This window comes from Notechis scutatus, chromosome 8 (genome assembly GCF_049901735.1).
Source record: "Notechis scutatus isolate UNSWTSFEM ecotype Mainland chromosome 8, rNotScu1.2, whole genome shotgun sequence".
In the NCBI taxonomy this organism is placed as follows: domain Eukaryota; kingdom Metazoa; phylum Chordata; class Lepidosauria; order Squamata; family Elapidae; genus Notechis; species Notechis scutatus.
This window is the reverse complement of record NC_142016.1, coordinates 11907631-12151423: the sequence shown is the minus strand read 5'-3', so window position 1 is coordinate 12151423 and position 243793 is coordinate 11907631. Positions and strand designations below refer to the sequence as shown.

Below are 243793 nucleotides of genomic sequence, written 5' to 3'. Positions count from 1 at the left end.
ATTATCGGAACAGAGCAGGTAAGTGGAACGAATGTATAATAATGGCTTAATTTAAAGACCTAAATGGGACCTGCAGCAAAATAATGCAGTGTAGAACCACCTTTTGGTGTACCAGTCAACGATCCTCTATTTTAGCAATCTCCATGCCCAATTCACTCTGGTTTTTGTACTCTGATCTGTAAGAAACTGTATGTCTGATGATAAGGCATAACCCCAACCACATTGGTTTGGGGTTTTCTCCTTTCCTAAGTCATTTTCTTTACAGATAGTCTGTGTGATATCTCCCTTAGATGACTCCTCAGATTCTTCCTCGGAGATTGGCTCAAGGGAGGATGAGCTCATCCCTGGCCTGTCAGGAACTGGGTTAATTGATGACTCTGAACTGGCATGTCAAAAGAGATTTATGGGAACCTTCGGCTGGGGACAGCATGCAGGGACTGACGGTCATTGAAGAGGAGCTGCCTTCCTTGGTGGATCCGAGAGCCCACAGGGCAGAGAAGAGACAAGAGCAACAGAGATCTGCCGGATTATTCAGAAGGCCCCACCTGTCTTGATGGGTTAGGGTTAGGCATGTGGTGGGAGGCATTGCTGGGAACGTGTTTGGGTTTGTCTAGCTGTGTTTGTTCCTCATGCTTCCTGCTTGACTTTGTGGCTTGGAGACTCTGAACTACTCTTTCTGAGTGAGCTTGTGGGTGTATTTCAGTTTGGCCTGGTGGATTTAAGTTTGTTTGATGGACTTAATTGTTGGAGCGACTTTCCGTTGTTTTATGGACTGTTGGTTATTGCCTTGTGAACTAATCTTGGCCTGTTTATGGTGGGATTTATTTGGGACAGTTCTAAAGTTGGGGGAAGGGAATTGCTGGGGAACATTAAAAAATTATCTAAACCACATTTATGTGTGTATGTAAACGAGTGGGGCAACATAGTCCTTGACTTATAACAGTTCATTTAGTAACCATTCAAAGTTACATCAGCACTGGAAAAAGTGACTTTGACCACTTTTCACACTTAAAACCATTTCACACTTTGACCACTTTTTACACTTAAGACCATCCCACATGATCAAAATTCAGACGCTGGGCAACTGACTCGTATTTATGACAATGGCAGTGTCCTGGGGTCATGTGATCCCCTTTTGCAGACTTCTGACAAGCAGAGTCAATGGAGAAGCCTGAGTCACTTAAACAACCATGTTACTAACTTAACATCTCTGGTGATTCACTTAACAACTGTGGCAAGGAAGATTGTAAAATGGGACAAAATTCACTTAGCAACTGCTCACTTAGGGACATAAATTTGGGGCTCAGTTGTGGTTGTAAGTCAAGGACTACCTTTATAAAGGTAGTTTGGATTTCTTCAAATTTCTGGCATTTGTTTGGCTGCATATGTTCCAGAGCAGGGGTCTCCAACCTTGACAACTTTAAGACTTGTGGACTTCAACTCCCAGAATTCCTGGCTGAGGAATTCTGGGAGTTGGAGTCCACAAGTCTTAAAGTTGCCAAGGTTGGAGACCCCTGCTCCAAAGGATGAAAGTCTCCATTTTGGAGAGGGAAGAAAAATTGAAATCCCACCCAATTTCTCTATCATACTCTCCAATTTCAGAAGGAGTAGAATAGCTAATGTGGCACTTTCAATACTTCTGTACAAAGGATTTACTTGTTCTTCTATCTTGCCTTTTCTTCGGGACTTAAGGCGGAATACATAGTACCCCTTCCTCTCACTTTTCCCTCAACAACACTGTGAGGTGAATTAAACTGAGAAAATGGTCCAAAGTCAGCCACGGAACTGAGGGTGGATTTGAATCTCAGGCCTTCCCAGTGTGAATCTAATATCTTAACCACTGTATAAGCTGACTTTCAATTTCAGATGTGTTTATTTATATTTTTATCTTGCTCTTATTTTTATAAATAACTCAGGGTGGCAAACATACCTACTGCTCCTTTTGCCTCCTATTTTCCCCACAACAACAACCTTGTGAGGTGTGTTGGACTGAGAGAGTGACTGGCCCCAAGTCACCCAATTGGCTTTCATGTGTAAGGCAGGACTAGAACTCACAGTCTCCTGGCTTCTAGGCTGGTGCCTTAATCACTTACAAATCACTAACACAAAATATATTTGAGTCGCTCATTCTGAACGCAAACTTCTCTTCTTCCTGGAGGAAAAGAAAGAACAGCCTTTGCAGCTTGCTGGAATACAGAAATGCATTTATTTTTCACCATAATTGAGATTATGAAATTACAGCAGCAGACTTTGGTATTTACAAAGGAATCAAGCAACTGGACCAGAAGACCATCTAGGTAGACACCAGCAAAAGAACGGGCAAATGGATGGGAGTTTTACAGAGAAATCTATACAAAAGGCAAAATGGAAGGCAGTAACAACAATGAAACGATGTAAAGGAAAAAAGTAAAGAATGAAAACTTTGGAAAGTACTTTGGACTTAACCAAATTCCTACAACTAAGACACTTCAAGGCAGATGTGAATGCAGAATACAGAATTCACAGATGATGTCACTATATAGAGATCTGGGCATTTTACGCCCCCACCCCCACCCCGGGGCACATCCAACTCTTTGGCTGTCCCTGCCCAGTTCACTTGTGATTGCTGGAAATTAGAAATCAAATGTAAATAAGCGTAGGCCAAGCTTACAATACAACTGCATCACTTTTATTTTGAAGGTGACTTTTTTTCCAATTTATGTATGTGCCTGCATGCCTACGCACTTTCGCAGTAATGTCTTGGTCCTACTGGTTCCATGTTCCACAACAGTCCCAGTTTCTCACATGGCCCCTTGGGAAAATAAGTTGCCCATCCTGACATACAGGGTTTCTCACTACATCTACTCAACCCCACAATGAAAGCTAGTCAGGGGACTGTCTGCAAACATGGCCAGACAGGCTCCAATCAAGATTTAAACCATCAAAATTCCTACCCAGAAGTGTGTTAATGAAGATTCTCGGCCATCCAAGCAAAGGTGTATGGAAACTGGACTAATTTTTTTTGTTAGTTTTTTTTTGTTTGTTAAATTTTTTTTGAGACGTTTTGCTGCTCATCCAAGCAGCTTCATCAGCTTTATGACTTCGACCCAGAAGTGCTTCCCATAGAAGATTTTAAAACACAGTAAGAACTGAAGTCATTAATGTAGATTCTGAAAGATGAATCTTTTCATGCGGCTGTTAAACAAGATGGAAACAACGTAGGTTTGGCTAAAATATTCGAGATATGTTTGTGCAAAGGCTAGAAACTGCAACGGACTACTACAACGTGTGCACTCCACTACCTACCTGCCTTGCTTATGCCACATTTGTTCCAAGGTCCTGCAAACTTATTTTTGGCTTCCCCCAATCTCTGGAACCCCAATAAAGCAGATTTGCAAATATAATGTAGGGTAAAGGCACCTCTAACCTGCTTTACCATAAAGGGTGTGGCTCAGTTGTTAGAAGTATTAGCAATCTGTAACAGAGAAACTACTTCCAATCATAGTTCTACTGGCCAGGAAATCTCTGCTTGTCAAGTGAGTAAAATAGCAAGGCAAGCAGAATCTGCAGCTTTAGCTCTTCCATAGCTTTAAGTCTCCCCCGCCTCACTTCACCCTTTCCTCTGAGCCTCCCTACTGATCATTCATCGGTAGGTTCACAAATATAGGCTTTTTAAAAAAAAATCCTGTAAGGACCAAATTATTGGAAAGGGAGGGGAAGGAAGAGATGTTGAGAACAAGAGAAAAAATAATCACAGTTACCCTCTGTGATTTTTTTTTTTTTGGCTCCTCCAGCAAGCTTCACATTTTGCTAATGCTTGTACAGTCATATGATGTCAGAAAAGCATTTTCTGTTTTGATTGAAAAGATGAGCTTAGATCAGTGCTATGATAGAAGGACAATTGGCTTTTTAAGTTCCAGGTCTGGGAAAAGCTTAGGTTTCCTGGAGCTTTTTTTCTTTTTTGGCAAGTCACGGTGAGAGGGGGGGGAGAAAAAAATAAAAAGGAAAAAAAAAGTTGACTAATGTGTGCGTTATTAATTCAGTCTATTATTTCCATAAGAACTAGAATCCCTACTGGGACGTAAGCGAAATAGCCCAGGAATAGCTTGATGGAACACCACAAGGTCTCACTTTGATGTAAGACCTTTGATCTCTAATCAGCCTACAGCTTATGGATCAGTTTTTCTACAGCTGCCATCATTCACGCTTGAAATGGCTGAATGCAATGAAGACCCCCAAGACCTGCTAAGCCACAGGTGCCTCTCTTGTACACAGCACGCATCTTTGGCACTGCCTGCAGGAACAAAAGGAGGAAGGCTAGCAAGGGAATAAGGAAGGGTGGAAATGAAAGGAGAGCGCGGCGGGTTGGGGTTTTGTTTTTTGCTTTTTTAGGTCACCTTCGGTTAAAAAAGAAGAGGGTGTGCTCCCCCGCTTTTTTCCCACACAACAGGCAAGGAAGGCCATAAGCCTGAATTAAATTAAAAATTCATCTGAGCAGCTATTTGCTCTTCCGATACCTGGCCACAGCAGGGAAAAAGCTGAGCCCTAAAGGAATGATTCATGTTTCCTAACAGCAGACATGACGCACGTATGGCTTCTAGCATCCAACCCTCGCTATAAAAGATGAATCGCTTTAATGGCTGCGGGTTACGTTTCTAGTGACTTCTAAGGCACAGTATAATAGATGAAGAACCCATTCTATAAGTCTATCAAAGGAACGAGGAAGTCTTACCAGAATTCTCGAGCCCAGCTCCTCAAAGACAGCAGCTTACATTCTTTAGTGGGTCTGTGACAAGGGGCAGTTTATAAGCTGACAAGAAAGTAACGAAGACCCATTGGGATCAACTGCCTTTCGAAGGCTGGTTCCTGTGAGACTAGACTTTTAAGACACATACAAACAAAGAGACAGACTTTCTGTGTGGTGGGTAAGAGGAAAACAACATTCGACCTTAGTTAAACTCCTGTCTGCAGCAGAAGAAACTTAAAATTAACCTCCTCTCACGCAAAGCCCTGCATTCTGCCATTTTGAGGCCACCATAATCACTGGAAATCCCGTCATTCAGTGCAAACAAATATTACCCCATCCCAGGGTGGTGGCCACAGATAGCCACCTTTCATTTAGTGCCCATTAATCATCCCCCCGGGGGGGGGGGAGATCAGAGAAAGTTACCCCCTCCTTAAGACACCTCACCCAAGGTTAATGAAACCCTCCATTCATTGTCTTATTGACCCAAACCCTATTTGGGATTTCCACGTGGGAACCTTTGGTCATAAAGGAGTTTTGGGGAGAAGTTGCAATGCAAGAGTCTCCCACCTTCCCCAACCCCAAAACGTTCCGAGGCAAGTAGGTTGAAAGAAACCATCCTCATCGAAGCAAAGAATCCCAGGGGATAACAGCCGAGTTGTTATTACAAAATACAAATGGAGTTCTGTTTCCTTTTTTTTTCCCTTTAGGGCTTCCACGCCATGCAGCTCTCCGTGCCTTCCTGGGTTGAAAAAACCAGGGTTTCCATTGCTTGACTTCAAAGGGGACAAGGGGAGGGAGAGTGGGTGGGTGGGCAGACACACCAATGCCATCCATCACCGCAAGTGAACAGTCAAGATGACGATCAGGATAATCCCCAAAAAGAGGAAGAAGGGAAGCCAAGTCTTCACAAAGCCTCCTATGCTGTAGAAGAGAGGGGGAAAAAAAGAGATTTCAGAAACACAAATGGGAGAGGAGCCCATAACTCACTGAAGTGCAGCCACAGAGGACCAGGGATAGAAAGAGAAGGCAGCTGGCTGAGAATAAGCAGAACAGAGCAAAGGAAAGGAAAGGGACATATTAAGCCAGGGTGTCCAACCTTGGCAACTTTGAGAGCTGCAGATCTCAATTCCCATAACTGGCAGAAGAATTCTGGGAGTTGAAGTCCACAAATCTTAAAGTTGTCACGGTTGGACACCCCTGCATTAGGTCTATATCTCTTTCTGCAACCAAACCTAAGCACTATCTAACTGAATAATCCTGGTGGAGCCCTGTTTCTGCCTACTTTTCTATCTCTGCCAAGTTTCATTTGCTAACTCTTTGGAAGAAATGCTGGCAAAGAACCATTCACACTCATGGTCCAGAAGTAATAACAATTAATCCTTCATTCGTCTACTTTAACTGGCATATAGATAGTATAAAGTACATGGCATATTAAGAGCTGTAACCGCACAGATGCACAATCTGGGTGATGTACAGTAGATTTCCAAGGTTTTTTGACTCCCTGTTATTTTATAATCAAATGATATTCTGCCATCTGTCAATTTCACTGATAAAATTATGAATATTTCAACAAAGTGGAAATGGACCTTTCAAAGAAATAAGTATGCAATGTCTTTTGCACTCTGATATTTGATATAAGCTCCCAGAATGCTTTTTTTTTTTTAAAAAAAATTATATTCTAGCTAGAGGAGTTGAGAATTTTATTAAGACAATGATTACTACTTTACAAGCCTGACAGTTGTCGTCACTGCATTTTTGACAGGACTGTACTCTTTCACAGACTATTTAGTAGCACAATGTAAAGCTATGTAATACTATTTAATACACGAACAGTATTAAATTAAATATTAATATTAAATAATAGTTATAATTTCTGGAATGATAACTATCCGGGTCAACAAGTCAATGGGTTGAGAAATGCTATTTTGTGAAAAGAGACTTATTTCTTCCTTCTAATGGCACTATTTTCTACATCATAATGAGCTAGCACAATGCATCTGCAAACACTTAAGACCAGACACTGAAATAGCTTTCAGCAACCTGAGAATTTCAGCTCTTAAAAAGCAGTGAAGTTACTAGCCCTTAAGGTTACTGACATAACAGTGTAAGCCAGGGGTCTCCAACCTTGGCCACTTAAAGACTTGTGGACTTCAACTCCCAGAGTTCCTGAAGTCCACAAGTCTTAAAATGGCCAAGGTTGGAGACCCCTGGTGTAAGCAATCTCAGAAGACAAAAAATGTCAATTGCACTTGGTTTTGTGCAGCCTTCTGTCTTTCCACATTACTATAAGAATAAATTATGCAAATAGAGAAGCATTAGAGGCTTTAAAAAAAAACCATGCAGAAGTTCCTACTGGACTGTGTCTGCTAATCCTATACGTATAGCAGTACAAGAATAGACATTCAATACAAGGACTTGCAACCTTGGGGTTGTACAAATAATTTGCAATGGGGAAAAAAATTCTACACCACAAGCATCAATGGATCTAAACTAAAGCATCTAGGTACAAGGGAAGCAAAAATTATCTGCATATTACATACATGAGATGTTTAAGGAAAACCCAGCCCTTGATTAAAATGTTTTCTCTCTCTTTTTTACTCAAAGACCACAAAAGCAACGGAGTTTTCTACTCACCTTACATACTTTCCATACAGCAAGGAGCAAAAACAAAGTTTGATCATATTCCAGGAAGTACTGTTGTCGTATCGCATGAGATTTAAGGCTAGAGCTACATGAGAATGGCAATTGTCACAACAGAGGTTATGCTATGAGAGAGAGAGAGAAATGGACAATTGAAGGTATTTCTACTTCAAATATCTTCTCTAGGCATAAACAGTACTGGGATAGAGAAGACGTCCACAAACTTAAACTGAAAACTGCACTTTACTCACCATTCGGTGCTTATATTCCTCAGAGGCATCATTTACAGCTGTATCCCAAGCACTGGGGCCACAGGAATAGACTTTGTTGGGATCCAGCTTCCAGTATCTGACAGAAGGGGAAAAGGGCAAATCAAAATTATTTCCCCACTTTCATCAAATGGAACACCTCACCTTTCAAAAAGTCACTAAAGTATTGTTGTGTCAGACTTGGACAGTGAGGAGGTTGGGGAGGAACATGGGCCAGTCCTGGAGTCTGGGGAAGGCTCTGACAAGGGTTCTGTGTCAGAGGCAGAGATGGGGCCAGGGCTGTCTGACCGTTATCAGCTGCCTTCTGAGTCGGAGATCAGTGGGGCAGAAGAACAGCTGGAGCCTGTTCCCAGTGTGCGCATGCACAGAGCTGCCAGGAGAAGGGAACAGTTAAGGAACCAGGGTCGACTTGGGAACAAGGGCACAGGTGGACTGTGAATGGCCCCTCCCATAGGGAATAAAGAGGAGCGAAAGGGGAGTGGTGTTTGCAGGAGACGATTAGTTCAATTCATTAGGGTGAAGATCTGTTCCTGACTTCTTGCCGAGTAATTGCTGCTACAGTGTGGCGTTTGGAAGATATCAGCCTGGCAACTCTCCAAGCCTGATAAAGGTCTGTAGTTGTGAAATCTCATGAAAGACTGTTTGCCAGGACTTTGCTGGAGAGGAATTCACTTTAACCTAAATAAAAGGGGTTTTATCAGGACGAGGAGTTGGCTTCATGATCTTGGGAAGCCTAGGTCAGAAGTATTCAAATAACACAATTCCAAATACAGGTAGTCCTCAGCTTACAACCATTTGTTTAGTGACCATTCAAAGATACAACGGCACTGAGAAAAGGGACTTATGAGTGGCTTTCACAGTTACAACCGTTGCAGCCTCCCCATAGTCATGGGATCGAAGTTTGGACACTTAGCTACTGGCATGTACTGATGACGTTTGCGATCACCTTTGGTGACCTTCTGACAAGCAAAGTTCAATGGGGAAGCTGGATTCACTTAGCCATAGGGTTACTAATTTAACTGCAGGGATTCACTTAACAACTATGGCAAGAAAGGTCATAAAATGGAGCAAAATTCACTTGTCTCGCTTAGCAACAGAAATTTTGGGCTCAACTGTGGTTGTAATTCTTAGTTCATGGCATACTTTCGTGACTGGTGAAGGTATCGCTAAGAATCTAGTTGAACATCTGCTGAAATATTACTGAATATGTATTTTTAATCCTTAGATCTGCAAATGAAGCTTAAAGAAGGATGGTTCAAGGCTTATGAAATCTCAGAAGCTGAGTGCAGAGTTTTCACTGAATTAAGGATCTTGCCAAGATAACTTGAGTAATTACCTTAATCAAAATCCATCAACAGGAAACATAGTTAATATAGTATGTCCCTTGCTGTTCTTTGTGCCTATAATTGTATTAACACCCATCTTGTACTATATTCACACACACACACACACACACACACACACACACACAAAAGCCTACCAGTTTTGTAAATTGACATTTTTGCTCCTTAACATGCTCTACCTGGTATATGCATTTTTTGTTTTGCTGCATTATCTTCGCTGTATCATACATTGCTTTTTCCCCTTCAGTAATACCCAGAGACAGAGAATGAAAAACAAAGCACTGCAACATAAAGACTCACATTTCTTAAGACAGCAACTGACAACAATTTAAACTACTAAATTACAATTTAGGAGGATGTCAGGCATACACTGAGTAAGCTAAACATGAAATAGCTGTATATAATAGCAGAACACTATGATATTTATATTGGTTGTCTGAAACAGTATCCTTCAACTGCTTTTACCATTTTAAATCACAGAGCCTGGTTGTTAGAGGCAACCCCTTAAATATTTTTTTTAATCTAATAGGTTCCCTAGAACCCAAATTCCCTAGAAGCATGAGCAAACTCAAGATTATTTCTGAGTTTATGCGCACAGAATGCTACTGTTCATTTCCTCTTCTTTTGTGACAATTTATGGTACTTTAAAATCTGCATTGTTTTGGTCCACACAAAAGAATGGATGCAAGCAGGCAGGCAGGGCTAATACAAGAGAAGAGCCAACATTTGGATAGACAGAAGAGACACTTGAGATCACGAAGTACAGGTAACCACAGAAGCTCAGATGATTGTGAATACAAAAAGGTTTAATGCTACGCTGCCTTACTGGTGTACACTCCAAAAGCCAACTGTAATCTAGTTGTTTTTGTCTTCCTAACTGGAATATTTTAGTTTCATTTACTATCATTGCACCTCGTACAACGAAATTAAATGCTATCTTCAATGTGCATTATAATTATAAAAATAAAACACAAACACACATCCTTTGCATTCTGTACAATTGAATTGAAACCTGTTATTGCATTAATATTGCACTATACAGTAGAATTCAGTATAGTTACTGCCCTGGGATAGAAGCTGTTTTTCAGCCTATTTGTCCTTGTTTTTATTATCCTATTATTTATTATTATTCTATTATTTATTATCCTATAACCTATTACAGATATATGGTATCTATTGTTCTGTTTCAGCCACAAAAATACATTTGCAAATTAAAATGTGGAGGGGGAAATAACACTTACTTCACAGGCTTTCCAAAAGCCATGTTGTCTTCCTAAAGATAGGGAAGAGAGAGGAAAAAAAGCACATTTCAGTTATCAAATCAACTGGACTTGTGATAACATTATTCTGCTTATGTCTTCCAAAATTAGCTGCTGTACTGAGTTTATATTGACCATGTATATCACACTGAACTACTGTTTAACCATAGTTTACTGAATACACTATACTTGGTGGAATCATAAAGTATAGTTTATCAACTGCAAGAGTTAAAACAATATGCAGTGTCAAAACTCAAACAAAAATTCCAAATCCCAATTTGTCTTGGTGCTGAGAAACAAGACACAATTAACTTCTTTAATCTTCCCTGGGTGAGGACTTAAGATTCCTCCCTCTCTGGTGTCCTCCACAACTGTCAGGTGAGAATGTTGAAGAGTTGTACTCCCATACATCCAGAGGTACTAAGCTGAAAATGGCTGAGTTTAAATCTTTGTAATTTATCATCTAGAACAGGGTATCTCAACCTTGGCAGCTTGAAGATCTATGAACTTCAGGGTGCCAACTAGGGAATTCTGGGAGTTGAAGTCCACAACTCTTAAAACTTGTCAATGATGGAAAACCTTGCTGTAGAGTAACAAACTTCTACTTACAGAGACATAGTAAGGCCCTGCAAAATCTCGGATGACGCCTGCAGAAGTGCAAATGCCCATGTGGCCAATGATTGGGAAGAGCCATCTGTAGAAAGAAGAAAAGCATCAATCCTCACATTGAAAAAAAAGCTATTTTCAGGAATCTGTAGAACCAGCTGTCCATGGTCACACTGGATAGAACCAAAAACAGACAAAAAAAATCAAAAGAAGTTAAATAAAACGTAGCTCTGAGAGAGGGAGCCCTTAAGACTTTCTACGGTTTTCCAAATCTAAATTTAATTCCTTAGTCAATTAGCCGTGTGTGTGTGTGTATGTGTGTGTAAAAGAAGAACTGGATGGAAGAAAACAAATCCATCTTCTCAGGTCCAAGTTGGAAAAGCAGTTATAAGTCACTTTTTTCTGTGCCACTGTTAACTCTGGTCACTAAACGAACTGTCATATCGAGGACTGTCATATCTGTATAAACTAAAGAGGAACAGGACAAGAAAATCCTGCTGGTGATGTTACCTAGATTGGTAACGTTCAGAAACTAAACTGAAAACAAGCTTGGAGAGCAAACCACACTGCAGAAATGTTTAGTTTAGTTTATTGTCATTGCATCTCATACAACGAAATCAAACACCATCTTCAGTGCACATCATGACCATGGAAATAAACACAAACACACACCCTTCACATTCCACACAGTGAACCGAATACCCCTGACACCGCACCAACACTGCACTATATAGTATAATTCAAAAGAACTACTGCCCTGGGAGAGAAGCTGTTTTTCAGCCTATTTGTCCTTGTTTTTAATATTCTGTACCGTCTGCCAGATGGTAATAGTTCAAAAAAAAGGGGGGGGGGTTCCCAGGATGAGATGGATCTTTGAGAATGTTTTGAACTTTCTTAAGGCAACAGGAGCTATAAAGCTCTTCCAAAGAGGGGAGAGGGCAACCCATGATCTTCTGGACAATGATGTGAACCCTCTGGAGTGCTTTCCTATCTGCCCCTGTGCAATTGGCAAACCATACAGAGGTGCAGTAAGTTAAAATGCTCTCTATGGTGCAGCAGTAGAAGGTCACCAGCATTTTTTCATTCAGTTGTTTTCTGAGAAGTCTCAGGTAGTATAATCTCTGCTGGGCCCTTTTGACCAGGGCTGCAATGTGGGCACCCCCAGGTCAGGTCCTCTTTTAGGGTAACACCCAGAAACTTAAAACTGGCCACTTGCTCCACTCGGTCTCCATTGATAAACAAGGGCTGGATGTCTGATTTTTTCCTTCTATAATCCATTATAATCTCCTTGGTCTTATTGGTGTTGAGGACCAAGTTATTGTCTCCACACCACCAAAGCAACCGGTCCACCTCATCTCGGTAGGCAGACTCATCCCCCCACCCCATGAGTCCCATCACATGTTCATGCTGCAACCGAAGCACCAACACCTCCCCCCGGAAGAGCCTGGGCTTGCACAACCACACAACCACACAACCAATTAAACACACAAAACAATAGCAACCATGAGAGGAGCGGGCGAGATTTCCCCCACCTTGTTTACGAACCGGTTGGACGGGGGCGCGCGCGCGCGAGAGAGAGGAAGACCGCGCCGGGGTCTCCTGCAAAAAAGCAGCAGGAACTGTCGACTCCCCGACCCATCGTCCCCAACACCTGCTCGCCGTGGGATCCCCTCTTCAGCCCTGCGCCGCCCCCGACTCACGTGAGAACGGGGATGGGCGTCCACACGACGCAGTAAGGGAAGCGGCTGCGTTCCGGATCCAGCGCCGCCCCAAGGGACCCGCCGACCCCCACCGCCACAGCACCGTGGAACTGCTTCATCTTCCCCTCCGCGGCCTCCTCTTCCTCCATCACCGGTAGGAGGGGGGGAGGAGGAGGAGGAGGTGCCCTAAATGACATCACTTCCTGGAGACGGGCATCTCGCTTCCGGACAACGGCGCGGCGGGGACGGCGCGGCCTTTGAGCTGGGTGTCGGGGATGGGGGGAGGGTACTTCCCCCCCCCAAAAAAAGGCGGCTGGAGTTTGCTTTTTGCTTGAAGACGTTTCGCTTCTCATCCCAGAAGCTGCTTCAGTTCTGTTCTAAAGTTCGAGGGGGGGGAGTGGATGGATGGGTGGGTGGACGGACAGACACACAGACAACTGGATGGATGATGGACAGCTGGATGGATGAGATAGATAGATAGATAGATAGATAGATAGATAGATAGATAGATAGATAGATAGATAGATAGATAGATAGATAGATAGATAGATAGATAGATAGATAGATAGATAGATAGATAGATAGATTGATTCATAATATGTCTTGGAGCATGTCGACGTGAAAAATTTGGAGAACTGTGTTAAATATACTGTAAATGGATGTTCAATATTTTTTAAAGAAGTTGCAGATAACGATGGGAAAATGGACAGAAGTAGACAGTAACATTTGTGTACAATAGTGAAGAATTTTAGGAAAGGGAAAGGTGCAGACTAAATGTATTTTGCTATGACTTCTGAGAATCTGATTTTGTGAATAGCGGCCATAAAAAAACTCCTTTATTTCTGAAATAAAATTGAAATTGAAAACTTTGAATTTTATTCAGTACTTCATTAAGTTTGACTTGGCTCAAAAGTCAGCACTGCTGGTTTGAACACCCGATCAGGTTAGCAGCAGGTTGAATGGATTTGAAAAAAATTGAAAGCAAATTTTTTAGCTGGCAGTATTGCTTTTTCCAAATGATTATTTGTGTGTGGAATATTACTGAGAATTCATTGCACAGTATCAGAAATGATTTTTTGTTTTGTTAACCATCATCACATGTACCCAAAATAGCTTTTTCCATAAATTTGTTCCATCATTTCTTTTTAGAGCATCCAAGTTTGGGATTATCTCTGCATCTTGTGAAACCGGTGCCAGGATTTATATAGGCCTTACATTTTGATTCTCAAAATCTGATGCCCTAATCTCACATCATAGTCTCATCACTGGAGTCCCGTTTGTGAATAATACTGAAGGAGGGACTGCTGTAAACTGGATATCAGGTTGAACAAGTAAATAATCCTTAATATGCTAATCTTTCAATCAGCAGAGCTGTCAGAACAATAGAAGATGTATCCTGGTTATTACAATTCTGGCCCCTTGTATGGAGAGGATTAAACTGGTTCATGTTAATCCCATGCACTTCAGTAAAACTCTGGCAGGTCACAAACAATTTCCAGTATTATTTAAGTTTGCGGCAAAAAGAGAGAACACAAGGGCGGTTAACAAAAAGCAGAGCAACTTAGAGGAGAATTTAAAATAATATTGTGATGAATCATAATGAACAAAAATGAAAATATGATGAAGCACACAAACATAACACACATGCTAAAATGTTATTGACCATAGCAATTAGAAAGGAATTTTTAAAAGTGTATGTACAAATTATCCTCTTAGCAAGAGAAACAGATATCTATCAGGCATCATTATTAGTACGACTGTCTACTTTTACTCAGGACATACAAGCCTCCCCCATTTTGGTTTTTTTTTTTTTCCTTTAAACTGCAGCAGCAAAAGTGCATAAAGTACATTGCAACATATAAAGCAGCTGGGCTCACACACTGTGCCAAGGCATAATGTGGCTTGTTTCTTCTTGGGTTAGTTTTGGATTAAATGAATTTAGTCACTGTGGTTTGTATGCATGGCTTGTGGGTTATGCAACAATTAATAGCTTTACACTCTGATCTATAACTGGATCTATAACAAGTGCAATTTGTTTGGTAAATGTCTTAGCCTTATTTTGCTTTTTCCTACTGCTAAAAATGTCCCATTCTCTCCCCCTGCCCCATCAAACATAGATTCAAATTAATGTTCTTAGTATCTATGCACTCACAGTCCAATGTGAGGAGAACTGAATCTGCTAAATTTTGCATTCTCCTCATGTGAACTATTAAATGTCAAGTTCTTCCTATCAGGTTTATTAAAATATTAAAACCTTAAAGTCTTTCCAGGATTATGGAATAAGATAAAAGCTGTAGGAAGTGGTGTTCCATAAATATACCTATATAATAGCGGTGTCAAACTCAAGGCCTGTGGGCTGGCACAACCCATGGGATGCTTAAATCTGGCTGACGGGGCCATCCTGGAAACAGTGAAGAACTGGCCCATGTTGCCTCTGCCAGTAGAAATTGGCTCCCTAGCTGTTTCTGGCTGTGATGGCCTCCTGCAACCGTCTGCCAACAAAAACAGAGGCCATTTTCTCTGGCAGAGGGTTGCAGGAGGCCACCGCAGCTGGAAACGGAACTCGGGAGCCAATTTTCGCTGGCAGAGTGCTCAGGTCACCACAGGCGCCCCCGACACGAGTGATATTGAACTGGCCACACCTACCCCGCCCCCCCAGGTCAAACATAACCCTGATGTGGCCCTCAATGAAATCGAGTTTGACACCCCTGATATAGAACATTATAGAACAAGATACAGTTAGACCTCAACTTACAACCATTTGACCATTTGAAGTTACAACCGCACTGAAAAATTGTCTTGTGACTGTTTTGACACTTACAACCATTGTAGCATCCCCATGGTCCTGTGAACAAAATTCAGAGGCTCATATTTTTGATGACCTGGGTGTCCTGGGATCACATGATCACCGTTTGCAACTTCCTGACAAGCAAAATCAATGGGGAAGTCAAATTCAAATAACAGCTGTGTTCCTTACTTAACAAGTGCAGTGAATCACTCAACAACTGTGGCAAGAAAAGTTGTGGAATGGGGCAAAACTCGCTTAGCAACTGTCTCACTTAGGGACAGAAATGTTGGGCTCAATTATGGTCATAAGAACTACCTGTAACACATTTTTTTAAAAAAAGTTTGTAATCAAGAGCATGCCTTGGGGAATCATTCATCCATGTATGTATAAACATTCAGAGTTTATGTCCACAAATCTTTGCTTAATGCAGCTGCAAAACAGACGCTGTCTTACAACAGGTCAAAGTATCCAGCCATGTAAATCACATCTATCTGCTCTTGACTGATATCATCTTTCCAAGTGTAAAAAAAGCAGAGATCTTTTTGCACCACTTATATCTATTCCTATTAAATAAAAGCAACACCCGACTAAAACTAGGATATTCTACATGTGGTGCCTACATTCTATCACTGGATGGAAGTCATGTTTTTGTATAGCTATGAAGATACACCCACTGTTTCCATCCTAAATAGCAAAAACTGTAACCCAAAATCTCTTGCATGTGGCACAAAACATTAAAGAGGCATTAAAAAAAAAAGCTAATCAGTTGTCTGTGTGTATAATGTCCACAAATGTTATTCTGCCAACCGGTAGTACAATCCAGTAGTATCTCACCAATACTGGTTTTAATAAGTATTTTCATCAATACGACTGAGAGTACATTCTAGTATTTTTTATTATGGCTAATATAATTCTAGTAATATCTCACTGCTATTACCCCTACTTCACAACAAAGCTATTTGTATACCCGGGCACTCTTAAATACAGCTCCTCTGGTTTGTTTGCCTTATTGAGAATTCAAGTAACATGAACAAAAGACAATCAACTTCCATTACACTATTTATAGATTTATGCACAAATACTGTGTATATGCGTGTGTAAACACAAGCTAAAATTAGGCTGTAGGAAGTGGTGTTCTATAAACACATAGAACTTTAAATGTACTTGGAAACTACTTCAAAGTACTGTGGGAAGTAACAGATTCAAGCAAGCAAGCAAGCTGTACACGATGACCAGCTTGATACTATATAACCTTTAGCCCCTTTGAATCATGTTTGGTTATTCCTGATAATCTGATAATCTGATCAATAGAAGTTGAAGGTATGGTCTTTTTTTTTAATAAAAAAGGAAGTAATGTAAGGTACAAGAGCTAATTTATACTATGCTTTTAATGTATAATCACATTCAAATTCACATGTCTCAACTAGAGAGGACCCAATACCTAATTATTTATTTCTAAATGATACATTTAGAAACTTTAAAAAGCCAATAAAAGGAAGACTTAACTTTCATAAGCCTGGAAGCTGTATAGTTTTTAAGACTTTAGCGGTGGTGACTGGCATAAATTCTTCTTGGGCAAGGAATACAATCAACAATTAAATTCTCTATTTTTTATATAGCACAGATGCAGCTTTTAAATGGACAAGTAGAAATGAGGAATAAGTAAAAAAATAAACTTTAAGGTTTATTTTTGCCAAACTGGAAGATTGGACTTTAGCTAACATATATATTAAATCACCAATAATCTTTATAAAAGGCACAGTAGATAATCACCAGGTCCAAAATGTCTCAAAAATAGAAAGACACCAAAACTAGAACAAAGTAATGTTTTAATTGCTTAATCCTTTCTCTTCCAGAAACCAGAAAACAGAAACATGCCACTCTGAATAACAACAACAAAACAGAAGACTAAGGCTGGTTGCGAACTCAGTGTTTCAGGAAGAAAATCTTACTTGGAATGCCTGAAAAGTTATATAAAGCAACCATTTCACCAGCAACCCAAATTAAGACTTTTCTTTATAACTATTATATACTGGAGCGATTTCACTACTAATTATAAAAATAGCTTTTTTTGGCTTTTTAAAAAAGTAGTAATTAGCCAAAAGGTAAAAGTTTTTCTCTCCCATACTCAGTAATGGGACACATGCCCAAATCTAACCATAACCGTTCCTCTTTCAGAATTTTCTACCCTCAGTTCTATATAATGATCCTTTTTTTCAGAAATAGAATGAATGAAGCATTCTGGAATATGGGGAATGAAGCATTCTAATATATGGAACTGTTTTTAGTCCACTCTTTCTGCCAAGGAGCGACCAGTTAAAATAAACAGAACTTGGTGCTTTAATATCAAAAGCTGCACAGTGAAGCAAATGTTGATCCTTTTCACTAGAACAAAGTAGACAATGTGTGATGTAACCTTCCATCTAATTAAAGTTTCTTTTAATTCAAAATAATAAAAGGAAGCAAGCAGGCTGCAAAGCAAAATACCAGGCTTTAGCATCCTTTTTATTCGCAGCAATGTTGCAGGAACCTTAAAAAAGTACTGTAGTGAAAACTGTAGGGAGCCTACAGCCATTGTGGAAACACAATGAAGAGGTTAGTGTTTTGCAATATGCCACTCTATTGCTGTAAATGTCTTCTTAACCATTTGTGACTTCCTTTGTTCTGGTGGCTGTTCTGTGAACTAACACTTTTACCATGGTATCACTTTTATGAATATGGCTACAGCAGGGCCCCGAAGGCAGATGTACACATTTTTTTAACACGGGTGTAACCCAAATCAAAGGGAAGCATTTGATAGAGAAATTTCAGGCTATCAAGACTTGTTCAAATAAGGCAGGTGTTAAGTGGGGGCTTGTGCACCCCAGTACTTCTCTCTACAACCTGTACGTAAAACAGTTGTCTTCAAAATATAGAAAAATAAATTAGTTCTGAAGAACCCAGTTACACATAAAATTCATTCTTCTTGCTTCTTTGAATATTTCATACATCTAAAAACCACCGAGCAGGAAAGGAGCACAGTAGTTTTGTTCCGTGAACAATGGCAATTGGTTTTATAACTTTCCACCCCCAGCATTTTTCTAGGTCAGGAAAAGATCAATACAACCTAGTGTCTTATTCTCTACAAGGGGTGGGGAGAAGCTATTGGTAGCCCTCTAATTATTGCTGAATTCCAATTCGCAGCAGAGATTAAACTAGCACAGCCATTATGGGGGATCATGGGAATTACATCAACAGCTGGAAACCACAGCTTTCTTATCCCTACACCTTGTAGGCTGGAGAAAATGCTTTACCAATGCAAGGTGATTGAATGAGCCAGTATGACTGTGGTTGGCACTAGCAGGTATTTGGGAAGAGGAAAAAAACCTCAGGTTTCCTAAAGTATGAATGGATTCTTCCCTTTCCAGATTAACAAAAGAATTGAGAGTAACCAAATGGGAATTAAAAGGATGCAGGAAACACTATAATGGGAAGAGATAATCTAGGGCAGTGTTGTTCAAACTTGCCAACTTTTACGATGCACGGACTTCAACTCTCAGAATTGCTAGGGAATTCTAGAAATTTAAATGCATACATCTTAAAGTTGCCAAATTTAAAAACAACAACCCTGGTCTACACTGATTTTCTTGGGTCAGAAAGACCACTGCTAAATGTATACTGCAGGGTATTCTTTGGCCAGAATAAGCAAGCAGAAAGAGACCAAGGAAAAATGTTTTGTGGAACTATAGACAGGTATACAAATGATGTCACTTACATACCTACACCAGGCATCCTGATGTGCTAATCATTTGCACAATCATAGTTCGTTATGGACATTACTGACGGGGATGGCGACTTCAGTCACACTTTCAGATTTCTAGCATACACATCATCATGCTATGATTGTTGACCAAGATATTTGGTGAGAAAATCTGCTGTGATTTCTTAACTCCATTACGAATCAGTAGATGTAAACACAATACTATCTTGGTTTGCTTTCATTTCCAACTGAATTAAGCCACAGAAAGCAGGAATGATCTCACTTGCCCCATCACCACCACATCCCGAGTTGTGTGGGCAGCAGTACTGATGTCATTCTCTGTTCTAGAAAAACCCTTAATGACGTAACGTGGGTTAAGGGCTGATTTTCCTAAAGATGAAAGTCCCACCCGACATACAATTCCTCCCAAAAGATTTGGTTAAGATGTGTGCCTTTGCCATACATCTTTTCCACATTCACTCAAAGGAAAGAAGGCATGAAACATGAAAAGAATCAGGAAATAGATGAGAAAGGAAGCTCCTATAGATTCTTTTAAGATTTAATGACAAAGAAAAGAATAAAAAGAATTGTGCAGTAGAGGTCACAGCAGCAATAAGGAAAGAGGCAGCTTTATCCCAAATTTTTGACCAGTTCATTATCCTATTGGTACTGTATAGCTTTGTTGAAGGTTGGTCTTCACTGGCAAGGACATTTTTCTTCTTCCAGAAAACGCTCCACTCCTTACCCACCGAGAGATGGGAACTTAGTTAATTAGGAGAAAGGGAAAATATGTTTTCCAAAAGCAACCACATCAGATAATTTTACTTGCTTACGTTATATGAGATGCCAAGTTTCGTGTTGTAGCTTCCCACTGTTAAGAGTCTTCTCTTGGTTTCTTCTATATGCAGACAGATGGGAAGTATGAGGTACCAACCAGAGTGAGGCTCTCTGCCCAATGCCAACTTTCTGTACTTTCCTAACCGTGTTCACTGAGGGAGCCCATGTATTAAGCGACCTTCGCATGGTCGTGTTTTCGATGCGTGTACATGTTCACCAGTTGTAGTGGGGGGGTTGAATTACAAACTCGTGGCATGGCAGGCAAGCTGAGTTTCGGAGACAGAGATCGCAGCATTGAACATTATTCCATAATCCCTGCCCTAGTTTACATTTTATTGAGCTTTCACACAACCTCTCTGCAAAACACACTCATGTAGGCAATGCTTCCCACCATCCAGCCACACTGGATGAAGGGACGGGTTACCAGTTGTACACTGCTCACAGACAATGTGGAAAAGGAATCCCAGTTTCTGCTGGGAGGGCAAAACTCAACAGGCCACATTACCATGCTGCTTAATAGTAGAACAGGGAAAGGAAGAAACTGTAGCAGCAGTCAAAAACCCAGTCACTTCTGCCCTCGCTGGCATATCCCATTCTGTGCATAGTGTGAAACAGTGCAGTCCTTCCAAGTTCAAATGGAGCAAACTAGATTTCCCTTCAAACGAAACAAAAAACAAAACAAAAAAAACCCAAAAAAATAAGGAAGGAGAGGCCATTCAGCTTTAGCTGGTCCGGCAGTGGACCTGATTCTCAGAGCTGTCTTCGTCATCCGAGCCTCCAGACCCACCACCAGTCATTCCTGTGATCCGGTAGCCCATGTTCATCAACATCACCTCCAAGGGATCCGCATTCATCCGCCTCTGGTTGGCTTGGGAAGCGCCTTCCATATCTTCTACCACTCGCCCGTTCAGTGCTTCGCTCTGTGAAACAAAACGGAAAGAGCAAAGCCCCCAAATTGACTATTTGATGGTTCCACTCACAAGTGCCTTTCTACACACCGTTCAGATAGCCAACCTACAGCACAATAGGAGAAGCCTTCAAGACAAAAAGTGGATTGTTTGACTTGGTGGTGTAGCATTGCAATGGTCATGGTTTAGAACTAAATTATAAGGAAATCCAGAAGCAACAAAAGGACATATTTATTTACCCAACATACGGTTATACTGAGGAGTTTGTTGCCATCAGAGGTGGTGATGGCCACTGATTTGGCAGTTTAAAAAGCGTCTGGGTAAATCTACAGAGGGTCAGAACTAGCCATGATCTAGCCATGGTTCTGATGTTGCAGAATATATTTAGTTGGCTGCTGTAAAAACTAGAATGCTGGTCTGATCTAGTAAATCTATTTTTACATTTTTGTGGTGTATGGATTTGCACAGCCAATGGTGGTTAATTTAACACAGCATACTAAATCCTTGCTTGTTTTAGTAGGGCATGTCAACCTAACAATACAGTTAGATAATGCTTCCCTCTACCAGATGGATAGCCAGGATTTATGCATAGTAGGCCTGTTATCCTCGAGCATGGAAATATCATTTAGAAATCACTCAGATAGCGGCTTTTAGTTCAAGATGCGGTAAAGGTTATTTCTGTGTCAATATATGCAAAGGGACTTGATGCTTTTTGAGCCTGATGAGGAAAACAGCTCCTTTCCCCATGTCACTAAAGAGTCAACATTAAACCATACTTGCCCTAACAAGAACAAAAACCACTGTTTTGCTTAAAGTAAAAACAAACAAACATTGTAATACCTGAAATAAAGTTTGTTACACTGCTAGGTGTGTATAGGATATTCACTGGGTTGAATATTTTATACGCAGATCCAATACTGCCCCACAAAGCCATAACTATTCGGATTAGCAAGGTTTGGTCTAATGAAGGATAATATTTGTAGCTCAGGGTTGACATGAGGGGTCCTTGGTGATCTCGGAGCTTGCTTGTTTTCTTGCAGACATTTCATTACCCAATCTAGGTAACATCATCTGTGCTAGTAAGGTGGTGCAGTTTGCTGTCAGTTTATATTCTGGTGGCTTGCCTTGTCAGTGTTGGTGGGGGCAATTAGCACCCAGATCAGCATAGATTTAACTCCAAGGTTAACATCAGACCAACAATCAAGTAAACCATACCCCAATCAAGGAACTGCCAAAGAGCCAACAGTAAACAGCCCACTTAAGACACCCTCCCCACTAACACTTACCTAATTTCGTTAATGAAACGTCTGCAAGAAAACGAACAAGCTCAGAGAGCACTAAGGACCCCTCAAGAATTGTCTATCAAGATACGTATGAATCTTGCATTAGGAGATTTTTCACAACGATAGCCCATCATTCTACCACTTAGACTCCAGAAAGAAAAGCATATCAGGAACAAACCACCAAGTCCAGGAAAACTCCCAAATCCCAACCAGTAACAGCACTCTATGAAGCATCATTACAGGCAGTCCTTGATTAAAGACTGCTGATTTTATGACCGTTTGAAGTTTTGATGGCCATGGAATGGCTGTGTTAAGGCCAATAAAGAACATCCAGTCATTGTAAATGGCCACATTGCCCGTCCAGTCTGTAGCCACACATCTGGCAGATCAGCTTTATGACCTGTTCTGGAATCCCACAATCATGTGATCATGACTTTTGTTGGCTTTTGCCATTTTTTTACTGGGGGGAGGGGAATACCCATTCAAATAAACAGGTTTGCTTAACAACCATGGTGTTCATTTAACAACCACCATGAAAAAAGCCAGAAATTTACTTCTGGTCATGTGGTTGCCTCAATTTATGATCATAGCTATTTATGACCATATTTCCGGGCCCAATTATGCTCATAAGTCAATTCCACGTAAAACCATTAAAAGAAGTAAATATTTAAGATACATCTGAAAGTTTTGTTCTATTTCTGAGGGGGAAAATGGAGCATTTCAGAGCCCTGCCACTATAGCTAGCCATAAGCTTTTTCTTCTATTGAGGAGGCTTCCTCAACTTGTTCAGAAGTTGAAAGCTTCCTCCGTTGCAGAATAGCACCAACCCTGATCCAAAAGGACCACAGATTCCAACCCAGGTAGAACCCCCTGCCCCTGATCTTACTTCTGGCCTGGGATTCCAAAGCCGTACCACTGGATCGATGCCGCTGGTGGCCAGGAAGCAGTAGCTCGGGTGGGGCTGGAGGCAGTTCACAATCGACTCGTCTCCCTGCAGCACTCGGACCAAGTTAGTTGTTTCTTTCTCCCAGATAAAGAAGGAACCATCGTCGGAGCCACTGATGATGTACTGAGCATTGCTAGGAGGAAACCAAAACGAGCATGTTTAGTGGTTGGTTACATTTATAGAAAGGTTCCCTTCTCCCCCGAACCATGACACTGAGTAGTACTAATTAACCAACACTTAAGACTTATATACAACTTCATATAGTGCTTTACTTAGAATAACTCTATTGTCACTTTGAATGTACACTAATCGGCATACATTAACATGAAATTTCGTGGCATACAGCTCTCAAAAGGTCTCCACCTCTAATATACACTACATAAACATGAAAAATAAATAAACAGGTATATCCACATATATTACATGTCCCGGGGAAACAACACAGTCTAGTTCGGATGTATACATGTACATGGCGAGAGAAATGAATCTTGCGAGTTTACCAGACGGATGGCGTAGGGAACAAAGTTGTTACAGAATCTGGAAGTCCTTACAGCCCTCTCTAGGGGGTTTACTGAGTCAACATGTTGCCCTCAACAATCTGGGTCCTCATTTTACAGACCTGGGAAGGATGGAAGGCTGAGTCAACCTTAAGCTGGTCAGGATAGAACTCCTGGCAGTCGACAGAATTAGCCTGCAATACTGCATTCTAACTACTGCACCGATATGGTTCTTGACTACTAGTTTGGGCTGAGTGAAAAAGTGACTGGTCTAGAATTTTAACCAAGTACAGGTAATCCTCAACGTACGATCACAATTGAGCCCCAAATTTTTGTTGCTCGGGGGAGACTTTTGTTAAGTGAATTTTGCTCCATTTTACGACTTTTCTTGCGCAGAGGTCAAGTTGAATCACTGCGGTGGTTGACTTCGTAACCCGGTTGTTAAGTGAATCTGGCTTCCCCATTGACTGTGCTTGTCAGAAGGTCGCAAAAGGAGATCACATGAACCCAGGACACTACAACCGTCATAAATATGAACCAGTTTCCAAACATCTGAATTTTAAATCAGGGGACCACGGGGATGCCACAACGATCCTAAGGGTGAAAAACCGTCCTAAGTCACTTTTTACAGTGCCGTTGTAACTTTGAACAGTCACTAAATGAACTGTTGTAAGTTCAAAGACCAGCTGTGTTCCTCAACCTCGGCCGCTTGAAGATGTGTGGACTTCAACTCCCAGAATTCCCCAGCCAGCAGCTGAAGTTGAGAAACGCTGCCTTATAACTACTGCATCACTTTGGCCTGTGAAAAGCCCCCAGTAGATGGGAAGATGGCTGCCGTGTGACAGCCCCTTTTTAGTGAGCTCCTTATCCTGCTGTTATAGCTACTTTTATATGCCTGTAAGATAGTTTATTTTTATTTAACATCATCTATAAATTAGTTAAGTTAGTTTTTTTTTTTTTTAATTAGGAGCAGTAATTTTAGGTTTTTAGATTTAGGATTATATAGGATTTAAGGTTTTAAATTACAAGTTCTGGAACTTCTCAGCATTTCCCGATGCTGTGGGAGTATGTTTTTTAAAAAGTCCCGGAAGGAATTTGCGGAGACAGCAACACACCACACAAAAACCCAACGCCCCTACCATGCAGTGGTGGGATTCAGATTATTTAACTACCAGTTCTGTGGGCGTGGCTTGATGGATGTTAGGTGTGGCAGGGAAAGGATACTGTAAAATCCCCATTCCCTCCCCACCCCACTAACCTGCTTTCCAGCTCCGTTCTCCTGTGCAGGGCAACCAAAGAAGACCCAGCCAATCAGCTGGGACTCAGGAGGCAGAGAATAGATGGGGGCGGGGCCAGTCAGAGGTGGGATTTGCCAGTTCTCTGAACTATTCAAAATTTCCACTACCGGTTCTCCAGAACTGGTCAGAACCTGCTGAATGCCACCTCTGCTGCCGTGGGTTCTTGAGAGGAGGCTCCCTACCTGCCAAAGAAGTTTGCCTCTTTGATATCCGTGGTGGTGTTGCAGTGGCCGCAGTATCTGAACTTGTAGTCATAGCTACGCTCCCTCAGCACCATTTCGTCCTCTGATATGGAATCCTTGCGGCCAGTTGCTCGCAGCCAGATGGGGCCACTCCCTTTCTTGTCTTCCCCTGGAGAAAATGAAATTGCTAAGTTACTTCTTTTTGGATCTTTGGGGAGATAACAACGAGGTGAGTTGCAGGAAAGTGATATGGGAGGCATTTTTTAAAAAAATCTCTCTATATAAAAGTGAAATACCACTCACACATCATCACAAAATCTCCAGAACCGTAAAGCCTACAAACTTCTAATTTGGCACATATGTTCCTCTTGGCTTTTAGGTGCTAAAAAGGATTTTTTGAAATGACAATCAGAGAGTTAATATTTCCTATATTATTATTAACACACTCTGATGCTAAGGAGTTCTACTCCCCCTTCCCACCTGAAAAGAAATCTGTTCCAAATGCAAAACACAAGCAGAGGAGAGGAGTTTCACTTTCAGTTTCACAGCACCAAGCAGTTTTAATACAGAACTGTTGAGCTAAGCCACACCCAGGCTCCTTGCTGTTTCTTTCTTGCTCACACAGCAAATACTGTTTCAGTTTCTAAACAGCCCTCAACTCTCTCACATGCTGACAGGATGTTAGCCAGATGAATACCGATGGATGCTGGTAGGCAGAGGCACAATTCCCCTCCCCTTATTTTCCTCCCCCCAAACTAAGCCCAATCACATAGTTTTGTAGCGAAGCATGGGTATAGAGCTAGTAAGTAATAATTGAAGAGACCTGCAAATAGCAAGAGAAAGAATGTGGTCAAATAAAGCAAAGGTAGTCCTCGACTTACGACCACAATGGAGCCCAAAAATTCTGTTGTTAAGTGAGGCATTTGTTAAGTGCCCCATTTTATGACCTTTCTTGCCTCAGTTGTTAAGTGAATCACTGTATTTAATAAAGTTAGTCACCCGGTTGTTAAGGATTTGTTTAAGTTGATCTCATTTGCCTAAGTATATCATTATGGAAAATTTATATTACCTGTTCATGCAAACAATGCCAATTTATGCAAATAATTCCTGCAGTTTTACAGCAGTGCAAAAGCTATCAGAATATCCAGATTTAATTCATTACAGGTAGACCTCAACGTACAACCACAATTGAGCCCAAAATTTTTGTTGTTAAGTGAGGCATTTGTTAAGTGAGGCATTTGTTAAGTGCCCCATTTTATGACCTTTTCTTGCATCCGTTGTTAAGTGAATCACTGCAGTTAATAGTTAGTCACCCAGTTGTTAAGTGAATGTGGCTTCCCCATGGACTTTGCTTGTCAGAAGATCGCAAAAGAGGATCACATAACTCTGGGACACAGCAACAGTCATAAATATGAACCAACTTGCCAAACATCTGAAATTTGATCACATGACCATGGGGATGCTGCAAAGGTGAAAAAACGGTCATAGGTCACTTTTTCAGTGCCGTTGTAACTTTGAATGTCACTAAATGGACTGCTGTAAGTTGAGGACTACCTGTCATGGTTCCGAGGAATACTGCTAACCAATTCAAGACTCCGAGGTCTTGGCTTCTTCAACCATCCTGTTTATTGGGTACATCATATCGGCACGGTCAAAGGTGAAACCAACAGAGTAATTCCTGCCATGTTTTGTATAATTAAAGAATAGATACTGGCCACCCCCACCCTTGTGTCACATTTCATGTTAGCCAAGCAAGCAGGGGATGAACTTCTCAGCACTCCTGACAGCTTTGGAAGCCCTACTGACACCGGACGCTTCCACACTGCCACATTCTTGAGCCTGGGAAAATGGGAGGGGGGCAGTTTCTTGGAGTGTATGTGGTTAGACATAACAGCATTCTTCTTCTAAGTCAAGGTCATGTTATCTCTGCATCTGGGTGAGGGGGTGTCTCAAATGGGGATGAATGGTGATTGGGACATGTGATGCGATGAAGGGTGCAGGGGGTGGATTTGTAGTTTTTACTTATTGCAAGGAACTTTCAGATTCTGGATTCCCCAGATGTGCCAATTTACTATCCAAATAAAACAGAACTTTTGAGAAGATGTTTGTCTCGGAGTTATTTGTTGGAGTGGAGGTTTCCTGGAACGCTGACAACTCCCTCCTGCTGTTGCTAGGGCACATTGATCTGGCCTTGGTTCTCAGGAGCCTTATCTGTGTTATGTCTGGCACATTGGAGGAAAACATTCTACATTCCATAAGCCTCCCTCCCCCCTCATGAGTATGGCAACTAAGAAACGAAGCAAGAAAAATTATGGCTTTAGCTAAAGTTGTTTTGAGAGTTGATACCAATAATCACGGGTGCAAAGCAACTGGAGCACCGCTTGAACACCATTGGCATTGGCAAATTCACCATTAGTCAATTGCACAAGGCAGCTTTATTCAGCTCACATCCTTTGATGATACCTCTAACACCATGAAACACAACATCTGCTATTCCAGGTCCTTGGAAAGGACTTGATAGGTGGATAAAAATGCCAAATCCTGTCTGAACATCTGGCTGGCTATGTGATGATCCATAATAATTTGATTTCACAGGGACACGTTTCTATACCATCCTCTCTTTCCCAACTAATCTTGCAGACATGGAACATTTTGTAATATAGCAACTTCACTAAAGCCATACAGTGAATTCAAGGCTGAAAAGGAGTGTGAATGTAGGTCTATCTGATCCAAACTATCACTATTCTCATCAGTTTCTTTTCCAAAGCTACACTCTAGGCTCACCGCACTAAATGATCAAACTGTTTTTCTTCTGATTTCCCCCCAGATTTAAATAGCTGAACCCCACTCACTAATGCTGCCCTGTAGCTTTCTTAGTCGCAGCATTTTTAAAAAAGATGTCTGGACTTATCCCTTTCACAGGGGTTATTTTTTCCCCCTCCTAAAATGTTAAAAGCTAATACCACGGGGTACACACACCCTTGTGTCTCTTAAAAATCTGACCCTCTAAGAACAATGGATTTTTTTTTCACACTTTGGGCAGGAGCGCAAGGTTTGGTCTTTTGAATCCTCACCATTATCACTTTTGGAGAAAAGGGCAGCATTGATGTCCCGGTCCAAGGCATCGCAAGCGCTGCTGTGGGCTTGCTCGGGAAATTTTCCTTTGAAATCATCCAGACACTCCAGGGCTTCTGCTACATACTTCAGCTCAAAGAGGCAGCGGGCCAGGCGGAAGTGAGCCTTCAAGTGGCAAGGATTCAGGGAGATGGCCCTTAGGCAGTCTCGGAGCGCATCATAGTGATCTCCATCCCTGCAATCAATCAAATTGGGAATACAGATGTTTTTATTCTCTCACCACCATCACCAACCAAATACATATTTGCAAACCATTGTAGGAAAGCGCCTCTGATCTATCCAGCTCAGCATCTGTCAAACTGATTAACAGAGGAACGAAAGGAGTCCTTGTGGAATTTACTCCGCTAGTCACTGACTCTAGGGCGTGACGCTCATCTTTTGTTTCAACGTCATTGAGTCAACGCATTCAGAAGACATTTCGGCAGTCATGTGGCCAGCATGATGTCAGGGACAGCTGTTTCCTCCCCACTGAAGTGGTACCTATTTATCTACTTGCATTTGCATGCTTTTGAACTGCTAGGTGAGTAGGAGCTAGGCCAGAGCTGTCAAACTCCTGGCCCGCGGGCCAGATATGTCACACGCTGGCCACGCCCATGCCCGGTTTAGCAAAGGGGAAAAAAGTCCCGATGGGTTATGTGACGCCGCCGGGACATGAGTTTGACATCCTTGAGCTAGGGGAAGATGGCGCTCGGCCCATCGTGCAATGTTCAGGTCTTAAGCGCTGCATCTTAATTGTTGAGCCAACGTGCCTCCCAATTATTAGAGGCCAGCCAGTATTTCAGAATCCTATCTGGAAGACCCAATGGTTTGAATTATGGATTCCCTATGTGTAAATCACCAAGCAACACAGGATTCCACAGTTCCCTCTAAACAGTATCTTGGTTTTATTTCTGTAATTATAAAACCCAAGGTAAACCGGATGAGATATAGTGGATGTCCAACTTCTGTCAGTAGAATTCTCTTGGGCGGATAGAAATCTTGTAGGAATGCAGAAATTAATATTTCCAATGCACAATGAATCCCCATCAAGCTCCTCTGATTGCAGACCAAACCAGAAAAGATTCCACAGACCTCTAAAGTTATACTGAGAGCCTCTTATGGAAAAACACGTTCACATAACCTGAGATCTAGAATCTGGATAGAATAAGTCTTGAAGTTCAATGCCAATTGGCTAGAGAAGTTTTTGCCAGGCCTCCCTGGAAGGGAGAGGTCACTTACCACTTGCGCTTCATGTAAGCAGCTGCTCGGTTCCCATAGAGCATGGCATTGTTGGGGGCTTTCTGGACAGCTCTGCTGTAGAGCTGGATGGCTTGAGTCCACTGCTGGCAAGCAAAAGCCTCATTGGCCTGGAGCTTAATCTTCTCGAGATAGGGAGGTAGCTCTACCTGTGGGCTGCAGAAACCAAGACTTGGTTCACACGTCATTCCAAACCATGTTGGCTTTAGCCATGGCTTATTCCATCAAGTATACCTAGCTAGATTGATATAACACATTAAGCCAGATCAACCAATCAGGTTGCATACTTAAGCCCTAACAGACCTTGGCTGGAAAATGATGTTGTGGTGGGTTTACGGGACATTTTTCTAGAGGGCCTTTAAAAAAAAAAAAAAAAAAAGACAAATATTTTCATTTCAGACTGTGGCTTTCTAATATGGAGAATATGCATGTGCATGAAGGAAACTCAGCTTTTACAGTCCTCCCCCATCCCAAAATAATAGGGTTATACAACTGCTTCTTGCTAGATGAAACAATTCTTCCTGGTTCTGGCAACCAGCACAATTCCTAGCCGAGCAGTCTCTGCATGAACATTTCATCTAGGCAAGGAGGAGGGGATACAGCACTATATACTGTGGGCAGAAAAGGAGGAGACCCTACCTGACATGGGCTCGGCCCTCAGACAGCCGGAACCCATTGCTGTGGAGATGGATGCCATTTGACACGCCATTGGCCGATGTTTTCCCATTCTGCACCTCTGAGGGTCATAAAATGAAATGAGCTTCAATTTTTGTAGTTATGGCTTTAAACGCTGGTTTTACTGGAATGGTTTATTTAAGCTATTTTTACTGTACTCTCACACGCCATTCTGAGCACTTCGGGGAAGCAAAGCAATATAGAAATAAAATGATAGAATTGTAAGGAGTGGAATAAGGCTGAACCAAGGGTAAACTGCAAGTGGCTGATAAGCATTCTTCTCTACAGTGCTGTTTTTCCATTTTGAGGAAATTAGCAACCTGGGAGAAGACCCAGCACTGCAAGCAAAAAAAAATGCTTAATCATCCTGACATCTAATACTTTAAGAGATGGTAGACTAGGTAAGACTGGGTTAGGCAATGGCTAAATTGACCAGCGAAGATAGCTCTATGCTATTGGAATCCATCAACCTACCAATTTCACCTTGAATGCAATAACAGATTAACAGTTGGATTAACAGTTAACCTTGTGGATCATCTAGTCTAATCCCCCGCCCAAGCAGGAGACCCTACACCATTTCTGACAGATGGCAGTCCAATCTCTTCTTGAAAGTTTCCAGTGATGAAGCTCCCACAACTTCTGAAGGCAAGGTGTTCCATTGGTTGTTTGCTCTCACTGTCAGAAAATTTCTCCTTATTTCTAGGCTGAATCTCTCCTTATCGGTTTCCATCCATTATTCCTTCTCTGGCCTTCAGGTGGAAAATAGATTGACCCCCTTCCTCCTTTCTGTGGCAGCTCCTCAAATATTGGAACACTGCTATCATGTCTCCCCTGGTCCTTCTCTTCACTAGACTAGCCATGCCCAGTTACTGCAACCGTTCATCGTATCTTTTAGCCTCCAATCCCCTGATCATCTTGGTTGCTCTTCTTTGCACTTTTTCTAGAGTCTCAACATCTTTTTTATAGTGTGGTGACCAAAACTGGATGCAGTATTCTAGATGTGGTCTTATTAAGGCTTTATAGAGTGGTATTAGTACCTCACTTGATCTTGATTGTATCCCTCTGTTAATGCAATTTAGGATTGCATTGGCATTTTTGGCTACTGCTTTACACTGCTGGCTCATATTTAACTGATTGTCCACTAAGACTCAAAGATCCCTCTCACAGTTACTGCTATTTAAGCCTGGTTTCACCCAGTCTATATGTATACTTTTGGGTTTTCTTGCCTAAATGTAAGACTTTACTTTTTATAGGTGTGTTACAATATACCTGGGTCCTTTTCCTCAGTAGACTAACCATGCCCAGTCCCTGTAACCATTAGCTGGAAATATTGACCTGTTTACACAGAAAGACAACCCATCTAAGGAAGAGACCTTGGGTGAACTGGGGGTGGCTCCATTGCATTTTGCTTGTATTGAGTACAAGCAATATCCAACTATCTAATCACTCCAATGCTAGATGTCAAGATACAGGTTACAGACATGACATACGGTAAATATGCCAATTACAGACTGGAGCGCATAAAAAGATGGAAAGGAAGTAAGAGAACCCCGACAGAAATATGTAGTCCTCATCCTACGACTATTTGTTTAGTGACTTTTCAAAGTTACAATGGCATTGAAAAAGTAACTTATAACTGATCCTTTCACTTATGATTGTAGCAACAAACCCCCAGGGTCACATGATTAAAATATGGGCACTTGACAACCAGCAAGCATTTCCAACTGTTGCAGCATCCTGGGGTCATGCGATCACCATTTGCAACTTCCCAACCAGCTTCCAACAAGCCAAGTCAATGAGGGAAGCAGGATTTGCTTAATAACTATGTGATTCACTTAACAACTGTAGGGATTTGCTTAACAATCGTGGCAAAATCGGGTGCAACTCACTTAACAACTGATTTGCTTAGCAAAGGAAATTCTGGCCCTGCTACCTGTATGGGATATGCCCTTGAAATCCCAATATCACCTCAATCAGAAAGGGTATTTCTGATAGAGTAGGATATGCCAACAGAACTCTCATTGCTTTCCACTCTAAACAAACAAGCATTACAAATACCTCATTTAATGCTCTTTAAAATGACTTGGGATACTTGCAACCCATCTCAAGTTTGCATTTTGCTTTGCATCTTCCTCTCCAGTTCTACAACTTACTTTTTTAAACTTAGCATGTTACTAAATAACCTTGAAATCTATCTGGTAGGGAGATTCACATCTGAAATGTTGTCTGGACATTTCAGATGTTATTGTTATTCTGCAGATTTTATTTTTAGTTAATTCATATTTACTCTATTGATATTAATTTAAGAACCGTGGTGGAGCAGTGGTTGGAATGCAGTATTGCAGGCTATTTCTGCTGACTGCCAGCTGTCTGAAGTTTGGCAGTTTGAGTTGCACCGACTCAAGAGTGACTCAGCCTTCCATCCTTCTGAGGTTGGTAAAATGAGGACCCAGATTGTTGGGGGCAAGAGGCTGACTCTGTAAACCGCTTAGAGAGGGCTGTAAAGCACTGTGAAACGGTATATATGTCTAACTGCCATTGCTATTAATTTGAATAAGGACGCAAAAGAGAGCTCACCAGACCTGAAATGCTACAATTCCTGATAATACATCACAGTTTCAAGTACTCCTGCTTTATGGAGAGGATTTAAAACTAACACTGTGAAATAGAGCACCATGTACGAAATTGTTGGAGCTAGGATGTTATTGCCCTGTTCCTCAGTTGCAACTTTAGAAATACAACACCAAAATGTGTTTCCAAAATCTTAATTAGCAACCACAAGGACTTGAAATGGAAAAGAAGGGGCAAGCAAACAAAAATGTCTTGAAAAGCAATGCAATGCAATATCTGCCTTTTAAGAAAAGTACAGCATTCTTACCCCCTGAAGTATGGCATTTTTTTGGCAGGAGAAAAGTGTATGGCCGCTGCTTATACGTCAGGTCGAATAAGTAAACCTAAAAATCAAAGAAAGGCAATGAATTTACAAACTACATAGGAACAGTAAATTTTCAGCCAGAATTACTCACAAGAAAACTCTAACTTGTTGCTGATTAATATATGTAAGTCTAGCGAAAGCTATTCAGTTTTTTTGTAGGGCGAAGGAAAATGCGCGTTTAGAAAAAGTCTCCCGTTTTTATCGACAGTCTATGGTTCCTTGTTTGTTATCAATATTGGTGACATATTTACAAATACATCTTATTGCGAGTATATAATTACTACCTCTTTTACATTTTACGGTGTTTACTAATATATTTTCTATTTTTGTTCTATCCAGTCATACCAGCATTCCCAGCTTCTATAATGTTCTGATGTTTCTTTTTCCTTAAGTGCTAAGGGTTTTTTAAAACTTTTTTTCTTTTTCTTTCTGTGTGTTGTGTATGTGTTTGTTTGACATTTTAGTTGTATAATCAATAAAGTTTGTTTTTTTAAAAAAAGAAAAAGTCTCCCATAAATTGGGATTCAAAACTGCATGAAAACAGCAGAAGATTTAGCTTCGTCTAAACCTGGGAAAAATCGGTTTCATTTCTTCGAAATCTAAAGAATGACTCATCTTTTGGCTGAGGAAGCAGCTCCAATGATCAGGGCAGACCAGGCTCCCAGTTTTTGGTATTAACGGCTTCCCACACCTCTCTGAAACTATATTCATGAGCAGAAGAATGGTTACCTAAGGCCAGTGGAGGAAGCTGGATTCGCTTAATGACTGCATGATTCATCTAACAACTGCAGTCATTCGCTTAAGAACTGTGGCAAAAAAAGTCATAAAATCAGGTACTATTCACTTAACTGCCTTGCCTAGTAACAGAAATGCCGGCCCCAATCGTGGTCATAAGTCAAGGACTACCTGTATGGAGTTGAGGCAAAAGATCTGCAGCCAAATCCTGATCTGGGGAACCTGATACAGACTGTGATAGAATTTCATAATCATTTATTTTCTGGCTAACTCTTTACAGACATTAATCGGCTTTTGCGTCTGCAGTAGCTATTACAGGAACAATTTATTTGAGAAAGCAGCAATTACTGGGTGCAATATATGAAATTCAATACATTGGGGATGGGTGTGGGATGGCTAGAACAGCTTTGAAGCCTCGGGGAATTTATAAATGGATCGAAGGCCATCTGAGGTTGACCATTTAAATGTCCTGATAATATTTCACAATGACTGAATCAGCCCGAGTGCTGAAATCAGCTCAGTGAGATGCTGAAAGCAGCAGAAGATTAACAGAATAACAGAGTTGAAAGGGACCTTGGAGGTCTTCTAGTCCAACCCCCTGCTCAGGCAGGAGACCCTACACCATTTCAATCAAATGATTGTCCAATCTCTTCTTAAAAACCTCCAGTGATGGAGCACCCACAATTTCTGGAAGCACGTCATTCCACGGATCAATTGTTCTAACTGTCAGGGAATTTCTCCTTAGTTCTAACTTGCTTCTCTCCTTGATTAGTTTCCACCCATTGCTTCTTGTCCTGCCTTCAAGTGCTTTGGAGAAAAAGTTGACACCCCCCACCTCTCTTCTTTGTGGAAACCCTTTAGATCAGGGTGTCCAACCTTGGCAACTTTAAGACTTGTGGACTTCAACTCCCAGAATTCCTCAGCCAGCTTTGCTGGCTGAGGAATTCTGGGAGTTGAAGTCCACAAGTCTTAAAGTTGCCAAGGTTGGACACCCCTGCTTTAGATATTGGAACCCTGCTAGATTACCTGTTCTCCTCCCATGTTGACCAAGAGCTCTGTACCATCTGGGCTGAAAGTGACATAAGTAGCTACCAAAACTCTCAGCCGGTTATTGTAGTCAGGTAATTTCACTGGAAGATGCCCTACAGGAAAAGAAAGAAAGAAAGAAGCAGTTAATAAATACATCTTGACAGAATGGACCCTGCTTTAGCTAAGCATTTGCAAGGAAATAGAAAAGCCTTTTAAAATAAAATAAAAAAGCTAGGTCCATTTATTATGCAGATTCTACTTTCAGCAAAAAAGAGCCATCAACTACTTTGCAGCAGAAGCAATCAAGGGCTAAGGATCCATCTTTACTCCACCCAAGTGCAAGTTAACTCAAATGTACTTTCATTTCTCACCATTATAGGCTCCCCACCCAAATGAATTTTGTTGAATGCGCTAAAACCATCTCCTGGACAGGGTACCATCCAGAGATAATTTTACCTGCTACATAGTATTGAGCAGCGCCATCTGGGAGGGGTTTCTGTCGATCACAGAATGTATGGACGCCAGCCGCAGGGTTCTGTTTCATGGTTTTCCTAAGGCAAAATAGAGAGGAAAATTTATACTTGAACGTATTTGTCAACATTCCAAGTAATATATCATCCCATTCAATAAGAACTCCGAGGCAGAAACATCCCTCAAAGAACATTTTAATGGGACATATCAAATTGTCACAGACTTGGTGGAAAACCGGCTCTAAGTTCCCGCTGGTTTTACATCAAATTAAAAGTAAAACTTTGACACTTCCCTCCCCCCTCCAGTCTCCAGTCACATGGTCCAATCAGCATGTAGTCCAGTTGCTAGGTGATCTCAGTCTCCGCCTTTCGAACACCTGCACCAACGTCCTTGACTCCCAGGGGAAAGAATTTTATTTAGACTACAACATCCCAGCTATCTGTACACCCCTCCCTGGCCCCTTTACTCCCAGGCGGTGTCAGCCTTGAAGCAATGAGAAGAGAAACTTTACTAAAAGAAAGGCACAAAAAGAAAATTAGTTAGGCCAGCTTCAGGGTTGACAATATTTTCTTCTCAAGACATTTCTTCTTCTATTTATGAGGAGAAAAACTTATGACAGCCCAGGGATATTAGAGAGGTAAAGTTCAAATAGTTATGTCAACATACCAAAGAACTGGTTGATTTTGTAAATTTTACTGCAACAGACAAAAGATTCATAGCATCTCAGACTACCAAACTGACCAGAGCAGAATATTTTTTGAACTGAACTTCATGACATCAAATATTATTTTGAACTACAAGAAGCCCTCGACTTACAACTGCTCATTTAGCTAAAGTTCAAAGTTATGACAGTCTAAGAAAAAGTGATTTGCCATTTGTCCTCATCCTTGTGACAAGCGTATCATCTCTGCAGTCACATGATCACAATTCAGGTGCTTGGCAATTGACTTGGATTTACAACTGGTTTCAATGTCCTGTGGTCATGTGATTGTAATTCGCAACTTTCCTAGCCAGTTTCCAACAAAAAACATCAATTGTGGAAACTGGATTCACTTAATGATCATGGATATCTATCTACAAAGACACAAAATATGCAACCACCTAGAGATGATATCTAAATTTAAAGAGAAGTAAATGCAGTCTTTTATCCCCTGCTTTTTTGCCCCTATTAACTGTCTATATTTTCTTCCAGCCATAAATGGGATATCTCTCACTGTTAGATAAGTTAAAAAGAAATAAGACACGAGGGGTCCTTGGTGCTCTCTGAGTCTGTTTATTTTCTTGCAGATGTTTCATTACCCAAAATTACCCCGAGCACTGATAATGTTACCTAGTTTGGGTCATGAAACATCTGCAAGAAAACAAGCCAGCTCGGAGAGCACCAAGGACCCCTCATGTCAATCGTGAGCTACAAATATTCTCCTTTATTAGAACTATGACAATGTGGAATTTGAACGTGCTGCTTGTTAGATTAGATTCAAACAAAAATGCTTCTTGTACCTCAGAAGTTAGCCCTCTTAAGTTACCAGTCTTCACTTCTGTTACCTGTGGTTGTGGATCATGCGTATGTCGTAAATCCGGACAAAGGGCCCACTGGCTCCCACAGCGAGATAGTTATTATCCTGGGGATTGACTGTGAGACACTTTGCCTCCACAAGCTGCCCACAGTATTCAGTCAGGTCTATCAGAACTTCTGAGTGTTTGCTATTCTCTCGCAAGTCATACTGTCTAAATACAAATAAAAATAAGGAAGAACGAAAGTATTAGCAGGCCTTCAGAAATCAGAAGCAAGCAGCATCACCACACTTTGATCCCACCAAGGAAAAGTGAACTAAGTAATTATAAAATTATTTAAAAAAATAAGCGATATATTAGTGGATTGCTCACTTCTAAATTCAATGAAATCATGCTTTACAGCAAGGGTCCCCAGCCCCCAGTCTGTGGGGACTGGCATCGGCCCACATCATGCCAGCAACTGCCACACAAACAAGCAAAGCCCCACCCGAGGGATGCAAGCAGCACACGAAATCACATCCCCCTCTGGTCCATGGATGAACCCCTCTCCACGGAATCAATCCCTGGTGCCCACGGTTTATTGGTTTGTCCATAACATTTTTGCAAACACAGTAATTAAGCAGAGCGGAACCCTAAGCTGTGTGTCAGCATTCCAAGTAAGGCACCCATTAGAAAACAAACTCTGAGGCACTAAAGTTCCTCAAAGAATAATTTACTGGATACATCATATCGGTACAAATTGGTGAAAGTCGACTCTGAAGTTTCCTGCGTCTTTCACCTAATTAAAAGTAAAAGTTTTCCATCCCCTCCACCCACCCCCCAGTCATGCTGCCCAATCCAGGTGCTGGCCGGTTGCTAGATTACTTGCTCCTCCTCTGTCCAGCCACCTGTGAGAGTGTCCTTGGTTCTCACAGGAAAACTTTGTTTTGGCTACAAAACCCCATCTAATTATTTCCCCCCTCCTAGTGCGGTGTGGCAACCCTGAAAGCCTCCAAGGTGGCTTCAGCCAGGCTCACTTCAGGGTTGGCACCGTGTGTTCACTCATCAGAGAAACCAAACCTGATTAGCCCATCTTCTGCTGCGCTCCAGAAGGTGTTGGGCCACATCGGAGCTGTGGCAATACGCTTGACTCTGTTTTTGTGATCCCCAAACATGTGGATCGTTTCTTTGACAGTCAAGTCGTGGACGTGCACTTTGGAATCCGCAGCCCCAGTAATAAGTATCCGGTCCTCTGCATGTGGCAAGAACTGTGGAAGAATAAGCATGACATCTTTCATGGCAAGAAGGCCTTCCCCACTGACAGATAAAAAAGACATCTTTGGAGGAACATGTCACTTGGAGGAACAAGCCACAGATTATTGGCTTCGTAGTCAAATATCTTACTCATCCCAACCTTAACATTTAATCCTTGACACAACTATAGGTGGTCCTCAGCTTATGACCACAATTGAGTCCAACCTGTTTTTAAGCAAGGCAGTTGTTAATTGAACTTTGCCTCGTTTTACGATATTTTCGCAACAGCCGTGAAGCGAATTACCACAGTTATTTGAGTTAACCATGTGGTTGTTAAGTGAATATGGCCTCCCCCGTTGACTTTGCCAGGCAGAAAGTTGCAAAAGCTGGTCACATGACCCTGGGATGCTGCAACCATCATAAACATGAGCCAGTTGCCAAGCATCCAAATTTTGATCACGTGTAACTGAAAATGAAAATGGCCGTCACTATTTTTTTTAGTGCCGTTGTAACTTCAAACGGGGTCACTAAATGTCAAGGACTACCTGTACTTAGTATTTTACCACCTTCTTCCAAATCCACCCACCTTGACAGAGAATATGTTTGCCGTATGCCCCGTGTGCATGGAAAGGAGTTTCTTGTGGTGCAGAGGATCCCACACAATGGTGTGCTGGTCATCAGAGCCAGAGGCCAGCAAGCTGAAAAGTCAAGAGAGACACAAAAGCATACTAGCAAACAATTGCTATAAACTCATGTCTTTCTGCATTTGTTTGCAGAGATCTCTTAGAGTTAAGGGGCAACCATCTCCTAGAGATGCACTGTTTCCCAACCTGAGCCATGATACTCCAGCCAGCATTGAGATACATACCTGGAAAGGGCTAAGGTTGAGAAACAATGAAAGCAAGGGTCCCCAACCCCCAGGCTGTGGCCCACTACCGGACCACGGCCTATTTGGAATTGGGCCACATAAGAGGCCCAATGCATGCGCGCATGCAGCTCAACTTGCATGAGTGGCGGGCTGGTGCACACATACACAGCTGAGGTGGAGCAGTGGAGCTGTGCATTCATGTGTGTGCACACCGGCCCGCTGCTCACATGGCCCAGTTTCCCTCTCCCTCCCCCCCAGCTGGGCCATAAGCCGCAAATGTAAGTTTCAGAGCACAGCAAAAAACTCTCAAGGACCAGCTGTCAATTATATTTGTAACTTCGTTCACCAGGAATCTATTAACAAAGCTGGCAAATCAACACTATACACCTCCAGGAAGTGCTATTAGAAATTCTCCCCTGGGCTACATAGGTTTTCTGCAGGCATTCATTGAAAGTGCCTACTCTTTCTTAAGGATACTTTCATATTCAGATTAAAGCCTGAATTAAACATAAGAGCCATCCTACTCTTGCCAGAACCCATAGGCTTTGCATTCTTCATGCAAAACGTTTCTTCAACCTTCAGCAGAGTCTCTGGATTATATTATGTAATCCTTGACACATGTGGTTATTGTATGAGATACTTAAAATACGTTCTGCTTTACTGTGTGTCACTCTTCCTAAATGCTTGAACACAACATTGGGTGAAGTAAAATTTAACAATGGTATTTTAAGGTCAGCCTTAGGCTGAGAATAACTTTATTGTCAGTTTGAATGTACACTAATCGGCACACATTAAAATGAATTTTTGTTGTATACAGCTCTCAAAGGGTCACCACATCCAATATACATGACTAAATAAATAAATACAAAATTATGCATATACCCGTATACATGACACAGAAAAACAATATAATCTAGTTCGGATGTATACATGTACATGGCGAGAAAAACGAATCTTGTGAGTTTACCAGATGGGTGGCATTGGGAACAAAGCTGTTACAGAATTTGGTAGTCCTGCTAGACATACTCCGAAACCTCCTCCCGGAGGGGAGTAAGAGAAACAAACTAAGGTGGTCCAGCAATTCCCAGGCCCATCTCTTAGCTTTGGAGACAAATCTATTTTCAGAGACATACTTACTTTCCCTTTTCATTCCATTCAAGGCAGTTGACACAGCCAGCATGACCCTACCAAAATAAAAATAAAAATCAGAGCTTTACCAATTTCAGATTACGCACTCAGAAGGATAAAGAAAATTCTACCATATTCTGACATGTCCCATTTTTCTTGCTGTCTTAAGCTTTCCAGAGCTTCTTCTGATCTGTGAACAGTGTTCTATTTTGCTTCCATTGCTAATCCTAAAGGCATCCAAGCCTATGTGTGTATCTTCTGAACAAATCCTCGTATGTCATATTATTGAAATAATATGACTTAATGTATGGGCAATGGGAAACGATCTCGGCTTACTCTGAGCTAAAGAGAGAAGTGATGAATTCTAGAGCACCTCCTGGTTTATTCAATGCTATTTTTTAATTGTATGATCAACAAACTACATCCTTAATATTGATAATACCATTTTTGTAATAGTACTGCAAACAGGATGAAACTTTAAACCTCGACTTAACACTAAAGCACGATTAATATAGAAAAAAAAATACATACAGGTAGTCCTTGTCTTATAGCCATTTGTTACAACAGCACTGAAAAATTGATTTGTGACCCCTTTTCACACTTATGACTGCTGCAGCATCCTTGTGGTCACATTTTTCAAAATTAAGATACTTGGCATGAATTTATGACAGTTGCAATGTTCCAGGATCACGTGATTCACCTTTTGTGACCTTCTGACAAGCAAAGTCAATGGAAAAGGCAACAACCACATTACTAACTTAACAACTGCAGTAATTCACTTAACTGTGGCAGGAAAGGTCATAAAATGGGGCAAACCTCACTTAACTACTGTCTTGTTAGCAACAGAAATTTTGGGCTCAATTGTGGTTGTTAAGTCAAGAACTACCTGCAATTTTACACCTACACAGGGTTACCTATAAAGAGTTTGGTCAGTTGTGGATATCTTTCCAATCTAATAACTTCTAAATACCGATTGAAGCTCCCGTCATTCTCACTCCCACAGATCATAAGGACACCCAATTGCCTCCAGATTATCACAATATCTCAACAAAAGAGGGATAATTTAAAATAAATTAGATGATGATTACTCCTATTCCATTAGAATGATTTTTTGTTGTTATTTTTTTCCATCGGGGAAGGTATTTTTGATCTCGACATTTCGCCAGGAAGGTGAAAATATTGCATCCTGACCCAGCTTGTTCCAATTCCATTTTGAAATTGCTTCTATTCTTCCTGGATTCAGCATAGACCAAACTGGACAATGTTGCTGGCACATCTAAATGTGGCCCTAATAAAGAACATGGCAATTACAGAATTCCCCATAACAATCTCAGGCCTAACAATCCAGTGACACTGAAGTTTGACAAGCTGCTCATTAAATTTAAAAAATGGTTGGGGGTTAGCAAAGTTTTCCTATTATCTTTTCAACCTGTTTAGTATGCATGAAATACATAAGAAAAAAATTAGGGGAAATAAGGTAAAACAGCTTAGTAATAATTAACCTTCAGTAGGCTAGGAAATGCTTTACAAATAAGAAATTATTATAATTTTGCTACCATGACTATCCTCCACTTACTTGCAACTCCGCTTCCAAGCCCAGACGCTGAATGAATGGGTCAGTAACATGATAGTGTCGCTCAAAACTGAGGGCACCCTTTTCCTATAAACAATAGATTAAATACAATTAATGGAGAGGCCTTAATATTCTACATTCAACTATAATTTTTAGCGTGAGACATCATGAAGGAGAATAGATACTTCTGATCTCCAAATACACATACAAAAATAATAATATCCAGGCCCATCTAACTTGCCTTTCCCTGATCTATTCTATTGACTGAATTTTTCCTGATATGCAACAGTCAGAACTGGATGAAATATTCAAAATGAGAATAATCAATACAGACTTTAGTGAAGATAGATTTTCCACACAACAATTATCTTACTAGATTTATTATGGTCACCCAGTCAAAAAGACTCTGGATGGCTTTGATTTGGGAACCAGATTTTTATGAATGTAGTTTAAACTGCATCTTAAAATATCGGTTTTTAAATACTGACATATTGATTCATATTCAGCTTGTTAACAAGTGAAATTGCAGAATCTTTTCTCATCTATTCAGGTGACCCTGATGATACAGATAAACCTCCAAGTGGCCGCAACAACTCTCAGAAAGAGTGCTAATGACTAGATGACAGCAAGAAATATAAATCCTTCCATTCTCCACCATTCATTCAGAACTGAAGAAGCTTCTTAGATGAGAAGTGAAATGTCTTCAAGCAAAAACAAAGAAACTCCAGTTGCCTTTTGAAAAAACCTCTTAAGGACAACCATGACCTGCATGACTGAGACTCTCGTTTCCATCTTCCAATTTATCCCTCCAATTCTGTGTCATCTGCAAATTCCTTCCCACTCTTCAGAACTTCATCTATCTATTCATCTATCTCTAACTCTTCATCCAAGACATTTAAAATGTTGAACATTATGGACCTTAACCCTAAACAATGGGACACAACATTTGATGTCTTTTGCATTCTGATGAAGATAGATGAATAACATGGTTTTCTAACCAACTTAGGAAACATCTCATAGAAATGTCACCCAGTCGGTGTTTAATGAGCTTGCAAATTAGAAGATCACAATAAGATCACAATAACCAGTTTGTCAAGTCTCATGACAAAACCAGGGAGAATAATTTGAGTGTATGATAGCAGAAGAGAGCACCTAGGATCAATAGAAAGGGTCTCTTGCTAACTGCTTAGTATTTCTAAAGATGCAAAGAGTGAGAAAAGGATGAATAAGGCTCAGCAGCTTGTTCCATTCATCTTGGGCATGGCTTCTGGCAAAGACACAAAGCAGTCTCTGATGAAGAAGACAAACAAACAGACAGGGGCAACAAGAAAATTAGTCCCCAAGATGCCTCTCTAAAAGCTTTCCTCCTCCACTTCAGCTCACCCTCTAGCAAAATGCTGTTAATGACTCTTTAAGACAAGAAGTACCTTGAGCTGCCTGCTAATGAGGTCTCCAATAATATTTGCTTTTGCCATCTTTTCACAATAGGGCCTACGAAAGCAAGTTAGTGATGGTGTTGCTGTGAATCCAAGCATTCCAGCAGAGTTCATGTCCATTGAGAAGGCATTGAAATTACCTGTAATTTGGAGAGAAGAGGGGGAGGAGAGAGGAGAAAGCTTTGAAATTATTTATGCATAAAATTATGGAGCTGTTCCAGCCGAAAAAGGAAATTTTAATATGAGGTTTTCAAATATTTCCCTCAGTTTGATTTCTAAAGTTACGTACGTACATCCCTCTCCGCAGATGGAATCTAGGTCTAAATTCTTAAATATAGTTCTCAGTGGATTTTAAAATACTCTCCCCCTCCCCAATAGCTTTCAGAAATTTTAACTGATCACACAGGATCTCATTTTAAGACATCTACCAATTTTTAAGATAAACAGTTTATAGGGTGATTACAGGAACCATATATAATAAAAAGCATATGACTGTTATATGTACAATATAAACCACTTTGTAGCCAGGATTGTTTTTCCATCTAAGCTGCATTCAAAAATAAATAAGAATTTTCTTTCAATGTTCAGCAATAGCACAACAATGCAGAATGTCAATCGAATATAAGAAATCCTAATATCAATGGTTAACAGACATCCAAGAAAACTCAGTTAGGTTTTAGTCCATTGCAAAGCTGCTCCCCAAAACATTATTGATATCAAAGAACATCATCCCGTCCTGCCATAGCACAGTACAGTTGATGAAATATTTGAGGACTTCTGAAATATTAAAGATGGAAACTTCTAACAACTACAGTGATGAAATTGGAAAGAGAGGTAGTTGATGAAATATTTGAGGACTTCTGAAATATTAAAGATGGAAACTTCTAACTACAGTGATGAAATTGGAAAGAGAGGTACATTTTGGAAGATGGTTATAATTATGGGTTGAATATTGGTGATCAGGAGCTGATTGGAGTGTTGGTATTCTAACCCATCATAAAAGAACTTCAAGATAGGATAATTGGATAGGATATTTTATCCTCACAATGCTTTCAATGAGCCAGGCTATACTGGCAGTTCTTGACTTAAATGACTGTTCGAAGTTACAATAGCACTTTAAAAAGTAATTTATCACCAATCTTCACAATCGTTGCAGCATCCTTGGTCCATTAATCAAAATGTGGGTGTTTGGCAACTGCCATGTATTTAGAAGGATTGCAGTGTCCTGGGTCATCTGATTGCCATTTGTGACCTTCCCAGAAAGCTGCCAAGCAAGCAAGGTAATGGGGAAAGCTGGATTTGCTTAGTGACCATATGATACACTTAACAACCGCAGTGATTTGCTTGACAACCTTGGGGGAAAGGGTCATAAAATCAAACGTGTCTCAATTAACAATTATTTTGCTTAGCCACAATTTTTTTTGTCCCAATCGTGGTCAGGAGTTGAGGATTATCTCTACTGATAAAAAAGTATACAAATCAAATGCTGCTCTCTAAATTGTATTTAAATTGAATAGTGTTGCTATTTAAGTATATGGCAGTAATTGTATTATTTAAGATGGAATTGATTAAAATAAATAGACCTTCATTGAAATTAAATTTTGGTTTTGGTTCTGCTCATTTTTCTTTATAATGTACCCTCTTTTCTTACATATCATTCCAAGAGTCCATGCAGCTCTCAATCCAAAAAAGATCCGACTTTAGGAGATGTCACAAAATGTTTGGAAGGTAACTACAAGTAAACTTTCTAATACTGTACTTGCCTAGTATATAAGCAATTTAATATTTTACGTATGTAAACTCAGTTACAGAAGCCGTCTGTGATGGATTAGAAAACAATTCTGTAGGACTACTAAGTGTAGTTATGCTTCTATAGCTTAGCCTTGCCTGACAAAGTTATATTTCAGATAGGTAACTTAAGTTCCTAGAATTCAGAATCACTGTTGCTCAGAATTTTGGGAACTGAACTGTAGAGTTTTGGAGGATGAAGAAAGATGCAATAACTAATATAATTTGCTCCCAGAAGGAGTGATGACCGAAAGTACTAAATACAATCATTCTGAAAAATGATTTTCTGACAATTCCTTGAAGGAATCATTTTTAAAATTTCCCTTCATATATGAAGTACAATGTAAAGCTATGAATGCTAAAAGTTGCTATTGCAATACAGAAAAATTAGGTTGGGACGTCTACGTTTTTAGAGCAACAAATGAAAATTTGGTTCTTAAGTCAATGTTGTGATCTGAGCTCAGAAGGCCTATCATGGAAACCCATGATGGACCTCATGATATATTAAAAGATTTTCGATTCAATTTTCCCATTATAGATACCAGATACCGGCTCTCATATTTCTGATAAACAACATTGTTGGATTAGACATGGGGCTTGGATTATTAGGGAGAAAGAAATTTCTTTCTTTTTTTTGAAAGAAATTCATTTTTCAACATGGAAATGTTTGTTAAATCTCAACAAAAAGTATCTAGAACAGAAAACAAAACTACAGAAATATAAGGACCAACACATAATTTAGGAATATGTATATAAATTTGTACCTTAAGGAGATCCAAAAGAAAGTTTAAGGATTCGGATAAAATGGGACACACATAGGTTGAGTCATAGTTTGTTGAGCAAGTCACAATTGGATGAGATCACACATGCAGACCAGAAATTATTAACAGTAATTACTGGGGGCATACAAGATTCTATACCCCAAATAAAACAACAACATACCATAGAATGGTCATCATAAATTCAGGCTGGACTAGATTTGAAAGTGAATATTTAGGTTTCTAGTAAAAATTAATAGCAACACTATTTTAAAATACAGGATACATGAATGTTAATAAAAAATACAGTAGCCTGTTTTGGATATGTGCACATGTTTAACATGGCACCAAGGCAAAATAAACCCAAAATGCATGGACATATTGATTTAAAAATGAAAATAACACAAAATCTAAATTAGAACAATGCAGCAAAATAAATGTTTATCTCAGCAAAACAGCCAAGAGTTTTTGTTTCTGAGAAACTGCAACAAGTGAAGCTATTTAAAAATTTATGAACCCAACACTTTGGATAAATCCTTCCAAAGCTACTAATATACTAGCAAGACCCAGAATCACACAAACTGTATTCACACAACAACCTGAACCACAAAAAATAACATCTTAGCTAGCATTGTGGCCAAACCCAGCCTTGTGTGATTAATTTATGTTTAAATATGTCATGCAAACCAAAAATCACTTCAAAAATAATTTCTCTAGTATGATAATTGATAGAAATTATAAGCCACTGAAAATTAATAGGCTAAGAAATGACATTAATCATTCAAACAGTAAATCAGGCTTTTCCAAGGGCACGATTCATATATAACACCAAGCTACAATCAGTATAACCTCACACCAACCCCCAAATCTAACAAACCATAATTAATTCCAGGCAATTTCAACCCAGCAACTGCTTTTAGGCAGAATTTGAGTCTCATTACTGTAAAGCAGGAAAAAAAAAACTGCAGTATGGAAACAAACTTGACAGATCAGTGCAAGGAATCCTGTACAGTAACAAGCAATAGGAAGTGAGCAACAGCTTGTGCCCATGCTCAGGGGATATTTCAGATTGCTGCTATTTTCATTCCACAGCACTCCTTCAGCCCAAAGATTGAGCCCACAAGAAACCTGCACCAACAGCCAGCATGCAGACTAGGGGAAAGAAAAGCTCTTTCAAGAGAGAAAAGCAGGAGGCCGAGAAAGCAAAGAGAAGTGGCTGGAGGCAGAGCTGTGGCGCCTTACGTGATCTGCTCTACTTCTCCCTTTCCACCCCGCAGAGTGCAATTTAAAGCACAAAAAGTCTCCTAAACTCCTCTGCCAGAAGTTTGTGCCTAGCAGAGGAAGTTTGGGCTCTCAAAGATGCTTCACACACAAGTATGAAGGGATCCTGACAGCATCAGGAAGATCAGGCGCGGGCAGGAGCCACCCACCCCCAAACTCTGTAGAGTTTGTGCCAGGCTGGCGGGGGGGAAAGGGGGCAAACTGGATGCACCCCCAGACTGGATGGGAAGACATTTCCCAAATTCTTTGGCAAGAGGAAAGCAGGTGCCCCCAAATCCTTTCTCTCTTGGAGTGGACAAAGGGGGGGAGCAGTGGCAGATTTTGGGGGAGGGCGGAGAAGGCAGATTCCCAGCCCAGCCACGATCCCTTTGGAATCTGCTGGAAGAGCCACGCCAAAAGAGGGCCAGGTTTTTTTTGGGGGGAGATGGTAAGGGGGGTCAAGAAACCAAGGGGTGCGGGTGGGTGGGGCGATCAGCATGGACACCTCTGGAGGAAGGAGAGCCTTCCTCCTCCTCCTCCTCCTCACCCCTATCGCTCCCCCACCTGAAGAAGACCGCCTCTCGCGCCCTCCCGGCCGTGGCTGATGGGATTTGGAGTCCAGGCAGCGGAAGGCGCCCGGGGTGGGAAGGGAGGTTCTGAAGGCAGGCTCCTCCGCGAAGGGACGGGAAGGAGAGCTCCGGGGTTACCTGTCAGGCCTCCTCAAGGCAGGCTCAGCAGCCGCAGCAGCCAGTGGACGAAGCCCCCGAACTTCCATGCAGGGGGCGGCCTGACCCCTGTGCCAGGGCAGGGGCCCCTCCAGGAGGTGAGAGAGTGGCTGGAAGGCCGCCTGAGCCGCTCGCCAGGCTGCGCAGCACCGCCCGGCCCGGCTGGGACCTGAGACCTCGGCGGCCCCCTCCTCTGTTTATCCTTTCCAGCTGTCTCGGGCTCAGCCAAAGCCCCCAACGCCGCCTCCCCCTCCTTTCCTCCCTCCCTCCCCTTTCTCCACCGTTGCGCCCGGCAGTGCGCCTGCGCGACGCTAACTGCGCCACCAGCCCTCTATCTCAGCGCGGGCCCTTCCGCCGCGCGAGCGGCGCAGACACGCTCCGGGAATAAGCAACCCACCCTCTTTAACTCTCCACGTCTCATTGGCCGGGAAACGAGTGACAGCTATCTCGCCCAAAGGGAACCCGCCAATTGGCGGGCGGCCCGGACCAATCTACGTAGTTAGAGTAAGAGAAAGAGGGAGACGACACAGGGAACACAAGGGGGCGGGGTTATTACGGGTGGAGGGGATGCTGGGAGTTGAAGTTTTCAAAGGGGCAATGGCCTCATTTGGCAAATTAGAGCCGTTTCTTGAACTTTTTGAACTCGGGACCCCTTCGTACTTTTTAAAAATTTGGAGAACCCCTAAGAACTTCAGTTTGTATGGGTTATAACTTATATTTATCGATGTTTACTATATTAAAAATTAAAATTGATGCTGTCATAGAACATTTATTGAATCATGTAAAAAGAACAATCATTATTGTAAACATTCACTTAATTTTTAAAAGTTAATAAAAATACTATTATTTTAAGAAATAAAAATAATTCAAATATGTTCAATATCTGGCAGATAATTTTGATTTTGTGGACCTCTTAAGATCTTTGGAGATCGCCAGATGTCCTTGTAATACACACTATTGGAAGTTAGGAAGGCTACTATCGTTTTTGTGGTGCTGGGGGTGTCCCTTAAGTTGTATATGGTGCTTCCTGGGAAATTATTTCCTAATATCCATGCACAGAATTACAAAGTTTCAGACAGTGATTTTTTTAAATGGAATATTGCCCAGGAGGGGGATACAGAGAAGCGGTTGCTTTAGAAATATGGAAAATTACACCCTTAAGATATAGGGATCCTTGCCATGATGCATGCAAATGCCCAGTTAAACACAGAAGACCTGTCTGGGCAAACATATGATATGGGATTTCTACCACATCATTCTCAGATTAAACCAGGCTGGGGTGGGGGAGCAGATCGAATACAAACCAGAGTCCTTCCTACTAGGGATTTTTGATAAGCAAATTTCCAAAAAGCCAAATACATAACAATACACATTTTAACAGCGACCAGATTAGCCTTCGCTCAACACTGGAAACAACATCAAATTCCATCAGAAGAAATGATTATTGAAAAAATCTCAAAATGCGCAGAAATGGATAAATTGACTTTGGCGCTAAAAAACAAAAGACACTTCACTATACCACGATAGCTGGAATTGTTGGTATAATTGGATTGACCAAAGATAAATTATATATCATAAGGCATAAAAGAAAAGTATCAACCCATAATAACGAGGTAGCGATATAAGTTAAAAACAGGTGTGGTTATATGACACAAGTTAAGGTTATGAAAACAAAAGAATATCTTGCAAACTGTTAAAATAAGAATACTTTTTATCTTGTAACCTTTCTTTCTTTCTTTCTTCCCCTTTCTTTTTCTTTCTTTTCTCAAAATTCTTTCCCTCTCTTCCTCTTCTCTCTTCTTTCTTTTTCTTTCTTTTGCTTATTTGTGTATGTATTGTGACTGGTTTTAATTGTAAAAATTAATAAACTATATTTATATAAAAAAAAAGATATAGGGATCCTTGCCATGATCCAAGCAAATGCCCAGTTAAACATAGAAGACCTGTCTGGGCAAACATATGATATGGGATTTCTATCACATCATTCTCAGATTAAACCAGGCTGGGGTGGGGGAGCTAATAACCCTGCAAAGGTGGGTTGTTTCAACATAGCTCATTGAACAAATCCCAGTTTTCTGAACAAACCCCAGTTCACGCACTACACTACACCAGTGTTTCTTAACCTCAGCAACATTTAAGATCTGCAGTATGAATTCTGGGTGCAAATTCATACATGATGCAAAAGATATTGTAGACTAATATTATAATGAAACCAGAATTATTTTTATTGGTTACTTTATGGATGCTGAACTAGAAAAGAAATGCAGGAAACTATTATTGCACAGTATATGGTAACTGCAGCAAGATCATTGTATGCACAAAAATGAGTTCCCGTTCCACTAACTTCCACGGTTGACCTTTGGAGAAACTGAATGTCTTTCTCTGCTGGCAGGTAAAAGCATCTCAGACTGTAACCTGAATGCACCATTTTTGAAGATAACCTTTTCTGTATACGGAAGTACATCTTACTTGGAGACTTTGGAGCTTTAGCAGTTTAGTTCCTCTGTTAAAAATTTTTTTTCTCTCCACATGGAGGCAGCCTCTGCAGAATGTTCCTTATTAGTTCTACCTTTCTCCGGTTTTGCAAACTGATATCTTTATAGCCCTGTGAAAAATGCAGCCAGGGTCTGAGTTGCAGTGATATGGCTGCTGCACTGTAGAATGTTGCAATGTCCATAGTTTTATCATTTTTCAGAGTTATTGGTTAGTTAGTCTTTGCATGTCTTGTGGGCAGTTTATACTGAATTTTTAAATTCATTTTCTCACTGTTCTGAAAGTTGAGAACTCACTACGGTTCAAGGAAGGATGCGTAAAAGTGTTTTTTAGAGACCAACCACATATGAAACAAATGCCTAATTGCAACACATATCGGTCTCTTTCAAATTTATTAATAGTATAGGTGAGCGGAGGCAATTGTTGGGGCTGCAACATGTAGGAAGAGAGGTTGTGAACTTAATGACATTGCATTCCACCTTAAGGTTCAGAGAACCTTGAAGGGAAAAAAATGCAATTGCTACTATTTTCTTTTGTGGTCAATAAAAGCTTGCCCAATCCTGATGGAAACATTAGCCAACCTCAGCTGATTTTGATAGTACAATCTCTCATGAATACTTATCCTTGTAACACTATTAATGCCTTGCTTTGCATAAGGAAAGAAAAAAAAAGATACTGTAGTGCCTTCTTAGGAGCTTACAAAGCACATCAGATAGATGATTCTCAGCAACTGACCATTCAGCTGACTCTGAGCTTGGAGAAGACCCTCATCTTCTGTTTTGTAACAATACCCCACATCCTATCATACTTTTCATAATTTGTTATATAATGATTTGAGTTAGAAACGTTGTGTAAATGTATTTGCAATAATGCTACAATACTTATAGTGTCCAGGGTTCATGGAATCATTATTTGCAACCTTCCCAGCCAGTTTCCAACAAGCAAAGTCAGGGAAGGGGTGGGAGACACATCTGGAATTGCTTAATGATGCATGATTCACTTAACAACTGCAGGGATTCGCTTAATAACTCTGGCAAAAAAAGGACTTCACAACTGGCTCATTTAGCAACAGAAATTCCGGTCTCAATTGTGCTAAAAAATGGAGGACTATCTAGTTAGTCCTCAACTTACAACCACAATTGAGCCCAAAATTTCTTTCACCAAGTGAAACAGTTGTTAAGTGTGCCAAAACCACGGGAATTATGCAGTGTTGGTTTGACCTTTGACCATGCCAATATGATGTACCCAATAAAGAAGTTTTTTTTTAAGGAAGCCAAGGCCTGAGTCTTGAGTTGATTGGGAGCATTACTCGGAACATGACAGGTAGTCCTCGACTTACAGCAATTCGTTTAGTGACCATGCCAGTTGCCTGCAATTTGGCAGTTCACATCTCACCTCAGGCTCAAGGCTGACTCAGCCTTCCATCCTTCTGAAGTTGGTAAAGTGAGGACCCAGATTGTTGGGGGCAATACGTTGATTCTGTAAACTGCTTAGGGAGGGCTGTAAAGCACTGTGAAGCGGTATCTCAAACTTGACAGCTTTAAGACTTGTGGACTTCAACTCCCAGAATTCCTCCTCCAGTCATGTTAGCTCAGGAATTATGGGAGTTGAAGTCCACGAGTCTTAAACTTGCCAAGTTTGAAGACCCTTGCGGTATACAATGAATGTATTTTTACAATGATAATGATCTATCACTATTATATGTACACTGACAGCTTATGCACCCGAGACAAATTCCTTGTGTGTCTAATCACACTTGGCCAATAAAGAATTCTAATAAGTCTAAGTGCTACTGCTATAAGTCAGTTTTCTAGTGCTGTTGTAACTTGGAACGGTCACTAAACTAATGGTTGTAAGTCGAGTACTATCTGTATCGGACTTCTCCTCTATCCCAGCCCAACCGCTCCCTTCTAGAGACTATGAAGAGGCCTTCTCCCCCGTCCTGGTCGTCGTCTGGATATCAGCATTTCAGATTCGGTAGCTCCACTTAAGACGCGCTGAGGTGATTTCTCTTTGCCAGGCGGCCGGAGTGACCCGTCCGGCGCCCGCTATCGCGGCTTACTGCTCCCCCAACGCTTTTCAGCTGCCCTTGAAAGCGGCTGGCTAGAACGTCTAAAAGCCTGGTGGGCCGAGACGTCTCCAGGCAGGCCGGGGACGTGGCTCCTCCGTCTTCCTTCGCTTGTCCGGTGGCTTGGCTGGCACCCAGCCCTCCTGGCCGGTTGCGACGCGGAGGCTCCCGTGTAGTGCTGCTTCCAGCCGGCGGAGGCTGCTGTGGCGGCGGAGGGAGGGAGGGAGGCGCGGCGTGGCGTCGTCGGCGCCCTCCTCTCCTCCTCTCCGCTTCTCCCCGCGGTGTCCTTGTCTCGGCAGAGATCAGGCAAAGGCAGCGGGCGGGGGGGAGAGAGAGGGAAAAAGCGTCCTCCGGCCGCGCGTTGGGAGCCACGGGGGAGGAGCAGGCCGGGCCGGGCGGAGCTGCCCCGCTGCGGCGCACGAGGATCCGGAACAAGCTCAGCTTCCTTCTTCCCAAGCTCTGGGGAGCCCAAGCCCTCCGTGCCTGCCGCCTCCTCCTCCTCCTCCTCCTGCTGCTGGCCTGTCAGCTGCTCCTGGAGAAAGAAGCCATCCCGCCCGCGAGGCGTCTTCTCCTGCAGCCGTGGGAAGCGGCCTGATTGCGGTTGCCTGCTTTTTCTTCTCTGCCTCTTTGGCTGTCCGGTTGCTCGCTCGTCCTCCTGCCCTTTCTTCCCTTCCTCCCCACCCGGCCGCCGCTGCCCCCTTCTCCTGGCCGGGTCTTCTGCTGCTGTTGCTGGGGGGGGGGGTCGCTCTCCAGCTCCCAGCCAAACCCCCTGCGAACTGCCCTGCTCAGCTGTCCTTGGAGGTGAGAGGTCCGTCCCAAGTTCAAGGCGCTCGCCTCTGGAAGGCGCATTGGGGCACCGGCTGGAGGATCGGCTGCCTCGCGTTGCCTTGGCAGGTGAGGGGCGGTTTGGCCGGCTGAGCGCCCTGGGCTCTGAACTCTCGTCCCCCTCGCCCTGCAGAGACGGTCCCTAGGAAGGGAGGCGCAGCCGGGCGCGCCGTCCTAAGCCGGCCCTTTCCTATGATGAGCGCTTCGCCCGGTCGAGCGCCGCTTCGGGTGGATTTCTCCGGGCTCCGTTTCGTCGGTGGCCTCCATTGATTCCGCAGACCCTCCCCTCCTCCAATGAAGCCTTGACCGCCTAGGCAGAGTCGTCGGAAATCCACACCCCTCTTGGCCGCCTCCCGCTTTCCCCGGGAACGAGAGGAGCACCATGCCGGCGCAATGCCTGGGGACGGGGAGGCCCCGCTGCTCCTTCCGCGCGTTGCCTTTCCTCTTCGGCGCAGCTGCCCTGCTGGGCCTGCTGCCGGTGCTTCAGAGCTCCGGCTCGAATACTCCCACGGAGATCACTCGGCAGCCCAGCTTGGTGACCGAGGGCATCACCGCCTCTCCGCCGGTTCCCGCCGAGAGCCCCCCCGACGCCGGACACCCCAAGAATGTTTCCACCAACGAGCACGGCAAGGAGCGGAAAGTTTTCCCGGTCCTGGCCCTTCAATACAAAGAGGTGCACCTGCCCTTCGAGATCACGCTCTGGATCCTGCTGGCCTGCCTGATGAAACTAGGTAGGTTGGTTCTGGGTGCCCACCGGCCTCTGTGGGTTGGTGTGTGTGTGTGTGTGTGTGTGTGTGTGTGTGAGTAAGAGACACAAAAGTTAAGGCGTGTAGGAAAAGAACTTCGTTTGCTCCAAGCTCTTCTTCCCAGGATTCCCTTTCTTAAATGCCTTCCTTTCTGTAGAGCCAGACAGAAAAGCTGCCCCCTTTCCTCAGGGAAAGGTGATACAGGTAGCCCTCAATTCACAGTCATTCATTTAGTGACCATTGGAAGTTACAGTGGCAGTGAAAAAAGTGACTTATGACCGGTCCTCTCACTTAACAACTGTTCCAGCCTTCCCACGGTCATGTGATCAAAATTCAGGGGTTTGGCATGGTTGCGGAATGGGGTGTGTGTGTGTGTGTGTGTCATGGGATTGCCATTTGCGACTGGCTGGCTTCGGACCAGCAAAGTTAATGAGGGAACTTAGATTTGCTTAATGACTGCACGATTCACTTAACAACTGCCATATTTGCTTAATAATCCTGGCAAAAAAGGTTGTAAAATTGGGAGCAACTCACTTAACAACTGCCTTGCTTCCTGACACAAATTCCAGATTGAGGACTACCTGGATGTTCCTCCAGAGATGCTATGTAGCCATATGATGCACATGGGTGCCCAGGAAATTACGGAAGGCAGCTTCCAACAATTTATGAGCCCTGGTGGCTCAGCTCAGTGCAGTATTGCAAGCTATCTCTACCCACAACCTGGAGTTTGATCCTCACCGGCTCAGGATTGACTCAGCCTTCCATCCTTCTGAGGTTGGTAAAATGAGGACCCAGATTGTTGGGGGCAATAGGCTGATTCTTTAAAACACTTAGAGGGGGCTATAAAAGGATGATGAAATGGTATATACATCTAAGTGTTATTGCTAGAGAAGAGGTGCAAGGATGAACAAAAAGGCAAGTCAATGTGCTTTTGTCTCTTGGCATGTGCTCTGTATTACCTGACTCACAGCATTCTTGAGGGTCAGAAGCCACCCTAGGAATGGTCAAATAAATCATGGTGCAATTATGATGCCCTCTGATGCACATAAAGGACAGGCAGAGTTTTGACTGCACCACCATCGTGACCTTCTATGTGTACAAAAAGTGTATTTCTGGAATGATACCTTGTTCGTTCAGGTTAATCTTGTAGCTAAGTGTATTATGTGCCAAACAGCATATATAGAGGTTATTCTGGTTTATTTTTGGAAATTTAAGTGGATCAGGAAGGAGACTGGTGAGCATGGGCTAAATTGTATTCTTCCACCATCTGTGTGTGATCTCCACTGGGACACAACGGAGTCTGCAGGAAAAAAAAAAGTGTGTGTGTTTTTCCTTAGCAGTCAAGGTATATATTTAAAATAGGTGCCCCTCCCTATAGTTATGATCTCTTTCTCCAAACAGACATCCTGCTGGCTTCTTGGCTTTGTCCATGCTAACTGGATAATATTGGTGTCAGAATGCAACACACCTGGAAGACACCTGGAGGAAAGGTTGGCCTATTAGAATAGCTGGGCAGCCTTTTGTTGAGAACCCTCCAATACAAACCTGTGGAGAACCAGGAATGTGAATTCTAGATCTTGCTTTCTTGTCTGCCTTAGATCTTCATTTGACATCTTGGTTGACTAGGTTTTTTTTCCATTGGAGGTTTCTGTAAGCAGTACTTCCAAAAACGACAGCTCTATTGCAGATACTTTGCCTGCAGAAGGTCCCATGTTTAATATCTGACATGACTAGCAGAGTCTGCTGCCCAAAATTCCGAAGTTGCTATGCTGATTCTGGCTTGACAGGCCAGTGGTCTAATATAATACAAAAACTTCCTGTGTTCCCGAGAAACATATCAGGAATATTTCTGACCAGGTTTCTTTTAGGCAAGTAATATCCTGAACTTAGGCAAGAGAGGACACTGATGAGATTTAGGAAAAAAACATGTTCCATTGTCACACTTCCTTTATATTTGGCTTCTGAAGTTAGGTGAAATAGCTTTACTGGCTTTTCTTGATAGAGCAATAATATTTATACATCAAGTCACAGAAAGCCTATTGGATTTGGGAAAAGAACAGTACAACTGGTATAGAGAAATTCCCTTTTTCACACTCCATCAAAACTTGCCTTATAAATGGAAAACGTGTGCCAATTTGAGTAGGCCACAAGCTGATCTTTGAAGATCTTGTTTATTACTTTCATGGAGGGCCTGTTTTGTATATCCTGGAATCTCATACATTGTTTTTTCTGTTTTAGACTGGACAGTAATTAATTAGAGGGCATACTTGCTAAAACAGATTGTGGTATTTAAGCCTGAGAGGGATAACTCTTGTGCACAGTATTTTTGTTTAATAAGGAGGAAGGCAGGTTCTTTCTCCTGGATGAGAACACTGCACATTACTTCTGCTGTATTATTTTTGCACATTCCTGTTCACTGACCCATCCGCAACAAAATTAAGGAACTGGACTGTTGTGGGGAAGTGCTGTTGTGCAAGCAAGAAGAAACATTGTGGAAGAAGACAATGGCTTGTAACAAACTTTCTATTCCTAAATGGAGCCTAGCAGGGAAGTCTCCCCTGTGGATTTATGGCTAGTTACTTTGTAAAGGGCCTCCTTCAAATATTTATTTTTAAAGGGGAGTTTAATGTGGGAGGAAGGAAACAAGGAAACAAAATTGTGTTTGGCCTGGTCAGATGTTAAGGAGACAGTTGAAATCTCTGCAGCTGAACTCTGCAAAGACTGAAATGAACCTGCCGCTTGTAAAGGAACGGTGTTATTAGGGAATCTGGCAATGCAGTAGTTGCTTTACAAGCAAAGAGCCCTGTTTAATTCACAGTATTTCTGGATAGAACTGGGAAAAGAAAAACACTCCTCTGTGAAACCCCAGAATGCAGCTGCTACCTGTCCATGTGCAGGAAATTCCTTTTTATTTCAAGTTGGGGTCTTTCCATTCATTGGAAATTCATACCATCTTCCTGTAATAGCCCTTTAAATCATAATAACTAGGTTTGCCTATCCTTCTAAGCCACTGTTCTCAACCTTTAAGATTAACCCTTTAAGCGTGGACTTCAACTCCCAGAATTGCTAGGGAATTCCGGAAGTTGAAATATGTACATTTTAAATTTGCCATTTTGTCACATGCTTGGGTCAGAGAAACTACCGCTAAATGTATGCTGCAGGGTATTCTTTGGCCAGAATTAGCAGGCAGGAAGAAACCAAGGAAAGATGTTTCGTGGGAATGGAATGGGACAACTTGCTGCAGCCAACTCCTGAGGTGTCATTCAGCAGGTTCTGACCAGTTCTGGAGAACCAGTAGCGGAAATTTTGAGTAGTTTGGAGAACCAGCAAATCCCACCTCTGACTGGCCCCGCCCCCATCTATTCTCTGTCTCCCGAGTCCCAGATGATTGGCTGGGTCTTCTTTTTTTTAACGAATGTATCTTTTCTTTATGTATACTGAGAGTATTTACACCAAGACAAATTCCTTGTGTGTCCAATCACACTTGGCCAATAAAGTATTCTATTCTATTCTATTCTATTCTATTCTATTCTATTTTGTGCCCTGCACAGGAGAATGGAGCTGGGAAGCAGGTTAGTGGGGTGTGGAGGGAATGGGGATTTTGCAGTAACCTTCCCCTGACACGCCCACCAAGCCACCTCCACCAAGCTTCACCACGTCCACCAAGCCACAGAACCAGTAGTAAAAAAAAATTTGAATCCCACCACTGGCCAACTTGCTACAGCCAGCTTACCTTGGGACAGCTCTCTCGGGGACAATTCAACAATTCAAGTTCATTATTTAAAATAATGAAAACAGTATTTTAATTTTTGTCATTCATATTTCATTCTGTCCCTCCTTCGACATCCTTTCTTCAATGATTCTATTCCACTATTTCTTCGATATAAGTGTAACTCTTGTCCCATGGCGAGCTGGCCATAGCGAGTTGGCTGCAGCAAGTTTGCTGCAATGAGTTGGCCGTGGTGAGTTGGGGAACTATAGGCAGGTATGGGGTGGTTGTACAAATGATGTGATGTACATAATTGCAGCAGACATCCTGAGGTAATAATCACATCATTTGCACAAGAGGCACCTGTTGACATCATAGTTTGTTATGGACATTATTGGTGGGGACACTCAGATTTATACACACACACACACACACACACACACAAAACATTTTGAATACAGTGTATTGTCAGGGTATATCATTTATAGAAAAGCAAAGAAAGAACAGAAAGGAATATTAACAGATACTAATAACAATAGTAATAGTGTAACAGAATAGTTTTAACTAGAGCTCTCTTTATAATAGCTTATTTGTAATTCTGTTGGTTATATTGGCATATTTATAATTATTAACCATCTTTATTCATAAGCAATTTTCTTCATCTAATGCCTACTTCTTATCTCTAACCACTCGTAAAATCTATTCCATGTTAAGTAGTATTCTATATCTTCTTTGTCCTTTATTTTTAATGTCAATCTATTCATCTCTGCACAGTCTAATATTTTACATCCTCACCTAATGGAGTGTTCTCATTTTTCCAGTATTGTGCAAATACAATCCTCGCTGCTGTCAATTCATGCAAAACCATATATATAGTCCCTTTATCATAGCCCTCCAGCATTATACTCAACAAAAATATTTCTCGTTTCAGATCTATATGTTGCTTGATCATAGTTTCCAACCATGTATGTATTTTCGTTCCAATTTTTTCTTGCTTTCACTCAGATTTCCAATATGCACATCATGCTAACTAAGTTTTGCTGACCAAGTCAACTGGTGAGAAAATCCACTATCATTTATTAAGTCAACTACAGTACAAATTGGCGAATATGAACACAATATTAATTTGGTTTGTGTTTGCTGGGGAATTTTGTGGTTGGAGTCCACACGTCTTAAAGTGGCTGAGATTAAGAAATACTGCTCTGAGTTGAAGCCTAAGAATCCACTTCATTGTACACTCCTCAAAAAAATAAAGGGAAATTTAAACAACACAATGTAACTCCAAGTCAATCACACTTCTGTGAAATCAAACTGTCCACTAGGTAGCAACACTGATTGACAATCAATTTCACATGCTGTTGTGCAAATGGAATAGACAACAGGTAGAAAGTATAGGCAGTTAGCAAGACATCCCCAATAAAGGAGTGGTTCTGCAGGTGGTGACCACAGACCACTTCTCAGTTCCTATGCTTTCTGGCTGATGGTTTGGTCACTTTTGAATGCTGGCAGTGCTTTCACTTTAGCGGTAGCATGAGATGGAGTCTACAACCCACACAAGCTCATCCAGGATGGCACATCAATACCAGCTGTGGCAAGGTTTGCTGTGTCTGTCAGTGTAGTGTCCAGAGCATGGAGGCGCTACCAGGAGACAGGCCAGTACATCAGGAGATATGGAGAAGGCCATAGGAGGGCAACAACCCAGCATCAGGACCGCTACCTCCGCCTTTGTGCAAGGAGGGACAGGAGGAGCACTGCCAGAGCCCTGCAAAATGACCTCCAGCGGGCCACAAATGTGCATGTGGCTGCTCAAACGGTCAGAAACAGACTCCATGAGGGTGGTATGAGGGCCTGACGTCCACAGGTGGAGGTTGTGCTTACAGTCCAACACTGTGCAGGACGTTTGGCATTTGCCAGAGAACACCAAGATTGGCAAATTCTCCACTGGTGCCCTGTGCTCTTCACAGATGAAAGCAGGTTCACACTGAGCACGTGACAGATGTGACAGGGTCTGGAGATGCCATGGAGAATGTTCTGCTGCCTGAAACATCCTCCAGCATGACCGGTTTGGCAGTGAGTCAGTAATGGTGTGGGGTGGCATTTCTTTAGGGGTCCGCACAGCCCTCCATGTGCTCGCCAGAGGTAGCCTGACTGCCATTCGGTACCGATATGAGATCCTCAGACCCCTTGTGAGAACATATGCTGGTGCAGTTGGCCCTGGGTTCCTCCTAATGCAAGACAATGCTAGAGCTCATGTGGCTGGAGTGTGTCAGCAGTTCCTGCAAGACAAAGGCATTGATGCTATGGACTGGCCCGCTCGTTCCCCAGACCTGAATCCAGTTGAGCACATCTGGGACATCATGTCTCGCTCCATCCACCAATGCCACGTTGCACCACAGACTGTCCAGGAGTTGGGGGATGCTTTAGTCCAGGTGTGGGAGGAGATCCCTCAGGAGACCATCCGCCACCTCATCAGGAGCATGCCCAGGCATTGTAGGGAGGTCATACAGGCACGTGGAGGCCACACACACTACTGAGCCTCATTTTGACTTGTTTTAAGGACATTACATCAAAGTTGGATCAGCCTGCAGTGTTTTTTTCCACTTTAATTTTGAGTGTAACTCCACATTCAGACCTCCATGGGTTGCTAAATTTTTTTTCCATTGATAATTTTTGTGTGATGTTGTTGTCAGCACATTCAACTATGTAATGAATGAAGTATTTAATAAGAATATTTCATTCATTCAAATCTAGGATGTCTTATTTTTGTGTTCCCTTTATTTTTTTGAGCAGTGTATATAGAAGGCTATATGAAGTTATGGTTGGTAGGCACCTTGCTGGTCTGGTCCAATGTGGTACATTGAGATAAAGTGCCTTCCTGTTTTTCTGAGCAACAGACCTCTGATGGCAAAATGTTTCTGTTGTAACTTGGAAACACCAAGGAATAATGCTGACATGCATTACTTGAAAAATCCCTCAAGAAAAATAAGCTAAAAGAGGGTTTCAAAAATCAGAAGGAGGCGATGCTAATTTTGACTATTGTGGTCCTTGGAGGTCTATGCCAAACAAGCTGAAGCATCTATTTATCTGCGCTCCAGGAAGACTGCAACTCAGTTGCAACCAAAGGATGGGCCCCAGCAGGATTTATTAATAGGATTTATACAGTTTATTGATCAATTTCAGTGCTGAAGGACTCTAGCGAGTGTACGAAACATAATAACCACAGTAGCAATGTACTATAATTCAAAACCGTCATGTTTACTCAGGATTAAATAATTATTTTATAATAGCTTCTTGGCCTTTTGACTAAGGTCAAGTGTAGTATGATTCATCAACTGAATAGAGTTAAGTTCCTACAACATACTAAGCCAACAAAATTTTAAAAAGAACGCCAAGATTAACATTCGCCAGGCTGCACATGTTGTGCTGTTACTGGTTAGGTAGCTGATTTGATCAGAATGTTGTCTGAATACAATCCCTGGGTAAACGAGCAGAGAGCTGTAGGGTTTTTCTGCTGTTGAGCCAAAGAACATTTCCCCTGCAGTGTTTCAGCACTGTTTATTGATGGGCAACCTTGGACTTAGAAGGTGATGGATGAGAAAATGGAAAAAAACCATCTCTGTAGAAGTTAGTGGAAGTCAGGAGGAGGCCGTGAGGGTGCTGAGCTGTAGGTAAACAAGTGCCCAGTTCCAAGCATCTCTTTGATTCCTGCTATGGTTTGTGGTTGGCTTCCTGCCTGGCATTTTAGAAGACTGTCAAAATACTGTTTTTTATGCTAGCTGATGGAGGACAGAGGGAGAAAACCATGGGGGAAAAAAATCAAGGAAGGATCTCTAACTATGGTTGGATGGAGGGGTATTCGGTTACCCAACATTTAATTTCAGGTAAATGTGCCATGTCTGCCCTGTACAGACATAGGGTGGTTTCTGCAGAGAAGGTTGGTTGTTAAATTAAGTCTGTGTTGAGTCAAGCTTGACTCCTGGTTATTTCAGGACATGTCTTTGCGGCTCTCTTAAAAATACTAGGAACTAATTGGTTCATCTTTGCCTTATTTTGAGATGGTTTGTTTCAAGCTCCCTGGCCAGCCTTCTATGCACATGTTTACCAGCTCTCTAATTCAATGTACTTTTTGGAGATCTGTGCCTAATGCTGCAGCTGCTGCTAGTCAATGAACTGACACTTGCAAACGATGATGCTAGTTTTATTCTTAACTTACTGCCCTTGTAAACTTCAAAGCAGAGGGGAGCATTTCAGTGAAACCCTAGGCATGACTACTGTTGAAATATTGAGATAGTGAGACGGGTAGCATATACATTTAAAAATAAGGTACCTAATGTTAAGATAATGAAGTCTCTTTTAATTAATTAAACTTCAAAGTTCTTCTCAAGTGTCAAAAGTCATTTCAAAGGGGATGGAATATTGAGATCAGATTGGGGTTAACTGTAGGAGTGATGACTTACTAAGAACATGTCTTTTTTGTCTCCTTATATTTTTGTGCTCATTTTATATTTTTGATATGGTCAAATGACATAATAATAATAATAATAATAATAATAATAATAATAATAATAATAATAATAATAATAATAATAAATGCTTTCTTAGTTATGATTCCGGTCCAATCTCTGCATACATATGTTGGCGAAAGCCACATTTTGGTTTAATAATGATCATTAGTAGGGCACTTTTGATAGCTATAGTAGAGTAGGGTAGTGTTGTTGCAGCAGGTGTGGACAGCTGAGGTCTCTGAGAACGAGGACTCTGATGAGCGGCCTGTATGTGATGCAGGGATGGGGCCAGGACCATCAGGGGGTGGAATGCTGCCTTCGGAGATTGTGGAGGCTGGCAGCAGTGATGCAGAGGTTCCCAAGGAGCCTGTGCCAAGTGCATGTGCATGCAGGGCTGCTTGAAGGAAAGAGCAGCTGCAGCAGCATGGATGACTGAGGAGTAAGGCTGCAAGGTAATGGCCCCTCCTTCAAGAGATAAAAGCCAGCTGAGAAACTGGAGTTCTTTGCAGGAAGCAAAAAAGTTTTTGCACTCAAGCCTTGTGGACGTTCGGAATATCTTGGTTGGTGTTTGGAGTCTCTTTGTGTTTGAAATATTTCTTAGTAACTTTATCTAGTGTTCTTGGCAGCCTTGCCCAACCTTGGGCAAGGCTCGTTCTTATAAGAGACAATTAATTTGAAACAGCCTTTTAACCATGAAGGAACGGAATTCCTAAAGAATCATTAAAAGGTTTTTCTGTTACCTCTGTTTCATGTTTGTTTCCTTGGAACAAGGTTTGGGTCAGAACAGGTAGGGTAGGGTAGGGTAGGGTAGGGTAGCCTAGCCTAGCCTAGCCTAGCCTAGCCTAGCCTAGCCTAGAATAGAATAGAATAGAATAGAATAGAATAGAATAGAATAGAATAGAATAGAATAGAATAGAATAGAATAGAATAGAATAGAATAGAATAGAAAATATGGAATGGAGTGAAATAGAATAGAATAAGAACAGGAATAGGAATAGAATAGAATGAAATAGGAATAGAATAGAAATAGAATGTAGAATAGAATAGAATAATAGAATAGAATAGAATAGAATAGAATAGAATAGAATAGAATAGAATAGAATAGAATAGAATAGAATAGAATAGAATAGAATAGAATAGAATAGTAGAATAGAATTCTTTATTGGCCAAGTGTGATCAGACACACAAGGAATTTGTCTCCAGGTTGTCCTTCCTTCCTTCTTCCCTCCCTCCACCCCTCCCTCTCTTTCTTTTTTTTCTTTCCTTCCTTCCTTCCTTCCTTCCTTCCTTCCTTCCTTCCTTCCTTCCTTCAATTTATTTCTAATCCATGTTAGTTTTATGCTCATTTAGTTCGGCTACAAATGTTTAATTCTCAGGAAAAGCTATCTCTGTACAGGTAGTCCTTGACTTACAACCATTCATTTAGTGACTGTTCAAAGACTCATATTTTATGACCGTTGCTGTGTCCCAAAATCCTGTGATCACCTTTTGTGTCCTTCGAAGTCAATGAGGAAGCTAGATTCCCTTAACAACTGTTACTAACTTAAGAACTTTGGCAAGAAAGGTCGTAAAATAGGGCAAAACTCACTTAGCAACTGCCTCGCTTAGCAACATAAATTTTGGGCTCAACTGTGGTTGTAAATTGAAGAATACCTGTACTTACTTTCTTAGTTTGATGTGGGTTTTTTTAAAATCAGAATACAAATTTAATCCATATAGTAGTTACTTTAGAACACCCTTATCTGTGCATCTTGGTATGTTTTTAAAGCCATGGTTTATCTTGCAAGTTTTGGAGATATGGGTTCTAATCTGCCCATTGACTTTAGTGGTACAGATTAAATTGTCTTACTCCAAATTGCAGAATGCAAGGTGAAATTCTCAAACATCTGTAGCAGCTGGTAGAGAAAAGCCTTGATAATGTATAATAAAGGTGTGGAGAACACAACTGTGATTCCAGGTGCTAGAAATGCCCCTGTATGATTCTGTACAATATTGGTGGGTGAGCAGACACCTATAGCTGGCAGTTTCAATTTCAGGTCAGACCAAAATGGATAATTATTTAGGAGTGGTTTTCAGCCTTAGCTCAGAGATCTCAATTGCAGTGTGCAGACTAACAATTTAGTTCTCCTATATTCTAGTTGTCTCCCAAATAAATATATGGGTTGCTAAAATTGATTATTGGATGGATGTACTGCTTCATCCTACTAATGTGAGGTAGACCCAGAAAAAGGGTTGATCCACGTTTCCAATTCTGCTCCTCCACCTCTATGTCTGGTTGTTTAACCATCACTGTATCTAAAATCTACAGTAATTGACGGGCAGTTCCAGACCAGTTCAAAATAACAGGGCATGCATGTGCCTTGTAGGTCTTTCACTCTTGAGTTGCTTACAGCATATTTTTCTCTGACTTCTGCTCATCATTCACAAATGAGCTGTTTCATAAGTCTTCCAACTGCCTTATATTTGCTTATTTCCATCAAACTGAAGGAAAGGATGAGGCATCATTATTTGAATGAACTTGTGTTTGAATCAGCGGGGTTGTTTTTAACATGTGTTCATCCGATACTGCATTCTGTGGTTAGGAACAATGTTTAAGTCAAACTGATGGTATATTTAATTTAATTTAATGTGTGTGTGTGTGTGTGTGTGTGTGTGTGTGTGTGTGTGTATGTATGCATGTATATGTATATGTATATGTGTATCGATAGATAGATAGATAGATATAGATACAGATACAGATACAGATACAGATTAAGATACAGATTAAGATACAGATACAGATATAGATAGACTGAAGCCAGCTATTTCAGAAATTAAGGGACACGTTCAATTAATTACTTTAAAAAACTATTATTTTCTAAAACTTCTTCATTGGACTAATTGGTTTTCTAAGCTGGCACCTTTTTGGGTAATCTTGTGCCAAAAAGCAGTTAAGAAAGGATAAGTCCTGTCCCCTGTTCTGTAGGCCTGTATGTATCTGGTTCCTGTTTTGCATTTAAAATTTTCTTTTTTATTATTATTCCTTTTGACCTCACATGAAAATTTATACTGCTAAAGAAGCATAAACATTTCCATGGTTACTGTAGGGAAAAAAGAAAGTTATCCCAGGTCTCTATAGCCTCCTTTTTAATTTATTGCCACGTGATTATTTTTTAGTTCTGTCTTCATTAATGTAGGTAATTACTATATACGTAGTCCCAGTTAATTAGATATTAAACAGGTTGCAAGCTACAACAGGCTACAAATGCCTTTTTTCTACCTCTTCTATTAACATATACTTTGTACATTTAGGTTTATTTTTCAGGAATATTGTCTGTCCATATTAAATATGAAAAATAATAAGGAAAAGCTCTCCTGTTGACTCCAACTGGCTACACCAAGATAATCTAGAAATCAAAGCTCAAGAACACTCAGTATAAAATAAAAAAAAAGGAAAGAACATTATATTATTTTGGATGGGAAGCAAAATACAATTATATCCAAGCAGAGGTGGAGGAAATTGCCTGTTCCTTGAAACCCAGATAGTTTTAGTAGAAACTTGACCTATGTGAGTTGGTTAACATTTGAATAGAAATAAGTGTTTTAAAAAGAAATCCTCACCACAATCTTGATTGACCATAGCAAAATTGGGCTTGGGTGTTGTATTACCAAAAAGAGTTCCTGTCAGGTTACATACAGATGATGCTCAGCTTATAACAATGGTTTAGCCACCATTAGAAGTTACAGCTGCACTTTAAAAAGTGAGCTATGACCATTGCAGCATCCCCATGGTCATGTAATAATCAAAATTCAAGTGTTTGACAAAGGCATGTATTTACGACGGCGAAATGGACTACTTTAATTAGAGATAGGTCATTGTCTAAATTTAGGGATGAATGGAGACAAGTATATGTGTCCCAGGATAATGTTGAAGGATCCAATCTGGGTTGGCCCCTGGGACCAGAAGTTGGTCCATATTCACTATTAGAATATGACATCTTCCAATAGCAATAGCACTTAGACTTATATACTGCTTCACAATGCTTTATAGCCCTCTTTAAGCGGTTTACAGAATCAGCCTATGGCCTCCGACAATCTGGGTCCCCATTTTATTGATCTCGGAGGGATGGAAGGCAACCTTGAGCCGGTGAGAATCGAACTCCCGAACTGCTGGCAGTCAGCAGTCAGCAGGATTAGCCTGTAATACTGCATTCTAACCACTGCACCACCACGGCTCAATAGAGGAAAGTGCCCTGAGGATGAGCTTCACCACGAATCCGAAAGCTCGGAAGACTAAACCTCTGGTTCCATTTGACTGAATCAGATTGGATCCTGCAAATGTAGTGATGATTGGAAAATCCTTATTGACCTTTTGCAGGAAACATAAAAAGTTATCAAATTGTTTTATTGGTGTTCACTTTTTGTACATCCTCTCCTGCTGGATCCTGATAGCACCTATTTATTTATTTACTACCAACTGATGGGTGGATAATTTGGAGATTACTGCAATTTTTCTTAAAATTGCTGTTAATTTTTCTCAGGCTAAACCAAGGGCCTTCCAGAGATAAAATTTTGAATATTACCCATTGCTCAGTAAATGATGACTGTCATAAGACATTACCCATCTGGTCTTTGACATTTGTCAAGGAGCCAGATATTAGACACAGAGCATCTCCAATGAGGAATGCTGTGGATTAAGATAGAACCCCATGCTTAGGTTTTTTTCCCTATTTTTTCCTCCTTTTTCTTCCCACGTCAAAATATTGTGTTCATTTTTCTTTGCGGAAGGATGTTCCTATTTTCCAGTTTGCACTAACAATCCTCCACCATTTTCTTTCTCAAGGTGCACTGTCTTGAGCAAAAATACAATTTACTTACAACCGTAACTTTAACTTTAGTAAGTAGTAATCAGGGTCCTTTACTTACAACCACAATTGAACCCAACATTTCTGTTGCTAAGTGAGACAGTAAAGTGAATTTTGCCCATCGTATGACCTTTCTTGCCACAGCTGTTAATTGAATCACTGCAGTTGTTAAATTAGTAACAGGGTTAAGTGAATATGGCTTATAGTGGTGGGACTCATCTCTGGGGGGGATGAGTCTGCCTACCGAGATGAAGTGGACCAGTTGCTTTTGTGGTGTGGAGACAATAACTTGGTCCTCAACACCAATAAGACCAAGGAGATTATAATGGACTATAGAAGGAACAGATCAAACATCCAGCCTTTGTTTATCAATGGAGACCGAGTGGAGCAACTGGCCAGTTTTAAGTTTCTGGGTGTTACCCTAAAAGAGGACCTGACCTGGAGGTGCCCACATTGCAGCCCTGGTCAAAAAGGGCCCAGCAGAGATTGTACTACCTGAGACTTCTCAGGAAACAGCAACTGAATGAAAAAATGCTGGTGACCTTCTACTGCTGCACCATAGAGAGCATTTTAACTTACTGCACCTCTGTATGGTTTGCCAATTGCACAGTGGCAGATAGGAAAGCACTCCAGAGGGTTAACGTCATTGCCCAGAAGATCATTGGTTGCCCTCTCCCCTCTTTGGAAGAGCTTTATAGCTCCTGCTGCCTTAAGAAAGTTCAAAACATTCTCAAAGATCCGTCTCATCCTGGGCACCCTTTTTTTTTTGAACTATTACCATCTGGCAGATGGTACAGAATATTAAAAACAAGCACAAATAGGCTGAAAAACAGCTTCTGTCCCAGAGCAGTCACTCTTTTGAATTCTACTGTATAGTGCAGTGTCAGTGAAGTGTTGTGGGTTTTCGGTTCAATGTGTGGAGTGTGAAGGACGTGTGTTTGTGTTTATTTTCATGGTCATGATGTACACTGAAGATGGTGTTTGATTTCGTTGTACGAGGTGCAGTGACAATAAAGTAAACTTTCCCATTGGCTTTGCTTGTCAGAAGGTTTTAAAAGAGGGTCGATCACATGACCCTCCTGCAACCGTCCACATTTTAATCATATGATCATGGGGATGCTGCAATGATCATAAGTATGAAAAAACATTCATAAGTCACTTTTATAACTGTTATAAGTTGAGGACTCTCTGTATATTGGGATAGGCAATCCACTGCTGTAGAGATTTTTCAGACTCCAGACTCCATACGCCCCATATATAGCACGGCTAGAAAGCAGGGGATTGTGGCAGAACACCAGATTGGCTACCTCTCATTTGTCTGCTTCTTTAGATGCCTCCCTTTAAGTCACATTACACAGTAAACATTTAAAGTAGAAAATTTCAGCGTATAAATAAAGGAGAGTATTTGTAACTCAGGGTTGAAATAAGGGATCCTTGGTGCTCTCTGGGCTTGTAATTGGTTTTCTAGTTGAAAACAGCAAATATATGATGTCACAAAGGAAAAATATATAGGAGTATATTCACTTGGTTGGGCAGCCATTGGTCCAGAAGTTGGGAATGATGTCTGAAAACATCCTCTTCTTTGACCTAGTCTTTGCAGGATCAAGCATACAAAATAAACTTCTGTACATGTCCACCACATATGGTAATATGATCCGGGTGTCTGGTGTACAGAAACTAAAAGATATTGGACAAAAATACACACATGGTTGAAAAAGATGATAAAACACATAGATTTAAAACCTGAGATTTTTTCAGGGGTGTGTGATTTTACCCGAAAAACTATAGTAAATATATATATATATTTAATCATACATATGTTAACAGCAGCTAGAAGTGTATTTGCTTAAAGTTGGAAAAGTGAAAAGATTCCAGTAGAGGAAGAGGTGATTATGAAAATATTGGAATGTGCAGAAATGAGTAGATTAACATTGGCAATTTAAAAACAAGAAGAAGTGGAATATTATTTGATATGGGATTTATTTTATAAATGGTTGGAAAATAAAGTAAGAAGTTAAATGAATATTGTCATAATAAGATATATAAGGTTGACTAGTTTTTAATATGAATAATTATACTAAGAAATGTATACAAAATATAAATATTTGCACAAGATATATGTACCCAGTCGACACACTGTATAACTGAAAGATGGATTTGTAGTTAAATAAAATAAAAAAACATTTTGAAAAAAAAAAAGAATACAAAATAAACCTCTTTCTGGCAAAAAAGTGGCAAGGGAATATCCCCAGGCCCTCTGAGAGTCTGAAGGAAACCTTCCCCAATTTGGTTGGTACTCAAATGGAAGATACACGCTGTTGGTTAGACTGGGAAGTTGGAAGAACATCCCAAGCCAAAGCAGTGGCAAGCTTCTTCTGCAAAGCTGAATGAAACTTGACTCCAAGGGCCTCAGTATCTTTTTAGTTACCCTTCAGAAGGACCTTTTTGGGCCCCCTTTTAGCTTTGCCTTGTTTCTCTGCTACCTTTCATATGATCAAGAACTGTCAGCTGAGATGCGTTTTTGGCTTAGATGTGACTGTAGTTCAGTAATGAGTAGTGAATTTTTCTCCACTATTTGGCTTTGCATCTCTTTTTTCTTTATAATATCTTTATTAAAGTTCAGCATCACATATTGAAATGCAAACTAACATTAATGGAAAGGGGGAAGGGAATAAAAAGAATAAATTAAAAGTGAGAAAAAGTATAGATCAAAAAATTTATAATAGGAAAGGTCTCCAACTTTCTTTTATAACCGAGATAAAAGAATACATCCACCTCTCTAAATTTAATGTCAATCCATAAAATAACTTAAAATACTAATAATCAACATTCTAAAAAAACTCCAATATTCATAAAATATTCTTCCCTTATTTTTATCTACAACTAGCTTGATACCCGTGCTTTGTTATGACACTATGTGGTCAGGCTTAGTTTTTGGGGAGGAAATAAGGGGGCAAAAATTCTGCCTCTGCCTACCAGTATCCATCGCTATCAGTAGTGGGATTCAATTTTTTTTACTACTGGTTCTGTGGGTGTGGCTTGGTGGGTGTGGCAGGGGAAGGACATGTATAATCTCCAGTCAGAGGTGGTATTTGCGGGTTCTCCAAACTACTCAAAATTTCCGCTACCAGTTCTCCAAAACTGGTCAGAACCTGATGAATACCACCTCTGATCGGTATTCATCGGGCTAGTGTCCTGTCAGTGTGTGAGAGTTCAGGGCTGTTTGGAAACACATATTTGCTGTGTGAGCAAGGAGACAGCAAGGAGCCTGGGCACGGCTTAGCTCAACTGTTCTGTACTAAAGCTGCTTGGTGCTGTGAAACTAAAATTGAAATTCCTCTCCTCTGTATTTTGCATTTGGAACAGATTTCTTTTCAGATGGAGAGAGGGAGTAGAACTCCTTATCATCAGAGTGAGTTAATAATAATATATGAAATACTAATGCTCTGATGGTCATTTTGAAAAATCCTTTCTTAGTGAGCACCTAGAAACCAAGAGGAACATATGTGCCAAATTTCAAGTTTGTAGGCTTTACGGTTCTGGATATTTTGTGATGATGTGGTGTTTTGCTTTTTATATAGATAGATAGGTAGATAGATAGATAGATAGATAGATAGATAGATAGATAGATAGATAGATAGATAGAGATAGATAGATAGATAGATAGATAGATAGATAGATAGATAGATAGATAGATAGAGATGTGGTAAATTAGCAATATAAATAACCTTTAAAAAGTTAAAATATTTTTCTAGTTCAATCCATTGTAACCCTTGTTTATGCACCTCTTGAGTTCGTGACTGAACTGTCACTTATAGGCTGACCTAGAAAATACCAAGTCTCTTGGGTGAGATTGCCTTTATATAATTTTGGCAAGCAAGATTAACTATACAACAATCGTGACTTATTATTTTGCAGTTGTTCTTGACAAAGGGTAACAGTTTGCTGATTCTTCTTTGCAGGCAGGTGGGCGAGTAGATAGGCTAGTCCCAGTTTCAAAATACTTATTGGCATTATTTTTTTAAGCCAGGATTGTCCAACCATGCCGACTTCAAGACTTGTAGACTTCAACTCCCAGAATTCCCCAGCTAGCAGGCAATTATTTTGCTTCAAGATCATGTGACAAATCTTCTTAGTAAATCAGTTCATAACACTTGGATTCAAAATAATAGCTAGGGAAGGTTTCTTGCTTCATTATTTATTTTGATTGGTCCTGAATCTTTCTGGATTTAATCTGAAAGAAGAGTGGTGGGTTCTAGGCTGGTAAGAGACCGAGACAATTTCCTCCTTATCCAAATTTTCTATTTCATGATGTTATATATCTCTTTTTTTGGTCCCATGACAGTCATTGTGAGACTGGTGTGAGAATAACTATCCCACAATGATGGTTGCTCATCTGTGATGAGTTAGCTTTCCTCTCTTCTAGATGAGTAACTTGAAAAAGATCTTGGTTTGTGCTTCTTTATTTCCCCCTTTCCTTCCAGATCACCAATATGTCAAAAATGGGGCAAAGGTGTAGGACAATGTAGGTGAGGAATCCAATTCGTTTACAAACCTTATTTTAAATAATTTGCATTGTTGAGTCCAAATATGTTTTCCTGCTCTGTGCAACATCTTGTGTAATGGGGTATTGCATTGTGGGACTGTTACTCTCATGTCATTCCTTCAATTACTCTCATGGGACCAAAAAAGAGATATATGACATTATGAAATGGAAAATTTGGATAGGGAGGAAATTGCTCTGTTGTCACTTTAGAACCTACAGCTCTTCTTTGAAACTAAATCCAGGGAGATTCAGGACCAATGAAAATAAATAATAAAGTGGGAAACCTTTCCTAGTTATTATTTTTAATCCAGTGTTATGAACTGGCTTATTAAGAAAATTTGTTGCATTATCCTGAAGTAACCTAATTGGATGACTTTTCTTTTATAAAATGTGAAATATGTCTCAGTCTGCTTTAATGAATATCATTAATTGATACAGAGTCTATCTGGAATCAATTATTAGTAAAATAACATTTCCCCCCTCTTGGTTACACATTTCTTCAAGGACTACTGTAAGACATTTTCCATTTCATACAGCATTCATAGCTTCGTAGAATCATAGGGCTGAAAGGGATCTTGGAGGTCTTCTAGGCCAACCCCCTGCCCAAGGCAAAAGTTGTTATTCCATCCAATAGTTGTCCAATCTTTTCTTGATCGAGCACCCATAACTTCGGGAGGGAAGCCATTCTTTCCTACAAATGTTTCTGATTCTCTTAACTCAAATTCACTTAGAAAGATAATTGAAACTTATTTCAACCCAGCATGATGATACCATCATATTGGGGAGCAGCAAAACAAATAGCTACATGGAACATGCAACACTGCCTGCTTAAAACTTTCTTGATCCAAAAGGCAGCACTGTGTTCTCCCAAAAGTTAACTGCATTTATTCTGGTCTTTAACCTCCAAAGCACTTTTTTCACTGTATGAATTCCACTGTCTGTCTTCTTAGCATGCTTCTAACACAACAGATTGCATATTACCTCATTCAGGTATAAGTAATGAGCTGAAGCTGGAAGCTATCAACCAGCAATTTTCTACTAAAGTAATATCCACCCTCCCTTCGAGTTATGTTCAGTTATTTCACAAGCATGTTGTATCAGAGTAATTTTAAGATATATCAAGTGCTCCTTGACAGGTATCAAGTTATAAAAGAGACTGCAGTGTTGTAATGTATTTTTGGTGCCTATATTTTAAAGACCTATGCAAGGACTAGACTGAGTGTCTCAACAGGTAACCTTAAATTTAGGGAAACTAGTGAAAGAAGAACCGAAAGGGACAAAGAACATCATGTCCTACCAAAAAAGTGAAGGCTGTAGCAAATTTTAAACTGAGGACTATATCGGTTTCCCAGCATCATGTTACATTTTTGTGCTATTCCTGCAGAGGTAGACATCTGAAAAACCTAAGTTATCTAATTTCCTATGTACCATGTTTTTATAAAAACATGATGGATGCAATTACAGACTGGAAAGTGTGCTGGAAAAGGGTTGAAAGCTTGTTATTGAGGTATAACACTAAATTCACACTGCCTTTGCTTGTAGTTTCGATCAACTGTCAGCTTATTGTCTAGTGGTAGACAAACTGTTGCTCATCTTAACCATAATTAGTGGAAATGAAAGACTAAGAAGAGCTTTGGTGGAGAATGCAAAATGTTTATCGAGATTAACCTTTTGTGGCACAATAGCTGATGAGTTGCATCCCTGAAGCTTGCAAGGACTTGAAATTTTCCGCAGTTCTCTCTCATGTACCTGGATGTAGGCCAAATGTCTATGGAGATTTTAAGCCATCCAGGTCATGGTTGTCCCAAAGATGCTTTTTTTCAAACGGCAACTGGACTTTCTTGGTTTTTTTTTTCCTCTTTGAAAACATTAGGTTCTTCACTTCTAACTTCCTCATCCGAGAAGCTTCTTCAATTTTAATTTCTCATCCAAGAAGCTTCTTCAGTTAACAACTGAAGAAGTTTGTTGGATGAAAACCAAAAGGATTTAAAGAGGAAACCCCTCCCAAGAAAGTTCAGTTGTAAAATGGAGCAAAATCCACTTAACAATTGTCTTGCTTAGCAACAGAAATTTTGGGCTCCATTATATAAGTAGAGAACAACCCGTACTTCAAAATGTGATAAATCAAAACCAAAAAACAGGCACGAATTACCATATGTGGTGAACCTGTGCAAAAGCAGTGGTTAGAAACGATGATAGGAAAACATGTATATTTTAATAGAACTTTTTCTATTAAGTATAGCACCAAAAAAATTTGATAAACAAAATACATATTTAATATTGCATGTTTTAACAGCAGGGAGGATTATATTTGCCCAATATTCAAAAAATGAAGAAATACCATGAGACGAAGCAATAATTAGGAAAATACTGGATTGTGCAGAAATGGACAAACTCACATTGAAGATTAAACAGAAAGAAAATACAGAATATTACCAAACATGGAACTGATTTTACCAGTGGTTGGAAAAAAGGGGTGGAGATTAAGAATGTAATCTGTACTGCTAAGCAAATAAAATAACCCAGACAACACTATGTTTATTAAGCATTTACAAAATATAAACAATAGAAAATTAATAAAACTTTATTTTTTAAAAATGTGATAAATCAATTTTGCTGCAGTTGGTCAAGACTTCCTGTTCTGTATATTGTGTAACGCTCAAAGTCTTTCCTGATGCATCACCTCCTACAGAACTGGGAATCACTAGTAGGAAACTACTGGAAAGAAACTTTACCCTACAGGTTGTTGGCTGTCAGCCATTAATTATTCTTAAAATGGAATGCAAAACATTTGCCTGAGGATAAGATAGTATCGAGAACCAGTTTGGTCTAGTGCAGAGTTCTCCAAACGTGGCAACTTTAAGACTTATGGACAAGTCTTAAAGTTGCCAAGTTTGGGGACCCCTGGTCTAGTGATTAAGTAAGGCACGAGGCTAGAAACTGAGACACAGTGAGTTTTAGTCTCGCCTTAGGCAGGGAGCCAGCTGGTTGACCTTGGGCCAGTTGCTCTCAGCTCTAGAAAGAAGATGCTAAGCTCACAAAACTTCTGAAGAACCTCCCCAAAGAAAACTGGAGAGACATGTCCAGGCAGATGCCAGGAGTTAAGACTAACTTAAAGGCACGTGAACAAAGAATAAATAGTGTCAGAGACACTGGTAACTGTGGTGCTGGTTTAGAAAGGGAAGTTATGAGTTCTATGGTGTTTGACAATGAACAAAAACCACTGAAACTTCTTATACATGTATTAATATGTGTAATATTACAATGTGGCCTTTTTTAAAAAGTGGTTCTGAGTCTATCATTCCTGTGCCTTGGATTTTGTCAATAGTTATGTTTAATTGCATAATGTAATCCTGTGCGTATCTGACAGTACCAAAGCAGCTCAAGAAAAAGAAAACAATGGAAAAAACCACCTTTCTTTCATTTGAGCGCTAGGTTTACTGGTAGCTACTTTGCGAGGGGCGAAGCCTCTTCTTCCCTTTTAAGAGTGCTGTATATATAATAATCAATCAACGTTCAGTTATCCTTGATGGAAAGTGCTATTTTGTATGTTTGTGTTGTAAGGCAGGAAGTGACAAGTTGAAAAGGTCTGAAAACGAAAGCGACATTGGATTAACTGGTTTGGAGCGAAACAAATTTGTAATCAGATGTAAAGTGAAAAATGATTTATCCACTGTTCAAAGAACTTCAAATTAGGAACATGGAACGTCAGTGGTTTAACCATTATAGCTGTTATATAGTGCTTATGGTGTTGGACAGCCTTAAACTCAAAGTAAGATTCTTCCCTGTGGATTTGTCAAATTCAGAGCTTTTGGGTCCCACTATTTGTTCATCTAGCCTGGCATTGTGTGTCCAACTAGCAGCTGATTTTCAGAATTTCACATAAAAAGTTTTCTTACTCCTTGTTTTAAGCCATTCAAAATGAGAAACCAATTGGATTTGAACTGGGGAGATTTGCATGTACAACAGAATCTCTGGCTATAAACTCAGATAGCAGATAATGTTAGAGTTGGAAGGGACCTTATAGGTCATCTAGTCCAACCCCCCGCCCAAGCAGGAGACCCTACACCATTTCTGACAAATGGCAGTCCAATCTCTTCTTGAAGGTCTCAGGTGATGGCGCTCCGACAACTTCCGAGGGCAACTTCTATTCCATGGGTTGATTGTTTTCTCTGTCAGAAAGTTTCTCCTTATTTCCAGGTTAAATCTCTCCTTGTTCAGTTTCCATCCATTATTCCTTGTCTGGCCTACAACTCCATGGGCCATGATCTGGCAGGGTAGTCCTGGACAGAACAAGCAGGTTACTAACTTGTTATGTGTGATGAAGAGCAGTTCTGGAGCATGTTGGAATAAGGTAATTATGCTGGGTCTTCTAGTTCTTCCTTCAAGTAATAGTATCTAAAGGAACTGCCAAAAAGGGATGCACAGTTAGGTTTTATTATGTTGCAATGATTCATGTACCTTGTTCTGACATCCAGAAGGATGATCTTGGAAAGGAACTTGATCCAACTTGCCATGGCTACTAGTGAGCAACATTCACTTAGCCAAGGATGATAGATCAGAACAGTGTGCCTCAACTTTGGTAGCTTGCAGATGTGTGGACTTCAACTCCCAGAATTCCCCAGCCACCTATTAGAATACTGAGAAACACTGGAAGAGAAGGTGGAGGAAGTCATGGCCTGTGGCTTGATGGATTGGTTTGGAATCTGTCCTTGGAAATTGCTGCTATGTGATTCAAATGCTTAACAAATGTCCCAGTTGAAATGCTGATGGAAATCAAATATTTATGTATAAACACTTGAGCCTGCCATTTTGTGTTGTTGCTGATAATCCATTTCCTAGACCAGGGGTCTTCAAACTTGACAGCTTTAAGATTTGTGGACTTCAACTCCCAGAATTCCTCCTCCAGTCATGTTAGCTCAGGAATTCTGGGAGTTGAAGTCCACAAGTCTTAAACTTGCCCAGTTTGAAGACCCTTGTCCTAGACAATGCTATCCAGGCTGCCAGGGAAGGTAAGCATGTGTTGAAAGAAGTGAAGCTTTTTTGGTGTTTGTGGAATCCTGGTTTGCTTGGCCCATGCTTTAGACCAGAGGTCTCCAAACTTGGCAACTTTAAGACTTGTAGACCAATTCCCAGAATTCCCCAGCCAACATGCATTCAATTCTGGAAGTGGGAAGCCCACACACCTTAAAGTTGCCAAGTTTGAAAAATACTGCACTAGAATTTGATCCCTCTGTTCTTTTCCCAGAGAGATTATTATAAAACATGAGCATAACTCACTCACAGACATGTGTTTTGAATGCCAAAACATTTCATGTTCAGGCCCTTATTATTTTTAGCTAGGTACTGGCCAGCACAAAAGCAGCTAACCAGATATTCTGCTGGGTTGTTTTTTTTCTTAACCAATCCTTATTTGCTCCAAGTGGCAGAATCCTTGTACAAAATATTAAAAGTTCTGTCCAAAACATTTTGAAGGAACCCAGGTTGCGTACAGCAGGGTCTCCAACCTTGGCAAGTTTAAGCCTGGAGGACTTCAACTCCCAGAATTCCCCAGCCAGCTGGGCTGGGGAATTCTGGGAGTTGAAGTCCTCCAGGCTTAAACTTGCCAAGGTTGGAGACCCCTGGCGTACAGTACAGCTGCTGTGAGAGCAGGCATTGTTAAAGATAGTCATTCTGGACCAAATGGAGAAATAGCATCACCTGATCTCCGACAAACCTCCTATGTCCCCTCCCAGCCCAAAAATAATTTTTAGGATTCTGCATGCTTTGAAAATAATTCTGAATAAGTGCTTCAGAAAATTATTCTTCTGAGTCATTATTTTTGAAGGAAGTGCACCCATTTCTCGAAAAAGCATTTCCTTTTATATCGACTATTTGCGAGCGATTGTGGTTTTCCATCAAAAGCCAACTCCCAACTCTCTCTAAACAGACTTGTTCAATATACTAAATTAGAGTGTAAAAGTAGTCCTCAACTTACAACCATTTGTTTAGTGACTGAAGTTATATGGTCACTGAAAAAAGGGACGTATGGTCGTTTTTCACACCTAAGACCATTGTGGCATCCCCAATAGTCACATGATCAAAATTCAGAAGCTTGGCAACTGACTCATATCTATGATGATTGCAGTGTCCTGAGGTCCTGCAATCCCCTTTTCCAACCTTCTGATAAACAAAGTCCATGACAGAGAAGAGCAACCAGGACAATTAGGGGACTGGAAACTAAAATATATGAAGAATGGTTGTAGGAACTGGGCATGGCTAGTCTAGTGAAGAGAAGGACCAGGGGAGACAGGATAGCAGTGCCCCAATATTTGAGGGGCTGCCACAGAGAGGAGTGGGTGGGGTCAAGCTATTTTCTAAAGCACCCGAAGGCCAGACAGGGAATAATGGATGGAAACTGAACAAGCAGAGAATCAACCTGGAAATAAAGAGAAACTTTCTGACAGTGAGAACAATCAACCCGTGGAACAAGTTGTAGGAATGCCATCACTTGAGCCTTTCAAGAAGAGATTGGACTCCCATTTGTGCGAAATGGTGTAGGGTCTCCTGCTTGGGCGGGGGGTTGGACTAGATGACCTACAAGGTCCCTTCCAACTCTGATTATCTGTTATCTGTTATGAGGAAGCCAGATTGGCTTAACACCCATGTGACTAATTTAACAATTACAGTGATTCACTGAACAACTGGCAAGAGAGATCGTAAAATGGGGCAAAACTCACTTAATAAATGTTTCACTTCACAAGAGGAATTTGGGACTCCATTGTAATTGTAAGTTGACCACAACTTATTTTTTGTATGAATATAAAACCAGTCACTTTTACTGAGGGTGGATGCTGCTTTGAGTTATGCAAGGTTTCTAGCGTTGTCTAGAACAGGGGTCTCCAACCTTGGCAACTTTAAGATTTGTGGGGTCTTAAAGTGGCCAAGGTTGGAGACCCCCTGGTCTAAAACCCATGTAAACAAGGAGCTACTTTCTTAGTCAGGAGCCTCTGTGGCGCAGTGGTTAAGATTGCAGTACTGCAGTACTTCTGCAGCCAGCTGCCTACAGTTTGGCAGTTCAAATCCCACCAGGCTCAAGGTTGACTCAGCCCTTCCATCAAGGTTGACTTAGCCCTTCCATCCTTCCGAGGTGGGGCAATAGGCTGACTCTGTAAACCACTTAGAGAGAGCTATAAAGCGGTATATGAGTCTAAGTGCTATTGCTATTATCCTGGAATCCTCAGGTGTGAGTTTTTTTCTCTTCTACTTCAGTCCTGTCCCCCACTCTTCTGTTGGCCAGGTTGCTAGGAGATGGGGAGGATTGAACGCCAAGCCTTCCAAGGTAGATTATAGTGAAATGACCCAAGATCTATTTCAGTGGTAAGATGGCAGAGTTCTAGATTCAGTTGGCTCCTAAAGAAATGCTGTTAGAGATAAGGCCTCTTTATCTGCCATCTTGAGAGTTCCTGGGACTTTCCTGCATGCAAGCACACGTCCACACGTACACATAATAATACATAGATGCTTAGCACACTATTCTCTTTCAGGATACCAATGTTAGGCAGGGGCGCCTATGGTGTGTGTGTGAAACCAGTAAGATGATGGTGCATATAAAAGAAGAGCAGATCTACAGTTGCTTGGTTGTGGTCTTGTTTGCCTTCCCCCTTCCTGACTGCAGACTGGAGGCAGGGAAGTCTGTAGGCACCATTTTGCCTACCTCTGTTTTATTCAGTTGTTCTCCATGGGGAAATGTTCTCTGGTAGAAAAGAAAAGATTGGAAGTACAGTGTATTGTCCTATAAATCTCTTTCATCAGCCCCTTTGCTATTATTTGCTCCCTCATCAGGATGTTTCTTTTCTTATACTTGCTGGGGAAACACAATTGCTCAGAGAGTCTAATTTACTCCCTACAGTTACTGCCAATGCCAGAAGTATTTCTCATCTTCAGTGGGGGGCAGGCATAATTCATTTCAAGTTGCAGAAAGAATTTTAAGGAGCAGAGATTCTTAGCAGTAAAATCCTTCCTTCCTTCCTTCCTTCCTTTTTTTTTTTGCTTTTGCACAAAGGCATGAGATGGTCATTGCTGTATCAGGCCTAATTCTTTTCTAAAAATCCTGATAGTCCTTGACTTACAACAGTTTATTTAGTGACTGTTCAAAGTTATAACAGCACTGAAAAAAGTGACCTATGATTGTTTTCACTCTTATGACCACTGCCACATCCCTACTGTCATGTGATCAAAATTCAGACACTTGGCAAGTGTCAGAAATAGTGTAGGGTCTCCTGCTTAGGTGTGTGTGTGTGGGTGGGGGGTTGGACTAGATGACCTACAAGGTCCCTTCCAACTCTGATTATCTGTAATCTGTAATCTATGTTTGCAGTGTCCCTGAGTCTTGTGATGATCTTTTGCGACTTTTTGATCAGTAAAATCAATGAGGAAGCCAGATTTACTTTACAGCCGTCTTATTACTAACTTAACAACGGCAGGGATTAACCTAACAATTGTGGCAAGAATGGTCATAAAATGGGGCAAAACTCACTTAACAGCTGTCACTGAGCAATAGACATTTTTGGCTCAGTTGTGGTCATAAGTCAAGAACCATCTGCAGCTAGATTTTTCTGTCCAAAGAAAATGTTACCAAGCACTGTAATGTTAATTACAGTTCTTAGACATTAGTATTAAGTAGTTATAATTATCAGCTATGTGACAAAATCCTAAACTTTCTGTTATGCAAATATGAAAACCTTGTTAGGATGGAAGAGTTCATAACTGTATTATGTTTTTAAGTTGCTGAGCATCTGGATTTCTGCCATGAGTTCTGGTTCTTCTCGAAAACTGATCACATAAATAGTTTAAATGTTCTGTATTTGTTTATGGTTTTATATCTCTTTCACACACATTTTAGGTGGTTGATAAATTAGTGAGATAAATCAATGAAAGTACCTTGATTATGTGCCATCAAATTGTTGTCAACTCTTAGTGACCACTTTGCTGTCAACTCTTACTGACCACTTAGATTACTGACCAACATTTTCTCCTACCTGCCTGAACTTGCTCCTTCAGGTCTTCCAATAGCACACCTCTTGCCACTGTATAGATGGTCCTCAACTTACAACCATTCTTTCAGCAACCATTCAGAGTTACAATTTAGAGCCGTGGTGGCGCAGTGGCTAGAATGCAGTACTGCAGTCTCCTTCTGCTGACTGCTGGCTGCCTGCAATTTGGTAGTTTGATACTCAGATTCAAGGCTGATTCAGCTTTCCATCCTTCCGAGGTCGGTAAAACGAGGACCCAGATTGTTGTGGGCAATAGGCTGACTCTGTAAACCATTTAGAGAGACTTAGAAAGCACCATGAAGCGGTGTATAAGTCTAAGTACTATTGTGATTAGTAACAGAAGTAGCTGTTACTAAATAATTGGACCCAATTGTGGTTGTAAGTCAAGGGATATTTGCAATTGAATCCATCCATCTTACTGCTGCTTGTCGTTGAAGCATCAGAATTACAGGTCGTCCTCAAATGGGGACCAGAATCTCTGTTGCTTAGTTGGGTGGTTATTAATGAGTCATGTCTTATTTTACCAGCTTTTTTGCCATGGTCTGCATTGGCAACTTTAAAATGGGTGGACTTCAACTCCCGGAATTCCCCAGGCAGCATGGTTTAAAGATGCCAAGATTGAGAGGCATTGATTAAGAGGGCTAGTTCTTTCTCTTGTATAGATTTTTTTTAACGGTCATAACATTTGTTGCCTGCAGTCTACACTCAAGTCCATTTTATAGAGCAGACCAATAAGCCAGTCTTTGTTGCCTTGACTTCTTATCTCTTTCTGGTTTCTGTTGACATAAGGCAGGAACAACCAAGGCAAATGGGTGGGTGTGTTACATTTTTTTGAATGCACAAATATTTGCGGAAGGGACTGAAATGGGGCTCTGTGGGAGAGCAGCTGCCTGGCCTGCCAGTTTGACTGGGGAAAGGTTAAACCTGTCTTAAGAACAGGATGCTTTTTAAACCAGGTAGCAGGTGTGTAAATTAGGTCTGAGTTCTTGCAACTGGTGCAATTCAGCCTGCAGCGTCCTTCACAAGGTTAATTCTACAGGAGATGTATAGATGAGCAATCCAATTTCTATATATTAGCAAACTCATCCTTGCTCAGTCTATCTGGGGCAACATCAGACCTATTTCTGGATTTACTTGAGTACAGAAGGAGCCACAGACAGGCTTTGGAAATTTAGAATCATTAGCAAGCTGCTTTTATGTGCCTGGGATTGAATTTGTACCACCTTCTCCAGATTTTTTTTCCAGGATTTGTTCTGTTCTTTGGTTGCCTCCAGCAGTTTGTGCTATTGCAGTGATGGCTAACCTTTTTGTTGTTGCGTACCGAAAGTGCATGTGTGCGCATGCATGCCTGCACCCATAATGCAATGCATGTCGACTCCCCTGCCCGACCCCTGACCCCCTGTGCATGCGCACGCATCTCCTGCATGCAGCCCACCCTCCATGCATGGGTGCCAGATACTGGCTGGCGGGAGGCGCGCGTATGCGCAGTGGAACTGAGCTGGGGCAATGGCTCGCATGCCAGCAGAGATGGCTCTGTGTGCCACTTCTGGCACGCGTGCCATAGGTTCACCATCACAGTGCTAGGGGTCTCCCTGATTTCTGTTTCGCTCTCTCTCCTCCTCCTCCTTCATAATTTTAAAACAAAATACTTAAGAACTCTATCTGAAATACTGTCCCATTAAGCCTGGAGATATAATATGACTGCTGATACTGAAACATACATAAGCAGTATTTTGATAGCTTCCCCCTTGGAATCTTTTCTATTAGAATGTGAATCATTAGCATATTATATCTAATTAGATGTTGGAATGCAATGGTGGGATTCATTTTTTTTTACTACTGGTTCTGTGGGCCTGGGGTGGTGGGCATGACATGGCTTGGTGGGTGTGGCAGGGGAAGGATACTGCAAAATCCCCATTCCCTCCCACCCCACTAACTTGCTTTCCAGCTCCGTTCTTCTGTGCAGGACAACAAAAGGAGACCCAGCCAATCAGCTGGGACTTGGGAGGCAGAGAATAGATGCGGGTGGGGCCAATCAGAGGCGGTATTTGCTGGTTCTCCGAACTATTCAAAATTTCCACTACCGGTTCTCCAGAACTGGTCAGAACCTGTTGAACTACTCGTTGTAGAATACCTTATGCCACCAGACTTGAAATTCTAGAACTAGAAAACCTTGAATTACGCCGTCTTCGGTCTGACTTAAGCATGGTATATAAAATCATACATTGCAATGTCCTACCTGTCAATGAATACTTCAGCTTCAACCATAACAACACAAGAGCACACAATAGATACAAACTCAAAGTAAACCGCACCAAACTTGATTGCAGGAAATACGACTTCAGCAATAGAGTGGTCAATGTCTGGAATACTCTACCCGACTCTGTAGTCTCTTCCCCAAACCCCAAAAACTTTAACCTTAGACTGTCTACTATTGACCTCACCCCTTTCCTAAGAGGTCTGTAGGGGGCGTGAATAAGCGCACCAACGTGCCTACCGTCCCTGTCCTATTGTTTCTCCTATTCTTTTATTTTTCTTATATGTAACCATTTCATGTATTCACAACTATGTATACACTTATACTTATTATCTTGTAAACAATTGGCAAATCAAATCAAATAAATAAATAAATAAATACCCACCTCTGGTTGGAAGCATCTATAACGTGTCCTATCTAAAATCAGAATAAGGAAGTATTTTATTTTATTCTCTTCACATGCTACCCAACCCCAAACTGACTCTGATTTGATTATCAGTTCTTTTATAGTACATTGTGACTCCTGATATCTTCAGATAGGTTTGGGAAGAGGGATCCTTGGTGCTCTCTGAGTTGGGTTGTTTTCTTGCAGGCGTTTTATTACCCAAACTAGTTAACATCAACAGCTGACTGACATCATCTGCAAAAGAACAACCCAGGTCAGTGAGTATCAAGGACCCCTCATTTCAACCCTGAGCTACAAATATTCTCCTTTATAAGATTCGAAGAGAGTGGATAACAAAAGCTTATCTTTTTTTTAAAAAAAGGGTTTTTTTAAAAAAAGCCTCTTGATTTTTTTTAGGCTGTAGCATTTTCCTTACAAAATAAACTTTATTTGACTTTAGAGTCAGCATTTGAAAGCAAACCTGGTTCCCTGTGATATTGGACTGGACTGTTAAGCTAAGGAAGCATTTCTCAAACTTGGCCATTTTAAGATGCATAGACTGGGGAATTCTGGGAGTTGAAGTCTGCCCATCTTATAAGTAGCCAAGTATAGACTTGACCCACTAACCACATATAATGCTAAACATTTATTATTTAGTATAATAATCAATAATGGTGTGGTTCATACGTTCCATGAAATGGAAAGTAAGCAAGCTTCAATGTTACAGTTTCATGCTATTTAAAAAAGTTTGACACTTCCTTTAAAAAAGTTTTTAATGAATGGTTATGTTGTATGTATCATTAGGTTGCTTCCCACCCACCCCCTTACTCCCAGGACATCTAATTTTCTCAAATGGAGTGCACTGCAGCAACTATCGCTATTAACCCGTAGATCAGGGGTGTCCAACCTTGGCAACTTTAAGACTTGTGGACTTCAACTCCCAGAATTCTATGCTGGCTGGAGAATTCTGGGAGTTGAAGTCCACAAGTCTTAAAGTTGCCAAGGTTGGACACCCCTGCCGTAGATATTCTTTCAACACTAAGACAAAATTTTATTTGCTTCTGCAGCAAGAAGTTTATGCTGTATTTTGACCTTGGCTACTCCATCACTTCTGGCCTTGGCTTTGATGAAACATATTCTCTGTTTTTTCTCCCATTCTTATGAGGAAAGGGAGATTTAATCCTTACCACTTTTTTTGTCAATGCCTTTTTCTTGTCCCTCCAAATTCCTGAACAGCTTTAATGGGATAAGACATTTTTGGCTTGTGAAACATAAACAGGCGTCTCTTCAGCTGCCCAACCAAATGGAGCATCGTGTTTTCCTTGGCAGCCAGCACAAGATACTTTTGAAAGGAGATGAACTAAAAATGGAGCAATGTATTTTCTATTGCAAGCGGTTATTAACATTTCAGGCCATGGGAATTTCCTCTAATTGACAAGCATTTGCAAGTCAATGATCTGTCTCTCTGTAACCAATATACAGGCAGTCCTTGACTTACAACAGTTAATTTAGCGACCGTTTGAAATTACAATGGCACTGATAAACCATTTTCCCCACGTTTGACCATTGCTGCATCCCGTGGTCATGTGATTTACATCTGGATGCTTGACAACGGGTTCATATTTATGACGATTGCAGCGTCCCAGGGTCATATGATCATCTTTTGTGACCTTCTGGCAAGCAAAGTCAATGGGAAAGCCAGATTTACTTAATAATCGGGTCACTAATTTAACAACTTCACCTAACAAATGTGGCAAGAAAAGTTGTAAAATGGGGCAAAACTCACATTAGCAAATTTCTCACTTAGCAACATAAATTTTGGGCTCAGTTGTGGTCATAAGTCTAGGACTACCCGTATTACTGTAGTGTGATGCTGAAATTGATCACTGGTTCCCTGTTCTTTCTGCCCAAAGAGAGCTTGGTACCAAATATAGATCTACATTTTCTCTCACGCTCCTCTAAATTGTGCTCAGATTCTCTTCCCTTTCACACAGTCACTGGCTTTGGCAAAGCTGCTGCATAACCTTCCGTAACTTCAAGGGGAATAAAAACACAAAGAAAGTCCAGTTGCCTTTTGAAAAAGCAACTTGTGCACAACCATGACCTGGATAACTGAGAGCCTCCATGGACAACCTTCCATAACTGTTCCCAAAGTCACTTCTTTGCATTCTTAGTGCACCCTTCAATAGGACAGAACCAAAAACTGGAGGCACCTGGAAGTTGCTCCATCCTCAGTCTTCACCTGAAGGAGAGGAGGAATTCTGGAAATGGGACAAAAGTGGGAAGATAATCTCCTCCTCCCTTTTAATTATCGATAAGCAATATTTACTGAAGGAAGTAGCAGGCTATTAGCAAAAGATTCCAGCAACTGCTATGATTCAGGAACAAACCCTAGATAAAGACACAATGTTCAAACCTTCTTGTTTCATTGCCTTCTCTTCCTATTTAATGGACTATTTTACCTCCTTCTGTTGAGTGAGCTGGTCATCCATATATTGTTTCATATAAACCTTTTTTGTTCTTTCCAGTTCTCTTTCTGAGAATCTCATGGTTCTACCCAACCACAGTATTCTTAGTCTTCCCTTTCCATCTATTCCCTTCTCTTCATACAATGGTTTTGTAGTTGGATACTCGTTCATTTTCTCTGGGTAACCAAAGTATTTCTTTGCCTCTGTCACTCCTTGTAATGCTACGTGGGAGGAACCTTGGGAGGCAGGAAGAAGATTCACAGCCTAGACAATTGTCAGCTGCCACGTTAAGCTTGCTGTTCTTTGCTATTATGCGGTGAGAGATTTCCATGAACTGGGGAGGGGAAATGAAGGGGGCAATTGAAAGTAGAGGCTAGACATCCTTGAGGCACTGCTTCAAGGTCATCCAGCTGGAAGAAGATGGGAGTCGCATTCCAACCTGCCCTTGAGCTGACCATTATGAAAATATCTTTACATGAACTTGATTGGTTACACTGTGGTGAGCAATGAGAAACAGATAACGGGGGTGGGGAGTAGAACATAGGGATTTGGGCAAGCGCCTTTCAGTTCTGGCTATGCTGCAATTTACTTAATCACTAATAAAACTAACTTTCTCAACCAACGGAGCCAAGGATCATTTCTACGTAGAGGTTTAAGTCGTGGCAGGTTTGACAACAATGGTCTAATGGAGGGATGGTGTCTCAGAAAGGACTTTGGTCTTTGGGAGTAAGCAAAGTCCCCTTGGGGTTGAACTGAGAAGTCTTGGTGATTTCTTGGACAAAGGTGGCTTTTTTGGGTCCACTTTCTGGTCTAGCCTGCAGTGTTGATGGTCTCCCATTCAGCTCCTAGCCAGGCTCAATCTAGTTTCTGTTTTTGTGTGTGTCTGTGTGTGTCCAGGCATACAAGGTCCTAGCAACTGCTAGACTACAGCCAGGCACTACATGCTGGTGTACTAACCACATGCTGGTGTACTAACCACCCCTGCACTCCTATCAAACAAGGCAATTCTCCTACACCACAGCTGGTATCTGTAGATATAACTATTTATTACTATTTGGGAGGAAAGCAAAGTGAAGGCCCCAATGAAATGTATCTGTTGAAGCAGATTAGCTCCCTGGCTTTTAATTACGCACCAGAAAAGTATAGATTCCATTGTGCTTACACAGAGGAGTTTTTCCCTATAATTTTGCATAATTAAAAATCAAGCCTATTGTATTTTGCTTGGTCTATGGGCATAATTGCCACTTCTGGATTTTACTGTTATTCATTCCTAGAGAGCGGTTGGGTTTGTTATTGCCTAGGCTTCTTCACTTAGATTCCAGTGGGACTCATTTCTTGCTCAAAGGCAACCCAGCTGATTTAAAGGCTGGGAGCAAAGCATTTCTTGAAAGAGAGAGAACTAACAGTTTGAGAACTTTTTAATTTATAGGACAGGTAAGCCAGTGAAGGGGCATATGAGATAATATAAAACATTATATGTGGACTGAAAAAAAGAGTTTGGGATTTTGTTTCTTTTCCTTATAATATTAATGTTCCGAGAACATCCAATTAAATAGGTTATATAAGAAGAAGGTAATTTTTCATATGGTACTGTATTTCAACCTTCATGATTTCCAGATGTGTGAAGTTCAACTCCCAAAGTTTTCAGCAGGGGCTTGCTGGATAGAGCATTCTGGGAGTTGAAGTCCTTGGGTCAGGATGTGATCAAGATTGAGAAACAATGAACATGGGATGGAGGGTGAGAAACCTATATGACTTTTAAAGGAAGATAATACAAGTTCTTGAAGATGAGTGGTAATGATGGTCATACTGTAGGAGAAGGAATGGCAGAACCTAGAGGTGGAGTGAAAAGAGAGATAAACCTAGAACCCCAATGTAATCACAAATTAACTAAATACAACATCCCCCCCAGTGCATCGATCTTTATGTATCTCTAACTAGGTGTTGACTGTTAGTTGAGAAGATTCCTATGCATAGGCCTTAGTAATACATCAGTTTAATTGAGTCTTTACTGTGGAGCTGGTCTTTTGCATCCGACACATATGTTCTCATATATTCTAACCAATGGGGAAGTCATACATATCATGGTATTAATTATGGGGAACTCAAACAATTAAGTTCTGTCATGTTTATGTCTTACTTGACAACTATTTCAGCAGTGACTGTCCAAAAATGTAAAGATGAGGCTCTGAAGTTTTTGACTTCTAATATTTTTAATCTGTTCTTCCAAGATTCTGACTTTTTAATGCTGCTGCAAGCAATTAATTATTTAATTTTAGGCTCCATTCTTGTGTGCAATAAATAGCCTAATCTAACCAAATCACACCTGACAGTCTTCTGCCAACTCAAGCCAAGTCCTGAACAAGAGATTAAATGTCTGGACCGCTATGATTTATCACTGAGCCAACCTGGGATAGACACAATACCCTGAGCTATCAAAGGTGGCATTCCTATGCTTTGTTGGATTAAATTTTAGCTGTTCACCTTATGTTTTGTATGGATATAGCTAACATAACTGGTTTTTTTAAAATATTTATATATAGTTTTTTATGTTTTTATGTCTAATTGTATACTTTCCAGTGGTTCTATGAGAGAGATGAGGTGTCTCTAAATATAGATGAGAGAGACAGAGACAGAGAGAGACAGAGACACAAATGGGACAGATAGATGTTAGAAGATAGATAGCTGATGTAGCTAGCTACATCATATGATGAACAGGTAAGGGAACTACTACTCGTAGCAGAATACCTTATGCCACCAGACTTGAAATTTTAGACCTAGACAACCTAGAACTACGCCACCTTCGGTTCGATCTAAGTATAGTATATAAAATTATATATTGCAATGTCCTACCTATCAATGAATACTTCAGCTTCAACCAAAACAATACAAGAGCACTAAATAGATACAAACTAAAGATAAAACGCACCAAACTTGATTGCAGGAAATACGACTTCAAGCAACAGAGTAGTCAATGTCTGGAATACTCTACCTGACTCTGTGGTTTCTTCCCCAAACCCCAAAATCTTCAACATTAGATTGTCTACTATTGACCTCACCCCTTTCCTAAGAGGTCTGTAGGGGGCGTGCATAAGTGCACCAAAATGTGCCTACCGTCCCTGTCCTATTGTTTCTTTTTTTTTCTTATTCGTATCCATTTCATGTATTTATAACCATGTTTATACTTATACCTGTTATCTAATAATTGTTTGACAAAATAAATAAATAAATAAATAAATAAATAAATAAATAAATAAATAAATAAATAAATAAATAATACAAAAACCCTAGATATGTTTAATCTAACAAAGAGAAGGGGAGATAGCAGTCTTCCAATATTTGAAGGACTGTCTCAGGATAGAGGGTGTCAGTTTATTCTCTATAAGACCTGAAAGCAGGAAAAGAAACTTGTCAGAGAAGATCCAAGCTGGGAAGAAGGAGGAATTTTCGGATAGTGAGAACCATTAATCAACGCAATAGCCTACTTCCCTGACTTGTTCAATCACTGGAGGTTTTCCAAAAATTGGCATTTGACTGGGATGGTGTAAAGCTGCTGCCTTGAGCAGGAGGTTGGACTAGACTAGTGGTCGCTGGGGACCACTGGTGGTCTGCGAGAAAATTTTGGTGGTCCACAGAGAAATGTCACACCCCCCAAAGCACGCCCCCCCCAAGCAATTAATGTGGAGTGTGAAGGATGTGTGTTTGTGTTTATTTTCATGGTCATGATGTGCACTGAAGATGGTGTTTGATTTTGTTGTACGAGGTGCAATGACAATAAAGTAAACTAACTAATCCAGGCTGTGCAGGAACACAAGACTGGCCAACCACATGGCCCACAGGAACACAAGGCTTGCGTCGCTTGCATTGGAACAACACAAGGTAGTGAGAGGAGGGGGGAAAGGGCGGAGGGGGGGGAACTTGCCCCACTTGCCCCATGCGCCTGTCCTGGCCACCAGGCTGCTTCTTTCTGCTTCTTTCTTTTTTCTGCTTTTGGCTGCATGCAAGTAAAGCAGCAGAAGTTTTTCTTTCTCTCCCCCAAACTCTGCCAGAAATGAGTCTTTGGGACCCTGCAAGTCCTCCCGCTCCAAGAGGCTGCGCCGGCACGGACAAGTCTCACAAAGACTCATTTCTGGTGGCGTTTGGGAGAGAGAAAGAAAGACTTCTGCTGCTTCTGCTGCTTTCCTTGCATGAAGCCAAAAGAGTCAGAGTCAGTCTCAGTCTCTCTCTCTCTCTCTCTCTCTCTGTTTCTCCCCCTGAGAACAGAGTTGGAGACAGTATCCTGCGATCCCAAGTAAAGAATGATTGATCAGTAGGAAAACGGGGTGGGGAATTTTCCTGCAGACTTTTTTTTGGGATTTTCCCAGGGTCTCTGGTCCGCGGGATTTAAAATTATGAGTTTGGTGGCCCCTGAGGTCCCAAAAGTTGGTGACCCCTGGACTAGACGACCTCCAAGGTCCCTTCCAGCCTTATGAATAGATGGATGGGTGGATGGGTGAACAGGCAGGCAGGCAGGCGGGCTGGTCCTTAGATTGATGAATGGATGATGAGTGGATGAATGGAAGGTGGATCCTTGATTTGGAATGACGTCAAAATGAATCCAGCCTTTTGAAGTTCAACTCAAGCTATGCAAAGATCCAAACATCAGTTGGGGAAAGATGTGGGTGGGTAGGCTCTCTGCAGCTGACAAAGGAAACAAGGAAATCGATGTTGTTTGGGGAAACGGGATAACAAAGTTTCTGTTTGCTTTAAGGAACTAGGATTTTAAAGCAAGATTGCACTATTTGAGACAAGTTTAAGTCTCCAATATAGCAAATTAGTTATTTAGAAACTACACCATAGTTTTCTTAATATTTTCAACGTTCTGAACGTTTCTAGTACTTTTAATTACCATGTAATTTAATTTTTCTGTGTTGGTTTTCTCAGTTTATTCGTTTTCAATTTTCAAGGGTCCAAAGACTCTTTGACAGCCTTGGAAGAATTACGTGGTGGGTACCAGCTGCTTATTCTTCTGCTTGAAAAACCATAATTACTTCATGACTCATTCCTTGTGTTTAGGCCTATAAATACTATTCAGTACTAATAAGACGTGAAATTCAAAATACCCAGCCTGGGATGCTCAGAATTCTTGCTTTATACCAGTTAACACAGTCCGAATGCTACAGCTGCACCGTGACCGAGTTGCTTCGTCAAATCATGATCTGCAGTATAAACTCTACGACATCATTAATTAAGTCAGAAGGAAGAGAAAGCTGTAAAATGAAGAGGAAAAAAAAAAGAAAGGGAAAGAGGGAGAAGAAATTAATGTCAATTCATAAAATATTTCTATGGTCTTTTTAGAGTTGCCAACAGAAAGGGGGAATATGAATTACGATACACTCAGGGGGTGGGGGAAAAACCAGGGTCAAGGGTGACAGTGAATGATGTGTTTCAGAGTTGGCTACACCCAGGCAGTGCCGGACAGTTTAACTCCCAATAAATCCTTTTTAAGTTTTGGAAGTTTGTCTCGAGACTCATTATTTAAATGGGGATAACTGCCGTAATCCTGACAGCTAGGTTGTATCAGCCTTGTCAACAAGCCCAAGGATTTTTAAAATGGTCAGGAATGTGTAGAGTTATTCAATTGTCATTCTTAATCGTTTCCCGCCTCATGCTATTTTCACTGCAAGACAGGAGCCTATGCTCAAATCTTTGGGCCCCCTCTAGGATGTCAAATCATATTTGCCCTCCCCCCCCCCCAACCACCCCTGGGTTCCATACTGTCCCCTGCCCAAAAGCTAGCTTCAGTGGTTGAACTTGGAGCTGAGGAAGGAATGCTAGTAGACGTTTACATGGAGAAAAGAGACTTAGGTCCTTAGGTCCAAGCCACCAGTAAGGTCTTCCATCGCTGTGTATAATCCGCACTTACACTATAACTTTTTGCAGTTAGTCTTTATTGGTCTATAATTTTATACAACCTGTAGCTAGTTGCTTTCCCAGTAAGGCTAAAGTAAAACAGCTGTCCAGGGGCTTAAAATGTAACAATCAGCAAAGGAAGAGAGTAATAAAACTTGGCATCAAAAGATGAGTCTGGAAATCAGGATGAATTTTGTTCCTTTTTTTTTTTAGTGAAACATTTAAAAAAAAGGTCTCCGGAACTGAAGTTAAGAAAAGCAACTCAGGATTTAACTTAAAAAGCCAAAGGAGAAGAGGGAGGGAGGGGAGGGAGGGAGGGAGGGAGGGAGGGAGGAGGAGGAGGAAGGAAGGAAGGAAGGAAGGAAGGAAGGAAGGAAGGAAGGAAGGAAGGAAGGAAGGAAGGAAGGAAGGAAGGGGATACACAGTATGTGTGTGTGAGAGAGAGAGAGGGAGAGGGAGAGATGTATATTGTTGATCTGCTAGCAATCCAGATAAATAAATCATGAAAAGAAAGGGGAAATAATAAGAGAGGAGTTCTTATAGCATTTATGGGTTATGTCGTTACTTGGATTGCAATAGTTGGTGCTCTCTGTTTATTACAAGAGTTTAACCAGGACTATTTTTGGAATGAAAACAAGCTAGCAATAGGGTGCTAGAAGGGGTAGTTATATCAAAACCCAGTAGATCTAGGAGTCTTTCCGCTTTCTAGATATATCTTTTAAATATATTTGAACTACTTTTCTTACATTTTTCTGTAGATCCGGTGGAAGGAAGGAAGATAAATTAAACGAAAGCTGGCTATCTTTGGATTTAAATTTTAATAAATGTTCCCCTATGCAGTAGGGCAGATCCTCCCTGCCATGCTTGCCAGCTGTTTTCATATTATTTTACCCTTTTTAAGCTGCTCTGTAGCACCACGAAAAAGTTTCTAAAGAGCAGAGGAGCATCTGAAAGCTGCAGAAGAAGGTTCCCTTGGTTACCGTAAGAAGCCAATGACGTGGGAAATGCACCAGAGTCTTGGCTTCAGAATGAAATGTTTGCCTCCCCCGATGGGAAAAAGATGCATATAAGTTCCTGCTGCTGTTGGGAGTGTTTATTATTCTGCCTTTACAATCTGAAGGCACTTTCGAACGGTCAACGGTCCTCTTTTGAAACATACCTCGTGAGTTGCCCCTCCCAACCTCTAGATCAGGGGTCTCCAATCTTGGCAACTTTAAGCCTAGCGGACCTCAATTCCCAGAATTCTGGGAATTGAAGTCCGCTTGGCTTAAAGTTGCCAAGGTTGGAGACCCCTGCTCCAGATGTTTTCCTCTGACCCTTTGCCTGTGCTGGATGGAATTCATGAGAGCTGAAGCCTAAAACATCTGGAAGGTTCCAAATTGAGAAGGACAATCTCATGTGAATTTCAGGGTTGGTTCTTTTTTCTCAGAGGAAGGTGTGCATGTTGGTGTGGGTGTGGGTATTTGTCATATTTTAAAGCCTCCATCCATTTTGTTGTTACTTGCTTTATAATAATAGGATCACATGTCAATGAAGCAAAACTGAAAATGAATAGGCCACTGTCTAAAATGTAATAGAGCAATTAAAAATAGGTACAATCAATATTTTAAAACTTCAGGGCACCGAGTGAGGAGAATGGTTAGTTCCTGACAGTTAGAACAATTAAATCAGTGGAACAACTTGCCTGTAGAAATTGTGAATAGCAATAGCAATAGCACTTAGATTTATATACTGCTTCACAGTGGTTTACAGCCCCCTCTAAGCGGTTTACAGAGTCAGCCTATTACCCCCAACAATCTAGGTCCTCATTTTACCGACTGTGGAAGGATTGAAGGCTGAGTCAACCTTGAGCCTGAGGAGATTCGAACTGCCAAACTGCAGTCACCCAGCAGTCAGCAGAAGGAGCCTGCAGTACTGCACTCTAACCACTGCGCCACCAGAGCTCATATGTACAACCAGATGAACTAATTGTACTTTGTTGTGAGGCTACATTAACAGAATTTTGCAAGTTCTGAAATCTCATCCCGTCTCCTTGATGGATGCAGAGAACTTTAAGGAGGTGGGATTCCCTTCTAAGTTTCGTTCTTTGTCCATTATACAGCTGTGGGCTAGGCCCTCTCTTATCTGACCTTCCCTAGGCATCATCTCCTCCCTCTGTCTCCCAAGGTCATCCAGGTAGCCCTCAGCTAACAGCCATTCATTTAGTGAGCAAACTTACAACTGGCACTGAAAAAGTAATTTACGACCATTTCTAACACTTACAACCATCACGTGATCAAAAATTCGGGATGCTTGGCAACTGCTTCATATGTCAGGATTCCAGCAATCGCTCTAAATGAATCATGATTCTCGAGCCAAACTTCAAAAAACTTCAAAGACTTCATTAGAGGCGACATACTGGCACTGCCTTGTATGAAGCCAACTCTGGCATACGTTATTTACAGTCCCCTGTGACCTTGTTCCCCCCCTCCCTCCTGGGTGTCTCATAAACCAGATTCTCCAGTTGAGCACATTCACGAGCTGGGTGTGATCATTCACATTCTCCAATTAAATATATTTGAAGACAAAAACTCTGATATTTTAGTTACAATCTTTTAAAGATAAGAGTTGCAATGTGCTTCCGCTCTGCTCTTCCAGATTTCCTCCCCCCATCCCTTTAGCAACTACTAAAACAGGCATAGGAATGTTTTATGAGTTGACATCATATTCATGACGGTTGCAGTGTCCTAGGCTGATGTTTTCCCCTTTTGCGACCTTCTGACCAGCGAAGTCAATAGGGAAGCCAGATTCACTTAACAACTGTATGACTCACTTAACAACAGCAGTGATTCACTTAACCCCTGTGGCAAGAAAGGACAAAAAAAATGGGGCAATACCTATTTCACCACTACCTTGTTTAGCAACATAAATTTTGGGCTCAGCTGTGGTCTTAAGTCGAGGACTACCTGGACTCAGATAGCATTACATGCAGCCACTGTTTTCGCAAGACAGTTTGCTCTCATTTATTCATTCCACTTCATTTTGAACTGAGCTTTGGGGACCCCTGAGGTAACAAGTGCCAAGTGGCTTGTGTCCTGGGCATGGCTCTTATCTATAGTTATCAAAAGACGATCAAAAAAAGTCTATTTGTTTTTAGAGGTTAAGAATTTTCCTACCTGTTCACCTCTAGCTGAAAGATGCTCTCTGCAGCAGAAAGGGTGGCTTTATAAGCCCGATTTTTAGCTACAGACCTTGTAGTCTAATTGCCTGGCTTGACAATTTATGACTCATTACTGTCTGGCTGTCTGACCACACATTTTGAATAATGTTCCAAGTTGCATCCTGCTATCCATTATAAAACAATAGAAGATGCAAATTGAATGAGTGTTCTGAATTTCGTCAAGATCCAAGATGCAATGAAAAGCGTTCTCCCTCTGGATGTATTTTTAGAACTTTCACAAAAAAATAAAATAAAAATAATAATAATTTTGAATGTTATGTTCATTAGGTATTCCCTCCGAATGGACGTTTGGCAGCTCATGGGGACAGAGTGAGAGACGTAATTGCTAGGTGTGAGTCTAATTCACACTTGATTCTCTGCCTTTTGTGATTGGGAAGTGATTTCTTCGCAGTCTTTGGCAACCTAAAGAACATGCAAATCTGCAGGCAATTGATGAGCATTAAAGGATCTTTATATTAACCACCAAATTCCATCTGTTTTTACTTGGCTTCATTTGGCAAAAATAGGAAGTGCTACAGAGGTGGTATTCAGCAGGTTCTGACCAGTTCTGGGGAACCGGTGGCAGAAATTTTGAGTAGTTACCACCTCTGACTGGCCCCACCCCCATCTATTCTCTGCCTCCCATTGAGTCCCAGCTGATCGGCTGGGTCTTCTTTGGTTGCCCTGCACAGGAGAATGGAGCTGGAAAGCAGGTTAGTGGGGTGGGGAGGGAATTGGGATTTTGCAGTATATCCTTCCCCTGCCATGCCCAGCAAGCCACACCCAGAAAGCCACACCACGCCTACTAAGCCACACCACACCCACCAAGCCACACCCGCACCCACTAAGCCATGTCCACAGAACCAGTAGTAAATTTTTTTGAATCCCACCACTGAAGTGCTAGCAAGGCTACCAAGGGGGCACGATGGCTCAGTGGTTAAGATGTTGATCTTGTCAGCTGGAAAGCTGACAGCCTGAGTTTGAGACCTGAGTGCCACATAACTAGATGAGCTCCTGTTAACGTGACCCAGTTCCTCCCCACCTCGCAGTTCGAAAGCATGCAAATGCGAGTAGACAAATAGGTACCACTTCGGTGGGAAGGCAATAGTGTTCTGTGTGCCTCGGCATGTAATCATGCTGACCACATAACCACAGAAGCATCTTCAGCCCCACTCTTAGAGTGGGACACAACTGGACAGGGGAAACCTTGACTTTTTATCCTTACTGGCAAGGTCCATATTAAAATCGGTAGTAATTTGAAAGGGGATAGACACCTATTGCTTGATCTGCAGATTTTTTTTTTCATGCAAATTGGGAACCAACTTCATTGTGCAATTTTCTATATAAATCTCTACATCCTGTGTTTCTCAACCCTGGTAACTTTAAGATATGGGAACTTCAACTCCCAGAATTCCCCATTTCAGCCTTGCTGGGAGTTGATGTCCACCTATCTTGAAGCTGCCAAGGTTGAAAAAACCCTGATGTAGACCATACAGTCCAGTCTCCTATTCGGTGCAGGAATGCACATTAAAGCATTTCAACACATGAATCATAAGATTCCTGTCCATGCTGTTTCATACCCCAGATTGGAGGGGGAAATGAATTAACTGATTAACAGATTATCAGAGTTAGAAGGGGCCTTGTAGGTCATCTAGTCCAACCCCCCACCCAAGCAGGAGACCCTATACCATTTCTGACAGATGGGAGTCCAATCTCTTCTTGAAAGCCTCCAGTGATGATGCTCCCACAACTTCCGAGGACAACTTCTGTTCCATGGGTTGATTATTCTCAGTGTCAGAGAATTTTTCTTTATTTCTAGGTTGAATCTCTCCTTGTTCAGTTTCCATCCATTATTCCTTGCCTGGCCTTCAGGTGCTTTGGAAAATAGCTTGACCCCCTCCTCTCTGTGGCAGCCCCTCAAATAGCAGCCCCACTGCTATCATGTCTCCCCTGGTCCTTCTCTTCACAAGACTAGCCATGCCCAGGTCCTGCAACCGTTCATCATATGTTTTAGCCTCCAATCCCCTAATTATCTTGGTTTGCTCTTCTCTGCATTCTTTCTAGAGTATCAACATCTTTTTTATACACAGGTGACCAAAACTGGATGCAGTATTCTAGGTGTGGCCTTATTAAGGCTTTATAGAGTGGTATTAGTACCTCACTCAATCCCTCTGCTGTATCCCTCTGTAAATGCAATTTAGGATTGCATTGGCATTTTTGGCTGCTTCTGCACACTGCTGGCTCATATTTAACTGATTGTCCACTAAGACTCAAAGATCCCTCTCACAGTTACTGCTATTTAAGCCTGGTTTCACCCAGTCTATATGTGTCCTTTTGGGTTTTCCTTCCTAAATGTGAGACTTTACTTTTCTCTACACTGAATTTCATTTTTGATTTGATGAATTGATTCAATGGTACCCAATCTTCTTTAGTATAGATGATACTAGTATAGATCAGTACTTCTTTACTCTGGCTGGCTTGCTGGAGAAATTTGGGAGTTGAAGTCCCCTCGTCTTAAAATTGCCAAGGTTGAGAAACACGGCTCTACATTCAGCGAATGGGGGGAAAATAGAAATTAGAAACAGGTATTTCTATCCATTTCAGCGATTGCCGGTTTAATATTGTTGTGGTGCAGGATATGCATTTTCTCTCTCACAGCTGCAGCAGGCTGCTGACTCATCATTTTGTCCTTAGATGACCCCACCAGTTTCTTGTCTGCTGTATGTGAGGCTGTGGGGAGGAGGAGAATAAGATGGAAACAAACGCGGAATGTCATTATGAAGAAGTCAAGCTTAAAGCTTCTGCATCCAGAGCGGTTGGAATTCGACTAGACGTTTGTCATTCCTGGGACTGGTGGGGTGTTTTTTTTCTGCAGTGCGCAAGAGTTGCATCGTCCCAGCTGGTGGTTTTGCTAGAAATATTGGAGAAAGGCTGAATTCTATAAGCTGTGGCTATGACACAACTGAGCATATGTATGTTTTCATATTTAGTCTACTTTTGGGCATTGTAAGTTACTATGATACCAGCATGAAAATGATGAATACCTGCTCTAAAATAATCTCCAGAACCCCTGCAAAAACTAGCTGTTTAGACCAGCTTGAAATAATAAATAGACTGCTTTAAATAATACAACGGGAGAAGATGCTCCTTGAGTTTTCTGGGTCAGCACTTATGCAAGAATTACAAAGCTGGAACTTATCCAATCAATGGTTGTCTGGTTTCTTCTAAAATATCCCAACTGAGGGAGGAGCTATGCACCATTTCTTTTGGTAATGATCCCATTGTTGAAAGTCTATGGAGATTCTCAGTCATCCAGGTCATGGTTGTCCCGAAGGTGCTTTTTCAGGAGGCAACTGGACTTTCTGGTTTTTTTCTTTGAATGAGATTGAAGGATGAACACCTTTCAAATGGTGTGGGAATAGGAATGGATTTCCAGAAAAATTGCATACTACAAGATCCATTTGCACTATTCAGGTGACCTTGAGGACACAGATAAACCTCCAAGTGCCTCAACAACTTTCTAAAAGGATGCAAATGACCAGCCGTCTGCAAGGAATATAAATCCTTCCATACCTCACTATCCTGTCAGAGCTGAAGAAGCTTCTCGGATGAGAAGCGAAATGTCTTCAAAGAAAAAACAAGAAAGTTCAGATGCCTCCTGAAAAAAGCACCTTTGGGATCCCATTGTTGAATTGCTGTGACTTGCATGAGGAGCCCACCCACTCCACCCCACCTGTTCAGGATTTGATCACTTCATTTTGCCAACGGTTAATTGAAATCAATCATCTGAGTAATCAGATAGTCCTTGTTCAATGACCACAGTTGGGATGATGTCACCATCCCAATTGTGATAAGTTACAAAGTGATAAGTCGTCGTTCATAAATCACAAGATACAATCATAAACATAAGATACAAACAACAATTGATAAATCTTACCAATAGGACAAGGTAGTAGGAAAGAATAGAGGTGAGAAAGATGAGAAGATGAGAAGGATAAGAAGGTGACAAGGATACCAGCAAGACAGCCTACTACATATGTTTAGGCATAAGACAGTGCTGTAGGAGTTAGGTGTTTAGCAGAGTGATAGCACAGGGAAAAACTATCTTTGTGTCTAGCTGTTTTGGTGTGCAATGCCCTATAGCAGCATCTTAGGAGGACAAATTGAAACTGTTTATGTCCAGGGTGTGAGGGGTCTGTAGATATTTTCTCAGCCCTCTTTCTGGCTCGTCAGTAGTCCTTAGTGGAAGGCAGGCTGGTTGCAATAGTTTTTTTCTGCAGTCCTAACTATCTGTTGAAGTCTGTACCCATCCTATTTGGTTACTGTGCCAATACAGTTATTAAGCAAGACATCATGTGACTGTGATAGACTTACAACCCCATTTCCGCCACAATTGTTAAGAAAAAGCTGTAGGGCCATATCTTTTTTTGAGAAGGCATCTCTTATTTCCTTTATGCCATCCAATGATCACACAGATTGCCATCAGCTTGATGGCCTTCATCTTATCAAAGTTTTGTCTGACACCCAAGAAGCATTTTGCATGATATCAGCTTTGTTATGATGCTGTTAGTGTGGATATTTGCGTAGCTGGTTGCACATATTAAACCAGGGGTGTGAAACTCCTGTCGTTACGGCATCATCACATGACGTATCGTGACTTTTTTTCCTTTTGCGAAACTGGCCGTGGGCATGACCAGCACATGATGCATCTGGCCTGCGGGCCGTGAGTTTGACAGCCCTGTACTAAACAATTGCAGTTTGATGATCTATTTTTTAGCTCAACAGGTTCCACTTAAAACAGATGGTCTCTTGTGCCCAGAAGTTCAGCATGGAAGATTGAAGCAACTGAAGTGTTTATTAAAAATGGCTGCTTCTTATGAAAAAAGTTCCTATGCCAGAGAATTAAAGATACAACATGCTGTGCTTACCATCATTTTTGTCCCTAAGCAAAATACCAAGTTGTATTTTGAGAAATGTAAAAAATTGATAACGGGGGTTGTGGGGAAGGGAGGAAAGGGCTGGGATCAAGTGTCTCTGGGAGGTTGAACAACTAGCCTTGAGGTGCATCCAGAACAAACTTAAACTAAATACACTAAAACCGTAGAAATGGCGGTAGACTTTAGGAGAAACTCTCCTGTCTGTCATCTGCACCTCTAGAACTATCTGGTTTGGTTCTGCAACCCAACAGACACAGACTTCAGAGGGTAATTAGAACTGCAGAAAAAACAATTGCTACCCACCTGCCTTCAATTGAGGACCTGTATACTGCACGAGTCAAAAAGAGGGCTGTGAAAATATCTACAGACCCCTCACATCCTGAACATAAATTGTTTCAACTTCTACCCTCAAAATGATGCTATACCCTCAAAATGATGCACACCAGAACAACTGGACACAAGGACAGTTTTTTCCTGAATGCCATCACTCTGCTAAACAAATAATTCCCACAACACTATCAAATTATTTACTAAGACTGTATTACTATTCTCATCCTTCCTAGTACCTATCTCTTCCCACTTATGACTATAACCGTGTTGCTTGTATCTTTACAATTTATATTGTTTTATTTGTTTCCTAGTATGATTTGATTGCTAATCTAACCTAATAGTGTTGTATTTTATGATTCTTGATGAATGTATTTTATTTTTTCTTTATGTACACTGAGAGCGTATGCACCAAAGACAAATTCCTTGTGTGTCCAATCACACTTGGCCAATAAAGAATTCTATAAAACATCAAAATGAGAATGGTTCCTATCTGGGATTTAACAACTTCATTTTATCTCACCTCCAAAAATTGGCCAGCATTATGCTATCCCTGAATGCATTCAGTCCTCTTGCTCTTTTTCTGGAAATTGCTCTCATGTTTAAGAACAGACCCTCCCCCCAAAAATGTTTGGTTCATTTTTGCAGGCTCAGGTTCCTCCCAGACTGCTGATCACTGTCTGTTGGAGGGGATGATGTAGTTTTGGGCTACCTCACCATGCCAAGCCCAGACTGGAAATAAGGAAATGATGATACATATGACATTAAATAAGGAAGAGCAGTCAATAATTAAACTCTGCCAGGTTCCTCCTCTCATTCAAGTCTACTTCTGGATGTGATACAAGATGGGAATTAAATTGGAGAGGAGATGTGGTAGGAAAGATGCAGATTCATTACAGATAAACCGTTCTAGCTGTTCAATTTATCAAACCTAATAAGACGAGCTAAGTTATCTGGAATTTCCTCCAGGGTATATACATGTAACATTGCAGCTAATGACTTAAGAACATCTTCATGGTAACGTTCCCACTTTGCATAATCTAGGCTGATCACAGAATCCAATGTATTCTGCTGCCGAAATCAGGTTGTCCTGGAGCCAAAATGTGCAACTGTGTTTCTTTAAAGGACCAAGTCTTGTTTCAGGATCCTTCAGTCTTTCACACCCAGATTCTAGGAGGTGGTGTAATAAGGCCTCCTTGGTGCTCTTCGGGCTTGGTTGTTTTCTTGCAGACATTTCATTACCAAACCAGGTAACATCATAGATGATGTAAATTTAGTTTCTTGGCAAAACTGTAGAACTGGAACATACAAAGGATGCAGCTTTACTAAAGCTACTAAAATCTTGACCGTGTTGCTTTTGTCTCTACTTACAGGATTCCACGTGATTCCAACCATTTCCAACATAGTTCCTGAGAGCTGCTTACTCATTGTCGTAGGACTGCTGGTTGGTGGGCTCATTAAAGCCGTGGGAGAAACCCCTCCAGTCCTAAATTCCAAAGTCTTCTTCCTCTTCCTTCTCCCACCCATCATCCTGGATGCTGGTTACTTCTTGCCCTTGCGCCAGTTCACTGAGAACATGGGCACCATCTTGATTTTTGCAGTGATCGGGACATTATGGAATGCTTTCTTCGTAGGGGCACTGATGTACGCCGTCTGCCAGATAAGTGGCCCTTTTTTATCAGACATTGGCCTCTTGTACAACCTGCTCTTTGGCAGCATCATCTCGGCGGTGGACCCTGTGGCTGTGCTGGCTGTATTTGAGGAGATTCACATCAATGAACTTTTGCACATCTTGGTGTTTGGTGAATCGTTGCTGAATGATGCCGTTACTGTGGTAAGTAGAGTGCAGCTTTGGCAGAGGTGGCTTTGTCATGGAATAAAAAAAGTCTTTGTGGATTTAGGGCAGAGGTCTCCAAACTTGGCAACTTGAAGACTTGTGGACTTCAACTCCCAGAATACTTCCCACAAGTCTTCAAGTTGCCAGGTTTGGAGACCCTTGATTTAGGGCACAAGGCAGCAAAGGAGGAGGAGACAGAAAATGTCTTGTACGCATTCAACACAATGTCCATACTCCCAAGGAAACACACTGCATGCAGATATCGATGATGTAGGTATTATTAGCTGAGAGATTTCTTGTCTCCACAAGGGATCAGCTGATGCCAAGGGAAACTCAAAGGAAGGATCACTTTGCCTTTTGATTTCTTAGCATCCCTGGATTCTTAGCTTCTCTTAGTCAAAAATATCCTGTGTCTGCTCGGGATGAACTGAACATTCATTTGATAGACATCTACTTCTTGTCTTCCTAAATATTAGCCCAGGGATAGAAAACCGAGTTTGTCTGCAGAAGATCACAGATAAGTAGGGGAAAGTCCTTTTTCTTCTTCTCCTGAAATGTGAGAAAATCTCTGCCAATTTAATATGAGCTGTACCATATTTAAGAGGGACAGTTTATTGTAGTGGTTAAGGCCCTATACTAGAAGCAAGGAGACCATAAGTTCTAGTTGCTAACATTGGATTCGGCTGTTGGCCTTGTAGCACAGTACATGCATTGCATTCCATCAGTTTGTAGATTTAATTTATTTAATTTAAGAGCTTCAGATAAGTGGGTAAAAAAGGTCCTTTCTAAAGCTCAGAATGTCAACCAAAAAAATACTTCTTTGGTCTTTTTAGTTGCCAGCAGAAAGGGAGTGGAGAGTAGTGCATTCCTGAAATGCTTCAGATAATTGCTAGGCAGCCCGAAGCTGTTGGCGGGCAAGATTATTACTGGAGAGCATGATGGATGACTCTTGGCTATGGATGTGTCCCATTGGAGAATATACATCCAGAGGGTGGGGGAAAGACCAGGGTCAAGAGGGAAATGAATTATGTGTCTTAGGGTCAGCTGCACCCAGGTAATGCCGACATGGTCACTCCTAATAAATCAATTTTTTTTTACTCTGAGAGATGCGGCTAGAAATTTATGATTTGAATGGGGTTGGTTTGTTGGAGCCCTGACACAGAGGACCTGCTTCCAGCCACTGTTGACAGTACTGAAGTAGTTGGACCAACAGATTGGCCTGAATATGGGGATTCATTCACTTTAGTCATGGCTAATGGACTTCATAATACATTGGTTGAAAAGTTACTACCCTTTTTAAAAATTAAAGCATTCATTCCAGCCTCTTAATCAGAGATTCCCCAAGTGCCTAGCAATATTTATCCAAAATCCAATAGAAAATGATACAGCCCTAAACATAATTTGGAACAAATGAAACTAAAATAGCTAATGGGCCACTAAAAAAAAGCCTTCCAGGACATCAACAGATACGTAGCAACTGGAAAAAGACAGAAGGGCTTTCTTAAGGTGAAGCCTGCTAAATGTCAGAAACCAAAGGCAACGTTTGGACAAAATCTTTTAACTTCATGAAACATACTCATGCATTTGTTTTTAAATTTACTGCATTATTTTTCAGGTAGTCTAATACCTTATTTATTTAAAACAACGTAGTCCTCGAACATGATAATTCATTTAGTCAGGGGTGTCCAACCTTTCACCTTCCCTGGGCCACATTAGAAGATGAAAATTTGGTTTGGGCCGCACATAATTAAATTAAATAATTAAATTAAATTAAATTAAATTAAATTAAATTAAATTAAATTAAATTATTAAATTAAATTAAATTAAATTAAATTAAATTAAATAATTAAATTAAATTAAATTAAATTAATAAAATAATAAAATAAAATAAAATTATTATTTATTATTTATTATTATTTATTAAAAATTATTTATTTATTATTTTATAATTTTCCGGCCAAATTTTGTGGGGTGGGGGAGGGGGAAGAAAGCTCGCCCGCCTCATGCCTACCTCTCCTCCTGCAAATGCAGCAGCGGCGGCAGGGGCAGAAGCAGCAGCGGTGGCGGCGGCGACGGCAACAGCAGGAGGTGGCGGGCGGGACTTTTGGGCTGCGGCTGCCCGCCTTTTCTGTTGCTTGCCTCGCCTCGTGCCTACCTCTCCTCCTGCAAATGCAGCAGCGGCGGCGGCGGGCGGGGGCAGAAGCAGCAGCGGCGGGGGGGGCAGAAGCAGCAGCGGCGGCAGTGGCGGCGGGGGCAGAAGCAGCAGCGGTGGCGGCGGCGGCAACAGCAGGAGGTGGCGGGCGGGACTTTTGGGCTGCGGCTGCCCACCTTTTCTGTTGCTCGCCTCGCCCACCTCGCGCCTACCTCTCCTGCAAATGCAGCAGCGGTGGCGGCGGCGGCGGCAACAGCAGGAGGTGGCGGGCGGGACTTTTGGGCTGCGGCTGCCCGCCTTTCTGTTGCTCACCTCGCCCGCCTCGTGCCTGCCTCTCCTCCTCCTCCTCGCTGGATCTTTCATGAAGGTTGGGGTGGGCATTGGGCGCATTACGAGGCGACCTGGGCCGCATGCAGCCCATGGGCCGCGGGTTGGACAAGCCTGATTTAGTCATTCATTCAGTGTCATTTTTCAGTGTCATTCATTCAAACTTATGACACTGAAAAAAGTGACTTACAACAGGTACTCATAGTTAAAACCACTGCAGTATCCCCATGGTCACAGGATCAAGATTCAGGTGTTTGGCAATTGGTACATATTTACCAGGATTGCAGAGTCCCAGGGTCAGGTGACCATCATTTGCCATTATTTCATTTTCATTTTATTTTTTTTTATTTTATTTTTTAAATTTGTGGTGCCTCCTATCTCATCTGGAGATGACTAGATGGCTTACAAAACATTAAAAACAGATACACTTTAAAATGATAAAACAATAACTAACAATACTAATGATAATTTACAAGCACAAAGTACATGGGGAGAGGTGGGGTCTTAATCCAGTAGCCTCCTCCAGAGTGGTGCCGCTTCCCGTAGAGGCCCCAGGCCAAGTGGTAGAGCCAGGTCTTCAGGTCAGGAGGGTGGGTGGGTGCAGATCTCATCTGGAGGGTTTGCCCTAGTTTACAGTGAGAAATAAGGGGACGGGGTGGCTCAGTGGCTAAGACGCTGAGCTTGTCAATCAGAAAGGTCAGCAGTTTGGCGGTTTGAATTCCTAGCGCTGTGTGATGGAGTGAGCTCCCGTTACTTGTCGCAGCTTCTGCCAACCTAGCAGTTCGAAAGCATGTAAAAAATGCAAGTAGAAATTGAGGGACCACTTTGGTAGGAAGGGAACAGCGTTCCATGCGCCTTTGGCATTTAGTCATCCCAGCCACATGACCACAGAGACGTCTTCGGACAGCACTGGCTCTTCAGCTTTGTAATGGAGATGAGCCCCCTAGAGCCGGAAACAACTAGCACCTTCACCTTTTACAGTTAAAAAATTGGCAGGTTTATCTTAGATTTCACAGCTCTGTGAGCAACTCAGAACAGATTGGAAAATGTCAGCTTTGGTTGAAGTAATTCTGAGTTATGGATGGAAGGATAGAGAAGACCAGCCTCTCAGTCAAGGGAAATTGGCAAATCAGTAGTGTGGCAAGATGTAGACAACTTAGCAGCAACAATCAATTATGAGATTATTTGTATAAAGCAAGGGCCCTGTTGGAATGACTTGAAAATAAATTGGTTGATTAACACTTGAATTGATTGGTGGAGGTTTGTTGTCAGTGGGATGGTTAACAAATTATTGAGAGTTGGAATGCCAATTGTTTGTCCTCTGTAGCTCTCTTGTTAGATCTTCTGAGGTCCAGTTCTCTGCTATTTTGGAAATAGGGCAAGCCCTATTATTAGAGAGAGTGTTACCTCCAACAGCAGATACCAAAGGATGAAGGAGGATTGTGAAGTATGGAAGGACAATGCTATGTTGTGCTTCATGGACTTTCCTTACCAACCCTTGGAGGTAGACTGGACAAGGAGCATCAGCTATGAGTACTAACACTGCTACCTTTATTCTAAAATTATAGTAACAGTATCTTGCAAGTCTGGAAGGACATCACTGTCCCTCACCTTTACAAGCCAGAAACTAGGGAGTGTCTCTTCTGAGACGTTTGCCATGCCCTGTTGCTTCTGTGGACTAAGGTGCCTCTTATAGGATCACTGAAGAATTGATGCTTTCGAATTGTGGAGTGCTGGAGAAGACCTTTGAGAGTCTCTTTCGACTGTAAGGAGATCAAATCAGTCGATCCTAAAGGAGATCAACCCTGACTGTTCTTTGGAAGGACAGATATGGAAGATGAAACTCAAATTACTTTGGCCACGTAATGAGATGAGAAGACTCTGATGTTGGGAAAGGCGAAAGGAGAAGGGGATGGCAGAGGATGAGATGGATAGATAGTGTCATCGATGCAATGAGCATGAAGATGGGCAAATTCTGGGAGACTGTGGAAGACCTGAGAGCCTAGTATCTATGGTCCTGGGGTAGCGAAGAGTCGGACAGAGTGACTGAACAACAGCAACAAACATAACATTGCCTAGTCCCGTGATGGCGAACCTATGGCACATGTGCCACAGGTGGCATGCAGAGCCATTTGTGCCGGCACGCGAGCTGCAGGCAAACTTACCTCACTGCACATGCTCGTGCTTCACAGCTGATTTTCGGTCGGTTTGAGGCCTTTTTCGGCCTCCCAGAAGCTTAAAGAAGGCTTCTGCAGGCTTTCCAGGCTGAAAACTAGCCCCGTTTCATCACTTCCTGTTTTTCCGACAATACCGGAAGTGACGAAACGGGACTAGTTTTCGGCCTGCAAAGCCTGCAGAAGCCTGCAGAAGACTTCCTCAAGCCTCTGGGAGGCCGAGAAAGGCCTCAAACCAGCCGAAAATCAGCTGTGAGGCACAGTGCAGGTAAGGGCGGTGGGGTGGGTGGGTGGGTGGGGATTGTGTGTACATGCGTAGGGGGTGTGGGGGTGTGTGCATTGCCTTCTGGGTGCTGGCATGCGAGCACACAAGTGCAAGCACGCTCACAATTTTTGGCACAGGAGCCCAAAAAGGTTAGCCACCACTGGCCTAGTCTATGACTTTTTCTGTTTCTCAAGAACACTCTTACAGAATATTACAGTCCTGAGCTTTAAACTAGGCTGTTTCCTCATTGGCAGGAAATATTACCCAAGCCTGCAGAGGAAGTGAATGCTGACTGCTGGAGTGAACATGACTTTGTCCTGTGTTGTCTTTGCTTATCCGGCATCTCCCCAACCTTGTGAGTTTTGTCATGCCTGCATGTCTGGAATTCTTGCTCCTGCCCTGCCAAACTAACTACCTCATTTTGGCTTGAGTGGACTTATAATTACAGTTTGTGTTGACCATGTTTTGGACTTGATTTGTTGTAGTCAAAGGCTGTTCCTGGGAGAATTTTTCTCCAGCCGGAAGGTAACCTGGACATTGGGGGCAAAGTTGGAGCTAATAAAGGGACTCTTATTGATTATCTGGCTGTGTTGCCTTTGTGCCATGCCCCGGGACATCACACTTTGAGACTGATGTCAGGACAACTGAATGGAATTGAGAGTTGTTCTTGCTTAAGGGACTAAGTTGGGGCAGGACTGACAGATGGTTTGCAGGCAGGATGGTTTGTAGGCAGGGTGTAATATATGCAAATGGTTTTGAGATAGGGCCACCAAGGAAACAGATAAAAGGCAGTTTAGCCCACAATAGGTGGGGGAGGGGCTCAGAAAAGACCCTTCTTAGGTTGGAGGCTGTAAAGGGAACCAGGAGGGAAGAAAAGCACTTTGAGACTTGCAAGATTCTGCTAATGTAACCTTACAATAAAGTAGATGTCAGCCCGGAAACCATTTTGGAAAAATCTTCAGGGCTGCCACAGCAAGGCTGGTTCCCATGTTGTGGGAACATGAAGGGGGAGGTAGAAATAACATTCTTGCCCATGGGAGCCAAGGATATCCCCACCAGGTGCTTGGAAGGCGTGGGCCTGAGACAGCCGGAGGAGGACTGTGACCTGATTGGGCCATGAGATGGATGTGTGACCTGGGGGGCATGAACTTTGGGTTTTGATTTGGGTGGAGAAAACCTCGGGTCCTTCAGAGTCAAGTTTTCACCAGCTGTGCCTATATGGCATTCCTACTTAAATTTAACTTTGAGGAAAGTCCAGGCCTCAGAGTTTTGATTTCATTAGTGGGAGCCCTGACAGTAGAATTAGCTCATCTGATCATGTTTCCTGTCTGGTCTGCCACATACAGCTTACACAGCAACCCTTGAAGTAGACTTTGTCTTCTGCCCACTCTATCTCATGCAGAGTATTACTGCAAACGATCATAACTGGGAAGGGATTTTCTTGCACACCCATTTATATTCTAAGTTGCATTTTCTGGGGAATCTGCTATGGCTTAATGTAAGAGATCCACTCTGCTTTCGGTCTCTAACACAAGGAAGGTCTCTGTGATGACCCAGGGTGGGATACAAAACAAACGCTGTCACAGAAAACAGATGAAGCCCCTTTTATTCCTTCACTTTGCTTCCAAGCTGCGAATATCTTTGATGGAAGACAAAAAACTCCCACACAAACAGTTACACGATGAAGGAAAAAAGCAGCAGACAAGATAAGTGCTGGAGGACGTCCACAGATAACACACACTGGGAAGGACGCCAAACTCAGAGAGAAACTATAAACTAGAGATATTTCCACGCTTTGTTTCCAGCAGGTCCATCCATACTCTTATTCAGTTGTCACAGCTGCATCCCATGAAGAAGATCAAGGCCCTCTCCTCCCGAGGAGACCACGTCTCTCCCTTATCCTCTCCTCCCTGCGTGCCCTAGGATGGGTAGGGGATGGGCCTGGGTCTTCCTCTGACTGCTCAGCTGGCCTCTGCCCTTCCCCAGCCTCCTCCACAACCTCCGGAGCCACACTCCCACTCCCTGTCAGCTGTTCCTCCTCTCCCTCAGAATCAGTCTCCACCAGGGGCACGACAGTCTCTTCTTCCTTCCTCATCAGGAGGCATTTGAAAGAGCAGAAAGGATGGAGTGGAAAAACTGGCTTTAACCATGCTATTTTATTTATAGCTGGGACAACGAAAGGGCACGAAGGAGCAACTAATTTGTGCAAAGTCATGATTGCTACATGGTCCAAGAAGGCCTCTGTAAATTCAGAGAGATGCCAAAATGATATACGTCTCTCCTCTTTTGTCCAGTTTTCTTCTGTTTAGTTCGAACTAACCTCCGTAGTGAGCAAACTCTCCTGACGCTTGAAAAGTTGGACTTGGCCAGTGCTCTGCCCGAGGGCAGCATTTCTATTTCTGAGCTGCTACCTTTTGATGTCAGAGAATGAGGACTAAAGAAAAACCTTGATGGACCTACCTGATTGATCAAGCATTTTCTTCCCATTAAATCTGGTGACTTTGATATCTGGTTGACATATTCTCTGGAAAAATGAGGACCGTATTTGGCTGGTGCAAAATGCATGCATTTCATTTACAGGTAGTCCTCAGCTTACAGCCTTGAAAAAAGTGGCATGACCATTTTTACGACCATTGCAGTATCCCATTCCCCATGGTCAAGTGATCCAAATTTGGATGCTTGGCTCATATTTATGTTGGTTGCAGTGCCCTTGGGTCAGGTGATCGACTTTTGTGATCTAACAAGCAAAGTCCACAGGGAAATCAGATTCACTTAAGAGCCGTGTTATTAACTTCACAACTGCAGTGATTCATTTAACAACCGTGGCAAGAAAGGTTCTAAAATGGGACAAAAACTCACTCAACAAGTGTCTTGCTTAGCAGCAGACATTTTGGGCTCGATATGGGTCATAAGTCAAAGGCTACCTGTGTTTTTGAACATGCCTTTTCGCCACTCTGAGTCCTTATTAGCAGTTTGGAAAGCCAGATGTGATAACAGTATTCTGCAGTCCAATACAATAAAGAAAACAATGACCGAGCAGAGGGGAGCACCAATATGTTGAACTTATTTCAGGTGTTCTTTTGGGGTCAGTACTGATCCCCAAGTGTTTATAATAAGGAGGAACTTTCTGACAATGAGAACAATCAACCCATGGAACAGTAGTTGCCTTCGGAAGTTGTGGGAGCTTCAGCACTGGAGGCTTTCAAGAAGGGATTAGACTGCCATTTGTCAGAAATGGGGTAAGGTCTCCTGCTTGGGCAGGGGGTTGGACTAGATGACCTACAAGGTCCCTTCCAACTCTGTTAATCTTTCTGTTGAAACTCAATCTTGTCTAGCCTTGTGTGGACTTCAGCTTCCATAATTTCCTAACCAGCATGATCTTGCTATGAATTCTGGGTGTTGGAATCAATCATTGGGGAAATTGTCATCTATCTAGATTCCAGAAGATGCCTTGGATTATCTCACTAAGTGATTAAGATGCAGTGAAGCTATCATCTTCTGCCATAAAGCACCATGACGCTTAAAAACAATTTCAGAAACACCCAATGCTGTTACTTTCTTCTCCAATGCTGTTCTGTCTCTTGGCCTGCCCTGAATTTATGCTGCCCCAGCAGGAAAGTGGATGCTGCAGACATGAGCCAACACATATTGGATCTTGCACAATCTTGCTTTCATTTTTGATGTCCATTCTCCACACACACACACACACACACACACACACACACACACACACACACACACAGGGTGAGAGGGAGATGATGCAGTGTCCTGACCACATCAAAGTCTCAAAGGAAAAGACACAGGCTCCTGATAGCTGGACCAGTTTCAGGTTATAATTGGCTAAGACAAGGAAGGCTTTCATTCGTCTTTTTCAAAAGGAAGTCTAGAGTTGTTGGAAACTGGGCAGGGTATCAATATAATTTATTGTTGTCCATTGCACAGTCAGCCAGATGTTTAGACTGGATTTGGCATGTTTATCCACCTCTCAAATATTTCCCAAAGATCTGGGATAGGCAGGTGTTGTTTGATGGTGTTAAACTTAAAGGTATTGTTGCAAGCTGTAAACTGTTCCGGGGAAAGCTGCCTTTTGCAAGTGATTTTGTTAATGCCAATGGTGCTTCAGAAGTGTTGGAATTGCATGCAAGGGAGCTATTTTTGGTACTATCTTTGCTTTCTTTTGCTCTTGTTGTAATTTTCTCCAGTTTAGTCTGCTTTCTCCAGATCCTGCAATATTCTCTATTCAGGTTGAGGAGTGCTTGGTGCTCTCTGAGCTTGCTCGTTTTCTTGCAGTTCCCCCCCCCAAAAAAAAGTTTTCCCCAAAAACTTTAACCTTGGACTGTCTACTATTGACCTCAACCCTTTCTTAAGAGGTCTGTAGGGGGTGTGCATTAAGCGCACCAACGTGCCTACCGTCCCTGTCCTATTGTTTCTTTTAATTTTTTTCTTATATGTACCCATTTCATATATTCATAACTATGTATATACTTATACCTATTATCTTGTAAGCGATTGACAAATCAAAATAAATAAATAAATAAAACATTTCATTACCCAAACAAGATATCGTCATCAGTGCTATTCAGATTATCTTTAGAATTGGCTGCAGATATTTAGACTGGATTTGGGATTTTTATCCAGCCATCAAGCTCTTCCCAAGGACATAGGATAGGCAGATGTTGTTCTTTGATGGTCTTAAAGCTGTTCCAAGTAAAGCTGCCTTTTGCAATTGACTGATGGTGATTTTTGCCAATGCCAATGGTGTTCAAATGGTGCTCCAGACGTTTTGGAGGCGGTATTTATTGATATCATCTTTGCTTTCTTTTGCCATAGACGTTCTACTTCTATTTGCAGGTCTTTATATTTTGTTTAGGTCTGCAACTCCTGAAATCCCCGACCATCCCAGCACACATTAAAGGTGAAGGTTGGTGAAAGCCAGGTTATATTAGGTCTTTATTCTGTCATCTAATTCTTAACGGCAAACAATGTTGGTTAAAAAATAAAAATGTCTATCAGGCACACATCTATATAGCAATGCAGAAATGATTGGACATTGCCTTCTTCCAAGATGCAGAGAGTATTGCATAGGAAATAAGTGGCTAATGAGTCTTTTTGTTTTAGGCACTTTTGGTTGTGTTTACTAGAGAATTAGAAATTGGAGGAAGGGAAGGGAGGGGATCCTTGTATTCATTTTCACACATCTTGGCCAGGGAAAACTCCCTTCGGAGGAGGGTGGGGGGTCAGTGGTGGGATTCAAAAAACTTTACTACGGTTCCGTGGGGGTGTGGCTTGGTGGGCGTGGCTTGGTGGGCGTGGCTTGGTGGGTGTGGCAGGGGAAGGATACTGTACAATCTCCATTCTCTTCCCACTCCTGCAGGAAGGTTACTGCAAAATGCCCATTCCCTCCCCACCCTACTAACCTGCTTTCCAACTCCGTTCTCCTGTGCAGGGCAACCAAAGAAGACCCAGCCAATCAGCTGGGACTTGGGAGGCAGAGAATAGATGGGGGTGGGGCCAGTCAGAGGCGGTATTTGCCGGTTCTCCGAACTACTCAAAATTTCCACTACTGATTCTCCAGAATTGGTCTGAACCTGCTGAATGCCACCTCTGGTGGGGGTAAACCACAATCACTGATTATGTTGGGAAATTCCCATCCAGGCAGGAGGAGGGGTCAAGCTGGGAGTTAGCCTTGTAGGACTGTCCCTCTCTCTTAAGTTCCATGAAACCTTATTTGTTTGTTCCCAAGGGAAGGCAATCAACCTGGGGAGATTCTTGTGCCAGAGGTAGAACATAATAAACTGGTCAACTTGAACCATTTACGTGTGGATCCGGTTGCTTTCACCTAATCGTTTCATCTCGTATGATCAAAATTGAGACGCGTGGCAGCTGCCTCATATTTATGATGGTTGAAGTGTCATGCGATCCCCTTTTGCGACCTTCTGACAAGCAAAGTCAATGGAGAAAACAGATTCACTTAACAACCAGTTTACTAACCTATCGACTGCAGCAATTCACTTAACAACTGTGGCAAGAAAAGTCGTAAAACCGGACAAAACTCACTTAACAAATGTTTCACTTAACAACAGAAATTGTTGGGTCGTAAATTGAGGACTCCCTATATATGGTCCTCTCAGTAAATAACTTAGGTTCCTAAGAGAGAAGGCAAAGGGAGTTTAAGCGATTCCGTTTGCCTAATGGGAAATTGGTAGCAGGGGGTGCATTAATGCAGATTAGAAGATCAGTAAGTACTGCAGCTTGAAGAAATGTATATGATTATCCTTTTTTTTTAAAAAAAAAAAAGTATTTTAAAAATATATTGTTGTGAAACTTTATATTGTTGTGAAACTTGCAATATAAACTGTAAGAGCCGTGATGGCACAGTGGTTAGAATGCACTATTGCAGGCTAATCCTGCCCATTGCCAGAAGTTCGATCCTGACCGGCTCAAGGTTGACTCAGCCTTCCATCCTTCCGAGGTGGGTAAAATGAGGACCGAGATTGTTGGGGGCAATATGTTGACTCTGTAAACCACTTGGAGAGGGCTGTAAAGCACTGTGAAGCAGTATGTAAGTCTAAGTACTATAGCTATTCCTTCCTTATCTTCTTTCCTTATCTTCCTTCCTTCCTCCTCTCCTTCCTTCCTTCCTTCCTTCCTTCCTTCCTTCCTTCCTTCCTTCCTTCCTTCCTTCCTTCCTTCCTTCCTTCCTTCCTTCCTTCCTTGAGCCATGGTGGTGCAGTGGTTATAATGCAGAACTGCAGAGTGCTTCCACTTGCCAGCTGCCTGCAATTGGGCAGTTCGAATCTCACCAGAGGCTCAAGGTTGACTCAGCCCTTCCGTCCTTCTGAGGTGGGTAAAATGAGGACCCAGATTGTTGGGGGCAAGAGGCTGACTCTGTAAACCGCTTGGAGAGGGCTGTAAGGCACTATAAAGAGGTATGTAAGTGCTATTGCTGTAACTTGTAAGTATACATGTATACAAGTATAAAAAAGTAAAAACTTTGAGAACTGGAAAGCCATTGAAAATGAAAGAGGAGGTATATCAGTATGGGAAGAAGAAACCAGGGGAGCTATTGTGCCTGAAATTTCAGTGAAAGGATTCACCAGGGAGCAAATTTTTGACTATACTCCGCACCAGCCTCTCCAAATAAAATAACTTTCCGTACAAACTTTAGTAGCAGAGATTGCTCTCAGTGGCTGTTCGGAAATACATTTAGATGGCTATGTTCAAACAGGAGGCTAAAAATAATTGTACAGTATTTTAAATGTTAGTGCAGTGTTCTATTCTTAGCCAGTTTTGTTTTATATCAAAAGCAGAGGAGGGGGGGAGAGAAAAAATAAAGCACCCAGTTAGAGCAACTGATATGCATGGAAGCCCTTGGTAATGATTGCCCAGCAACATGGTGGCATCTAAGTTAAAAAAAAACACATTAAGGCTGAACTGAGTTTGTATTTCAATAGAAGACGACTAGGGAAGACATCTCAGGACTGTAAGTTAGACAGTTAATAAACCATCACTTGATTAAACGAGAAATAAATGCCAAACCCTTATCATCTGCTCTTCTTCTATATGAAGTTTGGCTCTAAATTTAAACTTAAGATTTGAGACCGATTTTACTGAAATTAAAATTAAATTTCACCCTCTGAAATTATTACAGTTGGAGTGGTGTGAAGGCTTACAGGTGGAGCTCTCGCTTCACAATCAGGAGGCTGTGATTTCAATCCTAGGTAGAGGCAGATATCTCTCTCTCTAGACACAGTGAGAATATATCTGCTGGGGGTGGGTGGGGTGGAAACTCCGCATTGGTGACAGGAAGGGCATCCAGCCGGTAAACACTCAGCTCTATTCAGTTGCCAAGACTGCAGCCCGCAAGGGATTATATAGAGTCGTTAAATGAAGATGTTGACCTTGATTTACAATTGAAGTATACCTTCAGTTAAAACCCATGTCTCCATTTGAAATGCGACAGAACTCGGCTCAGATCACAATGCGGAAGCCAGTATACGAGAGAGAGAAAGAAATTGGGCAGAACTGATCCTTGCTGGCTCCCTTAACTGTACCGGATAGCCCTCAACTTACAACAATTTGTTCGGTGATACAAACGGCAATGAAAAAGTGACTTATGACCGTTTCCCACCCTTACGACCGTTGCAGCATCCCCATGTTCAACACTATCAAAACTCAGGTGCTTGGCAACTGGTTCATATTCATGACGGTTGTAATGACCTGGGGTCAGGTGATCATCCGTGGTGGTATGCTACCGGTTTGGACTGGTTCAGCAGAACCGGTAGTTAAAAAAAAAAGCCTCCAATGATCAGCTGAGAGAAGGGAGAGTAACTTGGACAACCAGCTGAGAGGATAAAGAAGAGAAAAGCGCAGGATCGTCCCTCCTACCCTCCCTCTTGCACTTTTCTTTATCCTCTCAGCTGGTTGGGGCTGCAGGCCTCAGCTGGTGTGGGGAAAGCCGCACACGCATTAGGTGCGCGCATACACACGCGCCATCCCCAAACCAGTAGTGGAACAGGTAGGATCCCGTTGCTGGTGATCGCCCTTTTGTGACCTTCTGACAAGCAAAATCAAGAGGAAAGCCAGATTGATTTAACAACAACGTTACTAATTGTGAAAACTGTGACGATTCACTTAACAACTCTGGCAACCAAGATGGTAAAGTGGGACGAAACTCAGTTCAGTCCCTTAGCAACAGAAATTTTGGACTCAAGGGTGGTCGTAAGTTGAGGAGTACCTGGGTAGTTGGACTGAAAAGACTGGTCCTACATGGTAGGGGAGATGGTGATCCTGCCATTTTACTGGTCCTTCTGAGCATTGAGGGTTTTGGTGTTTTAGCCAAAGAGGCCAGCTTGGTGCATGGTTTGCTGTGCTGATTCTCAGAGACCAGTTATAACCAGCTTGTACTCAACAGGACAAATGCTGCAGATTAAAAACAAACAAAACCTATGTTCCCCTTTGATCCTTCCCTTTCAACTCCTTTTAACAACCCCATAATCCCTTACAGGGTGGAGTCTGGGTGACTGAACAAGAGCTGAATGTTTATTGGCCGGATGCCCTTCCCTGTCACCAATGTGGAGTTATATTCACAGATATATTCTCAACGAGCCCAGAGAGAGAAATTTCTGCCTCTACCTAGGATTGAACTCACAGCCTCCTGATTGTGAGGCAAGAGCTCCACCTCTAGGCCACCGCACCATTCTTCCTCCTTCCCTTTGTGGGATAGTAATTCCCTTTCATGTTGGCACTCCTATTGGCAACCTTTCTCTGATCACTGCCTCGGTGGGCTGAGACAGCTTTTCTCTCCCTCCTTTGTGTCTCCCCAGGTTCTTTACCACCTTTTCGAAGAGTTTGCCAACTATGAAAAAGTCACCCTCACGGACATCGTCCTGGGCTTCCTGAGCTTCTTTGTGGTGGCCCTGGGGGGCGTCTTTGTCGGGGTTGTCTACGGCATCATCGGAGCCTTCACCTCCCGCTTCACCTCCCACATCCGGGTCATCGAACCTCTTTTCGTCTTTCTGTACAGTTACATGGCATATCTGTCTGCAGAGGTCTTCCACCTGTCAGGCATCATGGCGTAAGTATTAGACTGGGATGGAGGCAAGCAGTGCCCTTCAGACATTTAGGACTGGACCTCTCATCAGCCCCAATTAGCAGAGGAGTTTGGAAAGGACTGTAGGAGTTGTAGTCCATTCATCTGAGGGGAACCAGGTTGCCTGTCCCTGCTGTAGAACTATAATGAGTTCATGGGCATTCGTGGTAGCATCTAGTAATCCCCCAAAACCACAATGGAAGACCACAAGGACACACCAGAGCTGTAGGCTAGCTAGACTGCAAACTTGAAAAAAAAAAACATCCTGCAAACCATTTTTGTTTTGTTGCTATGTCCATGAAGTTCCTTGTTGAGTTGAAGTTGACTTTAGATCATAACCTTTAGAGCAGGGGTCTCCAAACTTGGCAACTTTGAGACTTGTGGACTTCAATTCCCAGAATTCCTCAGCCAGCTACAAGTCTTAACGTTGCCAATTTTGGAGCACCCTGCTTTAGATCACAGGCAGATGACTTATTTTAAGTATTTATTAAATGTATTTGTTAGAATTACAACCTCTCTTTCCTCCAAGAACTTGATTTGCATTTGTGCATTCTCACCTGAAAAATGGCTGAAAACGCCCCCCTCAAATGGTGTAAAAACAGCCTGGAAAATAGCCTGGAAAACAGGCCAAAAAATAAGTGGGGGCAGGGCCAGCCAGTGGTGGGATTTGCCAGTTTGCCAAACTGCGCAGAATCTTAACTACCGGTTCGCTGGAACCAGTGCGAACCGGCTGCAGCCCATCTCTGCTTTAATATAATTAAACAACAGCATCTGCCTATCCCACTTTCCTCAATAGGTGGAGAGAAATCACAAAATTCTTGGCCTTCTTTGTTCTTGGTGCCTCCTATTTTGTGTCCTGATCTTACTGAGTTCCTGTCTCTGTCTCTCGGTCTGTCTGTCTGTCTGTCTGTCTGTCTGTCTGTCTGTCTGTCTGTCTGTCTGTCTCTCATTTTTGTTATTAGCCATTTGAAAGAAGAAATAATGAGCAAATAGATAAAGGACTATAAGATAAATAAACACAATTTAAACACAGCCCAGAAATAGTACATCCTTAGGTAGGGAGCAAGTGAAGAATAGATTAAATTGTTTGAAAAGATTAAAAGTTGTTTTTTAAGCTCTAAGCTAAAGGAACATATGGGTGTCTAGGCTGGGTGTGAAGCCATGGGAAGGTCACTTCCTCTAGCAGTATATTTTACCGTTGCGTAGGGGTTAGAGAGGAAAGATGTCTCCCACTTACTACTCACACGTAGGCAGTTCCTGATTGCCAAGGACAACCAAAGAATGCTTAACACAAGATTTTATATTAGGGATCATTTTTGAGTGATGTAGATAGCTCCTACAAGCATTCCTCTCTCCATCTTTTCCTTCCAAGTGTGATCATCTAGTGGAATGGAGTATCTTCTCAGGAGGATCAGGGATGCTGCTGGCCTCTTCAGTCTTCCCATAGCCCATTTCTCTTTTTCTTGCAGGCTGATTGCTGCAGGGGTGGTGATGCGCCCTTATGTGGAGGCCAATATCTCCCACAAGTCCCACACAACCATCAAATATTTCCTGAAGATGTGGAGCAGTGTCAGCGAGACCCTTATCTTCATCTTCCTTGGTGTCTCCACTGTGGCCGGGAAGCACCACTGGAACTGGGCCTTCGTCATTTGCACCCTGTTTTTCTGCTTGATCGCCAGGGTTTTAGGTCTGGACATGTTGCTCAAATGAGAAATAGGGCAGGGGTGGTCATTGAAAGTTACTGGTTATGCTCTTTAAAGCCTTATGTGGCTTGAGGCCAAGGTTCTTTGAAGAACCACCTCTCCTTTGTTAGCATCTACCCAGCCCACTAAAGTGTGATTGTGGGTCCTTTTTTTGACACCCCTGGCATAGGGTCTTCTACTTCAGAAGAGTGTTAGACTAGAAGACCTTCAAGGTTCCTTCCATCTCTATTAGTCTATGTCAGTGATGGCTAACCTTTTTGGGCTCCTGTGCCAAAAATTGTGTGCGCACTGGCGCTTGTGCGCTGGTGTGCCAGCACCCAGAAGGCAATGCACCCCCCCACACATGTGCGCACAATTCCCGCCCCCGTCGCCGCTGCCGCCCCCACCCCCTTACCTGCACTGCGCCTCACAGCTGATTTTCGGCCTCCCAGAGGCTTGAAAAAAGCCTCTGCAGGCTTTGCAGGATGAATAATAGGCCCGTTTTATCACTTCCGGTATTACAGGAAGTGACAAAACAGACCTATTATTCGGCCTGCAAAGCCTGCAGAGGCTTTTTTCAAGCCTCTGGGAGGCCGAAAAAAGGCCTCAAACCAGCCAAAAATCAGCTGTGAGTGGAGCACATGCACAGTGAGGTAAGTTTGCCTGCGGCTCGCGTGCCAGCACAAATGACTCTAGGTTCACCTTCACGGGTCTATGTTCTACATGTTCTATTAGGAAGATACACCTTGTGGGATCAAGGTAAAGGGCCTTCTCCATGGTGACTCCCTCCCTGGGGAATATCATTCCCTCAAAAATAAGGTTGCCCTCCCCCCCCACACCTTGTTACTTTTCTGGAAGATGTCGTTTTGTCAATGGTTGACAAAACCCCTGGCAAAAGATCCCCTGGTTGATACAGAGCCAATCAGGTGGCAGGCACAAGTGTGTGATCATCGCTGCTGAGATGGTTAGAGGGTCCATGGGTTTTTACACTCTGGCATTTTGATGTTGTAAGTCGCCTAGAGCAGGGGTCGCCAACCTTTTGGACCTTAGGGACCACCAAACTCATAATTTTAAATCCCATGGACCACTAATATGAATTTTGACTGACAGTGGCTTGCTGATGTTTTCCCAGGGAAAACGTCAGCAAAAAAAAGTCTGCAGGAAAATTCCCCACCCCGTTTTCCTACCGATCGATCATTCTTTATTTGAGATCACAGGATACCATCTCCAGCTCTGTTCTCAGGGGGGGAAGAGAGCTGTTGCTTCATGCAAGGAAAGTAGCAGAAGGAGCAGAAGTCTTTCTTTCTCTCCCCCAAACTCTGCCAGAAATGAGACTTGTCACACCGGCGCAGCCTCTTGGAGCAGGATGCCTTGCAGGGTCCCAAAGACTCATTTCTGGCAGAGTTTGGGGGAGAGAAAGAAAGACTTTGGCTGCTTTCCTTGTGTGCAGCCAAAAGCAGAAGAAGAAAGAAGCAGAAAGAAGCAGACCGGTGGCCAGGCCAGGCACATGGGGTGAGTGGGGCAAGTTCCCTCCCTCTGCCCTTTCCCCCCTCCCCTCACTACCTCATGTTGTTCACAATGCAAGTGACGCAAGCCTTGTGTTCCTGTGGGCCATGTGGGCGGTGCAGCCTTGTGTTCCTGTGCAGCCTGGGTTAATTGCTTTGGGGGTGATATTTCTATGCGGACTACCAAAATTTTCTTGTGGACCACCAGTGGTCCCTGGCCCACTGGTTGGGGACCACTCGCCTAGAGTCACACAATAAATTAAATTAATGAATAATTGCCACTGGCAAACTCTCCTGCAAGCTTTTACAGGAAGTCTCCAGGCATAAAATGAACAGAGGGAGAACATGTTGTCACCTCAATTTTTGGGCCATTGCTCCCATTAGGATGTAGGGGGCTGGCCGTGTGCAGCAGGGATGTTTCACTGCCCCAGAGAGATGCTTAGCAAGCAAGCTGGGTTTGTATAACATACAGTACTATTATGTTATACGAGCTATGGTGGCGCAGTGGTTAGAGTGCTGTACTGCAAGCTACTTCTGCCGACTGCCGGCTGTCTGCAATTTGGCAGATAAAATCTTACTGGCTCAAGGTTGACTCAGCCTCCCATCCTTCCGAGGTGGATAAAATGAGGACCCAAAATGGTTTGGGGCAAAAGAATGACTCTGTAAAACTGCTTAGAGAGGGCTGCAAAGCACTGTGAAGAGGTATATAAATCTAAGTGCTATTGCTCTTAGAGTATGTGTGATGACCCAGGGTGGGATACAAAACAAACACAGTCACAGAAAACAGGTGAAGCCCCTTTTATTCCTTCACTTTGCTTCCAAGCTCCGAATATTCTTGACGGAAGACAAAAAAAACTCCCACACAAACAGTTATAAGAAGGAAAAAAGCAACACAAACCAGGCAAGATAAGGGCTGGAGGATGGCCACAGATAATACACACTGGGAAGGACGCCAAACTCAGAGAGGAACTATAAACTAGAGATATTTCCACGCTTTGTTTCCAGCATTCACCCATACGTATATTTGTCCTCTTATTCAGTTGTCACAGCTGCAGCCCATGAAGAGGATCAAGGCCCTCTCCTCCCAAGTAGACCACGTCTCTCCCTTATCCTCTCCTCCCTGCGTGCCCTAGGATGGATAGGGGATGGGCCTGGGTCCTCCTCTGACTGCCCAGCCAACCTCTGCCCTTCCCCAGCCTCCTCCACAGCCTCCGGAGCCACACTTCCACTCCCTGTCAGCTGTTCCTCCTCTCCCTCAGAGTCAGTCTCCACCAGGGGCATGACAGTATGAGAGTAGCCCTTGGCAAGATAAGTGGCAAATAAATTTAACCAACCAACCAAACAAACAAACAAATGTTAGGTTTTGCATGCTGTGCATGTGGGGCCACTAACCTTCTACCCGATCAGTGTAAATGCCCTTTGTGAACAGTGTGATTTGAAACCCTGAAAAAACGAAAACCAAGAGCTCTGTATGTGTCAACAGTGCCATTGGGTAACCTGTGCCTCTCCGTCTTTTCAATCTGTGTCCAGGTGTGCTGGGGTTGACATGGTTCATCAACAAATTTCGCATTGTGAAGTTGAGCCCGAAGGATCAGTTCATCATTGCCTACGGTGGCCTGCGAGGGGCCATCGCCTTCTCTCTCGGCTACCTCCTGGATTATAAGCATTTCCCAATGCGAGACATGTTTCTTACAGCGATCATCACCGTCATATTCTTCACAGTCTTTGTGCAGGTAGATCTGAGTGTCACCTCCCCTTCCCCATCCCTCCTGGCAACCTTCACAATTTGGTCTAAAACCTCCCATCTGGATTTTTGAGTGCCCCTCCCGAGGAAATAAAATATGTGCTTTCTCCCTTTCCCTTCCCTCTTCATTTATTAAAAATCAAGGGGACTCTGGTAGCACCTTTTCTGACTGACACATTTTACAGAAAGGCATGGTTTCATGAGCTGATCCTCATTTCCATCAGATGCATAGAGTGACTGGGCTGATGTAGGATTTAAATTGGCAGAAAATGGAATGGAAGACAGGATGATTATGCAGATTATACATGAGACAGATTTCTGGTGTCCCATTAATTAACCCTAACCAATCCTCATCTCATATATAAATCCTAGATCAGTCAAGCTACTTACACACATTGATAAAGTGAGCTTGAGCTCACAAAAGTATGTGTCTTTATTTATTAAATGTATAGGCTGCTCATCCCAGTTAAGACACTGAGCTTGTCAGCTGGAAAGCTGACAGTTTAGGTTCAAGACTCAACGCTCCATGACAGGGTGAGCTCCTGTTACTTGCTCCAGCTCCTGCCAAAGTAGCAGTTCAAAACCATGCAAATGTGAGTAGATTTATAGGTACTACTTCAGTGGGAAAGTAACAGTACTTTTGTCACACGCTCTACACCGTGTGATACTGCAGCGTGATGTCAGTGCTCTTTGGACAGTGCTGGCTCAATAGCCTAGAATTGGAGATGAGCAACACCCCCAAAAGATGGCTACAACTAGTGGAGTAAAAACCGCAGGGAAACCTTTGCCTTACTTCTTGCCATCATGCAAGGTGGCTTACAGCAAAATAAAATGACAATGTAAAGCATGAAATGGATATATTAACATTAAAGTTAACAAAGATCATTAAGGAAGGAATCAAATAAACAATGGGGTAGAGATGGAATCTCCTCTTAACCCAGGAACCACTTCCACTATGGATCCCAGGCCATTGGCAGAACCAGGTTTTAAGGACCTTTGAATAAAATGTGTTAGAAAATGTACCACCAGGGTCCTTTGGATTCAGGACTACTCTGTCCTCCTACAGTGTCATAAATATATGGAGTCAAGTTTCCTTGGAGTTCAGCTTGACTCCTGAGACTCCTAAGAACGTGTCTTTGTGACTTTCCTAGCAATAGTAGAGAAGTGGCTTTCCACTGCCCTCTGCTGGGATATTGCTTGAACTGTTTAGTCTATGGGCCTGGGATTTCCTGATGGGTTCCTTTCCAAGTGCTAGACGGGTCTCATGCAAGATCAGCTAATGTCAGTTGGGTAGAGCCACCTAGCCATGCTCTCAGTCAAGAATGTTTCTGGGATTCACTGTATTAATTACACCTTCCGGCATTCATGCTTTGTATATTTATGTGTATAGCTCTTTACAGGTACTTGTAAAATGCAATATAGATTAAATATAATGAAACGTCAGAAATTACCTGGAAGTGAATTTATCTTTGATGATTTTGAGGTCATATTCACCTCACTTCACAGGCTGATTTCTAGAACCCAGGTGTCAAACTCGCCACGTCACGTTGTCATCATGTGATGTTTAGCAATGTTTTTCTCCTCCACGGAGCTGGCGTGGCCTGTATTTCTATTCATCTGCCTGTGGACAGAGTTTGATACCTCTGTTCTAGAAGGAGGGAACCTCATTTGAGCAAAGACTTGCAAAGATTTACATCATGTTCCGCCAGATCTCTAGTATGTCCCAAGAATGACCCAGTGATACTTATGGTGATCCTCAGTGATTCTTGGAATAGGACGGGGGCCTCCAAACTTTGCAATTTTAAGACTTGTGAAAGACCTAAAATTCAACTCCCAGAAAAACATGGCTGGCTGGGGAATTCTGGGAGTTGAAATCCACAGTTGCCTAGTTTGGAGACCCCCCGGAATGAGAGAAGAGGGGAGCTATCTGTCAAGCTCAGCCACTGTTACAGAGGTGGGGCTAGCAAAGGGTTTGGGAAGAGCATTTGGGAAGGAAAATGAAAAATGAACTGACTTTGGGTATGGCTGGTGGAATTTAACCTGCCTTGTCTACCTGCAGGGCATGACCATCCGCCCTCTGGTGGATCTTCTGGCGGTGAAAAAGAAGCAGGAGACCAAGAGGTCCATTAACGAGGAAATTCACACTCAGGTGATGGTTCATTTCTAGCTGCTGCAAAGCATCTCTGTGGTGTGTGGGTGTGTCCGTGCAACTGTAACCAGTTGTGTTGATATTCTTCACATCTGCAAAACGTAATTTTAAATATTAAAATCTGTAAATTGCATCTGCAAAATGTAATTTTAAATATTAAAATCTGTAAATTGCATCTGCAAAATGTAATTTTAAATATTAAATTAGGAAGGTAATGTTTTCTACATCGTCTTTCACAATATTCAACATTGCAGAGATTTTTTTTTTTTTACAAATAGTCCTCAACTTACAACCACAATCGGAATTTTACAATCATTTTTACCATGGTCATTAAGTGAATCACCACAGTCTTTAAGTGAATCACATGATGGTTAAGCAAATCCAGCTTCCCCAATTGACTGCTTCCCAGATCTAAATCACTGAAGACAAGATGCTGCAATTGATGTAAATGTGATCTGGTTGCCACGTGCTTGAATTGCAATCATGTGAACATGGGGGTTGTGTGATGGTTGTGACTTCAAGGACTGGTCGTAAGCCACTTTTCCCGAGCCGGTCGTAACTTTGAATCATAGTAAAATGAACAGTCTGAAGCCAGATTTAATAATAAAGCAAGGACTCTGCTGCCACCTATGGGAGAACCTTGGCAGTGCAACTTAAATGAAATGTCTTGTGCTTTTAATTGACCTGGTGCCTTCAAGATTAATTGACCTGGTGCCTTCAAGATAGTAGTCTTACTGGATAAAGTGGAGGAAAGTTAGTGAGTTCCCCAACTAAAGGACCTCCAGGAGATAGCAAAATATAATTACAGCAATTGAACCGTACTGGAGGAGGCTTTGTATTTTTATTCTGGCTGTTCTGGCTTAGGGTTAGTCATATGATAAAGATGGGCTTCTCATTGGAGAGAGAAGGTTAGCTACAGGTAGTCTTCAACTTATAATATTTTTTGTTTAATGACCATGGGGGTGCAGTGGTTAGAAGGTAGTACTGCAGGCTACTTCTGCTGGCTGCCAGCAGTTTGGCAGTTCAAATCTCATCGTCTCAAGGTTGGCTCAGCCTTCCATCCTTCTGAGGTTGGTAAAATGAGGACCCAGATTGTTGGGGGCAATAGGCTGATTCTGTTTAACTGCTTAGAGAGGGCTGCAAAGCCATGTGAAGCAGTATATTTGTTGCTATTGCTATTCAAAGTTACAACTTTGAAAAAACTGAAAAAACTGACTTACGACCGTGTTTTGTTTTTTTTTACACTTAAAGCCATTGCACCATCCCCATGGTCACATGATCAAAATTTGGATGCTTGGCCACTGGCATGTATTTATGACAGTTGCAGTGTCCTGGGGTCATGTGATCCCCTTTTGCAACCTTCTGACTACTACTTCTTGTGCCATATCCATCATCAGGTGTTGATGAACCTTCTAACAAGCAAAGTCAACGGGGAAACCAGATTTAACAATTGTTGCAAGAAAGGTCATAAATCATGCAACAACTGCCTTGCTTAGCAATAGGGCTCAGTTGTGGTCCTAAGTAGAGGACTACCCGTATTTAGGTGCCATCAAGTTGGCACTCAACTCCTGTTTGATTACTGTGTGGGATTCTTGACTATCCTGACCAGGTTTTTCTTATAGCTGGGAACTCTAAAGGGATAGTTCTGTAATTTAATAGATCCCACCCATCCAATGTCAGTGTTCCAAGTAAGGCACCCAAAGAAATCAGAACTCCAAGGCAAGAACGTTCCTCAGAGAACATGTTTATTGGACACATCATATCAGCACAAGCCAGTGAAAACCAACTCTCGAATGCGCTGAAATGGACAGGCTAACGATGATATTAAAAGAGAAAGAAGAGAAAGAGTACTATAAGATATGGAATGTTTGGTATGAGTGGTTAGAAAGAAGGTGCAAAGGCATCGATTGACATCAAAAATGAGAAAGTATTAATTTAAAATGTATGTATACAGATGTTATATAGTATAGAAATAAGAATATAAGTGAATAACAATGGAGAAGTAATTGATATAATTTTAGACTTTATCTATTAGCGTTAACACCGTTATGGAATCGTTGTTAAAAAGTGGAAATTGTTTTTTTTAAATGTTGAAATGTTGAATAAATACATTTATTTAAAAGAAAAAGAAAAAAAAACCAACTCTAAAAGTTTCCCGTGGTCACCATGTAAATTAAAAGAGCAAAAGTTTCCCTCCCCAGGTGTCACATTGTACAATCAAAGCAGTTGGTGGGTTTCCTCAATCATTTCTTCTCCTCCTCCAACTGCCACCTGTTGGGATGACCTTGGTTTTCACGGGAGAGGTTTTTTTTTTGCCTACCAGATGGTCTAACTATTTCCCCCTCATCCTCCCCCCCCGCAGTGAATGGCAACTATGAAGCAGCACAAAATGGCTTCAGCCAGGTTCGATTCAGAGTTGACACCCACCTTATCTCTTGTTTATTCCTTGTGCTTTCCTTAACCTTGCCAAAACAATTCTTTCTAGTCCATTATCCATTATATCCCATCCCTCAAATATGTGGGTTCACAGCTTTATGCGGTCCACAATTAACTTTTTCTCAGAATTCATGGTATTCACGCTCCTTTTTTTCATACTTGCAATTGGAAGGTGTCGTTCTTCTCGAGAGACGGCAGTGTCCAATAAACGAATCTTTCTTCCTTTTGAAATAGTTTCTGGATCACCTCTTGACGGGGATTGAGGATATATGCGGCCACTATGGACATCACCACTGGAAGGACAAGTAAGTGTTACCAAAGCAGAAGTAAGGAAGAAAACCATCGTTGAAATACTTACTCATTTTGATGCCTTTGTACATGTTTGTTTTCTCAATCAGTTCTTAGTTAATTGTTTTGAAAATTCATAACAATAATGTCTACTTTGGCGGACCTGGTGTGCTATGGCGCATGGAGTCACAAAGAATCAGACTGTTCTGACCCAAACTCTTTTCCAATAAAACAAACACGAACCAAAGGGAACAGAAACCTTTTAATGATTCTTATGAATCACCAGTTAAAAGGCTGCTGCAAACTAATTAACTTTGATAAGCACGAGCCTTGCCAAAACTGTGCGAGGCTGCCAAGAATAAGAGATAAGATTACCTAGAAATATTTTACAACACAAGAGTCTTCAAATACCAGCTAAGATACTGCAATGTTCACAAGGCTCGAGTTTCAAAACGTCTTTGCTTCCTGCAAAGAACGTCCCATTCACAACTGGCTTTTATCTTCTTGAAGGAGGGGCCATTACCTTGCAGCCTTACTCCTGAGTTGCCCGTGCTGCTGTAGCTGCTCTTTCCTGTGAGCAGCCCTGTGCGCACGTGCACTTGGCACAGGCTCCTCGGGAACCTCCTCATCGCTGCTGCTAGCCCCCACAATCTCTGAAGGCAGCAGCCCACTCCCTGATGGTCCTGGCCCCTCATCTGAGTCCTCGCTCTCCTCAGCCATCCACACCTGCTGCCAGCTAACCACAACATAGACATGACTTAGCAACTGAACAAAATGTCTACTTTTGGGGGGAAGAATCACTTCAGGTAACAACAGGAATCATTTTTAATTGCTTGTGTAAAACAATTGTGTGATTTTTAAAAAGGGGAGGGAAGCATCTAACCCAGGGGTCCCCAACTTGAAGACTTGTGGACTTCAACTCCCAGAAGTCTTAAAGTTGCCAAGTTTGGAGACCTCTGATCTAGCCTATCATTATTATTATTATTATTATTATTTTGCTTCTAAGTAAACACAAGAAAATAAATACAGCAACCCGGACTACAGGTAGTCCTTGATCTGCAACCATCCATTTAGTGACAGTTTGAAGTTAGAACGATGCTGACAAAGTGATTTTTTTCCCCACTTTAGACCATTGTAGCATCACATGCAGCATCATGTGATCAAAATTCGGACACTTGGCAAATATCCTGGGGTTAGTTTTTGCGACCTTCTGACAAACAAAGTCAGTGGGGAAGCAAGATTCACTTAACAGCCATGTTACTAACAGCAACGGCAGTGATTCCCTTAAGATCTGTAGCAAGAAGTGAGGCAAAATGAGGCAAAACTCACTTAACCACTGTCTCATTTAGCAATGGAAAATTGCTGTTCCATTGTGATCATAAGTCAAGGATTACTTGACTTATACTGTATAGTCCAGGGGTCTTCAAACTTGACAGCTTTAAGACTTGTGGACTTCAACTCCCAGAGTTCCCCCTCCAGTCATGTTAGCTCAGGAATTCTGGGAGTTGAAGTCCACAAGTCTTAAAGTTGCCAAGGTTGGAGACCCCTGGACTATATCACATCTTATAAGTCAAAGCTTTGGGACCATTTACAGTGGTTAGAGTGCAGTACTGCAGGCTACTTCTGCTGGCTGCTGGCTGCCTGCAATTTGGCAGTTCAAATCCCACCAAGCTCAAGGTTGACTCATCCTTCCATCCTTCTGAGGTGGGTCAAATGAGGATCCAGATTACTGGGGGCAATATGGTGACCCTGTAAAACTGCTTAGAGAGGGCTGTGAAGCACTGTGAAGTGGTATATAAGTCCAAGTGCTATTGCTGTCTTCCATTCTTCTCCTCCCACCAATCATGCCTCTGTTGTATGATTTCTCCAAAGGCTAAATCGTTTCAACAAGAAATACGTGAAGAAGTGCCTGATTGCTGGGGAAAGATCCAAAGAGCCCCAGTTGATTGCCTTCTATCATAAGATGGAGATGAAGCAAGCAATTGAGCTGGTGGAAAGTGGAGGGATGGGCAAGATCCCCTCGGCCGTCTCCACCGTTTCGATGCAGTAAGTAGCAGTGGGAAATCATGGCAGGAGGATTCTGATTGATTAAGGTCGCCCTTGACTTCTGACTGTCTCATTTAGCAACCGTTGAGAAGAAATTTCCTGACAGTTAGAACAATTAATCAGTGGAACAATTTATCTCCAGAAGTTATAAATGCTCCAACACTGTAAGTTTTTAATAAGAGATTAGACAGCACTTTGTCGAAGTGGTGTGTAGGGTTTCCTGCCTAAGCAGGGGGTTGGACTAGAAGACCTCCAAGGTCCCTTCCAACTCTGCTATTCCATTTCTATCCTATCCTATCCTATCCTATCCTATCCTATCCTATCCTATCCTATCCTATCCTATCCTATCCTATCCTATCCTATCCTATCCTATCCTGTTGTAACTGCATTGGGCTGGGTTGAGGAAAAAGGGACCAGTTTAAAGGAGTTTTCACAGTTGAGGGTGAACCTGGCCCTCAATGAAGCTGCACTGACCGTACAACTTGGCCTCTTTCCCCAACAAATGTACCCCTGGAATTTGGTGACATCGGGGCCTCACCTAGGGAGAAAAGACCCCTTCCAAGCAGCCAAAGCAATGCCCTGGGTCCTTTCAACCCACCCTTCTCCTTACGCCAGTATTCTATTCTGTTCTGTTCTGTTCTATTCTATCCCCTATTCTATTCTATTTTATTCCATCCCATCCCATCCCATTCTATATTTTCTATTCTATATTTTCTTTTCTTTTTTGTTCTATTCTATTCTACCTTTTCTATTTTATTCTGTTCTATTCTATTCCATTCCATTCCATTCTATATTTTCTATTCTATATTTTTTTCTTTTCTATTCTATATTTTCTTTTCTTTTTTATTCTATTCTACTTTTTCTATTCTGTCCTGTCCTGTCCTGTCCTGTCCTATCCTATCCTATCCTATCCTATCCTATCCTATCCTATCCTATCCTATCCTATCCTATCCTATCCTATCCTTTTGAAGTCACAATGATATAAGACAAAACTTTGGGATCAATCCTCCATTTACGACCGTTGCAGCATCCGGAGGTCATGTGATAACTATTCCCCTTGTTCACAACCGGCTTGCAACAAGCAGAGTTAATAGAGAAGGGGGAGGTAAAATGGTAAGTTGTGGTCACATGATGTTTTGCTTAACAACTGAAGGGGAAGTGAGGTCATAAGCCTGTCGCGCTCACACGGCTTTCCACTTAGTAACTGAATAATCCCAAAAGTGGACGCATAGCGAGAACTATCTGTAACGGGAAAAGATTCGTTCTTAATTGTTGTGTCTTTGTGCACGTTTGGTTCTGTCCAAAGAATCTGGAGCTCCTACTTAGAGAGCCTTTCCCACTGGCCCTTCCCCAAGACAGGAACCAACTTCTTTTTATCTTGCAGGAATATCAATCCGAAAACTTTGCCGATAGAACGGATTTTGCCAGCTCTGTCCAAGGACAAAGAGGAGGAGATTCGAAAGATCCTGCGGAACAACTTGCAAAAAACCAGGCAGAGAGTAAGTGCAAGGGCCTTTTTCCAGCAATTTTTTTTTTAAAAATTGCAGTAAATTCTCTCTTCCTGTGCTTTCTCATTCTCCCTTTAAATCTTCCACTCAAGTAGAACCATAGTTCAGTCATGAAGAGGGATCATTGTTAATGACTTCTTGATGGGTGTTACAAGCATTTGGAAGGCTGCGTGTAGAATATAGAATTCTTTGTTGAGTATTAATTTAGTAAGTATGAATGGACGCACAAGGAATTTGTCGTAGGTGCATAAGCTCTCAGTGTACCTAAAAATACATTCATCAAGAATCATAAGATACAGCACTTAGTGATAGTTATAGAATACAAAATAAGCAATCAAATTCATACTGGAAACGAAATAAAACAATATACATTGTAAAGATACAAGCAACAAGGTTATAGTCATAAGTAGAAGGAGATAGGTAATAGGAAGGATGAGAAGAATAATAGTAATAACAGTCTTAGTAAATAGTTTGACAGTGTTGTGGGAATTAGTTGTTTAGCAGAGTGATGGTATTCAGGGGGGAAAACATACTTTTTAAACAGGCGGTGAGCATCTGCCTCTCAGTCTAATCTCTTCTGCTTTCCATTTCAGTTGCGGTCATATAATCGACACACCTTGGTCGCAGATCCTTATGAAGAAGCCTGGAACCAGATGTTGCTGAGAAGACAGAAGGCTCGGCAGCTGGAACATAAGGTGGAGGGGCGGGAAGGTGGAATCTGGGGAAGGTGGGAGAAGGGACCTTGTGAGGTTCTATCTAGACCAGGGGTGTCCAACCTTGGCAACTTTAAGACTTGTGGACTTCAACTCCCAGAATTCCTCAGCCAGCAAAGCTGGCTGAGGAATTCTGGGAGTTGAAGTCCACAAGTCTTAAAGTTGCCAAGGTTGGACACCCCTGATCTAGACCCTCTAGAAAGGGTCTTCAGTGACTGGCAACTCTTGAGGCTACTTCAAGATCCATCTATGTCGATGAGCTAAATTTTTCAAAAGTGATGATCAAATCACGTCCTTCATAATAAGCTCCTTTGTACACAGAGAAACACAACAGCACAGATAAATACACCCATACATATATACATACACTGAGATGTCCATGCACACACACATACACACACTTTTCAAACTACTCCCTCTATCTTGCCTCTTCTAAATTGAAGCTAATGCAGATAAAAGGTGCTCCAGAAATTTGAACTGGGCTGAATCTCCCAAAAGTGGGACTTTAAAAAACAAACAAACAAACAAACACATGCCTGTGTGTTTCTGATTCCAGATGAACAACTACCTGACGGTGCCAACACATAAAATAGATTCACCAACCATGTCAAGGGCACGCATTGGTTCAGGTAAGTGGAAAGATTAAGACTTGGGACCCAACACCTCTACCTCAATTTTTCATGTCCCACTGGTTTATTTTAATGTAAAGAATAGGGAATTTATTTATCTCCATCTTCCAGGATAGGTAATGGCGTGGAGTTGTAGTTCAGCAATATTTTGAAACTGTGGGTAGGTGTGTGGTGGAATCTCCAGCTAAAGTGGAGGGAAGGGGGAGTTTATGAGACTGATGTGCTGGGTGTCCCTGTGTGGGAGGAAGTGATGGATATCTGCTCCCCCCCCCCACAAAAAAATAAGATCCCTGATATGTGATTATTCCCATGGAGTTAAAAGACTGGGGATATTCTTCTAAATAAACAAGTAGCAATAAAGAAACTTTCTGATCAGCTCATGGTATTGTTCTAGTTCTTTGTGCCTCACAGTGATTAGTATGACATTATAAGTTAGGAAAATGATTTTTCCTGATAGATTGGAGCAGAGAAAATTGGGGAGTGATGCGGTGGCCTAGAGGTGGAGATCTCACCTCACAATCAGGAGGCTGTGAGTTCAATCCTAGGTCGAGGCAGATATTTTTCTCTCTTGGGCACAATGAGAATATATCTGCTGAACAAAACTCTGTACTGGCAACAGGAAAGGCATCCAGCCATTAAAACACTCTGCTAGCTCCATTCAGTTGCTCAGACTTCACCCCCGCAAGGGATTTATGGGGTCGTTAAATGAAGATGATGATTGGAGCAGAGAAAATTGGACTGTGCTAGTGGAGTGGCTCTTTCCTTCAACTCCACTTATCTTCGCTTTCTTTTGTAGACCCCCTTGCTTATGACCCGAAGCCGGATTCTGAGAACGTGCCCATCATAACCATTGACCCAGCATCCCCCCAGTCGCCAGAGTCGGTTGACTTGGTGAACGAGACCCTGAAAGGGATGCACCACCTTCCGCCCTCCCCGGAGGAGGACGAAGATGAGGAGGGGCTGATAATGAAGGTCAAAGAGCCGTCTTCTCCAGGCACAGATGACGTCTTCACTCCTGGGACAGGCGACAGTCCCAGCAACCAACGGATTATGAGATGCCTGAGTGATCCAGGGCCTCGGCCAGATCCTAACGAGGGCGAGCCCTTTATCCCCAAAGGGCAGTGAGCCCAGATATGCACTACTAGACCTAGCCTGTAGGGGAGGCTCTTGCACTCATGTGCAGATTACACACACCCAGTTATGCCAATCTCTATTTCTTTGTGTCTTTCTCTTCTCTGTCTCCTCCTCTTCGGTGTGGGAGCTTTGCTAGAAGGCAGCAGAGAGCATCTCAATGGAACATATCTTGTGACCAGAGGCAATAGATCTAGAATTAACTCAGAATCCATATCCCAGTTTGGGAATGCTAGTCATTCTATCCAGAGACTCTCTCCTCCTGGATAGTAGCATGCTCTGACTACTGTTGCCTTTCCCGCTGGCAACTGCACCTTCTCGTTTCCTTCAGAGAAACGTCTTTGCTATAATTCCCTCCCCCCAGTTTTGAAACTGTTCTGACCCAAATCTTGTTCCAAGGAAACAAACACCAAACAGAGATAAAAGCAAAACCTTTTAATGCTTCTCTGCGAATTCCGTTAATTCATGGTTAAAAGGCTATTAAAACTAATTGTCTCTGACAAGTACAAGCCTTGCCAAGGTTGTGCAAGGCGGCCAAAAGCACTAGATTAAGTTGTCAAGAAATATTCCAAACAAAAAGTCTTCAAACACAAACCAAGATATTTCGAATGTCAACAAGGCTTGAAGTGCAAGAACTTCTTTGCTTCCTGCAAAGAACTCCGGTCTCTCAGGCTGGCTTTTATCTCTTAAGGGAGGGGCCTTTACCTTGCAGCCTTACTCCCGAGTTGCCCATGCTGCTGCAGCTGCTCTTTCCTATGAGCAGCCCTGCATGCACACGCACTGGGCACAGGCTCCTCGGGGTCCCCTTCATCACTGCTGCCAGCCTCCGCAGCCTCCGAAGGCAGCACTCCACTCCCCGATGGTCCTGGCCCCATCCCTGCATCACACGCAGGCCCCTCATCTGAGTCCTCTCTCTCTGAGACCTCAGTCGTCCCACACCTGCTGCTGGCGAACCACAACAGAAAAACACCAGTAGAGTTGAGTACCTTTGGGTGCTCAGATCGATCTCTATCAGTTGGTGCTGCAGGAAGTCCTGCGTAGCTCTTGGATGATCATAGGTACACATGTGTCTAAGATTAAAAATAAAATAACATTCTGAAAGTTTCCATCTTCAGATGTAATGCCATGTTTCCTCTTATCTTTTCTTCTAAGCAGTAGAGTTTATGAGTTTCTTTTTGTGGGCTTCTTTTTAAATCCCATAAGCCATAGATCATTGTGCTAAATTATTGCCGTCCCAAATTTAGCATCACAGATTTTGCCTTATTTTATGCTTTTGTAATGGTTGTTTTTTTTTTAATTTTATTTAATACAAAGGATGAGCAGGTTAACCATAACCAAAGATTGCTCTTGTACCGATTTTGAATCTATGGCTAAGGAGATATGGGCACATGGATGTCCAGCTCTCCATTTAGCTGATTGGGTCATTGGCCACCCAAACAAGAAGCTGATGAAGGTCCTGTAAATGGATTGGGCCACTGTTCTCCCAGGGAATTATAGCATTGCAGTCCAGCACATCTGGAGGGTGCCATGGTTGAAGATTCCTCGCAGGGGTGTCCTTTTTGCTGACTCACTCCTCACAGTCCTTGCCTGAAGCTGGGAGATTTCAGTTAAAACGTGTGTTCACACAGCCCAAAGGCATGTTTTGACCAAAGATGAATATCTGGTTGTACATATAGGATTGCTTTATTTATTTATTTTCTTTTTCTTTTCTTTTTTTAGTTTTTAACAATAGAGTAATCCTTTCTTGAAGAGATTCTAAATTCCGTGGAAGACAGTAGGATATTGCTGAGGAACTATCCTGCTACTATCTGGAGATAGTGATAATTTGCTTCTGACACAGGTTCCCCCACCTCTTTTTGTCTTAAAAGCTTCAATTTTTCCCTGCCTGTCAGTTGAGAGCATGAAACAATATTGGTATTAGGTGACTGGTTTGAGCCTTACCATCTAGCAATATTTGGCATAGAGAAGATGAGATGCTACCCAGTCGTCTTCTCTCCTTTTTATCAATACCCATCTCATTCCCCATCCTTCTCTTTTCTGGTCCTCGGTGCTACCTGGGTTTATTTCTGCTCTCCATCCAGTCTTCATTCTCCATAATTCATTAGTTTTATTCCATAATGGACATCTTCTTTCTAGAAGGAGGCCTTCTAATCAATAAAAGGTAAATTCCTTGACTTACATCTGTTGTAGGTGGAGATCTAATCAGAATACAGCTGGGAGAGACCTTGGAGGTCTTTTAATCCAATCCACCGCTACACCATTTCAGACAAGTGACTGTCCACTCTCCTTATCATTTCTGTCTCCATCTGGGTTTCTGAGAATTCAATCTCTGTCTTTCCTCTTCCCCTCCTTCTAAATCATGTTTGAATTGTGCTATGGTTATTCCAGAGTCAGGAATAAATACGTTAATGCTTGTATGTAATAGCAAGGCTCACGTTTCTGGAGGAATCAGGTTTTCATATCAGGGTCTCGGCTGCTACAAACAGATGAAGTGGCCTGCCGAGCAAGCAGCTTCTTTTGAGTCCTTTGCAATGAGGAGGAGGAGGAGGATGGAGGGGATGAATGCTTGTTCCTGCTTCATTCCTGTTTTGTTTTAGCCTAAAATGTAAAATTTGAATGAGACTGTAATCAGACTGGGCCCTACCACTTTGAGATCACAGGGAGGGGAAGTGTTGGCACAATAGAATGCTTCCCTGCATAGAGAATAAAAGTTCTGCATGTAGAAAATCCCTACGTTGGGAAAGGAAGTTCTTCTGGCCTTGCTTTCTTCCAAGAACATGCAAGATGTTTAATTAATGACATGGAAAAGCAATTAATAATGCCCCTTTCCATAATCAACCAACTTGATTATGGTGTGCAGTGACCTTGACTACAATCTGCCACTTCTTTACTGTGGCTCTTAGCCAAAGATAACCTTCCTTGTTCAGGGTTTTACAGAGTCCCTGTTGCTTAGACCAGAAGAAGTAGAGAGTGGGTAAGTCCAGGAAAGAGGCAGATTGTAACACCTGTTTCTGCTTTCTCCAACATGGTGCTCACCAGATGTTTGAGTCCAACACCTCTCAGTCTCAGCTCATGCTCTCTAGGACAAAATACAGACAAGAGGAGTGGTCTGAAACATCTGGAGGCTCTAGGATTGGGGAGTATTGCAGTTTCTACTATACGAGCCGTGGAGACACAGTGGTTAGAGTGTAGTACTGCAACCTCTTCCTGCTGACTGCAAATTTGGCAGTTCAAATCTCACCAGGCTCAAGGTTGACTCAGCCTTCCATCCTTCCGAGGTGGGTAAAATGAGGACCCCAAATTGTTGGGGGCAGTACCCTGTAAACCCCTTAGATAGGGCTGTAAAGCACTGTAAAGTGTATATAAGTCTTAAGTGCTATTGCTATCTCTGGATAGGGAGGTGTAACACAGCTCTTCAAAGGGTGCAGGACCCCAAATCCTCTTTGGTATAGGGCTATCGTCCTGCCCTGCTTTCATCTCTCTGTCCAGTTATTCCAAAGCGAGAACAAGTCGCCTGCTGATTTGTTTGTGAAGAGTGTGTACATCAAGGGTCTCCAAACTTGGCGAGTTTGAGACTTGTGGACTTCAACTCCCAGAATCCCTGAGCTAACATGACTGGAGGAGGAATCCTGAAGTCCACAAGTCTTTAAAGCTGTCAAGTTTGAAGACCTCTGGTCTACATTGAAACTTCTGGTGAGGGAGGGGGGGCGTATACGAAGTCAGTGCATCTTTGATATCCGTTCTCCACGGTAGATACCAACTTATTGTTGAGCCTGATTGAAAGCTTTGTCAAGGATTGTGCCCTGAGCCATGCTAGTGCCTGCTGATTTTTTTTCAGTAGTACATAGCCGTCCCTTCCTTCCTCCTCCTCCTCTGGCCACCTCTATACCCTCCTTACCCCACCCCCTACCATGAAGGGGGCGTTTCCTCCCTCTGCCCCCTGTGCTGTGCCTTTTTTAGCCATACAGTGTCTGCCTGTGGAAAATGGTGTCGTGCAATTTTTGCCTGTTTGTCTGGCCACCATCTGGGCCCCTCTGGGAGGGCTCCTCGCACGTCCCGTGCAACCCTCCATCCAAACAGCGACGAGCTCCCGTCTCTCTCTCTCCACCCCCCTACTCCCTCTTTAGTGCACTCACCTCCTTCCTCTGGGCTGGAAGACCTTTGCACAGCACAGGTGTGGGTGGGTGGGTGGTGGCAAAAAGAGAGTCCAGCCCGCTTGCTTTTCACAGTTCTGTATTCTCAACTTAAGCTGGGCTTTTGCCTCTTGTTCTCTGCTTCAGGCCAAGCGGGAACCAGTGGCCTTCAGTAGCCTCTATGTGCTTTCATGTACAAATACGGTCTCGGCTAGGAGCCGTTTAAAGCAATGAATCTATTGTATAAAATATTGTGTAAAGAGAGTCTTTTTACATAAATATTCTAATAAATGAATGTTTTAATTTTTAATGGCCTGGGGTGAGTCTCTCTCTCTCTTTCTCTTTTTCTCCCCTTCCCCCCCTTTTCACCAAAGTTCTTGCTCTGGGTTCTGTCAAAGCACATGGGAATAATCAGGAGTGGGATTCAAATTTTTTAACAACCAGTTCTGTGGGCGTGGCTTAAGTGGTTGCCATGTGACTGGGTGGACATGGCTTGGTGGTCATGTTATTGGCTGGGTGTGGCCAACTCAATATCACTCACATCGAGGCACACATCTCCTCTCCTGGCCTCTCATGACTGTGGGGATGCTGCAACAGTCGTAAGTGTGAAAAATGGTCATAAGTCACTTTTTTCAGGGCCATTGTAACTTTGAATGGTCACTCCACACAAGCAAAGTACCAGCAAAGGAGGGGGAAAAAACTCCAGAGAAATTCCAGAGACAGGAAGTCTAGTCCTGTCAAGAATGTAATAAGGGTTAACGGAGAGGCAGTTTCTGTAAGCAACACCAGAATGTTTCCTTCCTGCCTTCCTTACAGGATTAGGCCAGTAATTTCTTCTGACAACCGGTTCTCCGAACTGCTTAGAGTGTTAACAACCGGTTCTAGCGAATAGGTGCGAACTGGTAGAATCCCACCCCTGGGAATAATGTACAAAACTGGGGATAGGGATTGTTTTCGGACTGAAGATTATTTGCATTGGCAAGGGAACAGCTGTGAGGCCAAGTTTTCAGATTGGGTTCTCGCCTCCCAATGTATCAGTCTACAATGTACACCAGAGGTCTTCAAACTTGACAGTATTTTCCATGTTTTTGAATAGCTTTTAATGGTGAGTCTCAGAGCATTGTAAGCAGCTGGTCTTGGTCTGTGCAACAATCCATTACGCCAGAGGTCTCCAACCTTGGCAACTTTAAGACTTGTGGACTTCAACTCGCAGAAACCTGGGAGTTGAAGTCCACAAGTCTAAAGTTGCCAAGTTTGGGGATCCCTGTATTAAGCTAAGAAGCAGATAAAAACTGTGAGGCCCTTGGAGATCTCTGGGCTTGCTTGTTTTCTTGCAGACATTTCATTGCCAAACTAAGGTAATATCATCAATGCTATCAAGCCAACGAAGTGCAGGTTAATGCAATGTGTAAACTGAACACACAGACAATTATGTGCCATAAAGTTAGTGTCAACTCTTAGCAACCACTTAGATTTTCCCCCATAATGATCAGCCCCTAAATTGGTCCTATAGATCAGTGGTCCCCAACCTTTTTGTACCAGGGACCGGTTTCAAGCAGAAAATTTTTGCAAGGACCGGGAGAGAGAAAGGAGGGGGCTTTTCCTGTCGCCGCAGCTATTCCGAACGCCCGTTTCACCCCCACCCCCACCCCGCCCGCCCGCTTCAATCCACAGTGTCCCGTTCTGCCTGCCTGCCTGCCTGCCTTAGTTTCTGGTTGTTTGGGAGCAGCTTCGGCTGAGAATAATAACTATTCGCTCTTTTACTCAGCGAAGCTGTTCCAATTCAACCATTAACGAAGGCAGGCAGGCAGGCAGAACGAGCACTGGGTTGAATCCGCGCGCTGGCGGGCGGCGCGCGCGGGCAGGCGGACGGGGTGGGGGTGGGGAGAAACGGGCGCTTCGGCGACAGGAAAAGCCCCCGCTTCTTTGAAGCAGTTTCTTCCTGTGCTGGTGGAGGAGCGAGAGAGAGACTGAGAGAGCTGACCCAGAGAGAAGGACAGGCTTCGGTTGCTTCCTCCCTCCCCTTCTTTCATTTGTGTCCTTGATCCCTGATCCCAGCAGCATTCACGAAGGTGAAAAAGCCGCCATTTTTAAAAAAAATTCTTTGCGGCCCGGTAGAGAGTGCTCCACGGCCCGGTGCCGGTCCGCGGCCCGGTGGTTGGGGACCCCTGCTATAGATCATCCATCTATTGCTACTCTTAATAGACCTTCCCTGTAGCTACCGGTCTTCCCTTTCCCTTTCTTTCACAGATTTATATAGCTGCCCAACTCATACATGTTGATTCCAGGTGGCATGGAATATTAAAAATCTGCAGTTAAAATTCTGTTCTGACTCCACCAACATATCTTGGCGTTCCTTGGATAAATCAGTTCCTTATTCCCTGAGCTTCACGCACCTTATGCAATCATAAACATCTTTAATATGTCAAAGGTCTCTAAAATGATGTTCCTGAGATACACCTACAAACCTCGCCTTCAATAAATAGGTTAAAAATCTTAACAACATGATGTGTGAATCTATCCATTGTCAAACATCAATCATCACCATCTTTCTTTAATATAGTCTAAGACCAGAACTACATAAGTTAAAATAACTCAAGTACAATCCAAAAATATAAAACCGAAAGTTTAATACCTAATATATTTCTACTGATAAATCTGAATATATCTTGGTCAGATTTTAATGCTGCTCTTCTACCATACCACCAAATAAATTATAATTTCTATGAACACTAGGCGGCAATCTTCTCCATTTAATTATTCCTGCAAATTTCTATTGGAAGAGTTGTGTTGAATCTTTGTACTTGTATTTGTCTAGTTTACCAGTCTGTGGTCATTGTGATCACCCCAATACTGTAGCACTCATGTTCTTCAATTTACTGGTCTGAAGTGATATATATCTCTATGATCCTGTGAATAAATCTGCAAAGTCTAATGAGGACAAACTGGTAGCCTTTAACCTCCATTTACATTTGTCTGATCCTTTAACTCACTGAAGATAATCCACTTTTTTGTTTGTGATGTACAAAGGGAAGAGGGTGACTTTTGTTTGTTTTTTTTAAAAAATAACTTTGCAAAGTTCACAAACTTCCTCATAAATAGCGAGAGGGGATTAAAATGATTTTTGAGCCAGGAGAAAGCCAAAGTGATATATTTGTGCGTTGGAAAGAGAAGAGTTGTGAACACTTGGATCCTACAATTCTACATCTTAGTCCAGGGGTCTCCAACCTTGGCAACTTTAAGCCTGGCGGACTTCAAGTCCCAGAATTCTCGAGACGGCTTTACTATCTATCCATTGCTTTGCTGGCTGGGGAATTTTGGGAGTTGAAATCTCTAAGGGTTTACAGCAGAGTCACAACAAGCAAAGGTGAAATGAATGTCCTGTCAGCACTACAAGGAGAATTTGCTTCATTTTTACAGAAGAGCTTACCAGAATTTGTCCATGACTTCATAAACCTGGCAGAAACTTTTAGAAACTTTAGTGAGAAAGCCAAACTGACCAGACAGACCATCCCAAAACACTATGTCATAATGCAATTTTTTTTTCTAGTGGCTTAGAAAACAAGATACAGTCAGCAATAGGCCATGCTCATGTTCACCTTACTTGAAACAATAAATGCACAGAACAGTTTGAGCCGCTTGTTATAAAATAGGTGACAAAGATTCGTTTCAACCAGTCTTTGGGCCAAAGTAGAATAATGTGATGACTTGGCCTGATACAGCCTTTCCCAGCCTAATCCTTTTCTTCTATATCACTAATTTATTTATTTGTTTATGCATGTGTATCCCACCTTTAGTATTTTTACATATAACTCGAGGTAGCAAACATAACCAACACACCTTCCTCTTCTTATATTCCCCACAACAAGAACAACCGTATTAGGGTTAGGTTGGGTCGACAGAGAGTGACTTGCCCAGAATCACATCTCCTTTTCAGCAAGCAAGACTCAAGACCATCATCCAACACGTATCTTCGGGCTCCTGTGCCAAAAATTGTGCATGTGCTTGCACGCTCGCACTCACGTGCCAGCACCCAGAAGGCAATGCGCCCCCTCACGCCCTCTATGCATGTGTGCATAATCCCCACCCACCCAGGCCGCCCCCTTACCTGGACTGTGCATCACGGCTGATTTTTGGCCGGTTTGAGGCCTTTTTCGGCTTCCCAAAGGCTTGAGGAAGGATTCTGGAGGCTTTGCAGGCCAAAAACTAGCCCTGTTTTGTCACTTCTGGTATTTTCAGAAAAACAGGAAGTGATGAAATGGGGCTAGTTTTCGGCCTGCAGAAGCCTGCAGAAGCCTTCTTCAAGCCTCTGGGAAGCCAAAAAGGGCCTCAAACCGGCCAAAAATCAGCTGTGAGGCACTCACATGCCCAGTGAGGTAAATCTGCCTACAGCTCGGTGCTGACACAAATGGCTCTGCGTGCCACCTGTGGCATGTGTGCCATAGGTGTGCCATCATGGCTCTAGCCCCTTTCTGCAGGTACCCAGGCTCATTCTCACTACACAGACATTCTCCGGGTATCTCAATGTCTGTTGTTCTGGACGTCAGTCAACTCTGATCTCTTGTTGTAATAATTTAAATTCTGTCTTTTGGATTTTGTAAGCCGCCCAGAGTCTACGTGGAGTGAGCAGCCATCATAAATGTAATAATAAATAAATCCATCCATCACCATTGCCATCATCCCAGCTGGAATGACTAATGGTAACACATGAATCACCGGTCTCTGTTTTTGTTGGGAAAGGAGTTCACTTCAAGCCAAGGTGCATGGCTTCTGCTCATTTGTCCCATGTGCCACCGATTTGGAAAGCCGTCAAGACAGACTTGAAATCTGTCTGATCCCCAAACTTATGTTGGGGCTTGATTTTGCTGCTGTCAGCAATTGACTCACCAATTCAGGGAGCCACTCAGCCTTTTCCAGATTACCATCCAGCGACTCATTGAAGTATGAAGACAGCAGATGGCATTGTGTTACAGCCAATTTACATGTTAAGAAAGAGGGAATTCAAACCACCCAAGGTAGAGGAGTGTCACATCAGAACTTGGCAACTGCTTTTTTCAAACCTGGCAACTCCAGGTATATATGGAAAGTTTGCAGGTAAGGATGAAACATGGGTAAATAATGTCCTCAAGGCCAGACAAGGAATAATGGATGGAAACTGAACAAGGAGAGATTTAACCAGGAAATAAGGAGAAATTTTCTGACAGTGAGAACAATCAAACCAATGGAACAGAAGTTGCTCTCGGAAGTTGTGGGAGCGCCATCACTTGAGACTTTCAAGAAGAGATTGGACATCTGTTAGAAATGGTGTAGGGTCTCCTGCTTGTGCAGGGGGTTGGACTAGATGACCTACAAGGTCCCTTCCAACTCTGGTTATCTGTTATCTATCTACATACAGGGAGTTTTTAATGTAAGATTTCCTTTTGTTGCTTTATTCAGCATGTTTTTTTATTATTTATTTGATTTGTCAATCACTTACAAGATAATAGGTATAATGTGTATGAATACAGGAAATAGGTACAAATAAATGGGGACAACAGGACAGGGACAGTAGGCACGATTGTGCCCTTATGCCTTTTGGAATGGCCTTCCTATTTATGGAAAGGGACCGTCAGTGTCTGTTTTGCTGAGGGGGCTCTCCCAGTTGAGCAGTTGTCATTGTCTTCTGCTTTCTGGTTGTAGGTTTCAACATTCAGGGCTGGCTGAGTTGATGGTCCTTGGGGTGCAACGATGGGCAGCTTCAGGCCTTTTATAACACCTGCTTTGTTGGCAAATGAGCTGGCAGAAAACGTGCTGGTTCTCTGCTACTTTACATGAGTAGCTCACAAAGAAAGTGAGTGAGAGCATTTAACCAACTAATGGTATACATTATACCAAACACGGGAGTCAGCTTGGTGTGGTGGTTAAGACATCAGTTCTAGTCCTGCCTCCTGGTACAAAGCCAGCTGGCTGACCTTGGGCCAGTTGCATTCTCTTAGCCCAAGGAAAGAGGCAATGGTAAACCACTTCTGAAAAACCTTGCCAAGAAAATTACAGGGACTTTCCCAGGCAATCTTTAAGAACAGGACGTGGTTGAATGAAAGAAGAAAAAAGTGGACCAAATATCCATTAAAAACTTTTTTTTTTCTTAGAGAAAGCTCCATTGACCCGCTTCACTTTATTTGTGTCGTCTTCAGTTTCCTTCCCTTCATTGTTGCATTTTTTTTTTTAAAGAACCCTTGTTTGTTCTCAAATGGGGCAGAGATAGAAACTCTGGAATCTGACCAGAACTGGGTCTTATTTGATCAACAGCTCCTGAATGAGTTGACAGCTAAGCCAGAATCCCTGATGCTAGCAGAACATGGCTTGTGAATGGCATGCAGAAAGCCTCACCCAACTAGTAGCTGACCACAGAGGAGTTATCCTGATCAAAGCTACAGATATCCAGACTTTTCAATTTACTGTTTATGATGCCAACACTTTTTGTGATCTTTCTCTTTGGCTGAGTTGACATTAGATGCCTCTGTTCATTTCAACCACAGTTCATTCACAGAACCTGGTATTCAGGCTTCATGCATCATACCCCAAAATAAACTAGCCAGAAACTGAGTTTGCATAACCAAATGGATTAAAAATGGCTGGCTAATTGGTAGTTCTGGGCATTGGGAAAATTCAGCATTTAAACCACTGTAAGAGAAGATAACAGCCATAATTTGTTTACTAAAGTTCAAATTAAGAGAGAATATATGCTGAAGATATAGGAGGTAGCTAAGATTAAATAAGGTTCAAAGTATATTTACAAAATGTGATACAAAATTGGTCTTGTTTTTACATAGATATACTGTATGCAGATACCAAATAAAAATACAAATCCATACAACGTAAAGCATAATATTTTAATCATTAAGAGAAACATCTGTTCCTACTTCAACTGTCTCTGTCTACATTCTCTTTCTTGATTACAGAAGAATCTTGAGAAATAATTGTGTATACGTGTGTGTATTTAACTATAGGTTGGGTGCACCCATCATTTAAATGTATTTAAACTTGACCAGACATGACCAGACCTGGTTCACAGATATACAGTAAGCCATGACTTACTTAACCAGTTTTTACTAACTGCAATGGGTAACCTCACAAACACCTTAACACAGAACTAAACAAGGGACACCATTAACTAGCATTAAACATAATCCCAGTCATGGAGCTGTATTGAAACTACAGATTTAACGTTGTTATTAGGTTGGCTCACTACACTGAACCAAAAACTGACCAATGGATTCACAACATATGAAGGTAAGGCATACACAAACAAAAAAAATGAAAATGAAGGTTATAATTAACCAAGCTTAGTAAGATGTATGGGTGCAGCTTCTAAGTACATAACAAACTAAGCTGGTTAAACATGTGTGCATGCAGACCTACAGTAGAAATCACTGAGCATGCATCTACATTCACACACTACCTGGAGAATTTACAGCGATTACCTTGAGAAGGAATGTAGTGATTAACAAACATCAATAAAATCCAAGTGAGAAAGAAGGCGTTAGAAAGAAACTTAAAGTGACTCCACCTTGACTCTCTCTGATATAAGAGGAGAGAAGGGGAAATGGCATCAGGATTTCAGGTTTTTGATACTATGGGTAACCATCAACCTACCCCCACAATTGAGCCCAAAATTCCTGTTGCTAAGCAACACATTATTAAGTGAGTTTTGCCCCATTTGACTACCTTTCTTGCCACCATTGTTAAATGAATCATTGGGGTGGTTAAGTTAGTAACTTGTTAGGTGAATCTGGCTTCCGCATTGACTTTTCTTGTCCGAAGGTTGCAAAAAGTTATCCCCTGACCCTGGGATACTGCAACCGTTGTAAATAGGAGTCAGTTGCCTGAATTTGGATCTTGTGACCATGGGGGATGCCTCAATGATTCTGTGAAAAATGGTCATAAATCAGTTTTTTCAGTGCTGTTGTCTTGAACAATCTTCTTCCTGACCCAGCGACCTCAAAGCTACACATTACACTGACCATAATAACATTTGCTTATGCCTTGGTATGTTGGCTGAAAAGCTTCCGACTATGGTTGACAAAGAATGATTTGCCAACTATCAAATGTTGTGTGAACCTGGTCAATTGTGATTTATTCAACAAACTTGGGGGATAACAACCAATGTTCCTGGGGAATTTAAAGGGCTCTAAAATTATGGTCCTGCTGGATTCATCTTCTGATAAACTCGTCTTCTAATGAGTCCAGCAGGGCCATAACCCTTGAGGCCGACATGTCAGGAGGACACCTTGTTAGATTAGCCAGATGTAGGACTCTGGGAAAATGATTCTGGAAATCAACAGCAACACCTGAGCTCTAACAAGCTGCTCCAGGCCACAATCATCTTTGCTAACTTCACTTCCCAGGAATACCTATCACACCTGTGTAATTTCAGTACCCAAATTTATGATGCTTCCTGAAGCAGCCAAACAGGAGTAGTTGAAGGAAAGGCATTTGAGCCTTGAAAGCTGTGAACATAATATTAATGCTATGCTCCTTAATTATAATAATTGACCAAAGCAAGGATAAGAAGTATGGTGAATTCCTTTTTAATAGAACTTCTGTTCCCAGAGAGATGGGGTGACAAAATTGTGTCTTGGGCTAGGATGTTTTAATTGAATGTCCTCCTTTGCCCTGCTTCCCAGGGCAAGAAGGATGCACAAGTTGGACTGGTATGAAGAACAGCAAACTAAGTAGAGTGAAAGGATGGTTAATAAAACCACTTTTATGTGCTTCAGTTGGTTAACTGGGTGCCATGGAGTCGCTTTCAACTTCTGGTGTCTGCAGAGGCAAATATTTGTCATCTGGATTTGATTCTTCTAACAACTTGTGGCTCTTCCAAATTCATTCCAATGTGAATTTCTTCTATTCCATCTTTCTACCCCACGGTATTCGTTACTGGTAGTCCTCGATGTATGACCACAATGGAGCCCCAAATTTAGGTTGCTAAGAGAGACAGCTGTCAAGTGAGTTTTGCCCCATTTTACAACCTTTCTTGCCACTGTTGTTTTTGCAACGCTTCTCACCACATTTCCTAAATGAATCCCTGTGGTTTTTAAATCAGTAACCTGGTTGTTAAGTGAATCTGGCTTCCCCATTGAGTTTGCTTGTCAGAAGGTCGCAAAAGGGAATCACATGACCCTGGGACACTGCAGCCGTCATTAATATGAGTCAGTTGCCAAGCATCCTGAATGCTGATCACGTGACCACGGGGAATGGTCGTAAGTGTGAAAAATGGTCATAAGCAGGGGTGGGATTCAGCCGGTTCGGCCTGGTTCGGGTGAACCGGATATTAAATTTACATTTGGTTTGACAAATCGGTACTTGAATCCACCAGGTGGCCCCACACACCCTACCCCACCCCTCCCAGGAGTCTCCATGTGGCCCCTTTTGGATGCAGGTAAATGTAGGGTCTGCGCAGAGGCTCTGGGAGGGCAAAAACCAGGCCTCCCGGAAGTTCTGGAAGTCCGGAAATGTGCCTGTTTCTGGCTTCTAGAGGGTCTCCGGAGCCCAGGGGAGGCCGTTTTCACCCTCCCAGAGGCCTGAGAGAAGCCTCAGGACTCTGGGGAAGGCAAAAACTGGCCCCCTCAGAAGTTCTGGTAGGCCACGCCCACCATAATCACGCCCACCCAACAACTGGGCAGAGAACCAGTTGCTGGGATTTTTGAATCCTACCCCTGGTCATAAGTCTCTTTTTTCATGGCTCTTGTAACTTTGAATGGTCACTGTTGTAAGTTGAGGATTAACTGTACTGACTTAGGAGGGGGAAGAAGAGGGCTTAGATAATATATCATGGGTAGAGCTGGCTTTTCTAATTTGTTAATTGCTCCTGGTTCAAAACTACGACCAAAGCCAAAAACAAAAACCCAAGTGTTGCAAGGAAACGGCAGAGGCAAGCGTTGGCCCACTGTCTTGATTCAAATTTACATTAGCATAACGAACTCTCACGCCTGTTGCATTCAGTTGCTGTCTCTGTCCGCTACCTGGGTGAACGGTCTCGTCTCACCTGGCCTGGAATGAACTCCTGCCCAAAAAGTGGGGCAAGGACAATTCTGCCCAAAGTCAGCACTTTCTCATCAGGGTTCTTATCCCAAGGACTTCGCTGTTATCAGAAAGGGGAACTGGGACAGCAGGAGCTGAAGGTTTGCTTAGGCCTTCAAAGAGTGCCAGGCAGTTCTCCTGCCTTTCTACACAAACCCCTTCTTAGTCAATCTGATAAAGGACAATTTGCATGAGACCAGGTTTTCTCAAAGAGAAGAGAATTTGGATGCAAAATCACGGAGCATTCTAGCTGTCATGATATAGTTAACTGGCTTGTGAATGGAGTTAAGGGTAGACTATTTATGGGTCAGCTGTGGGATGCAAGTACGCCTTGACGGACAACTCCAATAGCCAAAATCTCCATTGCAAAGCGAGATGGTTGTGAAGTGAGTTTTGCCCCCTTTTACGACCTTTCTTGCCGCAGTTGTTAAATGAATCACTGCAGGTGTTCAGTTCATCCAGGGCTCCTCCAACTCGGCAACTTTAAGACTTGTGGACTTTAACTCCCAGAATTCCTGAGCTAACATGACTGGAGGAGGAATCCTGGGAGTTGAAGTCCACAAGTCTTAAAGTTGCCGAGTTTGGAGACCTCTGAGTTAGTCAAACATTGTTAAGTGAATCTGGTGTCAACTCATAAAACATTTCTATGGTCTCTTTAGAGTTGCCAACAGAAAGGGAGGGGGGGAAAGGGGGTTTGAAAGAGCAGTGTGGCAGCTTGGAAATCGAAAGTGCATTCCCCTAAATAGTTTTCAAAGATAGTGACTAGGTGACTGAAGTTTCTGCCGGGCAAAATTCTAGTTGGAGAACATGATTGATGACTCTTGGCTATGGATGTGTCCCACTGGAAAATATTAATTATGATACACCCAGAGGGTGGGGGGAAAACCAGGGTCAAGTGTGAGAGTGTATGTCTGAGAGTCGGCTCCACCCAGGCAATGCTGCATCTTTTAACTCCCAATAAATCCTTTTGGAGTTTTGGAAGTTTGGCTCAAGACTCATGATTTAATTGGGGGTAACTGCCGGAATCCTGACAGCTGGCTTGTCAGAAGGTAGCAATAAGGGGAATCGCGTGACCTCAGGACACACCAACTGTCATAAATACCTGTGTCCATATTCTGATCATGTGACCATGGGCATGCTGCAATGGTCATGAGGGTGAACAATGGTCGTAAATGATTTCCCCCCCCCCCTGCAATGTTGTTGTAACTTCTGTCACTAAACGAATGGTTGTAAGTTGCGGGTCATAAATACAAACCAGTTGCCATCAGTCCGAATTTCAATCACATGACCATGGGGCTACTGCAATATCACTTTTTTTTCAGTGCTGTTGTGATTTCAAACAGTCACTAAATGAATAGTTGTGAGTCAAGGACTACTTGTATAGAATCTTGCTGTGAGTTCAGGTGGCTTGTTCAAGTCTCTAGAAAAAGTGCAGAGAAGAGCAACCAGGATGATTAGGGGACTTGAGGCTAAAACATATGAAGAACGGTTGCAGGAACTGGGTTTGGCTAGTCTAGGGAAGAGAAGGACCAGGGGGGACATGATAGCAGCGCTCCAATATTTGAGGAGCTGCCACAGAGAGGAAGAGGGTCAAGCTATTTTCTTTTTTTAAAAAGTTTTTTATTAATTACACATTAAAATATGGGTCACAGTGTGATCCTCCTGGTGTCATCTTTGCCATACATCAGTGGTGGTATTCTACTGGTTCGGCCCGGTTCTGCTGAGCCAGTAGTGCTGATGAGCAGCGGAGACCGAACCGCTTTTCTCTATCGCTCTGCTGTTGGGCCCACCTGCTTACCTGGGCTCCCATACTCACTTTATCCTCTGCTTTTGGTGCCGTGCGGCAGCTGTTAAAGTGACCGGGAGAGGGCAGGCTTGCAGGAGGTGAGTTGGAATGCCTCTGCACCTGTGCAAAGTGTGCGTTTCGCGCACACACACAAAGTGTGTGCACAAGTACAAAGCTCACTCACCAAGTCACGCCCACCGAACCGGTGGTAAAAATATTTGAATCCCACCACTGCCATACATATAAAGTATACGATACATATCTTATATACATTTATGTAGTTAGCTTATCCAATATATACATTTATAATATCTTCCATGCTATTAGTTTTATATCCATCGTATTGTCCATCATATTCCATTGTAATTACACATATAACCTAAATTTTCCATTCTACAAATCCTGGTTAATTTTTATTCTGGGTCCCTCCTTTTCGTTCTTTGCATTGATAGAATTTATTCCATATCTCATGATATTCTATCCTGCCTTTATTTTTCAGTTCCAAAATCAGTCTATCCATTTCTGCACATATCAGCATTTTCTTTATCACTTCACCTTCTACGGGGATTTCTCTATTTTTCCATTGTTGAGCAAAAACCATTCTTGCTGCCCTAATAATATGTAATATTTAATAGGTCACCTCTTTACTATATCTCTCGTTTGTAATTCCCAGTAGGAATAGTTCTGGTTTGTATTCTATTTTTTTGTCCAATCATCTCTTCCAACCAGTCTGAATCTTTCGCCAAAACTCCCTTTTTTTTTTTTTTTTTACAAGACCACCACATATGATAATAATATGTGGGTGCCTGGTTCTTCATTACATTTCCAACAGTTTGGTGATAAATTTCTAAACATATTGGCTAGCCTTGCTGTTTTCCAAGGCACCCGAAAGCCAGACAAGGAATAATAGATGGAAACTGAGTAAGGAGAGATTCAACCTAGAAACAAGGAGAATTTTTCTGACAGTGAGAACAATCAACCAATGGAACAGAAGTTGCTTTTGGAAGTTGTGGGAGCTTCATCACTGGAGGCTTTCAAGAAGAGATTGGACTGCCATTTGTCAGAAATAGTCTGCTGCTTGGGCAAGGGGGTTGGGCTAGATGACCTACAAGGTCCCTTCCATCTCTGTTAATCTAATCGAATCTCTCCAATGTCAACTGCACCAAGAAAACATAAGAGAGGGAATAAACAGAAGGTTAGCCCTGTTTTTGTTCAGTTCAGACCTTGGAACAGGCCCTTTGTAGCAGCTCCTTCTCTGAGTACATCTTACTTTTCAAGGCACAAAACAGGCAGGGGTGGAGTCAATATGAGGATAGGGGAGCTTCTCCTGACTTTGTAGAAGCGAAGTGATTCTGGTTGGGTTACTGCAGACTTTTGTTTTAATTGTGTCTTTTTTTTTTCTTCCTTCCCCAGACTGCACAAAAAAAAACCACAAAATACAAAAGGAAGCAACAGCTTCCAAGCCACCTTTGTGGTGGCTGGGCTTCCTGTAAAGATGATTGTTCTGTTTGAGCAGGAAATCCCTCATCATCTATCTGCCCCTCAGGCCATGGGAGTGAATGCTTGTCCTGGCTTAGTGGTGGTCTGGGTTGGTGGTGGTGTGTAAACACGGCCATTTTGTGTTGAGGTGGCCAAGCCAGTGGCCTGCATGGCCTGCCTCCGCGGTCCCAGTCCCCTGGCTTCCTGGCTGTTAAAGATCAAGACATACCACAATTCCCATTTTCCTTTCCTTTCCTTCACCATCACTTCCATCTTTCTCCTATTGCTGCTGTTGAGGATGCTGTTCGAGAGCCCACATCATCGCTTCCCTGCAATGGATTATATGTACTTGGGTTCTCTGCCGAACGCATGGTCTCTGATGCTTGGCTTGAGAAGTTATCAAGATATCCAAGAGAAGCAACAGCACAAGGAAGAGAGGGAGGGGGAGAAAGAGAGGGAGGGAGGGAAGTAAGTAAATAAGTAAGTAAGTTATGAAGGATAATACGTTATCTGATTCATTAATATGAGAGTCTGAGTGTAACAGGAAAAATCATTGTCACCAAGTTGTCTGATGATCTTGGTCTTAAGAAAATATCCCAAAAATTCTTCGCTTATTTCAGGCAGTAATTCCCCTTTTCTAATTAGGATCAAGTAAGAGAGAAGGAAGCAGTGGTGGGATTCAATTTTTTTTTTTTTACTACCGGTTCTGTGGGAGTGGCTTGGTGGGCGTGGCTTGGTGGGCGTGGCAAGGGAAGGATACTGTAAAGTCCCCATTCCCTCCCCATCCCACTAACCTGCTTTCCAGCTCCATTCTCCTGTGCAGGGCAACCAAAGAAGACCCAGCCAATCAGCTGGGACTCAGGAGGCGGAGAATCGATGGGGGTGCGGCTAGTCAGAGGTGGCATTTGCCGGTTTTCCGAACGACTCAAAATTTCCTCTACCGGTTCTCCAGAACTGGTCAGAACCTGCTGAACACCACCTCTGGAAGGAAGACTAGCATCATGTTAGTTCTGTCCTTAACTTCCATAACTATCTTCATTAGCTATCACTCTTCATTGGAGAAAGCGTACAAGACCCAGAAGGCCCCGGACAGGTTCACCTCTTCAAAACCAAATCCTAATATCAGAACCCTAAAAGCCTGGCTGCATTGCAATGAACCTAGTAATAAATCCCACAATTTCTGATATTGAACCCAAACGCATCCTTTGGATTTTGACTGCTGGGACACAGCTTCAAGCCCCTAAATCAGACCACAATTTTGCCTTTGCTGAACAATCCTATTATGGGTATCTTCTATAATTCAAAGCATGGATTGGATCTGTATGCTTGCATTTAATTTAATTCCGTGAACTGAGGACTTTTTAAAACCAGAGTTTGAACTGCATGGGGAAACCTAAGTCATTCATTCTCCCCAGCCCTTGCCCTTTCCAAAGCGTTCCTCATAAAATGTATGAAAAGAGCTTCTATCATTTTCAGAGTAAACTTGGATGTGGTCTTATTTGTCAATGACTAAACCCTGGGAAGAATTTAGAGGGCCCCTGACCTATGGTATCCTATCTTACCAGCTCCTGTTTTTTTAGACATGGTAAGGGCAATGCCTTGTTTAAACACAGGAAACTGCTGGTCTCATATTTAATTTGGCTTGGCAGGGCAAGGTGACGTACAAAAGTGATTAGTAATCAGAGTGAGGCTGATCGCTGTTGGATTAGAAAGCTGGAAAAGATGGATACTTGGTCTCTTTTATTCTAGGCCAAATTATCCAGCCCACAATTTAAAAATACATATCTCCATTTCTTCTGTTGCTGTTGCTTTGCTTCGTTAAGAGCCCCTTTCTAATAATTCTTCAAGGATGGGTGAGTTCAGGAGAATTGCAGATGGAAGTGGCATGCTGCGAAATATGATGTGGTCACTTTTGATTTGCAAGCAGTAGATTGGTGGTCCCCAGCAGCCACCAGGTAGTATTCCTTTTGTAACCACAGGTGTGATTTCTGGAGAGGCAGGACTGCTGATATGATGACTTTGGCCTTCTGCATCATGCATGAAGGGAACTAGAGAATGTTCCTTTGTTGATGATAATGTTATCTATTCAGTCATATCTGACTCTTGACGATGCTATGGGCCAGGTCTCTCCCACATCTTCCAATCTTGCATTCCTTCTTTGAGTTGTTCTGTGCTCTGGCTGGAGTCAGTGTGGATGGTGTTTGGCCATCATGTTCTTTGGTGGCCTGGTTTCCTTTTACCACTAATTCTTCCTAAAATAATTGCTTCGTCCAGTGAATTCCACCACCTGACATGGCCTAAATAAGTTCCTTTGTAATGTTGAATCATTCCGACAGTATTTGTGATAGCATAGTCTTCCTCATCCTGGTGCCTCCCAGATTGGTAGGGCAGCTTGACTGTTGTTAGTTAAGGATTTTGGAAATTACATTTCAAACTATTTGGAGAGCGCAATCATTCTTACAGCAGCATTTTCATGGGTTCTGCTTTATGTATGAAGTTTTCATTTAAAAGAGCAGTCATACTTTCCTCCCCAACTCTTAAATAAAATAAAATAGTTCAGTCCTTTGACCCTTAAAGCTCATCCACTACCCAATTGTTCTTCAATGTTATGCATTTCCAAATGTTACCAATATATATCACACAAATTCAGCTTCAGCCACAATAACACATGGACAAACAATAGATACAAACTCAAAGTAAACTGCTCCAAACTCTATTGCAGAAAATACCACTTCAGCAACAGAGAGGTCAATGCCTGGAACTCACTACCTGACTCTGTTGTTACATCCTAAAACCCCAAAAACTTTAACCTTAAACTGTCTACCGTGGACTTCACTCTATTCCTAAGAGGTCTGTAGGGGTGTGTGCATAAGAGCACCAGCGTGCCTACCATCCCTGTCCTACTGTTCCCATTTATTCATACTCGTTTATTATGTATATACTTATACCAGTTTATACTTATATGCTTATATGCTATGTTCATACTTATACTTGCTTTCTCATACATGCTTGACAAACCAAACTAAGTAAAATAAAATAAATACAGTACATTCATTTTGCAGATTAACAGCCCCATAAGACTGTGAGTTGTTAAAGGGTAGGGAAACAGTGGATCCAGACTGATTATCCTGCTATAGGAGAGATGGGATTCTTGGGACTGTCAGATAGTATTGAACTACAACTCCCAGCGTCCCTCTCCTTTGACCTTCCTGGAGTTATAATTGAGAGGCAGATCACAGCACATACTAAGCATAGAGTTCTTTTGGGATAGGGCGCCTTTGAAGTGTTCATTGCCTTTGCTTTCTTTCCAGGGCTGAGAAAGAGCAACCAGCTCAAAGTCACTTAGTTGGCTCCAAGCCTAAAGTGGGATTACAACTCACAATCTCCCAGTTTTTAGGCCAATGTCTTAACCACTGCAGCAATCTGTCTCTATTAGTTGGTGTAGATCAGTGTTGGGATTCAAATTTTTTTATTACCTGTTCTGTGGGCATGGCTTGGTGGGCGTGGCAGGGGAAGGACACTGTAAAATCTCCAATCAGAGGGGGTATTTGATGGTTTTCAGAAGTACTCAAAATTTCCAGTACTGGGACTTCCGGTGGCACTTCCATAGAGGAAGAATAGAGACCGCGATCATACGTGACTTTGTTCCATGCTTACCCTGTTGGAAGGGACCCTACGGGACTGGAACCATCAGACCCACCTCAGAGGGGTGGGAGAAGAGGGGGACACCGCTAGCCGGGTTGAGGGGAGCCACATCTCTCCTCCCTGGCTTGGTATACTCCCCTGGAAGATAGGGATAAGCGGCAGTTTTAATGGCTGCCCTGAAGATGGGAAGCTATTGGGACTTAAGTGTGTGCTGGAGCGGTGAAGTGGTGAGCGTCGTGTAACCAGATAAGAGAAGCTGAACTTTTTGTTTTAATATCCCCAAAAAGCAGAAAGAAAGATTCCTCACTTGAGAGTATAACAGCGGCGAAAGGAAAACAAGAGGACAACCTAAGGTAAGTAAAAAACTGGACTACAAAAGAGCTAAAACGAAATTAAAGATGGAATTGGGAATAATATACAGAACCTGGCATTAATTAAGCATTGAATAAAATGCTGAACTTGCTTGGAATTGATTATACTTAAAAAAAAAAAGCCAATGGTTGAAATGGTTGAAAATTAACGTTAATATAATTGAAAAAAGGGGAAAAAAGAACTTAGAAAGGTGGAAGTGATATAGAGCACCACCTAATGGTACAAGACATTTTTTCCTGGATGACTTCATGGAAAATTACTGGCCTTTTAAATGCGTGAATAGGAAAAGATACGAAATAAAAGACTTTAACATAACAAGAACCCCAGAAACTTAAAAGAGAAAGGGGGAGATTTTAGCAAGAGGACAAACAAAGGCAATATCTTGGGACTGTTGGGGGTTGACTGTGCAAAGGAAATAGAAGGACCAACAAGGAAAAGAGAAATAAATGGAGTCTCTTGGCAAGGATTACATAAAGAATAACTCAACGGATTAAAAAAATGGAAGAAGCAAGCAAAGAATTCAAGTTGGGCCTGTAAACGGTGAAAGAAATGTTAAAAGAAACAAGGGGACTATTGGACATACTGGCAGCAAAATTTATACCGTGTTTCTCATATAATAAGGCTGGGTCTTTTTTTTTTTGAGCCCCGAAAAAATGGCTAGGCCGTCTTTTCAGGGGTGACTTAATTCCCTCCCCCTTGCATCTTCAGGCGGGTGGGCAGCGACGGCTTGGATGTTGACCTCGGCGTTGGTGGGGCACTTCGTATCGGGGTCAACGCAGGCAGCACCATATCCGGGTGTGCAACAAAAGTACTTCCTAACGGCAAGCCCCCTCACCATCCCCCCCCCATTTTGCATGTTTTAATATAGGCCTTAATTTGGGGGGAGGGGCTTAATTTCATTTCATGCCTATAAAACATGCTGGGACTTCCTATTGGGGGAGGCCGTATTGTTGGAGAAACAGGGTAGCAGAACAAAGAAACCCGAGAGAGGAGGAGCCAAAGGAAGAGGAAAACAGCCCAGATGGACATGAAGATTCAGAGACATTGCCAAAAGGAATAAAAGGAATTAAAAGGAATTAAAACTAAGACATTGATGACAGAGATAATAAATAAAAGAGAAAACGTTCCCAAGAGTAAGCAAAAGAAGAAAAAGCTGTACAAACTGGAACAACTGTAAAAGTCTGACTCACAGATGAACACAATACAGAAGCCTGATGATGGCAGATGAGATTCTGCCGAAACATTGCTACAACTTTAAAAGCACAACTATAATGATGTGGGAAAATACCCGAACAAAGCTGAATACCATACATGTAAGTGCCCGCGAGAATATATATATATATATATATATATATATATATATATATATATATATATATATATATATATATATATACACACACATACATACATATACATATACATATACATATACATATACATATACATATACATATACATACATACATACATACATACATACATATATATATATATATATATATATATATAAAGGAAATATATATATGTTTTCTGAGGTTCTCGCGGGTATTTGTATGTGGATCTTTGGTTATTCGGGTTTTCTCCTGCGTAAAATTGGAAGTATCTAGGCAACGTTTCAATGAAGTCTCATTCATCATCTTCAGGCTTGTGTCTTCTGCTCTGTGCTTCTCAGAGTAATGTGAGCTTGCAGCTGCTTCTTCCTTTTAACTGCTAGTGGGGATGTGACTTGATTGGGTGGGGGCTTGGCTGTGTTCTGATTGGGTGGGGGTGTGTTCTCATTGGTTGGGGGTTTGGCTGTGCTCTGTTTGGTTGGGGGGCTGGCTGTGTTCTGATTGGCTGGGGGTGTGTTCTGTTCAGGTGGGGGCTTGGTTGTGCTCAGGTTAGTCTTAGTTGCTGGGGGATTTGAGCTAGTGAGCTGTGATCCTGCTGTTTGGCTTCGCGTTCGTGGTCGTGCTGCATCTTCATGGTGGGCGTCAGTTCGCTTCATGTATGGGTCAGAGGGGTTTGAAGCGGGTAGTGATGCAGCTGCGGTGCGGCTTCTGGTCCGTGGTCGTGGCTCATCTTCTGTGTGGGTGTGAGTCTGCTTTCTACGTGGAAGTGTGGTGGTAGCATCTTGTGTGGCCCTCGTGGGTGTGGGTCTGGTGTCATTCTTCATGTTAGGTCTGTTCTGAATTTTACACGGGAGAAAACCCGAATAACCAAAGATCCATATATATATATATATCGAACTGTATTCGTCGAACACAATACAGAAGCCTGATGATGGCAGATGAGATTCTGCCGAAATGTTGCTACAATTTTAAAAGCACAACTATAATGACGTGAGAAAATACCCAAACAAAGCTGAATAACATACATGTAAGTACCAGCGAAAACTTAAGAATATATCTATATCTATATCTATATCTATATCTATATCTATCTATTCATTCTAAATTATGCTAATGACTATTTAAATGATATTAGGAAAACAGAATATGATGATTTGGGTGAAATTATGGTATTCAAAAAGTGTGAATTAGGGTTATATAAATGCTACAGGTTGAAATTGGTCAAAGGGAAGTAAAAGGGGAAATTAACTCTGTTTTTACCTTTTTTTTCTTTGTAGTATACATGAAATAGAAAATGCAATTGATTATGCAAAGGATATGAGAAAATAGAAAATATAATGAAATAGAAAGGATTATGTGGGAAAGTAAAATATTTATAATGAATGTATTATATTATAATCAAAAGCAGGAGAATAAAAATTTATTAAAACTATATAAGTAAATTTTGGCTAAGTGGAAACAAAGGGGAAAAATTGAAATGATTATATGAATATCTCTGGATTATATATAAGATACATTGCAGATGGGGGGATGTACCATGTGGATCCTAAATGTATTAATCTTCTTTTACTTTTACTCGTGTTTTTTTTATTGACTGCCGAATTATATATTGGTCTTGAGAAAGTTATAGATGATAACAATACATAATGTAACATAAAGTAGGTGGTAAGCTGAAAATGGAAATAATAGGGGATAAAGAAATGAAAATATATGTGAGGATGAAATGATTTTGATATTGAATTAATGTACTGAAATATGAAAGGGAAATTTATTTAAAGATTAGTTCAATGGATAATAATTTGAGGTGATATTAATTAAGAAAGTTGAAAATGTAACCATGACTATATATAAATATTGTAATCTGGAATCACGTTGCTCACGTGAAGAGATGTGTAAAAAAAATAAAAAATCCACTACCGGTTCTCCAGAACTGGTCACAACCTGCTGAATACCACCTCTGGTGTAGATCAGAGGTCTCCAAACTTGGCAACTTTAAGACTTGTGGACTTCAACTCCCAAAATTCTGGGAGTTGAATCCACAAGTCTTAAAGTTGCCAAGTTTGGGACCCCTGGTGTAGACTTTGCCAAGGTTTAGAGTACTTACAGTATAATAAACACCTAATCTATTGTTTCCTTTATGGGCCAGTAAATTACATAAACCTAGAAAATAGGAGAATTCAAGAAACAATCACGATATCTACCTATAAAACATGGGCCTGCACATGTGTGGTCTGTTGGCTTTTTCCAACTATAGGGTGTTCCATAAAGACTGATTAAGTAGAATTAAAATGCTACTATGGTTAGTTGCAATCTGTGAGTCACCGATGGTACTAAGTCTTCACTGATAGAGACCTTGATCCTTTCCGGTAGCCTTGCTTTCATGAGAGCTTCTCTTTCCCAATCTCCCAGATTTCGGCACCCTGCTCTTTCCTTAGCAATGCGTCCTGACAGCTGAGTTCAAGGTGAGCTGCTATATTTGCAGAGCAAGGACCCCGAAAAATTTCCATCCGTGGAAACTTGCTGAGGTTGCTGGAAATCTGTGCCCTTTCTGGGCATGATATGCAGGCACACTGTGGAAAGTAACGCCCCCGGGTAGCTCTTGCCTAGGCTGTTTGCTCTCAACCTGTCAAAGGGTCACAGCATGTTTGCCTGACTTTGGAACCATCGAGGTTGTAAAAATGTCCTTTCACCCCATTTCCCTTCAGGAAAGGCTGATGAGACCCCAATGCTGGCTTCCCTACAGATGCACCAGCCTTGTAACAGAACAAATCCTATGAATTAAGGCAAATGTGTGTGTGTGTGTGTCTGTGTGATAATGTGTGTGTAAAAGATAATGTTGCAGGATCCAGGACCGGATCTTTAGTCTTTCAAGCTTTTAGACTTGTGCTGGAGCCCATTCTCAGGGAATTTCTCTCTCTCCAGAACATCCCAGTCAGAGGTGGCATTCAGCAGGTTCTGACCAGTTCTGGAGAACTGGTAGTGGAAATTTTTAGTAGTTCAGAGAACCAGCAAACCCCACCTCTGACTGGCCCCATCCCCATCTATTCTCTGCCTCCCGAGTCCCAGCTGATTGGCTGGGTCTTCTTTGGTTGCCCTGCACAGGAGAACAGAGCTGGAAAGCAGGTTAGTGGGGTGGGGAGGGAATGCGGAATTTTACAGTAACCTTCCCCTGCCACACCCACCAAGCCACGCCCACAGAACCAGTAGTAAAAACAATTGTGAATCCCACCACTGGTCCCAGTGATTGACTCTGGTTCTGGGACCGACTCAGATTGGATCCTGCAGAACAAATCCTGGGCAGTACTGAGCACCTTCAGCTCTAAAAACCTTCTCCTCCCTGACTTGTTGCTTGAAATTGTCAGATCGTGATAATACTTTGCTGTGACTTGCTGTGAAGCCTTAGCACAGGGGTGTCAAACTCAGATTTCATTGAGGGCCGCATCAGGGCTGTGGTTGACCTCGGGGGGGGTTGGGTGGGCATGGCTGACTGGGTAGGTGTGGCCAACTGGATGGGCGTGGCCAGCTTGATGCCACTCACTGGGCGTAGCCAACTGGGTGAGCGTGGCCAGCTTGACGCCGCTCCCCAAACTCCATGTTTCCTCTTTGCATTGGGTAGACTGGGCTGAAGCGATGCGGGATGGCCCCTGTTGTGGTTCACCGGCAGCAGGTGCAGATGGTTGAGGTCTCGGAGAGTGAGGACTCAGATGAGGGGCCTACGTGTGATGCAGGGATGGGGCCAGGATCATCAGGGAGTGAAATGCTGCCTTTGGAGATTGTGGAGGCTGGCAGCAGTGATGAAGAGGTCCCTGAGGAGCCTGTGCCCAGTGCGCATGCACGCAGGGCTGCTCGAAGAGCAGCTGCAGCAGCATGAGTGACTTGGGAGTAAGGCTGCAAGGTAATGGCCCCTCCCTGAAGAGATAAAAGCCAGCTGAGAAACTGGAGTTCTTTGCAGGAAGCAAAGAAGTTTTTGCACTCAAGCCTTGTTGACACTCAAAATATCTTGGTTTGTGTTTGAAGACTTTTTGTTTGGAATATTTATTGACAACTTAATCTAGTGCTTTTGGCAGCCTTGCACAACCTTGGCAAGGCTTGTTCTTGTCAGAGACAATTCGTTTTAATAGCCTTTTAACCATGAATTAGCGGAATTCGCAGAGAAGCATTAAAAGGTTTTGCTTTTATCTCTGTTTGGTGTTTGTTTCCTTGGAACAAGGTTTGGGTCAGAACAGCCCCTTAGATTTTTCAGGCCTTCTGTTTGACATTCCTGCCTTAGAAGAATAGTTAATAGATCAGAGTTGAATTGTGGAGTCTGGTAACATAATGTCCGTAAGCAAACAAGAACGCTCAGAGAACACCAAGGACTCATATTTAAAACTTCTACAATGCATTCCAGTCACATACATACATGCAATTTTCAAATGAGCTGTTTTATTTGGATAAAAAACTATACATGTAGTCTTTAAGTTACAATCACAACTGGGATCTGTTGCTAAGCAAGGTAGACATTGAGTGAGTCACACTTGATTTTTTAAAACCTTTTTTGGCTTGGTTGTTAAGTGAATTGCTGCAGTTGTTAAGTGAGCCATAATGTTGTTAAACAAATCTGGCTTTTAATCTGGTTAACCTGGATCAGATTACTACATCTATAGGTAGCCTAAGAGTCAACTCATTGCTATGGTTCAAATTATACTGTCCTGTATAAAGAAGTAAATAAATCTAGCCTCTCCAAATCTAACCACTAGATGGCAGCAAAGACATACTTTCTAGCTCTTTCCTGCCATCTAGTGATTATCCAGTTTGTGCAGAAGCATCTGGTGGCTCTAACAATTATTATTTGTGTCACTTTTCTATGGATGGAAAATTCGTGCTTGCTCAGATCATAAGGTGCACACGGACGGTGGCTTTGTAAGGATTAATGAAGGAAAACAGATGCTACTCAAGAATAGTTGTGGGAATGTATACAATAATGGTAATTTGGGAATGATCTTGGAGGACAGAGGAAGAACCGCAGTCAAGGGGACCAAGTGAATAAGAGGGGTATAATGGTACAGGTAGTCCTCAACTTACCACAGTTCATTTAATGACCGTTCAAAGTTACAACAGCACTGAAAAAAGTGACTTATGATCAGGGGTGGGATTCAAATTTTTAACAACTGGTTCTGTGGGCGTGGCTTAGGTGGTGGGTGTGGCTGGGTGGTCATGTTATTGGCTGGGCGTGGCCAACTCAGTATCACTCACATTGAGGCACGCATCTCCTCGCCTGGCCCCTCGTGACTGTGGGGATGCTGCAACAGTCGTAAGTGTGAAAAATGGTCATAAGTCACTTTTTTCAGTGCCATTGTAACTTTGAATGGTCACTCCACACAAGCAAAGTACCAGCAAAGGAGGGGGAAAAAACCTCCGAGACGTTCCTGAGACAGGAAGTCTAGTCCTGGCCAGAATGTAATAAGGGTTAACGAAGAGGCAGTTTCTGTAAGCAACACCAGAATGTTTCCTTCCTGCCTTCCTTACAGGATTAGGCCAGTAATTTCTTCTAACAACCGGTTCTCCGAACTGCTAAGAATGTTAACAACCGGTTCTAGCGAATAGGTGCAAACTGGAAGAATTCCACCTCTGCTTATGATCATTTTTCATATTTTTGACCATTGCAGCATTTCCATAGTCACGTGATCAAAATTTAGATGCTTGGCAACTGACTCATAGTTATGACCATTGCTGTGTCCCGGGGGTCATGTGATCACCTTTTGTGATTTTCTGACAAGCAAAGTCAGTGGGGAAGCCAGATTCACTTAACCACCGTGTTACTAACTGAGCAACTGCAGTGATTCACTGAACAACTGTGGCAAGAAAGGTTGTAAAATGGGACAAAGTTCACTTAACAAATGTCTCACTTAACAACAGAAACTTTGGGCTCCATTGCGGTCATAAGTCGAGGACTATGGAGTTGGAGGGAAGAGATGCTGCCTAGGGAATAGTCAGATAAAAGATAGCATAGCCCATAACTGCATAGTGGATACAGAAAGAGGCTTAGGAGAGATGCCTCCCGCTAATTTCTTGAGCTGTACAGGTGACAGCTGGAGAATTTTCTTTCAGACTTGCAAGACTCTTTTAACGTAACCTTACAGCAAAGTAGGATCTGGTCATGTTTCCTGTCTAGTCTATTTGGCAAGGCTGACAGAGGTAGCTTAGTCCACAGAAGGAATGTGGGTGTAGCAAACACTTCAGAAGGGACCCTCCCTAGGTTTTTGGGCTGTAAATGTGATGGGAGAGAAATGTACTTTCAAAATTGTAAAGTTCTGTTAATGGAAGCTTCCATTAAAGAAAAATTAGTAGTTCAACTGGGTGTGCTTTCTGTCTGGACTTCTTCGCAAGGCTGACATCAGCTGTCAGCTCTCAAGGTAAACCAGACTGGAAACATAACTACATGAGGTAATTCCACTTTACTGAAAGTCCTCATTAAGAGATTCTTGTAAATCTGAAATTACAAATTTCCCATTGCCACTTTTAACGCTTGATCAATTAAAGCAGGTACCTCCTAAGTTCTTCCTCACTGCTAAGTCCTTATGGGGGCTCCCCCTTCTCTCATTTCCTGGTCGCGCAAACTCTGCTCACAGCCTGGAGTTGGATCCTGACCGGCTCAAGGTTGACTCAGTCCTATGTCCTTCCAAGGTCAATAAAATGAGGGACCAGATTGTTGGGGGCAATATGCTGACATTGTCAACGGCCCAGAGAGTGTTGTAAAACACTGTGGGGTTGTATATTAGTTTAAGCGCTGTTGCTATTCCTACCGTCTTTCCCCCAAAATAAGACCAGGTCTTGTATTAATTTTTACTCCAAAAGATGCATTAGGACTTATTTTCCAATTAGGTCTTATTTTCAGGGAAACATGGTAGTTAGCATCTCTTTCTCTTATCCCCAAAGTCTCCCACACATTCCATTATCTCAATCTTGCAAGTCTGAAAGCATAGACTAAGGAGAGTCCTACTTTCTTCCCATCCACTATTAAAAAAACGACTACAGAAAGAGAAAGCAATGTTTCTTTGTTTAATTAATTAATATGACCACCTCTTTTGTGAATGCATCTCTTAGGCGGGAGGCTAACAACACATCAAAACAGTTATTTTAGGTATGATGAAAACATGACAAACAGAAGTAAACATATATACACACAACCCATGTAATTATATACAAAATTTCTACGGGAGGTATGGCAGCAGTGGTGGGATTCTACTGGTTTGGCTTGGTTCGGGCAAATCAGTAGTAAAAAATGATACTGTTCGACTGGACCGGTAGTAAAAAAAACAGCCACTGGTTTGGCTGAACCGGTATTTCTTTTTTTTTGTTCCTCCCAATGATCAGCTGTTCCAATGATCAGCTGTGCTGGGATTTATTTATTTTATTTATTTATTTTTATTTGTCAATTGCTTACAAGATAATAGGTATAAGTAAAAACATAGTTATGAATACATGGATACATATAAGAAAAATAAAAAAATATAAAAGGAACAATAGGACAGGGACGGTAGGCACGTTGGTGCGCTTATGCACCCCCCCCCCTATAGGCCTCTTAGGAAAGAGGTGAGGTCAATAGTAGACAGTCTAAGGTTAAAGTTTTGGGGGTTTGGAGAAGAAACCACAGAGTCAGGTAGAGTATTCCAGACATTGACCACTCTGTTGCTGAAATTGTATTTCCTGCAATCAAGTTTGGTGCGATTAACCTTGAGTTTGTACCTATTGTTTGCTCTAGTGTTGTTATGGTTGAAGCTGAAGTATTCATTGACAGGTAGGACATTGCAATGTATGATTTTATATACTATACTTAGATCGGACTGAAGGCAGCGTAGTTCTAGCTTTTCTAGGTCTAGAATTTCGAGTCTGGTGGCATAAGGTATTCTGGTGGCATAAGGTATTCCCTCTTGCTGTCTTACTGCTTTGCCCAGGCGGCTTCCCTGAGGCCCAGGGGGCAAAAAGGGGCACAGGGGGAGTTCTGCACAAAAAACTCACACCCACCCAGTCACATGGCCAATCCCACCTAGCCACTTCCACCTCACCACGTCCACAGAACTGGTAGTAAAAATATTTGCATCCCACCCCTGTATGGCAGCAACCTCATGATGGGATGTCCAATTCAGCTATCCAGGTGATCGCCTCTGGGGTTGCTTCATGCAGATCTTCCAGGGAATCGGAGAATGCACATCGTGGGCAGTCTTGCACAATATGTTTAACAGTTTGCATAGCAAAGTCGCAATAAGGGAAACCTTTCTAGCCCCACTGATATAAGGAAGAGGCACTTCTTCCTATGTCACATCTAATTTTGGAGCATTTATAACTTCTGGAGGCTAGTTGTTCCACTGATTAATTGTTCTAACTGTCAGGAAATTTCTCCTTAGTTCTAACTTGCTTCTCTCCTTGATTAGTCTCCACCCATTGCTTCTTGTCCTGCCCTCGGGTGCTTTGGAGAATAGCTTGACTCCCTCTTCTTTCTGGCAGCTCCTGAGATATTGGAACACTGCTATCTTGTCATTCCTAGTCCTTCTTTTCATTAAACTAGACAGATTACAATTAAGATAGTGGATTGGGTAGAAACCACTTGGGAGAGAGGGGTTCTGCCAATAACCCAAATAATGTTGGCAGATATACCTGCAAAGAGTTTGGAATTCCCTAGTAGGGCTGGGAAGATATCTAGTTAAAACCCTGTAGAAGCACGATGACTCATTGCATGGAGCAGTTCGAAGTTCCTTCCCAACCTCTGATGGGCCGATGAATGTCCCTTGCCTTATGCAACTTTAGCTGCGCAACATGTTAACAGCCTGAATTTCTCTCTCCCAACTATGTCAACACTTATTGTCAGAAAGCTGGAGAAATTTGGGATGACTGTTCTCAGGTTTTCCCTTCCTCAGCAGAATTGTGCTTTTCTGACAGCCCATCAAAAAACAGTTGGGTGGCTGCCCATAAGGTGATTTAAGTGGTGATCACTCTGGAAAGGATGATCTCCTTCAGCAATCTTCTGCCTTTCAATTTCAGGTCATTGCCAGGGAAAGCAAAAGATTTCCACAGGCTGGCAAGCAGACTTAAATCCTGATGTGCTAAGATTAAAAAGTGTGCAGAATACATGTGTGTACTTGTGCATACTTGAAGATACACACTCTTTGGGGGAGACCTTATTTTATTTATTTAGAAAGAAACACAGCGGTACAACTCTAAATAATAAAGGAAAACAGGTTATAAGCAAAAGTTAAAAAAAAATGAAGAACAAGAAAAGAGAAAAAACATTACAGCCAGGGCGTTCATCTCTAGGTCATGTTAAACAAAACATAAACATTTCCAATAAAAAAAACTATTGTCGTAAAATATCACAAAATCTGTTTGAAAGGGAAACATATTGTGTCATTTTCTTGATTTGCAGAAAACATTGCCATTTCAAAAACGGATAGATTACACATGTCTTGAATCTGATCTTTACCATCTAACATAATAGCACATTTCCGATTTCTAACAAATGGTGCCAGGCAAAAAGCTGGATTCCTTTGGATGACATGTATTTCCATTAAATGCAGTTAAAGGTACAATTGATCTACTAAGTCCCTGGTCCTTTCTCATTTTTCTCACGCTTATTTATTAAGTCAGTTTTAGCTGCTTCATTGACGCAACTTGATAACAACTTTGAAAGTCTCTGGGAGGCTACACCTATATGTGACTTTGCTTGTACACCTGCAGTAAACTACTACATGAGAGGAGATGCTGCAACTCTACATGCCGGTTGCCAAGCAGCCACATTTTGATCATGTGATTATGGGGATGCTGCAACAGTCATAACTGTGAGGATTGGTCATAAGTCACTTTTTTGAGTGCAGCTATAACCTTGGACAGTCGCTTAACAAGTGGTTGTAACCAGAGATGGTATTCAGCAGGTTCTGACCAGTTCTGGAGAACCGGTAGCGGAAATTTGGAGTAGTTCGGAGAACCAACAAATACTGCCTCTGACTGGCCCCGCCCCCATCTCTTCTCTGCCTCCCATTGAGTCCCAGCTGATCGGCTGGGTCTTCTTTGGTTGCCCTGCACAGGAGAACGGAGCTGGAAAGGAGGTTAGTGGGGTGGGAAGGAATGCGGGATTTTACAGTAATCTTTCCCTGCCATGCCCACCAAACCACACCCACAGAACCAGTAGTAAAAAAATTTGAATCCCACCACTGGTTGTAACTCGAGGACAATCTGTATGTAATAACTTCATCAACACAATTTCATGAATTGATCAGCAGAGTATTTTGTCTGGGCCAGGATAACTCACGAATCCTGTTGGCTTCCGGGAGGCTAATGTAAACACAGCCTTGAGTGCAAGAACAGAGAAGTGAGGAAAGGATGGTGCTGAAAGTCATACAGGTGTCCTATGTCACTGCACCAGCATAGTAATGCTCTGCTTACAAGCACCATCCGGGTAGACAGGTGTGACCTTCTGCAAGGCAAAGAGAATAAGTGAGAGACAGGCATATTTCCAGTGACCTGTGCAGGTTGCCAGGGAGATAATACGCAAGTCCGTGTTCTTAAGTCAAATGCGTCAAGTTTTATAGGAGGGCGAGTATAGAAATCACTTCCCTCTTCCCTTACCTAGGGAACTACTACATTCCTTGGAGGGACAGCCAAAATAGGCCACTCAGCTGAACGAATCCGCACGTCACTGACAATTTTAATCCATGCACACATTGCATGGATTAAATAGTGGTTTTCCCAATAAAGGCGTTTTACCTTTCATTCATTCCCCTAAATTTGGTGTTTTTGAGAAGACTCACTAAGAAAGTTAATTTAAAAAAAACATTTAAAGGGGACAGTGCAAATGGAAATGGTATAAATTAGACATGGGGAAAAATGATATAATTTTGCAGTTTCCTCCAATTCATGGACTGAACGATCATTCAATTTTGTTAGTAATGAAACTGTTCTTAGAGTCTTTTATAAAATCAATGTCTGCAAGAATGAATGTATTCATGAAAGGAACTCAAAAAGTACACAACACTGGGGGAAACTATGTGCAAAGCTAATGCTTGTCAGGGAGAATGTGCATTTTGGGAGAGGCATATACCAAAATATTGCATATTTTTAATGGATTTAAACTCATATATTATGGGTAGTCCTTGACTTACAAAAGTTCATTTAGTGACTGTTTGAAATTACAACAGCGCTGAAAAAAGCAACTTACAACTGTTTTTCACACTTATGAATGTTGCAGCACCCCTGGTCACATGATCAAAATTCACCCGCTTGGCAACTGACTCAAAGTTATGACGGTTGCAGTGTCCCAGTGTGATCCCGTTTTGTGACTTTCTGACAAGCAAAGTCAATGAGGAAGCCAGATTCACTTAACAACCTGTGTTACTAACTCAACAACTGCAGTTCACTTAACAATTGTGGCAAAAGATGTCATAAAATGGGGCAAAGCTCACTTAAAAACTTAATATCAGAAATGTTGGTTAAGAATTACCTGCATTAAGTTTGATTACAAATTTTACATATTTGCAAAATTTGGAAATTGAGAAGAACTAAACCAGTGGTTACAGTCAATTTTTTTTTACTAACGGTTCTGTGGGAGTGGCTTTTTGGGCATGGCTTAGTGGGCGTGGCAGGGGAAGGATACTGCCAAATCCCCATTCCCTCCCCACCCCACTAACCTGCTTTCCACCTGTGCAGGGCAATCAAAGAAGACCCAGCCGATCAGCTGGGACTCGGGAGGCAGAGAATAGATGGGTGCAGGGCCAGTCAGAGGTGGGATTTGCCGGTTCTCCGAACTACTCAAAATTTCCACTACTGGTTCTCCAGAACTGGTCAGAACCTGCTGAATACCACCTCTGAACCAAACCAAAGAAACTGAAACTTATGAACTCCCCCATTTGTACTATAAAAACAGAAAGCAAAATACTCCAATTTGCTTGGTAAGGTACTAATACCACTCTATAAAGCCTTAGTAAGATCACACCTAGAGTACTGCATCCAGTTTTGGCCACCACACTATAAAAAGATGTTGAGACTCTAGAAAAGGTACAGAGAAGAGCAACCAGGATGATTAGAGGACTGGAGGCTAAAACATACAATGAACGGTTGCAGGAACTGGGCCTGGCTAGTCTAGGGAAGAGAAGGACCAGGGGAGTCATGATAGCGGTCTTCCAATATTTGAGGGGCTGCCAAGAGAGGAGGAAGGGGTCAAGCTGTTTTCCAAAGCACCGGAAGGCCAGACAAGGAATAATGGATGGAAACTGAACAAGGAGAGGTTTAACCTGGAAATAAGGAGAAACTTTCTGACAGTGAGAACAATCAACCCATGGAACAGAAGTTGCCTTTGGAAGTTGTGGGAGTGCCATCACTTGAGACTTTCTTTTTTTTTTTTGTAAATTTTATTTGAATTTTCACAAAGAGAAAAATAATACAAATAAAACATCTTTTTTGAAAGCAGCATAATCCCGGGTTACATTTCTTCGTACAGACACAAATTCAGGTTCATGCTCATTTTTATATTCTATTCCATATCTTATTACTATTTTACATTTTCTGCATAGCTTCTCCCCTCTTTTAATTTTCTCAATTTTATTTTAATTATCTCATCTCAATTCAAATCATTGTATTTATATTTTTTGTCTGTCCTGTTTCAATTATCTATTATCTTTTCTCATTAAACAAAATTTCTCCTGTAGTTAGTGATTGGAGTATGACGCCTTTATATCTTTTCCCTAAAGTTGTAACATTCAATATAATACATAACTTCCATTCGGATTCCGCTTGGTACATTCTTAAAATACACACTGTATTCTTAAAAAAAGAAAAAAATTATAAATGCATATAATTAAAACAACATTCCATTCCAATTCAATTCTATCATTAATATTAATATTCATTAAAGTCTTAACATCTTTAACATTACTTTTCAATTAAATATCATACTTCTATGGGAACAATTATAAGCTTTCCATAGTTAATTCCCCCCCCACTTTTCACTTATATTTTATAAAACATTAACTAATTAAAATGTTCCCGTTCCTTCCTAATTCAATTTTCTCATTTATTTTATTTCACTTATTTTATTCACAAACATTTCACTAAATTACACTATTTTATCCCTCATTTTAATCATACATTGTTTCCAATTTTATAAAGTTATTTCTATTACTAATATAACAATACAATCTTATGTACCTTTACAGAATCCCTTTTTCAGTTAGATTTTCACCCATTATCTCTAAATAGGTCCTGTTTCTCTATATCTTGCTCCAGTCCTTTGTAACTTCTTTTCCTTTCCTTCTTCCCTCTCTTCTTCTCTCTCCCCCTTTTACCCCCTTGTCTCTCTACCTCTATTTCTCTCTTCTGTATTCCCCTTTTCTGTTGCTTTCCAGTATTATACTTATTTTTTGAATTATTTTTCTTTTCTTTGGTTGTTTTTTTAAGTCTTAAATTCTCCATTCTCTTTCCCCCCTTTCCTTTTTCTTCCCCACATAAAATTACTTGTTCATTAAAGATGGCTTCTTCTTTGTCCCAGTCTTCTTGTTTTGCAGTCTTTTCTTGTTATTTCTCACAGTTCCAAATCTCCATTTCTAAGAATTGAAAAACGAAGCCAAAAGAACCCTTCCCTTCTTATGCATCTTCTTTGTACTTTTTAAGTTCCATTTTCAATTCATCCAGAAGTGGTGCAATTGTATAAATTTTTAAACAACCACCCGATTGATTTTAGTCATTCAAATTTAATAACCAAAAATCCAAAGATCACCAAATAATCCAAATACACACAAGCTGTTTCTTTTTTGCTCTTTTTTTCACTTTTTCTTCCTGGGGTTACTATTTAGTTGCAAAGTTTCAGTTAAAATGTATCTTTTAGAAGTCTTGTTGAAGTTTTACTTTAGATTCTTTTTAATTCCAGGCAGTCTCCTCCCTCTTCCAGATCCTGCCCTTATTCTTTTTCTCTCCCTTCCTGCTTATGAAAAAGAAAGTTTTTAATGTCCAGAAATCTTTATTATCCCTTTGGCATTTTGTTTTATTTTCAGCTTAATTGCCTATTGATGTCATAGCAGATTTTTCTGAATTCTTATTTAAGTCTCTTAGTTGTCAGTATAGGGAAGGCGAAAGAAGAAGAAAAAAGCCAAACCTTTCCCTTTTCACTTTCCTTCGCTGCTTCCGACTCTTCTTTGGGAGCGATGTTATTTTTTGTAAGTTTAAATTCCAGGGTACCTTGGTTGTTGCTTTTACAATTTAACCTGGTCAGCCAAAACTTTCACTTCTTATCTTCCTCCTGCACATTCTTTTCGGGTTGAGTTCTTCTTTGTCGTGGCCATTTCTGACCACCGCTGCAACCGCCTTCAGGAAAGGGAGTAATGGCCAGCTGAGGAGGAGAGATGTGGCTCTCCTCAACCCTGCTGGCGGTCTCCCCCCTCTTCACCACCTCTACGGGGTGGCTTAGCCCTGAAACCAGCTGGCTCGGGGCGCTCCAGCGGTGAGCCCAGACAGAAACCGCGCACGATCACGGATTTCTGTCTGTCGCTGAAGCCCTTCAAACCGGAAGTCACTTGAGACTTTCAAGAAGAGATTGGACTGCCATTTGTCAGAAATGGTGTAGGGTCTCCTGCTTGGGCAGGGGGTTGGACTACAAGGTCCCTTCCAACTCTGATTATCTGTTTTTTGTTAAGTGCTTATCACCAAATATGGGAGACTCATCCTTTCTGTTCAATAAAGGACTTGGTGTTGAGTTAGAATGTCCTGAAATCAGGGTTCAGTGTGATCCAAGTTGATGGAAGACAGTTTCTTGTTTGAATCCCCCCCCCACATCTGTTTGTGAGTATGGACAAGAGAGTCCTTATCTCCACAGACTGATCATCTACAACAGGAGTGTCAAACTCAAGGCCTGTAGGCTGGATCCAGCCCACAGGGTGCTTAGATCTAGCCCACAGGGCCACCCTGGAAATAACAAAGGATTGGCCCGTGGTGCCTCTGCCAACGAAAACAGAATTGAAGTCCACAAGTCTGTGTGGCCCTCCCAGGCTCTGTTTTCGACTGCGACTGGCCTCCTGCAGCCCTCTGCCAGTGAAAGCAGAGGCTCTGTGCAGGAGGCCACCGTGGCTGAAAATGGAGTCTTAATGAGTGACGTCGAGCTGGTCCCGCCCCGCCCTGCGCCCCCCCAAGGTCAAACACAACCCTGATGCGGCCCTCAATGAAATCAAGTTTGACACCCCTGTTCTACAAAGTCAATTCTCTCAAACTTAGGGGACAGTCAATTCACTGATGTCTCCAGTCTAGTACGATCAACTCTGTACAATAGACTTAGGGGTGGGTTTTCCTCCCAGTATCGCAACTAGCAATACGGAGATAAGATATATGTTTTCATTTCTGCACAGAGCAAAATAAAATCATACACCCAAATCTGTGCTTCTTTAAATCCATGTTGCAATTTACAGTTCCCAGAAAGTTCTTGCAAAACATCTGCATAAGGACGAAATAAATAAAAACCTCGTTGTGTTTGATGCGACTGTGGTAAAAGATGAGAGGATGAGAAAGTTGTCTGTGTGTAAGGAACAGCTTAGAACAGGGGTGTCCAACCTTGGCAACTTTAAGACTTGTGGACTTCAACTCCCAGAATTCCTCAGCCAGCTAAGCTGGCTGAGGAATTCTGGGAGTTGAAGTCCACAAGTCTTAAAGTTGCCAAGGTTGGACACCCCTGGCTTAGAAGATTCATACACACTGTCAAGTTTTAGGTAGATTCTTGTTTTCTGGTTGCTTGTTGATGCAGAAACAGAGATTGCACATAACCTAAGCAATGGAAAAATGAAATGCTCTTAATCTGTTTGCACTGTGACGGGGGAGAAGCTGAAACTCTAATGTTCATTATCTTGGGCGTGTACAAATGCAGTGCCAAAATGTCTCTGAATGTTATCAGCATTCAAAATTGTGACTGCCCATATTTATAATGCGATAGTATAATGGGATGTTCTAAATGAGTCTCCTCTTAAGTGTTTTGGCAACAGGTAGATTATATATGAAACATATATTGGATGAGCTATCATTGCAATAGTTTCTACTGGAACTCTAATGTAATGTAGTAATTATATGAGCACCATTTCTAACCAATAGATGGTGGCATTCCATATTCTTCATGCATAAACCAGGTTCTTATTACTGTCCTGTTTGGAAGAAAGTTTCTGAAAAGATTGCATCCATGCTGAAAGTTATGTTATCCCAATAATTTGGAGTTTATTCATGTTTTCCAGCAAAGCTCCATTTTACTCTTCCAGTTCATCTCTTGGATCTTTCACACTTAGGTGACAGATCTCCTAAATAAGTGCCCCAAATAGACACATTGATTTGGCTTATCTAAAGTCCAATTTGCTTCTAATTGTTTTAAGTCTGAGTTTTGAGTGGTTGGATTCATGCTTCTTAAATGCGGTTTGCTGAATAAACTCTAGTGGGCATTACTACTGGGAGGTGATCATAGCTTTTTTTTTCTTTTTGACTTTGAAATGGACATCCCTAAAAATGGCTAATTTAAGACCATTGTTGGTAGAGTCAAGCAAATTACATTGTTTCATTGTGAATTGTGAATGGCTACTAAGCCTCTGCAAATGTTTACCCAAGATATTTGCTACCTGAAGTGGAACACAAATTGTGACAGTCATATCATAACTAGCGTGACATTAACATTCATGTTGTAGTTAATAGAAATGCTATGCCTATCCACCTAATTCTTCTTAAGGATTTTGTTTTAATCCTTCAAAAAGCAAGGCTGAACATACCCTGCATGCAACAGAATTGTCAACGGAGTCACAGACTTCATTTGACTCTTGAATCTACCACAGTTTCATGAAATGTGGGTAGGGCATGATGGAAGCTCTTCCATCAGATAAGGAGGCTTATCAAAGTATCTCCAGTCTATTCTTTCTCAAGCGTGCTTTATTCTTTGACCTGCTGTGCCATTTAATTTGATTTGTGTGGGCAGAAAAGCAATTCCCAGTCTAAAAAGAGTACGCAGTGTTTTCTCCTGGGACTTCTTAGAGTTGGATGCATTCTCCTAGACTTCTACCTTTTTGACTAGACAGGAAGCTCTCCAACTTTGGGAGCTAATCTTGAGGATAAGTGATCCTGTTTAGTGAAACTAACAGAGGTTTCTGTCTTTCAGCCTGGACTCATATCTACAAAGTGGGTCTAGTAGTACAGATCTATTTGTACTTTGAAAACTGATCCATAAACACATCTTGGTTGCTAAAGTCTGGATGATCACTAGATGGCCTCAAAGGGATACATCAGTCTGCCATCTCCAGACTGTCTGGATTTTTGCTGCCCCCATATGACAGCTTAACCATAAATCGTAGTAGTTAGGTTTACAATCCAAAATAAATCAGAAGTCCTTTACTGATAGCAGTTTTCCTGAAGACAATCAGTGGTGGGATTCAAAATTTTTACTACTGGTTCTGTGGGCGTGGCTTGGTATGCGTGGCAGGGTAAGGATACTGCAAAATCCCCATTCCCTCCTCACCCAACTAACCTGCTTTCCAGCTCTGTTCTCCTGTGCAGGGCAACCAAAACTTGGGAGGCAGAGAATAGATGGGGGCGGGGCCAGTCAGAGGTGGCCTTTGTCGGTTCTCCAGAACTGGTCAGAACCTGCTGAATATCACCTCTGGGGACAATGCTTGGAGTAGAAAGCCAAGACTGGCTAATCAGTGTGCTTCCAAGCAGTTTTTCCCTTACCCAAAAGCAATATTGAGCAAAGGCATATACATTTCTGGTCAAATATTTGCAAGTAACAATTGGCTTTTGCTACAGTTGTTATGAATAGTTAGCTGAAAAACAAATAGGTCTTTCCAAAAAGACCTGAACACTCTTATTATTGTCAAAAACAGCTGGGTCTCATTCTCAGGACCTAGAATGAAAATGTCAGTGTACAGTTATACCTCAGTATCAATGTTTTTAATGAAATTCAGTTCTGGAACTTCTACAGGACATTCCTACTTTTATGAGTATTGACGTCCAAGATCTAAAGCTTCCCAAAAATTGAAGACCATTTGAGCTGCTGCCTGAAAAGGAGGGGAAAAGCTTTTGTATCTCCTTCCTGATATTTTTTTTAAGGAATTCCAGCCCATTAAAGCCAATCAGAGAGAAAAATTCCACCACACCATCTGCAAGGCTGTTGTAGATTACATGCCATTTTAGAACTCTGATGCTAGATTTCCCATTCCAGAGAGCGTTGATTTCAGAGGAAGTAATTTGAATAAATCTACAGGCTTTGTGCAATGTGTGAGCTTCATGATAATGTGATTTTGTTTTGTTTTGGCTTGGCATGTGGTAGGAACCCAGTCACTGGTATTTATAACTCATCATGGTGGAATGTGTAAACTCAGCCATTTTAGCTCAAACGAGCCCTGGAAGGACTGAGAAATACAGAGCTTGGTTTTCATTATTCTAGCAGCAGCATTCACAAGCTGGTTAAGTGGGCCTAATTCATACCAAATACAGTATAACAGAGTTGGAAGGGATCTTGGAGGTCTTTTAAGTCCAATCCCCTGCATGAGCAGGAGACTCTATGGTATTCTGGACAAATGGCTGCCTAATCTCTTCTTTAAAAACCTCCAGTGGTGGAGCAGCCACAACTTCTGTAGGCAAGTCATTCCATTGGTTAATTGTTGTCACCGTCAGGAAATTTCTCTTTAATACTGGCGTTGGAAGAAATATCCATCTGGTTCACTTCCAAGCCGGGAGAAAGACACTGGACACAAAATGGAGGCTGGAGGCTGATTGGAAAGAGGGTTTAATGATGGAAGAGAACCACCAAGCACATGGTTCTCTGGTGCAGCCGACCACATGGAGTTGAGAGTGCGGGGCTTTTATACCTTCTCTTGGGCTTTGCACTTGAGCTTCCTGTTCCTGTGCAAGAACATGTATTCTATTGGCTGTTGTCAGACTCCCATGGGGCCATGTGGGATTATGTTTGTCTGAGATTAAGTTTGGTTGAAGTTTTCTGGGTGATGCAATGTGTTTAGGAGATTTTGCAATGCGGCGAGCTCTGCTTCTAGATAATCCTATTATCTCCTGGAGAGTCATGTCTTAATCCCATCACGCTGGAGCTGAAGGTCTTTTGACTTGTAGATAGGATGGCCCAGTCTTTCTTAATGGGCACCAAATATCTGCTGGAAGCAGGGAGCTGGGGCTGAGTTTCTGTCTAAGATTTCTATTTCTCTTTTAGAGGAAATATAATGTTCTGCCTTTTTAATTTTTTCTCAAAATATTTCATTCTTCTAGGAGAGGTGACTTCCCTCACTAGGTTGAATCTCTCTTTGATAAGCTTCAACACATTACTTCTTGTCCTGCCTTAAGGAGCTTTGGCAAATAGGTTCACTCCATTTTCTTTGTGCCAGCCTCTTAGATATTGGAAGAATGCTATCGTGTCACCCTTAATCTTTCTCTCTGTTGAACTAGACGAGACAACTAGATAAATTCCCACAACTCCTCCTTGTATGTTTTAGCCTCCACTAGTCCCCTAATTATATTTGTTGCTCTTCTCTGCACTCTTTCTAGAATCTCTTTATTTTGAACCCCATTCTTATGAATCTGAATACGGTTAACCTATCTGAAATGCAAAAATTCAGACAGCCATTATATACCTACCAGAGTTAGCTACGTTTAACTCTTTGGTGCCATTTCAATCTTTTCAGGTAAGGTGTGATAATTCTCCTTTTAAATGCTTGTAGATTTCCAATTCAGGAAATATAAATTTCCCCAAAAACTCCACTCCTCTTCCAACCTATGAATCCTATAAAGATCAGGGAATGGCCTAGTTCACACATTATGCTAAACCACAGTTTGTTGGTGATATTTACACATAATGATCATCCTTAAACCAGAGTTTAAAGACCTCAGTGGCTGGGTTGACAGAACAAATGGAACCATGGTTTGTATTATCCATTATTTATTGAATGAACCACAATGGGCTGGCTTCACACAATATGCTAAACTGCAACCAAATAAACCATGCTGTAATTTAGCCCAATCTGACAATCTAATCATAACTGTTACTGGTTATACATACAGTATTGTGCAAAATCACAATGTTTGTGTCATTGTTTTGGCCCAGTATGAAATTAAACTCCAGCAACAATTCCCAATTAGCATAGCCATACTGTATGAATTTATCTATTTATTACGTCAATCATGTACTGCAGTATTTCATCCGATTCCAGGTGATTCAAGAGAGATGTAATAGGATACCCAACTGAAGATATTAGGTTGGGGAAGTCTGAGCTAAATAATGACCAAATGACGTGACCATCCTTGGTTCCAAACCAACTGACACACGTCATTTCTTCTATTAATATCTTTTAACCTACTCAGACTGGAGACCATCGATTCTATGTTCATCAGTGTTTGGTATTAACTTTGCCAAGGTCAACCGCACTGTAACAGGGGTGGGTAACTATAGCAACTTTACAACCTGTGGACTTCAACTCCCAGAATTCCTGCACAGCTGGCTCAAGGATTCTGGGAGTTGAAGTCCACCTGTCATAAAGTTGCCACAGTTGTCCATCCCTGTGCAATAATAACCACTGAAAGTGCTAGTCAATCTTGTCCTTATTTTCCCTTTTGGACTAACTGATCTATGAGAATCAAAGGCTGATTGTGGGTTATTTTGTTGACAGCCCACATTCTTGCCATGTGGTCTATGTGGGCCTGGTTACGGAGTGGTGGTGCAAGCAACCATTCCAGCCAGTTATTTGAATGGCACCTGGCAAAGGAAACTTTCTGAAGCCTATTTCTATTGGCGGTTACTCAAGCCTGAGGATCAGCTACGATGTCTACTGTTATTTGTTCTCAAGAGATCACTTCTTTGTAATAGATGCAACTTTGTTTCTATAGTTGATTAACTGCCAGTTTGGGGATCATTTTAATCCTCTTATATAAGCATATATCAACAAGAGAGTTCCTTCTGTCCATTGCTACCTCAAGAGGTACATTGTTTCATGCACAGATTTGGTATTTGCATCCCAGGTGCCTGAAGTGAGGCCAGGGGTGGTAAGAAGCAAAACCACAGGAGGACACCCTTGTCAGGCATTGACCGTAAAGGAAAATTTCATCCCATGTGTGCAGATCAGTTGCCATGAGGTGTGTGTGTGTGTGTGTGTGTCCATTCAAAACCCATCACCATGATCTGGTCAGCTACAAACTCAATTTCTACCTCATGCTCCCCCCAATACTCCCTGACACCCCAACCTTATAGTTCCAGATGTACTGTTGGTTTGCAATTTCTGCCCATTTTTTTTAAAAAACTACGTGGAATCCATAGGTATTCCCCCCCCATAGAGGGTGGGAATAGGATGATGATGCAGATTAGTGAATTTGCAGAATTGCAGTTCTGCGTTTAGTATTTTGCCCTACAAGGATCTGTAAAAAAGAGTCAACCACAAGCAGGGCAAGGATAGCAATAGTGGATGACAGTGGTAGCATTAATAAATGCACAACTGATATCTATGAACAGGATTTTGTCCACAGCTGATAGCTTTTTCCATTGCCCTGCCCTCCCTCCAGGACTCTTTGCAGGAGGAACACAAAGGTTAAAATAAGGTAACCAGAGAGGACAGTCCTCCTTTTGTAAGTTCTGTCCTCTCTCGAAAAGTGTCCTCCTACATGTCCTCCTTTTCGATATTTGAAGACTAATCTGTAAGTCTCTGTATTTGATCGTTGCTGATCCGATCCGATGTGTGTGATGTGACGTATTTGTATTTGACATGATGATTCGTCAAGGCTCGGTACAGTGCGGCGAGACATGATTATGAGACGCATGCGCTCTGCACAGGAGAACTGTTGAGGGTGCATCACCTGTAAAGTCATGGAATCAATTATTAACCAATCCATCATCCTCCACTTAGAAACGAACAACCTACTCTCTAATAAACAATTTGGTTTCAGGAAAAAACTATCATGTAATCTGCAACTCTTACACTGCAAAAACATATGGACTACACAACTCGATCAGGGCAAAGCAATAGATGCAATCTACATAGACTTCTGTAAAGCCTTTGATTCAGTGGTACACAACAAACTACTCCTAAAACTAAAATCTTACAGTATCTCTGGACACCTGCATAACTGGATAGAAGCATTCCTGTCAAACAGACAACAAATTGTCAAAATTGGGAGCATCCTATCAAAATCTGTACCTGTCAACAGTGGTGTCCCCCAAGGCAGTGTTCTAGGACCAACTCTTTTCATAGTCTACATAAATGACCTCTGTGATCATATCAAGAGCAACTGCGTTCTCTTCGCTGATGATGTAAAGCTATTCAAAACCACAGACAATACTGCTACCCTTCAAAAAGTCCTCGACTATGTATCAGAATGGTCAAGCAAATGGCAACTTCAAATCTCAACAAATAAATGCTCTGTCCTACATATTGGCAAAAAAAATCCGAAAATAAAATACAGGCTGAATAGTCATGACCCTGTTGACGATCCAAACTCTGTCAAGGATCTTGGAGTACTCATCTCTAATGACCTAAGTGCTAGAGCCCACTGTAAATACATAGCCAAAAAGGCGTTAAGAGTTGTTAACCTAATCTTACATAGCTTTTTCTCTGGTAATATTACACTAATAACTAGAGCATACAAAACATTTGCTAGACCAATACTCGAATACAACTCATCAGTCAGGAATCCACATTATGTATCTGATATTAACACAGTTGAGAAAGTCCAGAAATATTTCACAAGAAGAGTTCTCCATTCCTCTACTTGTTGTAGAATATCTTATGCCACCAGACTTGAAATTCTAGACCTAGAAAACCTACAACTATGCCACCTTCGGTCCGATCTAAGTATAGTATATAAAATCATACATTGCAACGTCCTACCTGTCAATGAATACTTCAGCTTCAACCATAACAACACAAGAGCAAACAATAGATACAAACTCAAGGTTAATCGCACCAAACTTGATTGCAGGAAATACAACTTCAGCAACCGAGTGGTCAATGTCTGGAATACTCTACCTGACTCTGTGGTTTCTTCCCCAAACCCCCAAAACTTTAACCTTAGACTGTCTACTATTGACCTCACCCCTTTCCTAAGCGGTCTGTAGGGGGCGTGCATAAGCGCATCAACGTGCCTACCGTCCCTGTCCTATTGTTTCTTTTATTTTTTTATTTTTCTTATATGTATCCATGTTTTTACTTATACCTATTATCTTGTAAGCAATTGACAAAAATAAAATAAAATAAATAAAAAGTGGCTTTGTTTACTTCTTACCAAAACACGACACGGCAGTTTATAATACAGTGTATTCTGTATTATTGTTGCAATGAATAAAATGTTTATTTTATTTACGATATTTTTTTTCCTTCAATTTATTTTGTCCCCCTTCTCATTGTAAAAAACTTGGTCACCTTAGTTAAAATGGTGCCACAACCACAGAAAAAAGGGGGGTGGAGTTTTGATTGTAAAGTTGAGGTTACTAGCTTTTTGACTTCCCTCCTTTGGATACTCATGTCTCCCTTTGAACCTTCTGCCTAGAAAAATGCTTAACTTTTTATGCTACACGCCTGAAGATCAAGAGAGTTAGATAGTTGTACAAAATTATGGGTTGCCTCACTTTGCTGGATAAATTTGGCTTCCGCTGTCTTTTTCAAATTAACATTTAGACTACTGATTACTGTCTCTACCCCCAGGAATACTTATTGTTGTCCAGGATGACAAAAAAAACAAAAACATTATTCATTAAGGCAACCAGCCATAAATAAATAGAATACCTTCCAACCTGTACCAACTTTCTTCTAACTCTCCTCAAATTTTCTTTGAGAAAAGATTGTTTTTTTCTGTATTCTTTTCCCAGTGCTATTAAATGTCTTTTCAACTTCTTTAGGTGGCCTTTCCTGAGTGTCTATTTTTGTTGTAATACTGTATTAAGGATGGTGGTGCTATTGTCATTTCTTTTTTGTTATGAGGCTTTGCAGATTCCTGCATATCTACCCTCTTTCTAAGATTGGAAATTTTTTTCATGGGAATAGCTTTTTTATGATTTTTGCCTATGATTTTGAGATTCCTTTAGAGACTTGGGCAGCCAAGGAGATTGCTGGAGAGATAACTGTGGAATAAAAATTAGGATCTGTGGAATAAAAATTTGGCTATCCTAGGAGTAAGGGAAATAAATACCAGAGCTCGTGAGAATTTTACCCCTATTTTTTCTGCACTAAAAAACATGGGAACCAATTTCTTTGCCATCAAAAAAGAATGAGAATGGCCTCCCAAAATACAGAAGAAAGCTCTGGCATGATATTTATCTTTTTTTCCCCACTAGGCAAATTCCAAATGGCCAGCAGGCAAACATTTCAGGAGGAATAATAGAGAACAGCTGAGACCACGGACTTGAATCAAGCTTGGAGCCAGAAAGAAAGCCTTCACTTATTAATGATGGTTTCCACAAAGACTTGTCCGAGGCAAAGGGTCTTTGAACTGCAGGGTTCCTGTCAAGTCTAATGAACCCCGTGCAACACTTAATTAGTCACAAAAGGCAAGTAGGAAATGAGTAGTCCACAAAACAACCCAGACATCCTTAAAAAGACACAAGCGTAGCAGGAAGTGACCTGACAAACCTGATAGGTAACTTACCTGGATGAGCAAACACTGCGCTTGTTTAACCTTTGACAAGCCTGAGAATTGCTCTGAAGAAGATCTGATTCTCCTCCCTAAGAACTGAATCCGCAAAAGAGCACACACCTGTTCCGAAGCTTATTCTGATATCCGCAATTCAATCATAGACTGGAGTGAGGTTAACTACTCAGGGGATTAGCTTGCAGAGCAGGCATGCCCCAGGTGGAACTGTACTGGCCTAGCCAGCTGTTAACCAGGATCCTTTTCTTCCAACAATGTTGGTGAGGAGAGAAACAGGAAGTGTATGATTACACTGGTAAACAGAGCAATGGGGAAGTTAAGGTGCTGGGCTAGGATGGATAGATTTGGGTTTCCTCTCAGCCTCGGAAGCTCACTGGCTGGGTGGTTTTAGGTCAGTCACTCTCTCAGCCCAACCTACCTTACAGGACTGTTGTTGTGGGAATAAAATGTAAGGTGGTCTCCACATAAGCTACTTTGAGGTTTTGGAGGCAAAACTGTAGCAAAGCTTTAAAAAAACGTGATTTATACTAAATCATATTGTTGCCCAGTTTAGTTCAGAATGGTTGTGCTGGCTAAATCATGGTCTGAGTAAAACACAATAGGATAAATTCAGGCACCCACACTGAGCCACAAACCGCATTATGGATTAGTACGATGTGGTTTTTTTCCCCTCATTTAAGATAAGCTACAATGGTCTGTTCAACAACAAAGGAAGAAGCAGTCAAATATATTGTAGACTAACACTTGGTTGAGTGTCAGTCACAATGGCCTGACTCCAATGTAATACTAACCTATACATTATGGCTTGTAAGATACAGGGACCAGGTTCACACACCCGGCTAATCTATAATGTAGTTTGATTGGTTTTAAGGTGGCACGCTGTCAAACCACATGTAATAGGCAAACCAAAGAACAAAGATTAACATATATTAAAAATTTGTCTTTAATGTCAGAGAATTTGAATTGAAGAATTCCTGACCATGAATTTGGTCCTGCCCTGCCCTTTTTCTTTTTCTTTAAATTTTCTTTATATATTTTCTCTTTGTATACAATAAGTGCTTGGTGAACAGCGTACTGCCTGAGTCAATTTGTCTACACAACAATATTAAAGTCCTAGTTTCTATCTCTATTATCCAACCATTGATAAAAGAAGTCCCACGTTCAAAAATATTCTGTGTCTTCTTTTTCTTTTAGTCCTGACCTGACATTTTTCTGATAGCGATCTGAAAAAAATAAAAGGTTGGGCATGTCTGTTTGCTGTGTTCCAAATCTAACCTCTTTAAACTTTTAAAAGGCTAAACCTGCAGCACCACAAACTTGCAGAACGGAGACAAAAAGAAAAGAATCTAGGAAGGAGAGAGGGTGGTACAGTAGAAGACTAGAAGCAATGTTTCTCAACCGTGTCCAGTTTAAAATGTGTGGACTTCAATTCCCAGAATTCCCCAGCCAGCACGTGAAGCAAAAATGCATATATCTTAAAATTAATGTGTTTGAGAAACACCAGACAGTATGTCTACAGATTAAAATAGCAGGTGGAACGTTCAGGAATGTAGGAGGCATGCAAGTAAGGTTTGGGCAGGTTAAAAAAAAATGAACTGCAAAAGATTTGGAATTTGAAGATAAACCCTGATTGAGTGGGGAGGGGGAAACCTTCCTTAGGCCCCACCGGTCTAATATTCCTCTATTGCCATCTGCCAAGAAGCAGCTCATCCATTCTTAAAGCCTGGGTAATTATTAGCAAATCTGGAATGAAGCATCAGCATTAATTCCGAGCTGCTGGTCTGAGTGGGTCAATTGGATATTTACTTTCATTTGAAAGGCATATTGGATGTGTTAGCTAGCAGAACAAACAAATACATGCTGAACAGATGAACCAAAGGGAAGGTGGAAAATGTGGTTCAGTATTTCAGCAGAACTTTAATTAGACCTGGATACAATACATGTCTCTATATTGGAAAAGCAAGCACAAAGAAGCCAGCTAATATGCTGGTTTATTCTGGAAGGTTTTCAAAGAGTTGAGTCATTCTCTCTTGTTGGGTTCTTCGCTATGTTCAGTGCTGTTACAGAAACATCCATTGTCCTCTTTCAAAATTTCCTCCACACTTTCCAGATGTGCTCATGTCTTGGATTATAGTTCCCAGAATTCCAAGCCAAAGTGTAATCCAGAACATCTGGAGGGTATAATGTTAGATTGGAGAAAGTTAGGCGATACTAATCACTCATTGGTGTCCTTTGCGTTCTTTGTACATCTCCATAAATCATGCTTTCACGCATACAGTAAAGCTGAAAGCCTAGTTAAGGAATCCAGAGTGATTTGGTCCAGTTTATGAAATCTGGTACCCACTCTTGAAAACATTATCTTTCAAACCACCTGGCTTTGACAACTTCCATCCAATCTTCAATTTTGCCTTTCTGGAGAAAACATTTGATTGAATAGTTGAATTTCTGCTACAAAGGATTGAAAGTCAGGATGCAGACTAGGAGTGGGATTCTACCGGTTCGGACTGGTTCGGACTGGTTCAGGTGAACCCCTTGTTCTGATGATCAGCTGGCTCCAAACCGGTTTGTGCCGAACATGTGGGCCCACCCATGCTGTTTACTGTTTACTGTCCTTTATATCCTTTGTTTAGATCAGGGGTGTCCAACCTTGGCAACTTTAAGCCTGGAGGACTTCAACTCCCAGAATTCCCCAGCCAGCAAAGCTGGCTGGGGAATTCTGGGAGTTGAAGTCCTCCAGGCTTAAAGTTGCCAAGGTTGGACACCCCTGGTTTAGATCACAGCTGATTCAAACGGCAGGGTGGTTTGCCGCTCCTCAGCTGTTTCAGTCCCAGAGGCTGCCGTTGAAAGTAAAATGTAGAGCATGCGTTTGGTGCACGATCACCAAACTGGTTGTTATACTGGTGGAATCCCACCCCTGGGACTCAGACACAGGCACAGTTACTGGACTGCATTGGTCACGTGTCAGGATCTAGATGGAGAGAGGTAGTTCACATTTTTGGGGCAGTGTGTGATACCTTCAGTCATGGCATTCAGGCTGTCTGAGAGCTTTGGGACACTTAAAGGTCCACCCCATGAGAGGTTAAAAGAATGGAGATGGGATGGAGAGCCTCGGTGGCGCAGTGGTTAGAGTGCAGTACTGCAGGCTACTTCTGCTGACTGCCAGCTGCCTGCAATTTGGCAGATCGAATCTCACCAGGCTCAAGGTTGACTCAGCCTCCCATCCTTCTGAGGTGGGTAAAATGAGGACTCTTAACTGCTTAGAGAGGGATGTAAAGCACTATAAAGCAGTATATAAATCTAAGTGCTATTGCCATGGAATGGAATGGAGTGGAGTGGAGGGAGGAGGTGGATCCCCAGGAAGGAGGGGCTGCAGTCCTAAAGAGTAAGAGGCAACTCAGCCAAGATATCTTGTGTGAGAGAAAGAGAGTGAAGACAACTCCTCCCTGATAGTTCACAGAATATATTGTAGATGCAGATAGTAGGGGTCTCAGTCTGGCAAGATTTGGTCTGTAGGTATGAAACAATAAAGAACTCTGTTTGCAAGTATTGCCAGGTGTCATTCTTAGTCTGGGGCCTGATCTGAGGCTCAGAAGGATTCCTTCTCAAAGGCAGCGCCAACACTATGGAACAGTTTACTTCCTAAGATTCATTTGGTTGTCGTCACCCTGTTGGATTTTTATAAAGGTCTACAATGACTAATTTTGACTGAGATTAGATTAGATTAGATTCAACTTTATTGTCATTGCCATGGATACAGGCAATGAAATGCAGTTAGCATCCAACCAGAAGTGCAAAACAACAGTAAAATATAAATATATGTATGCAAATATGCAAGGCATCTACGAATATGTCAGTGGAAAACACAACAAAATGTATGTACACGAGCATACAAGGATAAGTGTGACTGCACATATATGAACATATACAACTGTACAAAATGTTTATGGACACATTGAATATAAGTACAAATGCACAGAGAATTATACAAAATACATCATATATTATCAAGGGAAGCATCAGCATATGTGTGGGGACAAACGAACTGAGTTCAACAAGGAAACCGCTGTGTGGTAAAAGCTGTTCCCCAGCCTGCTGGTTTTAGACTGCAGGCACCTGATGGAAGAAGAATAAACTTTGTGGGCTGGATGGAAGGGGTCCTTAATGATGCTGTGGGCTTTACGCAGACATCGTTTCCTCTGAATGTCCACAATGGCAGGAAGTGGAATCCCTATAATGCCTTGGGTAGTTTTCACTACCCTCTGTAATGCCTTTTTTTTCTTTTATAGTGCAATTTCCATACCAAACTGAGATACAGCTAGTTAAGATGCTCTTGACTGAGCAGCGGTAGAAATTAGTCAGAATAGCAGCTGAGGAGAGGTGATTCTTCCTCAGTAATCTCAGGAAGAAGAGGCGCTGGTGAGCTTTCTTAATCAGACTAGTGATGTTAATCTGCCAGGACAAGTCCTCAGAGAGGTGGATCCCCAGGAACTTGAAGCTGGTGACACATTCTACCATTCTCCCGTTGATGTATATAGGAGAGTGTGTGTGACCATTCTTTTTCCTGAAGACCACAATGAGCTCTTTGGTCTTGTTAGTATTAAGTAATATGGAAATATACATCCCCCCCCCAAGGATTTTCACCCTGATTATGTTTTTAAGTTAAAGATCTGGTGTATGTAGTGATGAAGGTGCTGGAGTTGGAGGAAAGAGACCCAGGTTCCAGTTCTCCTTTAGGCATGGAAACTGGCGGGGTGATTTGGGGCCGGCCGGTCCCGCCCTTTCACTCCTATCAGCATCTGTCTCTGAGACAAGCTGGCTGAAAACCAAAACCCTTCCTCAGTTTGGTAGTTTTGCTACGTACGTGAACTGCAGTGGGAGTACAATTCAAAATAAGCAGTCCTTGTAACTAAGCAGAACAAATGCTAGGAACAACAACATGTGTTTTTAAGTTAATGGGATTTTTGTGGATTGGAGTGTGTGTGAAGAATGTTTAGATGTTTATGTTTGTTGCATTTCCTTGTCATCAACTCCCTTGAGTCTCTGTGATTGGGTGATATTCAAAGCATTGTAATGTTTCTCTTTCTTTCTTTCTTTCTTTCTTTCTTTCTTTCTTTCTTTCTTTCTTTCTTTCTTTCTTTCTTTCTTTCTTTCTTTCTTTCTTTCTTTCTTTCTCTCTCTCTCTCTCTCTCTCTTTCTTTTCTTTTCTTTTCTTTTCTTTCTTCTTCTTTCGTCTTCTTTTCCCCATCTCCTCCTCCTCCTCCTCCCTGACATAGATATTTTAAAACAAGAAATCCATTCCTGTACCCTTATTGCTTTTATAAGAAGTCTACTGCAACTAATATAGCCACTGTTACTACACTGCTCAAAAAAATAAAGGGAACACTTAAACAACACAAGGTAACTCCAAGTCAATCACACTTCTGTGAAATCAAACTGTCCACTTAGGTAGTTACACTGACTGACAATCAATTTCACATGCTGTTGTGCAAATGGAATAGACAACAGGTGGAAAGCATAGGCAGTTAGCAAGACATCCCCAATAAAGGAGTGGTTTTGCAGATGGTGACCACAGACCACTTCTCAGTTCCTATGCTTTCTGGCTGATGGTTTGGTCACTTTTGAATGCTGGCGGTGCTTTCGCTCTAGTGGTAGCATGAGACGGAGTCTACAACATACACAAGTGGCTCAGGTAGTGCAGCTCATCAAGGATGGCACATCAATACCAGCTGTGGCAAGAAGGTTTGCTGTGTCTGTCAGCGTAGTGTCCAGAGCATGGAGGCGCTACCAGGAGACAGGCCAGGACAGCAGGAGACGTGGAGGAGGCCATAGGAGGGCAACAACCCAGCATCAGGAACGCTACCTCTGCCTTTGTGCAAGGAGGGACAGGAGGAGCACTGCCAGAGCCCTGCAACAAAATGACCTCCAGCGGACCACAAATGTGCATGTGGCTGCTCAAATGGTCAGAAACAGACTCCATGAGGGTGGTATGAGGGCCCAATGTCCACAGGTGGGGGTTGTGCTTACGTTTGGCATTTGCCAGAGAACACCAAGATTGGCAAATTCACCACTGGTGCCCTGTGCTCTTCACAGATGAAAGCAGGTTCACACTGAGCACATGTGACAGACATGACAGGGTCTGGAGACACCGTGGGGAACATTCTGCTGCCTGCAACATCCTCCAGCATGACCGGTTTGGCAGTGGGTCAGTAATGGTGTGGGGTGGCATTTCTTTAGGTGGCCGCACAGCCCTCCATGTGCTCACCAGAGGTAGCCTGACTGCCATTAGGTACCGAGATGAGATCCTCAGACCCCTCGTGAGACCATATGCTGGTGCGGTTGGCCCTTGGTTCCTCCTAATGCATGACAATGCTAGACCTCATGTGGCTGGAGTGTGTCAGCAGTTCCTGCAAGACAAAGGCATTGATGCTATGGACTGGCCCACCCGTTCCCCAGACCTGAATCCAATTGAGCACATCTAGGACATCATGTCTCACTCCATCCACCAACGCCATGTTGCACCACAGATTGTCCAGGAGTTGGGGGATGCCTTAGTCCAGGTGTGGGAGGAGATCCCTCAGGAGACCATCCGCCACCTCATCAGGAGCATGCCCAGGCATTGTAGGGAGGTCATACAGGCACGTGGAGGCCATACACACCACTGAGCCTCATTTTGACTTGTTTTAAGGACATTATATCAAAGTTGGATCAGCCTGCAGTGTTTTTTTCCACTTTAATTTTGAGTGTAACTCCACATCCAGACCTCCATGGGTTGCTAAATGTTATTTCCATTGATAATTTTTGGGTGATTTTGCTATCAGCACATTCAACTATGTAATGAACAAAGTATTTAATAAGAATATTTCATTCATTCAGATCTAGGATGTCTTATTTTTGTGTTCCCTTTATTTTTTTGAGCATTGTATTATAGCCATCAGGTGATCTCCAATTTGTAGTTGGAAGTGATAAAAATAATACATCCTTTACTACTCTACTATCGGCCATGGAGCATTTCTACCAACCAGCGGTCTTGTGCCTTTTATCCTTTTTCATATGGATATTACAGTGTCAGTGTGCTCTCCGCTGCCTTCATATGCACATCCTGGGAATAGTTTAAATATAATCCACTGCAGCCTTTCTTCCCAACCTTGGTAACCATGCTGGCTGGGGAATACTGGGAGATGAAGTCCACATATCTTAAAGTTGCCAAGGTTGAGAAATATTGTACTACAATATCCTCCATTTATGTCGAACATTAGTAATCTTTGTGTTGCTGGAGGGCCTATTTAATATTTTTTTGATGAGTGAAACTTTAGAGCAAGGTTCCCCAAACTTGGCAACTTTAAGACTTGCTGGCTGGAGAATTCTGAGGATTGAAGTCCACAAATCTTAAAGTTGCCAAGTTTGGAGACCTCTGCTTTAGAGTATGTATCTGAAGCACTGTTGGACAGAGGCTCTGATGGAGTGGACGATGTGTTCATGTCATTTGTATCAATGGAACCAGGATTGTGGGGTATTCTACCTCTGGTTTAGAGAATTCTTTAATTTAAAATATTTGCACCCTGCTTTTCTATTTAAGACCAGAGCAGGATTTGAAATGCAATATTCAAAGCAACACATAAGCCTTTCTTTGACATATTACCGTTTTTACAGTTTCCAGATCTGATGGTACAGTTAAACAGATCCAGTTTGGAAGCTTACACGAGAAATCATAAAATATTGTTTTAAGAAGTATAACACCTCTACTATGTAATCTGTTTCTTTAAATATGTGTGTGTGTGTGTGTGTGTGTTTTCTTAAGTTTTCGCGGGTACTTACATGTATGGCCTTCAGCTTTGTTCGGGTATTTTCCCACGTCATTATAGTTGTGCTTTAAAAGTTGTAGCAACGTTTCGGCAGAATCTCATCTGCCATCATCAGGCTTCTGTATTGTGTTCGTCTGTGAGTCAGACTTTTACAGTTGTTTCAGTTTTAAATTTGGGGATAGCCTATTGCTGTGCCAGAATGGTTTTTTCTTCATCTTGATTGGTTGGGAGTCTTGGTCTGTGTTTATTGGTCTTGGAGTTTGCTGTGTTCTGCTTGATTGGTGTTTCTAATATCTTCTGTCTGTTTTGTGGCTTTTTTTGTGTCTTGATTGGCTGGCAACATTGTGTTCCTGTATTGGAGGCTTTTAGTGCAGCTTGGCTCCGAGTAAATGGACGGCTATCATTTGTTAGGAAGCTAGGTTTCATCTGGGTGCGTGGTTGGGGTGTGTTTGAGCTGGAGGTATCAGGGGGGATCTGTTTGTGCCCAGGTGTTTGCCTGGCTAGTGGTGTGGAGATTTTTTTGTTTGTGAGTGCAGGCTTCCAAATAATTGACAGTCTGGTGGAATCATCTCTTCTATTCATGCTTTCAGGTCTTTTTTCAATCTCTATGGCTTCTCTGATAATTCTGTGGCTGGGGTTTTCTATAGTGGCTAGGGTTTTGGTGCCATTGAAGTTGATGCTATGACCTGTGACTTTCATGTGTTGGACTAGTGAGGAAGTGTGTTCCAGCTTTTTGACTGCATTTTTGTGTTCATCCAGGCGGGTACTTATTCTTCTATTAGTCTGTCCAATGTATGTGGCCAGGCATGATGCACAGGGGACTTCGTATATGCCTTGGTTTTCCAGGTCAATTTTATCTTTGGGGTTTCTAAGGACGGCTGCTATTTTTCTGTCTGTTTTGAAGGCAGTCTTGATGTGATGCCTGTGTAGTATCTTACTGATTATGTCTGTAGTGCCTCTTATGTAGGGCAGGACAACTGTTCCATAGGTCTGTTCATCTTCTAGGTCTCCATTATGTCTCAGTGTGTTTTTGTGGATCAAGCCGGTGATTTTGCTTTTGTGGAAGCTGTTGGCTGTCAATACTTTAGTCAGGGTGCATAGTTCAGTCTTTATGTGTGTCTTGTCTGCCAGGCATTTGATTCTAGCAATTAGTGTTTTGGCCACGGAGTTTATCTGTGCTGGGTGGTGGTGGGATTGGGCGTTGAGGTAGCGGTTGGGGTGTGTGCTGTTTAGGTGTGTTAGGAAATTGTTTAGGTTTTCTTTTCCATGGGGCCAAATCACAAATGTGTCATCGATGTATCTTAACCATAGTTTGGGTTTGTGGGTGGCATTAGCCAGACCTCTGGATTCCTAACACACCTAAACAGCACACACCCCAAAATCAAGTTCACCATGGAAATGGAAACAAACAAACAACTACCATTCCTAGATGTACTAATCTACAAAAACAACAGATGGCACACTAGGACACACCATATACCAGAAGAAAACACACACACACACACACACACACACACACACACACACACACATATACACGAACATACAGACGAACACAATACAGAAGCCTGATGATGGCAGATGAGATTCTGCCAAAACGTTGCTACAACTTTAAAAGCACAACTATAATGACGTGGGAAAATATCCGAACAAAGCTGAATACCATACATACATACATACATACATACACACAACACACACACACTCACATACACACACACACACACACACAACATAGATCTGTTAAATATACTGTACCTGAAATTTTTATACTCCAGGAGAAGTTATTTAGATTTGCCTTGCTACGAGTAAACATTTGACTTAGCAGTAAGAAGATGAAGAATTGGCTTATTTTGGGTTTGCTGGTGCAATTCAGTGTTATAAGATAATTGTAAGCTAAGTGATATTTTCCTGTTCCACCTTCCTCCCCCAAAGTCTGGAAATTCACCCTCATGCATTGGTTAAAAAATGCAAGGCAATCTGCAGGAAAATCAGAAAAAGGTTAGGATAATTACCTCAACCTGTGGACCAAACTCCCATCCACTTTAAGGTGTGTCCTACGTAAAAATAGGCAGGGCTTTGATAGCATCTTGACCCACAAATGCTCTTGCTGAAGTGTGTGGAAAACCTACACGTCTCTCCATACAGATGTGAGATTATCTGAAACCAAGCCAGTTCCTACTGTACAATTCTCTATCTGGGACCCATCCTCCCCATCTAGTTCTACCTTATGCGGTGATGCAACTCCAAATCCCTCTAGTCCAGGGGTGTCCAACCTTGGCAACTTTAAGACTTGTGGACTTCAACTCCCAGAATTCCTCAGCCAGCAAAGCTGCTCTAGTCCATCCTCAGAACGCACCAGTAGTCTTGCTCTGTGAGTCTCATGTGCCTTATCATGTCTGGAATCGACTGAACTGGTAGTAAAAAACAAAAAAAAAGGATAAGCTGAGAGGAGAAAGAAGAGAAAAGCGCAGGATCGGCCCTGCCACCTGCCCATGCGCTTTTCTCTTCTTTCTCCTCTGAGCTGCAGGCCTCAGCTGGTGGGGGGAAAGCTGCGCTTAGCCCCTTAGGTGCACGCGCATTAGGTGCGTGAGCATGCGTGCACGATCACCGGACCAGTAGTGGAACATGTAGGATCGCACTGCTGCCAAGAGCCAACCTGTCCAGACAGTGTTGAGAATACCATTCTGCCGAGACCAGATGATCAGAGAGCTTCCCATTGATGGTTTCTGAGATATCTCCTCAAACTTTCAAGACCACCTGGACATTATCAGTGTCTTTGTCTCTTCTCTTCTGTGCAGGGGTGGGATTCTACAGGTTCGCACCTATTCGCTAGAACCGGTTGTTAACATTCTAAGCGGTTCGGAGAACCGGTTTTAGAAGAACATACTCTATGTTTTCATACTCTACATAAATGATCTCTGTGATCATATCAAGAGCAACTGTGTTCTCTTTGCTGATGATGTAAAGCTATTCAACACCACAGACAATACTGCTACCTTTCAAAAAGACCTTGACTATGTATCAGAATGGTCAAGCAAATGTCAACTTCAAATCTCAACAAATAAATGCTCTGTCCTACATATTGGCAAATAAAAATCAACAAATAAAATACAGGCTGAATAGTCAAGACCCTGTTGATGATCCAAACTCTGTCAAGGATCTTGGAGTACTCATCTCTAATGACCTAGGTGCTAGAGCCCACTGTAACTACATAGTCAAATAGGCGTTAAGAGTTGTTCACCTAATCTTACATAGCTTTTTCTCTGGTAATATTGCATTAATAACTACAGCATACAAAACATTTGCTAGATCAATACTCGAATACAACTCATCAGTCAGGAACCCACATTATGTATCTGATATTAACACAGTTGAGAAAGTCCAGAAATATTTCGCAAGAAGAGTTCTCCAGTCCTCTACTCGTTGCAGAATACCTTATGCCACCAGACTCGAAATTCTAGACCTAGAAAAGTTAGAACTACGCCGCCTTCGGTCCGATCTAAGTATAGTATATAAAATCATACATTGCAATGTCCTACCTGTCAATGAATACTTCAGCTTCAACCATAACAACACAAGAGCAAACAATAGATACAAACTCAAGGTTAATCCCACCAAACTTGATTGCAGGAAATACGACTTCAGCAACCGAGTGGTCAATGTCTGGAATACTCTACCTGACTCTGTGGTTTCTTCCCCAAACCCCCAAAACTTTAACCTTAGACTGTCTACTATTAACCTCACCCCTTTCCTAAGAGGTCTGTAGGGGGCATGCATAAACGCACCAACGTGCCTACCGTCCCTGTCCTATTGTTTCTTTTATTTTTTTATTTTTCTTATATGTATCCATGTATTCATAACTATGTTTTTACTTATACCTATTATCTTGTAAGCAATTGACAAAAATAAATAAATAAATAAAAATAAAGAAATTACTGGCCTAATCCTGTAAGGAAGGCAGGAAGGAAACATTCTGGTGTTGCCTCTCCGTTAACCCTTATTACATTCTTGGCAGGACTAGACTTCCTGTCTCAGGAACTTCTCTGGAGTTTTTTTTCCCTTCCTTTGCTGGTACTTTACTTGTGTGGAGTGATTATTCAAAGTTACAATGGCACTGAAAAAAGTGACATAACCATTTTTCACACTTACGAGTATTGCAGCATCCCCACAGTCACGAGAGGCCAGGCGAGGAGATGCATGCCTTGATGTGAGTGATGTTGAGTTGGCCATGCCCAGCCAGTCACATTACCACCAAGCCACGCCCACAGAACTGGTTGTTAAAAAAATTGAATCCCACCCCTACTTCTGTGTGGAGATGCAGAGAGGGGATGGGCAGAAAAAGCAAATAGCTGTTCTTTGCTCTGAGTGCTTAAACAGAATAAATAACAGAGTAACAGATGTGGAAGGGACCAGCCAGTATGCTTTGGAGACCAACTAGATCTCTTTGCTAGTTGTCAGACCAGAAATGATAGACTGTTATTTTTGTCTGTCAATTGCGAGGTGGCCTCCCTCACAGAAAGAGACAGGGAAGTCCAAGTGGAAGATGAATCGGAGATGGGTGGAGAAGGTAAAATTTTGCAACTTCATGGGATTGAGGAATGGAGGCGTGAAGAATCTGCTGACTCAGCTCTTCTTGTCCTGGGTTTTCTTTGCTTGCATTTCATAGGTCTGCCTGCCTGTGGAGCCTTCAAGAAAAAGTGGCAGTCCTCCTATTCAGCCAGCCCAGGTATGTACAAAGGCTGGGAAATCATCAGTGGATTTGCCATGGCTTAACAGTCCCAGCTTACAAGTTGGACCCCTGCCTCTGTGAAAAAAAGTTATCTGAGTGTTTTCATTTGGAAAAATGAAGTTCAGAAATTGTCCCAACCTGAAGCAACGCAAATGCGTACAAACGAACGCTTCCATCCCCACTCCACCCTATGCCACGATCTATTCATTCTTGTTTGTTTCCTTCTAGGGTGGAGGCTGACTGACAAGACTCATTCCCAGCAGGTGTCACTGTGGGTTGTGTGAAACAGCTCACACCGAGGCGTGTTGTTCCACCAGGCTATATCATTTGCCTGCATTTTTTTAATGACAGCTTGCCTGGCTCCAGCCCCTTTCATCTTGGGATTGTAAAGCATGTTACAAGGTCTCATTAAGTCTCACTACACCCCATGTGAGGTAGATGTTAAGTATTATTAATTGCATTGTATACAGAGCAAAACTGAAGCATGAAGCCGTCAAACAACTTGCCTCTAGTTACAGAGGAAGTCTGTGACAAAGCCATTACAAGAATCCAAGCAATGGCTCACCACTCCTTTTTAGCTTTTACCATTCCAAAAACTACCGGCACATCAAAGCAACAATCTTGTTATCTTTGGTGATGCATTGTTGTTTGTTTAAGCCACTTCTTTTTCTTCCGTCTAACATAGGGACATGCTACACCAGCTTAGCTTACCATCCAACTTTCTACAGCAGAATTCGGCATCTGATATAAGCCTAGAGCAAGGTTTCTCAACCTTAGCAACTTTAAAATATATGGACTTCAACTCCCACAATTCTCTAGCCAGTCATTCTAGGATCAGAAGTCCATACATCAAGGGTCTTCAATCTTGGCAAGTTTAAGACTTGTGGACTTCAACTCCCAGAATTCCTGAGCTAACATGACTGGAGGAGGAATTCTGGGAGTTGAAGTCCACAAGTCTTACAGCTGTCAAGTTTGAAGACCCCTGCCATACATCTTTAAAGCTCCTAAGGTGGAGAAACATTGGCCTAGTGCAGGGGTCCCCAAACTTGGCCACTTTAAGACTTGTGGACTTCAACTCCCAGAATTCCTCCTCTAGTCATGCTAACTCAGGAATTCTGGGAGTTGAAGTCCGCAAGTCTTAAACTTGCTAAGTTTGAAGAGCCTTGGTTTAGATGTTCTGCTTGTACGTTGTTCTTTCTAGGGTGCAGTGCATCTGGAATTCTAGTCAAGTTGAAGAGTTCAAATCCAGTGACTAGTTTCCTGATGAACAAAATGCTTAAGCAGAATCAGAGGTTTAATATCACCCGTGACATTAAGTCAAAATGGGGTTCGCTTATTTGTGTCTCAGCATGGCATACGGATAAAGGAAACTAGTTAGCTTAACAAGTGAAGGCAATGTGTGACTAAACCTTTGATTTGATACACTGCTAAACCAGGATTTTAATCCCTGGTTTGTTGCATCACGGTCTGGCTTGAATATACCAGGAAGCTGTATCTGGATGTGCTCGTGCTAATCCCAAATCATACAGATCATGTTATGGTTCAGCATAATGTTTGAATCCAATTACTCGGATCAGATCTTTATTATGGTCACAGACCAGCATAAGGAGAATGGGGGTAGAGTCAATACATCCAATTATTGGTTGCATTATGACATAGCATTGTTTTTTCATTACAAGCACTGGTTTGTCTCTTGGTGTTGACATGTCATATTTCCATGTTTGCTTCCAATGAACCAGTTTCAGTTAAATGTTATCTTTGAAACTTGAAACTCTCATTAATTTTAACCACAGCTAATAGAAACAATATCCTTTTGTAAGCCACAGCAAGGAGTTGCTTTGCTTCATTAAGACTCCAGCTAAACTGTCACATCTTTGGTGAGGTGATTAAAAAAAAAGAACCGTGGACATTTCCAATATCTTTTTTGTGGCCACGTTAAAAGACAAAATGGAAGAAGAAAAATGGGCTGCATCAGGCAATGATTCTGTGTCATGCAGCATTTTGGTCTCACCCTTCTGGGAAGCTAAGAAAAGAACATTAACCTGTACAAACTTGCCAAGATATTTGGCATTCAGGAGACGGCTACAAAAGTTGTTAGTTCTAGACCACCATTGCAATTATTAAACAGAAACCATGATGCTTTTAAGTATTTCTCTTTGCCAACAATCCCTCAATCTTTTCTAGTGAGCTTCATAGTTTAGGTAAGCGCTGTGTGAATATATAATATTTCTTGTTGCCTCTTGGTGCAGTCAGAATCCTGGGATAAATAGCACTTTAAGAAAGAGGGTGAGAAGGAAATAGATCCTTTTTTTCTGTCACTTTTTCCACAGAATGCATTGTCTTGTTGTGTTTTGTTTTATATTTTACATTTATTTTATTATTTTGTTTATTTTATTATTTATTATTTTATTTTATTATTTATTATTTATTATTTTATTTTATTATTTATTATTTTATTTTATTATTTATTTATTTTATTTATTTGCCACCCATCTCGCTGTGGAGGTACTCTGAGTAGCTCACGATAATAAAACGGGGGGAAATGATAAAAAAATGTAAAAATAACAATAGTAAAGGAATGATATAATAAAAAGGGACACTTTTATTTCACTTAGTGTCATCTTTTACATCACAGACACAATTTGATGTAACAGAGGCTTTTTTAGGTATTAAAAAGTCTAGTTCATAGTTCCATTCAAATTTGGTCATTAGATAAATGCCTAATTGTTAACAATTAGCCAAATGAATTTAAAGATACTTTAAAACTCCATTCTGTTTTGGTGACAACAGAACACAGCCTCCAATATCTTCATTTGAACTTAAAAAAACAGTTACCAATGTTGATTGCAAGTGGCACTTATTTATTTACTGAATGGTGAACAAATTTTCTGTGGTCATCAGCTGCGAAGGAATGACTACAAAGCAAGCTTCACCCACAATATGAAAGAACACAAAAGAAAACCAACAAGGTGTCAGAAACAAACAAAATAAAACAATTGTTTAGGGAAAAAAACATTAAGAAAGAGCCTCAATTTCCCTGGAAGCCGGAAACAATTTTATCCAGTGTCTAAATATAACATCATCAGGTGAATGTATCTTGGGAGAAAGTTCCAGAATTTGGATAATAAAATAGAAGAAGCCTCTATTTCAAATTTGACCTTTTTTTTCCTTTTATGTAAAGCTTAGTCTTGGCATCTGATCCAAACTACAGTGACATGGCATATTTGACAAGGGAATTATGTCAGATTTAATTCCCACCCACCCCCATACGATTGTCTATAATCATAGGGGATGCATGTCACAATGATATTACAAGTGTCATAACTTCATTGTCTTCATTGTTATGGAATTGGTGTCGGTTGCATGACTGACCTCATGCCTAGATGTCAATTCTTCCTTTATGAAGAAACCCATGGAATATTTCAACTCTGTCAATGAATTCTACTGCTGTTCCCAACCATGTTCAACCAACCTTGTGTTTGAAAGAACATAGAACACAGAATCCTGGGGCTAGAAGGGACCTTGGAGATCTTCTAGTCCAACCCTCTGCTCAAGGCAAGAGACCTTATACCCGTGATGGCGAACCTATGGCATGTGTGCCACAAGTGGCACACAGAGCCATTTGTGCTGGCACGCAAGCTGCAGGCAAACTTACCTCACTGCGCATGTGCGCACCTCACAGCTGATTTTTTTTTCCAGTTGGTTTGAGGCCTTTTTCGGCCTCCCAGAGGCTTGGAAAAAGCCTCTGCGAGGCTTTTCAGGCCAAATTATAGGCCCGTTTGGTCACTTCCTGTAATACCAGAAGTGACGAAATGGGCCTATAATTCGGCCTGAAAAGTCTTGCCAGAGGCTTTTTCTAAGCCTCTGGGAGGCCGAAAAGGGCCTCAAACCAGCCAAAAAATCAGCTGTGAGGTGCAGTGCAGGTAAGAGGGTGGCAGGAGGGGGGGATTGTGCGTGCCTGTCAGGGGGCGTAGGGAGGGGGGGCACGCATTGCATTCTGGGTGCTGGCACGCGAGTGCGTGCACACTGGTGCACACACAATTTTTGGCCCAGGAGCCCAAAAAGGTTAGCCACCACTGCCTTATACCATCCCGATCAAATGGCTTTCCAGTCTGATTTTGAAAACCTCCAGTGATGCAGCACCCACAACTCTGCAGTCCCATTGATTAATTGTTCTGACTGTCAGGAAATGTTTCCTTCGTTCTAGGTTGGATCTCTCTTTAACGAGCTTCCACCCATCACTTCCTGTCCTGCCCTCTGGTGCTTTGGGGAATAAGTCAACCTTCTCTTCTCTGGGACAGCCGCTCAAGTACTGGAAGACAGTTATCCTTTGATTACTTCAAATCAGTGCTTTTGAGGGGAGCTTGGGTTTCATAACTTGCAGACATATAGCTCCTCACAACAGCTGATTTTTAGGGGGGAAAGGCAGAATAGCGTCTTTATCGACTCATTAAACCACCATCATACAACGTTCTAGATAAGGTTAAAAACGGAGAGGATGGTTTGTGGGTCAATGTATTGTGGGAAATGAAGCCACTGTTTTTGTATGTATTTGAATCAGACCATTATCCTATGCCATAATATTATTTAGTTGTTGGAGGACAAAAGTGCTATGTGAATTCAGCCACTGTATTTTGTTAACAGGGCTGGGTTTTGCATGCCATGTGAACACCCTGCTTTCAATTAATCAATAAAATACTAAGGGGCTCGACTAGAAGACCTCCAAGGTCCCTTCCAGCTCTATTCTGATTCTAATTCTAATTCCAGGAAGCATATATGCTGCCCAGATGAGACAATTCCAAAGATCAAAAGCTTTGCAAAAGCTAGCGTCTGCTTCATTTTAAACCCTAGAATTTGGTTCATTTTAAACCCTAGTAGAGAGAGAATGGTCCTTGATCACAGTTTAGCAAGATATTTTAGGCCTTGGTGGGAGCTACATTTTCAGCACTGCTGGACACGGCATTCCTTAAGAGTTCATTGTCCAAAATTAGAAACAGAATTTCAAATAGGTTCTGTGAGGACAGGATGACCTTAGATAGAATGGCAGGTGGTATTTCCTGGCTCCACACTCTGTTCCCAGCATTGCCTTTTTGTAGTTCTTGTCCTGTTCACTCAGCAAAGTTTCCTATCTGATCTCAGATAGAAATGCTAACTTCTCCCCCCAGTGCCAGAAAATACAGGCAGCAGAATCATATTGCAGTATAAGATGCTATTATTTTATTATGCCAATAATGAACACTATAGAGAGCGTTGCCAACAAAAGTGCGCATAGTCACGGCTATGGTTTTCCCAGATGCAATATATGGCTGTGAAAGTTGGACCATAAGAAAGACTGAGTGCCAAAGAATTGAGGCCTTTGAACTCTGGTGCTGGAGAAGACTCTTGGGAGTCCCTTGGACAGCAAGGCCATCCACCCGGTCAGTCCTAGAGGAGATCAACCCTGACTGCTCTTTAGAAGGCCAGATCCTGAAGAGGAAACTCAAATACTTTGGCCACCTAGTGAGAAGGAAGGAGGAATCACTGAAGAAGAGCCTAATGCTGGGAACAATTGAAGGCAAAAGAAGAAGGGGACAGAGAATGAGGTGGCTGGATGGAGTCACTGAAGCAGTTGGCGTGAGTTTAAATGGACTCCGGGGGACGGTAGAGGACAGGAAGGCTTGGAGGAACGTTGTCCACAGGGTTGGGATGGGTTGGACACGACTTCGCAACTAACAACAATGGAGATTGTAGACACCATTTTTAGTCATCCACATTTTAAAATCCCTATAAGAGGAGAAGTAGATTATTGGGAATAAAAATGTCTTTTTTTGAAGGTTTTTTGTTTTTTAAAAAAATACGTTTAGGTATTTAACAGTGTGTATTTAACACACTGGTTCTGTAGATCAGGATTAGCTCTGCTCATTTCTTGGCACCTCACCTTTTTTAAAAAAAAAAAAAGCAGGAAGCAGGACCCTCAGCTTCATTCCCAGAGAGTTGCCACTGAATAAAATGAATGATTCACGGACAGAAGGACGAGGATGTAGATCAAACAAATGTCAAAATGACTACCAAATGTTGTCAGAATTACTATCAGGATTGGATGGTGGTTTCCTACTATTCTGAAACAAAAAAGACATGGAAGCAATAATATAAGCCCTAGAAATAGGCATCATATGTCTATGGAAATAAATAATCAGTAGTCCCTATGTTCTCAAAGGGAGAACACTGAATCAATGTATACTCATGCACGGAATGCCCTTGCCCTCTCTGAAGCAGTGCTGTCTGGATTGTGCCCTCTTTGCATCCATTCAGAAATATTCAGGAAGGAGAGGAGGGGGAGAGAGAGAGGAGAGAGGAGAGAGAGAGAGAGAGAGAGAGAGAGAGATTTGCAATATTTTAAACAAAACTCCAAAATATCTGTGTTTATCTAAATTGAGTGTTCCCAGGTGCTTGGTATAGATAGAAAATTTTATAGCTCCTTCTTTTATACTTAACTCAGACTTACATGGGTAGCCTTTCCTGACCATCCTATGGGCAGAGACTTCAGAAAACAAAGGCCAATCAGAGAAAATAGTCTTACCTCCATGAAGAAACAGGTGAAGCTCAAACGATGCACCTTCCTAGGTAAACATTAACAACACATGGACTCAAACTCAGAATGGAAGAGGCACAATTGTAATTGGCATTAATGCAATGATGATTACCATTCTAACATTCTATTTGGTGTTATATTTGGTAGTTTGCATAATTCTTGTTCAAACAAGAAGGCCCTTTAGAGAAGTCCTACAGGAACGGTGGCTTTAAAAAAAAAGTTAAAAAAATTAAAATAATTTTTTAAATTATATGGTTCATGTTTAATTGCAAAGCATCAAAGAGATGTATTGAAGCATCTTGGAGTAGAGAAACTTTTGATATACATTATAGGCAATCAGCCTGCATAATTATAATTTCATAGGGCATGGGCTTAAGGACTAGCACATTAAGCATATAAGATCAATCACAGCCGCCAGAATAGCCTTTGCGCGGGTATGGAAAACACCAAATACCCCCAATGAAGAACTAATAATACACAAAGTAACAGAAAGTGCAGAGATGAATAGGCTAACAACGAAACTGAAAGAAAAAAGACGACTCTGAATTCTTTACAATTTGGAACAATTGGTATAAATGGCTAATAAACAGAACCAAGAAGATTTTGTACCTATTCCCGAGCTTCCACAGGAGAAACCCAACATTCAGTCCTTGAGTGAATGGATAACCCAACTCCAGCTTACCTGGCCAGTTACCCGTGAAGCATTGGATGATGCTCATCAAGCTCATAAGAAATTTGCAGATAAAAAGAGAGCTCCACAGAAACAATATCAAGTGGGGGATAAAGTTTTCTTGTCCACTAGATATTTGCAAACCACACAAAAGTCAAAAAAACTGGGACTTAAATATATTGGACCTTTTCCAATTGAACGGATTGTGAATCTCGTGGGGAAACTGTCGGGATTAGATTCATAAATACTTTAGGAGCTGCATCACTTTAGATTCAATCTCAAAGTACTTCAGAGACCATGGAATAAAAGCAGTGGCCTGCCACTGTTTAAAGCAGTTGCAAAGGGCACAATCTCTGGAAAAGGCGCAAGCATTAAGGAGTTATAAACAAAAAAACGTACTCCTCGACTTACTACCACAATTGAGTCCCACTGTCAGCTTTGGAAGCCATATTAGCACCAGACGCTTCCACACTGACACATTCTTGAGTCTGGGAAAATGGGAGGGGGAAATTTCTTGGAGCGTCTGTGGTTAGATATAACAGCATTCTTCTTCTAAGTCAAGGTCATGTTATTTCTGCACCTGGCAGAAGACTGGTTGAGGGGACATCTCAAGGTGGGATGGATGGTGATTGGGGCATGTGATGCAATGAGGGGTGCAGTGGGTGGATTTGTAATATTTTACTTATTGAAGGGAAACCCAGAACTTTCATATTCGGGATTTCCCAGATGTGCCAGTTTACTATTCTAATAAAAGGAACCTTTGAGAAGATGTCTGTCTCAGAGTTATTGATTGGAGTTGAGGTTTTCTGGAATACTGATCCCCCATATTTCTGTTGCTAAACGAGACAATTGTTAAATGCATTTTATTTTATGACCTTTATCTATTTGTCTATCTATCTATCTAAAAATTTTATGTTTTATTTTAACAACAAATCCATCCATTTAAACAGTGGGTCGACTGGGTATACATATCTTGTGCAATCGTAATTACAATTACAGTTATAATTAATTCAAATTTCTTACTATGATGTCAATGACTATATCCTTACTTCCAACTACTTTACCTAGTTAATCTTATCATTATCCATCTTTGTTTTCCAACCATTGATAAAATAAATCATATCATATAATATTCAGTTTGTTCTTTTTCTTTAATTGCCAAGGTTCATCTATTCATTTCTGCACATTCTAATATTTTCTTAATCACATTCTCTTCTGCCGGAATCTTTTCGCCCTTCCAATTTTTGCAAATACTATTCTAGCTGCGGTTAATACATGAATAATGACGTATGCATTTTCTTTACTGTAAGTTTCAGGTATCGTACCCTATTTTATGATCTTTCTGGCCAGGGTTGTTAAGTGAAACAAAAACTGCAGTTGTTAAATTAGCAATATTTTTGTAAGAGTGAATCTGGTTCTCTTACTGACTTTGTTTTTCAGAAGGTCACAAAAGGTGATCACATGACCCCGGGATACTGCAACCATCATAAATACATGTGTCCATATTTCGATCACATGACCATGGGCATACTGCAATGGTCGTAAGTATGAAAAATGGTCATAATTTTTCCCCAATGTTGTCACTAAATGAATGGTTGTTAAATTGAGGTCTACTCGTACTACCTTTACACTCAGAAGTGACTTCTGGACACATCATCCTAAAGTGCTGCATGATTGTGATCCTAAACATTGCAATAAGCTGAATTCTTTTTTTTGTAAAGATTTTTTATTTTTAACAACATAAACAAACACAAAACAACAAATAAAACCTTCTTTCAATTGTACAGTGTGTCGGTTGGTACATATTTCTTGTGTACATTATTGATAGTCTTTCCCTCTTAGATTTAAATTTATATTCATATTATATTAATCAGCTTTCCATGTTGTTTTATATTATTATTACATCATCATTAGACTTTAATTGCAAATTCACATTATTCTTTTTGAGCAAATTTCAGTTTTTACAAGTTCTAATTCATATTATAATTCCTTCTATAATAATTATAACATATCATTACCCTTGTATTATATTTACTATTGTATTGTATTTATATTATAAGCTGAATTCTTGACAATGTATAAATAGTGAGTTTCTTCTGAATTCCAGACAGATGCAATTAATTTAAATTTCTGTTTCATTCTTTAACCACAGTCTATATTTGAATGCATTAAATATGTTAATACAGAATATATAATTTAGATCTAATTTAAAAGACAGTTCATTGAAAGCCTAAACTCCATTTTTTCCAGTTCAACACCATAGTGTCAGCCCACCCAAATTGTGATGTGTTTTTTTTACTTGCCTTGTGCTAAAAAGCAATAAACTATAACGCTGAGGATTACATATGGTTATCCAGAAATAAGTCCCACTCTATCCAGCCTTTGTTGCTAGATTTACATATTTTGCTAGGCCATTTCTCACAATGAGAGGTTACTGAATAAGACATAATGGCTTGTTTACCTATTCTGCTTAAATCAAAATCAAGGAATTAATTGGGGTCAATTGGTTGGAAGCATATCACTGTAGCAGTGTTTCTCAACCTTGGCCATTTCACATTATTAGCATGCTGGCTGGGAAAATCTGGGAATTAAAGTCCATATGGCATAAAACGGCTCAGATTGAGAATGTGATGGGTTCAAAGTCATCCAGCCACTTTCCATAGCTAAGGCAGGACTAGAACTCACAGTCTCCTGGTTTCTAGGCTAGTCCCTTAACTCAGTGGTGAGATTCAATTTTTTTTACTAAGGATTGTGTGGGCGTGCCTTGTGGGAATGGCTTGGTGGGCATGGCAGGGAAAGATACTGTAAAATCCCTATTCCCTCCCCACCCCATTAACCTGCTTTCCAGCTCCGTTCTCCTATGCAGGCCAACAAAAGAAGACCCAGCCGATCAGTTGGGACTCGGGAGGCAGAGAAGAGATGGGGGCGGGGACAGTTAAGAGGTGGTATTAGCCGGTTCTCCGAACCACTCAAAATTTCTGCTACCAGTTCTGCTACCAGAACTGGTCAGAACCTGCTGAATACCACCTCTGCCTTAACCATTGCATCAAACTGGCTCCCTTGCAATTAGTAATTGTGGTGAATTTATTTTGGTGTGTCTTGATGCTGCTGCTATCATTATACCTTTAAATAATGCCCTTCAATAAATATTAATCACTGGTTTGGTTTCTATAGAACAGGATTGCTTTCTGAAGCTGCTAATAACCTATACCTTATGCAAGACCCAAACATTTCCCAAGGACTTTGTTGTACACCTTAATTCTCCATTCAATGTACTGTCCTTGTGTCTTTAATCTGTCCAGGCACAGCTGACTTTCAGCCTCTTTGTAGATCAACTCTCTTCATTCTTTCCAAGGTTTCACCATATCACTGAACTTTTCCAGCTTTAAAACGCTTCTCTTGCTTGATGGCATCAGTCCAGTGTCCATCCTTTGCCAGCCTCATTTTCTAGCACCCCCAGCCATTCCTAGTATAATAGATGTTTTGAAGGAATTGGATCACATGACTTGACCAAAATAAGATATGACACAACATAACCAGAATGGGAATCACAGGTCACATTAAGGCATGAAGAAAACCTGTTAAAGTAACTAACATTAGCCTGTGATGCAAAGGCAGCCTGTAGTTTGATAATAAGCATCTTAAATGGGTTGTGTGAACGAAGTCTTAGATAAGGATCCTTTAAATCCTTCCCCCAGAGTCCTTCAAATCTGCTGCCCTTTAAAACTTCAGCATAAATAGCAGATGGTCCTCCTTCCAACTATCCCCTTGAAGTCGTCTTTGTTATGGACATAATGCCCTGGACATAATACCAGAACACTTCCAAAAGTTATAACTGAGTTAATCATGCTAGATTAGTGTTTCCCAAACTTGGTAACTTTAGGATGTGTGGACTTCAACTCCCAGAATTCTCCAGCCAACCATACTCCTTGGCCTCTTGGATGGCCATTTATTCAGAAACTGGTCTGAGGCAAACTAATGGTTTCTCATTGATACTTGAGGGGCTGCCACAGAGAGGAGGGTGGGTCAACCTATTTTCCAAAGCACCCAAAGGCCAGACAAGGAATAATGGATGGAAACTGAACAAGGAGAGATTCAACCTGGAAATAAGAAGTTTTCTGACAGTGAGAGCAATCAACCAATGGAAGAGAAGTTGCCTTCAGAAGTTGTGGGAGCTTCATCACTGGAGGCTTTCAAGAAGAGACTGGATGGCCATCTGTCAGAAATGGTGTAGGGTCTCCTGCTTGGGTGGCGGTTTAGACTAGATGACCTACAAGGTCCCTTCCAATTCTGTTAGTCTGTTAATACAGCTCACCCAAAAGCTTAAGCCACAAACCAGATTCATACCTCACATTGACCCTAAGTAAGATTCGCATGTTCAGGGCTTAGTTTATGGTATGTACCTATGTGACTGAGACCCTATACAAACCCAGCCAGTGGGATTTATTCAAATGATGGCTTCTTTGTTTCGTGTGAAGCCAGTCATACCATGTTTTATTTAGCTCAGCTTAGTCAATGATATGAATCAAGTCACCGTGGTTTACAAATCAGAGCACCCAGCCCTTCTGACTCAGTGAATAAAAAAAGCCTGGTTTGGATATGAGATATGATTTCAGAGTCATATAAATAGGTGGGGTTCTCCCATTGCATTGTATTATATTTCTTTGGTATGGGCCTTCAAATGTTCTATGAACTCAGCCGTTGTAAACCATGGCTTAAAATGTAGGAGCTCTGCCAACTATGGTTTTCCTAATAAACCATACAACCCTGATCTTCTCATCTCCAGGCTACGTTTAATCTAGTCCAAATATTCCTCAAAGGGCCCCATTCACAGGACCTTCTGTTTCAAGCCCCTTTTAGGACAGTGAACCTGGGAGCCAAATGCTTACTTCAGTTCTTGAAATGATTTGTTTTCTTTTGTTGTTTCCTATCTTTTGAAATAAACACCCAGGGAGTGGGATTTTTCTAGACCAGAGAAACCAAAAAGTATGAAAAAGCATTTAAGATTTTCCTGTAATGAATAAGGCTAAGTATCAATCTTTGTGATTATTTAAATTGCTGAAGTCTCCTTTGGATGGGAATTCCTTGGGTGTATGGAGCAAATGCAACTACTGTTATTACCCAAATCTACCACTGGATATGTGACAGTTTGTTCACACTTCTAAAAAATATTTCCACAAGGCACTAATCTAGAGATAGCAGTATCTGTGAGGTTGGGAATCCACAAGTTGTGGGAGCTTCATCACTGGAGGCTTTCAAGAAGAGACTGGACTGCCATCTGTCAGAAATGATAACAGATAACAGATAATCAGAGTTGGAAGGGACCTTCTAGATCATCTAGTCCAGGGGTCCCCAACCACGGTCCGGGACCGGTCCCGGTCCGGAACAAGTCTTACCGGGCAGCTGGTTGCTGGCGCCGCCATCTTTTTGATAAAAAGTGCTTCCGGTGAGCTTTTCCGGGTAGAAAGCTCACCGGAAGCACTTTTTCATCAAAAAGATGGCGGCGTATGCGCTCGATGAGCTTTTCCGGGTAGAAAGCCATTTCTACCGAAAAAGCTCACCGGAAGCTGGCCGCCATCTTTTTGATGAAAAAGTGCTTCCGGTGAGGTCACCGGAAGCACTTTTTCATCAAAAAGATGGCGGCGCCCAGTTGATGCCGGCACCGGGCCGCGGCGCCCAGCTGATGCCGGTACCGGGCCGCGGCATAAAAAGGTTGGGGATCACTGATCTAGTCCCTCCCCCGCCCAAGCAGGAAACCGTGCCTACACCATTTCTGACAAATGGCAGTCCAGTCTCTTCTTGAAAGTCTCAAGTGATGGCGCTCCCACAACTTCTGAAGGCAGCTTCTGTTCCATTGGTTGATTGTTCTCACTGTCAAAAAGTTTCTCCTTATTTCCAGGTTGAATCTCTCCTTGTTCGATTTCCATCCATTATTCCTTATCTGGCCTACAGGCGCTTTAGAAAATAGTTTGACCCCTTCCTCCCCGTGGCAGCCCCTCAAATATTGGAAGACTGCTATCCTGTCTCCCCTGGTCCTTCTCTTTACTAAACTAGCCATGCCCAGTTCCTGTAACCATTCTTCATATGTTTTAGTCTCCAGTCCCTAATCATCCTGGTTGCTCTTCTCTGTACTTTTTTTAGAGTCTCAACATCTTTTTTATAACGTGGTGACCAAAACTGGAGGCAGTATTCTAGGTGTGGTCTTACTAAGGCTTTATAGAATGGTATTAGTACTTCCTTTGATCTTGATTGTATCCCTCTGTTAATACAATTTAGGACTGCATTAGCTTTTTTGGCTACTGCTGCACACTGCTGGCTCATATTTAGCTGGTGTAGGTCTCCTGCTTGGGCAGGGGGTTGGACTAGATCAGGGGTCTTCAAATCTGGCAAGTTTAAGACTTGTGGGCTTCAATTCCCATAATTCCTCCTCCAATCATGTTAGCTCAGGAATTCTGGGAATTGAAGTCCTCCAGGCAAAGTGGCCAAGGTTGGAGACCCCTGGACTAGATGACCTACAAGGTCCCTTCCAACTCTGTTAATCTGTTAAACTCAGCCTCCCAACTACCTGGAGAGCTGTAGGAGACCATCTATGGAGGGTTTGATATCAAAAGGGGCACAATAATTATTTTCAGATCAGTGGAAAAGGGAGCAATAGCCCTCCCAACCCCAACCGTAATCTTGTTCCCCAAGCAGCCTGAAATCAAGTTGTCATATTCAGCTATTTTTTTGTTGCTGAATTTTGATAGTATAATCTGATCACACTATTCCAGAGTGGAACAGTGACCAGTGAAGTCTTAATGTTTCATCTAGCTTTAGTGGTACAGATACTCCATGACTTATAACCATTCATTTAGTGACTGTTCACTGCAAGAGCAGTGAAAATGTACGACTGGTTTTTTTTACGCTCGTTATCACCACTGAAGCATCCCCAAGGCCACGTGATCAAAATTCAATCCTTGGCAACTGGCATGTATTTATGACAGTTTCAGAGTCCTGGGATCATGGGATCACCGTTTGCAATCTTCCCCAGCTGGCTTCTGACCAACGAAGTCAATGGCAGAATCCAGCTTGGCTTAATGATTGCACGATTCACTTAATTGCAGATATTTGCTTAACAACTGTAGCCAAAAAAAAAAAAAAAAGGTCATAAAAGGAGACACTTCACATAACAAATGCCTGGCTTATCAACATAAATTCCGAGCTCCATTGTGGTCGTAAGACAAGGACTACCTGTACCTATCACCTGTACAACTCAGCACTTGCTTCCTTCAGCTATCTAAGAACCGAAGTTGTGCTTCATCCCAAACACCGATGCCTTAATGGGGATGAAACTGCAGCATGTGCACATCTGGGAATTTTTGACTGCATATTCTGCAAGGCTGGAAACGTGCCCTTTATCTTGCCACACGTACAAATTTTATTGCAGAAGGCAATGAGTATCTGGGTATTGTTGCAGTCTGCTTCCAAACCCTGAGTGTATAAATGGCGTGTGTTTCTTGATGAAGCTAATTAAGGGTTCCATTATAGCAGGAAGCTCCTTGTGCAAGTCTGATGTTGACATTGATAGAATCAGTGTATCCTGCTCATCCTTCTGTCAAAAGCACTAAGTGAAGAGATGTGGGTTTTATGAGGAGATCCACTGAACCAATGAAAGATCATGAGCCACTGAAAGCAACGCAATGGTTAAGAGTAGGGACAAGAAATCTGGTGACCTCTTCATACTTGAGACTTTAATTCCCACCACTCTCAGGTAGCATGAAACTGATAAAGAATTGTTCAAAACATCTTGAGGCTGCCGGGTTCAATATAGTTGGATTAGGGTGTGGGAACTGGATTGGAAAGGTAAGGATTATAAATTACGCACAGTCACAAAGCTTATTGAAAAGCTTCAAATTAGCAATGTTCTCCTAGTGTAATCACTCTCAGATAGTTGTGGTGAGGATAACATGGCTGGGAGCAGAATGAATAACCTATTGCATTTTGGGTGTAGTTGAAGTGTACAGATGCAATAAAAAATTCAAGAGTGTGACTTTTTTATTTTATATTTTATTTGATTTGTCAATTGCTTACAAGATAACAGGTATAAGTATAAACATAGTTATGAATACATGGATACATATAAGAAAAAGAAAAGAAACAATAGGACAGGGACGGTAGGCACGTTGGTGCGCTTATGCACACCCTGTTCACACAATACACAAAAGCACCAATTTGCTTTTTGCTTGTTAAATAAAGCACAATTGGCTGGATTTGCACTAGATGGCCTTAACCAGGCATTCTGTTTTTCAAACCATTTTGGCTTAATGTATGAACCTACCATGTTATGGCTTATTTTTTTGTTTTAATCCAAAAAAAGGTTACGTTTTTGGCAGCCAGGTACTACGTTCAACATTCATTACTGCCAAGGAGCACTTTATGTAAGTTGATGGGGCTGGAATTTTCCATTTTATTCAGTGTGTGTGCATTTTGTAGGGAATTCCCCCCACCCTTTTTTCCTCCTAACTCTATAGCTTCCATGGTTTCCAATCTCAAAATGGCAGGAAACTGTAATCACCTTGCCAAAATCAACAGCAAAATTGGAATCAGCATTAGACCTGTCAATAAAAGAATGAAGATCTGGATAGGACCTTATGGTTACAAGTTGTCCATCCCTATTTTATGCTAAGATTTTCAACACATGTAAAACAAAGTATTAGAGAATACAAAATAACAGAGCTATTCCAACCCCCTGGCCAAGGAGGAGACTGGACTAAACCATTCTGGACAAATGGCTATCCAATCTCTTCTTAAAAACCTCCAGTGATGGAGCACCCACAACTTCTGAAGTGGTTCCACAGATGAATTGTTCTCACTGTCAGGATGAATGTCTGTATTGGCTGGAGATGATGGGGATGATGGTCTTGTAATGTGAGAATATAAGAGACAGCAGTCCTTGGTCATTCAGAATGTGCCCCTGGCAAGATTGAGGTAGGTTGTTTTAAGGTGACTGGCCCTTTTTCTCCAGAGCGTCTCCTGCTTTGTGGCTTCTACCTTATTCTGATCTTCCCTTTTTCAGTTAATTATAGTATGTGATTAGGGTATCTCTTAATTGGCTTCTCTTTGAGTAGCCTCATAGCTGGAAATCCTACTGTATGCTTCCAGACGTCACATGTCCTCAGAAGCTTTCTTTGATGTCATTAGATTTCTAGTGATTTAAACAGCCGCATGGGTTCAAGCTAATCATACACACTTGTGTCATAATCTCCACTCTTCTTATATGCTGTTGGATCCTGCTTATAGCTCCGCTTTGAGAAAACCTTTGAGAGAGGAGAGTACGATTGCAAGTACAATGGAGGAATTATGAATCCTGCTTTGACTTGCCCAAAGAGCTGTGGTGACACGGTGGCTAGAATGCAGCATTGCAGACTAAATTCAGCTCACTGCCAGGAGTTCGATCCTCACAGGCTCCAGGTTGACTCAGCCTTCCATCCTTCCGAGGTCGGTAAAATGAGGATCCAGATTGTTGGGGGGCAATAGGTTGACTCTGTAAACTGCTTAGAGAGGGCTGTAATGCTGGCTACCTGTCACGGTTCCACGCCAAGCCAGCAAAAGAAGAGGCCACACTGTGAGCAGAATGGGTCTCTTTACTGGAGTCTCAGCTTGGCACGTGGTGAACAATATCAGTAAAAAGGGTTTCTAGTCAGCATTAGTGGCTTCTGCTAGCCAGCTGGCTATACGGACTCAGCATGCCCCACTCTCCTCTTCCCGGTTGCTCCCAGCTGTCTCCAGCAAGTACTTTTTTGGCCCGGCTCCAGCAAGTACCCTTCGAGCCCAGTTGTTCCCTGGCCAGCTCCAGCAAGTACTCTTCAGGCCTGAGTGGCTTCTGAACCAACCACAGATGGCTTGCCTTCCTGGCTCCTCTCCAGTGGTGGGATTAAAAATTTTTTACTACTGGGTTCTGTGGGCATGGCTTGGTGAGGCGTAGCATGGCTTGGTGGGCGTGGCAGGGGAAGGATACTGTAAAATCTCCATTCCCTCCCAGTCCCCACCCCACTAACCTGCTTTCCAGCTCTGTTCTCCTGTGTAGGGCAACCAAAGGAGACCCAGCCAATCACCTGGGACTCGGGAGGCAGGGAATAGAGGGGGGCGGGGCCAGTCAGAGGTGGGATTTGCCGGTTCTCCAAACTACTCAAAATGTCTGCTACCAGTTCTCCAGAACTGTTCAGAACCTCTGCTCCTCTCCCAGTATGAGTCCCATCACCCAACACCCATCTGTGCCCCATGCACCCCCTCCCCCTGTGCGTGTGTGGCAACTCCAAAACAGTGTATTTAGCAATTTTGAACGGTGCGCTGTCTTGGACGTTGACAAGGACTATGAAGCAGCTTATAAGTCCAAGTGCTGTTGCTTTTGCTATCTGTCAGGCGTAAAGAATCAGGACCATCCATTAGATTGCAGAATAGAAGATTTATTCAAGTCTATACACAAGAACCTACTCATCTAAAGTTCAACGCTAAATTGGCACCAGATAAGGGTCAGCAGGAGGGGTTGGGCTTGGACTGTTTGTAGGAACGTAATGATTCTAAGCTGATGACATGCCTAACTCTGCCCCCCTCCTACCTCTGCTTCTCTTTTCCTACAACATTGTTGCTATGCTGTGGAAACGACTGTTGAGGTTATGCTCCAGAAGCCAAGAACTGAAGAGGAAGAATCAGATCACTGCAATTGATTATCCTCATGCATTTTTTTTAAAGACAAAAGGAGCAAACATGGTACACAAGGATCTCTTAATTGATAGGCCAAGCAATCTATCAGAGAGCACTGTCATGTAAATCAGTGGTCCCCAACCAGCTTGGTAGCCCGGCAGGGGTGGAGACTGGATAGTTCCTTGTGAGTAGTAGGCAGGGTGTGCGTGTGCAACTCCATTTGTGTGACAGGCAGGTGCATGAATGCACTGCTCGCAAAAGGGAGCTTTGTATGTAAGGAAAAGGAAAAACCACTTCCAGTTGCACAAGGGAAGCTTTATGCACAAGATGGCCACCGCTTGAGCGAGGGGAGCTTCGTGCGTGAGGGAAAATGGCTGCTATTTGTGTGAGGGAAGTTTCACGTGTAAATGCAAGACAACCCATGTTCGCACAAGGGAAGTTTTGCACACATATATAATATACCACTTTATAATGCCTTGGTAAGGCCACACTTGGAATATTGCATTCAGTTTTGGTCGCCACGATGTAAAAAGGATGTTGAGACTCTAGAAAGAGTGCAGAGAAGAACAACAAAGATGATTAGGGGCCTGGAGGCTAAAACATATAAAGAACAGTTGCAAGAACTGGGTATGTCTAGTTTAATGAAAAGAAGCACTAGGGGAGACATGATAGCAATGTTCCAATATCTCAGGAACTGCCACAAAGAAGAAGGAGTCAAGCTATTCTCCAAAGCACCTGAGGGCAGGACAAGAAGTAATGGGTGAAGACTAATCAAGGAGAGAAGCAACTTAGAACTAAGGAGAAATTTCCTGACAGTTAGAACAATTAATCAGTGGAACAACTTGCCTCCAGAAGTTGTGAATGCTCCAACACTGGAAGTTTTTAAAACAATGTTGGATAACTATTTGTCTGAAGTGGTGTAGGGTTTCCTGCCTAGGCAGGGGGTTGGGCTAGAAGACCTCCAAGGTCCTTTCCAACTCTGTTATTCTATTCCATTCTACATGCACCTGTTCCACCACCTGCGCGGTCTGGTTCAAAACACATTGTGGCCCAATAGTGGGCCATGGACCCCTAATTAAATGGTTTCAACATACCTGTCTATTAGTTCAATTTTCTTTTCTATTTCCTCAATCCACTCTTAAATAGAGAAGTATCTCAGAAGGAAATGAAAGATGCAGAAGATAATCAGAATAATTCCTAATGGCTAAAACTTTCAGGGGCTAAATTCATCTAACACTTTTTGTTTCAGTGTGTTTTGCAATCCTAGCCATTTTGCCTAGTGTACACTGACCTATAATCTAACCAAATTGCCCGAATCCATTCCACTACCTGTAAAGTCACAAAACCAACCCCGCAAATATTAAAACTAACCAAGCTTAGCATGTAGAACAAATACACTTGTCAAATGTGTGACTCATGTACCGGTTGTTAGGGAACACTGAATAAACAGAATTATTTCTACAAATAATGAAGGTATGATAACCAACATCTAAAAGAAAATAAATTGCCACTAGATCATTGTTTGCTTAATCTTGGTTTAGTAGACAAAATGTGGGCTATAGAAAGCAATTTTACTTAAAATAAATGCAAACATACCAACACAGGTTGAACTAAGAGTACCATGTGATGTAAATGTACTATTAGATTTGTAAACTCATCTGATAAGGTATATTATGTGAAGTTTGTGAACTCAGTGCCGGAATGGATGTTTTTATGGTGGGCAAATTTTGAATGAAGGATGCAAGTTGGTTGAAACTTGGAATACAGCTGTTAACTCTGGGAGATCTAACCCACAATTTGTAGTTGCACTTGAGTTGACGAAATCTACTTTCCAAAGTGTCTTGCTTGTAAATTTAATTATAAAGCCAGAGCATCAAAGACACAATCAGTCCAAATTAGTATCACATACCAAAGAAACAATGCTTTGCAATTTTGCCTTTCCTTTTTCATTTGGGAAAAAAACAAGGAATATATTACAGAAAAGCTTGGGTGTTTCTGCCCTAGTTTGCTAGATAAAACTGAAAACATGCTAAAAATACCATAAAGGCAAGGTTCACAAAACACACGATGTCAAAGCCTAATTACATTATGGCTTTAACTCTGTTTAAACCCCAGGAGCAACTCTCAAATCAAGGGAAGTTTTTATCTTCATCATATTGTTTCTATTTTGCCAGTATTGTGTACGAATACTGATAAAGCTAGACAATCAGATAGAGTTGACTACTCTAGCCAGAAAAGAGAATATAGGTACAGGTAGTCCTCAACTTACAACAGTTCACTTAGTGGTTGTTCAAAGTTACAACAGCCCCGAAAAAGTGATTTACTACCGTTTTTCACATTATGACCATTTTTCACACTTATGACTGTTGCAGCATCCCCATGGTCGCATGATTTACATTCAAGATGCTTGACAACTGACTCACATTTATGACAATTGCAGTATCCCAGGATCATATGATCACCAAGAAAAGTCAAGGGGAAAACCAAGGTCACTTAACAACCATGTTACTAATATAACAACTGGAGTGGTTCACTTAACAAAGGTGGCAAGAAAAGTCGTAAAATAGAGCAAAACTCACTTTCACACATTTCTCACTTAGCAACAGAAATGTTAGGCTCAATTGTGATTGTAAGTTGAGGATTACCTGTAGTCCTGAACTTACAACCATTTAATTAGTGATCGTTAGAATGGGAAAAAGTGACTTGTGACCAGTTTTCACACTGTGATCATTGCACTATGATGGTCACATGATCAAAATCCACACCATCCCAGGGTCATGTGTTCACCATTTGTAACTGTTTCCCAGCTGGCTTCCGACAAGCAAAGTCAATGTGGGAAACCAGATTTGCTTAATAACCACGTCTCAGTTAACAGCTGCTTCACTTAACTACTGTGGCAAAAAGATCATAAAATGGGGTGCAACCAGAGGTGGTATTCAGCAGATTCTGACCAGTTCTGGAGAACCGGTAGCGGAAATTTTGAGTAGTTCGGAGAACCGGCAAATATCGCCTCTGAGTGGCCCCGCCCCCATCTCTTCTCCGCCTCCCGAGTCCCAGCTGATTGGCTGGGTCTTCTTTGGTTGCCCTGCACAGGAGAACGGAGCTGGAAAACAGGTTAGTGGATTGAGGAGAGAATGGGGATTTTGCAGTATCCTTCCCCCAAGAATGGGGAGGAAATGGGAGATTTTACAGTATCCTTCCCCCTGCCACGCCCACCAAGCCACGCCCACAGAAGCAGTAGTAAAGAAATTTGAATCCCACCACTGGGTGCAACTCACTTAATAACTGTCTTGCTTAGCAAACACAAACGTTGGACTTAATTGTGGTCGTAAGTCAAGATCTACCTGTGTGCATATTAAGGGGCAAAGAAGAGGATAAAAGGAGAAAGAGATTAGGGTAAAATTGATGGCTGGTAATTTATACAGACAGGTCCAGATTTAAAATTAGAAAGATGCTCTCACTCTATAATGGGGAAATCTGTGCCAGGGAAGCTGTGGAATTACACTGTCATCCAGGCATGCATTGTGAGTAAACTCTACCAAAGGCAGTGCTGTTCTTCCTGAGGGATATTCTTCTTTAACACGGATACAGACTGGACAGCTTTTCAAAGACAGAGCTGTTCTTTGTGCAGGAAGACATGTATCTATTCTAAAATAGGAAGAAATATACAGGGGTAAATGTAAACCAGTGTGAAGAGCTTTGACATTACGCAGCAAGCAGCTGTGGTAAACAGCCAGCACAGTGTATTTAAATCATTCCACTAAAATGCAACATATCATTATGACATCCCTGGAAACCACAGGTTTAAAAAAGGAACTTCCTGGGTTGCTAGCTATTTACAGTTAAGGAACAAATGATCCAGGTTTTGCTATGTTCTTTTACAAACACATCACTATAAAAACCTGCCTACACAAGTTTTTCTGCAGAATTAGCAAACCTCTCCACAGCATATCCTATTCACGCCCCTCCAATGCTAAGTAATTAACTAAGGTGGACATTTCTTTGTTCTTCTTCAATCTTTTTGTTCAATTATTCTCAAGCCTAGGATTGTCTGTTTTTCTCACATGGCGGTTAAGGGATTCTGGAATCTCACACTTGGACTGCAACTTCATCGGCCCACCTAGGAATGGCACGAGAACTCGTAATCTGCACCAAAAAATAATAAGAAAACTGACGCAAAGTTGTCAGATAAGCTAAAATGCATCCAGATTTCTCCCTCTATCTCCATTATACAGTAAAATGAGGAGGCATTTGATATCAAAGTTGAGAGATCCAAAGAATGTTCTGAGATCCCCAGAATGTCTTCATCACTGGCCGTTTTAACTTGAAGCTTTAGGGAGTTAGATTTCCTAATCACTGTTATACTCAATAGTTAATTAGTCAAATTGTGCTGCCTATTCTCTGAAGATTCCTCTCAGTCTCCACTTTCACAACAAAAAGGTGTAGTCTCTTTCTTCCATCACCAAACTTCAGTCAACATGGAAAATCCAAGGTAGGACCTGTGTTGATCTTCTTCCATTAATTACGCTAGGAGACATGAGTGATCTGATGAACAATTGGAGAGCAACATACTTCATAGTCGCATTATGTCAGTACCGCTAACGGATAGTCCTCGACTTACATCCATAATTGGAGCTGGAATTTATGTTGCGAAGCAAGGTTTTTGTTAAGTGAGTTACACCTGATTTTATGACTTTTTGTCACCGTTGTTAAGTGAATCATTGCAGTTCTTAAGTCAATCATGCCATCATTAAGCAAACCTGGATTCCCCCATGGATTTTGCTTGTTGGAAGCCGGCCCAGGAAGGTTGCAAATGGTGCTCATGTGACTCGAGGATGGTTGCTGGAGTGCCCAAGTTTTGATTCTGTGACTCTGGGTATGCTGTGATGGTTATAAGTGTGAGGACCGGTTGTAAAGTATGAGGACCGGTAGTAAATCACCTCTTTTGGTGCTCTTGTACCAAACAAACTGTTGCTAAATGAATTATTATAAACCAAGGACTACTTGTATTCTCAAAGTAATTATTATGAAAAACAAATAAGATTGTCCCCTTAGAATAAAAGGGTTGGAAGGGATCTCAGATTTATCTAGGTAGCGCAGCTCTTGACACGCATAAACCATGGTCAATTTTTCCTCCTCATTTTCGGTTGCCATTTTGCATATTTCCAAAGAACCTCACTTGGAGGGTCCTTTTATTCAAATGTTTTCCAGTATTGTGAATAAAGGCAAGAGGTTCAACTCTGCTATCCACCCTTAATGTGTGTTTGTGCCTAAACCTGATTCATCTTCTCCCAATCAAAAGATCTTTCCAGATCAGTGATTCATTTTCCCGAACACATTGGAGGATAGGAAAGGGCAAAAAAAAAAAAATGAAGCATTGAACCCATTCCTCCTTAAATTTCTAACCTGCAAGCTTATTCACTTAACAACAATTGAAAAACATGAAAATAGCCTCAGCCATGTTCAAGGCAGGGGATTTGGTTTTGAGAATCCTGTGGTTCGCATACATGCAAAAGTTAGGACAAAAATGATGAGGGATGATGACTCCAGAGGACAAAATTGAGGATGTGCCCAGTCCACAAAATGTCAGTTCTTTGATGGAGGCAAGGAAATGGAATAAGACAGAACAGAGCATACAAAATAAACTGGTTAATCAAACTTACAGACTGCTTCAGTCACAATCTGCAACACAGCAGTTTTAGAATTCCTAAAATATACAAGGCACCAAAATGAAAATAAGAAATAATAATATAACCCACATTAGAGAAACAGCAAAGCCCATTACAAAAATCACCTTGGTTTACCAAGGGAGCTGGATGTCCTAGTCCTGATGAAGAAGCCACATTTTCAACCCAGTTTTTCTTACTGCATTATTTCACTTCAATTTCACTTACAGACACTTGTAAAGAAAACTTTCTTAGCTCTCTGTTAGAAAAAATGTCAAGATGCCCTCGGTTTTTATCAGCGTGCCTCCCACACTAGAGAACATTTTATATACTGTATAAGGGTTCATGTCCCCTCAAATCTTGGCATTGAAATTGGCAATGCTCATTTTCAATAAAAAAAGAAGACATTCAATGCTTCTGAGTCTGCTCCTTAATGTTCTAGGCCCACAAACTGAACGTCCAACAGGAACAAACAGGTTCAAAGTCCCATTTCTGCCAGTGCAGTCAGATAACAGATAACAGATAATCAGAGTTGGAAGGGACCTTGTAGGTCATCTAGTCCAACCCCCCGCCCAAGCAGGAGACCCTACACCATTTCTGACAGATGGCAGTCCAATCTCTTCTTGAAAGTCTCAACTGATGGCGCTCCCACAACTTCCAAGGGCAACTTCTGTTCCATTGGTTGATTGTTCTCATGGTCAGAAAGTTTCTCCTTATTTCCAGGTTAAATCCCTCTCCTTGTTCACTTTCCATCCATTATTCCAGTCACTATATCATTGCCCAGTCTTTGTGCCACCTTAGCTGCCAGAAGAAAGTACAGCACCTGGTCCCCCAAGATTGTTCTTTCCTTGTCTTAGAAAGACCTTAAATTTGCATTTATATTCCAAATGACAAATATAGTACCAATAAAGGAGAATATTTGTAGCTCAGGGTTGAAATGAGGGGACCTCGGTGCCCTCTGAGTTTGGTTGTTTTCTTGCAGATGCTACATTATCCAAACGAGGTAACAATATCAGCCCATGAATGGATAGAGATGGAGCAGAATAAAATGTAATGAGAATTGGTGGTTTTCTTGCAGATGTTTTATTACCCAAACTAGATACTAGCACTGGTGATGTTACCTAGTTTGGGTAATGAAACACCTGCAAGAAAACAAACCAAGCTCAGAGAGTACCAAGGACCCCTCATGGTACAGCTGTTTATATAATACTTGTACTATATTGTATTATTACTTGTATAATAATACTTCAGTTGTTTGGCGTATAGAATGTTGAGTACCAAAAAAAAGATCCTTACTGTCCTTGAAGGCAACACTAGAGCAAAACTCTTAGCTCTTAAGTTCATTATCACTTATATGGTTGATACACCAGAGGTGGCATTCAGCAGGTTCTGACCAGTTCTGGAGAACTGGTAGCGGAAATTTTGAGTAGTTTGGAATACCACCTCTGAGTGGCCCCGCCCCCATCTATTCTCTGCCTCCCGATCGGCTGGGTCTTCTTTTGTTGCCCTGGAGAAGAGAATGGAGCTGGAAAGCAGGTTAGTGGGGTGGGGAGGGAATGGGGACTTTGCAGTATCCTTCCCCTGCCACGCCCACCAAGCCACACTCACAGAACCAGTAGTAAAAAAAATTGAATCCCACCACTGTGCTACACTAAGTATCTACATGGACAAGCCAAATGGTCTGGCTGTGCCTCAGAAGGACTGGTTCACACAAATTACTAAACCATGGGGCTCTAACCTTGGCAACTTTAAGACTTGTGGACTTCAACTTCTGGAATTCTGGAAGTTGAAGTCCACAAGTCTTAAAGTTGCCAAGATTGGAGACCCCTGTACTAAACTATATGATGAGCTAGGCAGAAGAAAGCAAATATCATTTCTCCCGCAAGGGCTACTGAGGCCTGATGTGATAAACTCATAGAGGGGAGTAATGTTTTCAGACAGTTCTTGGCTTTTCGGATCTTTGCAGGTTGTAATGCTTGTACTTTGTGTTTTTGGAGGGACCTAAAACCAGGAAAGATCATACAAAAGAAAATTGCCAGTTTTGCCACCAAATCTTGGCGGTCTGGTGTGAGGATGCTCTAGAAACTTTACAAATGAGGCTGTGACTGCATGTTGTCCAGCTTCTGAGTGTTTGTCTGAAACATGGACTTGGAGCTTTCAGGTTGTCAAGACCCACTAGCTGGGGAATTACAAGCACTTAATGTTGACAGTTCAACAAACAACAACAGTTCAACAGGAGTTCATTAACTCTGTTAAGAGCAGCAGGCTGATTGCCACCATGCCATTGAATTCAAGGAAAAACTACTCATGTAAAAGTAGAGCTGAACAATATAAGATGTATAAAAGAGTCTTCGCAAAAGCATTGCAAAAATAGAAGCACCACAGGGAAGTCAAAGGACAGGGGAGAAATGTACCATGCCATTGGTAACTAAGTTGAGTTCATGCCAAGATACACATTCAACTATAATTCTGAAAGAATGAAGGTTAAGAGATATGAAAGAGCATATTCTGTAAGATATACATACTCAATCCTGGGCATAACAAGCTCTTATTTTCCCAGCAGAATGGGCACAATGATTGTCCTGGCTCAGTGCCTGGAAGAAAAGCCAGGTCTTTTGTGATTCTATAAAAGCCAAATAGGGTCAGGGCCAGCCAAACCTCCAGTGAGGGGGGGAGGACTTGTTCCAAAGGACAGGTGCAACAGCAGAAAAGGCACATCGGGGGTCTCATTAGAATAATACTGCTTGGGGGACTGGCGCATGCTCACCCTGTACAATTTAATGGAATGGACCGAAATAACCAGAGATAGGCGGTGTCCCAAATAACCCAGGTCTGTCCCATGCAAGCATTATAAGTTATAAACAATACTTTGACTTGCATCTGGAAGTCTATACAGAGCCAGTAGAGCTTATGGAATAGTGGTGTTAATAGGTGTACTGATGTTTGCCCGTTACTACTCAATGCCACTTGCAGATCTTCAAGGGCAGTTCCATGTACAGCATACTGCAGAATAAAAATGAAAGATAACCAAGATATGAGCAATTATGAGCAGGTCCTTTTAATCCAGAAGGAGATGCAAGATGGAGCCATGAACTGCCTCCTAATCAAGTAAGCTCAAGTAGACCTCCAGATTATCTGCAGCTCTGAGTGGGCAAGTAAAACCTCACCTAGTTTTAAATACAGAAAATCTTCAGATTTGGCCCAGTTGCTTGGTCTTCCTAGGGTTAAGCATTAAATTTACTGAAATTAACCAGCTCAACCATGTTTACCTTTAGCTCAGATTGTGTCCTGTAGGTATGGAGGGGGAAAGATATGGAATTATTGTTTCAATTCATCAGAATTGATTTAAGAAATCACAATTACATTTTAATGTTTCTCTTACAGGTTCACCAGCACAATATTAGCTGTAACAGGGAGCTGCAGCATTCCCTCACATTTCATATGCATTTGCAGTATAACCATACATCTTTAATTTACACCAAGGGTCTTCAAACTTGGGCAAGTTTAAGACTTGTGGACTTCAACTCCCAAAATTCCTGAGCTAACATGACTGCAGGAGGAATTCAGGGAGTTGAAGTCCACAAGGCTTAAAGCTATCAAGTTTAGAGACCCCTGATTTACACAGTCAGTTCTTTTTTTTTTCTTTCTGTTTACAATAATACGCTACATAAAATTTCAGGAAAATTATCCATATCTCACCAATATACTTTATCTCATCCAATCTGCCCAAAGACCAATCTGATTCAAAATCATGGCTTGTTTCCCATATTACGTTTTCAATACTTGATTGAATTCTGAAAAAATAAAAAGACAAGAGTTCTTTTAAACGTGTGTCCAGTATTGTCCCATGCTTTGGTCCACTCCCTTCATTTATATATAAACGAAATATTACACATACATAATATATATATATATTACAAGGACATCTCACGCTTCATCAATTCCAGCACAGCGGACAAGAATCAACCAACACCGCCTTGCTTTTTAGGCAAGGCTGCCTTTCACAAGCTCCAAATCCCTGATAGCCAATCACGGGCAGGATTCCCTTTGACGTCTGAGCGGCCAAACGCCTTCTCCCATCATCTCCCCTTCATTCCAACTCCAATTCCTCCTCTTCCCCGCCCATCCCCAGTCTGGTAACCAAAGGGGTGGGTCGCCGTCCCGAACTCCGCGCCGCGCCCTCCTTTCTCACCCAATGGCAATCACCCCGAACTTCTAAAGCTCGTCAACGATTGGATCTCCAACCCGAGCCAATCGCGTCGTCCCGCCGCCGTGATATATAAACCAATGCTGGGGCTGAGGTCCCCGCAGTGCTCAAGCGTTGCAGGCGCGGAGTGAGAGGGGGGGACGGGTGGAAGGAAGGGAACTTGGCTCTTGCACGCGCCGAGGTTACGCCTTCCCTTTCCCCGCCCCCTCCGGTCCCTCAGACCGATTTCTTTCCTCGGGTGGTTCCCCCCCCCCGCTTTCCCCGACCTTTCTTCTCCTTCTGGAATTTTCCTCCGTTTTTTTGAGGGGGGGGTGAAGAGGTTTCCTCAGCTGCCCAACCCGTTTGTGTTTTATTTCGGTCTCGCCTTCCTTCTCTACTCCCCCCCACACACACACCTCCTTCCCTCCCTTCCTTGTCTCCCTCGGGAAGAGCCCCTCACGATGCGCACGACGGGGACAGGGGCGCCGGGCACGGCCGCCGCGAGCTCGGGGAAAGCGCCGCCGACCGACGGGGATGGGCGCTTCAGCGTCCTCAGCTGGGAGCAGGTGCAGCGGCTGGACCACATCCTGGAGGAAGCCGTCCCCATCCACGGCCGCGGCAACTTCCCCACCTTGTCAGTGCGGCCCCGCAAGATCGTGCAGGTGCGTGGGGGGGGGGGCACGCGGGTAGCGGGGGGGGGGAACCTACCCCGAAGCCCGCTTGGGGATCCCGGGGTGGGGCGAAGTTACCTCAGGGATGCAGCCTGCTTTTTTGGGGGGCGAGTCCGTGTCCGTGTGGAGACGCCTGCCCTTCGGCGCCGGGAAGTGGGATGGTCGCGGGGAGGCCAAGCCAGCGGGGGAAATGTGTCAGTTGTTCGGAATGCGCACACATACCAGGGCTTCCTCAAATTAAGAGCCCGGTTTCCTCGGGAATTAAAGGGCCGCCCGCCGCCCGGCAGGATCCGCAGCTGGATAAGTCACTGCACGTATTTTAGCGGAGGAAGCCACCGCCTTTATTGAGAGGATGCTCCAGGTCAGGGTGGCAATTTGCTCAAGCTTATGTGGGTTAAAAGTACCGAAGCTTCCCTCTCGCCTATCGGGGCGGGGGAGGGAGAGAGAAGCCTGGAGAGTCAAATCGAATAGGACGCTGTTAAAATTGACTTTTTTACACACACACGAAAAAGCAAAACTTGGAGGTAAGGCCCATTATAAGGAGAGAGGATTGCATCTCGTGGAAGCTTCCCCGAAAGCCGCAGTCTCATCAAGGGAATACATTTTGCCCCTGAATTTATTTGGAATTATTTCGCTGCTTTAAGGTATCAACCCCAGGTAAACTCCAGAGTTATATAGTGTCAAGGCGAGATGTAGGTTAATTGCTCTCACAATTTTGGGCGTTGTTTTTTTTTTAAAAAAATGGGTTCCACTCTGCCAGCTTTTTATTCTCTTGATAGTTTTTTTTTAAAAAATTATTCAAATAACTCTGTAGTGAAAGATTTAAAAAGATAGTAAAGGAGCCCCCAGGGTAGCTATAGAGCACTTAAAGCAACATTTGGCCACCATCTACCCCAGGGGTGTCCAACCTTGGCAACTTTAAGACTTGTGGACTTCAACTCCCAGAATTCCTCAGCCAGCTTTGCTGGCTGAGGAATTCTGGGAGTTGAAGTCCACAAGTCTTAAAGTTGCCAAGGTTGGACACCCTGATCTACCCAATCCCACCCTACAGGGTTTGACATAGTGTACATTCTTAGAAGGCCAGTCCTTTTCTTAAATGATCTTTATAAGGCTTCCTATAATGCTCTATTAATTAAATTAGCTCTACACCCTCATTCCTATGAACTTTAATCTTCTGTGGTAATTGTAGGTGCACTTTTTTGCTGAATGAATAGCTCAGTTGTAGGTTAACTAGATTATCTGTAGATGGCAGACTATAGTTTAATGCTCAGTAACCATTCATATGCGTATCCAGGTCAAAGATCTAGTTTATTTCTGGCTGATAAATTTTGTGCATCCAAACTCTTGGATTAATTTTTGACTTACTATATTGTGGAAATGCAGAAAATGGTAACTATATTGACTGTTGTGTTTAAGCAATAATATAAGGTGAATAACAGGCTTTCAGTTATGTTATACCAGTGTGATACTTTTTTTCTGAACTGCAGTTTTCAAGTTCTTGAGACACAGCTAAAAGTTAAACTATTCATTAGCATTATTTTGCCTAGGAAGGGGTAAAGCTGTATGCAATATTAATATAAAAGTAAACTACCCACTGGATGGCTGCTGTAGTGGCTGTATTATGAAGTGAAAAATGTTATAATCCCAAACAAAATGGGATTTGGAAGAAGGTATTTTTGAGATTTATTCTGGGATGCAGTGGGGTAATCATTTAGGTCTTCTGTGTCAAAAAAGAGTTATATGTTATTTTCTTAGATCATGTTTTAATATGTGAAGTTGCTTGTAGTTCAGAATAGTTTATGCCAGGGGTCCCCAAACTTGGCAACTTTAAGACTTGTGGACTTCAACTCCCATAATTCTCCAGTCAGCATAGCTGGAGTTGAAGTCCACAAGTCTTAAGGTTGCCAAGTTTGAAAACCTCTGGTTTATACCATACTATTTGTAGACTTTTAAGATGCCACAAGGCTTTTCAATGCATTGGTTCTCAACAGTGACATTTAGATAAATTAATTGCCGGGTAATGTTTCCACACATAGATTACCTAGGCCATCGGACATTTGGAGCAGAATGGTGTGTTGATTTGTGAAGAACTTAATGAAGCAGTAGAACTGCAACTCCTGATAATCAAAGACGCTTAAGAAAGATATGACTGCAATTAGTTTGGAAGGAGAGGAAAAAGTCATTTCTATTATACAGTATAGGTAGAGTGCATAGAAATGATTTAATACACTCAGTTTCCATTCATTTTGAGGGGTAGAAATCACTGGTATCTTTATGTGCCCTATTTAGAAGACAGTCCTGACCTAAACAGAGCTGTACAGCATTTAAAATGGGTGGAGTTAAATATATGCAAGTTCCAATAATTGGTGTCTAGATGCAATGAGAATTCTTAGATGAAGCATTGGGCTTGTGGACATTGATATAAATGGGTTATACATGAAGGACTGAACATTTTGGAGAATGGACCTTTTAGTCCCTTGGTTCCAAGCCTTTCATAAGTGACTAGAGTTAACTTAGGTTAACTTAGGACAATCACTGGGTTAAAAACATCTGTCTTGCAGATAACCTATACTTACAAATGGGTTTCCTATTACTAAAAATGGCAGATAGTATTCTCTTTCCTTAAGCTGACAAACCACTGAAGCTTCTTGTTTTTAATATACAAACTGTTTTTAGTGGCTCATAAAAACATAGCAATCTTCAGCAGTTTATCATCTCTAGGAAGGAGAAAGCTGTCCACCATTAGTTTCTTGGCATTAGCTGTGTTTTTGGGAGCTTACACTCAGAACATTTTGAAGATGTAAGTTGCCAATTTTTGCTCCAACTCTGTTAGTGCCTAGGAATTTTCATTGAAAATTGAATTTGGGGAAATGCTACAAGGGAAGCATAGGATGCTAAGCAAGTCACTGTATCCCTTTGCATTGACTATGTTTAGGGCTGCTGGAAGCTATGGTTGGTAGACCTCAACTTCCCCCACTGGTGATATGCCAATTCTAAACTACATGAAACTTTTGGGTCAACAAAACTAATAGATTGTCAAAGGTATGGAACTAAGAGACATACTACTATACATCTTGGACGGAATTGTGCTTTAATAATGATTACTGGTTGGTCTTTAGTGGGAGGAATCTAGATAGTATAGGTTTTTAAAGCAGTATCCATGTTGAAGCCTGTGAGTGGCTGAGTTTCTACACAATTCTAAATCATAATCCACAGTTAATGAACCAAAGTTGCTATGTTCACATCTGTTGTACCAAAAAGATTGATTGGATGGATTATGTGCTGTCAAATTGGTGATGACTGTTAACAATCATAGATTTTCTCCAAGAAAGGCATGTTTTATTATAGCCTAATATGATATTCTGATTCAAACTGTGTGTTAAGGCATAATATGGTTTTATTATAGGTAGACTTGTTGTAAACACCGGTTTAGTTTTGTGTAAAGAGTTGTATAATACATTTCTTTAATGTATTGGTGTTTTGAAATAAGTGTTGCCTTTCATACTGCTCAACATACTAATTCATTAGTAACAAGTAACAGTGCCTAAACCAAAATCAAACCATATCTCGGCATATTTTGTGAGCCTTGCCATTTTATTAAGCTGCATTATGTGATTTCTTTTGGTTTATATTGTATAACTACTGCTTGTTAACTATGATTTATGTTTTTAGAATGTGAATGAAGCCACTCTGTAGCATGCCTGAGCCATTGTTTTCCAACAGTCAGCTAGACATAGGTGAGGATTGTACTAGATTCCCCACTACAATTCTACAGAGTTTTTCCCTCCCTTTCAGCAAAAGTGAAAGAGAACAGTGTGTTCTCACATTTGGCTGCAACAATCCTGAGTTTAAAAAAAAAAAAGTTGCAATCCGTTTATGCTGTGTTGGCAAACTCTTTACTCATGGAAAAAAGAATGAAAAAGAGGCAAATGCCCGCTCTTGAAAGTAGTAGGCTTTCTTGTGGATTTTTTAACAGCAGGAGTGTAATCAAAGTTAAATTCCTGCCAATCAATTGTGCCCATAGAAAGGGTGGCCTAAGCTTTTCTAAGTTGCCGGTACAGATCAGCTGTTCAGAAGCTTCTAACCTTTTTGGAGGGGCTTCACAGACCTTGTGGAGAAGTGTGCCTTGCTTTTCTTTTTCAATAAATAAACTTTATTGATTTTACAATTAAAATAAATGAACAACACAGAGAAAGAAGAAAAAAACGATTAAAAAACAATTTCATCGACAATTTGTGGCTCCTTATATCATTATTTTGTGCCATATTTACAATTAGTCTTTAGTGCAAATGTATAATTACTACGATTATAGCTTATCCTCCTTTACGATTTATTATATAATCTATCTTCGGTCTATCCATTCGTACCAACAGTTCCAACTCTTATAGTACTCTGATGTTTTTTTATCTTTTAGTGCTAGAGTTAATTTATCCACTTCTGCACAACCTGATATTTTCTGGATAATCATTGCTTCTGGTGGAGTGTAAGGTTGTTTCCAGCATTGTGCAAAGTTCCATCTTTCTTTTTGCACTTCCAGCATTTCAGGCTCATGTTGGGGAACATCTTCGCTAGTCTCGAAGGTGGAAGATGCCATCTATAAAACATTTTATGGGCATTTTCTTTGTATGTTGCCAATTTTGTAATTTTATTATTTCTGTTCCAGATCTTCTCCCATTCTAATAAAGTAATGCTGCGACCTATATTCGTACTCCAAGCTATCGTATTACTTTTAACTATTTCTTCCTCTAATTCTATCTCTAATAAATAGTTATAAAATTTTATTATTATTTTTTTTATCTGGGCCTAATAGAATTTTGTCTAGTTGTTGTGGTTTAATATAGATTCCGAATTCTTTCTTATCCTGTCTATATCTATTCTGCACTTGGAGATATGGCCACCGGTCAATTCGTAGCCCTTGTTCCTGAAGGTCTTGCCACGATTTCAGATTTCCTTGTGTATCCAATAAATCTTTACATTTTATCATCTTATTGATATCCAAATTGTTCGGGTGAATTGTTGAGATCCAGATCGGGATCTTTAAATAATGTTTTTTCCTTATTTTATTCCAATTGGCCAGTAGGGAATATCTAATTAAATGTCTATGGAAATATTTCTGTTTGATTTTCCCCGTATCCCATAGGAAGGCATGCCACTATAAATCATGGCCTTCTAAAACTAGTATTCTTTTATTAGATAAATTCACCCATTCTTTCAGCTATACTAAGGAAGCTGCACTATGATATATCTCCCAATTTGGCAGCGCCATACCCCGCCTGCTCTTCATATCTTGCATTTAAGTTTATTCTCGGTTTTTTTCCTTGCCAAATAAATTTTACAATTGTCCTATTAAATTCCATGAAGTAGTTTTTGTGAATTTTAATTGGTATTGTCTGAAATAGATGAATTTTGGGAGGATAGTCATTTTCATAGTAGCAATCCTCCCTAATAAAGAGAGTTGCAGATTAACCCATATCTCTAGATCTTTCTTTACCTGTTGCAATAGTTTATCGTAATTATTTTCCATTAACGTCTTAAATTGTGCTGTCAGCCATATTCCTAAGTATTTGATTTTCTTTGCCACTTGTAGTCCCATCACCTTTTCTAATTCTAATTTCTGTTTTTCTGTTAAATTTTTGGTTATGAATTTTGTTTTCTTTCTATTAATTTTAAGTCCTGCAACTGTTCCAAATTGTTCTAACTCATTCATCAGTTCTTGTCCTCTTTCTATTGGATCCTCAATAAAAAAAAACATATCATCTGCAAATGATATGTGCCTTGCTTTTCTTGTAGTCAGCTATTTCAGGTCACCTTTCCATTCCAAAGAGTTCAGTGCTTTGCTAATTCGTGTGTGAAGGCTAGTGCTGCAGATGTATTGGAAGACAGAAATCCCTACCAGCTGTGTTTTCAAATGCTGAAATGCAAATACTTGGATTCTTGTGGGACCTGAGTAAAACGAGCCTCTAACAATGAGAACATGTTGATCCTTTTGCAACATGCTATAAGGGATATAACCAGTTACAAGAATCATTTCCCAGAATATTAACTACATTCTTCCTCTTCCATACTGCTCTTGCTCATCTTTCTCCTTTTCCTCATAGGTAGATCTATGATGTAGCTTTCCATCTTAATTTGTAAGACAGCTCATTTCAGACCCCAATGCATTTTTGCACCAGAAAAATATTGTGAGGCTTAGTCAAGCTTTTGGGAAGGGTGGCACAAATGTAAAATATTATGGGAAACAAATTAGCTAATTCTTGGAGTTCATAATTAATACAGTTGATGAAGCTATTGAAAATTGTATGTTGCATTCGGACCTGACTAACTTGCATGGTGGTTGGCCTCTCGCTTGGTATTCTGCAATCTGCTTATTTAGAGCTTGGAATCTGCTAGCAGAAAATAAATCTGCTGATGAAGGTGGTGTCTGGTCTTTTGACCTTGGCTGTATGCCATGAGGGTTTAGGATTCTCTAGTTAGATGTGAAAGTTAGTCTTTTTCACTATAAAATGAAAAAAAAAACCACACCCAGTGAAAGGTTCTCTAGTCATCAATGACCGGCGTATATGTAAATTTTATATAGGGAATTTGGTAAAGTTATGTACATGTATTTCTAAATGTTGGTTCTTTAGTAGGAAACCTTTGGCCAGTAAACCTGTGGTGCCAGTAAAACTGAAAAAGAATGTCTAGGATTTAGGAAGTAAGAAAAACCTGGATAATGGTACACATCCAGTGATATTAATGGTAGATAAGAAAAGATGCTGTAGCAGCCTTCCCCAGTCTGAGCATCCTGCAAATCGGTGGTGGGTTTCAGTTTTTTTTACTACCAGTTCTGTGGGCGTGGTTTGGTGGGTGTGGGAGGGGAAGGATATTGCAAAATCCCCATTCCCTCCCCACCCCATTAACCTGCTTTCCAGTTCCATTCTCCTGTGCAGGGCAACAAAAGGAGACCCGGCCGATCAGCTGAGACTCAGGGTAGAGAATAGGCCAGTCAGAGGTGCTATTTGCCGGTTCTCCAAACTACTCAACATTTCCACTACCGATTCTCCAGAACCGATCAGAACGTGCTGAATACCACTTCTGCTGTAAATGTGCAGACTTCCATTCAAAATTTTAACAATTAGTAGGGAAGACTGGTCTACTGAACCTACTGTATAGTCCACTTCGATGGACTATCATACTACTGTACAGGTAATCCTTGACTTATAACCATTCATTTAGTGACCATTTGAAATTACAACAGCACTGAAAAAAAGTGAACATTTATGAACATTTTTCACACAACTCTTGCTGCATCTCTGTGGTCACATGATCAAAATTCAGGTGCTTGGCAACCAGCATGTATTTCTGATTGTTGCAGTTTCCTAGAGTCATGTGATCATTATTTGCGACCTTCCCAGCCAGCTTCCTGACAAGCAAGGTCAATGGGGGAGGCCAGATTTTCTTAATAACCACGTGATTCACTTAACAACTGCAAATTCATTTAGCAACCATGGCAAAAAGATTGTAAAATGAGCACAACTCATTTAGCAACTGTTTTGCTTAGCAACAAACATTTTGGGCTCAATTGTGGTTGTAAGTCAAGAACTACATTTAATCTTGTCTGATAATTTAGCCTAGGTTAATGCTTACTTTCCCAAAGCCCCTGGCTGAACATCATAGGTTTATATATCAGTTACATTTCTGTGGGCTGCTTAACTTGCCGATGAAAGTATAGTGTCAAAGAACCCTAAAGATGGGAATAGCATAAAGCTGGTTTGGGAGATGGATGAAGTAAGTTGTCTTGGGCCCAGAATTTCCATTGTTAAGCAAGATAATTGTTAAGTGAGTTGCTCCTGATTTTATTACTTTTTCACCACAGTTATTAATGAATCATTGCAGTTGTTAAGTGAATATCATGGTCAGTAAGTGAATCTGACTTCTCCCATTGACTGCTTGCCAGAAGCCGGCTGAGAAGGTTGCAAATGACAATCACATGAGCCCAGGATGCTGCAGCTGTAGAAAATGCATGCTGGTTGGCAAGCACCCAGTTTTTCATCACTTGACTGGGGGTGCTGCAGCAGTTGTAAGTGTGAGGACCATTTGTAAGTCATTTTCTTCAGTGCCATTGTAACTTCAGATGATTACTAAACAAATGGTTGTAAATCGAGGACTACCTTTAATGAAGGCACTGTTCACAGTTAAATTGATATAACTTTGTCAATATAAAAGGGAACATGGCAGCCACTTTACATTAGTTGATGTCATCACATCTCCAGCATACGTCAGCTTCTTTTTGTTCCTTTTCAGTCATACTTGGGTTAATGAAAAATGTTACAGGCATAATAGGTTCAAAGCAACTTGCTTTCCATTTCATTCACGGGCTTGGACTTTTCTGGAAAGGTAAAGTTGTAAATGTCATTGCTGAGGATAGGATGGGTTTTAATGTGCTTATTAGAACTGGGAATATACAATGTAATCTGAGATGACAACAGCCTGGAGCAGATTATTGTTTGCTTGATCACAGTTCAGTTGAACCTTTACATTGACTTTAGAACACCCAACCATTTATAGCCTTTAGTATTTGCTTCAAGTGTATCCTGTCTTGGCAGGAAGTGAGTCTCAGTTCATTTGGATCACTGAATGGGGGTTGTGCTTTGCTTTAGCCTAATAGATATATAATTCGGCATCGCTTTAATGCCTGTCATTTCATATATATAGCTGGTCCAAATTTTCTTTAACAAGCTTTGTGGTTGCATGATTTGAAGATTCTTTGATTTTATTCCAGCATTGTAACCATTACACCACATGGTCTTGCAGATGATACCTCTTTATCTAGAGGTTACATAACTTTGTGGTATAATACAAATCTATGTTCATTAACGTATACGTTAGTTTGAAATACTCTTTCTATACTTCATTGGAAGTAGACCTCCATGGGTACACAGGGACACAAATTTATATTTGATGCTTGTAATCTCTGCCCAGGGAGAAGCTGGACTAACTGCTTCCAGTACAGTCCATTTGCCCTTAAATAGCCTGCTCGGCTCAGTGTGTCATCACTGCCATAAATTACTAAGGATTTGTTTGTCTATAAAGTAGCAACACTGCTTAGTAGGCACTAATGTTGTGCCAAAAAGCTGCTTGCATATTCATTTTATATGGGAGGTGGCTTCATTCCTCTGTAATGACTCAGATGTAACAAGGCACATTGGGTCCTATTTTTTTTAAAGCATTGAACAAAACTTGCTGCCTTTCACTACAGTAATTGCCAGGAGCTGAAGTGTTTCCATGGGAAGTACATGTTTGTACTCACATAATGTATTATATGAAAATTACACATTCTGTACTAATTGTATTGCAGAACTCTAAATTAGGGCAGTTCTTAACATACAGAGATTTTCCGGTTCTATCTTTTGAATCGCATACTTCACTGTAAAATGTGTGCATGAAAAATATATCTAGATTTAAATCCATCCTTAGACATGGGAAGTTATTAGCTGTTATTAAGAGTAGTCACTGCATCTTGACCTCACCCCTTTCCTAAGAGGTCTGTAGGGGGCGTGCATAAGCGCACCAACATGCCTACTGTCCCTGTCCTATTGTTTTTTTTTATTTTTCTTATAGGTATCCATGTATTCATAACTATGTTTTTACTTATACCTATTATCTTGTAAGCAATTGACAAAAATAAATAAATAAATAAAAATAAATAAATAAATAAATAAAATCTTAAGTCTAGTTTATCCTACTTAGTTATAGTTTTGGGAGAAATTGCACACAGAAGTGCTACGTGTGTTGCCTTGAGCTTCTGGAGAGAAAATGAGTTAGGAATTCAATAAATAAAAACATTTGTGTTAGTGTTTTTGTGCTAGTTTTATACTTGCTTCAGTCATTAATTAGACATTGTCTTTTATTGTAAACCGCCCAATCACTTAGGTGAGATGGGCAGTGTGGAAAACTGATGAATGAATAAATAGGCACTGCAGAACTTGAAATTCTGAAAAGGAGAGTCACGACGGCTGCCTGGCGATTCTAGTAGACCCATCGCTTTACTCTCTGAACACAGAAGCCAAGCTCTAATAAGAGATGTTTAAAAAAAAAAACACCAGTCAAGAGACAGAAACTTCTTGATACGACCAAAGCAGGCTGAATCCCTCTTAACATGATATGGAAGAAAAAAGAACATTCCATGTTTTTTAGAATACAGCATTCTGTTTCTAGATTTTTAATTTTCAGCTTCCTTACAGATTACCTAAATCTGTATTCTGAAATGTGCAGCCATAAAATTTCTTAAAGCAAAAATTAAGAATAAGACTGGCATATTATTGCACAGATTTAGTCCTGTATTTGACTAGCTAAACAGAGTAGTCAATCTTACTCAAGCACTGGGTGGTGTCCCATCTGTGCCATTCCATTTTAAATTACCTGGTGAACTGTTTTTGGATTATGAAGCAATATTTTTGATGGGTAAAGGCTGGCTACCAGCACCTGAGGTTTGAGCAGTCTTTTTCTGAATTTTTCCATTGGTAATGGAATTATGAAGAATATAGAAATGCGTACAGGGCTCAAGTAGTTGAATATAGCTATGACTATAGGGTGGGTGTGATATGGAACATGTAACAGCCAGTATAAAAGGCTTGGCTGGCAAAGCATGGAAAAATGCTGATTTGGCATGAAGGTATTTCAGAGGACAAGTGGTAGCATGTGGGATATGGGTTTGGCTGGTGATTAATTGAATTTTGTAGGGTGTAGGACAGCAGTTGGAGATAGCATTGATGCTGATGAAGAGGTTTTAAAAGGTAAGATGTTGAACAGTGACAGATTGGACTGAGATTTTCAGCTGATAGATTCTAATTTTCTCTCTCAAACATAAATAGCACTGTCCAAATAAATATGGTGCAGTCTTTGTATATATGCTGCTTAGGAGTTTTACCATTTTAAATGTGACGCCTTGAAGAGATTATACACTGGTACAGTATGTAAAGTTATAGCTTTAACAACAAATGACTATAGCAACAATGGCACTCAAGGTGTCAAGGTAGCTTTTTAAAACCAATACAGAAAAGAAGGGTATAATTCACTTTCCCCCTCCTTCAGTCCCTGGATGCAAATATGAACAAATCTGTGCCCTCCTGACATTTTTATATAACCTGCTTGGTCACCCTGCACAACTGAAATAAATTCTGCAATGCAGTTCAAAAAATTTTATTGATCAGATAACTTTTGGAAGTATCTCCATTAACCAGTGGGATTGAAATATTCTGATAGAAAAGCACATTCTTCTTTTTTGAGTGAGTTGTTAAACAAATAATATGTGTAAAAGTAATAGGTTGTTTTTGCAAAGACTTATAGGCTTGGTTTAATTCTGTTTTAGTTATTCAATTATACTACACAAGGACACCAGCAAATTAGCCAGGATCTGCATTCTGGTTTAGCTGGAGTAGTCCACAAGTATTTATGTACACACAAACTTGATCAGCAATATTAGAAAAATTGATGAGGACCTCCCAATGCATTCCATAATATCTGACCAATTAATTGAATGAAATGTGTCTTGTTTCAAGTCCTTGAAACAAAACACAGATTTTCCCAAAAAATCTCACAACTTTGCGCAGAACAATGCTGTTATAACATGCAAAAAGACAATTGTTCTTAAAGGGAAATGAGAGCTAGTCTTTTTATACCTCTAAAACCATAAAATTATTAAATGGCATATAGCCATTCATTGTACTGTAAACAGAAATGATTGATCTGACCAGAAAATATTAGTCAGTGCTAACTACAGAGTTCACCAGTCTTGAGCACATAACCTAAAAAGGCAGTTAGTGTTCTAATGCCTGGTGTGTCTTGCCTCTAAACCAAAAGAGGTAAGGAATATTTAATGTGCCTATTCTGCAAGATGGCTAATGATACACTGTAGCTATACAAATTGACCAGAATTCTCAGTAAACAGCCGGCTTCTATAAGCTTTATTCTGCTAATATTAAATTATCCAGCTTGCAACTGTGTGTTAGTTGTGAAACAGGAAAAAAAAAACCCGAGGACATTTAAACCAATTTTTCTTTCTTAAATTTGTATAGTTGCTATATAATCTGGTTTTTCTTCAGATTGTACAAGTAGATATCATACTAAGAATAAAACAGTAGCTTGGTATTCATTCACTTTCTTGAACACCATTAAAACCTCCAACCTTACCAGAAAGCTAATGACTAGTTTTGGTAGAATAAAATCTTCATGCTCTGGATTTTGGCAGTCTGAAATTCTATATCTTAACATATTTTTTTCCTAACTGAGTGTAACATATGCTTTCATTATGTGTCTCTGTCTGAAGCCTGCTTCCGACATTGTGGCCTGACTTAGTCCTGATGACTAAGATGACACTTATGTGTATCAGTTTCTCCTTTAGTATATAGCCATCTGAATATCTTGTATATCTTTTGTGGATGTCCTCTGAAGTAATGGTAATTGATTTTGGAAGAAAACTAAAAGTCTGAGTCGGTGGGTGTGATCTCAACCCTATATAATAATTTCATTTGTACTTACAGCCTGAGTTGCATTTACATTTGAACAAATTTGCAGATGCATGGTAGTTGAACTTAAATATTTTACAAGGTGTTTAAAGCTGTATAGTTGTAGGTCCATAGAGGAGCAGATTTTCTTTGTCCTTAAACCTTGGCAATCTGGAATATCACTCACCAGCTTTTTTTAACTAACATCAAACTTATTTTGCATTTCAAACTACAACTTCAAATTTATATCTACCATTTGCGTTACAATTTTCTGTATTGTCTCTAAAAATACCAGGGACCTATTCACATATTTCAAATTTCCCAGCCTGCAGTCTGTTACATTTCCCATTGAAACCGAAAGTCATAGGAGAATTCCTGGCTTGGAAAGTAAAGGTGATAAGAAAAGGCCCAAATATTTAATTTGAACCTGTCAGGGCAAATGCCACTTTAAGATGGAAGAACAACAAAATATGTGGAAAGTCTGATCATTTGTAACTATGCATAATGAAATGAGGACCAAAACCTGAAATCTACTTAAGTTCAACCTAGATGTCACGCCAAACATTAAATAAAAAGGTGGTCTGCACATTATTGGTATAGCTCGTTATTAATCCCTATCTCTTAATACTATTCCTATTTACAATTTCTTCACCTGAGCTGCTATTTACCCATAAAACAAGCGTGCAAACAGTGATACAACAGTAATTATATTCAGCTGGGCTCATAGGAATGTCTCACATTTGGCTTTTTACACTGTGCTTTTTGGCTTGATTTTCTGTATTGTCTAAAAATACCAGGGACCTATTCACATATTTCAAATTTCCTAGCCTGTGGTCTGTTACATTTCCCATTGAAACTGCTTTCCACACCATTAGTTACTGTCACCTCGTACCAATTTGCCTCTCCTTGCTTTGCAGGTGGTTCGTAGTCGTCTAGAAAAGCAGGGCATCACTGTCCACAATGTGAGGTTGAATGGCTCAGCAGCTAGCCACGTGTTGCACCAGGACAGCGGTCTGGGGTATAAAGATCTGGATCTCATTTTTGGAGTTGATCTGAAAAGCGAGGATATTTTCCAGCTGGTAAAAGATGTAGTGATGGATTGTCTCCTGGATTTCCTCCCAGAAGGAGTAAACAAAGATAAGATCACTCCCATGACTCTGAAGGAAGCCTATGTGCAGAAGTTGGTGAAAGTGTGCAATGAAACTGACCGCTGGAGCCTTATATCATTGTCAAACAACAGTGGGAAAAATGTGGAACTCAAATTTGTAGACTCTCTCCGGCGGCAGTTCGAGTTCAGCGTTGATTCTTTCCAGATCATATTAGACTCACTATTGCTCTTTGGAGAGTGCTCAGAGAATCCAATGTCTGCAAACTTCCACCCTACTGTCACCGGGGAGAGTATGTATGGGGACTTTGAGGAGGCGATTGATCACCTGAGGAACCGAATTATAGCTACTAGGAATCCAGAGGAAATCAGAGGAGGTGGGCTTCTGAAGTACTGCAACCTCCTCGTGAGGGGATTTCAAGCTAAATCAGAAGTTGACATGAAAGCCTTGCAGAGATACATGTGTTCGAGGTTTTTTATAGACTTTCCTGACATTGGGGAACAGCAACGAAAGCTGGAGTCTTACCTCCAAAGTCACTTTGTAGGGATGGAAAGCAAAAGGTATGACTGCCTGATGACCTTACACAGAGTGGTAAATGAGAGTACGGTGTGCCTGATGGGACATGAAAGAAGACAGACGCTGAACCTCATTGCCATGTTGGCCCTCCGGGTCCTGGCTGAGCGGAACATAATTCCAACTGTCACAAACGTGACTTGCTATTATCAGCCAGCGCCATACATCAGTGAAATAAACGTCAACTATTACGTAGCCCACATGCAACCTCTTCTGCCTTGCAGTCACTCCTACCCAACGTGGCTCCCCTGCAACTGAATGCTGACAAAAGCTCCAGTCTTTGTCTTCTCAAGGAGCAGGGGCTTTGTGTTCAGAAGAAAAGGAAAAGAAAAAGAAAAAAAAGGTCTCTTGCTCTGAGTATCTTGCTCCTGCATTGGAACTATAAGTCTACTTAATCGTGGGAAATTGTGCAGTGATATGTCTAATTACCAGATATGTTTACAGGAAGAAAATGCTTGAGTTAATGTATAAGGTGGGCGGGAAGGATTAGGTTAAAAGCAGAACTGCACTACCTTAAATGCAAGCTGATTTTTTTTTTCTTTCTTAGTGCAAAGAAGCATTATGGGCTGTGCAGACTCTATTTTTTTCCTGAACATATTTCAAAGTGGTTAATTCCTCTTAAGGGACCAAAGAAATCTTATACAAGTGCCTGCAACCAAAAAAGAAACACTGTAAAAAAAATTTTTTTGTAGTGGCAGAAATCTATATTGACAGCTTAGTTATGAATGTTTGCCAGGAATTTTTGATTTTAGGATCACACATTCACTTCTGTCAAGGGAACTGAGGTAAGGCAGAGGGTTTCTATATCGGCCACTGTAACATGGCTTGCTATCTGATAGACCAGCAGCATGAATTAACAGTTGGAGCAGAACTGGGATGAGGAACTAAATGGGGGTTCAGTTCATAATGATAGAGAATTTCTAATGAGATGGATTATGTGCCCTCATTGCAAAGGCTACCAGAGGAAATAAGAACTATCCTGAATTATTATTCAACTTAATGTGCAGTGCCAAAACCCTAACACATTAATTCCTCTTAAAGGAAAGTCTATAGATCAGTATTTTGCTGTGTATCAATATATCTTTTTCATTCAAGGAGCAAGTTGTTCCTAAGCTTTAATAGCCGCTATGACTGTCAATGGTATTAGAGTAAAAATGAGCTGGACCAAAAACATAAAGAGGTACATGCATAGCCTTTGTCCTGGTTAACAAAAAGAACCAGTTAGTCCTTGGCCCAAAAGCCCTCAGCTTTCTGTCTAATCGCCCACTACAGTATCTTGAGAATTATGCTTCTCTTCCTGTTGGGTGTCTGTGACCATCTACTTGATTCCACGTTAGACTAAGGAAACATTTTAACACTACTTGTAATGGCTGTGCAAAACTTTATCGTCTTAATTTGACAAAGTATCAGTGATGTATTGAATCAAGACATCAAATTGAAGACTAGTTTTGATGCATTGAATCAGATGAAGCGATGCAATTTAGATGACTCTTGTTTGAATTGAATTTACAAATTGGATTAACATAATTCACATGTTTGAATTGACAATTCAAATCTGATTTTTTTAAAAAATACCTTTGGATCGAATCTGATTTGCACAGGCCCATTGCCTTGCTTTTGCTTGTAACATTTTGATGTAGAGAAAATTCCTCATGTGTTGCGCTTGCTACAGTAGAATAAGTTAGAGAAGAGAGAGCTGTAGACAACTGTACACAAGAAATTGTTGATGTCTTGTCAAATTAGGTTTTGAAATAATTATTTACCCAGCACAATAATTCTTCCTATAATAATTTTTTTGGATTGCATAGAAATTTTACAACATATCAGTTCAGATTAGTTTATACTTTTTAGGAAGCTGAGGCAGCAAATACTTTGGCTGTTGGATATGCCTGCTCTGTAAGGAATACACAAAAATGCTCCATGGTGTATCTTTGAAGGTTGACTTATTTGCTAATCTGTTTTCTTTGCAATCAAAACTGTACCTTGTTGGAGCAGACTAAAAAAGAAAAAAAAAAGAAATAAAATTTACTTGGATTGTGTCTAGCTAAACACCCTGCCTCTTCCTGAGAGACAATGAGCTGAGATGGTAAGGCAGTTTTTAACATCTGTTGACTAATTGACCAATACCTACCACAACTTCACCCACTTTGGTATTTCTACAAGTTCTACAAGCTAAGAGAAACTTCTCATTTCTGATAAATCCAGTGCTGTGTAAATAGAGTTCTTGAATATATAGGTGGCTTTAGATGATCTCTATACTGGGGAAGTCTTCCATATTCTGCAATGAACATGGCTGCAATGCCTGATGATTAAGGGGGCTGGGGTAGGCTTCCTCTGCCACTTGAGGAAGACTTTGCTTTTCCAGACTGTCTCCTTTGACAACCATTTGATAATTCACATTTACAAGGAGAGAAATGGGTTTGCACTAAAACCGCACAGCTGGCTGCCAGCAATGTTTTTAGCTACAATGATGGGTGAAAATTTAAATAGTAAAAATTGCCTCTTTAAAAAAAAAAACAGATCAATGCTGTGTTGGGGTGGGGGGAGTTCTCCCATGAAATCGAGGGCTTGCTGGATGCTTCTTTTTAAAGCACTTTTTGCTGTATGGGGATGTGTGGTGAAATATAAGTAGAGGCTGCACCAGATATATCTGCTGTGATACTGCTGTTTTCCTTGTGTGCATGAGAATATCCTGAAGAGTTTGACACTATTAATGGCACTTCTAGACTTGTGTTTGAATGTGTTCTGCAGCTATCAAATCTGTCATGCAATAAGCCTGACATAGGAACTTTGGATTCTTTAGAATCTGTCACCATAAATAAATACAATGTATTGAACTCTATTGGATTTACTTTACTTAACCATACAAGGTACCATAGTTTTAGTTTCTAATCCTCAATTCTCTCTTCAAACAAAATTGATCTAAGTGAGTCTTCCCCAACCTGTACATTCTAGATAAACTGGACTACAAGGAAAGGCTGTTTTAGGCCACCCAAATTAAAAGGCTTCGGGAATAAAGGCGGCTTCCAAACTGCTATCCTTTCTCCTTCTAAGGGCATAATTGGCTTTTGCAGAGTAGGTAAAAGGAAGTAGGGAACGCCATCCTGAAGTTTCATTGCAGTCTTCTGCCTTCTAACTTTGCTGATTGTATCTTCTCCTGTTGATTGGATGATACTTGTCCCAGTTCATATATGGTACAATCTGAGACAGGGCTACCACTCTAGGGTGCCAGAAGGAAAAACAAAAAGGGCAGGGAACATTTCTATACAGAAGTCACCTCATTTCTGCCAAGATACAAAATGATTCACATCTTCCTAATGCAACAGTATTTCAGTATATATTTAAATTACCTTTCAGAACAGTTCTAGATGGAGAGCGCAAAGAAGAGACTCATAGGTACATGGGATTTATGCATTGCCTTCCCTGCCAGGCCTTTGTTAGCTGCTTACTATGCTCTTCTTTCTAGAGTAAATGGAAAGTGTTGAACTGAGGTTTGGGACGCTATATTTCCAAGTAACCTACGTATATAGAGAATTATATCTTAACATGGCTTGTGAATTGCCAAATTATAATGGATACTTGCACGGGGGAATAGCCTGACTCTGTATGTCTTCCAGATACTTTCAACCAGGGGGGCTTCAAGCTTGACAGCTTTAAGACTTGTGGACTTCAACTCCCAGAATTCCTTCTCCAGTCATGTTAGCTGGGGAATCCTGGGAGTTGAAGTCCACAAGTCTTAAACTTGCCAAGTTTAAAGACCTTTGCTTTAAACTGCTATTCCAAAAACCATTTGCTATTGAATAGGCAAGTAAATGAAAGTTACTATCCAAAGCTACTGGAAGACATCAGGTGTTCTGATTTTATCTCCTTTTTCCATAGTCTTCATTCTTGGCTTTATTAGCTATGTGCAGAACACTACTCAATACATCCTTCCATTGTGAAATTAATTTGGTCTTTAAATATGATATAGGTTGGGGGAGGGGATCTTGCCAAGTTTTTACCTCTTATGCCATTCCAATAGCACAAACCCTGGTTCTAATCCTGTAATTGGTGGTTGTCTCTGAAACTGACCAGAGCAGCACAAACCACCTGATGTGGTTGGCTTTTTCTATTGTTGGAGCAGATCACTCCTAAACAAAAGGATGCTTGTAGAAAACACTAGTTGTGATCTGAAAGGGGGCTTTCAATGTTTTGAGTGTTTGATCTCTTTAAAAAAAAACCTAATAAAAATCTATTTTCTCAAAAGTTGGTCTGTCATTTTTAATTGAACAGAAAAGCCAATATCAAATGGTGAAGGCTATGGTCAGTAAAAACCTCACGTCCAGTCTAGTAAGCATCAGATGTAGTAAATGTATATATGTTCAGCATATTGTTGGGAGGATTTTTAACCTGGGTGTAGCAAATTGGAAGAATGCTCTATGTATAGTCCAATACTGGTTTAATAATAACCATAGCAATAAATTAAAAAGTCTTGTCAAAATGTAGCAAAGGTGTATTTAGAAAATTGTCGGTGGGACAGCAACTGAACAAATCAAATAGTATTTTTATTTCTACTTTCTTAGGTTTGATACGGCTTTGGGAAGTTTGTTTAATTGCTTATGGTGCTATAGTTTCTGGCATGAAGCCTCTTTGTCGTGGTTATAACCTTGCCTAGAATATGACCTGGTTTGTGTACCAGTGAGCCATGATTTACTTAACTACAGTTCACAGGATAAATCATAATGGGTGGAGTAGGGCTGCCCAATATACTGAGCCAAAAATTGAGCAAAATATATGTTCAGGCACAGGCTTGGTGGCTGAAAGTTTAATTTGGATGCTTGCTCCTTCCAACCTTATGGTTCTATAACTTGGTGTGCTTTGTGAACCAGCCCATATTTGTGTTCTATCATGTTTGAAAAATTTCTCTTCACATCCAAGTTATTCCAATATGACTTGTTTTTATTCAAGGGATTTACATTCAAGGGTAATTTTAAAAAAAAACTCTCAGAAGAAGGAAGGAACTATTGCTAAATCCTGTATATGGGCTCATTTGTGATGTGACAGATTCTTTCTGACAAAAAATGTTGAGGAACAGAACTTATTATGATGCTATTCAAAACAGCTTCCCTCAATCCACATGTTGGTGTGAAGTTGTGCTGAATAGCTGTGTTGATTGTCCACGTGCTTGTTCAGCATTGGTTGATACCGTGTAAAAATAAAAACTTAATTACTTTGCAAATCATATATATCTGAAGGAAACCAATTGTCTCAAAAGGAATGTATCTGAAAGCAAGAACTACATGGTATCATCTGATCTGAGGCCATTTTTTCCCGCTGAACACAGAGCAGAGAAGGAACAACATGAGCAGAAAATCATTACCTCTAAAGCTGAATTATATATGCCTGTTTTCCTACCTTTGGGCATTCTTAGATAAATAACAACAAAAAAGCTTGTTCATCAATAGTTTTCTCTCCCCCAAGACAAGAGTTTCTGCTTAACCACTTATCTTGTTCTCAAATTTATTGGGAGGGTATATTTGAGGTTGTGTCATTGTCAGGAGGGGGTTGTGTTTTGTTCCAAATCTTGTAGGCATTGTAGCCTCATCTAATTTACAGGTCTGAAAAAAATCTTGAAGTGTGCCTTTTTGCTCTTGCAAGGAGCGAAATGTATTAATAAGCCCCATGGATGAAAATTGATTAATTGATTAACACCTTCTTATAAGACAAAAAAGCACACTCAAATGTTTAACCTAATCACTTGGTATCTAGTGGCAGCTTTCCAGAGTCCAAACTGGAGTCAGGATTTCAAATGGAAATTCCCAGCATCTGAAGTTGAAAATAGTTAATATCTTAGCTATGGATCCATGTCTCTCCTAAGGGAATTAGGGTTGTATGGAAAGAGTGCTGATGAATTTACGACAGTGTCTAGCTCTCAGCTAAGCAGGGCAGGACTGTTGAAAGGTTGATGCTTAAAGTTCACCAAACAACATAATAAATTAGAGGTCCCTCTGACCTCTGAATTTGGACTTGGACCTGGTTGTTTATGCTGCAGTACAAACCTTTAATATATTTTTAGGATGTGCTTTTTCCTGGAATAATAAATATGTGTACATCTGTTTATTTGCCCTGATCTAGCCTGTTCTCCAAGCCATGCCAATGTCACCGTATGAGCAAAAAACACCTTATGGCACTTTCTGGCAACATCATTCCTCCATTGTCCTCTGAAGTTAACGTTTACATCCAGTGAATGCTGATATGGATAAGTGTCTTCAATTTTACATGGGAATACCTAGTGGGTCCTAGACTATGCCACAGATGAGAAAGTCATACAATGCGGTTAATACCTGCATTGCACAATGTCATTTCCACTGCAACCACTGTATTGCTGCAAACAGATGAGGAACAGATCTGAACTGACCTCAACATCAACCCAATGAAAAACGGAGGGCCATAATAGGACCATTCCAAGCCTATTTTATGCCTCTCTATTTGCTGTTTGTATGAAAAAAGAGGCGCGGAAGAACAGAGATCTGGGACTCATTTGGCCAGAAGAAAAGTTGTATAGATTTCTGTGTGAAAGAATAGGCAGCCTTTCCTCCCATCAGTTCTGATCATGCTCCCCTGTCATATGAGAGTCCCAAGAAGGGGTGGGATTCTACCAGTTTGCACCTATTCGTTAGAACCGGTTGTTAACATTCTAAGCAGTTTAGAGAACAGGTTGTTAGAAGAAATTACTGGTCTAATCCTGTAAGATAGGCAGGAAGGAAACATTCTGGTGTTGCTTACAGAAACTGCCTCTCCGTTAACCCTTATTACATTCTTGGCAGGACTAGACTTCCTGTCTCAGGAACGTCTCTGGAGTTTTTTTCCCATCCTTTGCTGGTACTTTGCTTGTGTGGAGTGACCATTCAAAGTTACAGTGGCACTGAAAAAAGTGACTTATGACCATTTTTCACACTTATGACTGTTGCAGCATCCTCACAGTCATGAGGGGCCAGGCGAGGAGATGCATGCCTCGATGTGAGTTATCCACACCCAGCCAATAACTTGACCACCAAGCCACGTCCACCCAGTCACATGACCACCAAGCCATGCCCACCAACATAGCCATGCCCACAGAACCGGTTGTTAAAAAATTTGAATCTCACCCCTGGTCCCAAGTTGTTCCCCATCAATCCTCAGGTTTCCCTGTCCTGTTCAATTAGTCATCTCTAAACTAATGAAGAGCATCTCCTGAGTGTTGTTAGAATATTTCAAAGGATTCACAATTTTCCCCCAGAAATGTCAGAGCAGCTGAACCAATAGTATAGAGTAAGAGGGAGTACAGAAGAGAATGGCACTGGAAACAACTCAACAAGCTATTGTTATGGGGGATTAGCTGTCTATGGAATAATTGCAAAGTGAGCCAGGACAGATTGGACAAGTTTCAAGGTGGAGATATAATTGTTTTTGTCTTTTCCTTCCCCATCTTCCCTTCCCATGGAACCAATATTTTACCAACTAGAACCAGATGTCAAAACACCCTAAATAAGAATCTATACAGTACTGTACATTCAGGAATTCAGACACTTCGGAGATTTGGAGCCAAAAGTAAATAATATTCTGCTAGTTAATTCTTATTATATGGTGGTATTTTGTGGGGAGAGGTGAAGGTTTAGAGGAAAACCGGACTTGCAGTGGTCCCAGTTATCTCTCATTTATAATTCTAATGATATTGATAAGAATAGTCTTGCATGTTTTAATCACTAAAACTAGCTGAAATGAGAAGGCCAAAAAGGGAATGTCTGAAAACAAAGACATTTTTATTGGGAAAAGAGGGGCCTTTTATCCCATCCTAGTGGAACCCCTCTTCTTTGAAGATGTGGTATGCAAAGTTGGGAACCTAGAGTAAGGGCTTCATGGAAGATCACCACATGAGAATAAAAAGTTTTAAAAAAATAAATATTTGGGGTAACATCTCTGTACCCGACACCGTTTCTTGGACAATGCAGAGAAAGAAGTTTTCCTCTGCTCCCTTTGCATCTATTGAACACAACAGGAGCAGAAAAAGGGGAGTCCAATGACAAGCAACTCAAACGCACAACCCAACTGCGTTGTCTTTGTCATAATGAAAATGTGATGGGCAGATTTAGATGCAACGAGTTCAAACAATGTTGTACGACTGTATCGCCTATGGCTCTGGATGTGATTCATTTTAACATGACAGATGAACTTTTTTAAAAACAAAACCATTGCTCTAATGCTAATAAGATTTTTACTGAACGTTGAAATAAATGTTTTCTGCTAATCAACATGTCTTTCAAAAGAGTGGCATAGTATAGATCCCAAAGGGGTTTAAGGCAACACTCCAAACACTAAAAACACATTAAAATATCTTGAGTGAGAAGGTGACTTAGAAATTCTGATATCTGAAAAGGCATTTTTACCAGACTGATCCATGAGAAACATCAGCTCAATTTCATGGGATTCATGAAATTTTTAACTGGGATTGTGTGTGAGAGAGAGAAAGAAGGGAAAAATGTTTGTACTTTTACAAGATTCAAGGCTCCAGTTTTACCTATGAACTTTTCCTCCAAATTAAAAAGCAGTAGAACGGAAAGATTCTGGAAGACACAAATGGATTTGTGGAGGGCCATGGCAGGAGTGTCCAACCTTGGCAACTTTACAGCTTGTGGACTTCAACTCCCAGAATTCCCTAGTCAGCTATCCTGAAGTCCACCAGTCTTAAAATTGCCAAGGTTGGATATCTCTGGCTATGGGTTGCTCATCTGTGATCTGTATACGGGATGAGAGTAAATGATGGAGTCCATAAAACAGAATGGTGTCCAGGTCTGCATCATCTTAGATGTGGCTAACTTTTCTTCCTGCTCACCCCACGGCAAGCCATTCCCCAGGAATCCTCTCCCCTCGATGGTACCTCTGAAATACTACCATCCGTTTGTCCCCTGTTCCCTTCTCAGGCACTGATCCTTGCCCCCATACTGCCACCAGTACATGTTTACCTTCCTTATCGTCACCACTTATCAAATGGGAGTTTCAGCTAGAACAGTGTCACCCTGCCTTCAAAGCGAAGGCAAAGCAACTTCAATACATTCCGCGGGATGTTTACGGCATGCCCTACATTTGGCTTCTTAATGCAAGGGAGGAGCCCTGGGAAGGACACACCTATCTCTTCTTCCCCAAAATACAAGGCTGTGGAGTTAGCAACATCCCATTACTTCCTTTACCGCATCACCCTACAAAGGTACAATTAGACATTCACTCTGTCAGGTGGAGAGTGATTCATATAAGTACCACTCTGCTAATGAATG

General features: G+C 41.5%; 4 protein-coding genes and 1 long non-coding RNA gene across 5 annotated transcripts; 2 read left to right on the top strand and 3 right to left on the bottom strand.

The window, feature by feature from the left end:
- Window positions 1–2187: 2187 nt before the first annotated feature.
- Window positions 2188–12764, bottom strand: TMEM222 (transmembrane protein 222). Its single transcript, XM_026676083.2, has 6 exons — window positions 12544–12764; window positions 10847–10931; window positions 10220–10251; window positions 7618–7714; window positions 7361–7491; window positions 2188–5647 (listed from the first exon to the last, which is right to left on the bottom strand). The coding sequence occupies exons 1-6, from the start codon at window positions 12738–12740 to the stop codon at window positions 5560–5562; spliced, it is 630 nt and encodes a 209-aa protein (XP_026531868.2). The 5' UTR covers window positions 12741–12764; the 3' UTR covers window positions 2188–5559.
- A 6850-nt stretch (window positions 12765–19614) lies between these two features.
- On the bottom strand, window positions 19615–47890 carry WDTC1 (WD and tetratricopeptide repeats 1). The gene is made up of 16 exons (XM_026676082.2): window positions 47504–47890; window positions 42982–43130; window positions 41558–41641; window positions 39991–40037; window positions 38572–38683; window positions 37812–37999; window positions 36783–36965; window positions 35223–35317; window positions 34764–34879; window positions 32946–33021; window positions 30032–30128; window positions 29375–29548; window positions 28096–28331; window positions 25022–25190; window positions 22985–23177; window positions 19615–20827 (listed from the first exon to the last, which is right to left on the bottom strand). Exons 2-16 carry the CDS (start codon window positions 43108–43110, stop codon window positions 20630–20632), a joined length of 2097 nt encoding a protein of 698 aa, XP_026531867.1. The 5' UTR covers window positions 43111–43130; window positions 47504–47890; the 3' UTR covers window positions 19615–20629.
- Window positions 47891–52285: 4395 nt separating this feature from the next.
- On the top strand, window positions 52286–133031 carry SLC9A1 (solute carrier family 9 member A1). The gene is made up of 12 exons (XM_087970665.1): window positions 52286–53638; window positions 101131–101591; window positions 115839–116089; window positions 117574–117791; window positions 120822–121024; window positions 123095–123184; window positions 125855–125925; window positions 127781–127954; window positions 129339–129453; window positions 130056–130157; window positions 130732–130804; window positions 131601–133031. The coding sequence occupies exons 1-12, from the start codon at window positions 53290–53292 to the stop codon at window positions 131927–131929; spliced, it is 2436 nt and encodes an 811-aa protein (XP_087826791.1). The 5' UTR covers window positions 52286–53289; the 3' UTR covers window positions 131930–133031.
- Window positions 133032–197826: 64795 nt separating this feature from the next.
- Window positions 197827–219291, bottom strand: LOC113417604 (uncharacterized). The gene is made up of 3 exons (XR_003371637.2): window positions 219182–219291; window positions 198452–198491; window positions 197827–197990 (listed from the first exon to the last, which is right to left on the bottom strand). It is a non-coding gene; the product is annotated as an uncharacterized LOC113417604 (long non-coding RNA).
- Window positions 219292–219785: 494 nt separating this feature from the next.
- Window positions 219786–238748, top strand: TENT5B (terminal nucleotidyltransferase 5B). The gene is made up of 2 exons (XM_026676080.2): window positions 219786–220330; window positions 233742–238748. Exons 1-2 carry the CDS (start codon window positions 220130–220132, stop codon window positions 234759–234761), a joined length of 1221 nt encoding a protein of 406 aa, XP_026531865.1. The 5' UTR covers window positions 219786–220129; the 3' UTR covers window positions 234762–238748.
- The last annotated feature ends 5045 nt before the right edge of the window (window positions 238749–243793 follow it).

What these genes read in the sequence shown, in the direction of transcription:
- TMEM222 (XM_026676083.2), bottom strand. Translation starts at nt 12,740, where the DNA reads ATGTCATTTAGGGCACCTCCTCCTCCTCCTCCCCCCCTCCTACCGGTG. An exon ending in AGGAATATAAGCACCGAATG is followed by an intron (nt 7,492 to 7,617) that starts GTGAGTAAAGTG and finishes TCTCTCTCATAG; the next exon opens with CATAACCTCTGTTGTGACAA. An exon ending in CTGTATGGAAAGTATGTAAG is followed by an intron (nt 5,648 to 7,360) that starts GTGAGTAGAAAA and finishes TCTCTTCTACAG; the next exon opens with CATAGGAGGCTTTGTGAAGA.
- WDTC1 (XM_026676082.2), bottom strand. Translation starts at nt 43,110, where the DNA reads ATGGACATGAACTCTGCTGGAATGCTTGGATTCACAGCAACACCATCA. An exon ending in TCAACATGGGAGGAGAACAG is followed by an intron (nt 33,022 to 34,763) that starts GTAATCTAGCAG and finishes TTTGATTTTTAG; the next exon opens with GTTTACTTATTCGACCTGAC. An exon ending in TTTCTCCAAAAGTGATAATG is followed by an intron (nt 25,191 to 28,095) that starts GTGAGGATTCAA and finishes CATTTTCTCCAG; the next exon opens with GGGAAGACAAGAAAGGGAGT.
- SLC9A1 (XM_087970665.1), top strand. Translation starts at nt 53,290, where the DNA reads ATGCCGGCGCAATGCCTGGGGACGGGGAGGCCCCGCTGCTCCTTCCGC. An exon ending in GGCCTGCCTGATGAAACTAG is followed by an intron (nt 53,639 to 101,130) that starts GTAGGTTGGTTC and finishes CTCTACTTACAG; the next exon opens with GATTCCACGTGATTCCAACC. An exon ending in CTTGATCGCCAGGGTTTTAG is followed by an intron (nt 117,792 to 120,821) that starts GTCTGGACATGT and finishes ATCTGTGTCCAG; the next exon opens with GTGTGCTGGGGTTGACATGG.
- TENT5B (XM_026676080.2), top strand. Translation starts at nt 220,130, where the DNA reads ATGCGCACGACGGGGACAGGGGCGCCGGGCACGGCCGCCGCGAGCTCG. An exon ending in GGCCCCGCAAGATCGTGCAG is followed by an intron (nt 220,331 to 233,741) that starts GTGCGTGGGGGG and finishes CTTGCTTTGCAG; the next exon opens with GTGGTTCGTAGTCGTCTAGA.